A 288358-nucleotide genomic window follows, 5' to 3' on the forward strand; every position below is an offset into this window, starting at 1 on the left:
GCATCCAGAAAATCAGTAAAATCAGTCTTAGAAATGCTGGTGCTGCTCAGAAGTGTGCACTTGCTTACCTCGTAAGAAAATATGACATCGGGGGATGGAGAAATCATGCCTACTAAATCATGTAAAGTTATCTCTGCTCAGGAGTTTGGGGTTTGCACTGGCTGTTGAGTTTTTCAGATGGAGGAGACAGAGGCAGTTAGGGGGCCTCAGCCTCAGTTTTGCTGTACAAAACAGTGTTGCTGTGGCTGCAGTCAGGGCCAGCAGCTGTTGAAAGGGGAGTGTGGAGCAGCAGGCTGCTCATGAGCTGGGCTCCAGGCTGGCACTTGCAGAGCTTAGGTCTCATGACATCCCAGACGTGCTGAGAAGGATATTGCTCAGAAATATCTGGGAAGGGTTGCAGCCTACACATTCTGTCCAGAAAAATACAGACAGGAGTGTGTGTATGTACCTGGCTGGGTAAGCGCCCATCGGATTATTTTGTTTCTGCTGGGACTGTGGCATTTAAGGGTATTTTAGGCCATGCTGGAATCTCTAGTTACTTAAAGCTATGCCAACCCAAACAAACTCAGTTTCCAGTTTGCAGATAGATGTATCCAAACTGGTCACCACTGTGGTGTCTGTGGGGGGAGATAAGCAATTCCACAGCACAGTTAATCTCTTCTGAAGCACTTTTCTCTGCCTGATCAGAAAAGAATCACTCTGAGCACCAAGTCCTGTGCTCCTGACATCAGTGTGGGCCCTCAACAAGAGGTGTCTTTTGGTCTCAAGCACCTGTTGGACTCCAATTAAAGTACATGTTTACGTTCCCATGAAGTAACTTGGTCTTAATTATACACTGAGGAGTTTTAGCAGAGTTGATCCAAAGTTTGGGTGTTTGGAAGTAAATGCAAAGACTTACAATAGAAAATTAGGAAAAAAAATCAATTGCTTTTCACATAACATCCTTATTTATCCCCTTAATTAATTTACAAATTTACCTGACATGCAATTTTTATTTTCAGCTGTTTTACTTGTGATCTCTTTAGCTGTTTTGTTTCCTAAAGTTAGCCTGAGTAAATATTTGACTTTGTCCTCTAAGTCACTGCATACCATTGTCTAACCTAATAAAACCTTTTATTTCATTAGCACCAGTTTATCTAATGTTCCAGACTAATTGAGAGTGGATTTCCAAGAAGAAAAAGGAAGAACATGTTCACGACCACAGACACCTCCTCACCTGTTTATGAAAGACAACACAGGCTCTGCAGGACAGAAAAAACAGCGGTGAAAAATACCACATCTCACCTTTCTGCAATTTTCTCAGTCCATATCAATTCCCCGAAGTAAAAGCCACGTGAGTGATTCAGTGTTTACATAAAAACATAAGCTTGAAAGTAAGGTCGCTATTTTCCTCTGCCCAGCAGGGATTACTGGAACACATTCTGCACTTCCTCCTGTGGAAATCACCTCTCTCCCTGGGCTCAGCCTTAGTAATCAGAGGGGTGGGAAGTGCTCCTTCCAAAAGTCCATGTTGTTCTTATGCTGGAGGCCCCAGAGCTGGACACAGTACACCAGGTGGGATTTCACAAGAACTGATTAGAGGGGCACAATCAGCTCCCTCAGCCTCCTGGCCACTCTGCTTTTGATGCAGCTCTGGGTATGGTTGGCAGTTTTCAGTCCTTTTGCCATTCTGGATATAGAAACACAAAACTGAAAGAACTTTCTAAACTGATGGGATTTAATTAGAAGGTTGATATATCATTATCACTACTGTGATATTCCTGACTGCTGCCAAGAAGGCATGCGGAAGAGGATCAACAGAAATTTGTGTATTTTATAAAACAACCAAATGGTGATTGTGTGTGTTCAAGTAGCAATTACCACTGAAACCAAAGGGAGCACAGCAAGGATAGAGCATCCTCAGATTCAGAGCCCCTTCCACATCAAAGTGCTGGCAAGCTGATCTTGGCATTTGCTTGGGTCACTGTCCTGGAAGCCCATGGAGCACCTCAGCTCTGCCTTGCAGTGTCAGCAGGGCTGCTGTGAGAAGACACCCAGTCTGTTCTGCTGGGCTGGACAGGAGCACCAGACCTGAGGCACAGGTTTCTCTCTGAGCCACAGCTGGGGACAGATCTTCACAGGGATAAAGTTTTGTTGTTCCCACAGTATGCAGGCATGAGGCAGCAGGGCCAACAGATCCAAAGGCAGAAGGGTTGGACTTGACACTCAGATTTCTGACTGACTGCTGAAGTGAAGGTTTTATTTCACCTACACAAATCAAGTAGCTTATCTGGTAATTTTCCTGTTCTTTCTTTTCAGCTGAGAAGGAGATGGACAGCCCTATCCCAAGCTGTGAGTTGCACTCAGGACAGAGGTAATGGAGGCAGCAGAGAACCTGTCCTTGGTGTACAGGGGCAAGTCTCTCCTGCTGAAGCAGGCAGGTGTCCCCAGAGGTGGGGAAGGGCTGGAGAGGACAGATCTGCTCTACAATCTCTCCGGCAGGGCCCTGGGAGCTGGACATGTGACCAAGGCTTCTCACCTCTGTGTCCAGGAGATTTGAGGTCCTTTGAAACCACTAGATGCAGCAATTCACGATTAGAAATGTTGCATTTGGACAGTTTCTACAACAGAGTGTACAAGGAGACTCAAGAAACTGGGATGGTCATGCAAAACTGCTAAAGACAACCAGGAAAAGACCATAAAGGATTTCCCCATAACATGGGGACCATAACATGGTCCTTCTAAGGAGCATTTTCTGAGACATTTCTAAGGGAGAAGACCTTTAAGAGCTTAGCCAGTCTTTTAAGAGACTTTTGTTTTTATTTTCATCCTCTGAAAATCATTCATAAATTTCTATTAAAAGTTCATGAGGCTGCCAGGCTACAAACAAGGACAACAAAACACTAAGGAAAAAAGGAAAAAATTATTATAATAAAATATGTGCCCTCTTCTGACTCTTACCTACTTCTGACTTTCTGATGTTTCAAGGTCAACTGCAGATCCAAAGAATGATCTCATGTCCTGCCTCTACAACCTGGCACTGCTGCCAGGACCCCTCTCAGAGCCAAGACTCAACAAAGTTTCAGTCCCATGCTCTGCCCATGCAAAACTTACCCTCACCCAGCAAAAAGTGCATGGCTAGCCAGGGACCAGCACAGGATGCACCTAGACAGCTCAATTTTCTTCCCTTTTCACTTTCTCTGTGACTCCTGGAATGTGTTTGCACATGGTGGAAAAAATGCAGAGAGGAGGGAAAAGCAGCCAGGAACATCGCCCTCCTTGCTGGCACTCAGCTCTGGGGTTGGTAGCTTGTGCCAGCATTGGTAGCCAAAAAAGTTGGAGGAGACCCTGATGCCTGGAGTAGGTGAAGCACAGATTAGATAAACTTTTTGGGATAATAGTTTATTTTTTAATTAAAAAAGAAAAATGTATAATCTTCACAAACTCAGTTAACACAGGCTTGCAGTGAGAAGCGAAATCTGTTTTGATCAGAAAACTGGCTTGCAATGAGTACAAAATTTTTCAAAAACTTTCAAACCCATCTTTTCCTCCCCTTTTTCATTAATGGGCATCTTTTATCCTGTCCTAAGCAACAGTAACCAGACTAATTAGTTTAACAAGTACAACAAATGGTTTTATTGACAAAAAAGAACCCTTTGAAATATACATTACATTCACAGAGGATTAAATTACACCCTATTATCCATTTTCCATAAAATAAAGATTACTTTGATAAATCACAACTAATGTTATCTTTGGCTGATAAGAACTCAGTACTTATTTGTGTGGCTTCTATAAATAGTGTGTTCTGATTTTTTTTCCTCCCTAAAATAGTCAATGATACAGTCTGCCAGGCATTTTCCTGCAATTTGACAATGCCACATCTGTGAACCAAGCAGCAAGTGAAAGCTTCATTGTCTGAATATGAAACATGCAACAGCCTCTTTCTTTTCCGCCAGCTCCTCTGCAGTAATCTATCAAATACCTTTCAGCCATATCTTGTTCCATCAAGGTTTCCTTATTACTAAAGCAAGGTAGTCAAAACAAACTCCTTTTGTTAAGAGCAAAGCCTTTGTGGTTCATCCTTCCATTGTATGCAAAGTCAATGTGACAACTGTAGCATGAGGGGCTCCTACCCTCACTTCGGCCTTAACGCACACAAGATATGTACAGTAATGTACAAAAGTGTGCATTTTCAGATGTAAAGGGCTTCTCTGTGCTTTGCCTTTCCTTAGCTTTGCACCAGAGGATTCTGCAGATTGTTGGAGATCTACTGGCACCATCTCCGGGTGGATAAACAGTTGGTGGAGGACCAAGCCAGGAGCAATGTCCTGTGTTTACTTCAGACCTGCATTAGCACTGTACAAAGTGCCTCTTTACTAAAGGATGGAGGTAGTTAGGATATTGGAAAAAGTTTTTGGTGTGCCAAGAGGTTCACCCACCTTTTGAGCATTTGGTAACAATGTACACGGCATGGGCATCCCCACTGGATCACAGCTCAGCCACCTCGCTGGGCAGCCAACAGCTGAGCACAGCACAGCAGCACACAAGCACCTTTAAAAACTTCCAAGGAGTTTGATTCTGAACAACTGAAGCCCATTTCTTACTGTGTAGTGGACCACCAGAGAGATCTGCCCTGCCACATGAGTGGCATTGCCTCTCCTACACCTCAGGACAAATATCCAAGCTCAAATTAATTTCCCATTTTCTGAAATTCTTTCAAGAAACACATTCGCTCCGAGTTCAACTACTGCTTTGTATGCACTGGCTGACTCAAAGCATCTCATTTTACTCTAAATATTCAAGGGTTAGAATTTGTGTAGCAATTGCTGGATTGCCTTGAAGTAAAGTTTGCAAAGTTCTTAAGATTGGTGGGGAAAAAGATGTAGCAGTTCTGGAAATCTTTAACAAGTAAATTCAATATGTGAATTGAATATAGGATTTTTGAAAATCCTCTGAACTTCTCAAACATAACATAAATTTAACATCCATTTGCAGCATCTAACCCTAGCCAGGCCGTTTTGGATGGGTGTTCTCATCATAAGCAAATGTCTCTTTTCCCACATTTTCCCTCAGAAGCAGGTGGCAGTGGATTTCAAATAAACCCACACCCATGTCTGTGTTTCTTTCTGGAGGGTGTGTTTTGTTCATGGAAATATGTCGAACCTCTTTGTTTCATTTTCAAAATTTTCTAAGTGTCCCACCCCCTGGGCTGCCCACAAAGTGATTCAGCAAGCTAAGCAAAGGGATCAAAGAAGAGTTACATTTTTTAAATGAATGGAAAAGTTTAGCAGTTCTGAAAGTATTTTCCCTCAACACATATTTCAAAACATTAATAAAAATAATTACAGCTGAGTCTAACAGACAAAATGCAGGGCTAGAGTAATAAATTTTAAAGAACAGGGAGGAGCACTCTGAAATGCTGCAAAACAAATAGATTATCACCTTTCCAAACTTCTGCAAACTTCTCTTTTCCTGTAACAGAAAATAAAAAATCACCATGGCTGGGCTGCTACTTGCTTGCTGTAATTAAAAGAACTTTAATATTGTATTTCCTCAGTGGTGTGCATACTTATAAAGCAGGAAGGAGGAAATTGTACACATAGGAGTGAACACATAGGAATTGCCACAAGCACGGACCAATCACCTTGGGTCCAACCCAAGCCCAAGTCTTTATCTGGATGCTCACTGGATACTCTGTGGGTGATAAAGTCCTGGGAACCTGATTGTTTCAGGGACTCATGTATTGGAATCAAAGATAAGGTCCTGATGTAACAAATGGAGGAAGATCCAGACCTTGGAGGTCTCAGAGACCCCTTATGTACGTGCCACAGGGCCACATTCTTCCTTTCTTATTCCATCTCCTGCCTCCCATATTTTGTGCTGATTTATGCACAGCTGCTGAACTCAAAAGAGAAGAAACAGACCTGCCCCATCTCATACACAACAGTCAGAGGGCTGGGTGCTCGCCAGGAAGATGGGATATGTTGATTCCAAACTCCTTTGGCCCAGAACCCAGCTCTCCCACTTCCCAGGAAAGTGCTCTTTGTACCAGACAACACATCTGTTCTCAGCACGGGGCTGTCAGGGTGTCACACGCAGGCAGTGCTGCCTGCTGTGGGCAGTGTGCAAACCCCTCTCTTTTCTCACCTTCCCCAGTCATGGCCCAGCACAGAGTGGGGAGTTGCTCTCTCCAGGAAGAGCCACGTCCCTCCAGGAAAAGTGATAAGGATCAACAGCAGGAGGGCTGACTGACAGCCCAGCCACAGGAACATCTCTTGAGGCATGGGATGCTCAGGTCAGAGCTGCAGTAACTGGTCTGGAAACAGGCCAGGTACCAACACCCAGAGTGATTTCATTTACTGCAACGCTTATGGATCCTCTAGCTGATCAGGGGACTGCAGGTTCCTAGTGTGGAAATCCTGGGAATTTGTAAAATAAAAGGGTCAGAAATGTAAGATGGAAAAAGCAGGTCAAAATCTAATCACATTATCCTTCCTACTCACAGGAAGGCAAACAAGAGAAAGTAACAACATGGAAGACAGAGTCAGTAAGTCAAATGTTTTTATTTATGTCCTTTCTTATTTGTGACCATTGGTCATTAACGTTAATTGCACAGACCAAAATTAGCGATTTACTTTAATTTCCCTAAACTACAACTTTTATAGCTTTTGCATTTTTATCAAGAAAAGACAAAATAATGAGTCAGTCTCTACATGGAATCAAAGATAGGAAGCAACTTCTTACTAATCCTCATGCAAGCTACTGATTATTGGAGACTGAGGTCAAGCATTATTTCAGGAAAAAGTTCACTGTTATGACTATGCTCATCTCAAGCTAATTTACAGTCCTTTCACAACTGATGTAATTTTCATATATTAGATAATAATTACAGGCATATTAAGCAATATTAACATTATTAAACAACAATGAACAGCCGCCTGAAGGTATACTATGGCAATGCAAAATCTCAGTAATATAAAGAGACTTACCTGGTATTTTTCCATTAGAGCTTTTCTAAGCTTCTGGAATTTTTTGTCTTATAGGTCTAGAGATTTTAAACAGAGTAAATCTAACATTCGTACTCACACAAAGATTTATGCCTGGCCCAGGAACTCCAGGGACACTTACACTTTCTATACCAACCAATTACTCCCATTTGGAAAAGGAGCTATTGCTTTATTGTGGCATTGCCACAGAAGCTGCTTTCTAAGCGCACTGAATGCATTTTGTGCAATGAGTCTTCCAAGAGGCTAAAATGTATTGCTGCTGCTCTTTACGTCTTGCTCTTTTGCAAGCATACACTAAGCTGCAGACTTGGCTGCCACCAAGTATGTATTTTATATGTGGACTATTACTACTAATAAAAGTAAAATAAGTTATTCAATATGAATGACTGCTCCTCTCCCCCTTGATGTACATAAAATAAGCCACATATGATGTGAGACTAAACTCAGGTGACTGTAATAACTCTGTGGCACTCCTACAGTAACAAAGAGAAGAAAAAGTGAAATGCTTCCAACAAAACAGTTTGCTTAAATTATCCTTCAAAAACAAATGGACAAAAAAACCTAGTCACAAATCCGTTTTACTAACTTTTTGTTTCCTGAAGGTTTCTCTTTAACAGTACTTTCCTAAAAAATAACTATGTTTAAGGAATTTGCAGATGATTATCACAAGACCCAAAGGAGAAGAAATATTCTACTTACTTATTTTCCTCTTTTCCTGGAAGCAGAAGTCCCTAAATCCTAACTCTGTAATATCAGAGCTTCTACACAGGGAAGCTTTAGCTTGCACCAAAGGAGGAAACAAATGAAAGCTTCACTTATGGCATTCTACACATCAGACTGGGACATCTATACTCCCCAACTCTCCCACATAAATCCCAAGTCACATAAACCATGAAAATCTTTTGGGGGATTTCGAACTGAGTAAATACTTGTACTAGAGTAGATGGACTTTTTTCAGTACAGAAAAACAAACAAAACAAAAATCATGTACACGTGAGGGAGGAATGGCCATACTGCTGTGCAAACCACTTTCCTAACCTACATTGTTACTGGTCCCAGCCTTAGGAGATCAGCATGTTTCAACTGATACAAGGATTCTTACTGAAAACAATTGCACTAAACCAAAATCCTTCCAGTAAAACAGAATTATAAAAATAATTTAAAGCATTAACTTCTAGGTTATATACAAGCGTGTAGTTCAAACATTTCTCTTCCTGGCAGAAAACACCAGATAATATATTGCAAAAAACCACACAAATTTTGCCTCAACGATTTTATCAACAGGATTCGCAAAAGAGCATCAAGTACTTTGAAATGATTTATGAGCTGCAAAGTGATGCATGAGTCATTCAAAGTGTATCAGTTGTATTAAAATTTCAGTTATCGGTGTTTACTGATGGCAGGCTGAGAAAAAGAGTGAGAGAACAGACAATAGAGCAAATAAAAATATTTGTGAGGTCATAACAGACACTAGTTAAACCTGTAGTTGAAAGGATTATGTACAGCAAGGAAAAAAGCTTTTCTCCTTTTTCAAAGAGACTGCACATTGTCAAGGTCCACTTCCATCAGAGAAATACATTAAAATAATTTTCAATCTATATTCTATTTTCTGGCCTATTGAAAGTATTCAAAGACACAGGAAGAACTAGACTTCTGCCAAGCAGATTAAAGAAAACTGCATTCCTACATATTTTAACAATACAGTAACACATCCAAATTCAAAGCAGAAAAATAATTCAATGCAAATACTCAAGAAATACAGAATTATGGATTCTGATTAATCTGGGGGATGCAAGACTATGAAAGGAGTGCCTGAACTTGATGAGGAGATCTGTGTAGGATGGTTTCTGGATCCTTGTATTCATTTGAAGGATCCATCACAGCTGCATATAACTCACTGTAAGCTCTGCAGACGAGTTCTGTTGACTGTTTTATTATCTGCTCTCTAAAAACCAAAACAAAATAACATAATTTGCAACTTGTAGGGAATATAACTGTATTACAAATAAGAAATTAAAGATATACATTAAAAATAAACATTAAAAATTAAAAAAAGAGGGCTCTTTCTCTCATTGTATCACACACAGATAAACTCACACATATGACTTGACAACCAAGACAGGAGATTTTTTTATTCCTACAGTCAAGCAAAAGCTAGTAGAAGGATTTAATTTGCATACATCAGTTTCCCACATGCACTCACCCGTATCTTTTAAAAGACTGATAAACTTAGTGATCTATCTTCTACCTCCAGAGGCTTCTCACTGTGTAGACTTTTTTTTCATCTACTAGAAAATATATTCGATTTGCTTTATCTTGATAGCAAGATTCCATTGTGATTCCATGATCAGACAAAAACTAGTGATAGTGGTCAGAGATTTAAAACACAACCTTTTACCAACAATGCTATGAAGCCTGTATCCTATTATTTTTGCTGGAGATAAATGAGTAACAATGTAGAGCCTGAATGCTAAATTTAACTGGAAAGTTTAATATTTTTTAAAGACAACCTAATAATTTTATTTTACATTGCCCAGTGAATCAGTTTACTTCAATCATGGTGACTGGTGACGGTGCTTAAGAGTAGCAGATGAATTTTTATGTATTAGCAACAGCAGTTGCAACTATTTTACAGCCAACCCCATGCAACGGGAACTCCAGCAGAAGCTGAAGAAACCAAGGTAACCACAAATCCAGATTCAGCCCTGCTGTAATATGCAGCAGAGAAACAAAGACAACAAAACTGCATCCACTAAAATCAGGGCTGAATTCACAGACTGCTGGGAATCAACAAGTTAAAGATAATTCAAAGATCAAGTATGAAAATCTTAGTCTTTACAGGAAACATTAAGGAACAGAAGCTGTGAGAAAGCAGATTAGAAGACCAAACCTGCATTTTATTGAGACACAGTATCCAGTTCTCTTTATATACAGCATCAACTGCCAGTACTACTAGGTTATTAGAATACCTGAAAAATAGACTGTCCTTATAATAGCAAATTCAAACCCACTATTATAAGGGAAATATATTCAGGGTGTTCAGGTAAGACAACTGTCTCTGACCTCAGCTTGGGATCACTAAGGTGCTGTAGCATGACAATCTATGAAAGCATTGCACACTGAATTTGTGTAGAACTAATGCACCAAATGAATAAATAAAAAAAGTTTGTTAAAATATTCAGAGAACAGAACAGAATCACATGTGTTGTTCAATCAAATAATGTCAGTGTCATTAATCAGTACATTAGGATTTCAGTTGCCATAACAACGTGATACATTTATTACTAACACAAATGGCAGCACTTGCTAAAAATAGTAATTCCAGCATTCAGTTTCTGTGATCCAACACGAATGAAAAGAGCTTTTCAAGACCAACAACCATATGAATACATAGCTTAAGGCTTTTTAAATGAGTGAAGGAATTTGAAAGACAAGAACAAGCAGTGGTAATGTTGGAAGGAATGTTCTTCAGAGTTGCAAAGCTTAAATTATTATTGCCCATAAGTATATAATACATTGCTCCCTCATCAAAGCATGTGGTCTGATTCTGAGAACCAAAGCCCTCATAGGTTACAGATCTCCATTTTCTGCTTTCAGGAAAAATGTCTTCAAAATTGAAAATTTCAACTACTCTAGCGAGGGATTAAAATTATAGCACTGGTTAAATGTTTTGCTTGAATTTTGAGAAAATTCAGAATTTTCAAGGCTTATTTACTAACAAAAATATTGCCTATCAACACTGATTCTACAAGCATCTCTGGAAATGGGTATTTTCATTTCAGAAGGACTGCTTGTGTTTAAAGCTAGTTGTTTGAAGGCTAATGGGATAACTGATTTATTCTGTTTACATTCTCAGCAGAACCTGACCTATAGCACGGATTATAGCAGATAATCTATAATAAACTTCTGCATGTTAGCTGAGTTGAAGCAGCTATAGCAACCACCCTCACACAAGACTTTCCTCTTACCTCTCAACTGTCCACTGCTGCAAGATGATATGAATTCAGCTTAACATGTGCTGAGAGGTTTAAAAAGCTTATCAATAGGATAAGGCTAAGAGTGCCTACATAACCAGTTTAACTTGGTTCATCTGACAGAAGGATTGATTAAGTTCAAGTAATTTCATTGTGCCAGAGTCATTATGGTAGCATAGAGTCTACCTCTTAAAACTGCCTCTGTGTTAGCAATGAAAAGTTGAGGCTTTCAAAACACATTTACTGTCATTACCATTTTTAAATAGACCTACATTTAAGAAAATAGATCAAGAGCTAAAATACAGGTTGAATGCCCTAATGCTGAGAAGCAGGAGTTGTGATGTTTCAATGACATTACTGGTCAAGCTACCCTGTTTGAACTGTACAGAGAGTAGAGCTCTCCCAGAACAGGGTCAGCTCTGCCAGCTGAGCTGTGGGAATGGTAAATCTGGCAGAGAGACCCAATGCCAGCTGAAAAACACCAGCATTCCCTGTGGCCAGCCATGCTCCCCTTGTATGGTGTGACACTGGAAGTCTTTGTATGAGGCGAACATGAGCAATGTAGCACGACAACCTGGCCGCTGGACTAGCTGATCATTGTAGGTCCCTTCCAAAAAAACTGTTCTAGTCGATTCCCAACAATAATTATTTTTCCCTTGACACATAATTTTTTAATTGCAAGATGCTGTAATACAACCCCACTGAGGACAAACGCTAGTACTGAAACTCCAAATACTGTTGCAAATGTGATGTACTTGTCTCAGTTTCTGGTATATTCAGTTACCTGCATTCTTCACAAAAGTGAAAAATAATGTCAAGGAAAGTTTTTGATCAGTGCAACATATAATTCTCTGAGTTTAAGTACTACAGAAAGTCTTCATGTGGTTCACATTTAATTGGAAAGAAATTCGTGGCACTTTCCCTAGCCTTAGGGTTCAGTTATATTCAAAAAACAAGGTAAAAAATAAATAATAAAGTTCTTACTTCCATACTTCAAAGAAGAAACCCCTAAAAAAATACATTAGTGAAAAGTAAAATAATCTCAGCAAAATATTCAATGAGACAGAATGCCAAAATTCTACAGCAGAAAATAACAAAGGTGAAAATTCTAGAACTGACAAAGGAGTAGGAATAAAAGAAAACTTGGAGAATTATATATTTCACCTGTCTTTGGAAAGCTTACAAAATAGTTCTAAACCAATTTACAACTAAGTTGACAAAAAACTGGTGACACAGCAGAATATGTTCAAAATGCAATTCATCTTGATGGTGTCTCTTAAATCAAAGGTAACTTTCAAACTTCAGAAAATTAAAGAATTAGATACTCCTCACTGCTTCAGAAAGAGGAGAGTCAGAACACAACTGAATTGCAACCTGAAGGACAATGTAAATATCATCACCACTGATAACCTGAATTCACATCATGATTCACTAAAACCTAATCAAATTCATCTTTGTGACTGTGATCATTATTTAGGCATAATAGAAATTCAGAGGCAAGGTACTTACTTCACAGTGGCACTCAGAAGGAAATTCAGCTGGGACATTAACAGACTATCCGGAGCAGACAGATAGCGATCAAACTGAGCCTGCAAGAGAACATGGGATCAACACTGCTATGAGATCAATATCTTCATGTTACACAAAAATAGGTAAAACCACAATTTTTGAAAACATCACTGATTACATTAAAAGACATAACTTAATTGTCCAAAACAAATTATTGACTTCAGTACTTCTGCCACCAAAACTTTGTTTCTGACTCAGAGGCATATGAGTGAAGGACAAATAATGAGAATTCAGCTTCTATAATTATCCATCTAAGCTTCATATGCATCTGGTGCAGGTACTTATACACCACTGAAGATCACACCAAGTCTACTCGATGCAGAGGGAATACAAGACAGCTTCAGAGCTATCTACTATCTATTCTGTCCAAATTAGACATGTTGCTTGATTCTTTTTACATGTTTCTTTTTACTTTTTGGCAGGGAGTCACTGCTTATGCTGGGAAAAATAAAGAGCAAATCCTTCACTTCAGGCTTCTTGAACTGCTTCTAAGCCTACTTCTCTTTCTCACAGAATATAGTGATAAGAAGAGCAGTGCTTTGATTCTAAGAAAAAACATTACTCCTGTCTTCAACAGTCAATCAGAAAAATTGTGGCTGCCCCATTCCTGGCAGTGTTCATGGCCAGGCTGGATGGGGTTTTGAGCAACCTGGTCTAGTGGAAAGTACTCCTGGCCCATGTCAGGAAGGTTGGAAGAAGATGGTCCTTAAGGTGTGTTTCAACCCAAACTGTTCTGTGACTGTGTGGTCAAATGGGTGTCTACTGAGAAGATGAAATCAGGTCTTCTAACAGGTGAAAACAAAGGAATACTGAACACATATTACAGTAAGAAGCATTTTAATTAGATAGTGAGAGGAAAAATTCTTATCAGGAATGTCATCAAATATTGAACAGATTATCAAAAAAACCTGTATAATCTCAATTCTTGGCATTATTCACTAAGACAAGGTCCTAAGTAAGTTTATCTAACGATGGCAACCTTCCTGTTCATTCATTCACTGCATAAATATTCTCAAGCTGGTAAATCCTAAAATCCCCATCGATCCATCATTTATAACAGAGACAAAAATGAGTAATGAAGCTACAGTTCTTATAAATTAATTTTTTGGGGTTTTCTGTCCCAAAAGCGAGGGAGCTTTTGCTGAGAGGGGTATGAATTTAACAAACATACATTTGCAAGCATGTATGAACAACTTAAAAGGCTGGAACCTGGAAAGCTTTCAAGCATAAATGGGAGGCAGTGAATCTGCCTGCAAATACTCCCCCTTAGTTTAAATTCTGAAAAGCCAATAGATTAGGCTGATAGATGGGATTTATGTGGGTTTGATTTCAGCACACTTGGTTCCATTCTGGTTAAAGTGTGTTCACAGAAGATGTTAAGTAATGAAAAAATAAAACAGCAGGATTCTTCTCTTAACTATTCAAGGGAAATTATTATGTACCACTACAGATAACAGTGTTACTTATGTATAATTTAAAGAGAAGGTCCCCAAGCTGCAGCTTTTAAATTTGTTGTTAGTCTACAAGACCATGATAAACAGAAGATATTTTAAATGCAAAATTCCGAAGTTTTAATAAGAATGCATGCTGATCTGAGTAAACCACTGAGTGTTCTGTGCCAGGGCTCTGTTCATCCAACCAGCTTGGGAATCGCTGGTTTAAATCCTGAACAGAAAAAACGGGTTACACTATCATAATTGGGATACATTCAACATACAAGTTTTTTTAAAAACCTTTTAAAATCTCCTTTGCTTCCATGGGTGTGTACATACACTGCTGTATGAGCAGGCCTTTACTGTTAAACTTCTAGAATAAAGCTAAACTTGGCTAAGCAAGAAGAGTGAGAGATTATACATTATTGCCTACTGAACTGTGGTATTGCTATCTCTATGCAAAATAGCCTTCACACACTCTAAGAAAAAATATCAGCTGATAATTTGCTTTAAAATATATTGTAGCTTTCAACTTAAAAAAACCATAACTGTGACATATACCCAGAATCCAACTTCTGAGTAAAGCTGAACTATTTGCATAAAATCAAAGCCTTAGGACTAAGATTATAAATGATAGCAGAACCTATATTTCAAAGCATAGAGGCAAAAAAAGAAACTTTGGTGATTAAAACTAATTAGAGCTAAGTATTTGCTTTTAGCAATTTATGACTCATGGGACAGCATTCTTCTAAGTAAAGATCTGCTTCTCAAGGCTTAGAAAATAATATTCTACTACTACCTCTTCAGAAATAATTAATGTATTTTTTACTTCAAGTGGCCAAATTACTACAAACGAAGAAAGTATTCCCAGACATGCAAGTCATCTATTCTTAAAGAGTAGGACTGATTAGCTGAATATCTTCTACTACAGATGAATATCTTCTAATCACATAATTAACAGTATTCTTTACCATGTCACAGCCATCACCACCATATGAAAGTTATAAATGCTTACCATTGCAACCTTCAGAGACACAGAATCCATACTTGACAAATTTGAAAGAGGACCCTAAGAATCCATAAGCAAACAAGGGGATAAAAAAAGGTCATACTAGCATACAGAAATAGATAAACAATAAAGTCTAAAATTGGTTCAGTACGTAACTGAAAGTAGGTAAACTTTTTTTTTATTTGGTCCTGCTACAGGATCTTAAAATGTTTGGAAACTATCACCATTCAGTACTGAAATGGTGTTAACAGCTCATTTGTATTCTACCACTCCCTTAAATTAAAAGCTGAGCAATTTTTAATATGTCCTTTCAAAACCTTTTCTTCCTTCTTCACCATTAAAGGAAGCCAAAAATAGCCTTCCACAAGGTCTACAATTAAAACTGAACTGCAAACTGCTGATAATCAGACTTAAGAGACAACAACTTTGCTCTATCTATCTGTTCTTGGACCCTGAAGAATTCAGATCTGCTTCCCAGTAAACCTTCAGTGCTAGTATGGCAGTACAACGCACAAATGCTGCTTAACCCCCTAGCAAATTCTGCAAATCACCACCTCTGCAGCCAGGCAGCTGTACAGATAGAAATGGAAATTGCTTTATCCCATTAACAATCTGCCCTAGTCAACTTGAGATTGGTTTTAAAACAGGAACTAGGCTCGTGAATAGAAAACCAAGTTGAGTTATTAATCAGATTATTTATACATTTATTTATTCATCTTTATACATAAAAATCTGTTGCGTTTAGGCACTTTATGCAAAATTATTAGCTGAAGAAACAACATAAAGCTTTCCAACAGAGTTCTGCTTTCTCCAGAAAACACTATTTTTTAATTCTACAAAAGATCACAAAAGGACATAAGCACAGCTGAAGGGAAGAAGGGCTGTATTAACACCTACCACACTGCAACTGTGCTTCACAAGAAAGGGAGAGCGTGAGCTCTGAATTCCAGTTTTCAGCTCCTCTAAGAAATCTCAAGTTTTCACTTTGAGAATCTCACTGTCTTGGTACTAGAATAGCTACAGCAACAAATAAGGGCGAAAGAAGAAACTATTTCAAACTACTACTAAACTCATCTGCCAGTTTTCCACAGAAGAAAAAAGCAGCAATTACAAAATGCATGCAGCTATCTAGGGGCTCCATGCGTGGTGCTACAGGAGGCAATGAAGAAGCTGAATGCTGCTTACATACACAAGTCTAACATGTCCTAGGTACCATGGGAGTGCTGGTATTCAGACCTAGAGTGTACAAGACAGGACTATTGCACACCAACACTGCTAGGCCTGCAGAACACACAGTAAAAAAAGCTGTACCTGCAAGGTGCCTGTGTCTGATAGTCCTGGTCCCATGTGAAAAACCAACACTACTGAACCTTTGCTTTCAGAGGAAGGTCAATTTGCAAAAACATTAGTGCCAAAATTCTACTTGCTGGCAAGTGTATGGTACTCCCTCAACATGTATATTCTGTAAGCTCACCTGCTCTGGTTTGTGTTGCTGCAGAGCATTATAAATGTAACTCAGACCGGCTCTCGTCAGCACGTAGGAAGCTTGCTCATTTATGAGTGTATCTAAATGAGCTTCAATCTGAAATGTTAAGCATAAGGTATTTATAAAGTGTGTGTGAGAATATTAAATGTAACAAGTTCTGGGGTTAAAACGTCTAGAAACATAAATAACAAGAAAAAAACACAAATAAGGAGAGTGATCAACAAACAAGGAAATACTACAAACACATACAACATAATTATTTTATCCATTTACATCTTTCATATTACAAGCAACCAATAATAAAAATGCAGAGAATTCTTTTGTGTCTGACAAATAATCTATTTTTTTGTATTTGTAAATACAACACCACCAAAAAATTAAGATTGTAGCCTTGATCTTAAAAATTCCTACATGATTTTATTTTGCTGTAATTCTTTGAAAATACGTGATAAAAACCATTCCACTCTTATTGAAAATACTGACAATAACATGGCAGTTTTTCAGTAAACAACAGACAGTCTTTTATAAGGAAAATAAAACTGAAACGAAATCATACTCAGAATTGATTTTAAATTCAATACTGATAAACATATATTTCAAAAAAGTCAACTGAAAGAACAATAGACAATGAAATTACAGTTATCCACTTGGTTTTAATTATTTTAATATAAAAAAAACTTGTAAGAGTATTTTACATTCTTAATATAATCTTCACTTTTCAGGAAAACCTAATGCCTAAATCCACTCACAGCAGCAGCAATAATTTTTCAGTTTGAGCAGTCTCAGAAAGACATTTGGATATATATACATTATTACTTCGTTTTTACAGATAACTACCCCACAAACTTTTCTTCCAATCCTAAAGAAGTTACAATACATTATAAGTCTAGTAAAATGTAAGACTCTTTTGTCTGATACTTGAAGAGTTCACCTTTTTACTTCCTAAAATTGTTTAGAAAAATACACTTTCCTTTTTAAATCAGAAGGGAAATCTTAATATTTCAATTTGTAGTTTTTAACTGTCTTAGTGAGTTCTTTTTCTATGAAAAATGTTTCTCCTATTAAATATGCCATTCTAACTCCACTGGAATAACCTACTTATGTATAATCTTAAAGATTTTTTTCAGTCTGTTCTTGTATTTGTAAAATGTTTGAAGAAAGTAAATGGTATTAAATATCTAAGCTTCAGCTCTACTGCTTTTCTGAAGAATAAATCAATTGCAACATTTACTGTGAAAGGAACTCTGATAAAAGAAATTAGAAATACCCAGCCAGTTTGGTGAGTTTGTCTGTTTGCTTGTTTCAGAGCTAAAAGGTGCTAGAAATTCTGATTAGGATTAGAAAGTCAAAAATGGCTCTCAGCCAATCCTTGCTGATCCCTTCAAATAAGAATTTGTGACTTTTTTCAAGTGCCCCAGCTCCAAAGGCTCTCCTGAGATAAACTGCAGACATATTTTCATTATGTTGACTTCCATTTCAAAATTGTACCACGTATGAACTACTATCCCAGGATGTGAGGGTACAAAACAGAAGATGATCTAACAGTAGACGATGTACTAACTGTATGATGGAATATAGTCAGCCATTTGGCTGAGCTTTCAGTTTCCATTTGCTTCTTCTCATACAGTTTGCAGATAAATATTAGAATGATTATGATAATGAAAATGTTCACTGGTCTGGGTTTATCTGCAACTAAACCAAACAAACCCAAATCTTGTAATAATTTTTTGTCTGTTTAAAATTAAAGATGCTATCTGTTCATGGTCTCTGATAAGAAGCCCTCTTATCCCATTTCCCCGATTTTGATGATGTTGGCTTTGGGTTGATTTTAAGATAAATATGTTCACAGCACAACTTACAGTGTGCAAAAATCAGTAATAAATTCATTTTCTTTTGGGGGTACACAAGCTTACCTGAAACTGCAACATTTCTAGACGTTTGTCAGTGAATTCAAAGAGAGCCAGAGTAGTCCTCATCATGTAAAGTGAATTTACCATGTAGGTTGCCATATCTGCTGTGCCTAAATTACTAGCAGACATAGTACACATCTGTAACAACGGATCTAGCACACAAGACAGAACCTAAAATAGCAAACACACAGAAAAGAGGGAAGGGAGGGAGAAAATCATGTCACACGAGGCTTCTAACCTCATTCTGTCTCTATCACATATTTATTCCTCAAAGAAGAATAAAGAGGAATGAGAGTTTCCAACTGTGAAAGCAGTTTTCTACTGGATTTGTCAGCAGGTGATCACCTACCACAGTGATGGGGAAAGTATAAAAACCTGACAAGAACAGATTCCAGCCTAGCAGGAGGAAGAATAACCCAGATTAGATAATTGGTAATTGTGCAATCTTCAGGGTGTATTTACTTAATGGAGTAGTAATTGGATAACTGAATTTAGATACTGTGTTAAGAGTAGCACTCCATACTCAACTGTAATTACCCATATTGTTAGTCACCCTGTTATGCACATTACAAACTCTGGTTTGACAGAGAGCTCCAAAATGGGACCAGACAAAAAGATTAATGCTCCATCTACCTTTGTGCACTGAAGCTAACTTACACATACTTTTTTTGCTCCTTTCCCTCCTCCTCACACACACAAAGCAGTCGAACATTTTTGTACCTGCACAAAGTCAGCCTGACGGGCATCCAGTGGAATAACAGATGAGTCATGAGATGCCAGAACCTCCCGTAGCAAGTTAAGTGTCTGATTTAGAGCAGAGCTTGGGCCAAGATCAGGAGGTGGGAGCTCAACCTGAAGAACAAGATTATATTTGTGGGGACTTTTATTAATCTCATTTACAGCAAATACCACCCAGTCTGTCAGCACAAATGCAATGAGCCAATAATAAAATTACATATAGGCATACAGAGAAGAACTTTAATTTGACACTGGACAAATCTAGCACATTTCAGACAATAACTGCCTGCAACTTTCAGCATAACCATCTCATTCAGTGCCAAACAAGCGACACTGTATTTCTCATTTCATTCAGACCTCCTTTACCATTTGGAGAAATCCAAACACTACTGGTTTTGGCAGTGAAAAAACCACATTTACTAGATGAGGTGCCAAAGAGTAGTCACCTTGTTGGCACCACTGAGTTCACTTTGAGCAGGACCTCCTGCAAACACTTCAGAATCTAGTGCAGGTAGAGCTCTGGGAGATGAGAGCCATGCTGCAGCAGTTCTTGACAAGACTGTACAGCTCCTGTGATGCTGAGTGTGAGAGCTGCAGTCAGAAATATAACAGTCTCAATCCCCAGCAAGCTCATACCTTGTGTACTGCCAGTACACAAATGAACTGCACACAAGCTAACTCAAGTACACCTACATGAACTGCAATGAGACTACACAAACTGAAATGCAGGCTTATGCAAAGGTAAGAAGCAGGTAAGCAGATGTTTAAAAAAATAAAGAAGTTTAACAAAGATGTTTAAAAAAATAAAGTCTGTGTATATCAGAGAAAAAAATATACTTTCCAAGTCAAATTATGAAAATTGAACCCCCTGAAATGGACTGAAATTCTATGCACTCTAGCACCTCTTTTTCCCAAACACATTTCTTACGTTCTACTCCAAACACCTTTAGAGTAGAACATTACAGAGCCTCCTGGAAATGAATCTATACCTAATGAACATGCCAGCAAAGAAAGAAAAACATCTCTCTCTTTGAAACCAGGCCGAACTTTCACATTTTGTGCTCTGAAACATCTGAGATACCATACATGTCCCCACACTGATACCAAGAAAGATTTAATGAAAACTTTTTTCATCCTTCTGAATATAAAATGTTCCTCTATTCTCATGTTCCAAAAGAGAGTACACTGAACTCAAAGGACTAATGGAAAACTAATAGGTTCAAAGAACAGTTGTTCAGCCCAAGCAGTCTTGAAAGTATGAAACAAATATTCTAGCAATAAAGTAACAGTAATTCAAAAAGAGGCACTTACTCAGTGCTGATCAGCAGTAAAGTTTACTGAAATTTATAGCACTGAATGACATTCTTTTTCTTTCTTCTTATTATTAGGGCTATTGATTGTCCTGAACACACCATTCTCACCCTTGAACTGCACCACGTTCAGTGATATTTTGGCATTAATTTGAGACTAGAGTTTGATGGAGTTTTCACTTCCAACACACACATAGATCATGGCAATTATAATTTCAGGCTTCTTTGCACAGAATTTTTGTCTCCTGAGGTAGCTAGACTCAGAAGCTCTTAAATTAGCTTCATCTTTCACTCGGCTGTTCCTTTACAGTCCACTGTCTTCTAGATAAGAGCCGGGAACAACAAAATGGAAGAGGAAAATACGGCAAGGAAAAAAGATTTAGATCACTAGATTTGATTTGGGTTACTCTGAAATTCCTGACTACTGCAATAGAGACAATATTATCAGTACGTGGAAAGAGAATCAAAGTAGTGCTATATTAATTTTGAAAATTCTAACTTTTGACAGATGAATACAAAGTGAGGGCTTTTTTTTCTAAATCAAAAAAGAAAATTTAAAACCAGACACGTCAAATTTATACAGGAACCTACGGACTCCAACTCATGAGCACTAATCACTCTTCTAATAGAAAAATAATTGATGCCCTGAATGTTTTACATGCACTAAGAGATCATTATAATTTATCCTATTTCCAGAAAAATAGGTTTCAAATACATGCTGAGTTCTACTTTTGAAGTACCTCTTTCAGATGCAAGCTAGACAGTAGCTAACTAAAACATGATTAGGGAAGTTCTGCAGCAGAGAGTTCAACTGCATTAAAACATACTCTAACACAGTATTAAGTCTCTAATTTGTTTTGACTATCAATTCAGTCATACAGAAATTATGCCAAACAGCTCTTCAACCTTTTAAAAAACCCAAAAAATTGTCCATTTTTAAAATCCAACATACAAAACTGAAATGAATTCTGAAATGGGTACTAAAAGTTGTACACAAGCTTTAGTACGAAAATATGTATCTTATTTTCTGCATATTAATCAGTGGGAAACAGATACCAAGCCAGTAAGCTCCTCCAAACATATAACAGGGCAGGTTCCTCTGTCTATGAGAACAAACAGCTCAAAGGATATCTTACAGAATATTTTTTTTTACAAATTTTACAAAAAGCAAAGGAAAATACAGAAAAAAGAAAAGGCAGCAGCAACAATCGAGAAGTGTGCATGTATGTTAATTGCTTCCCTTTCTCATTTACAGAAAAGGTTACATCTTAAAAAAGGGCAAATTTTCTCCTGAAAATACTGTATAGTCGATCAGAACTTCATATACTGTGGTACTTTAGCATTAGAAAGTGAACAGTTATAAGGCTCACGAAGGGAATGGAATACCTCCCTCACAAGGAGAGGCTGTGTTCTGCCTGGAGAAGAGAAGGCTCAGGGGAGATGCCATAAATATGTATAAATATGTGAAGTGAGGGATCAAGATGGAGCCAGACACTTCTCAGTGGTGTCCAGTAACAGGTCAAGAGGCAATGGGCACAGATTAAGACACAGGAAAAAATTTTTCTAATGTGAGGTTAGTCAAGCACTGGAGACAGCTGCACAGTGAGGTTTTAGAGTCTATCCTTTGTGATATTAAAACTTCAGCTAGAGCAACTCTTGGGCAACCTGCTCTAGCTGACACTCTGTGTCATGAGCAAGATGGCTGCATGAGATGGTTTCTAGTTTCCTGCTGAACTCATCCATTTTTTAATTCTGTGATAACCAAATAAAACAAAATGGTAATTTAAAACACAAAACTCCACGGAGAAAACCCCACTTAAAAGTCTCAAATAGAAGGTTAGTGGCTTTTGTAAGAGCCTAATCAGCATTAAATACAGCCTTTTCAAAAAACCTCACTGGCAGGAGCTGGATCCAAAGTACTACAGAGGGGGACCTTGTAAAAATGTTATGAATTTTTCATGCTGTCAGTTAACACTGAGCAGCATCAACTGCAGAGTCCATTCTCCTCAGCTGAGACAATATTCACCAGCACTCCAAGAAACCTGAGTGCATGTCTTATCAGAGAAGCTGTTTTAACATTTTTCTGGTCCTATTAGGATCCTACAGAGGTCAACAAAGTAGAATGCCTAATGGCATGCTTTTCTTTTCAACTATCAAGCTGGTCTTGGAAGAAAAGATAACTAGGTTTTGCTTTGTTCTTGTAGATCCATTTAAAAGCACAATAGCATTCAGAACACAACAATAATAATCAGTCTTATTCAATCTGCCCCACATCTGATTTCCCAGAAACCTAATAGGTTTCATTCTGGCAGAAATCAAATTATGAAGGACAAGTTTACAATTATTCCCATGCAACGTTTTAATATCTCTCTCACTGACAAACTTAAAAGATAATGCAATCACAGCATTTAATTAGCATACATCTACTCTAAAAAGAACAGCATTAAGGAATAATAATCCCAAAACTTAATTTGGGATACTCTACTAATAGTCTTCCAACAGCTCAAACAGCAGATGACTGGTGTTTGGCACAATCTTCATTAGTGCCCTTATGATAATTCTCACTCCATTTTATTAAATGTTTGCAATTATTCTCTCCTTTAATAATTGTTCTGGAACGCTAGTGAAACCAGAGGAAGGACATGTGGGCTTGAAAATTCCCACTCTCCTAATTTAACAGGTGGTCTAATAAAACATGCTGACATCAGTTGGTCTAACACACTTGTTAAAATGCCTCACCAATGGATTCATGATATTAAATAACTCCCATACGGAGGGGAGTGAAAGAGGAGTCCATCCACTCCAGTCCATTAGGTACTCTGAACTTTACTTCCAGTTTCATTGGAACAGTTTCTCTCGTTCTGAGGATTATTTTCATTCACTATTTTCTCCTGGATTTATAATCATCTGTCAAGTGGTCATCTGTAATGGGCTGTTCTTAGAATCAGACAACGAGTAACACAAGCAGAATCCTGAATTTCTATACATTTGTTTTATAAGCATAGAGTGAAAAGAACCATGGCAAGGGATACATAAGGATTTTAATGATAATTCTGATTCACTTTACTAGCACTGTTGGTAGACCCATGGCTGGGTCCAAAAAAACTAAAAAACAACAAATACAGACACCATTTTTTTTCAGCATAACAACACCAATACTGATGAAAAAACATTCTAGTTCAACCAAGAACCAGAAAAAATCAATTGCTACCAGAACTAGAAAGTACTGGCAAGAATGCCCAACACTGACTCTGTAGGGTAAGAACCACTAAGGCAAAGGAGAGACAGTGTCTCCAGTGAGCTGATGCACCAAACCTTCTGTGATGCAGGAGATGGCTGGGGATGCACAGCTTCTGCAGGATGTCAACATTGAGCTCTACAGCAGCCTGAGAATCTCAAAGTCGTGAATGGCATTTTAAACCCTAAAAAAAAGTGGCTTTGCAACAACTGTTACCAAGTTTCATGACAGGTTTCAAGAAGTGTCAGAACCAAAGACACTCCCTTGTGTACTGCATTGCTTTGTTAACAATGGACCTGCTTTCCAGCAGACTGCTGAATATTTCTGTTACAGGGATTTCAGCGCAAACAGAGCTACCTGAGAAGCTGGAATGAGAACACCATAAAAAAAAGCTTTCACAGAACAAACAGCTTGAAGTTGAGAGCTGCTGAGTATTTTATTTTCAGATTCCAACCAGGATGCTTGAGATTTTCTTATGTAATAAAAAAAAAGTTCATAGCAAAGTGCTTCTGGGCAAATCAGTAAGTATTCTGAAGTAACCAGGGATTTCCCTCTATCATTTACACCGATGGCTTGACAACCAAGAGCGAGAATCCTGATCTAAGACTGCCTAAAACCTTCCATACACCTCCACACTAGTGACACTCCTTATGTAATATGGGACTCTTCTCAAAAATAGATGTGAAGAGGAAGCTATTTTCTTGTCCTAGAAAGAACAGCCTGAAGTCTCAGTTTCCCACTGTGCTTTAGAAATTAAATCCCAGGCAGATTGAAGACAATGCTCAACCCAGGATAATCAATAATCTAGGGAATTAAAGTGTCTGTGGCGATGAGGACACCCAATTACCATCCTGTCACTTGTCTGCATCCTAAGGCTGGGATCTTGAGGAGTTAGCATATTTAATGAAACCTGCTTTGTCTAAAAAATGTTCTTAACTAGCTATACTTAAGTGAAAGATTTGCTTAAATCATATTCTGGTCTATCAGATAGATACACTAGATACAATGTCGATATTAAAAAAGAGAATTATCAGCAACAATAGATGACACTGAGGAAATACTACAGTTAAAATTGTCTACTTGACAGGCCATTCACCGCTTTCCAATAATCTAAACAGAAGAGACACTTAAACTTATAGAAATAGAAGGATTTTTACTTCAGAACATCCCAACAATTGAAAATTATTCAAATTGTCTTAAGGATCATATTTTAATCGAAGTATTGGACAATTGTTATTCTTTGAAACAGGCTTATCAATGCTTTAAGATGAATAATCCAAACTGAAGTAAGAAACCACAATTCCCAGACTGTTCAAGTGAAAAATAATTTACTAATTTTCCCAGTGAATATTCTCTAGCTACACAACATGAACAGCAATGAAGCTTTTGTAACTGCCTATGTAAGCACAAAAGGTCTATCTTCCAGGGGTTTAATCTTCTCTGAAAATAAAAAAAAATCTGGAAGCAATTGCATTGCATTCATAGATGGCAAGAAGCTGGAAAAAAGCTGGGATGTGAAGAAAATCCTACTAATACATACACACAATTTTGGTCTGAACACACATTAAAAAAAACATGGTAAAAAGCAACCCTCAGTTTCCTCAAAATGCAAAGGCATTGTGACATTCACTACTAAATTTACAAAGACAAATGAAAAGGCATAAAACCTGCTTATCTGTACACTAACATGCAAAAAAAATAAGTAACAAGATAATTAAATTTATGATAAAAGAAACATCCTTATCAAATGGAAACTAATCTTTTTCTAAGTGTAATCAGCCTATAAATTTTGTATTTTTTATGAAGGAAAACTAATTTCAGTCATGAAGAGATAAGACATCATTCAATCAATGTAGCAGTCCCCTCACAAAGGGTAATAATATAAGGTGCTAGAGAGGACTACCAAAATCTCAGTTACAAGAACGACACATTAGAACAGGAAGATTTCTTCTCAGACATAGAGTTACCTCATTATTAACTCCTGAAGCAGATTAATAAATAATTGTGGAAGCCTTTGTTACCCATATACCTAACAGTCCTCTAAATCTCTTTAAGCTTTTGACCTCAATTAAATTCTGAGGAAAGATCTTCATAGGGCACACAGGCAATGTAATATTGTCGACATTTCAGATTTAATTTATAAATGTGTTTCTGAGAAAGAGCAATATTATGATCTTTTCCCATTACATGGTAGGTTTGGCTTGCCATTCATTACTTGTAATAAAACACCACTGAAGGTGGCAGGGCAATCACTGCCTTCATTTAAGGCCAGTAAAAGCAAATTTGACTACTTTATAAAACAATGACAGCATCTAGAACGAGCTACATCCAGACTGGAGGCTGAGGGAAGGGAAACTAACAGGGCAAAGAGGAATACACAACCTTCCCACAGTCACAACAGAAAGAACAGACACCATGGACTAGGGGATCATAATTCCTTTATCATCCTTCTTCTGAATTCCACACATTTCCAAATTGAAAACAGTGTATCATCCAAAACAAAACCTCACAGACTGTGAGTTACGTGAGCAGGAAAATCATGCTGGATCCTAACTGAGTATAGATGTAATACTCAACAGGATAAATAAATACAGTCATGAATAAAGAGATATTTTCAAGCCAATATTTTTCTTCCCTTAAGCACTTTGTAAGCAAAGAGCAGGCATACATTTTTGCTACAGTCCATCACTCATTTCTTTTCATATTAGGAAAATTTACACCAATTTTATTCTAGCTTACATATTAGGAAAAAAACCATTTTTTTGGTAAATTCATGTTGCATTTGTCCATTGCATGCTTTAGGAACAGCTTTAGCTGATCCTTGAAGAAGCATTAATAGCAAAGGAATTATTACAGATATGACCCTGCATTCAAATGGAAATAGCCGACAGCAACAACGCATTAAGTGGACTTTAGCAGTGGACTGCGGGTGGCAGCAGCTAAGGAGTAACCCAATGAACAAGTGAAACCACTGAAAGGGTCACTGGGGTATCTGGGAGAGAAGAGGAGGAACAACTGCTTCTTTGAGAAAGACATTCCCTAGCTCCTGCAGAAAGACGGGAAATTAGGACCAGTGCTGAATGAGGAAACTCATTGGGAACCAGAGAACAATACTGACAAAACTCTGAAAACCTGACTGAGTGGCCAGCGAATTACAAGCCTGCACAAATAACAGTTTCTGGAAAATGAAGTATTTTTTTCCATTTTTTTGTAGGTTAAATAATTTAGAAATGCATTTACAAATGTTACAGATATGTTCATATGGTAAAACTACTTTTATAATAGACAGAAAATTTTGGGATATACCTTGCAACTTCAAAAAATGAAAGATGCACAATTAACTACTGATCTGATGATGCATTAATACACATTATACAGCTCAATTGCCTGACTTGGCTCTATTGCACTTAAGAAAATTTCCCACTTTTGTTTCTTCTTGTAGATTTAAAAAATATGTAAACTGTTCTGCAAAAGAATATTGCTAACCACAAGATTTTAGATACATATCTACAAAACCTCCACCATTATTAGAATTAAAATATAAACAGCAAGTTTGTAATGTAGTTCTATGACTAAAATATTGAAAATACAAGACTTCAACTTTAGGAAAAGCTGACACATAAACCAGCTATTTATCTAGTAATCGTACTAAAGGGAAATGCAAGCATGTTTTGAAACATGAAAGCTGTACAATTTTGAAACAAACCTTGTCCATTAGTTTACTTGCATGAAGACTCAGGCTATTAAAGAATATTTTCTTGCTCAACAAATGCATTTCTTCAATTGTTGTCAACAGTGTGGCTGCACTGTTTCCTACAATACCACTGAAAAAAAAATTAAAATTATTTAATGAATCTAAAGGGGAAACAACATGATAGTCAGATACTTAATTATAATTTTAAAAAATATTATTTTCAAAGTTTAAAATTTAGAACAAATAATTACAGGGAACAATTCTCCATAATGGCTAAGAGATAAGCTGACTCTAAGCACAAGCATCATCAAGTATGTCACTAAGCAAATATTAAACACAGGCTATCAAACTTGCATAAACTTTTTTGTAGAGTACTAAAGTTTACCAGATTTTTGCTTTCTTATGCAATAAAAATACTTCTGTTATCAAAAACAAATTACATAACAAAAAGGGTTAACAATGTTCTATCATACTGCCTGTTAGGAATAGCATTACCTCTCTCATTTCTGCACTGAGATGCTGGGCAACCCCAAAACTATAAGAATTCATGCCTTGCTATTCCGAGTGTTAAACTATCACACTTGACACAGACACTACATAATCCTTAAACAGCACTACAGGACTATGCTCCTCTCACAGATACACCTTCCCTCTGGCTATAGGAATTGCACTTTTAAGCCACAAACTGTCAGTGAAAATTCATCGGGTCATAATAGGACTAAACCTCTATATTGATTTTCAGATTGTGATCTTGTGTTTAATAGATCATTTCTCAAACTTCTTTAATAGATCATTTCTCAAACTGCTTTTTGCTTTCATTAGCAAGGTGCACCTTCCCTATGCAGAGGAAATTATTCAGCAAGTAGAAGGTACTTCAGTGGTCTTTAAACATTGTGCTGTTAACAAGACAGAAACCAACAGATATGACTGCCTAAAGATCTTCCATTTTAACATCACATTTTCAATTGCACCAAGCTTTATAACCATGGGGAAATGCTAACTTTGGAGACAGAAAAACAACACCAAAATGTTCCAGGATTTTTGGACAATAAAATTAAGACTAGGTCTTACATGTGTTTTACAATAGTCCTGCCCATCACAATTGAGGAATTTAAATAAGCTGGGAGGTGCCCAAGAATCACTTATCCCAGTCTGCCCAACATCTGAAGTGTTTTCAGACAGAGAAGCTCAACTAGTAATATTAATGCTTAAATTCTCAGCAGTTCAGCTCAGGGCTGTGGAGGAAGATCTTTCTCCTACTGCTCCTTCTAACCAACATAAACTACTGCATATGCCACAACATACAAATGATATATAAATTAGCAGCTATGGCTTTTCTCTAGTTTCTGTATTCCTAGTAGCCTCTAGGAGGTTGGAAGCTGATCAGTGCATCTTCAACAGTGAAATAAGGGAGGGCATAATTAGAGGAAAAAAAGCTATCAAAAAGTTATCAAAACACAGCTATTTAAAACAAAACAAAAACAACAAAAAACAATCAAACTGCCCAAAAACCAAACACCTGAAGAAATTTTATTTAATAACATTTTCTCAAAGGGGACTTGACTTTGTCATATGAAATGTTGTACAGAGTTTTTTTGTATACTATTTGAATCTACACGGAACAATAAAGAAACGGTTATTATGCCAAATTGATGCTGCATTCCAAAGCTGTTTTGATATGAACTGAGGAATGGCAACGGGTAAATGGTTTCTGCTTGACATCATGTATGTTTGTACTTGATGTTATAGTGCAGAGCAACAACTAAGCAACAAAAGTACTCTTCCTAGCAGATTTGTTCTTACATATTAGGGAAAAAAGGCATTTTGAACATATTTTGTAATTTTGCATACCTGATTGTATGGTGGTAGAACTTGAGCAAATTAGAAATCTTGTACAGTAAAACTGCTCCTGGCTCAGCAACAATCACCTGCTCAATTCTAACCTGTACCATGAACAAATACAAACATTCTTCAGGTCATAAATTCTGAGAGCCAGCCTTCTATGACTTTATATGCAATATATCTCTGATTTTTGAGAAATAATTCAATCAGAAATAAATTTTAAAAGAGACTGTCCAGTTAACTTTAATGTTGGACTTGAACTGAAGTGCTTTCTAGGCTGCCAAGCATCTGGGCAGAAAACACAAAGGTATATGCACTCTTAAAAAAATAAAAACAACAAACCCAAAACACCTTCCAAAAATCCTACAGTCCCTACAGACTTCTGCTGTTATTGGAAATTTAAAAATAATGAGATCATTTGATGGATTAATACCAGTACATACTGGAGTCTTCCTCAGCACTGAATAGCGAGAATAGTTGCAATGCTGCAGAATCACTAAACTACAGCAGTAGATTTCTAGCATCATGGAGAAATTCAGAACATCAAAGTATTAGGTATTTTGTCTAAGGAAACAAATTTCACCTGGATGAATAAATTCTTCCCTGAAAGGAAGCATATATATCTCCTACCAGTATTTAGTTAGAAATTTATAACTAACAACCAGCTATGTTGATTGTTTATCTCAACCAGGAGACACTGGCTACACAACAAAATGGTGCTGAGTGTCTTTACAGTTGGACAGCTGATGTCTTGTCTCCTTGGTACACACAGTCTCAGTCCACTCATAAAAAGCTGCCCCAGGGTCAATCTTTGTGCACTTATGAAGCAGAATAGGCAGTGACTTATCCCTGCACTGCTCTCCCACGTGCCTGAGTGTGAAAGGGCTACACACAAATCAGCAGCCACCACCCACTCTCCTGTTATTTGCTGTTCAATAGAACATGATGTGCTGCAGTCCCTTCTTCTCAGAGCCAGCTGTAGGGAAAACCAACCAAGATTATGTTTCCTCACTCCTTTCAGTTTGCATCTAATTCACAGACCAAAACCAAATAATACTTTTTAACTCTTATTTGCAATACTTAATGCACAAAGTTTATTTCAACAAAAAGGTGAACTTTGCTTTTCAATGGGTTTGTATGTACAAAGGTCTATATACAAATATATGTCTCCAGTGTTACCTAAAAGGTCCTGTGGGCATGAATACTGAGTATATTCTGATTGTACAGCAAAAGAGAATAGGGCAGGCAGGGGAAAAAGAGGGAAAACAATACACTAACAACATCAACAAAACGGGAATAACTGAAAGTAAATAAAATAATTAAAAACTGAACAAGAGAACAGGCAGAAGGAGGGGGGGGAAAAGAAGATCTGCTGCTTCCCATACAGAAGTCTTCACTGCACTGGAAAACCAAAATTTGCAAGCAACACAACCTAACCTCTTTGGGGAAGCTCTGGACTTAGAGCTCTTACTATTTTCCAGTCCTGTACTTCCTGTTGTTAACTGACCATAAAACACTACCTTCAGTCCACAGAGGACATCAAAGACATTTTGCTTTGAACTCATCTTAAATATTATGGAAAAGATGAGGAGTTTAATTTAAATGTTTTTCAGGATTCTTCTACCTCCATCTGAAATGAGAGGCCTGTGCTAAGATCTACCACTAGGGAGTATTCAAGAGTCACTTAAGTGCCTAAAATACAAACCAACTATCAGTAAGAAATGTGGGCAATTTAGACTGCATGTAAGCATAACTGTTCTACAATGTATTGTAGAAAAACTGAATCTATTACTGTTGTTCCTCTGAAAATGGTGGCTTGTAATTATCTAATTACCTATTATGCATTGTATCAAGGCTCTTCTGCTTGGGGGCTTCTCAGGGGGGATTTTTTCTACCTTTTTTTTTTCTCTTTCCCCTCAGGAAACAATAAGTGTTTCATTCTTTTTACTGTAAAGTCTAGACTGTCAGTGAATTAATGTAAGTTGCATTCTATGAAAATACAGAATACAATGGGAAGTCTTTAATTGTTCTTTTAACATTTTTCTTTTACTAGCACAGTAACTAACCAACAACAGTATTTCTAAATAGTATCTAAAGATACTAGCAGCACGTAAGTGTAAAGAGTTTGGCAACTGAAATTAAAGTTACTGTGTACTTAACTATAAAAATCACAAGCACTTAGATCAAGACCAAAACTTTCTCTGACTTAACAGGAGTTTGATTTTATTCCTAATCACTTTGTTGGAATTTGCACACAATACTGAACTCAAACATCAGCATTCAGTATTAACAGAACTGATTCAAGAGCACAGAAATTTGGAAATATCTTCCAAAAAAACAAAGCTGTGGTGATGGTGTGTCTATTAGGACAGTTGTCTTCCAACAGATCAAAAACGAAAAGGTTGTGAAGGATAATCATAATTCTGTGGCAACAAGCACAAAACTGAAATACAGAAGATTCTGTCTGAACATCAGGGAACACTTTTTTTTCCACTGCACAAGGCAGGTGGCTGAACACTGGCATATGCTGCCCAGCGAGGCTATGGAGCCTGCATCCTTGGAAGTATTTAAAAATCACTAGGACACAGTCCTGGGCAACCAGCTCTAGGTGGCCCAGCCTGAGCTGGGAGTTTGGACCAAGTGACCTCCAGATGTCCTTTCTAATCTCAATTATTTTGTAATTCTGTGACTTTCTAAAAGGCACTTTTTTGAATTTTACCTCTCTCCAGACCTTATCCTTTTCTTAGCAGAAACTTACGTACAGTATCCAAAAACTAGCTGTTCACATTTGAGACTGAGCATTTGTCAACTGGAAACGGTTGTTATAGCTACAGAAGCCTAAGAGAAATTTATTATAATAGTATTTAGGCACAGTAGATTTTGTTTAAAACAACCTGGATTTACACAGTGCACAGTCAGGCAATAATTGGTATCAGCTTCATCACCGCGATTACTTCAGTGCTTATGTGAAGCACATACAAGACAAGTCAGTCAATCAGTTGATGGATCATCATTAATGATTTCTATCACATGTGTCCCCTAAACTTACTACGGCTGTAGTTTGAAAAAAAGACAAGTATAGAAAGATGTGACAAATAGGAAAAACTGAAGTAGCATAAAGAAGGTAATTAAGAAACAATTTTTCATGGTGTCTTTAAAATACAAAGCAGGAGTTATTAAAACAAACCCAAAAACACCAAAACAAACAAACAAACAAAAAAACCCCACAAACAACAAAAGGAACTGGCTTTTCACACAAGAGCTGAAATGTTCACTTCCCTCCTGAAAGAAATGTTGTGAATATCATCAGTTTATATCAATTTGACATGGGCATGCAAGAAAACATCTATTGAGATCTATTATATACAAAGAAGTTATTGCTCAGTAAGTCGTTAGTATATTCACAAACAGGCAAGGAAACTATCCTGTGGAAGAATGACACAACTGCACAACCTGTACACTCTTCCCTAAGCAAAATGATCACTATGAAAAACAGGTTAGTAAATTACATTGATTTTTCATTTGACCCACTACAGCTATTCCCATGCACTTATCACAAAGCTGTAATTTTTATACATCAGCACTCCTCAACATAGGAAAAGTAAACCAAAATCAAGACTCTAATTTAGCATCCTAGTATCCCTTATTATATGACTTTATAATAAAGTCATATTATATCATATTATAAAGAATATTATAAACCAGACATCTATGAACAAAGGAATCTTTAATTTGAGAAAAAATCCTTCAGAAGTCAACAGTCTAATCCTTAACCAAGGGCAATGAAAATACACTGACGAGATAGGAGCACAATTTCTGAAAAAACATGACAGAACAGCTTTTGTATTTAGAGCGCTAAGGAAAACAAAATACTTCACCTTCAGAGGCCTGCAGACACCTTCTGTGATGTGCCCAACTACTTCTTGAATATTTTCTTCCACACCTATAGTTAATGCAAACACATGCTAAGATTATGCAAATGTAATTCTCTTTTCTTCAAGACTCTAAAACAAATAAACAAATGTAGGAGGTACTCCTCCATAAAAAGCATTATGAACTGTGTGTTCTTTTCTCCACACGACTAGCTCACACCTCCACTGTATCTCCAATCTAACCATTAAGAAATAGCTGCATGGCAAAACAGACCCAGAGTCATTACCTTTCGCTATGCAATTGCTTCCTAGGGCAACACAGTGTGTGGGAATTTGAGGCAGAAGCAGCAAGGGGAAGAATAAATGATTTAGCAAGAAGCTATCTCAGTAAGGCTCAGTATTAGCACTTCATGAAATTAAACTAGAAAAACACCCAAAAAACAACCAGGCTGGTGAGATGCTCAAGGAGCAGCAGTACCCCCCATCTGAAAGGCCTGACTGGCAAACACACGTGTCTGTCAGCGCTGGTTACTGACGAGCTCGTGGCGCTGTTACTAATGAAGTGACATGTGTACCTCCACACTGCTGCGTGCTGCAGCGCTGGCAAACGCTTCCTCCCCAGCAGCAATTGAAACTCATCTTTCACAGAACGATGTACAAAGGAGAATATTGCCCTATCTCATCACGAAACACAAATGAATTGTTGCATGGCAACCACTGCTGTCATAAATCAATCAAACTGAAAGCAACAGATCTTCAAGCTCTCACTTCAGTAACAACTCAGAACAGATTTATGGAGAAAGCAATACTTTAATTCTAATTTAAAACTTGTCAACAGGAGTTCATCTTCAGATGGGACCCATGCAATGAAAGTAAACAAACTGACTGTGACATGTGACAGAAATCAGGTGACCCGAAGCTATATTTTTCTTATTTCAGACTCAGACAGATTACCTCGGAGAGTAAAAATAATGAAAGATCGGAGATCTGTGCCAATGCCTCCTTACACCAAGTTACATGAAAGTCATATAAACCGTAACAACTGAATTCAGTGTGGTGGCTGTAAGAATTTCAACATACTGAACTGGTAAGGTAATAAAAATACACTTATATACTTGAGTATTGGTATCAAAGCAAAAAGCAAGATTAAAAACCACAGCGTGCACGCTCTTTTACGTAATGGCTAGCTCTCAGATAGACCTTAGCAATTTACACATTTTTTAGTAGGAACAGCCACACTTGTACTGCTCATCAGTGTAACAAGTACCTACCACATATTTGCAATAGTGTATCTACACCAGACTGACTTAAAAACAAGTTGTTTGGTACGAAAATTTTAGCTCAAAAAATATACAAGTTCGAATACCAAAGGACATGGAATAAAAATTTTGAGACACCACATGCTTGTGGCCTTTGCATGTATTTTCATGTCCAATTAGAATATCTGGATTCCAAAAGCAGTGAAATCTTCCAGCAGAATGGGTTACATAAGTGGTGCAAGTTTGACATAAAAGACTTACAAAACAAACAATTCTCAAAGGTCCAAAATAACTTTTAGAAGCTCATAACTGAAGATACGCTTCCAACTCCTTGCTACAGCATGTATAATTTTTCTCTGAGTATCCTTCTATAAAAGGAGAGATCTTTTTTGGACTTTGTTTAGCTTGTGTTCTCCATCTGGGTTCCTGTAACTCCACAAAAAATTGGTTTCTACTGCGTCTCTTAAAATGCCTGCAACTCTCCATTCCTTGCAAGGAGAAGATTTCTCTGCAACTGGGAGGCTCCTGCTAGCTACAGAATACCTAAACTCTGAAGGAAAACCAGATGTTTTATGCTTGTTCAGCAAAAGAGTTGAACTTTTCTGAATGCGTTTTCAGCACTTAAAAAATTTAGTAGCATTTTTGGTCAGATTAATCTGAAACAGCTAATTTTTGCAAACTTAGTATTTTAAAACTTTTTAAAAACACTCCTTGCACGCTCTGCTTATGGGCTACATTGTTCGGTCACTTTAAAGTAAAAACGGGGATGGAAACATTCCTCCAAAAAAAAGAAGTGCCACATATACAATTCTTCATCCAGTGGGACCATATCCACAAACAGGTATACAAGTGGCTTTTTTTGTTGTTGTTTTTTGAGAAGGGAAATTTTTGTGTAGCTGTGATTTACCAGACTCTCCACAGACCTGAAAGTACAAAGAACTTATACGACAATTTAAACAGAAATCTGAACTCAGTACAGACACACCTGAAGGAAAATAAAAGAAGTGGTTCCATCTGCAAGAAACTACTCAAGCTGAAATTGAAGTGAAAACATCTGACTGACCTAACTTCAGACAGCCAGGTAGGTGTTTTATCTATGCAGTTCCTTGGGCTCCCTCTATAGGGGAATGGAAAAAAATCCCAATTGGTGATGAAAGTCTCCAGAAATGCTTACATTAGATCTCAAATTTTGTTAGGAAGCACTGCACTCTGAAGACGCAAATCTCTGTCCTTATTTCAAAAAGATGTCAATTTGTTAAATGGCTACATGAAATTAACTCAATTTTTACTCTAGCCTGCACAGCCAGACACCTAAAGACTGCACACCAGCAGAGAAAATTCAGCTTGAGTTTTTCAGTACCATACATGCTGTCCTAACTACCAACTCAGGACCTGAATGTATAAAGAATATATAATCTCAGGGTACTTTGGGCTTGCACTGCCCATAACTGTTTCTTGTTCAATCTAGTGGTATCCTATTAAGTACTGTTTTGTCTTACAGACCTTATCACATCAGTATCCTTGTCATCAAAAAAATTTCTCCCAAGACACAGAGGAATAGTTACAGACAGCACCTCCCAAGCTCCCAGTTTGTTGCTTCCATTATGAAAGGAAGAATTCCTCTTTATATATCTTGAAAACTGTGTAACAGTGATAGCAGACCCACTCCTGGGGAGCTTCGGAAAACATATTTTTCCTTCAGACTGAAATACTGAATATTTTGTTTATACCAGTTTTCCCAGAAAAAGGTTTTATCCTGGTGATTTTTTTTGTTGAAAATCTCTCCCCCAAATATTTATATTCTCTGTATTATCAGGTATCTTGCTCTGTGGCTGAAATGCTCTAACTATATCTCATTCCATGTTCATATCATCTCATCCCAGCATCCTGTCAGGAGGCCAAAGAACTTCATAGTTAAGCAAAGCACTACACAAAGAAGTGGGAGAATTTCAGAACAAAGCACAGCAGCAGAAGTCCAGCCCACAGCAGAACCAGACACATTTACTTGCTCCACGGGCCCAGCTTTTCCTGAAGGGCTCCCCAGTTACAGCAGAAGCATTGGTCAGTCATCTACAAAGCACTGCCATGTCTTTTTCTCTACCATAAAACCATCATGAGGCCTGCTTTCCTGTCTCCCTGAAATACTGTCAGCAAACAATATTGACTTCACTTCCACAGTACACTGTAACTGTATTTAAAAACCAGCATTCCTCCAGTTTGATTTACAACAGCTCCTAAACAGCCTCCTTTTCTCACATACCATTAATTAGGAAAGGCAATTAATACTTACAGCAGTAAGGCAAATCAGAATACACATTCACTTTAAAATCAGAATACATATTCACTTTAAAACCCAGAGTAGGATTGAGACATACAATCTGAAAAGTTCACCAGATACTGATCACATTTAAGTTCTTACCATGAGTTTGTTACAATTGAGTACACATGCTTAATTTATAAAAAATATCTTCCTCTGAAACTATGGTGGCAAATCATACTATAACTTCTACAGGATAAAAGTCTTAAAAGTATAGGTTCAATCTACTGAAAACAAAGCAAAGAGGCTGAAGACCAAGCATGAGAATCTGCAGGTCTGAATTGAAGGAGAGTGTTGATATTAAAAAGCTTCACCTATTTGTGAGTGGCCTATGTCAACCTCCATAAATATGGAATGATATTAAATGACAGATGAAAATTCCATTTTCCTTGTAGAACAAAGCGACTTAGAGAAACAAGGAATTATATTTTTAAAAAATAAAAACTAAACAAAAGAACAAAAGCATAATGAAAATCCTCAACATAGTATGTAATGTTTTCAAAGAAACATGCTTTCGTATAAATTGCAAACAATTTCTGAACTCTCAACTGCATCCAAAAATATCCCTTTGTAAATATAATGTAAATCTATTGTAAGTACAGTAAAATGTAAATAAATGAGTGCATTTTGAAATACTCTTCTTTTGTTACAGGTCTTTTGGTAGAATGTAACCACCAGCTATTCTGAGATTGTTTTTAGGAAAATTTAAACTCAGACTTGTAACTGAAGCCCAGCTTAAGAAATTAATCACACTTTCTTACTTATCACAGACTTACTATCACTTCACAATTTATATCTTAGAACCAGTACTACCTTGAATAGTCACAAGCTTTAACATAGCTTCTAAGTGTTCTTTTTCAGAAGCTGTAGCTTGATGCAACCAGGCCAGCATGTCTCCTACATACCTACACAAAGACAGAAATTTCTTTGTAAATTAGTGGTTTATTGGTGTCAGAAATTCAAAATGTCAACCAAAAAAAAAAAAAAAAAAAAAAAGATTATTTCATATACATTCTTGTTAGCACTGTACCTGAGAGGATCATGCGAATGCATTTCAATAGGGCGGGGAGTACCGCCCAGACCTCCTCTAGTAAGAGCATCTATAAAGCCACGGACCACCGCACTCCTCCTAGCTGTCCCAAACTCATCCAACGTGTATCTGTTATTGAAACACAAAAACAGCTTAAAAACCCCAGTCTATCTTATCACAGTCCAGCCTCAGCTAATACAAGTAAACATTTTTATAGTTCTAGAAATCTTGCATCAATGCTTCTACTATAAAGCCTTCAAAACCATCTGATGATGTTGGAATTCCTATCATCCTGCTCTGCCTATGGTACATCTGACAGACAGGAGAAGACAAATTTTATGTTGTCACCTGCCTGTCTGCCCTACAGCAAATGTGTAGGATGAGACAAGACTTCTGATATTGCAGACAGGTGGTGCAATATATACATATTATATATATAGTCTTATATATACACACACACACACACACATATATATATACTCTGTCCTTTTCTTCTTTCTTGGTTGGATAGCTCTTAGTTTCCAGGCTAAATTAATTACCTGTCAGATTATTATTTGTGGGGATTTTCTACTGAATTTGAACAGTTCTTCTAGTGTGCCTTCTCTAATACCATTGCAGAATAGACTGAAAGAAGTACTTGGCACTGCGTTTCCTATATAGGAGCATTGGCAGAGGCCACAGTCTTGCCAGGATCAGGTTACTATTACAGAAGAAACTGGGGTAAGAGAAGAAAATTAATTGACTGCTTCTGCAGGGTCCTGGGGTTCATCAGGCACAGCATCACCAGCTGGGCAAGGGAGGGGATTGTTCCACTCTGCTCTGCACTGGGGCTGCCTCACCTCGAGTGCTGGAGGCAGTTTTGGGTGCTACAACATTAACAAGACATTAAGATGTTAGAGTGTTCAAAGGAGGGCAATTAGGATGGTGAAGGGCCTTGCGGGGAACCTGCATGAGGAGTGGCTGAGGTCACTTGGTCTGTTCAGCCTGGAGAGGACTGAGGAGAGACCTCACTGCAGTTACAAGTTCCTCATGAGGGGAAGAGAAGAGGCAGGCACTGATCTCTTCTCTGTGGTGACAGGGACAGACCCGAGGGCATGGCCTGAAGCTGTGTTAGGCGAGGTTTCGGTTGGGTATTAAAAAAAAGTTCTTCATCCAGAGCAGGGCTGGGCACTGGAAGAGGCTCCCCAGCAGAACTGATCACAGCATCAAGCCTGACAGAGTTCAGGAAGTGTGTTTGGACAATGATCTCAGGCAAACAGTGTCACTCCTGGGGATGATGCTTTGCAGAGCCAGGAGCTGGACTTAATCACACTTGTGGGTCTCTTCCAACTCAGCATGCTCTGTGATTTTCTTGACTCCTCAGAACAGATACTAAAGAGAACTCTTCCTTGACCCTCCCATTCCCTCACCCCCAGAAATAAATAAATGAAACTCAGCTTTTCAATTTTTGTACACATAAGCATCTTGGACAGGTTTGGGACTCCTGTTTGCATATGGTCCAGCTGACTGACAGAAGCAGCATTTTATTGCACTGCAGCACAAGGCTTATTCCTTCTAGGCTACCACATGACTAGTAGGAACAGACACATACTCATTTCATAGCTATCCACTGATTTTAATCAAAGCAATCTGAGCTAGATATTTAATGGATGAACAATTACAGCCCAGAATGCATTATCTCAAATGGCTTGCTGGTGGGAGAGGAGGCGCCAATAACTTACACATGGCTCATTTCTGGAGTGGGCTACCTTTCTGCTGGCATTGAAGCATGAAAGCAAGTGAAGGATGGGAAATGAACACTGGTAACCTTCCAGTTATATTTGCAAGCCAGAGAACACTTCTATTTTTTTAAAAACCAATTTAAGCATTTTGAACAACACACAAACTACAAAGGAAAGAAAACAGACAAAAATAAACATTAGAGATTATTTTTCCAATGTAACTGAAAATTGTCAAGGAGTGAGCACATTGTCACTTACCAATGACATCCAGCAGAAGAATATACATACAAAATAATATTAATAAAAAGAATGCTATTCTCTGACTTATCTAAGTCTGCATTTAATAAGCACTGCATTCACATTTAATAGAGGTAGAGAATAAAATCTGAAGGAAAATAATATATGGTTTCAAAAATGTTCAACATTAAGTTCAATTGGATTTCTACTCTGCTATATAAAGTCAGAGGCAACCTTCAGTTTCGTTCTTTTTAATCCCAATTATTGTATTAAAGAGGTGGGGAAAGAAAATCTGGAAATTTCTGTTGAAGCGTTTTTCCTTATACACTGTACCTGTTAAGCTGAAGAGTAAATATCTGCAATAATTACAGCATCTAGCATCTGACAACTGTCCACTGTCTAGAATGAGCAGAATTGGAGTGAAAAATCTCAAGCATCTGTAGAAACCAGCTAGCCTTTTTTTTCCTCTCCAACAAACAGCCATACAATAGATCATTAAATATACAGCAGTGAAACAGATCTTGTGATCATTATTAGTTCTGAAAACAGCATTCAATAATGATAATTTTGTTTTAAAAAGGAAACTACTAATTTTCCTTTTGCTCTCAGTAGAACAGGGTATAACCATTACAAAATCCTGCATGTTAAAAAATTCAGCAATAACTATTGTTTACACTAGAACACAGTATTTACTACTATGTTATTACACATACTCATGTTTAGAGAAGAAAACATTGGATTTTTTTCAACCCAGCTGTAATGTTTAAAATATACAGTAATGATCACTGGGGAAAGTGGAAAAAAAAACCTTTGTAAACCTGAATGGATAATGGAAGATGAACACTGCTTTCAGCTATATCTGCATGCATTTTCTAGGAAACAGTTCTCAATTTTTCTGTTAGAGCCAGGAAGTGAAAACCAATCTAAAATGTTTATTTTACATCCCCTACTGACTGAAGTTCCAAAAATTCCATCCATAGTGCACTCCTTCTGACACCTTTAGTTAGTAAGTCAATATAAAGAAACAAGAATTTGTAGATTTGGTTCTAAACTCTTGCCCTTCTCCATCTGATTCACTTTCACCCAATCAAATCACAATCTTTATCAGATGCAAGGGCAGTGACCTGGAGGGAAAGTGTTTAGTTCTCACAAGAGTGCCAATACACAAAAAAAAAACTATTTAAAATTGTTTTCTTCTGTGACTTAGCTTCTCTATTCTAAACTCAGCAATTTGTTACTTAAAGGTATACAAAAATTTTTGGAAAGGAATAAACTAAATCTTGAGATTTAGAATGTAAAGCGTCAGTACTGCAATTTTGATAATATGCTGTAGTAAGTAATTAAGCTTGATAATCTATGATGAGAGACACGTGTCTGCATCATCTACAGTAATAGGGGTTTTTTGCCCTTTTGGAAGAGGAAAGGTCTTACCAATCAAATTCTATGTTAATACTATTACTGTTGTTTGTGACAGAAGTGTCAGAAAAAAAAATTCTCTTCTGCAGATTCATTTTAAACTGGCCAGCAGTGGATTTATACACAAGATGGGGTTTTCTTTCCTTGAACTATGAAAGCAAAACAATGATTTTATGAAGTTTCAAAGCATCATAATTCAACAAAGTATTTATTATAGAAAATAAAACTGTATCTAAAAAGAATCCCATAAAATGTTGTGAACAGCACAGTGACTGATCTTTTGCAGCTGTAAAAGAGGGTGTAAGGGACAGAATGCAGGAAAGGACTACACTTCCCAGCTGTGGCGTGAAGTACTCCAACAGACCACCCTACAGGTGGGCAGGTCAAGTGACACCACTTCTCCCTCACATTAACCAGAGAGCTGACTGAGCATGTCCAGATCTGAGCTTTCTCTCACACTGACAGCACCTTTCAGGTCCTATGCATTTTTCCTGTGAAGGGCTCCATGGAGCTTTACAGCATCATGTACCCACACCTTCACATTGACACCACTCCTAAAGACAGAGTAGCCTTTGAAAGGCTGTCTGTTACTCTGCTGCCCTGGATACCTGTGGCTGAAAGCAATTTTCAATGGTTGCAAAATGTGATAAATGCATTAAAAAAAAAAAAAAAAAAAAGTCAAATGAAAACCAAAAGCCCTAACCCCAAAGAAGTGTAAATAACTCTTCAGGGATGGTCACCCCAATAAACAGTTCTTACAGTGCCACCTGCTGGTTCATTCCCCTAAATACCATTTAATTTACTTCAACAACAGCAAATTCAGAATAAGAACAGTAGTACTTTACACAGATTTAGATATATAAATACCTCTATACTTTAGAGGTCCATATGTAGGATTTTTTAATAGATTACTGTATAACTCATAATGGAAGACATTCTTATAACCACAGGCACATCAGTAAAAGCTAATTAGCCTTTACCAATTTTTTACTTTGGGGACTTAAAAGACAAAATCACATGTTTTGAACAGGATTGTTTTACTTCAGAAAAATCTTAGAATGAGAGCACAGAAATTCACCATTCATTTAAATAGAAACAGCCTGACATTTTACTTTAATTAGAAACTTGTAAGATAGAAAAGTCCAATGACATTTCCTGTATCATAATTACGTCAAAAAGACTTCTGAAATTTAAAACAGTTGAAATATAATTTTTTATAACTTAAATTTCTGGGTAGTTTTGAATTTGGCACAGGACCAAAATGCCACCAGTCTTGGCACTGTAATTCATGCCCATCTTTAAGTTTTATAAGCTCAAAATACCAGCTTCTGTTAGAGATAATAGCAAACACTTACTTGTACAACACAGGTCTATCTTGTAAGGCTTCCATGGCTTGAGCAAGAACTGGAGAAATGTCACACGATTCTTGTGTCAAAGTCCTGCATTCATCTATAAAATACCAACACAAAAGCACATTCTTTACCCTGTAATAAATGTTATACAAGCTGTCAAACAAAAAAATGAGTTAAAAACTTAAAGGCTTTTAATTTTAAGACTTCAGAATATGTTTTCTGGACCAGTTAGTGTTAATACAATTAAATTCCCCTGCAACCAGTACTGTAAAATGCATGTCCATCCCCAATTTCAACAATGAAAATGATTAACGGAAGCTTACTATTTCTTCATGCCCACATACAAATGTTGACTCATTCAACCTTCACAATTTTATTGGGCTCTTTTGTAACTGTTTACCACGTTTCAGGTAAACTATTAAGAAAAAAATGGAGCAACTAGTTAAGCAAGCTGTTTGTTTTGCCATTTGGTTCTTGTTATTTTTTTCTCTCATCAAAATAACTATATAATCTTTTATAGTCCAGGCAAGAACGTGGAAATCTTATAAAATAAATCAAACATTGGCAGAAAAATTATGACTTTTCGTATGACGACTATCTGAGGTTTCAGCATCCACTGAAGAACAGCTAATGAATAATCCACTTTTATAATAATGAAATTGACCCAAAAAAAATGAGAGAATTGCCAATTAGCAGTTTGGTTCCCTAAGAAGTAAACCAAAGTGTTAACATATCTTGGAAGGGGTTTCTGCTAAATTCAATCCACATGAAGGAATTATAGGAATCATCATAATAATAAGCATAAACACAAAAACATTCTTAGTCCTACTTTGAGTCCATCTGTAAAGTCGTTCATAAGATGTCTCTTGCAGTAAAGCCATCTGTTCCATAATTTCCAAGCTACAAGACAAATAAGAAGTTTATTTGCAAATACTATTTTAGGCAGTATTAGCAAAGGCATGTGCAAGTCAAATTAAACATACCATTATTAAAATTTTGAGTATTTAAAATATTTTTTGGCCGAAACATTCTGTATATTTCTGTATATATTCTGTCATATGAAGCAAAGAATGAGACCTTGCTTTAACTTCTGCTTTTAAGTGCAGATAGTTCTCTTGCACTCATTTAAGTAGGACTCACCCTGCCCTTTGTTGATTTGTTCGGAGGAGAATCTTGACATCATCATGAATTTGTTTTACTCGTCCCAAAGCCTTGAAAAAATCCTAAATAAATTCAAAACCAAAATACAAGCAGTGTGTAAAAGCAGTAATTTCCATTCAAATCTCTAGCACTCTGTACTCCCTCTTTCAATTCCATTCCTAAGTTGCTTGCAGGTCTGTGTTACAAAAGCTGCTTTTAAAATTCACACCCCACCTTTGCCACTTAACTTTCATTCCATCTTAAGAGCCTTAGAATTTTTTAGTTTCCCATTGTATCAAACTTTTCATTCACAAAAGAAAAAAAAAAGAAAAAGAAAATAAGAAAAAGCACTAAAGATGTGTTTGTAACCTGTACTGTCAAGTTGTGAAGTATGTGTGTTTCACATCCATTAGGTAACCCTAGGGAGATTTTGAGGACACTGCTATGCATTACATCTCCCATTACTGTTAGAAACTACGGAGCAAAATGAAACATTGTAAAGTACAATGATTACAGGTTGATATTTTTGTACTCATGAAATGAGATAACTATTCTTTTAAAAAAATTGAAAAAAAAAAAAAAACATTTGCAATTGACTAGACTAAGGTTCTCCAGAACAACCTTTCTCTGTGGAGTAACTCAACAGCATCAGTGGAAAAAAAAAACAAATGCAAAGCCTAGAAGACAAGTACATATGGCTAAAAATGTTACTTTATTAGTTTCAGAGTGCAAATGGAAAGCCAGTAACATTTTCAAACAGACCTTCTTATGAAGACATATTTCAAATGCCTTGGAGGAGACCAGCTATTTCAGATACAACTGTTTGTTAAATCTTTTGTGTTTGAACAGAGTTTGCTCAGCAAAGTTCATTCTGGTTCAAGTCACATAAAAATAGATACATTCTAAGTACAAGAGGCCAGCAATTTAATCTACCGCCTTACATCAACTGTGTTAAAGACCATGTTTATTAAAACCCAAAGCACTCTTCCTTTGGGATAAAAGAAAATTTCCAAACCACAGGTCTGACTAAATGTGTTTTAAGCATACTGGTTGACTCTATCATAGCGGAAATGCACACACAATGTTAATGAAGACTCCAACTAAAGCAGAATAACTGTTTTATCTCAGTTACTTCTGCACATCTTTTAGATGAAGTATCAAAAAGACGAGCCCTTGCTGGCTGCAAACCAATCGCGCAGTAACTGGCACGGTGTTGCTGTCATTGCTCCCTGCAATGGGCGCTTTCTAGAAACTAGAATGTTCTTTCATGGCAATAGCGGTACAAAAGCATACAGCAATTACTCAAGAGCATAATTATTTAGCATATTCCATTTATGCTTTCATTAGCACTGTTTATGGTTACAGTTCCATGTTTTTAATAGTGCTTTAATGCAAACAGGATGCCAGTGAGAATGAGATAAATCTGGACTATGTGCTGATGCACTACGTGAAGCTTTCCATGCAACTGCAGTGATAAAAAGGTCTATTCAGTATACTCAATTCTTTCATTATTCAGTTTGCTTTTACTGTAGAACAAGTTTCCTTTTACTGCGTCTTCTTATTCAAACCATAACATATTCCAAAACTTGTTTTGGAAGGTGGCTGAAGTGAATCAGCACCTAATATCTTTAGCAAGCACATAACATTGAGGGAAAGCCTCAGATCATATTGTCCCAAGTCACTGAATACCTATATACATGAATATGCAAAATGTACACACATATGCACAGTGGCAGTACTAGAGAGCTGCAAGCTTCTCATTTGCTTTGAGTCTCATGAAGTTTTAAACTATCTTCACTGAAAATTCAGACTTCATAAAGGTCTTTTTGAAGTGTAGAACCATATGAGAACTACTTTGCCTCAAACTGATTACATAAGAGCTCACTTGCCTCAAACTCATTACATCATTACACAAACTAGAACTTAATGCTGGTTTTCTGTCTCTTTACTGGAATCTTTCATAATACATTTCAAACTCATCACAAATTCACCATTCTCTTAAAAGGTACACTCCTCCATAAAAATTAAATTGCAAACCAGAAATAATATCTCATGTACAATTCAGCTAGGGCATTTCTACATTTTAGTTCAGGGTGAAGATTTTAATGTTCATTGAGCTACCTCAGTAATTGGCTCATCTTTTGTGCCTCGAAGCAGATTCATTTCATCCGGTGTCAGCTGGAATTTTGCTATGAATGCATCTGCAACTTGTGCCTTCATTTCTAATCTCTGACTGCAATAAAACAAAGTGAAGAGGATATTAGCTTTTTATGCTTATCTCGAAGACTTATTTTTCATATTTATACTTTCAGAAATACAACCAGAATCAGAAATTGGTATTATTAAATTATAATAGCACATTCCTGCATCAAACACTTGAGATGCTTTTTCACATAAGACTTTCTATTAAGCTTACACAGATTTTTCAGTAAAGAAAATATAGAGTTATTTTAACACATTTGAAAATTACTAAGTTCTTTAAAATAATATTTCTTCAGCATTTGTATCATAAGTTATCTAATCCAGACACTTTGTGCTTGCATTTTTGTAACAACTGCAGTTATTACCTTTCAAATTCTCTAAGGAAAGGAAAAGCCTATAGCATCCAAAATTACAAAATTAACCTTAGATTAATCTACTTTTCTGCAAACCAGATCCATTTCTTTGTAACACCATACAGTTGGGATATCAATTTACTAATGTCACAAACAATCAAAATGCAATAGCAAATTCTCTTGTTCCTGAAATAAACACAGCCACGATGCAATATGCAAACACCATCTCATGGGCAGCATTTTCCTGCATATGTTTTGTCACATGCCTTATAAACACAGAAGGACACAAATAGAATGGACTGGGATTCCTGTAGCAACAGAACATTTGCTCAAACTGTGGTTTGAGCACAGAGTATTCCTGGAAATAAAGACTACTTTTTCAGGACATTGAGAAGGCACCAATTAGTTATTTGCAGAAGAATAAAGCTCAATTCCTTTAAGATAATTTCATCTTTCAATGTGATATAATCACTACAAGACAAATACACTCTTATTACAGGGTGGTAAGACAGGTAAGTATACTTCTATATACTGTATAATTAAATTTCCTTGCAAGATCAAAGCCTGAAAAGAAAGCTTTCACTTATTTTACCCCTCCTCTACTATCCAACTAGTGTCTGAACTTCATTCAGCTACTAAATATGGAAAACTGTCTTCCTTTCTGTAGATATGGATGACTTTCCCACCCTGCAGTTCCACAAAATCTTTCAGAGATCAGATTAAATGTTTTGCAATTGTCAGTGCTCTAGCACATTGAACAATAAGAGGGAGAGTAATACAAAATGCAACAGTACTCTAACAGTAAAATCTATGAAAATCAAAGAGGAAAGTAAGCCAATACTTCTAAGTTACACAAAAGAGACCTAATCAAAAAGGAAAATCAAAAACTCATATGCTTTAATACCACATCTTGAACTGATAATTCAGGTTTCACTGGGGTCTTAGGCAAATGATTTTATCTTTACACTGACAGTTTTGCAACACTTAAAATAAAACTATTTAATTTTCTCTAAGTAAACTCTACAATTCCAAATTTTGGGTCCTCATGAAGCCAAATGTTTCTCAGGAAAGGAACAAGAGTGATGGAAGATCATTTTAACCAACTCTACAGGCAGATGCATCCCTGAAAAATCCTGATGGTTTCCAACATAGTGGAAGGGGAATGAAACAAGACCATTTTGAACAAATTCAGTAAAATTTCAGCAAGAAGATTTATGTGGTGAAATCTGAAGAGAACAAGTCATGCTGTAAGAGGCAAAAAGACAAGTGGTCTATAGAACGTACACGAAACAGACAAGAAGATATTAACAAAAGAGTATTTTAAAATCAGTATTAAGCCTGTGAGAGATGCTCTGAGGGTAACTATGAAATTCTCACAACACAGAAGATGGGGCAGGTCTGCTCTGCACTAATATGCTCAATGCAATGATGTGTAAGCCATGCTACTCAGGCTGCCTCAGCCATCCCTGCTCATCCCTGACCTGTACTGACCTTCCCACTGTGCCAGGACAATTGTTTATAGCATTATGTACTGAATTAGATCAGGGAACAAATCTGGCAAGAAAAAATCCACAAGTTCTTACTTCTCGGGGGTGGAGATTACATGTATTTTCTAATTCAGTTTACCACAGCCTGTGCTAAGGGACTGGGGTGTGCCAGCACCAGGAGCTGTCACAGGACAAAGGCACTGATCTCACTGCCGCTACAAAACTCTCACAAAAACTACACTTCAGAACTCCTCTGGAGCATAAGAAGAGCTCATTTCAATTGTCAGTTACAACTACTAATAATAATCAAAATTATAAATACTGTGACTCAAGAAAACCCTAGAGGCATCAAGATGGCAACTCAAATTGAAAATGAGCTAAGGACACTTAAAATTTAACACAATGATGCTGCTTTCAACAAAGCATTCCTGTTTCACACTTTGCTGAGCAACTCTAATGCCTCAACATCACCACCACTGTATTTCGTTTCAAAACCAGAAAATGTAAATTAGTGAATTAACTTCAATAGTTGCTCTGAGTCTCTCCTCTTGGGATGGAAGTCTCAATTTAATATAAATCCACAAAGCTGAAAACAGACTGGATTACCCCTCCCTTTAGGTAAGAGAAGGAAGGTAACAAAGAGATGAGAGAAGGCAAATGCAAGGCCTTCTTTGGATTCAATTAAAATCTTCCACAAAGAGAGAGGCAGATGGATGCTGAGAAACTTCTCTGTTCTTTGAGCCTGTGTATCTCCTGAGTGCATAAACTTTAAGGTGGTCTTACAGAAGATCTCCATTTATTATTATTTTCTCTTCTTCAGATTTTTTGAATCTATACTTCCATCAAGCTGGGGGTGGGAGGAGGTCTGATTTTAAGAAGTGTAGTATATTGGGCATAATGGTTTTCTGAGTTTTCAGGTTGAAGTAGGGTTGTGGTAGAACAACGAACAGAGTCAGGAACTGTCCAAACAGCATGCTCATGAGTCAGTCCTGGAAGTCTGTGCCCTGCTTTACTCTTTCTTTATAAAACAAGAATAATCTTGCTAATCAATATCTCTCCTTCTGCAAGTCCTCACTCTTCACAATCCTCCCTCCATTTCTGCTGCTATGGAGAACAAGGTTTGATCAAACACTGTACTTTAAAGCCATTCCCATCCCTGGTTGTGTCTTGGGCTAAGGCCTGATGCACACTGATGGACTCCATGCACTCCTAATAATTAACTTTTATAATATAGAGTCAATACATCAAGTACACTGTGCAAGCTAAGCTTCACACTGTACTCAGAAAACAACAACCTCAAGATGGCAGCAATGTTTCGTTCACTTTTCCCAAGATAGTGATTGGGAAGTGGTGACAAACATCTCTCCTAAACAAAAGCATGTGTCTGAATTTTGATAAAGCTGTTTCTGTTGGGCTCTTTACAAAGCACACAGGATTTCAAAGAGCTACTCTGTTTCAGAACCCAAGTTAGCCAGTTATGCTTGAGATGACTGACAAAGTTGCCTTCATTATCAATCTGCACAGGAAACAGACCCATATGCTAGATGACGGATCAGGAACAAAATATGTAAATTGTACATACCTTTGATCTTTGCCTGGCAGTGAGACCTGTAAACTCAGATTTGTATTCAATTTTTTCCATATATATGTATTTATGTATTGATTTCCTCACATACAAGCTAACAGATATTTAACTAGAACTTACTCTATCTTACTAAGGAAGGGCAATGAATTAAAATGTCACTCAAGTTTGCTACAATCATTTCACTACAGTAAGTGCCTAACAAAACACCATGCAGGTAACAACAAAAGCCAGTGTAAGGCTCTTACATATAACCCACAGCAGTCAGTACCTGTGTGCAGAAAACTGGACACTTAAAGACCCACTGGCCTTTCTGTAGATATAATAATTTCTAAATTCTAAGAAGTGCAGTACAGCTGAGGAAAGGCCATACCATGCTGTTATCCCAATTTTTTTTTTCCTTTAACACAGTTAATCCTGCATAAAGGAACGCAACTAACAGCTTATGGGAACCCTGTATTGATGCAAAAGGGGAAGTGCCAAGTGTTGGTAGAATTTAGAACTTGGGCAAAGGACAGCATTCCAACAAAGAGCAATTTCCCCAGTTTTAATCGTTACCAGGGAGACAGAATTCTTTTGCAAGAGAACTCAAAAGGCTGGGAAACTATGCACTTTTCCCTTGAACCAAATACAAATGTGCACTGTTTGTTAGGATTATCACCTAGACAGCTCAAAAATGAGGTGGAGAAGAAGCAGACTTTTCCAAAGCTGAATTTTATCTTGCCACCACACACAGCATAAAAATCTGCTAGCTTCTTCTACTTAGGATGAATCAGAGCAGTCATTCTGAAATTACTTTCAATTTGTGGTACTGAAGATTCAACACATTTCTAAGGCCTCAGGACAATGGAGTATTTCTAACTCATAAGTAAATAACAATAATCTTTAATAGACTTGTATAAAGCTGCAAAATTCTTTTTCTGCCATATGAAAGGCAAGTATACAAGATTATGTAACAAAACCATTACACACAAGCATTAGAAAACTGTTCTTAAGAATAAGTAGAGGTGCAAAAGTGCATTTGTAAATGCTGAGAACAAAGGTTTTGTTCTGCATTTTATCTGTCAAACACATCTCTTATTGAAGCAGAACTGAAATACTGTGAGGAAGTATTCAGTGACCCATTCCATCATTATGAATTATTATGAAATATTCTCCTTACTTAAAAAATAGGAAGACATAAAAAACCCAGTGAATTGTCTGATGCTTCCACGATACAAGAAAATAGCAATAACAGTAAAGAAGGCTTTAGTGAGACCTCATCTGGAAAACAGATCACAATCCTTATCATCTGTGTGCAAGAACAATGGATTCCCATTAGACCACAGCTAGCAGGATGATCATGGAAATGGAAAAAGTAATTTATCACAGGAGATGAAGGCAGCCTTTAAGACAAAGGTCAAGATGAAAAAACAGTCAATGTACATCCAAAAATTAGGCTGGAAATCAGGGAAAGGCTTTTACTGGAAAGAATGAGCTTTGGGTAAGTGTTCCAGGAATAGTAACACACACAACATGCAAAAATAATGCACTAGTTATGTGTTGAATAGTTGATGAGTTTACCAAAGTCATTGTGGAAATAATAGGTGGCAGTGGGAGAGTGGACTTGAACTCAGAAGTTTTCTCCCATCTATAACACCTATCTGAAGACAGCCTACAATGCTGCAGCCCTGCCATCTCACACATTCTGTGATAAAAATAAATGGGGAAAAATTGAAAAGGCTAAATCAAAACTTAAGCAACAAATCTGCACTGAAATTATTAAAATCTTACCAAACACTAGAATAAAAAAGCTTATATGTTTTAAATAAATTTGAGAAATTCAATCATTTTCTAAGGCTTCCTCTAAATGATGGGTATGCATCTATAGAGTATTTTTGACAAAATTTTCATATGCAGAGCTTTGCAGAAATCATGTGATATATACAGATATAGATGTGCGAACACACAGTAAATCAGTGTTTGGCAACGGTTAAGATCCATGATTTCTAAGTAGTGCACACAGATTAAGTTTAAAAGGAGTGTATTTCCAATAAACACATTCTTTTTCATCTTGTAGAGATGAGCTATTTGGTATTTCCATACCAAACAGACTGGTATCTTCAGTTTATCTTTTATAAAACCTATATAGAGTCACTTGAAAGGGGCCTGCTTAGTCTAGCATCAAATTTGCCATCACATTCAACAATGTTGCCAAAGGCATGGAAATTACACACTGTTCTCTACATCCACCTGGAATAAAATCAAAACAAATGAGCTTAAGCTGCAACAAAAGGAGAACTAAATAAGATAGCAGGAAAACAACACAACCAAAATCAATTTGCAGTGAAGACCACAAGCTCTCTGGCCCTTCTATTCCAGGGCTTTTCTTCCCAGAGCAGATCAGACAAACATCAGTCAGAAATCGTACCATGTAACTGATTCTGCACTTCTGCTGAATGCTGAATGTTTCTCGACCTGTAAAACCACACCTCATTTCATACTGACCAAGAGTACTCCATGTCTCAACAGAATCAGGAAGAAAAGCTGGCTCTTCTGGCCAGGAAGAAAAGCTGGCAAAGAAAATAAGGCTTCACAAGTTCTCTGCTGGTCATGGCTAGAATGTGACAAGTTAGGTTTTTTTTTTTCTTTCAGATTCATTTTAGCTGATCAATTTTCTTTCAGATCCATTTATTCCTCTGCTACACCTTGTCACCTACACTTTACTTTGCTACAAATCAGGATAGAAAATGAGCCTCAGAATTTCAAGTCTTCACCCTCTCCCAAATGGAATTATAATTCAGTTTAGGCACTCACTGCTTTTTTCTCATGAAGCACATTCACGAGAATAAATGTAAATACAAGTTTCAAAAGGTCAACACATGAAATACATCTCATCAATGCAAACCACCAGATCACCACTTTCCTTAGCACAGGCTGATAAAAGAAAACCTCTCTAACCTGCCACAAATAGTGCTGAACTTCCTGCATAAGTTCCAAACTGACTATGACAAAAAAGATATTTGCTAGAAAAGGAAAAAGGCATCACCAAGACACAACGATGAGAGACCATACTGAAGCAGACTTACAAACATTTTTCTTAAGACTTCTAAGTTTGTATTGAGCACAGAGGTGACAGTCAAATAATTGACTAAATTCCAAGAATGGTGCTTGTTATTTTTTAAGCAAAGATCAAGCCTGAATGTAATGTGATTCAATTAAAACAAACTGAAGTACCCACTTACATTCCTGTCTGGGAATCATATTCAATTGTATTTTAAAAAGTAAAACGATCCCAGGGGTATGTAAATGGCTTTTTTTGCAATTGATATAACTAACAATGATTCTGACACCAGAATACAAATTTCACTCTGTTTAAGAAAACAATTAAGAGAGTGTAGCAAAAATAAGATGGCTTGTAAAGGTGTTCAAGTGCATAATCTCCACAAAAGCTCTGAACCAGTAGCTTGACTCAAGAAATAACAGTTTTTAGAGCATTGTGGTTTTTACTTTTAGAACACGAGTCCTAGCCCTCAACAACTTTTGTATTTTTCCAGACTTATTTTCAGTGAAGTCCCTGAGCATATACATACACTTACATAAGCTCTTACTTAATTTTATAAGTATTAATATTGCAAGTATTACCTTCTGGTCTCTCTTCTCAATTGTTACATTGATGACTGTAACTTGTGGCTAACCTCAAAAACAGCACAACATCTTGCACAACATCTTATTATTAAGTGGCTGGTAGAATTACTATGAAGCCAGGATTCCAGCATTCTGCATAGAGTATTTGGAATACAAGTTATTTCTCTGGTGTGGGAATTACTGAAGTCAGAGATGCTTGTCTTCTATGCAAGGTGAAGTAGTTCAGTATTGCAACTAAGTTTTTAGCCTCACACCAAAAAAACAAAAACAAACCAAACCAACAAACAAAAAACCCCCAACACCACAAACAAATAAAAACCCCAACAAAACTGGAGTCAAGTGTAACAAGAGAACAAGAGAACCAACAAGTCAGAGGAAGCTATTATTAAAATCTCACTTCAAGGAGCAAGATCCTTTTTCTGTCAGGCTACTAGGAATAGCAAATAAACAACAGATGATCATTGTTTGAAAACAAAATAATCTCTTCATTACTATACATAAAAAACCTAATGCAACACAAAAGCAATATTAGTGCGCTCAAGTAGAAGTATACAAATCTACCGAAGATAACTGAAGTGGAAGCGGGTTTTTAACAATCACTAGAAATTGTCTAAATTAACCAACTCAGTTTTTCTTTATTATAGAAGTTTGTCATTAAATACATTAAAATGAACACTCTATTCAAGACTCTATGTTCCTGAGAAGCCATAACTTAACCTTTTGTTATGAAAAGAAGGGTTGGATGTCTGGACTACTTTATTTCACACTACATGGTTCTATTAAGTTATGGTACGTCTCAATTTTGAAGGAAAAAGAAACCATCTTAGTTCCCATGCTAAGCAGGTACCATAATTTAAATAGTGTGAAGGAAAACTCTTTCCAAGGTACAGTAGTTTTAACTAGACTTCACAGAAGAAATAAACTCAGAATAAGCAACATAACTGACCAAATAAATGCACCAACTCTGACATATTCACAAATATAAAAATGCAATTGTATTAATTACTTTTAAGATTTGTTATCTACGTAAGACCCAACATTTAGCATTTATGCCAACGCAGGTGTAAAGCTGACAAACTAAGTAACAAGACAAAAAATGCTGCAAAGCAAACACCCAAGAACGCATAAGTTTTAACCTAAATCTGAGACACAAATCTAATTTTCTGTCCCATATATTTACCTAGATAACTTAAATTCACACATTTCACCAATACAGGAAGTCCCAAAGTGCTCATCAGGACTACCTACAGGAAACTTCGGGTGAGCAGCTCTACCTTCAAACCACAAACCTGAAAGACCAGGACAACCAAGAAGAGTTCAGGTAAGAAGCTTTGAAAACTGAAAACCATCCTGAACCACAGCTAATTATACAGATAATACAATGACAAAACTGCTTAGTATAAAAAACCTAGTACCCACACAGAGCCACTGAGACTTCCTTTTTAAGAACAGCAAAAAAAGGAAAATAATCTGAATCCCTAGTTAACATAAATACATGAAATGCATCTGGAAGTTTACAGTCTCCCTTCAGTTTCAGATAATTGAATAAAATCCTAACATTTTTCCAGCTACAAAAACAGGGTCAGCTAAAGTAAATCACATAATGCTAAGCCTAATAGAAAAACATAATAGAACAGGTCAAGTTTTCATCTCTGCATTTCAACCAGACCGCATTTTGGGACAACCCTCAGAGGACCGAGAAGCCCTGTCCTTCCAGTTTCACCACTTACTCATTTGTTGGCTAAAAAAGATCACATTAAGTTGAAGGCATCAGCAATTTAAGACCTGTGCTTTTTCAGAGGCAAGATTTCAGGTGTACAAGAATCCCCTAATGTCTGGCAGCAGATGCTTCTTCATATGCCTGATGTAAACCAAAGGAATGCATCAGAACAAAGAGTCCTTTAACAAGTTAAAAGAACAAATGACTAAAATGTCCCAAATGGAACCAAAGAGTCTTCACAATTTTTCATATGTTTAGGCAGGGAAAAATTCAACTTTGCTAACAAATGGTATTACGAATCTCCATAACTATCAGACTGTAAAAGTCACAAGTACTTTCTGGCTTCTGCTCATGGGTACTTCATGGTATACTTAAAAAATAAACTTCCAAACTTTTTCCTACATGTGCACTCCACGATCACACAGACCCTTAGAAGGACAGATTACTTCCTAAACATTTTTCCTCTTCACACTAGGGGGATGTTCTGTCTTTTAAAGGAATTACCAGAAAGTTTTTTAAGCAAACTATAGTGCAAGTAAGGACTATATTGTGGAGGTACTGATGTACAGTCTGCATAATCTCTTTTAATGGAATTTAAGGCCAATTAGACATACACCACTTGGTACTGGCCTTGGTATCTCCCATTCTGCTTCAGAGCAAGGAATCAAAGCAGCTTTCCTTGTCTTAAGACTACAAAATATATGACTGCTTCTCTGTTCTACTACTTCACATACTCATATTCAAAATGATGTATTTTCTAAGACTTCTGCTCACTTCCTTTAAATGTCTTTACCAAATCCTTCACTTCATATGAAACAGCACTGCATTTTATGCAGTTATTCTACATCCAGTGTTCAAAATACGTACAGATTTTCTACTGAAGCTCATATCATAAACCTAATCATTTTGAAAGCTTACTCAGAGCAATGCAAAACTATTTCCAACAGAAACTTCCTGTTGTAAAATAATTATTTCTAACCTCCAGTGAACTGTATATAATTTTCTGAAGAAAGCTCATAAAGCAAGGTGATTCATTCTTCTACACTGAGAAAATCTGAAGCTGTGAAACCATACATCCTAGCCAAAAAAACAATAGACCGCTTGAATCTGTCATTGGCTATTATCCCCTTCTCAGGAATAAAAATACTGAAAACCAAAAAATACAAATCTTTTCTTCCACAGGAGGCTGGAGAACCAATGGAAAAAGTGGTCTGTGCTAGGATCATTAAACAGCACTCCTGTATTTTACAGGAGTAAAATACAGGAGTGCTGTTAAATATGGCAGAGTAGGTTAGGATCCAACTTTGCATTCCCTCGTATAGCCCCCGAAAAAGAGAGAGATTTCCACTGGATACAAAGCATTAATAACAAGGAGCCTGTCAAACTGATGGGAAATTGAGTTGGTCCATATCTGTTATGACACAATATAACTTACATTATCAACAGACTTCAGGCAAAGCACATACATATTTAGCATATGCTACCACTGTAAATTATTGTTTTCCCTAAAAAGCTAATTTTATTGAAACACACACTAACACACATTCTTATCTTTTTGGATCATTTAGCAATAAGCTAAGAGTGCAACTGAGCTAAAAACACAGTATTGAAAAAAATCCCAAAGTCATAAATCAAAGTGTCAGAGTCACATCTAAAAGAGAATTCTATCAAATAAATAAGGTAGCATACATACTTTTCTGCCTGGAGTTTTGTGGTTTTTACAATCAAGTCCTGGGTTTGTTCCTTTGCTGCCTAGAATACAATTAGGGCTGTTAAGCATGTGAAAAACACAAACATATCAACTGTATTAAACAATCTTTAAAATAGGTAATACTTTTGAAGCTGAGTATAAGCTATTTAAAGAGCATATTCTTTGAAATAAAAGGCCTTCTTGAAACAAGTATTCATTAACTCTCATGCAGAAAATAAATAAATTTTTATCCTTATCCATATATATTTTCATATTTATATACACATATATACATACAGTTTATTTTAAATTTATATTTAATAGAGAAACACTATAAATACTAGTGTAATAGTTCTGATTATTTTGTATGCCCATCAACTATAAATCATTTGCTTTCACAACATTAAAAAATGAAACAAACAGCTCTGGATGCTAAACTGCCCAGTACCAGTGTCCACTCAGACCTTTTAGAAAAGATCATAAACATAGCTCTGCTAGTTTAAGCAAGCCTAGCTCTACAGTCCAACAGCTTACAGAACTGCATGGACCAAGGACAATTATTAGGAAAAATTTCTTCATTGAAAAGGTGGTCAGGCATTGGAACAGGCTGCTCAGGGAGGTGCTGAGTCACAATCCCTGAAGGTACTTAAAAGATGTGCAGGTGTAGCACTGAGGGACATGGCATAGTGGTGGACTTGGCAATGCTGGGTTGGACTCAATGATCTCAGAAGTCTTTCCCTATCTAAATGCTTCTACCATTCTAACTTAGGAAATTCTACACAGCCCTAAATATTGAGTGATGGCAGTGCAAGGGAATCCATGCAGAAACAATTCTGCATCATACAGCAACTGCATAATTGCAAGGATTGCTGCAACGAAAGTTAAAGAGTTCTGAAACTTACTGCTCTGTGAAAAGCTAAAGAACAGCTGGATTTTTTGGCTCCACACTGGACGCCGCCAGTGATCCCTTATGCAGAAAAACCGAGACAATTTAACAACAAAAAAATCCTAAAATCAAAATGCATTCAGTATAGAATAATACTGCAAGTGAAGAGGTGGAAATGGCAATAAAGACATTATGTGAATAATTTCAATACGCTATTACAGCCATATTACAGCTTGCCAAATTGAAGATGCCAGTCTTGAGACCCCTGAGAGGTTTAACAAAAGTATCTATACACACTGTTTCATTTCAGCCTTCTACCTGCCACTACATTAGTTATAACAGAAAAGCAGTAAAGGTACAGGAATGCTTTGAAAAGTGAAAGTAGGACTGTAACAATTCATGTCCAACTTAATTGCAAATTTCAATTAAAAAAAAAAAGAGGAAATTTGCTTTCTTTCCAGTACTTTCTGGGCAGAAGTACTGATTACCATGAACAATGCCAACAGTAGAACAGCAGAAAGAATGAAAAGCATTTTTTGTGAATCCAGCTAGATATACCAGGAAGCCAGTGTTTACATAAGTGCCTTCAAATACATGCCAGATACTGTCAATATTTGATGTATGAAATGTAAGAGCATACATCTAACCTAACCAGGTAACTGTCAGAAATGAGCCAGACATGCTAGAGAAATCAGAAAGTTGGTACTTGATGTTTCTTGTATATCCAAAACAGAAACATTTTTCTCTTCCTCCCCACCTCAGTATATTAGTTAACAATTTCATTATACTTCAATCCCACTGAACTCCATTTTACTACTTGCTCCTTCTCTCCCTTTCAGCCACTGTATTTATCAAATCACTGTCCTAAAATCAGATGTGACAATATATGACTATTTGGATCAGACAGTATCATAAATTTACAAAACAACAAAGCTAAAAAGCTTTTGGGCTTATCCAAATATATTCCCTTTCATGTCCTGCATTTGTTCTGCTTTCTTAAAATACTGCTCTCTTTGCACACTTTTCTGCATTATATGCCCCAAATCCTCCTCTTTCTTTCTTCTATTTGCTCTATTTAGCTCATTTTTGTCTTCTTATTCAGCTTGAGCACATGCCTGCAAGTCTTCCTGTCCTTCTACAGATAAAGTACCAGGGTATTTCACAACTGAGAGCTAGTTCATGAGCTTATTAACTTTACATTCGTACAAAGAAAATATGGATTGAATCGAGACAAGTTATGAGCTCTACAGGGCTCTAGAGGAAACCTCCTATGGGGCACAGAACAAAACTACTACTGACTTTAACAGTAAAAGAAATCTCTGCAGGGTGGCTCTACTCTGGGAAAAGAAAAAAAAAAACACAGACGACAGTTACACTTCACGATCTAAAGACAGAAAAGAGCAAAAATCTGCATGGACACTTGACTCATTTCCACATCTAAGAGCTTAGTCTAACAGTTCCTGAACTGCACTAGGGAATATATCCACATTAACAATGTTCAAAGAGATCTGAGACCTCTGAGGCGCATTACCCAGTTCCTTCCAAAACTGAAAATTAGGTACTGCAGTTGGCTACACTGTACTCTCACATCTTTTGGTACAAGTTCATCAAGCTACAAGCATTTGAACAATGACTGTGAAACCTACTTATCTAAGTAGGAGGACATCTAATATTCACACACACATGGAGAGGAAAACAACTGTTTTCACAGGATTTTTTTTTGGAGAAGGATTCTTATTCACATACTATAACTTATGTGCTGTATTTGGAACAGGTTTGGTTTGGCAATACATCTACACTTCAGCATCCATAAGCTGTTTATACACATCACTGCATTGAATTTTGAATTTGTACCCTAAAACCAAGCCAGATTTAGTAATGCGCCATAAAACACGAATGTCCTGCATTCCCCAGCTCTACCAGGAATATTATGGACTCAGGATAAAGATGAAACAGAATTGGTTTTCCTGCATATCAGCATTCTGAGACTATGTTAAGAAACAAAACCAATATACTGAAGATGCCAGATCTGCCTCCTTCTTTGAATTACCCTATGAATATACTTGAGATATTTGCATGAACACATAACTCAAGAGACACAGTCAATACAAAAGCCATTTTAAATGGAAATACAAAAATTAATCCTTAAATCTCACACACACCCAATCCAATAAAATATTTTCTCTCCACTGATGCACACATGGATTTCACATTGCTGTTATCAAAATAAGTATATGGCTGCATATTGAACTGCAATTTGGAAGAAATTAAAATTACTTCCTTGATATATTTTCTAAACAAGTAAGAAGAAGCATACTAATACCCTAAAGTAACATAACACGCATACCATGGAAACACCTTGCTGCTTTTAATCCTCAAAAACAACTCTTGTCCTTTCAAAAGAATGTAGCCACACCTCGAAAGCAAAAATATTCAAAGCACTTCCATTTATATATTACCTTCAAACGACTGGACATGTCTTCACAGCAGCTGCTCATTGCTTGCACATCTTCATTTATACTCTCAAGTTCCTAAGTAAGTTCAAATAACAGTAACTGCATTTTTAATCAGAAATGCTGTGTTAATCAGGCTCAGCTTCCCACCACAATTAGACGCCCCAATTCCAAGGTACATTGTTGCTCAAGGCTCCCTGTGAGCCAGTACAGAGTGATGCACCTCTAAATATCAAGATTCACTCAGGATTTGGATCTGTTTGAAGCATCCAATGCAACATGCCCAAACAAATGAAACAATTTTACTGTAAAAGTATATCCATCCTGGAAAGTTAAAATCTCTTTTTATCCTTTTTTCTTTTTTTAAACTTTAAATCACATAGCAGCACTCTAGCAAAACAGCTAATCATGCTGCAAAATCATTACCTCTTTAACTTGCTTGAATATGTGCACAAATTCTTCATTTATGGCCAAGCTTCGTCGTTCAATGTCTCCACGCAGGTTCCTTCGGGTGCGCAAACTGTTTTCCACAAAAAAGGTCGAGAGAGCCTTGAGTGCTTCCAGCATTTCCTGGAAAATAAAAAAAGACCTTCAGTTTGCATGCAGTTACAAAGAAGCAGTTTAAATAGTCTGTACCCACCCCAAATTCATGATCTTATTAAAAATAAAGCGAACCTAATAAATGGCTTTAGAGGAAAAACTACTTTAACACACTCCACATCAGTTGGCAAACAACTAAATACATTGCTGACCCTTTCTTCTTCTCTCATAACAGAAAACTTTGTCCACAATTTTGCAGCAGCTTTAACCAATAAGACTATTTTCTGTAAATGAATGACCTATCCACAGCAAGAAAACATTTAAATTACAAAAAGCTTGAGAAATGCCCTTCCGAGGCCAGTAATACAAACCTCCCTACGATCTGAAGGGATAAAATAGGAGCGTGGCATGTTGCTGGAGAAGAGAAAACTAATTCTATCTGTAATTAATGCTGCAAAGGACCGCCCGCAGCTCCGCAGCGGAACTGAGGCTACGGCAGGTCTCGCCTCCCCGCCGCGAAGCCTGTCGGGGCCCGCGGCCCCTGACGGCTCATCCGGCCCCCACCCCGTCCCTCCGCAGCCGCCCGACCCACCTTGTCATTGTCCAGGCGCGTCTCCAGGATCTTGTTGAGCTTGCGGGACAGCGGGTTGGTGCTGGGGGCAGCCGGGAGCCCCGGGGCGGGGGCGGCGGGCGGCGGCGGCGGCGCGGCGGTGTCGGCCATAGCTGCGGCCCTCCCGGCCACAGCGGCGCCTCTCGGAGCGGCTCCGGCGGAAACGCGCTCCGAGCATTTGGTTCCGGCCTAATGCAGGCCGGCCGTGGGGCCAGGCCTTGCCTGCTGCAAGGTGGCACTCGGGGTTTTTCTCTTTATTTATTTGTTTGTTTTTACTGATAAAATTAAAAATGCATAAAAATTAAAATAGTAATAATTATAAATAATTTACTCACTAAATAAAGGATTTTGAATGGATGATAGAGGGTTCACTTCATGCGACCATACAGCTGTATTTATTTCACAAAACAATTGTTTTAATTATGAGCACAGCTAGAAAGGAATAAATAAATGAGATCTCTGTTGTATAAGTTCACAGCAGTGGCTGTAATATGTGCCAAAATGAAGAGGCTGTCTTGTTTCTGCTGTGCATTTACTGACACAGAGGTGACCTCCCAAGGTCTCCCCAGAGCTCAGAGCACAAAATCACAGAGTCACTTAAGCTGAAGAAGATCTCTGAGATCATCGAGTCCGACCTATGACCTGACAGCACCATGGCAAGCAGACCATGGCACTGAGCGCCACATCCAGTCTTTCATTAAGCACCTCCAGGGACGGTGACTCCACCGCCTCCCTGGGCAGCCCATTCCAATGCCCAGTGACCCTCTCTGCAAAGAAATTCCTCCTGATGTCCAACCTAAACCTCCCCTGGTGCAGCCTAAGACCGTGACCTGTCGCATTGTCACTTGTCCCATCAGAAATGCTGATGTGTAGCAGAGGGATTTCTGTGGGCTTTTCCAAAGGACAGAAAGCAGGTACACAGACAAAGGTGAGATGCCATGGAGAGAGGATGATTAACAGTGCACAGCTATTATGCAAGAGGACATGGGTTCCATCATGGTATTAGCTGTGAAAACAGCACCACCTTTCCATATGTCTGATGGTGTGTGGTCAAAACCCAAAGATTCACGCAGTAGCTTAACTCTTCAGGAGTTTGGGGATCCCACATTGTTCTTCTGAAAACCCTTCCTGAAAATAACTGCAAGCACATCAAGTAGACATTGCCTTTATGCCCAAGGTGGAGCACAGAGCTTCTGAAGGGTTGTATTCATTAATTATTTATTCTTTTAGTTTGAGTCATTTACCTCAAGGAAAACCTGTATGACCAGAGCCCTTGAAATCTTAGTGTGATGCAGACAGTGATAGGATATTTTGCTATTTAATTTTTGTTTGTTTGCTTTCTCACATGGATCCTCTGCATAAAAGGGCAGCTTTTCTGAACAGCCAGTGTAGTGTCTTGTTTCAATTCTTGGCTTCTCGTCAGCAAGAAGGATTTCAAGCATTTTCAAACATGTTGTTTTCCTTAGTTTCTGTTTCTCATCCACCCTATTACACTGATGTTATCTCCTAGATGTCCTTTACTTCTGACTAAGCTTCCAGGAGCCAGGATCTCCCTACTCCATGTCAGAAGAGATAAAACAGCCTGCAGTCATCACAGGTGTAAGCAATTAATATTTAAACATGTCAAGAAAATCCTATTATTAAAAAAATCCCTTCCCACCTATAAGCTGGATGTTGTTAGTTGTTTGAACAACACTTCAAATGTTGTTAACCTGATGGATGAGTTGACAGAGTGAAGGCACACCTTGAAGTCAGAAAGGCTCCAACACCTGAAACACAAGCGTCAGATAAGTCACAACCATTGCCAAGTCTTGTCCAACAAGTTATACCACAAACATACAAGGAGCCAGAAAGAATTCCCTCTATTAGTTGGTACACGCATTTTCTTTTGAAGCAACCAGTTCTGTTTTCAGATGCTTCTTCATGGGTGTGCATTTCTTCAAGAATGTGTTTTGTGAGCCAGAATGCTTCTAGCTAATTTAAAACATTGGGCTGACAGGAACCAATGGAGTTTTGAAACAGCATGTGTTTATCTATGCATGCGTTCTTTTGAAAAAATGAGAAGAAATAATCAAGGGAGCAGCTTTTTTACCTTTCACAAGTCTAAAATCTGTTTGTATGAGGATACCAGTGCTTATATCTTGTTCATCTTTTAGGAATATTAGATGCAGCTATAAAAAGAAATCCTCTCTTTTTCTGATACAAATAATTTTTACAGGGTAGGCTTTTCCTCAGAGCAGATTTTTTGAAACAGAAATGCAAATATAACTGCAACGAAGTGACCATCTAGAACTTAGCTGGTGTGCCATGTCTTAGATTCATTCATACAAAAGTGGGTTTGGCATGACATTCTTACCAGTCTGCTTGCCCACCAGCAAACATCCTGTTAAATCAATTGGATGTACACTGCGATAAAGTGCCTGGGATTTTGTGATCTGTAACTCCCAGAAGGTACTTTGATTTCAGTGATCCGTTTCTGTGTGTCAATGATAGACAGTTTGTGTAGTGTGTGTAATTTACACCACTGCAAGTTCCCTTACCAAAGCCTGACACAGCAGCAGAACTACCGGTGTCAGTAAAGAAATGCCTGGCACAGGGTGTTTCTGTTAATTTGCTTAGTTCCTTACTGTGGTGGTTTCTGGTTTTGTGGGCTTTCCCTCTCAGACAGCAAAACTGTTTGACAGCTGTTACCGCTGTGCAGCTGGTGAAAGTGTTCACAAACCACTCCTTTGGTGCACAGACAGGAGCACAGTTCAGCCTGCAGAACAAGGTGTGGTCAGGAATGCCACCTGCTGTCTACCTAGCCAAAGCTAGCAAGTGCTGCTGTACTTCCAAATGCTTGGGAGTACATGTGCTTTCTGAAGACAAAGACAAAAAAAGGTTTGTAGTAGTAATCTGAATTTGTTCCACAAAAGGCTAAGTAGTAATAAAACTTCAGTGGATGAATAGGTTGACTGGGGTCAAAGACATGGCTGGATGTATTTCTCTACCCTGGGACAAAAGAGGAGTGACAGAGCAGGACATAAAGAAAATATTTTCTTAAACACGAATAAGAAGGAATAGCTCTTGTTATTGGTGTTGTCATAGGAAACTGAGAGTGAGAAAGGAAAATTTCTGTGGTGAAGGAAAAAGAAAATGTACAAGGAAGGAAGGAAGGAAGGAAGGAAGGAAGGAAGGAAGGACTAATGCAGAACTTGCCTGAGTATGATACATGTAGGAATGGGAAGCATTATGAAGTCAGGGACATGAAAGGTCATATAACAAATGTCCATAGTTAGTTGGATTTTTCGTACAGATAAAAAGAATTTTACAATGCTATTTTGCATACAATTTACAGGTCCTGCAGTGAAGAAGAGTATCTGAAGGAAGCTGGCCATGATATATTGCTGCTCAACTAAGTCATCCCTTTGAAAATATTTGCAGCCCTTTATGCTTACATCCCTGTAGATGATCAGGTGGAGTGGAACTTGGCTCTGCCAGTCTCTCCACTGCACAGAGCATGCTCCAAAAGAAATCCACCAGTGCCTTATAATCTTCACTAGTTCTCTGCCATGAAATTATTCCTTGGCTTTTTCTAGTATTTTGATATCTTTTTGTGGTAAGGCTGGACTAGAAAATCCAACTAATAGGCAGGAGCATATGAAAATGTTCTGTGTCTTTAAGTCAATTAGAGCTGGGTTTTTTAATGATTTATTTTCTTAGAGTTAAATGCTATAGAATCTTTTCACCAGACCAAATCAATCCATTTCCTGAGCTAACCTTTAAAAAAAAAAATTCAGACAATGTTGACATCATGTGGAAATCAGAAATATGACTCTGTGAATGATTTGGCCAAAGGTCACCCTGACAGCAACATGTAGTCATGTAGTCTGTGTCCCTTGAAGGTCCAGGAGAATGTACAGTTCTGAAGTTTTAGGTTAGCTCATGCTGTCTCGCTTGAGGATTTATTGTGCCTCACAGTCAGCAGTAGTGGCTCTAATATATGTGATGCTGAATCAGCCACCTGGCTGAGGAGCTATAAAACTTCTGTTTGTTATAACTCACTGAAAAGATAACACTAGCAGTACAGTGTGCACTTTAATACATATCAAACCCATGAAATTTTCCTGTTCATCTCCTGCTAAAAAAACTCAACTATTGATTTCAAGGGAAGTACTGTATCAGCAAAACGAATAGGATTTAGTCTAAATTTATTTGAGTCTAGAACACTGCAGAATAAAGGACCTTTCTAAGCAGGTGGTTGTCTAAACTATGTGGCCACATCCCTGGCAAGGTCAATTACATAGGTCATGGCTGTAGCTATGATATTCTATTAAAAATCCTTTCCTAGGATTTTTTCCCTCCTGAGGAGCTGAAGGCCTCAGGAAAGAAATGTAAACAATAACTATCTGCTGCTGTGGAATGCAACAGGTGCATCTTCCATTGGTCCATGTGGATTGTTTTCCATTGATGACCAATCACAGCCACTTGTACCAAGGCTGTGAGCAGTCACAAGATTTTTGTTATGTATTCTATTCTATTCTTGTTTTTTGTAACCTTCTGATCTTTCTTTTCTCTCTGTTCTTTGTATAGTTTTAATGTAGTAGTTTAGTATAATATATAACATAATAAATCAGCCTTCTGAAAAAATTGAGTCAAGCCTTATGTCTCCAAACACAGAGAGTTCACCTCAGCATCATGGCACTGCCATTCACTTCAGTGAGGGCCCAAATTTCACCTAAGGAAAAAAAAAAAAAGAAACAAATTATTTAGATCATGGAGCCTATGAGAACAAATATCTGCTTGTGGCTGATGAACTGCATCATGTTAGTGACACTGCGTCTCTGTGACTGAAGTATAATGCTGAAGTATAAAGCTCATAGTTCTTTGCATATGCTTACTAGTATGCTTACCATTACAATAACAATAAAGAAAAAAAATTGCAAAAAAGAAAATACAAGCAGGACATGTAACAAATGATAATGACGTGTGCCAGGTCTGCTGACCAATCTCTTCAAGCAATGACTGCCTGCTGGCAAAAAGTCTCTGGAATGTGTTCTGGTTTTTAGGTGAAATAAAAATAACCCAAACAACTGAACAAAAATTGCAACTAATTACCATCAGACAAAAAAAAAGGACCCTTCATTATGTCCTGATCTCAGCTGAAGTCAATGTCTAGCAAAGAAAATCTAAAGAATGAAATCTAAATTACTGGGCAGTGCCCTCAGATCAGCTGATCACCAAAAGGCTCTCTAGGTGATCATGCCAGGGTCATGATGTGGATCATGACAAGCCAAAGGCAGACCTAATAAATTGCAAGAATCAAAAGTATTAGAAAAATACTTTTGGAGTCAGTGCATCAACAACAAAAGTATTGACAAAGATTGCTGCAAAGTTTGACTCCAACTGCCGTATTTTAATCCAGGCCTGCGGGTCAAACGTCCATGTCTTATGGATCTCTGTCAAATCTTAGTGTTTTCCTCCTTTGACTTTTCTGGTATGTTTCTTGTGAACAGGCTCTTGTTGTGATCCCTTAGTGGAAACTCAGGCATTGCCTTAAGCCCCCCCAGCTAGTGATCAAGTATGACTATTCTTCACTGAAGCATTTTTCTTATTCCCAGAACAAATGGGAATAACAATGGGAATGTTATTCCAAATCACTACGGTCACTTTGTTTTTGGAGTTCAAGTTACTGAAGATGTGTGATAAATGTAGCATATATTTCTGTCATTTAGGATTCATACAGGACTCCAAGATAGTATAACTCCATTTGGCAGGACAAGAGATGCATAAATGTAGAATGAAATGCATTTTTGCAGCCCTTTTTTCCCCCCTTTATTTTATTACATTGACTGGCTGGTCTGTGTTTTGAAGCGGATTTGAATTTTCCAAAGCTCCTTTTAAACTCCTGTTATATGGCTTCTGCCCTCTTGCCCTTTTTGCACCTACACACGCATACTTCTGCCACGCAGGCAGGGTAGTATGACAGGCTTCTCTCAGGTCCCAGCAATTTCTTTACCATAGTCAGTATCCAAAGTACAGTCCTTAGTGTTAGAAACTGCTCTCCTGGATCTGGTAGCTGTTCATTGGGATGCAGTTGCATAAGATGATAAAATTCCAGCAAATCCTACACAAATATTGTAGTGGCACAGAACAGAAAAGATTATATGGTCAGGGACATCTAGTACATAGAAACTCCCTTTTAAATGCCAGCTAACAATTTTGTCAGGCAAAAGTGTATCTGGAGCCATGAGTACACAAGGAGCTCTTGAGGGAAAAGTCATAGTTGGGCATGAGGCAAAAATTGTACAGCTTCACCACATTGTCTTGTGAAAGAGCACTTGAGGGATGTTGCTAGTAAAAGTTGCAAAAAGCATGTTGATGATCACAGCAATTTTCGTAGCAGTAATATAACATCAACCTAATTTTACAGGTATGGGTGTCATAAATAGCTTTTCCTAGTGCTCATAACAATTTAGTTTGGTTGAATTTAATGGAACTTTATTGCTACTTCAGGAGAAATAAGTTTCCAAAATGCCAGAAGTCGCACTCTCAGACATCTGTCAGGAGCCTAGCCAAACAGCTTCTCAGCAGCTCCAGTGCGGAGCTACGTGGTATATTTGGATTTGATTCTTTCTGTAAAGTTGATTCAGAAGTGTCATCTGGGCTTGCCTCAACCATTCATCTTTGTGTGTCAGCTCCTACTGCCCTTCCAAAGCCTTGGCGAGATGCCATCACCCTCATAGATGCTGGAGAGCTGCTGTGTATAAAAATAACTTATTACTTAATGCCTGACACTGGTTGTAGTCACCGCTGTTGGCTGCGAATTGCAAACAATTTCTATGCAAAGATCTGCTCACCTCCAGATGAAATACATTTAAACCTTCAGTTTCTTGCTAAAATGACCTGGCATCCCTTTCTGGTGGTCATTTCTGCCTTCATGGCATTATTACAGAATTAGCATCCCCATGACTGATGCACTGGAAACAAGTAATTGTGTCCCCAAGGGCAGGCAAGTGTTGTTTCTAAATTTTGGTATATGTGGCTCATATTTATCCATTTACAATCGCAAATAGTGGGGATGGAGTGAATCTCTGCCAAAACCTGTCAGCCTGATGGTGACTTAGTGTGTCCTGGGATCACCAGTGAGCTGCAGGACATCGGGGGGGGTGGTGATGGGCTGGCTAGTATTGGTGTCTCTCTGTGGCTACACTGGAAGGAAAAAACACTGTGTGTTTGCTGCTTAGATGAGAGTTTTGACAAAGCAGGAATTCTGTGTTGGCATCTACTGCAGCTGACTTGGTTGGTGAGGCTGGGTGTACAGAACGGTGTCAACAGCTTTGTGAAGCACTCACATTCCCTGGCAGAAGCTCAAGGAGCATTTCCAGCAACCTCCAATTACAGTACTAATTACAAGAGATTATCAAGTTCCCCAGAATAGACCCCAAGCTTCGTTTTGCATGCAAACTAGCAACAACTTTCTTGTCCATGCAGGTAAAGCTCTCTTCTGAATATCATCAGTCTCAATGCACATCACTCATCACTCTCAACTTTCTTTAAACAATGCCATCTTAAAATATTGTTGTGCATGCAGAGCACAAGCCTGTCAAAAGGCAAATGTCATGTTGAGTGAACTGCCAGTCTAGAGGTTTTGAAAGGATATTTTTATGTTAATTTTGATGATTAGAGTCTTCCTTCTGCTTCTATTCCATACATGTCCTTTTATGTGTTAAAGTCTAGAGTTCTAATAATGTATGCAAGGTTTTCTCAAGGAAAACTATCAGGTGCTTTAACCAGATTGCAGTGCTAACTGACAAAATTAACATATTTGTGCCTTACTGAAGAAAGCTTATGAAAAGAAATGCCCATGCTAGCCTGGAGCTAGACTTTCCTTTTACTGGTCAAAAAGCAGATTATTTTGCTGTGGTGTAATTGCTGATACATTGCTGATATAGTGATATAAGGAGCTCTTAATATTAAGTGGTCTGAATCTATTCTTACTCTCTTCAACTTGAATATCTGAACAATTGCAGACAAAATTAAGGACTTTTAGAGGGATACATCTCAACAATCTTCTAACACCTAAAAGTCAGAGGTAAAACCCACAGCTAACCATCTACCAGACCATGGAAAGAAAGGCACTTTCAGAATGCTGTTCAGATTCCTACCCAGTTTCTCATCTGCATAGAAAACTTGTGCACTGGACTGTTGAGTAGACAAATTTTTTCTACCCCTATTTATCTGACAGTGACTTTTGACTTCTCTGCCAATAATTCTAAGAGTATACTCCAGCTTTCAGTACTCTGGAAATAAAATACTGTGTTTGAATTCTGGTATAACCCCAGGTTCTCCTTATACTCTTGGGGAAAGGGGTAAAAAATCCAGGAGGTTTGATTTTACAATTAAAAAATAAAATGTCTTGTTTTCACAGCAAAATGATCTAGTTGGTGCCTGTAGGCATGTGACATATGCAGAGGTTTATCATTTTGGATGACATATCATGGACTTGCTAGTAGAAAAAGTAGAACTGCCCAAGGGCTGGTTTAATTTTTGCACCTGAATCAGAAAAAATGTTTACATTTTCATTCATAAATCAATGCTGCAGTCTAGTTCATACCTGCTTCTTCTGTTCCCTCTTCTGCTGTGCCTCTTCTCTTAATTTGTCACTTTCTCTCCATCTTCCCATGCAAATCCCTCTCTCAGAAGCAGGTGTTTCACTCTATCACAGACATTCCCACTTGGAATGCATTATTCACCTTCTCAGATACCAATATTTAACTAAATTTCTTTTTACGTGATGGGATTTGGACACAATTTCTACTATCAGTAGTGGAGATATGCCATATACTACCACAGGGATACTGGCTGATGTCTGATTCATTGAATAGCTGCTTTACAATAGACTTGAGTGTGAGCAGGCATACATAGGTTGAGCCCCATTTTCCAAAGTCTTTCCAAAGTGTCAGGCACTGTCTTGAGGATATACCTAAGTTCTTGGTGATTCATGGACAGAATTTCTGTGTTTTATGAGGTTGAGCCAAAGTTCCTTTATTTTTTTCAGTCACTGATGTTAACAGAAGGCCTCATGGATGGGTATTGCAGAATAAATTAACTTCAGTTGAAGAAACAAGATGCTTGCAAAGGAAGAAGAAAGTAAATTCTTACTGCATCAATAAGAGAGGAAGGATTCATTGCCTTTGAGAATTTGAAGGAAGAGGATAAGAATTAATTCCCTTTTTGTCACTGCCTCAGCCCTATTCTGCTTCATTTTTCTGCAAATACCTAAAGACTCAAGCAATGGGCAGTTATTTAATATGCAGAGCTAGCACAGAGTCCTCTCTACTTAAATATGGAAATGGCTTAGCAAATATCTAGTTTCTCTAAGGCCAGCTTATGGTGTAGACTGCAGCAAAGAATTTTTTCTTAAAAAAAAAAAAGTCCTTGTTTTAATGGGTAATTTCCCTTGAAAATGGTAAACTGCAAATTAAATGGCAAAAAGCAATTAATTATTGAAATTGTAATATCCTTGTAAAGGTTAAGAGGTAATACAAATGAAGTTCCTCTGAGCACATTAATGGAATTACTATCTTCCCCTTTATAAATGATAACTGTAACGACCTTGCTAATTAGCTTTTTCATCAGGAAAAAGAATATTGAAATATGTAGTTATATTGCAAAAGCACAATCGCTGAGTAGGTTATTTTGTTACCATATAATATCAAGAGAATACTCTCGATGCTGAACTTTCCCAGAGATGGTTAAGAGATCTTCCCGGAGCATGTTTATGGGAGATGAGTGAATCCCCCATAAACCAAGAGGAGATGATTAGTGACCTGCTATAGCAATTAGACATGCCCAAGTCTGTGGGCCCTGAAGATCCACCCAGATTAGTGAAGGAACTCGAGAAAAGAACTTGCCAAACCACTCTCAATCACCCAGCAGTCCTGGTTAACTGTAGAAGTTCCAGCTGACTGAAAATTAGCAAATGTTACACCTATATACAAGAAGGGTTGGAAGGATGTTCTAGGGAACTACAGAACTTTCAGCCTGACCTTGGCACTGGGAAAAGTTATGGAAGAGATATCCTGAGTGCCATTGTGTGGCCCATGCAGGACAACCAAGGGATCAAGCCCAACCTGCATGGATTTACAAAAGGCAGGTCCTGCTTGACCAGTCTGGTCTCCTGCATCTATACCTTTATATATATTACAGAGATATGTATGTAATCCATATATCTGTGTTATAAATACACATATATACCCATGTAGGTATATGAATGCTATATACATACTGGATTTACTAAGCACAAGTCTCTTGGAGAGTTGTAAAAAAAAAGGAGCTTGTTTCTTCCCCCACTGAGAACATGTTTCGGACATTGATACACCTGGAAGTGAGTTCTGTTTGGGTTTCAGCTGACAAGAGCTGGCACTGCAATTCTTCTGTGGATGAATCTCTGCGAGATTTCAGAAGTTCCGGCTTCGTGGAGTCCCTGAGTTCTGTACAACCCTCAGGGTGTGATGGGGAGGGGAGGAAATGAGCTTCCACTTTTTAAATGAATTGGCCATTGTCCCCAACTAGAGGATTTTCAGCTTTCCTTTCTAAAAAACACAGAAATCATTAGCCATATCCTTGGGAATGTGATCTAATAGGGTGACCTAGATGCAAGTGATTGCTGGAACTCACGGGGAGAGGCAGCTCTGCTCCAGTTCTGTGGAAACAGGCTGGGGGAGAAACAGGACACTCAGGACACTGCCTTGAGCCCCCTTCTCAGATACACCCATTTTAACCAAACCGCTAAAAGTCACCTCTGGGTTCTGCAAAGGCACCTTAGAAGCCCCAGCACAGTGGCCCAGAGCGGTTACAAATCCCAGAGGTTTCATGGAGAACAGAAGCCCGCTCTGCTGTCTGCCCCCGCTTTTCACACACACGCCCTTCCTCGTCTGCAGCCGCGTCAAACGCTCCGGGGGGGCCGGGGCAGAGCCCGCGGCAGCCCCGCGGGGCCGGGCGGTGCGAGGGCCCCCCGGCCCGCGTTCACCCGTGGCGGCCGCCCCAGCCCCNCGGCCCCAGCCCTGCTCCGGCCCCGCCGCCCACCGAGTGTCACTGTCGAGCAGCGCAGCGCAGCGCCCGCCGCCCCGGGCACCCATCGCCGGCACACCGGAGCGCTCCGGGCCCTGCGCCGAAACTGTGACCTCCTGCTGAAAGCTGATCCCGGACTGAGGCTTTAAAGGGAAAAGAAAAATCTTCTTTCTGTTGCACGTGTCGTCAAACAAAGCCATGTCTCCAGACGCGCCCGCCGCTCAGTGTGAGAAAGCAGCGCGGCAAGACCGGCTCTTAGTACGTTCCCCGCATCTTTCTTTACCAGCATCAGAGGAACATAGACAGGTGTCCCACTCCTAAGTAAAATGACACTACTACATTATTTGTATTGGATCTGCATGCACAGAAAGCAGGCTGCCAATAGATAAGCATTTCTTACTGGGAAGTCACTCGTTCATCATCCAGATGTTCCTTATTTTAAAAGTCCGATTAAAAATAGTGAAAATTTAGGATTGAAACCAACCATGTTTTTCGTGAGTTTGTGCAGGGCTAAGACAATTCCCTGGTAAAGGAGGACGGGTCTGGGACCTCTAATCTCAGAGCTCAGTCACTGTGGCGGCGTTTGCAAGGGCAGAACAGGCATTCCTCCCTTCAGCCAAGGGGCTGGTGCAGAATAAACCTCCTTGGCCTCTCCCACAGCCACCAACCTTGTCAACAACAGGACACAAAAGAGAAAATCAATAGCTGTGGCTACTATTTTAGAGCCTTGCAAAATGTAGAGCACCTGGTGGCTTTTATATAATAGATGATAAGTAATAACTTCATAAAAATGAAACAACATACGGAGGGTTTATGGCAAATAATAAAGATTGTTTTCCTCTTTTGTTTTGCATTGACATGTTATTTTTATGTGCACCCAGAGATTAAAAGACTGATGTTAGCAACAACAGCATTGTGTAAGACAATTGTCTTTCAGAAATATGGCAAGTTTTGCTATAAATTGTTAGTAAGAGAATTCACAAAATTTATCACTATTAGAACCACCAGAAAAATAAGTGTTGATGACAGGATAGTACTAAAATAGAAGTGGAGAGAGGCTCTTTTGGTTAGAGATAAGTTTATTGGCCAAGATTCAGGTCTGGATGGGACAGCTCGAAACCCCAGGTGTCTAGTTCCACCCACAGTAGAAAACATGAAATTTGTTTGACTTGGAATGACACCATACAGATGGACAGGATCTGGTCACTTGAATTTGTTTTCTTACCTTCTCTGAGAAATTATCAGATGTTAAAGTTGAGGTTCTCTTTTCATGTCTGTTTAATTGATTTTTTTTCCCCTAGCTGCTGTGAGATTGGACATAATTTCAGGCAAATGTACTAATTATCAGGTTATTTCTCTAACAGTACTTGTCTGTTTGGTTTTCAGTGACCGTATTTGAATAATTGGGTTGACTTTCTGTTGCTCCCAGTACATAGCCTCAAGTCTATTTTTGTACCTATACCTTCTTTTTTGATTTAAAATCGAGTACAGACATGACCTGAAGATCCAGTTTTGTGAGATGCTCGGAACCATGTTGGTGTGATCACTTTCCTGCAGACTGCACAACTGAAAACAGATGGTGGCCTGAAAGATAAAACTCTTTTGGTTCATTTTCTGGTCAAAGACTAAAGAATGAGATGGGTTTGGTAGCTGTTTCGTTTTCCTTGGGTACAGGAACATACATATTCCCCTATGGCTTATTATGTTGTCTTACAAGTCATACTGTAGTGAAAGTGTCTGTGGTTGAGCCTGTGATGTGTATATTAGCCAGGATTGATTTAGGTACAGTGACAGGATTTTCTGTCTTTATTCTGCAATGCTGATTAGCTCCATCAAGCCTGTAGTGCCCCAGCTGTAACAGCAGCTTAGTCAATGGATTGAGGAGAAGCAAAATGGCAAAATCTATAAGCATTTTTCCATCTCCCTGCTGGGGTAGTTTTCTGACAATGTATTCATGGGTGTTTGATCTGGTCTGACTTCAGTGGTTGCAGCAGAGGGTAATCCGCAGCTCAGGTTCCAGGTGACCAACTATGAAGATTTTTCACAAGTGAAGAAATTCAAAAAACACCAGGACCAATTTTAAAACTAGCTGCTATTTCAGTATAGACAAAACCATGGGGACCATGTGTTTTGTTATTGCTATATTCTGAGAAGGTATCTGCTTTTGTGGTTGTGAGAAAGATTGTGAATCCTAAAGCACAATGTAATAGCTCCCCTTTTCTTTCGAACAGGTTAGACAGGGATAGAAATATTGCAGCTAAATTTCAAGTAAAATACTTTCAAGCACAATGATCCTGAACGGCAAATCAAATGTTGATACAGTTGAAGCATGATGAGTTTTAAACATTAGAAGAAAATGGAATGAGGGTTTGGATGTTACCTTATATACACAATGTGTTTAATTTGTTCCTAATCAAAACAAAACTCCCTGGACAGAATATGAATTGTGAAATAAAGCTTATTTCCCTGCAAGCGACTAAGCCATGCAGCCAGCTTGTGGGGGCATTCAGAGAATTTGGCAAAATGAGATGCTTCAGGAGAGATGCAGAATTCAATGTACAGTTTCCATGAGGGAAAGCAGAATGGCAGCAGCTCAGGGAGTGAATGTACAGGCCATATAAGGCAAATAAATGAACTGCTGTAGAGATGCCATTAGCAAAGCAAACACTGACTTGGGGACCTTGGCATATATCATGGAAGAGATAAATTGCATGAATAAATTCATGCTTGTTTGCTTCTCCCTAGGCTTCCAATGCCAATTTTAACTGAGAAACAGTTTCCATGTGTGAAACAGAAGTTTTTCCACAGTCATTTTAATGCCAGGCAATTTCTACCCATGTCTGATCCCAACACATGCCTAATTTAGACATATTTATCACAGTTTCATTATAACCCAGGCCTCTGGCTAAGAAAAGAATGACAGACCTCAGTCTTTAAACAATTAAACAACTATTTAATAAAATACTCAATTCTTCTCTTTCTTTACACCAAGAGCAGAGTTCCATTGGCACAGTGTTAGCTTAGTATCCCTGTCATTTCAGGCATTGGCAAAATGAATAGCAGGGGGTAAAACACCACACTGAGCCAAGTGAAGGCATGTGAGCAGTAAATGAGGAGTGGCTACACTCTCCAAAACGTGCACAGCTCCTTGCAAAAGTGGAGACCTGAGAGCTCGTGCATGCTTGGGGGTAGAGACACAGCACCGGGCGGAAAGGTGGTTTGAGGGGAGGATGATGGAACGGTATGCTGTGGAGCAGGCTCCAGCTCTCAGCTTTAGGAAAGTCATACCAGCTCCCTTTCTGTCAGACACCCCGTGGGCACATCCACTTTCATGTTTTGGTGTGGATCAAGGGTGTGCTTTTGAAGTGAATCTCCAGATCATCCTCACTTACCATGTTTTATTTTGCCCAGCAGAAGTGAGTACACTGAGTGGATTCAGACAGCAATATAGCAGAAGACAGGTGCCAGGAGTGCATCAGATGTGGTCTGAGTTCTCATGGGGCCCTCAGTTCACAGACCCAACCTGGAGTGAAACTGAAGAAAAAACTATGGAAAAGTGTGACATCACTTAGGCCCTCGACACCATGAGATCCAACACCAGAGTGATCCACATGACTTGCTAATGTAGATGTATACTAGGTGGATAGGGGTAGTCAGCTGTGGGTATGGCTGCTTTGGGGTTGCCTTCATTGTCTTCCTTGTGGAGTATTTTATTGCATATATTCTAGCATTCAGCCCACATTTAACTCACTTTTTGATTTTTTGAAGCATGTTTCCTTAAATACACTTGAAATGTTAGGGTGGAAGACTTCATCATGCTAGATACTTTCCAATCCATTTCTTATCTCTTGAGAAAGAATGCATTTTCAGTTATATTCTGATTTTAAGACTTTGTATTACGGGGAAAAAAATGGAAGTCTAATTTTAAAAATACAATAAAGTGGCTTTGTAATTCAATTCTGAAAATAGCTGCTGTTACTATTAAATGGTGTAAATGCAGACTGAGAGCAATAAACCTCACTTCCATTTAGCATGAATAATATTAATGAATGGTGTTTAAATTACATGCCAGGACTGTAAAAGAAACATTACCAAAGAGACTTTGCATGTCTGGTGCTGACACAATTTAAACCTGTCATAAAATTGTCTTGTATCTGATAAATATATTCATGTTTCTGGGCGTAGAGGAAAAACCAGAATGGGAAATGTCTTTTTCTCCCAGAGGCTCTCTGTGCAGAAGGCAACCGCTCCTCAAAACTTTCCCACTTAAGACACTCTGGGAAAGGGCTGAAGCTCCTGGCTCTCCGCTAGACCTAACCCATCCGAGAGGAGCTGCTTGGTACTGTGATCACATTTGCTCTCGCTGTAGACCAACTCGGGAACTGTTGCGATCAAAATGCTGGATCAGCAGCTCGCGTGCAGAGACAGACACAGTTCTTATCACACGAACACCATCAGGAGATTTCCCCATGTAAGGACTGCAGCCTTCCCCCTTTCCTTCAAATACTCCTTCTTCGCTGTCTTTCCCCCCCTCTTCTCTCCTGCTCTTTCCTCCTCTCCGTCCCCGGCTTCACCGCCCCTTGCACCCCGCACTGAGCCGCCCAGCCCGGCGACGCCGCAGCGCTCCCCGCCACCCCCGCACCGACCCGGCCCCGGGACCCGAGACCCCCCCGTCGCAGTCCGGGGCGGGCTCGGGAAGCCGGGACCCACCCCCGCAGCGATCCCGCGGGGCCGGGACCACCGCCCCGCCCCGAAAGGACTCGGGGACGCGCCCCCGCTCTCCCGTTCGCCGCTCCCCCGCCGCCGCCCGGCCCCTCGCCCCCGGCCCCGTCCGCGGCCCCGCAACTGCGCCGACCGCGGCGGGTCCCGCCCGGGGAGGCGGTGGCGGGGAAGGGGGAGGAGAGGCGGCGGAGTGCGCTGCCTCCCGAGGAATCAGACGGGGGGAGAGAGGAACGCGCGGAGGAAAGGACGAGCCGGGCTGGGGAGCGTCCCGGTCCCGGTCTCGCCCGCCTCGGAGCACCCGCGTCGCCTCCGCGCCGGGACCGCGGGTAGAGTCGCTTGGGGCGGCCGCCGCCCGGCGGCCCCGCGCCCATGTGCTCCCGGCAGCCGCGGCGGGCAGCCTCCACGCCCGGCGTGTCCGTAAGTAGCCCTTCGCTCCCCGGCACCGCGCCTGCCCCCATCCTGGCGCTCCTAAACCCTTCGCTGCTCCTGCTCCTTCCAGACACCGACTCTCCCGCACTCCATGCGCGGCTGAATCCCCTGCCCCTCACGGACCCCCTGCACCCCCTTCCTTTCTCTAGCCCCTGCCCTCTCTCGCTGCCGGTACGTTGCATTCCCTTCCGACTCCGGATCCTCCAGCCTTCAGAACGTCCTTTCCCTCCCCGACCCCTCCCTACCCTGCACTGCCACATCCCCTGCATCCCCGGACCCTCTTTCTCTCCTGCGTTCCCTTTCCCCGCTCTGACACCCAGCCTAGCCGCATCCCTTGCCCGTTGCACCGGACCCTCTAGACTCCCTTTCCTGCTCGGCTTCCCAGCCCTCTCATCCTCTTGTCTTCCCGAATCCTTCCTCTCCCGGGGCCCCGTCTTTCCCTTATCTCCCTGCCACCCCGGACCGCTTTCCCTTCCCGGCCCCGCAGTTTCCCTGCTCTCCGTCCTCTTGGGTCCTGGGATTCCCCACACTCTCGGCACCTCTGCCTTTCCAGCCCGTCCCCGGCCGCATCTCCTTTCCCTCCCATTTTGCTCCTCTTGGACCCCCTGTTCCCACAAACCCTTCTCCTCCCTCGTCTCCTGCCCCTCTCGGATCCCCTGCCCCTCTCAGGTTCCCTGCACCCCAGCCCGCCCCGCCCGGTACTCCCCACCCTGCCGGCTCCGCGGGCGCTGCGCCCGCTCGCCCGCAGTTTTTCCCTGGCATCACCCCGGCGAGTTTTGGTTCCTGGCCGCCGCCTTCCCTCGGGGGAAGCCGTATCTCTCCGCCGCCCCCTCCTACCCCTGGCGGGCGGGGAGCGGGGTTTCGGGGCCGGAGGGGTGAGCCCGCCTCCCGGGAGAGCGCCCAGGCTGTGAGCTGACAGGCTCCAGGGAGGCAAAGCTGCTGCCCCGCTGGAGCAGCAGGATTTGCCGGGTCACACCCTGGGACACTCCATGTTGTCCCCTATTTCCAGACGTATCTCCTCCTGCGATTCAGGGAATGATCTCCCCTAAGTGCTGACACACTTTGTCTTAGACTTTTGGTGCCACGCCAAGACACAGACAGATCCTTTTCTAGACGATGCTTCTAAGGAAATGGTGCCCCCCGCCCATGCGTCTCTGCCAGGTTTTTATCCCCAGGGGCTTGGCGGTTTGCAGGTTGAAAGGCATTTCTGTGGATAGGCTACGGGTAGATAGGTGAACACTTCTTCAGTAGCAGTATGGGCCTTTTTAATATTACAGAAGAGACTTCCTTTTCTTAGTGTTTTAAAAGTAAACAAAACTTTTGTGTAGTGCACATGGCTAATTTCATTTACAGACTTTCTCTAAGTTCCCTCCTTGTGCTGAAGTAGTATTCATTTTATTGCCTTTTCATGAATTGGATTCACTGATTGGCGTCTAATCATGCTTAGAAGAAAAAGCCCCTGTAAATAGCTATCAGAATTAATTTGGCAGCAACTGTGAGAAATGATCATAAATTTACAAATGCAGTTAGAATAATGATCCAACATGAATTTAACGACAAATACACCCCCAGCCTCTGGGAAGAGCATGTAGGTTTCTGTGACAGTAAAATGCACTTGGCCACACTGATATGGAGCTGAGAGGCTGGGAGTTGTCTGAGAAGGATACAAAGGGTTGTGGCTCCTGGGTTTGAGCTGGGAAGAGGCAAAGAAGAGCTGGGCTGAATGCAAGCAGGAATATTAAGAGAGACCTCTGTGTTTTAATTGTGAGCTCCTTGAGGTTGTGTAGGGGTGAAAAGATGTGGCAGTGTTTTTACTTACCAGAAGCCCACTTGGAGTTTGGGTTCCTGGCACTTTGGGACATCAAGTGATAAAAGGCTCCTTTTGCACAGAGATGCCAAACAACTTGGAGTGCTGGGAAACATGTCATCTCATATCACTTCTTTTGGGACTGTGTTAATAAGTTTTACCTGTGTCACAAGAGTCTGAACTTGAAATGCCTTAGCCACTGTGGGTGGTTTTGCACTGAAGCTGCAGGACCATCTATAAAGTGAAGTACATTCTCCAGGCATTGTAGGAGGAAGGTCTAGCGAACTGAGGATAAGCAAGACCTTATCTGTTTTTTCTATTGGTGCTGGAAAGATCGGGACTTACAGTGGAGAAAAGAGAGGCAAGTACACAGGAGACCCCTGAAGGTGGCTGCAGAGCATTCCTGGATGTGCTCAGCAGCCTGTTCCAGCTGGGCTGCTGGCCACCACCATCACACTGACCACAGAAACTGGTGTCACTGAGAGTGATTTTAGGGTCTGCTTGCAAGGGTGGGACAGAAAAGTGACATGTCTTATTCAGAAGTCTTCTAGGAAGGAAAAACGTTCTGGCAGATAAATATTTTTTTCTAATGTCAGCGTTACTGAACTTGTATTTTTCTCCTTTTTTGTGTTTTGTTATTTAATTAGGGACCTTTGACTTCATGATGGGAGGAAATATCCCCCCGCCTCTTCAGATCCAAGCTTCTCCCAGTGTGAGGATTTGTCAAGGCTGAGAGATTCCGGATTATCCATAAAGCTCCTCTAAAATACACAGTTACTTTTGTCTTCCCATCTTGTGGGGTCTTGGAGCAGACACAAAGATGGCCTCCAGCCTCACCTGTGCTGGCATCGTCTGGGCCTTCCTCTCCTTCCTCTGTGCTGCTGCCTCCTGTGTTGGCTTCTTCATGCCCTACTGGCTCTTGGGGTCTCAGCTGGAGAAGTCTGTTTCCTTCGGCACTTTCCGGAGGTGTTCCTACCCAGTGCGGGATGAGAGCCGCCAGATGACCGTGATGGTGGAGCAGTGTGGCCGCTATGCCTCCTTCCAGGCCATCCCGAGCGCCGAGTGGAGGATCTGCACGGTGGTGACGGGCCTGGGCTGCGGGCTGCTTCTCTTGGTGGCCCTGACAGCGCTCATGGGCTGCTGTGTGTCCGAGCTCATCTCCAGGACTGTGGGCAGGGTTGCAGGAGGAATCCAGTTCCTTGGGGGTAAGTGCTTTTGTGGTGAGGGGATGGGGATGTCCAGGCTGTTTGTTTGCTTGTGTGGAGACTCTTCTGGTGCTTTGGGAAGAGGAGGGCGTGATTCAAAGTTTCTCCTAGCAAGGGAGACTGCTTGGCTCCCTCAACGACTGAGCTGGTTGTGTGGCTGCCTGAATGTGGCCCAAAGACACAGTGGCCTGGGCTCTCTTGTGCTCAAGTCCCTGTCTGGTCATTATGTGACCTTTGAGAGCTGTGTGGCAAGTCGACTTCTGTGGGCCAGCATCTTCTCAGCAGTTTTGTGGATTGTAGTTTCCAGCGCAGCATAGCTGAGTTGGAGGTACCTGAAGAAGCATGTGGGCTACAGATCCACATGAAGCATTGTGGTTTGGCAGAGGAGAGGCTGTGTTGTGTGGGAACAACCTCTCTTTCTCCTTCTTACCCCTGTTACTGGCAGAGCTTCCTCCAACTCTGCTCTCTGCAGCTGCACGTATCTGGCAACAAGCTTTGGCCCAGGTTTGAAGTGTGGGTTGTTTATTCCTAGTGGAGGTGGCCCACCATCTCCTGGGAGGAGCCCTGCTGGGCTGGCTGACCCATGCTGCCTGCCGATGGTGCCGCAGGTTTGTTGACTCCATGGGCTAGACAGCGTGTGGGAGAATTACCTCCGTTCCTTTTTCTAACTTGTAATTGTGTGGCGTCTTCGTAACTGTAAGAGTATTTGAAGGGTATGAGACAATAAATAGGATCCACAAGCATGCTTTTACAGGGCACTTTTCCCAGTAAATCATCACCCTCTTGTCATCGGTGACATGCGGATCAGTGGCACTCACTTTTGCCTGATGCAAGTGCTCCACCACACACACGCACTTGTCCCCATAAGGTAACGTGTTTCTCTGAGCTTTGGGTGCTGAGGCAGTGCAGGTGCTGCCAGCTTTTTGGGTGCCCTGCAGAATCTGGTCCCAGCCAGGCTCCCTGGCTCATGCCCCAAAGTAGTGGACTCTAGTGGAAGCCCTGTTTCTCTCCCTTCCAAACAGGCGCTTGCCCTGCAAGGGCAGTCCGGTTCCATGCCGCGACTGCAGCTTATAAGGAAGCACAAGACAAAAACTCCACTAACTGTCCAGCTTAGTGAGGACAGCTGAAAGGGCCCTGTGCCAAGCCTTCTGCCAGACGATACCAGTGTAACTCCCTCCTGGCCACAGGGTGTCCTGTCTCCAAGTTTTTGAGTAGTTTGTGCACTTCAGAGCAAGCTGACCCCATCACTTCACCCTTCCCTGAGCTTTGTGACACACAGGCATTCCTGTGTTTAATCTGTCTGACAATTTGAAAGTGCAGCAGCTGCTGGAGAGTTAACTCTGCTGGGAGCTGTGGTTTCTTGAAACCTGCCCCATTATACAGTTCCAGCCAGGCAGTTGGGGGTGGAGGAGGTTCTCAGTTTGGTGACAATCTGCAAGCCCGCTTTGTCTGACTATTTTCACTTAGAGCCGTCACAGGCTTTAACCACCCCCTCTTTCCAACGGCTATCTTGGCTCATCTGGTTTTAGTTTGCATTTGGCCCCTTTCTCGTGACCATGCTCCCCTGTGTGCCTGTGGAGCAGGGCTGGCAGGCGAGCTTACAGCTGTTTGCTTACAGCCACCCCAGCAAACAGGGCAGCTCCAGCAGTGGGCATGTGGCCAGGGGATTCAGGAGGAACCCTGCTCCCCATGACACGGTGTGAGCTGAAGGTGTGCACCCTTCTCTGAGGCAGGATGGTGGCTCCTGGAGAAGGAGCACACCATGGCAACCTCTTAAACTTGTCCAAGCTGACCAGGCAGCATCCCATCCTGCCTGGAAGGGCATGAGCAGCCAGTGCTTGTTCTCAGTATGTGGCAGTTCAAAGAAACGTGAACCTGTGATATGAAATGAAAATTGCCAACAACTTTGCTTACAGTTCAGAAATTAGTTACACAGCATGTCTAATTTTCCCCTCTATTGGCTTTTATGGTTGTCTCTCATTTCATTCAGCACTGCTGGAAGTGTGTAAGAAAAGACCAAAGTGAGGACTGCCATTTCTTAACCTGCTTAAAACCTAACTGTGGAGGCACAAGGGAGAGGCCAGGTGGTGAAAGCCAGTAATTTGGATAAACTGAAGGGACATATTAGGGTAAAGAGGAGTTTCTTACATCCCTCATCAGATCCTTAGCTGCTATAAATCAGTGTAGATTAATTATTTAAATAATGTGACTACATTTACTCAGATGTCTAACTTAGGCACTATAATTATTATCTTGTTTTATGTCAAGATAGCCGTGAGCTGTTCACCTTATTTACAAGCAAGGAATGCCATCTCTTTGTTCCCTGTAATGCAGTTGTAGGTGTAGTTGTACACCATGGGCTTTGAATGTGGCTTGGTGGCAGTGCAGTCATTGTCATTTTAGTTGGTATCCTCTTAGAGATCTAATAAAATAAAACCTTTATAATTTTTTTTTTTTTATTTTTATTGTGAAGTAGAGCTCCCACCTAGCTTTATATATGGAAAAGCCTAGGAAAATAAGCAGCCACTGAGTGATGCTAGTAATTAATCCTCTGTGTTAGGACAGGGAGGTGGCTAAACGGTTTCACTTTCTTTTTGTTTCAGGCATCTGCACCCATACCCTGCTGGGGGTCTTGCTCCAGTGGCAGAGGATGAGTATTGGAATAAACCATATTTCTCTTGAAGTTAGAAACCAGCATAAAGACAGGTTCAGTGTAGCTAGTTTATGGCTTTTCTTGTGCTCCTTTTGTTTAGGATCCAAGTAAGTTTCTCAACATGATTTAAAAACACAGACTTTAGGAGGAAGTAAGCCAGTGAATAATGGATTATTATGGGAGGCCCAAGAGCAGAGGAGATGTACAAGCCACTGAAGCTGTGGTGAGCCAAAGCTAAAACTTAGTCCAACACTAGAAGCATTTTTACTGCTATGAAGATGTGGCAGAGAGGTTTGCTTACCAGAGGTGGTAAGCAAACAGCCTGATCCTTTTCTTCTAGCACTGTGAAGGAGGAATAACTCCAAGTAGGTCAGTGGAATAACACCTGTAAAAAACTAGTGCAGCTTGTGCTAGCTAAATGGTGCCAAGGTTTTATAGCTGGGATTTCCCCAAGTTGCATGTGGCAGATCAAGGGAGTGAATTATTCATGGGTGCTTTTACCATAAATCTGCTCTTCTGATAAAAATTGAATGGCAGAACCTGCAAGAAATTGCAGATCTAGGCAGAGGTAGAAGGGCTCTTTGGTTATTGCTCATTCCTATATACTTAGTCTGTATTTGCTATTTCAGATGATCCTGGCTATAGAGTATACATGTATTTTCAGGTGCATCTGGGATGAAACATGTCAGGTTTCTGTTCCTACTAGAAAGATTGCATCGTAGACTTTTCCTTCTGTTTGCAATTGTGGGAGCCACTTCCTTTCCCATACATGATCACGTGGCAGCTCTGTAGCCATTACAGCAATTGCTTGCATGAAAAGTGACGCTTTTAGCTTTTTCTAAGGCCGTTTGGTGGTGGGTGACAAGAAGTGTCCAACACCCCAAGGCCAGTCTTTTCTGCAGTGGATGTCAGTGGTCTGCAGTCCACAGCTGGCAAACATCTACTGTGGTCTCTCAGACCATTCTTCCTGGGCATGTCTCTTGGGCTGCTTCAAAGAAATGACAACTGAGGTGGAAGTTATGCTGTCTGTAACCTCTTGAGGGCACAGTCATGTAGATGGATACAGTCTGCACTGATAACATTAAGTGCAGTGTTTCCAGCTGGTTTCCTTTGTGTATTTGGAAGGCTGAGGCATATATAATGTAGCTAGAACAGATTGTGAGGATGTAGCTTTGACCATAACTATTGAGGATATGACAGCAGGGAGTGAAGTTTAACAAATCTATCACAAATTGGAGTCTGTAATTATTGATCTTCTTTTCATTGTGCCATGGCAAGTCAATTCCACTTAAATGGAGAAACTAGAAATTTAAAGGGAGGTAGCTCAGATATGACATACTAATTTGGTGAATAGTTTCACTCTCTAAATGCAGAGCAATGATTTTAAGAACATAGCAATATTTTTAAGAACATAATGAACTTAAAGGTTAGCCAGTTTTATGAGAGGCAGTGGATCAAAAGGCACAAGTACTGCAAGGATGGTCAATTTAAAGAGCATTACGCTGGCAAGATGAAGCTTTTCATTAAAGTGGTCAGCACGTGGGAATGAAATCTTCACTAGCTCAGAACTCCCTTTTGCTGGGTAGAACAGCTAAACCAAGCTCAGAATACAGATCTGAGGGAGCAAAGTGTGGAACAATCTGCTGGCTGAGACATCTCTCTGAACCTGACACCGTGACCCTGATTCTGAGTGCTACGTGAGAAGCGAACCCTTTCCATGATTATGGGGTAGCCATGTGGCTGTCAGCAACTGGCATGTTTACTGTCATCTTTAGTATTCATTGATTGCACTCTAAAGAAGCACAAGTTTTGCTACCCCCTTCATTAAATGAGCAAAGTTTTCAGCAGCATCTACTCTTCCTCTCCTTATTTCTCTGTCTTGTTTCCCTTGTGTCTCATGGAAGTGCGAAAATCCTGAAACTATGGTCCTTGAAATTGTTGGTTAGAAAATCTGGAGAGCTCTTGGAGCAGGGGGTGGTGAAAGGCACATTTTTTCATTTGAGGAAAAGGTGACACAGTTCCTAACAACTTCTTATTTTGTCTCAGAAAATAAAATGTGGCCTTATGAAAAATGCTCTCAGGAGTGCATGAAACTGCTGGAGAATCCTTCTCCAATTGTTGTGTGCCAGTAGAGGCCATCACAGTTTCCATCAGCCATAAGGTGCTCAGGGCAAGTGTTTGCTGGGTGCAAAGGGCAGAAAAATATGGACTGATCCCTCAAGATGAGGAAAATGGCATATTAATTGCCGAATCTGACTTTGTGGGTGAGGTGATAGTGAAATGTAAGGGGCAGAGGAGGAAAGAACACAAGGTTGTGGCCTTGTGGGGTCATGTTGAGAAGCTCTCCCTCAAAGGATTTGCTTGGGGAAACAGTTAAAACAGTAAGATGAGGCTTTTGGGAGAGATGGAGTCACTGAAACAAAGTTGTATTTCAAGAAGCGTGACTAGCAGTTAAAGACAGCTCTGGGGTTCAAGTGGAACAAAACAGTCTTGGTTCTGAGGCTGGCTAAGAAAGGGGCTCTGGGGAGAGTAGTTCCAGTTGACTACCGAAACTAGAAACTTCTGGTAAAGGTTTTTGTGCAGCTGGAGGAAAAGGCACTGACCAGTAACCATTATTTCGTCTGACAGCTCAAGTGAGGCTTTCTGCTTTCTGCCTGGAAGACTAAGATCAGTGTAATTTCCTGCCTATAGGGAGAAAATGTAACTGAGCAAAGCCTTGCGGGAACAGGGAAGATCTGAGATGGTCAAGGGACTTCTATCAAGAAAACAGTGACCCCACACTCTTTTGTGGTTCTTCCAAGCAATTTCATCCTTTCCCCCATATGTACATATTCTTGCCATCTCTCCCTGCAATTTGTACCTGAAATAAAACATACATTAAAAAAAAAAAGTAGCAAAAATGTCCTAGTTCTTTCATTCTCTTCAGCCTAAACATATTTTTGGAAAGGCTAATTTTTGCAGGGAGGCAAGGAAGGGTCATTGCTTCTGTTAAACACCAAGGCCCCTTCTTCACCTGCAAGTTAGCTTTCAGGGCTGTTTTGTCACACCTTCCTCTCATTGGATGTAAAACTTCAGTGACTTTGCTGTGCTCCTGTAAACATGTGATGGGGCAATCCTCATCCTAGACAAAGACAAAGTGCAGGATGAGTACGAATCCAGCATGTGTGTGCATATATAGACACTGCAGGAGAGGCAAATGAAAGGACAAGAATCCTCACCAAGGTAACAGAAGAAAGAAAACAATGAAAGTGACACTGTTAGAAGTTGTTAGTGAGTCATTGTGTGTCATGTCATAGGCTGGTTGATTCAGCAATAATAAAGTCAGCAGAGAACACTGTGACTGCTTAGTCTGAGGTCTGAAGTAGCATGGGTCATAGGACAGCCTTCATATAATTTCAGTTTGAACTAGAGTGTATCTCTGAGAAAAAAATTCTGGTCTGAATTTAATTAAGTTTGAGAAAAGCCTGATCTCCATAAGTTGTTCCAGTGGTGAATTACTCTGGCTGCGTTTCTTCCAGATCATTAATGCAAATGCTAAAAATATAGCACCAAGAATATATCATTGCAAAATTATACTTTCTCAAGGAATATTTTGTCTTTTTTTTTTTCTTTTCTTTTAAGATCCGACACTTAGGTTGCTTTTAATCCATTTAAGCTGTGCTTTGTTGTGGTTTCTTTACCAGAACAACCTGTAGAAGCGGCTTTGTAGCTGGTGTGTTTCACACTAGTTATTTCTTCAGTTTTCTCTAGCAATCCACCAAAGGATTAAATGCAGTGTACAGTTTTCCAGCTTCATCCCTTTTCAACTAGACTTTGACTTGCTAAACTGAGTCCTCTGACTGCTTGTGCCTATCTTCAACGTTTGCTTCTCAGCACTACAAGGTACCTTCACATATTGTGGCACAGCATAGAGTCAAATTCTTGGATTTAGATTTGGAGCCCAGAATAAGACAGGGAAGTATAACTGTTTGGGAAGATTGGTCAGGACAAGAGAAGTTAGACAATGAAATTATCTTAAAGATTCTGTAGCATATGTTTTATTGAAGATAAGCCAGCTCTCTCTCTGCTGTGTTCAGATAGGAATTAAAATATGAGACAAATTCAGGATTGAAGCCTGAGTGTAATAGATGAACCCATGCAATGTATGCCCTCTGTCAGTTTATAAAGGACAATACTTCGATTCCTACTCTCTTAATTAGATAGGGACTTGCATTACTTGAATGTTCCTGAATGCATGGGCCGTCAGGTCTGACTGATAGGGAATCCAGCTAGCAGGTACTTACCTGAAAGAGGTAAAGAAAGGTGCAGACTTACTTAGATTCTCTATATTTTCAAGAGACAACACTGTTTTGCATGGTTGCCTTCACCTTGGTCACAGAAGCTCCTGCTGCTGCCTTGCTAAAGGCTGCTTCCCTGGCAGATCTCACAGCACAGGTTTTTGTGACATTTTCTCTAGAGTCCCACTGAAGGAAACCTGGTTAGCAAAGTTTGCAATTTAAGCTAACACCGACCATTTCAACAAAACTGGTTAGCAAGGAAGGATCAGTAATAAACATCACTGGTGCTAAGGTGCAGAATCAGTAGCTCTGAGGAGACCATCCCTGCCAGCAAGGTCACAAGCAGTACAGAGCAGGCAAGGGGCTGTAAGGCTGCTGAAACTGAGGGGATGTAACTTGAAGAAGACAAGTGATGTGGAGAGTAGCCTTCATACTTAGCTTAGTAGTTTTTAAATTCTGTCTTCAACCACTTCAGATACCTCTTCTGGTGTTTCAAAATCTTCCTAAAAAAGCATCAGGGCCCTTACAGTCTGCAAATTTTTGCATGTCCTTTGAAGTCAGTGACACTTAGTACAAATTACATCACTATTTCTATTCTAGGATTATTGGATTTGACATTAGTCTAAAACAGGTGTGGTTCTCATGATGACTTTCTTGTTGAAGAGCTACCCCAGTGAATTAATTTGTTTATACTGAATTGTTTTGAATACTTATTCATTTTGGTTTGTTAAAAAATTGCATTTAATCCTAATATAAATTTTGACTAAATACAGAGGAAGAAAAAGCCCCATGCAGAGTTTCAGCCTGGAGCAAATTTTTCAAGTAAGATTTTAGGTGTTTTGGAACCACATTTAAAATGGAAATTCTGATGTATATATATATATATATATATATAAAAGATGTTGCTAAAATACTGGGAAGAATCTCTTTACTTCACTTGTTGTCCTATTAATGTTGAATATAAAAGTGGTGTTTTGAATATTGCTGCAGCTATGTTGTATTTAAGCAGAATTTTGCATTAATAACAGAATTTTTGATCTAAAGAAATCCCGGAGTGCTGTTTTATACATCTGTAGAATGAAGTTCAGTCTTCCTGCTTTTTTATCCCTTTTTTTATTAGAAAGAAACAATGGTGCTCAGCACTTCTGTGACACTTTTCACTTCAAAAGGTTTTGCTTTCATAGCCTAATGAAACTTCAGAAAACATGAGGCAGGGGACCAAACAATCTATTTTGCTGGTGTGGAGTCAGTAAATTCAGAGGTATCTCATTTCAGATCCTTCACATTGGTGTTGATTAGAGAAGAATCTGGGTTGGAGTTAGCAATTTTGTTTCTACATTGAAAGATCTGGCTTGTTTTGCTTCCTGAGATATTTCAATGGATATTTGAATATTGCTGGAAACTGCATTTAGGCATCAAAATGTTTCAATATTTTCCAGTGCAAGTGAAGTCATATGTCCTACAGACAGGACAGGATTGTTCCCAATGGTATATTTTCCAGGATTTTGTCCAGACTGGTGCTAAATGTCTGTAATTTGTATTTTTTTTTTCATTTCTCTTAGGAAACTCAGCTTACTATACATTCCACATGGAATTTTTTTTTCACAGTATTCAAAGTGTATTTTCTTTTCCTTGCTCACATCCTTTTATTTCTCCAATACACATTTTTGCCTTTTAAGGACTTTAACTTTGGCTTCACAAAATAAAATAAGGCAGTTTTCAAACTCCATCATTTCAAGGGAGCGAGGAGTAGAACTCGAGAGCAGCCAATGTATTGATTCCATGCAGCGAGCAATGAGGAAGGAGTGTGGTGTAATTAATAAACACAGGATGTATTTATACATCCAAAACTCCAACCACAGCTGCTTAGCTTGTGGTGACCATCATGTTGGCTGGCTTCCTGCTCAAGGATTTCCTTTGGCACTGTGGAACACCTTTGTTGAGTTCAGTGATGTTAAGCTTTTTATGCTGCACAAGTGCGAGGTCTGAAGTGACATTCAGATCATATGAAGAGGGCTTTAAGTCACAGAGAACCAAGAAAGGATGCTTTCCTTGTTTTTGGAATGACTCTGCCACCACCAGACATCACAGGTCAGAGGGGCAATATTGCATTTGACAGATCCCTTCTAGAAGCTGTCCTGTATCTTCTCAGGCATGAAAAATTGGGCACGGTCACTGCACCCGGACAATGCTGGTGATAAGGCTGATTCACTAGGCTTGATTAGATCTCCTATTTTGTTTGTTTCACTGTCAGTCCCCTGATGTCACAGGTACATCTGAGAACAGAGGCAGACATTTTTCCCCCTCCAGACTGGCTTTTCCTTAGAGGCTGACCTGTTGAAATCAACAGCAATATTCCGCAATGGAACCCAGGGGAAGAGAGGATCTGGAGCTCGGCGCCGTTGCTACTTGTTGTGACTAGAGGGATTTGGGGGAGGTTGCTGCTGTGTGACAGTGCAGAGACCTTCTTGGGATACCAGATTCTACCTAATTACCCAGGTATGGAATATTAATTGCATCAGGACTAACACCTTAGCAAAAATCTCTTTCTTGGGAGGATTGCTGTACGGTGAGCTGAGTCCCCATTTTCTTGCATAAGCCTGATAAGCCCCAGTCTTTCATGAGGACTGACCACTTTGAATTGATTTGTTGGGACAGTTCTTTACTAGGAGAACAGTCTTTAATGGAAGCTTGGCAGTAGTTTGTAGGAGTAAGAAGAAAAATGATAATGAATGAAAACCTAAACAATAACTTACTAGAAATCATTGTTATTTTATCTTGTAGCAGAATCCAAAGAGCTTCAGAGAGAATTAAGCAGAAAATACAGAATTCTGGTAAACATAGTATAGTTTCTATAGTAATGTAAAGATCTGACCCTTTTTTTTGTAAGCTGACAGTTCAGTTGTCTTGCATTGTTTCCCAATAAAGACGCCTTTGTAATATAAATTTGTATTATTAATTTGAGAAGAACAATTTTCTAATAAATGCAAAGTGAGAAAGTATTGACATAAAGCCATGAATGATCAATCTGGAATAAGAAGCTGCTTCTGAAATGCAGCACCCTGTGAAAGAATATGAAACCTGCTAACATAGTAATGTATGAGAAATGGCCTTACAACTTCTGAGGAGAGCACTGCCTGACTTCTTCACAAGTTCAGGTCCAAGTCTGCAGCAAAATGAAAGCCTATTTATGAATATTTATAAATTTTATTAAACTGAGAGCAAACTTGATATTCAGAGCATCACAAGTCATTCAGGTCAGGCACAATACAGCTGAATGCCAGTCACTGGGAATGGTTACTAGGATGTACTAAAAAGTGCTTTGTGTTGGGGGATTTATAGAAACCAGGGTAGAGTGATGTTGAGGGATCTTTGTGAGTATATCTGTGAGAGGAAATTTATTTGTTTCAAAAATTGCTCTGACTCAGCCCAGGTGCTGCTACATGACTATGAGCTTTGAATGTCATTTGGAGATTAGTACAATCTGTCTGGCAAATTTGTACAAACATTCCCAGGTGTACCATGTTGCTTCTGTTATGGTTGTTGTTATAATGTATGAAACTCTTGAATTACTTTGTGGTAGGGGAAAAGGCAGAGGCAGGGGAAAGGCTTTGCTGCTCCAAAGAAGTCCATGCTGAAACAAAGTCAAATGGGGAAATTGAGGGAGATTTGGGTTAATTTAATTTTTAATATGATAAGAACTGATGCTGACCCATTTCTTGTGTGCTTTGTAGAGGAGTAAGTAAAGGGAGACCTCTAAATGTTGGCTTAGTAACAAATGACATGTATTACTTTTAGGGGTAAAGTTCAGATGACCTTTATTCCCCTAAAAACTCTTTTACTTCAACTGCATCCTCAGAAAAGTATGAGCAGAGGAGGAAGCCGTCAGAGGCCGGGGCATGTGCCGGCAGGGAAGCAGGGGAAGTGGGAATGGAGAGGGCTGTGAGAGGAGAGGAGCTTCACCTCCTCATAAAATTCCATTTGCCATACCTGCAGCCAGATGGATTCTTCAGTACTGCTGACTTGCAGAAGGTATTTCAGATGTGGCATGGGTTATGCAAAAGAAAATCGGAAACTTAAGGCTTCTGTGCTATAGAGTGTTTTAGATTTCAAGGAATTCTGTCAGTTTTCAAGTTCCTTTTCTGGCACAGCAGTGAAAACATGACAAATGGCACTAAATGCTGGCATAAAACTCTTTACAGCCAAGACAAGCACTGAAGCTATTACAGGCACGTTCTGCGAAATCGAGAGGTCATGGTAAAAGTCAGGGCACTTTTATGAGAAATCTTTTTAAAAGAAACACAATGGCTGGCTTTGGAGAGCTTTGTTCAGTACTGGAAGTCTCTCTTGCTAGCAACTTTCTCTCCAGAAAGTATTCCAGCTTCACCAGCAGACCATTAAAAGGAGAATCTGGCCAGTTGGGCCAGGCTACAAGTTCAAGCAGTTTGCAATGTTAAAATCCATCAGTGAGGTAAAGGTGCAGACTCTGAGCCTCTCTGTGTTGTCCAGAGCTAAGACTACTGGTAACTCCCTGAACAGCTGAAGTAATGAGTGTACTGAAGCTGTTTCCAACAAAGATGGACTGCACAGCCTTTTTGTCCCATGTCCTTAACCAGAGTTTGAGGGATTACTCCCACGATGAATGCAAGCAGTTCTGTTTGGGAGATCAGGCTTTTCTTATTACAATTTCAAAATAATGTTATAATAATTAAGGAGTAAAATGATTTCTTATCAGGCTGCAGTGGAGTGATGCTTTGGCAACTGTTCTCTGTGTGAGCACCATTGAACAGGTGCTGGCATCATCTTCTGTTTCCTATTCCCCTCTATTGACTTCATTGCCCAGGCTGTGGAAGGGGACACCATGACTGAAGACAGTTTATGCTGAGCCATTAACAACTCTGAATAGCTTGTTCCTCTTTTCCATAACAATTTGCAATGAAAACTGTCAGGAAAGAACCGTGCGAGGGCTGGGACAAGCCATACACTGGAGATGGCAAATTCCATTTCATGCCCCTAAGCCACAGGTCTGCTTCTAAGAACACAGGAAGCTGGGAAGATAAATACTGTAACTTTTCATCTCATGCATAAGAATTGCAGTCTGTTTTGATCTAGTGATAGAAAAAAGTCATTCTGCTTATCTCATCTAACATAGTGGCTAGTCTGATTACAAGCTTCTCTGCTTGGCACTTTTTAAAATTCAATTTGGCTGCCTGTGCCCTTGGCACACAGTGGGTTTCATTAAATTTCACAGCAGTTAGTTTTCATTCCCTCTGTGACACCTTTTTATCAACATTTGACTCTAGTGTAATTTCAAGCAATTGTGCTTTTTTTTTCTGAAGTGCTTGTACCATAATAATTTGGCAGAGCAGGTGGGGGAAGACAATTCAGACACTGTTGCTAGACTCTGTACAAAAGTAATATATGAGAAGCCAGGTCAGCTTGCAAGTGTTTTTCACATATGACAGCAAAAATGATCTACTTTCCTTTCTGTATCATTGAAGACTGTCAAAAGTGCAGTTAAAGAGCTTGCTGTAAGAGGCAAATTTTATTTCCTTCAAGCTAATCACAGCTTCATTTTAAAAGCAAACCTAGTGGACTGTTGCTGGATTGACGACCCAAGGTTGTTAGACAAGCTGCAACCCAGACTGCTTAGCAAGTCTGTGTGAGTTTCTTTGTCAAAAACAGATGAAGAAGTTGGTTTGGTAGGAAGGGGTGTGTGTGTATGAGCACAGGAATACAGACAGAAAATGCAGTTATTTTCCTTTTAGTGTTGGATGCTCAGGTTTTGGTAGGTGGAGTGAGGCAAGACGAGCACCCCAGCGTGGGCCTGGCATCTCTTGTTCCCCATGCAGAGCGACACTTTCTCCAGACGGATAGTGGGCAGATTTTTACAGCTATGAGTGGTTTTGCCAAAGTATAAGTGGTTTTCAGGTGCACTCTAAAAGGTCTTTATTTGCAGAGCGCAATGCTAGCCCTTTTTCATTTTACCAAACTGAACATCCAAAAATAATGTGTTATGGTTTCTCAGTAAAATTTTAAAAAGTACATAATTAAAAATTAATTCAAAGTGAAGCTTAAAAGTTCTTAAAAGTGTGTCTGCATTCTGAGGTGACTCAGAGACCAGCAGATCTCCGCCTCACTGCCAAGGCAAGGGCAGCCAAGGTTGGGAAACCATAAATTATTTTCAGAATGAGACTTCCGATTGAGGAAACTTTTCCTTATGCCCTTTAGAAGGTGTTGGTTCTTGTCCTTTTACTAATGGAATGTCTTGCTTTCCTCCACTCTAAGGTCTACACAGTGCCCTTGTAGGCAAAGTGTTTCCAAATGTACACAGTCTTGAGCATCCTGAAACAAGACAAGTGTTTCTTAAACACCTTAGGAAAACTGGAGATTATGGACAATTCCCCACCTTCTTTGCAGGAGAGACCTTTGTGCTCTGTAGTTTCTGGTGGGAGAATATCTGCTGGGAATTTTCCTGAAGGTACCCCCCTTCCTTGGCGGTTCCCCATGTGATAGGACTGGTCAATCCCGTGCATGCACTTGCACAACATTTTTTGATGGATAGGATGACTGTGGTTTACATTTTAGTCAGTGTCTTGAGTTCCCTGAGAAGGAGGAGGCTTAGCTGTGCCAAGAAAGCAAGGGGGTGGCAGTGACTCAGAGCATCCAGAGTGTCTCTGAGGGGCAGTGGCTGTTGCAAGACCTGTGTGCTCCAGGTGCCACTTCCGAACAGTGAGCTGGGTACCCAGCCAGTGCAAATTGTCACAGTGCCATTGAAACCAGCCCCGACTTGGGTCTGGCTGGAAAAGATGGCCTGACCCTTTCTTCTGGGAATGGCCTTTCCAGAGCACAGTTTTCAGTGCATGAACCTCTGGCTACGAACTGAAAGCTCATTTTGGTTTTTCCAGGCTGGCTGAGTACATTGGTTGGCTGGTTTATGGGTGAAAGCTCATAGTTTCTGTGCTCATAGCTCATAGTTTCTATGAGCTTTTATTTCCTACTAAGCTGAATATAAGAATTCAGATTATTCTTTGTCTTAGCATGAGGGCTTGAAGTACAGAATCTTGGTGTTTTCAGCATGAAATGTGCCAGTGTAAGTAGCAGACCTAATACTGTGTAGCAGACTGTTCAGCAATAAAATTGCCCTGGGGGAAGTTTCTTCCTCTTCCACAAAATTAATGAGCATTTTATATCCTGAAGTCTGGAGATTCCTATAAATTTTATACCTAGCATAATGGTAGAGGTTTAAACCACAAAAATCACATTATGATTATGACCTAATTATGCAGAGATCCAAGACACAGTATTTTTGATCCCCATATGGGCCATTCACTTAAGAGGGGACTCAATGATCCTTGTGGGTCCCTTCCAACTTAGGAAATGGTTGTTATTCTGTGATTATTTGGTGTTTTATTTTTTTTTTTTGGACATCAATATTTAGAGAGAAATTTTTTATGTGGCCAGTGGCAGCTCTGAAAGAGTAAATAATAAAAATATTATTTGAGAATGAAAATTAATGCCTACCTTAGAAGAGTTATATCTTCATATTTTTATCTTAGAGGACTTTAATAGAAGGCCACATCCTTTTACTTCAAGATGATGCATTTCGTTATAAAGTGCTGATTATCACTTGACCCTGTGGGCCTAGAGAGACACAAGTGTCCATGCCATGTGGATCCTGACAGATGTCTCTGAGCGCTTACAGGCCTTGATATATATGCAATCTATGGATATTTCAAAACTGAGTAACACTTCAGAACCTGAGTTAAAGTTATACTTGGCATTTCAGTAGTATCAAGGCAAAATTAATCAGAGCTCAAAAGATATGCACTCTTACTGACATGCTAGTGACAGTGAAAATATAAACCACTGGGAAATATCCCGCTGACAGACTCTAAACTGGATTTTGGAAGGGGATCTGCAAAACTGGCTTACTGCCATGGACAGACTCTGAGGTGGTGTAGCTGGCATTTAGTGACTGAGGTACCAGCTTAAATGACTCAGGGCTCTGCCAAGTTATATGTCCTGTAATAAGTCACTGCAAATCTTCTTACTTGTGAAACATTAACATATTAAATATGCAAACTAATCTCTTGAAACAGTTCAGATAAGCAGCATTTTTAAATGTACCCAGTCAAGTGTTTTTCAGCCAATGAAGCTCAGCAAGCAAATGCTTTCATCTCAGTTGCTCTCATGAGAATGGTCAAAATTTATACCTGGTTGTGATTTTAGGCTGTGTGACTGTCTTTGTACTAAAAATAAGAGAGCAGAATGAATTTTTTTCTCTATTAGTTTTGTTTGTCTTTGTTTTAAATAGGTCAGCGATAATCTTTAAAAATTTCAAAAGATGTTAATTCAGCCTCAGTGAAAGCTGTTAGGATCCGGTTTGAAAAGCATCAGATCAAATAGGATGCCTTTTCAGAAATCGTGCTTTTTATTTGTTCTGTGAAGTAGAGTCCTAAATGAGGGATTAGCAGTAGTTTTGCTTTAATAGCACCAAGTACCTGTAGGAAGATATGACGGACTCTGTGTCTGCAGAAGGGTGTCTCTGTTTCCCAACAGAAGGATGGTGTAGCCTGTCTGTCTGTTGTGAAGCTGGCCATCATTTTTAGGTGGAGAGGAAGCCTCAGCTAATTGTTTAATTAGTTTTGAAACTACAAATCTTTTGCCATATTTTTGTTCTGGAAAAAACACCCAGTGATCAGGGCAAAAGTAAATAATAAAGAGAATCTACACAGAATCAGCTGCCACTGCAAACACTAAAGCCAAAGCTAGAGAAGACCCAGCAGGGGGTGAAGTTTGGGGTGAAAAGGGGTTGGACTTAATTAGTTTTGTCCTAACTTTTTGTATTTTTTTGCTTTCTCGTTGTGAAAATTGTCTTAAGTCAGACTTTGGCAAGAGTGTAACAGCCTCCACTTACCTCTGAATTCAGTACATGGTGACCTGCGTGCTGATCCATTGGCACAGTGACCTGAATTTTATTTAACATCTGGAAAACATTAATGTCTCTCTCATGAAATTTCTTTGATTCCTCTTCACATTTCCCACACTCCTTCCAGGACACTTTTTGAAGAACTTTATGCCACATCCAACAAGTATTCCTTAGTATGCTACTAAGGAAGGGGTAGCATGCTAAGGTGGTATGGTAGTGGTTGTTCCCATTTAAATCCAGACTACTTAGATTCTCTTTAAAGTATCAGAGATTTTTCTTAACCTCTGAAGACACAAGGACAATGGAGAGTCATCTGCCATTCAAACATGGTGAGAGGTGCTGTTTCCAGACTGGGAATATAAATCTACTTTGAAAAAAGACTGGGGTTGCTGTAAACCAAAGGGACTGGTAGTGTGGTTTTCAGAGATCTTGAGAATGGGAAGCAACTGTTGCCACAGGACCATGGTTTCTGTAGTTTTGAATGTGAATTCACAAGTTGCAATCAGATTTTTTATTGCAGCCTATCTTCAAGTGCTCACAAGTAAAACTCAGAAGACAGGTGCATCTCTAATGAAGCTAATCAGTCTTTGAGGTGGATGAGATGGGCGAAACAGGATGGAAAAATAGGGAAAGATTTGATGGAGAATAAGACTGCATAATTTTTTTTTTCCTTCACTATTTGAGTACAGTTTGATGTAATCTCTGGCAAAGCTGATTGACAGAATTCTATATTGTAAGTTATAGAAGTATCTTTCTGGAAAATCTTTATCTTCACAATGCCTCAGCACAGATGCAAGGAATAATTTTCCTTTTTACAGTTAGGAGGCTAGCAACTTATTGAAGGTTATATTTACAGAAGTGTTGAGTGGAGGCCTTCCAAGTCTTAGGTTCAAGCGTCGACCCTTTCCCAGCTGTCATGTGCTGCTTCCTTCCAGTAGTTCATGACTAAAGGATTATCTGCCTGGCATTTTTGAGGCAGATGGGAGTTTGTACTGTGTGCAGCCCGATGTGAGCTGATGGTGAGTGTGCAGTGTTGGTCACAAGCTAACACAGGCTGTTTCTCAAGGCAATTTACCCTGCTGAGCTCCTTGCTGCCATAATTAAATGGCTTTGTGTAGTCCAGCTGTACAGAAGACATGTCCTAACTGAAAGACACAGCTAATTTTCTTTCCTTTGTGAAGCTTTTCTTGCAATAATGAATACTATCCCATGGTTCAAAAGAGGTCATAGCTTCTTTTATGAACAAAGATTATATATGCTTGTTTAGATGACTGGTTTTCAACTTCTCCTGTCTGCTTGACTCCCTAGATTGCTAAAAAACGTGGCTGAGCTTGCTGTGCTTAGTTACCTTTTGTGGGTGATGACACAAGAGTCTGTGACACTTTCTGTAGTCTTGGGTAACTCCCACTGAGAGACCATTTTAGAAAATAAAACATTTTCCATGGATATAGTTGTAGGTTAGAACTGCTTTGTTATGTGTGAGTTTTTTTAAGGACATTTTATTTTCCCTGTGTACAAAGAATAATGGTCCTGTAAACTTCTGGCCAGAAAAGCAAGCAAACATGCAAGCAAGGAATAGATCTGCCACATAGATCAGAAAGGAGATTTCGGATCAAAGATCTCATAGAGCCATTAAGTGGTCATCTTATATATCTGTATAATATACAATACCTGCACTTTTATTCTGTTATGCAGATATGTATTTAGAGGGTTAGGGCAATGTGAGTTATACATTCTTTCAAAAGCTTTGTTCAGGTATTTTGTCCCACTTTCTAACTGGATCTTTCACAGGAGCAATTGGTAGCTCTGCAGAGTACCTGGCACTGAACAAACAACACTTTGCAGCAGGCTACACAACATCATATTTACAAAGAAAGAAACATTTAAGACCAGTGGTGGAACAGCACCTGGTGGGAAACCAGTGTTTGGAACCTGATGGAAAATTTACCATTTGTAGGAGTGGGACCTTGATAGACTGAGCAGCACAGTGACTTGGAGTCTACATCTGATAGCTGAAGAAGGACCAAGGCATTGATACATCTCACTGCAAAAACTGCAAGAAATCCTGTGTAGCTGGACCTGCCAGGCAAGATCTAGCACAGCTAAAGTGACCCTCTGGCATGTCCCAGTGATGGTGATCTCTATGGAGCTGTGACTGTAAAGAACAGGGGAAGCTCTTTTATGTTCTGTGAAATAAGAAAAAGTGCCAAACAACACAGTTTTGTGAAAATATGATTGCAAGATTAATTGGCACATGCATTAGCAAAGGACACAGAAAATTTGCATTTGCTTGTGGGAAGAATGAGTCAGAATGGCTTTGTACCTGTTTCTTATTATGCGTCTGTCACACGTATTTAATATTTTTAGTTTAATACTTCATTGTTTTCTTGATTATTTTAATTTTCTGAGCTACCTCAGTGTGAAAACATATCACAGAAAATGCTGATACTTTTTATTTATGTAAGATGCTTAAATTATACTTCTGAAGTTACTTACCCAGCATTTTATTTATCTTGCAGTCATAATTATTTAGTGCCTCCTCTATCTGCTTTTATTTAATTATGACTGTATAGACAGCAGCCACAAAGATAAGCCTCTTCAGGTTGATCTGTTGCACAGAGAGCTTTCTGTGCTCTGTAATGAGCCTGCTTAACACCTGGCAATTAAACAGACTTTTTTTTTTTTTTGCTATTCAGAGGGTTGGCATGATATCAGGCATGCAGTGATGTGACTTGGTTCTCACATGTGGGGCAGCCTCTCCCTGGCAATATGAAAAGGACAGGTGAAATAAATTAGAGAGTTGCCCGCTGCTTTAACAGCCTAGTTCAGCTCCATAACCCGGTCTTGTCAAATTTCTGGAATTTGATACATTCTTGTTTGAATGTCTTCTTCAACCTTTTCAACTGTTGCCAGAGATAACCTCCTACTGAAGTTCTTGCTGCTTAAAATTCAAGAGTGCTTTCAACTCCCCCTCTAAGTCAGGGCTGGTTACAGAATAAAGATATTCCTTATCACGCTACTTATTTAATATATCCTTTTTGATGCTGTAAAGAGTGGTGGAGAGACTGGAGTCTGTGTATGCCTGTTGGCTAAAATTACACTCTTACACACCTGTTTATTGCTAGGACAATATCATTGATTCCCATGGGATTTCTCCAGGTTCACTCCTCAGGTAACCAAAATCCACATATGCACCTGCCTGTTTTCTGGGCCCATAGGCAGAACCCCAGCTACCTTTACAAAGATATAACCAGTGTGGGCTATTTGTCTTTAGCCTTGAGTGTATCTTAGCTCTTCGCGGGTATGACTTGGATCTACAGGTCCTGAGGTAAATGAAAATAAAAGTTAAATTAAAAGTTTATTGACAGTTTTATCAGTAAAAAATATATGCACTGTGTGTACACAAAGGTAATAGTTTGCCTTTCCTTTTCATTATTATACCTTTCTTTCTGTGAGCAATGTCCTCTAAATTAGTGTTGTGACTTTGAGCCACTAACCATTTCCAAAAGTGTGTTTATTTTGTAATTTAAAGAAGTAAACATTGCAATTAATTCAACGGTAGGATAAAATCTGTTTATTTTGATCCAAACGTTGGAAAAATTCCTTGAACTTGACCTTAAAACAATGATAAATCAGCCTTATTTCTCAGTGGTTGCTAATGTGACTTGGATCTGCTCTGCCTTAATCCTCATCATGCCACTCAGCTACCCACTGTGAAATAAAAGAGGCAGCTCCCAGAGGGAAAGACATCAAAAATTGCTTTCAAAACGTGTTTTTAAAAAATATTTTGCAAGAAACTATAAATTTTTTTGAAAGGCTTTTTTTAAGGCTCCTTTCTTCTTGGTCACTACTCATGGACCTTGTGCAACTTCCTGGATGCATGAGGGGAGAGCAGTGAACATTGTCTACCTTAATTTTAGCAAGGTTTTTGACACTGTCTCTCACAACATCCTCATAGGCAAACTCAGCAAGTGTGGACTGGACGATTGGACAGTGAGGTGGATTCTAAAGGCACGTCCCTGAGGCTCATAATCTGGGGCACAGGATCTAGTTGAGGTCTGTCTCTTGTGGTGTCCCCCCAGGTTCAGTTCTGGGCCCAGTAGTGTTTCACTTACTCATCAATAACTTTTCAGAAAGTTCACGGACACAAAGCCGGGAAGAGTGACCCTTCAGCAGAACCTCCACAGATTGGAGAGATGGGCGGAGATGTGTGGAGTTCAGACATTTCATCTGGGGACAATTCAGGGTCCTGCAACTGGGGAGGAATAACCTCATGCACCAGGACAGGCTGGAGCTGACCTGCTGGAAAGCAGCTCTGTGGAGAAAGACAACAAGCTGTCCATAAGCAGCATGTCTTGTGGCCAAGAAAGTCGATTGGATTTTGGGGTACATTAGGAAGAGCATGGCCAGCAGGTCAAAGGAAAGAATCTTGCTGCTCTACTCAGCCCTGCTGAGGCCACATCTAGGGTGCTGTGTCCAGTTCTGGGCTCCTCAGCACAAGAAAGACACGGAGCTCCTGGAGTAAATCCAGTGGAGGGCAACGAAGATCATGAAGGGACTGGCGCATCTCTCTTGTGAGGAAAGGCTGAGGGAGCTGGGCCTGTTCAGCCTTGAGAAGAGACAGCTGAGAGGGGACCTCACCAATATATATAAGAATCCAAAGGAAAGATGAAGATGGAACCAGGCTCTTCTCAGTGGTGCCGAGCAATGGGACAAGAGGCAACGGGCAGAAACCAATGAACAGGAAGTTCAACCTGAATGTAAGGAAGAATTTCGTTTGCTGGTGTCTGAGCACTGGAACAGATTGTCTGGAGAGATTGTGGAGTCTCCCTCACTGGAGATATTCAAGAGCTGCCAGATTCAGTAAAATTTGCTCAAACAGGATCCTGATTGAGCATGGAGCTTACACCAGCTGACCCACTGTGGTCCCTTCCAACCTTACAAATTCTGTGATTCTATGAGATGAAGGGAACTGTTGGAAAGTAATTGAAGCCTGGATATTCCAATGACACCATGTTGGTTTCCCTGGAATTTTGGGTCTCCTGCTGTTTCTCCTCAGTCTTTCCCAAAGTGGTTAAAGACATATTTTCTTTGACATAATTTCTATCCCTTTCTTTGCACTGATCAGCAATGTCACCTGCTGGTTTTGTATCTGTGTGCTTCAGATTATATTGTGTGTTTTAGTATTTTCTGTCTTCTTCAAGAGGTAAGCACTTTGGGCCATGCCTGTGCTTCCTAGTACACTTTGGAAAAGTATTATGGGCATCTAGTTCTCGTGTTCTTTTCTTTTTCAAGCCCTTTATTGCTTGAACGACCAGTGCAATAAATAGCAAGCTCAGTAGCCAGACAGGAAATTCTTGAAAACTTGTACCTTATGTTCTGATCAGCTTGAGCCAGCATAACCAGATGCAGGGGGGCATCCTGCTCTCCCAGCCTCACATCCTGATCCTGCTGCCCAACAGCTTTCCACCACCCTGCCACATCAGGAACTGTTCTGCCTGAAAATTGACTTGGGAAAGAAAGAGTTATTTTTAGCTGGATCAATTCCCCTGTTTGATTCCCAGCATGGCTGCATAAATGTTTGCACTGGCACAATTGAAAGGATGCAGTGAGAGTGGGAATGAGCAGTACCAGATCTGAGGAGGAGGATGCCAGGAACTGTATGCATCACCAAAATAATGTCTGTGCACTTGGAACCTTAAGGTGTGACCCTCCACTGCAGCATCTGTAGAGTCCTAAAAGGGCTGTAGTATGTACCACTATATGTAAATGCAGGTGATGATGAATGTGGAAGGTGAATGTTTTCCACCAGAACACTTGAGAATCAGTGGTTGGAGCTACAGAGCAAGAAGTTTTAACAGAGCCTTGCTGAACCTGGGGCAGTTTTTTTTTTTTTTTTTTTACGTGCTCATCACAGAAACAGCAGGGTTGTCTCTCATTGCCAGATTTTCCTAAGTGCACACTGCAAGTGAGAAGTACATGTGATAAAGGTTAGGTGCTTAATTGCTTAGAAAGGAAACAACTTCTATTATAATATACTTTTTCAATGGCAGCTTTTAGGTTCCCTACCCTGTAGCCTCTGTGACCAAATCCTTAGTCACAGCTCAAGGCTGCAGAACATTGTCATTATTCGGTGGTTAATGCAGAGATTTCAGTGATCCTCAGGGGGTAGGTAAAAAAAATGAAGAAACGAAGAAAGAAGCTTCCTGCTGATGAGAATTCCAAAGCCAGAGTTTATGCACTGTATATTTAATGAGCACAGGTGAAGCAATTTTATTGTTTCTTTCCAGGATTTTATGAACCTTAAATTCAGGAGTTCTTTTCAGTGGGGTTCCTGTACCCAACATTTAAACAGTACTTTCTGGAGGGAAGCAAATAGATCTGAAATTTCAAGTCGATCTTTCTAATGTGGTTTTTCAGGATTAATTTTGCATGTAATCATGATGCAGTTTGTCTGCCCCAGCAACACCAAATGCCGTAATACATCACTGCGCTTTTCTCTGAGAGCTGATTGTTACTTAAGGCCTGCAGCCAGGTTGTGCAAATTTGAGACTTTTTCTCTTCAAAGTATACTCTCATAAAAAAGGCATTTTTCAGAGCTGCATCAGCTGAAGTGTTTTTGTTATTATGCTTGGGTGCTTTATGATGCTGTTAGCATCCTCCTAACATACTATACCAAAATGATCCATTATGCCATGTTAGTAGCTTCACTATTTAATCTGCCTTGCATTTGTTGTCTTGTATTTTAAACTTAAGACATGGTCTTCTAAATGTAACCATCTTCTCTTTGTGGGCGTAAAACCCACAAAGAACATGTTCACTGTGGATTGCAATATCTAACATTTTTTGTTTACAAAAGGAAGAATGGCAGGGGTATCTATGTTCCCAGGGACTTTGATCCTCTGGAATCTTTCTGTTTGCAAATAATGGAGCAGGAGGTGTCACAGCTCCAGAAATCTTACCAAGTTACAAAGAATTGCACCGGTTTCCCAGAGTGAATGGAATCCATGCAGTATGTTATTGAGCACCGCCAATTAAGATGACTATTCCATGTGTCTGCAAACATAAGACCCCCTTCCAGAGACCCAGTGGATTTCAAATCTCTCCCTTAAAATGCCTTGCAGTGTTATTTCTTTACACATCTCTTCTTTAGTCTGCTGTATATTTGCTTGCTTGAAGTCCAGTCTGATGTCTGACACTGGCAGCTAACTATGTAATTTTCAGAAGAATAAAAATATCAAAGCCACTATACCAAAATGACAGCTGAAGTTCAGTGTGCTCTATTTTAGCCTTCTCCTCCCATTTCTAATTTGCAATGGGCTGCTGAAGTTAGCCTCTACTGCATGGCTGCCCATTGTGAAGCTGGTGCCCACAATCACTTGCTTTTTCTATGGAACCAGTGGGGCACAAGGGGAATTTCATGATCTCAGTGACAGTGATAACAATGCAGAGTCAGATCCTGACATTCAGGAAAGCTGGTGTTGAAACTTGGCAGTCAAACAGAAAGAGCCCAGTTTTAAACCTCTGTGATAAATTATCTTAACATTTAGAATTAAATGTGGAGTTGTTTTTAAAATTTGCACAGTCTCTCACATTGCAGCGGGTCTTTCTGAAATATTCTACTTCAGAATAGTTACTGTACTTCAACAAGGGTTGCACAAGCACTTTTAAATGCTTCATGATAATGTATTAAAGCATGCCATAAACATAGCAGAGCAGCTTCTTTACAGGCAATGACATTCCAAAAATAGTATCTCACTACTCCGAAAGGCTGTTCCAGACCCTAGGTCCTTTGGTGGTTAGAAGTATTCTCCTGATCTTCAGGATTAATTTAAGTATTCGTAGTACATACTTGTTTACTCTTGGGCCAGTGTTGCACCTTAGCTTATATAACTGCTTTCCCCCTCTGCTCTAAGCCGCTCTGATGTATTTATATCAACAGTAATTTCAGCTCAGACTTAACTTCCATTGTTTACTTCTGTTCTTTTTTGTTTAAAATCACGGGTAGTTTTATCTCCTCTGTCGAGACAGGGTTTGCAGTTGTCTGTCTCACTATGTTAATCCTTGACAATCTTGCACAAGTTTGTTGCTCCTGTTTTTAATTTTTGCTTCCCTCAGTTTTCCAGGTGAATGGTTTCAGCCATCGGTTGGGGTGCTCAATGCAGTAAAAGGAGATAGGGCTCTCCAGTAGGAGCTTGGTCCTACCTGTGTCACATCCCTTCTATATTAAGAGAGAATACATAGTTTGGAGGTGCCTCTGGTCAGTGTAGAGACAGTCTGGACAATTAGCTCATATAAGAGGCTTCAGTTTTAGCTGAAGTTTGGTGAGATGATTCCTGCTGCCTCTGGACAACCTTATTTGGTAGCAGTCAGTCTCTTGCAAGACCAGGGGATCATCTATGGGTACACCCATGTCACACATTGATGTGATTCTCCTCCTCCAAGCTGGCTTCATAGGGCATGAAAACACCTTGCAATCTTTTTAAGAATCAGTTCAGTGACACCATGGCATAATGCTTTATCATCTGCTGTGCTCCACTGCACTGAGTACATCCCATAGGACAACTCTAGATGGAGGTGGTTGCCTGCTGTCCATGTGGAAAGTCTGTTCCTCTGATTGATTATCCTTCTGCATTTCACACTTCAGATAATCCCTGCATAAGAGAGCTCTGCCTGATGAATGCTAATATTGGCACTACAGGTTGTGCCTTATTTAACATCAGGCTCACATTACTAATTTTCTTACTTTGGTTTCAAGATCTTCACCGGATGACCCTGTGTCTGTACATTTAAATGATAGGAAACTGTGAACTTGCTCTCATGGATAGTGACAGCATCCTTTGTTCACTAATAAGGCTTGGCAATTAATTGTGAAACTTGTGTCTGCACAACAAATTATTCAGAACAGTGTGGCATGTGAGCCCCATGTTCTGGATTCAGTAGATCTTTCTTTGACTTTCACTCCATAGGCATAAAATTATGCCATGAATGAAAGAACATGCTTGAGAAAAGGATTTGAGTGTGATGCCTTGCCAACGTAGTTTGTTAATGTCTGAACAAGTGTAGTCGAGTTTCAATTATTTATGATAATATCTTCTAGCCTGCCAATAAATGAGTGTAAAAGGTTTTTTAAAAGTAATGAATTCCAGAAATATGAGATCTTGTTACTAACGTAAATTAAAACTCTGCTGTGAAGTGGGATGAGTAGTATCCTTGGGGGTAAAGGGGTTGTTGAGTTCTTTAAATGTGTGGATTAGCAAAATGAGAATTAATGAGCTGTTATTATTTATAGAAGCAACATCTGATCAGTGTTTCCTCATAATTCATACCTCCCAAAACCTGGCTTTACTTTGCTTTTTCTCAGCTAAAGGCTTTAGACTCAGTAATATTTCAGAACCAAGATTCAGCAGTATTTTAAACAGGTTCTCCATTTTATGCTAGAATAATTATTACTGATTTATGTTCTGTTTTGCATATAATGGGTCAAGTCCCTACTTAAAATTCATGTAGCCCCATTCATGTGAAAGAGTCTTTTAACAGCTCAGAGGTACAACAAGGCAGCTGAGGTGATGCCTGAGACCAGGACTCAGACCAGAGACTTCCTTTGTGATCCTGACCAAGACTCTCAGGGTGCATTCATCCACCTGCAAGACAAGATGACTGCATTCCTGATCTGTCTCTACACTCAAATAAGAGAACAGTTCATCAATCAGAGGCTATTATTTATACTCTAAATAGTTGTTCTAGATGATGAAGGCTTTATCATTTGTCTGTTCTCTGGTATTTGGTGCTCTGCTTCGTTGTGCTCTTTCATGAGTGTCAGAAACTTGCCTGAAAGTTGTCCAACTTTGGCGGTGATTCCTCACTGAGAATTATTTCTCAAGTAATAGAGCTGTTTCTAAACGCTTTTTTTTTTTTTTTTTTTTTTTTTTTTTTTTTTTTTTTTTTTTTTTTTGTGTAAGTATATTTGATATTATTTGGCTTGTGTAACTCCTAAAACTCCTAAAACTAAGAGGCTGCAATTGCCTCTTATCTGTATTGCTGTATCTGTAGTCTCATCTATACTGCTATTCCTATATAAAGAAGCAATGCCAGTGAGTTTGGCACCAGGAAGAAGTGGAAGGTGGTACTCCATGACATACACTTTCATATGCTATGTCTGTCTGCAACATCAGCACTATCCCAGCACCTCTGGCTATGTTTTGTATGTCTGAGCCAGTGAAGTATCTGAATCACAAAGCTCCACCACTTAAGAGTCCTCCCTTAATGCTGATTTCTAAGCTTTAGCCTCTGTGATTATTTCTGGTCCATAATCTTATTACATAAACACTCCTATATTGAACAGTCTGAGTCACTTTTCATGCTGTAAACTAATTTATTCCAGTCTCTTCTGAATGTGTTTGCTTTTGTGTTCTGATGGACAGAAATATCTCTGTGCTTTCTGCCTCTTGCTGCTGGCATCCCATCTATTTCTGCCACTTCCCAGGCCGGCTGGTATTCTCAGAGAGCTGCTGTTTCCTTCAGTGAAAACACCCCATATTTCTCTGCTGCATTTCCTGGCTTGTTCCTAGTCCTATTTTTGCTGTCCTTTTAATTTTCTCTTTAGTCTTAAGTATATTTTCTTTCTGTATCCTCAAGATGATATTTAGTGGTTTCCTTGATGGTTTAGTTCTCTGTTCGTATGCCATATTACAATAACCCTAGCTCAGATATGTAGGTGTCTTTTCCTATTATTACCATTATTATATCTGCCACATTCATTAGCCACTGGCAGCCACAAGCTTTACATACTAAATAGTTTTCCTCTCAAATACCCTTTACTTCTCCTCTCTCAAGTTTATTTTCCTCTCAGTGCTTGGGACAAATTACGTGTATAACTACATTAATGACAATGGGAGCTATGGGTGTAAATCTCCCTTGTGCTGAAAGGAGAATGAGCCTCCAAGTCTCTTGTCATCTAAGATGCGTCCTCGTGGGCTTGCTCAGTGCTTCCCCTTTGGGGTTTTCCCCTGTCCTCTTCCCCTGGCACAGAATATGCAGCTTGCAGGGAAAAATGTGGCACAGGTCATGGTGAATTAAACAGATATCAAAATCCCTACTGAAGAATGGATAAGCTACGGTGGAGAAGTGCAGAAAGCAGACAGGCACTAAGGAGGATAAATGCAAGCTGTGCCTTGAATAATTAAATGAAACATAAATAAAACACTGACGTGATTTGTTTCCCCACTTACCTCGAGGGGAATAGGAGACACCAGTCCTGATTCTTCCTTACTGGAAGGGAAACATCAAGTTCAGTGATGTTACTCCTGATTTGCAGTGAAGAAAGTGGAAAAAAAGGCTTTATTTTGAGAGATGATATTGAGGTAGTTGTTGGAGAATAAAGAAGCTACAGGACTGACAAAAGTCTCCTGTTACAGCCTGGTATATGTCAGGGCAGAACTCACACTTTGCCTTTGTGATAAATTAGTACTTATTCTGGAGCAAATGTATATATATTATGGTACTAATATGTCTTATGAGTGAGATGGGAGACTGAACCATGACAGAAAGAAAACTGCAAGAGAGTTAATTTATTTAGCATGATAAAGAAGGCTATTCTGTGAGGTATAGCAGATTATAATATAAGAAATAGTGTCATATGACAACTTTAGTAGAGTGCTTTAACATATTCAACAAAGTTACCTAACTGAAACAAAATACCTGGCCACACTGAAGAATATCTTGAAGGAGTTTTTTATGTGTTTTTCTTCAGAGGTCATAAACAAACCACTGAATATTGCTTTTTTGCACATAGTGGAAGGCACTAAGTTGTCGCATTGGTTTCAGTAGAATGAGATGGCTTTTTGTGCAGGCATCAATTTTATTATTCTTTATTAATTTGCTTGGCATCCAAAGAGGACTTTGCAGACAGACACAGTAAGGTTTTTACCCTGAGGAGCATAAGAGTGTAATTAATCCTAGCAGTGATTTTAATGGGACGTTTCAGGCACTGAGAATTACATCTTGATTTTAGAATCAGATGTAGAGGAGAGGTATGGACTGGTTTTGCAAAGTTGCGGTGTCTGCCCCACAAAGCCCAAACTTTTTCCCTCCCTTTCAGCATCTTTCTTACTCTGTGGTCTGTTGACCCTTTGCATTTGGGCTTTGACATGCAGGAAGGGAGAAGAGCTGGAGCTGTACAGCTGCAGTTAGGCTCTCCAAATGTCCCTCTAGGAAATGAACAGGAGTCACCAGCTCATGGTGGAGCTCTTCCCTCCTGGTGCTTGGCTTGACTGGGATGTAGCTGCTGTGTAGGTTGTGTACTCAAAGACAATCTCCTTGCTCTGCAGATTGAAGAAAGCTGCCTAATGCCACACCTGGACAGCAGAACACTCAAGTTCTTGAATATTTTCAGTGTTTTTCAGTGAGACCTAGTGGATTATTACTGTCATGTAAGAGTTATTTTTAATAGTGCCATGGTTCTAATTTTTATTTATTTAAGACAAATTCAGTCCTGGAATAAGCAAGCACAGCTCCAAGGCAAACCTTAGGGTTAAATATGAAGTAAGGCTCTAAAGGTACGCATTTGGCAAGATGCTGGGTACTGGTATGTGATAAGAGGGCATGAGAGAGCTTTTAAACCCTTTTGTGGGTTTGTTGTAATGCTCTTCATGCCTGTGCTTGTAGTTGTATGTCTGTGTAAGGATTCACATCCATTTAAGTGGACGGATACTTGAGCCTAGAAAGTACCATTTATGAGTCAATGGCAGTTCACAGGTGATGCACCACTAATATTTTACTTGATTGAAGCAATTTTGAACACTGAATTAGAGAAATTAAGACTTTACTCAATCTAAAACTAGTTTAACTGGCTTTTTTTTTGGTTGAAATTTTTCTAATTGAAAATGTAACATTACAATCTGCATTAAAACTACAATAATCATAATAATGATACCCAGATTTTATGTAGCATATGTATTTCTTATTAGTGGCAGTTTCCAGTTATGATGATAATATATGAAATAATTTCCATGGGCTCATGTGCTTGCTGTAAAAATATAAGTTCAACCCAAAGTCTTTAGTGAACACTTTGTTATGAAGAATCTATAAAAAAATGGCCACTTGGGAAGCAATTACTAATAATTACAGAATCCTTCATCACTGCTTTTGATCTTTTGCATGCATGGATCTAAAGCCCTAATATTCACGTTGCTGACAGTACAGCACAGTTCAACAATAGCTTTGATGCCAATAGGAACAAAAGGGCTTTTTAAAAATATTCAATTCAGCAATTACTGTCACAGCTCTACTCCTTAAATGCAACTGTGTGTGTTCTTTGCAGTTAATGAATTCATATTACACTTTAGAATTCACAATCCTTTTCCCAGCACTTTTAGTTTTAAGGTGTGAATTGTATCAATAGTGATATCCATCATCACTAGGTGTTTGCTCTGTGGGCGGATGGGGCTCTGTGCAATGTGTACAATTACTTTTGAACTGTAGACAAGATAATAGTCAGGCCATTTCATGCCTCAGGCAAGGGACATCTGCCAAGCATATAGTGTACTCTATCAATAGGACTTCAATCTTTTGTATCCCATGAAATTAATTTTCCTGGGGCTGTAGATAATTTGTCTCGTCTAATGAAAGTACAGCTATTTCACAAACAACAGGCAATAATGCTGGAAGCTTGTATTATAGAAAATATTTGTCTTCTTTTTAAATGTGAGAACCTGATTTGTTCAGTGAAAAAAGTTTAATTTTCTTGGGAATTATGAAAATAAAACATAGGATGTGTCAAACACACAAACACCTTCTGCCAAGGCAAAGGTATTTAGAATAGGTCTGGAATGCAAAGTGTGTCCATAAAGACATATGGGATATATGGGATATATTTCTATATGACTTATGTCACACATGTCTTATATAAATCATGTAAGGTAAAGTAAAGCCAATATTGTTCATTCATTTGTAAGCTACGACCCATTGTTTTTTGTCACTTGAGACTGGGCACCAGGAAAAGGGACCATCCTGCCATTCAGCATTATCTCAGTGCACTCCTGTCTGTGTTAGAGGTTGCTGCTGCCTGGTGCCCCGTTACTGGCAGGTCTCCAGGCCCGTGGAGATGGGCTGCACTGAGTGAAACTGCAGACATGAGCCCTTCCCTCTTGAGGCAGGAGGTGCACAGTGCTGTGTCCCGTGACCGGGGATCACCAGAAGCTGGACTGCCGCTGATGCACGTGCCATCTAGCAAGGCTTCTCTGAATGTGGGGCTGGGTTTGACCTCTTCTCCTTTGCAGAAGTTCGGTGCTGAGGCCTTCTTCCAGCTTTAAGCTCACCTGTACCTATCTGGCAGATGTCTGTGCCTGGCTGTGGGGCCAAGGAATAGCCATGAATTTAGGATTAGGACTGGAAAAACTCCACATAGTTAGGCTACACTGAAGAACTACAAAATCCTGGATATGGAGTAGGTGAATAAGGGCTAAACATTCAGTGGTTCATCCTGGGCAAGGATAAATGTCCCTCAGACGGACTGCTTGGGAGACATGTTCAAAACCACCAGAAGAAGGTGGTTCTCTTGTATGACAAGCAATGATGGGATTCCCTGCCAAAGGGTGTTGTAAATGCAAAAGTCCAAGGAGAGACTGAAAAGGAGTACTTGAAAGAGAGATATACAAAGGATCATTAAGGAGGTGAAGCCCATGAAGTTTAGAAAACCTGCTCAGTTGAAAAGAGTAAGAAGCTGAGATAGTGTGTGTGGGGAAATGTTGTAAATGTTCCCCCATTTCTTAATTTGCAATGGATATTGCTTATGGCTCTGCTGGAGGCTGGAACTGGGGTAGACAGACCCTTTGTTTGAACCAAATGCATCCTCAAGTAAACCACAGCACTGGGGTAGAAGGTAGCAATTGCAGGCAACCCCCTGAACAAAGGCAGGCATCTCTTAATGCCTGTCCTGGAAAGATGACAGTATTGGAAATCAGTTGAAGTCATGCATGTCTGGGGCCTTCAGGCCCTGAGATCTGTCTGGCTTGGCAGTCCTTTCTTATCCTTGTAAAGCCTTTAAGTCATTTATTTCCAGAGGATTTTGAATGCCTGATATGGCAGCTGGAAGTTTGCCACTGTTGTTCTGCATCTGTATCTCTGGGGATTTGCTGGATGTTTTGGTTGAGTCAATTCCACTTTAAATACACTTCAAATTTTAAATGGTGATGCCAGCAGCAGACTCAGTCAGCAACAACCTAAACAAATAGGGCTCCTTCATCTCTGTGTGGACTCTTGTGCCACAAATCCCAATATGCTTCAAGAGCATGAAGTGGCTATAGAGTTTCAATGACCTTGCTTATCTCCTTCTGTCAACTTAGACATGAAAAACTCCTTAATAAATCTTGTAATTACAAGTTACACAGAGATAGGAGTCTGAAACTTGCAGTGTTAGGGTTCTACCTGTAATTTGCTTCCCCTGAAGCCAAAAAATTGTGCCTTGTGTACCCGCTGCTCCTCCACCTTATCTTTTGCATTCCCAATCCTTGTGGACTTTACAGAGGACTTGTGAGCTTCCTTCTACATTAATCAGTGGAGATTTTCAGTCTCCAGTGAATCAGCTTTTATCATGTAGCGTTTCCACTGCTGGGCGAACCACTTTGCTTCTCTTCGGAAATTTCTTGAAGAACAGCTGGGATACTAAAAAGCCTGCCTATATTCACAACTGAATCAGTTGGTTTAACAAAAGATATTGTATCTTTCTGAATACTTTGTCTTTTTGAGATCCTTCAATGGTCTCTGTTATAGCAGAACTATGTTGAGAAATGGCCAGTGCAGCAGGAAACCTATCAGTGGTTTATTAAAAAACACATTAACTCTTTTGATCACAGAATGAGTTCCCATTTTTATGAAGTTTGCTCCATTTGGAAATAACTTTAAGTGACCTTTACAGTAAAAGATAGATATCTACATTTTGCATTTTCCTTCTTGTACAAAATACTGATAGACAGTCTTGTCTAAGAAAATAATTTGAGATAATAATATATCTATGAGCAGACATGTCTTGGAGCAAAGGTGTTTACAGATAAGTTAGTACCTTCATATTTCTTGGTTTTATTTAATACATATATTTTAGAGCTGACCCTCTCTACTTTGCAGAAGAGAGCTCTAATTTTGCAGGGACGCAAGGCCATGTCCTGACTAGATGAAGTAAATATGGGACCAGGTCCTGCCACAGGACCTGCAAGGCATCACGGAGTTAGTGCAGCCCTGAGTGAGACCCATGCTATAGAACACCCTGGTGAGAGCCTTCCTGGGCTGTGACCATCTGAGACCTCCTTTGCCTTCTTCATCCTGCTGATATGCTAGTATGTGATATCTGACTGCTTTTGCAGTGCTCATCACCATACTGAGTGCCCACAGGAATTATACTTGCCTTTACTCCCCCCACAAACTCAGCAAAGAGTAGATTAATGCACTTTCTGTTCCTCCTACTTTTCCTCCTACTCACTCATTTGCTTTGGGCACCAATAAACTCCACAATCATAGGAGCAGCAGCAGCAGCAGCAGCAGCAGCAGCAGCAGCAGCAGCAGCAGCAGCAGCTTCCAAACAATGGATTTGGCCAATAAGAAAGGCATTCTTCAAACCTGCACTCTGCTGCTCAGCCCACAGTCAGAACAAAGTCTGCGCCTCCCAGCAGCAAGGAAGGCAAATGTGCTTAAACAGAGGCTTGCAAACACTCTTCCCTTCCTCCCTTGCCAAAGGTAAATACTGAACTGGTTTGCAAACCCAGCTGAGGGTGAGGAACTGTTTTCCCCAATGTGTTTAAAAAAGGAGCTTCACCTTCCTTTGCATGGGACAGCACCTCCAGATGAATAATTTTGAAGCAAAAATCTTGGAAACATTTCATAAGAAATGAAAACTGGGGGATGGAGAGTCACTTGATGGGGAATACTGCCTGCCCACACAGGGGGCTCTGTATTTTACATTGCATTGAGGGTGTTTCATCCCCAGCCTCAGATTTCAGAGCATCACTCTTGGTAACATTTCATTAGCTACAGCAGAGGGAATGCTGCAAGAATTGACACATTAGACTAAGCCAAAGCTTTCTAATATGCCTGTGTGAATAAATTAGGGACTTCACTGGCTTAAATTTTATTATGAAGTACAAACTCTTTGAATAGTTATTACCTTTCTCAGGTAAGTCAGTGTCAGAAGACAGAAAAAATGAGGTCCTTTATTGCAGACCTAGACAAAGTCTGCTGGATCTCACCATCATCAGGGGCAAAAGGATCTGCGGTGGTCACCAGCCCTTTTTCCTTTCTCAAAGCTGGGGAAAATTGAGTTTTCCTTTCATAAAAGATTACATGCCAACTTAGAACCAACCAAGATTTATAAGGCCAGATTCTGGCCTCAGTTGGCTTCAATGTGGCAGCACTTAACATACATCTAAGGACAGAGATAGTTCACCTTTCAATGAATCTCCTTCCCTGTCTGTTACCAGGCAGTGTTTTGGATTTAAAATTAAGTTGCAAAGCCAGAGTGGTGACTTTTATGAACATTCCTTCTTTTTTTTTTTTTTTTTTTTTTTTTTTGTTCCCCTTAATCAGAACCAACACCAATAAATGTCACTGATGCTAAACATTTATATATTTCTGCCTCCTGGATGGGAACTTGTAGGACCCTTTGTTTTGATAGTCACTGCATATTTTGAGTTTCTTAACCAGCAGGTCTGTTAGTTTACTATGGCTTTCTCTGAAGGATTAGTTTGGGGTGTCCCTGTTGGCACTCTTTTATAGAGGTTGCCCTGTGGACTGTATTTCCTTTGTGTCTGCAAAAATGCCACAGGGTAGATGAGAGGTGTGCCTTCTGCAGTTTAAAAAAACCTGCAGAAAAAACTATTAATTAAAATAGTATTGCCAATTGAGAAAGTCAGTGAGGACTTTGATCTTCAGAATGAGCACTCCCAGAAATAAAATAAAGTGTGAGGGTGTTGTCAGAATTAAGTGTATTACTGAGTCTAGTGGGAAGGAGTCCAGCATCTTAAATGGAGGGCACTGGAGTCTCTTGTTGATTGCAAATGACACTGCAATGCAAATCATGAGTGATGTTTCAGGCTATTCTCCTCCCCTCTGCCCCCTCCAGTGATCTCTGTGTGCTCACTTAATCCAAGAAGGAGTTAAGTCTCCCAGAGATGCACAGTGACCCACACAGCCGAGTCAAATGTGAACCCACAAAATCCTGAATAGCTGGAATCTGTTGAACAACAGGAAGAGAGAAAATCCTAGTAATCTAATATTTGATCAATCTAAAGCATTGCTTGTTAAGGCAACTGTCTGTAGACTGGCAGGGGGAGGGAAGCAGAATAATAATTGGAAAAGGAGTATATCAGGACAGTTTTTCTGTCTTAATGTTTGCCTCCTTCTGCCTCTCAGAAGACTTTGAAGGTGATGCAGTGACTCTACTCCATTCCTTGTATAGACAGGATGAAGGATTTGTTATTTTAAGAATGTGGACTTTGTCAATGCCTGTCTAAGTCCACATTATACAGGATGAGGATCAGCTATCTCTCCCTGTGTTTGTACCAGGCCATGAAATGCGACACTGGCTGACGAATGCTCCCTAGCCATCCTAAGGCTGATAGCTGATGTTCCAAGAGTACACGAAGAACAAAATAGGATATAAATCCCTTCTTCTAAAACAAATGTAAGAGGAATGTAACTCTTCTGTAGGAAGGGAATTTTTATTTCACCCATGTGTGACAGAAGGTCTGTTAAGTAACCAATATGCTCAGAACTTTGAAAAGGAGTGTAACATGGTCTGCAGACAATTATATTGCACTTTAAACACATGAATTACCAGTAGAATAGGAAGGAGAATATATCTGAGGCCAAATGTCTCCATAAACCATAGTAATAACAAGGAGGCTGATCCTTCCTGTCTCTCATTTGGACTTTCTGCTGCTGCCCCTTCTGCATTGCAATGCTCATTATAAGCTGAAAAGTGGTTCTGGATTTTACTTTTAAACCACCAGCAACCATTTTGCTATAAAGCGGAGCCATTTATATTTTCTAAGCCTGTCCTCACGGGTATCAGAACAATACTGTGAAGAATAAAAAGAGCAATTGCCATGACTCTTCTTTGAGAGGGGTGAGTGTTAACAACCCGTTTGCCCCGGGGGCTCAGTCGCAATTGGAACTGAGGGGCTCAGTGGTTGGGTAGTCCTCTGATCCGCACAAGGCCGTGTGGCAGACAGAGGCAGAGGCAAGGGCTGAGATCAGGAATTTGTGGATCTCCAGACAGACTTTCTTCCACCCCGACCTTGAAAATTCAGAATTCCAAATCCCTCTCCTCATGTGCATTATTTAATAAAGAAGAACCTTTTCTTAAATATTCAAAAAGCCAGACACCTTGCATTTCTTCCCTCTCTTCTACTGTCTTTGTGATTCTCCCTCAAGAGCTAAGCCTATTTAAGTTTCTTATAATGATGCATATTGTAAATGTTGATTACAACAGAAATTAATGGCTGGGAAGCAGAAGTCTGCAGGCTGAAACATTATATCAAAGGTAACCTTTTGATAGAAAATTTTGCAGACATGGTAAATTTAATCCGACTCAAGTATTTAACTCTTCACAGTATATTTCTCATATCTCTCTGAGGTGGGGAGAAAAGAGGCTTGATTTCCTTCCCTTCTTGCATAATTATTTATACTTCTGCAAAGTGGATACAAAGTTCTCCAGAATCTCAGTGGTGGGATTTTCCATGCTGTTTCTGGAGAAGCTAAGAACTGCAGAAGGGATCAAGCAACAGAGAACTGAGGGATAAAAGTCTCCATTCTGTTGCCTTAACACATCATTTGAGATGGGCTAAGGAGCCTTACCTGGCCTCCAGCTGCCACTCCAGAACTGCATGGATTTCCCACTGATCTTATATCACACATGCCAGGCCTGTGATCTGAGATACCCTAGGGAATTTTGGGTGGCACCAAATGTTTATGTTTAGGCAGTTGACTCAAGTTCTAATTAACCTGACTGCCTGATTCTGGCTGAATTCACTGGGATGAGAGAAATTTGAAGTTTGTTATAGGCAGTCTGAGTATAGCCTTTAGTTCTTGCTCAGTGGAAAACCAACTAACTTCCATCACACAGGCTAACCTATTTGGTAGCACTTTGGGCATCTTTTGGACCTTGCTGAATTAGATGTGAGCTCAGAGAAGGAGAACACAGCCTCAAGCGAAGTCTTTAAAAATCCTCTGTGGACTTCCTTGCCTTGCCTTTGCCAGTTGCATGGGATACAAGCCCAAGAGTTGGAGAAAGGATTGCCCAGAAATCAGGATTTCTTTATTTTCGAATGAGCTCCTGGATGCTTGTCATTAAATCTTTTCACAGCTTGCTACCTCAGCATCCTCTTCCAATAGCTGGGAGTCATGTCACTGACATCCCTTCTCACAAGCTTTGACAGGTTACGGAAAAGATTGTGATATCATCTGATTTTTGGAAAAACTGAAAAGACAGTTTGCTAAGTACACGGGGATATCTCATGGAAAAACTAGATCTTGTGTGTGCTTTCCCAGCTTTAGCATTGTGCTATGGATGGATGCACGATCTTCTCCTCTAGCAGGGAAGTACTGCATTCTACTACTCTAAACAACAAATTGTGGCATCTGACTTGAAGTACAATCAGAAAAGAAACACTAAAATTTTCTGAGGTATGATTGTTACCAATCCCCATCACAGGTGTTATAAAGCTTGATCTAGTGTATATAATAATCTGACACTTATCTAGTGAAGTCTTTGCCCACTTCGATCAAGTATTTAATTTTCTCTCTTGCTTATACTTTGGTTCAGTCCTTTACTACTTATGTCTTCTCCTAATTACCTAGGAAACCAATTGTGTTTCTTCTATTACTTAGAAATTCTTCCACTGAGAACTTTCATGATCTGTAGTGCACATCTTCAGCTCCAAGTGACAAATCACCTAGAGAGGGAGCCTAAGACTTCCCATGGCCAAGTGAGAGCAAATTATCTAGTCCTAGAGCAATCAGTTCTTCCATCAAAAAGGACATTGACCCCCCACCACTGTCAGGAATACTCACTATATTTATGTAAAGCCAAGCTCAGTTTTCACACAGCATTTGATCTTGGCTCCTTATGGTGATGTTTATAATGTTCAGTAGGTATGAAGTTATAACACTATCTTAGGCTGTCTAATATGATTCTACAAAAATTACTCTAAAATTGGGAAGCTATTTTAAGAAATGGAAATACCCTTTTTGAAGGTAATTCAAACCATTTTACATCATGCCATGAGACTGACATCAATCTCACTGCAAGGAGATTATGAAAAAATCCCCAGGAAAATATTGATCTTTTCTATTACATTGTCTGATGTTTCTGGTAATATATTTAGGAGGTGAATTGAAGCAATGCTCTGTAGGTTTTATTAGTCCAGCTCTCCAGTGGATTTTTTTTCTAAGTTCAAGGCTCAGGAAAAAAAAAAAAAAATTGTTTCTGACTAAACAATTTCCCTGCTTAGTCTTCTAAAATGTTTTCAAGTGCAGAGTTCATTGGTTCTCTTGGTGTGTTGGTGGTAGATAGCTTTCACAGCTAATTCTCCTTTAAGTAGAAAGAAGGCTATTTCCAGGCTCAAGGGCAGCTCCTACTTATATGTTTAATTTGGTTGAATGACTTCAATTTCAATGTTAAATTTAATATACTTGTATTAAATTTCTTAATTCCTTCACGTGATTAGGAATGTCATATGGACTCACCTATGTTTGATTCCAGAAAAATTCTGCACAAAGCTTTGTTCAGACTTAGCAGCATGCCTCTTTGTATCATGAATTTGAAGGAGAGACTGGATCAGGTTAAACAGCAGGGGAGAAAGGGAATGGTGGGAGGCATACCCCAGTAAAGCATACACCAGCATGTGCACGTTGTGTATGGATGCATGTTCTGGGTTTGCACAGCACCCTTCCTCCGTGCTGCTAACATCAGTAATTGATGTCAGCATCGTGATGGGGACTGTGAAGGATATCTGATGAAGCTTTCCTAGGGGATAAGTCATTTTTCAAAAAAAGGGTATAAAAAGGTATTACTTTGTTACAGGAAATTCGTTATACAAGACGATAGGCATGGGGTTGATAGCCACCTCCTGCAGAGCAGTAATCCTTTGTCTTTAGGATATATAGGCGTGCCATTATCACAGCCTCTTGTAATAGGGATGATATTGAGCAAGTGAACAGGGCTCAACTGAGCCACTGGAAAGCTTCATTTGATGTGCAAATGAACGGTCCTGTTCAATAGGGTACACATGTCCCAAGTGTGTGTACATGAAACTCCACTTAATGTCTGCCAGAGCCTGCAAATAACACAGTGTATCAGATAAGGACTGGGTCCCCTTGGGGGACTGCTTATCTTAATGTCACTAGCAGGAGTAAATTGAGTTTTCAGTCTGGAAAAGCCTTTCATTCAAAGTGAACAGCTTTGACATGTGCTGTCGCCCTGATTAAGGAATAAACTCATGAACCAAAGGTTGAAAATTATCATACCTAACCAGAATGAGCAGGAAGAAGCTTTCTGGTATATCCTAAATGCCTGTGTCCCTGAAAACAAAGATTTCAGCAAAAAAATGCAAACAAAACATTCCCATGTAATCTTTTCCTCACAAAGGTACAATAAGAATATCTGCATTTGTGCAGCATCATGGAGGAAAGAGCAAGAAGTGAGATGTCATCCCACTAAAAGACACACAAATGTCCTGTATGTGTCTATTCTTGCCAAATTGTGAAACTCAGACAAGCTGTTACTGTTTCCAGGGAGGCCTTGTACCTGCCAAAGATCTGCCCAGAACATCCTAAAATTAAGCCAGGGTGACAGATCATGTCTATACAAAGAGCATAAAACTTTAGATGATCTGCCCTGAGCTCCAGTACAACATAAACAGGCCTAAGTGAAGTGGCTTAGTACAGTGGGAAAAGTCAGATAATGCCATTAGAAGGAGCAACTGTATGTGAAACCAAAATATTTCAGATTATGTAGTCTGCTTCTGCTTAAGACAGAGTAAAGACAAACAACCTTGATTTTAACAGAACTGCTTGGAAAAATAAAGGGCTATTGAGTCTGAATAGAAGTGAAGAAGTCTGGTCCTACAACGTGAAACTAAATAAAACTAATCTTTCTCCCCTGAATACAAGAACTGAAAGAGTCTGTTCTTGAAAACATCTATTTTTCTGTACTCAGAGGCTGTGTCAAATCATTTCCTAGTGGTAGACAGATCAAATTCCAGCTATGTTAAGGAGTACTTGAAAGAGTAGAAACATTTGAAGTGAAATACTTAGAGTTTAGATCCAGGAGGGTCAGGACTAATTTGTGAATCATCAAAAGGCCCAAAGGCAACCTGCATATAAGTGCTCAATTTTGTGCTTTAGTTTGTCATCATCATAAAAATTGATTCTTCTGTGCTGCATGACTAATATTTATAGGCAAGACTTACTGATGGAATGGGGGTTATAATAAAGGCTTTTGTCTGCCCAGGTAAGATAAGTCTGGCGTACAAATTTACCGTGCTCTCACTGCTCAGTGGTAACTCTCCACAGAGTCTCTCTACTGGTGGGATTTATTGCACATATAAAAGTATATATCTTGCTTAAGCCTACTGGTGTAGACTCACTTGAGAATCAGTCTGCATCTAAGAAAACTATTTCACATTGAAGCATTTTCAGACTTTCCCAGTCCAGGTGCTAAGTTTGTTTATTGGTGGATTATTTTGGGTTTGCATAGGAGTGACTGGAAGGAGATTTTTGGCCAGTAATGGCCAAAGGTTACTTATTATAAAGATAAAATTTTGTCAACCACAGAGATACAGAAGATTCAGCCTGAAAATTAGAGAATTAGATTTATATAAAAGTTTCCAAATAAATAAAAAGTAAAATATAACGTAATTTACTAGGATAGTGACAGAGAAAAATAGAGAAGTAGTAAAAAGGAATAAGAAGTGAGATATACAGGAATTCTGGCAAAAAATGGCTTTTATTTTATGGATGCAATCACCTTACATAATTAAATGAGGCTTCCTAGGTAGGGGTCAGTCTTCATTCGTGCCACCATCACAGAGGTGAGGAAATGATTTCCCTAGGGAAGGCACTGCAAATGACAGCAGAAAAAAAACCTGTGAAAAATCATTATAAAATGTGCAGCTACTGCACTATCTTTCACTATGGTTTAACCCATTCCTGTACACTCGGCAATAAGCCATGCTGCTTTGAAGTATTCTTGCTCTCTTTTGTCTTTATGATACAAACCATACCAAAAGCCAGCAGGTACAGTGGACCTAAGGGATTTTCTTTGAGCCACGTCTCATGACATTGTGGTTAAATGCAATGATTGTACAGAATCTTGGTGCTGCAGGGCTGGCCGCTATTTGTTGCACTAATGTCTTATTCGTCTTTTTTTCCCTCCACCCCTGCTGTGAGCACTCGTGGAAGAGGCAGAAAGCGGGGCAGTGCAGAAAGGCCCCACTGTGCTTCTTGTTCTGGAGACATGTGTTAGCTCTCCAGTGAGTATTCCAGAGCCTGCTGTTTCAAAGTCAGGCTTCTCTGAGGCATGCTGAGTGCTCTTATCCACTACCCATGACATGCCTTGAGTCAGCTGGAATGCAAAATATGCTTGTTGGAAGTTGCAAGAAGACTGTGTCAACATTGTGGGGTTTATCATTTAGCTCCCTGGTTAATGTTGTTTTGTAGAAATTCTCCAGTTCTCTTTTGCTATGATTTGATGCTGATTGATGGGAAAATAATTATTTGAGTGCTGATGCTCTGTGCTAGGCTGATAGCACATGTGACACAGATTCAAAGCCTCTTAGATGTGACTCTTTTACTGGGCTGCCTGAACCTCTGGGGGATGAAAGTGCTATGATTTCATGTTCAGGTTTGAAGGGATTTGCCTTCCTCCCATGTTATTCCTGTCTGCTTCTTGCCTGTCCTCATAATTCTATCTGGCACTTGATTGAGATGGAAGAAGATGAGCAGCCAGATGTTGCAGTCTCCCTCATGCCTTGTGGGCTATTTAAAACCTCACTCACATTTTAAGCGCTCTTGCACTCATTTTACACTGCAAAAATTCACCACAGACAGCATGATGGGAATCTGGTCCCTGATGTCTTTATGCTGGTGGGTGATTCAGGAAAGTGTGACAGCCTTTGCAGAGAGGGACTATTGAGTACTTGCCCCTCTCAAGGATGAGGTTGTCCCCACCAGTGGCCATGCATTTCCTTACCTTGTCCCTCCTCACCTTTCCCCTGTGTCCAGAGATACGACCACCTGTGTAGTGGTGAGGGGCTTGGTGATAACAGGGAGATGCAGTTTTTATGGGCACAGTTGGGAAGCAGGTCAGCAGAGCTGCCCCTTTAGGGTTGTGTGGTGGTTGGACAGCTGAAAGCTGCACCTCAAAGGCTTCTGCCTTAGAAGTGCTGCTGTTAACTATCATTGACTTGTGCTAAGCTTGTGTCTGTACTCTCGTAAGCATTATGGCCCCTGTACCCCAGTTTTCAAAGGTGCTGAATGTGCTCAGGTACCAATTCATTCTCACAAGTCATGGGACATGTTTTCCTCACACTCTTCCAGCCTGTGTTTGCACCTGTCAGTAGATCTAAACTGTGATATTGCATTTGGGAAAATGCCTTTTGCAGATCAGAAGTTATTTACCCAGCAGTGGAATATTTTGCTTGACGGAGGCAGTCTTTGATCTTTTGTTCTGGGGCTTTAAGGGTTGTGCATCCAGTCTCCAGCAGAATGGTAGCTGGAGCCTTTTGTAGGTAATCTCCTTTAAAAGCCAAGTCACTTTGGCTACCTCAAGGTCTGAAGATTTCTCGTTTATAAATTACATGATTTTCTAGGAAGTGGATTCACATTTTAATCTGCATTTGAACATCTACCTTGGAAATCCATTTAAGCAGCTTAATTTATTTGGCAAGGCAGTGGAACCCCAAAGTGTGAGTTAGCTTTTCCAAGGAAGATTTTTCACTCATGCAAATTTGGGTTTCAAATACTGCCAGCAGAAAAGCAGAACAAAGAAGAAGGAACTCAACCACCTAAACAGAGATTTCTTGTTTCACCTGGTTGGCTTTGTTTTTCAGATTGTGAGTGAACCACCGAATGAATGCACAGAAACACTTCTTCCCTGGTAGTCACCTATTGTGTAGTGAATATACCATAATTCATTTAGAAAAATGAAAATACTGAAGGGCCCCAGGCAGCCAATTAAAAATTTTTCCTAAGTTCAGATAATGCCTCAAGATCTATTTTTATACCTGCTGACAAATTAGGCCTATACTTTTTTCCTTCCTGAATATAATTCTTGCACAGTTAAGCACACAGTAACTTTCCATTGCTTTGCTCTGATATTTTACTGTTTCAAGAGTTAAAATACAGCAATTCACAAAGAAATGGACCAAAGACAGCCAGGTAGGTGCATTATTCTTCTGTAGTCAGATGCCTCATGAATCACTGCCCTTGTAACAATTTTAATTAACTCAATATATTTCCCATCAGGAATTTAAAACAAACAACCATTTCGGAGGGAGTTACTGACTTTGTGCACCTCTCACGAGCAGCAATATTCATACAGGAGAAGGAAGAGTTTAGAGAAACTGCTTTAAGAAACATTGTGTCTCTGGAGCTGCCACTTTCACAGCTCCCTTTCTACCTCCAGCTCCTGCCTATTCAGCATTACTAATTTACCTTGACAATTGACACTCGTTGTGTTTCCAGCAACAAAATCTGTAGTGACAGAGCGACTTAGCGTTTCTGTGTTTCCTGGGAGTGCAAAGGGAATTGTGCCGTGTGCTGCTGCCTGACCCTCATTATGTATTTCATCTGTTCTGGCTGGGTGCTGCAAGAAGTGCTAATTCCTATCTTGCCATCTGCCTGAAATTGTCATAGTCCTCAAAGCTGTAGACGCATTTTGTGTTGTTCCATACAATTTATGCATTTAATGGGGACTCTGAGAATCTTTTGGGTCATGTGTCCTGGCTGTAAGGTAGAAGGTAGTGCAGGAGGGTCTGCAGCCTGTCACGTGCCCCGTGGGTAGCTGGGTGCCAAGTCCTGATGTCTCTTGGGTGGGAGAGAGGCTCTGGGTCGGTGCTGTACACAGCATGAGGTCCTGCTCGTGGAGAGGCACTGAGGGACAGCGAGTGCTGGAGTCCTCAAACCATCCCATGTCACCTGGCAGCTCAGAAACACTACCAGTCCTGTCCTGCCACCTTTGCATTTTCTTTAATAAACTAGGGAAAGGAATATGTCCTCTGGAAACATTGTCCCAGAGCTTAGGCTTGAGGTATGGGTGAGAGAAAGAGGAGGAGAAATCCCTCTGCTTCAAAATACAGCTTTAATTACTACATGTCCCCTGCATGACTTCCACCCCCGTGGCCAGCACAGGCTTCAAACAGTGGCTATGGGTGAAGCCTCCAAATTTAAATCTACATCACCAGTAAACAGCAAGCCCTGGTGAGAGCAGCTCCCACACTGATGACAGTGGGGGGGATATATGAGCAAGCATCCCACCCATCTGTCTGTCCACCATCCATCCATCCATCCATCCATCCATCCATCCATCCATCCATCCATCCATCCTTGCTGTCACCATCACTACTGTTGGGAACTCACTTCTTCTAGCCCAGCCTTTGAGTGAAGGGACCATGGAGAAACAGCCAGTGGCAAGCAGAAAGTATTTTTTATTTTACAAAATCTCAGGAGAATCTCCTTCAGCACTGGACACTACTGCAGGGCCAAGTTGTCAGCAGCTTGATGGGACACAGACGTGGCGCAGGGAGGCCTGATCTGCCTTAGTCTGTCCCGGGAGAAATCCCATTTATCTTCTCTCTACTCTGCTCTGGCACACAGGGTCTGACCTTACCTGGCACCTACTTATCTTGGCAGCTGCCACCAGTGTGGGAGTGGCCCGAGGCCACAGCACCTGGGCAAGGGGTGGGGGAAAGGAGATGCTGCAGAAAGTGACTGTAAACCTTTATGTGGACACTCTGACTTGGGAAATCCCTGAGCTACAAACTCTTGTTACAGGCTAAAGCTGTGTTTTCTGCACAAATATCTCAGTATGTTTTGTCTGGAGTCATGCTACTCTGCCAGCATTCTCCTTTGGCCCATCTCACCGGTTCCTGGGCTGGATGATCTTCCCGTCCTGACTTGGCCAGAGATAGTAATTTGCTCTGCACCTGGCATTTCCCAGCAAAGCAAATAATAGCTAATGAGCTCACTGCTGACATTAAACATTTCAGAAGGTATTTTTAAAAATAATTCTGTTTGTTTATAATTATATATATATATAATGATAATTCTGTTTGCTTCCAAAGGAAATAAAGCTATGAAAGCAGCTGCATGGACTTTATATAGAGACCTCTGAGAGAATGAATTTGTAGGCTGCAAATTTGTACATGGGTTTTTGTTGGCATTATCAGTTAGGTTACAAATAAAAGCTTTGACATGGGTAAATGCAGTCATGCATGTGTAAAATCAGTGAGAAAATTCTCAAAAATCCAATAATTGACAAATGCACTAAGTCACACATGTGTAGCTGAGTTACTACAGTATAAGTTATATTAAACATACTGAATAACCTAATTTCGAGAAGATCAACAGACACATGAGGTTGTCTGGGTTTTTCCTGATGGGGAATAAGTGGGAGGTGTCAGGATGTGCTCCTCTAAAGGATGCAAGGGTGAGAGGTGTCCTCCATGGAGGGTGGCTCCAAGCCACCAGGACTGTGTTATTTACTGTCACAGGGACCAGTGGGCATGGAGAGAGGCATGGATAGCCCTCGGTGGGACATGCTGGCATGGACATCCCCAGCACAGCCCAGTACAGCTGCTGCCTTTGCCCCTGCCAAGTTGTCCGGCTGGACATCAGAAGGCTTTTCCCCCTTCCCTCTGGGAATAATTAAGATTTTTCCTGAAGCAGGTCTGGTGAGGAAGTGGGTTTGCCACAGGTCATTTGGAAATATTTGCTAATGACCTCCTTGGTTCCAGTGCTGAATGCTAATTTACATTATGAATTTCACTCTATGGCTGTGCTTTCTGCCAGAAATGCTGACTCAAGATGCCATGAGGTGAAGCCGTTGGAGCTAACAGATATTTAGTAAATCTGCTAAAGGCTGCACTAATCAGGAAAGAAAGGGATAAAAATTCTGATTAGAAGTGACATCATTTTACTTAATGTAATTTCTTAAATGCTTTTAAGGGTGGCATCACACTGAAGCTTCATATAGTATCTGCATCTTAAAGCAGATAAGTTAAAAAAACCTTGCATATAATATTCAGATCTAATCTTACCCTGCCAGCCAGCAAGTTTCCAGGAAAAGGAGTGGGGATCTGTAATTTAATAGCATTCATTATAATTAGCAATTGATGCCAAGAGAAGAAAATGTAGAATTAGCTGTACTAACTTTGAAGGGCCTGAAACAAAGGGGGAATATGCATGAATAGCTGGAGATTCCTCAGATAATAGTAATGTCATAAATTTAGAATATTATAACATACTTTCTAAAGCGAAGTAATTTCATATTCCAAGTAGAGAGCAAATACAAAGAGCTTTCCTAAAGCATGCTGTAGATTAATGAATTTCAAACAGCAACATCAAAGTAAATCTAACAATAACACTGCCACAAATAAAAAATATGATGGGAAGCAGTTAAAATATAAAGAGAAAGTGCCAATTTTTTCTCACATTATCCTGGTGTAAATCCAGCGTAACTTCGTAAATCTCCTCTGTGACTCTGAGTCTAGAGATGGGAGTGACAAAGAACAGAATTTGATTCATGCTTACATTAAAAGAGTATAGAGCCATGAAAGAAAAAAGCCTGAGGGTTTTTAGGAGATGAGAGATCTTGAAAGCAGGGAGAGAAATGCTCTGGAGGAAATGCTCGGAAAGGCAGAGCTGTCTTTTGCTAGTGTGTTGTTATCCCAGCGTGCTGCAGGATCCCAATCCATCAGCATTCTGGGGAATGCTGATCTGCAAAGCGCAGGAGAATTTGCTCCAGAAACTCAGTGGATCAAAAAGGACCTGAAGAGACAGATAACTTGTGTGGGGCTTGGAAACATACAGGGCTGGGGGAGAATGTAAAGCACCCTTATGAGCATGGCTTTGCTCCTAGAGAAGGAGGAGAAGAGACCTCCAAGACAGCTGTCTCCTGGGTCATCTCTGTGCTTGCTGTCTGTGCCAGTGTGCAGAGCTGGAGGTGGAGGGGGCTCAGGCTGGCCGTGGTGCAGAGCCACGTGGGGCAGCCGTGGGGCACAGCCCCTCTGACTGGGGCAGCCCCACGGGTGACCGAACTGCAGCCACGTCGGGGGCGAATGCAGAGACCTCCAGGCTGGGACTTCCACACCAAGGGAAGCAGACAGGGGACGTTCCCTGACCCTCCGTGACCAAGGCACATTCTGTTTCCAGTGTCAACCACTTTGAGCCAGCTGCAGCTTTACCCTCAGGTGGCTGAGCAAATGGATGATCTCTCTCTGCTGCAAGGCTGATTAGAGGGGAATCACTGGGTCATATGCCGCCACTGCTGCCTCCAAGACTCTCACCTCTCCCCAGGCAGTGGGAAGGAAATGAAGGAAGTGACTTATGCATCCCTAGAGTCATCAGTAATGCGTGAGACACCTGAAAATTGCAGCTGAAATGAATAAATATGCACATGCATCCACTTACTGGCGTGACTTAGCAAATGCATTCAGACAGTAAGATACTGAAGCCTGCACACAATGAACATAACTAAATATTTTTTGCTGGAAGCTGTTCAATTGTTACCATCAGGGAAAGCGTGGTTAAGGCTGACATGTCCTCTCCCTTCTGTTAGCTTCATTCTCCCTCTAGTGCTTCTGCCATAGCAAGCATTTACACATGTACGTAAAAAAGAAGGCTGGGTAATGATAGGACTTGGCAGGACATGTTATTTGGGTTCTGCAGCAACCTACTGAAGTGCCACTTGCCAGGTTGCTATTCAGCCTGAAGAGATCAGGCAGTCAGTGTATCACATAGCAAAGGATTGCTAAAAAATAGAGAGGACTTGTGTCAAACTCTGAGGAAGTATTGATTGAAGCCAGAAGCAGAGTTACTCCTTCCTTCAGTGTTTCTAATCTATCTAAATGACCTGCACAAAGAAGCCAGCTGCAGACTGCTTATGTTTGCTCTTACCTGTAAGTGAAGAGCAGGCAGCAAAAAAAATCAAAGGCATGTCAGATGTGCTGTGAAACTGGGTCACTGCACAGCAAATGGTGTTTTATGTGAAAATATGAAGAAAATGATGGGTAAAAACATGAAACACATGAACCTAATGAGAACAGCTCGCAAAGCAAAGCCTTTGGAGTAGCAGTTGCCTGGTTTACCAAAAGAGCTGAACATTTGAGAAATCAGTTTCCAGGAAATAAATCAAAACCTGAGACACTGCTAAGATATCTGGCTACTCTTCAGTACAGGAACATTGTTTTCATCATATGGGCTATGCTCAGGGGGAGGATAAGCAGGATATGGCACCTGCTTGGATTTCCTTGGATTTCCTCAGATTTCCTAGATTTCAGCTTTTATAGCCAGTCTTCCAAAGCTGAAGAAAAGTGAATTTAGTCCTTTTTCTGCTGTGAGCTGCAGAAGCTTGTGTCCATTAAAGCAAAGGGAGAGGACCCTGTGAGGCCTTGGGAGAAATCCCATTACAAAGGCAGTGGGGAATTTTAAAGCATCCGTTTTAGAAGTTCTGGTAATATCCAGTGTAGTACTTGATCGAACAAAGAGCTCCTTGTTTAAAGCTGTCAGCTGCTCCAGGGGACTGGGAGGAGGAAATATGGCAGATCTGGAGCAGGCGGATTTCCCTGGTACACAGTGGGAGGTTTGGGGATGTTGCATGCACTCCTTGGTATAAATAGGCAGTTGCAGGTCAAGAAATTCTTTGGGATTTGACTGAGGAATGTCAGATGGAAAACTGGGAAAATCAATTTTAAATGGAAAACTGTAAGAACTTATTTTTTCTCTTTGATATTTCCAGATGATGGCATTTAAGTTCAGGAGTAACGCCAGGACATTTCTTCTAAGTGGGTGGGACACTGCATGCCAAGTTTCAGCAGTAATGAGGAGGATGAGTTTGGAACACACCTGCACATTCCTCTTCTTTAGTCAGGTGCCAGAGGACTTCTGGGGTGGGATGTAGTGTTGGGCTAGAGGGTAGTGAGGGTGTTGAAAGTAAGAAATCTGTATGACCTAAAGTGTCAGTAGCCCCCAGCAGGTAGGGAATGGAAGGAAAGGTGGTGTGTATTGGGTGTCTTCACCAGAAAACTAGGTCTCCATGAACATACAAACAGAATAAAACATATTTTCAGCTGGCATTCCAAGCTAAAGCCATTGAGGTAGAAACACACTGGCATTACTCGGTAAATCATAAGTTGTCTTCTTGGAGGAAATAGAGCGTTAAATAGAAAAGCTAAGTGAACTCTGATGAACCAAATGGCCTAGGCTTGTTCCATCATTTTTTATTAATTACACCAGGTGGCTCATTTTGTGTCTCTCAGAGTAGATGTGAATGCTCTGCTCTTTCTCTGAATTGTCACTTGGGCTCTGGTTACTGGAAGCCTAAAGTGATAGTGACAAACTACCCTCCCCAGGTGTTCTCTGGTAAAGAGGTTTGGGAAAAGAAGGACTACCACATGGATACAGAATATGCAGAAGCCACCAGAGTGATGTACAAATAGAGGCTCGAGGGGACATGGGGTTTGCTGCCCTGCAGGAACAGAGTGAGGCTGTTGGGGTGAAAACCAGCTACTCTGATAAACCACCGTGCCAGAGATAGCTCTCCACTGCTGCCTTTTTCTGTATTGCTTCCTCCTGAGGGCGAGGTGGCTTTCAGAGAGATTCTTACCCAAACATGGGGGTAAGTGGGTGAGGGACAGACAGCAAATGCTGTAAGCCTGAGCTCAGAAGTCCCCTTGTCTTTATTTTAAAAGAGGCTTTTTTGGCATCAATTTTAGGTGGACAAGCTTTTCTTCAGCCTTCAGCTTCTTTTTTGCACTCACCTCAGATGCCACTGAGCCACCACAGCGATGACAGATCATCCTTTAGATGGAGGATGCCAGTTGTCAATGCAGAGTATTGATTTCTGCTGATTGCTAATCAGTAGGTGGAACTGTAACTTTGCATGGAGAAATTGAGCTGATTCAGGCAGTTGGAAGTGTTACTCAGGTCGGTGGAAATTTCCAGCTAGCATTTAGCTGTGAGCTTCTTTGGTGCAAGCAATTCCCTAGGGAAAACGTCTCACCCTCTCTTTGCCTTGGTCTCTGAAGCAGGTTTGCATGAGGCTGGTACCTCACCCTAGCCTAGGGCAGGGAATTCAAAGGAGGGGATCAGCCCTCACATCAGAATATGAAACTATGTGACATATTTGTATTTTTAAAGCAGCTGCTTCTGATCTGTTGGAAGTTCATCTGCCTTCAGAATAGTATTTACATGGATAATGTAGTGAGTGCACCTCCAAGGGTAGGCAAGCAGCCACCTCCCATTCAAACTGATTTTCTTGGATATTATATCTGCACCAACAGTTAGCTTTAAATCCCAACTCCTGATCTGTGTAGAGTAATTTCTGGCTGGTCTTGAAAAAAAAAAGGAAAAAAGAAAAGTCTGCTTAATGCAAGATGCAAGCAGGACAAGAAATCCCTCTATATGAGTTCTAAGCAATGGATCCTCTGTCATCCCTTGAGATTTATTCAGTTATATTTTTCTATTTTGATGTATCTCCTCTGTGCTTTGATATATTTTTCTCCCTGTCAGCAAGTCACATCTTAAGCAATACAGATACTTTGCAATTAAACAGCATTTTGAAGAGTCAGTTTCCCCCCTTCTCTCTCTCTCCAGTCTTCATCTGGTATTATGCTTGCAAAGTCAGTGGCAACTGGAAACTAATCCCGTTAACCTCACTGTAGGATTTCTGAAATTAACGTTATAGAGAGGAGAAGAATCTTACTTCTTACTGCATGTTGAGACTTCAGAATTACTCCCTTCCCTTGAGCCATACTGCTTTCATATCTCCATAATGGATGCTGTATAAAGCTTAAGACAGGTATTTGTGTTGACAATGTCAGTCAAAAATCATATTAGGATGTCAGTATGGTCATGTGGGATAAGATTAGTGCTCCAGCTGATCAGGATCCATCTTCACCTGCTCTAAAGAAACTTTTAAATTGATTATTTGTGCAACCTGATCTACTGGGAGGTGTCGCTGCCCTTGACAGTGGGGATTGGGTCCAATTTCTTAACATTCTTAACATACAAATTGATGGTAGCCATCAATTTTTTCTCATCTTCGACTTATTAAGAAAAATTAAGTGTGATTTAGCACCAAATTGATTTTCCAAATCTTTTCTAAAGGGGTGGACAGCTCAAAAAGGTGCCCTCTGTTTAGTCTAGGCATTTCTCCACACAGCTATGTTATTCTGTGTCTCATGTGAAAAAAAATGAGGTTACATAAGAAAGCTTGTTTGGATTAATTTAGAAACCACATATATATATATTTATAAAGGACCTTCTTTCAGCTCATTTTTTGGCTTGGTTTACTAAGTTATAAGCAGGTAAGATGACTTTGCCAAGAGCACACAGGGCCCTAATGTGTCAGCTTTGATGAGCTCTCTGGTCCTGGTGGGTGTAGAGGTGTTATGGATGCTTCAGGCTGTGAAAGAGCAGCTGAGCTGCCTCTCAATGCTGAGACGGCAGGATTGCCTGTAGAAAAACTCTGTCTCAACATGCTGCAGCTTTCTCCTTTGTTTTATCCAAAGGTGAGAAATATTTATGAGTCACATGGCTCATGACATGGCAGATGTATAGCCAAGGTGTGCGTGACCTCGTGCTGGGGAGGAGTGCTTGCAGCAAGCTGGGCTGATACCTCTGTATCTGCAGCCTGCTATCTGTGGCAGGAGCACAGGAATGCAAGGTGGCTTGTAAATAAATTGCATCACTTGGATGGTATGAAGGCTGGCTGAAAATGTTTTGTATTCCTTTCCTGGAGGCTCCTAGATGTGCAGGATAGCTGTGCAGGGGCCTGGTTGTTGTTGTAGTTGTTGCTGCAGGGCCTTAAGTTTGCTGATAACATATGTTAAGTTCAATTTACAAGGAGATGCACCAAAGGGGGTTGGCAGTGTGAAACTGTAATTAAGCCTCCACAGAATTTGGGCTTCTGGGGCACGTAAGTTAACGCAGAGAAAACTTGGTTTGACTTTAATGGAAAAATACCTATGGTGAACAAAGAAAAACTTGTAACTGGTTCATCAGAAATCTGCATTGTAGAGATTTTTAGGTTTATTTATGTGTTTTGAAATCAAAGGTTTGTCAGGTGAGGTGGGCTTCTCAGTAAGTGACAGTATTCAGCATTCATGGAGAAGATGGCTTTGCTCCTGAACATCTTCCATACCTAAATACCATTTGTGTCTTTTATGAAGGACAAGGGACACCTGGATCACCAAATCCAGCCCTCTGACATCAAAAGCAGCCTTATGGTGTGCCAGCAGCATGGCCCCAGTGGAACCTGTTCTCTTACCATCCCTCCAGTATTCCTTGGCAGCACTGGTTCCTCAGCATGGCAAAGGAGGGGAAAGCACTCAGCTTGCTTTCAGAGGGCTTTCTAGGGCAGGACAGCTGCTCACTGGGACTCAGATGCATCCCTGCTGCCCTCTCCAGCCCACTTACCCTGCCAGGTAGTGCAGGAGTCTGGGGCAGAGCCCTGGAGCATGGTAACCACCCACAGCTGGAGGAGAAAAAGAGTTTAAACTGCTGAATCACACTACGTGCTCCAATTTCTGTGCAAGGAAGATGTGGGGAAAGAGCTTGCTCTTGCCATCAGATATGCCATCTGCCCTTAATAACCTATGATCAACTCATTTTTTATCCTCTTCTGTGTGTAGTGTGGCACTGGGAAACGATCACAGATCTGATGTTAATACACAAATAGTCAGCAAGCTAGTTAATCACAGCATTCAGAAGGCTCTGGGCCTGCCTTGCTGTTTGGCAGAGATAAATTAGGGCATGCAAGTGATACAAAACAATATTTTAACATTATTAAAACCTGATCCCACATTTCAGAAGTTATTCTACCACTTAACAATTCCAATAGAAGGTGGAAGTCTGTTTTCCATTCTTTGTATTGAATATGCATACATACGTCTATGAGTAATTGATGCTGCAGGCAGTTTTTCTATTAATAAATCTACTGTGTATCAATAGAAGTGATTAATAGCTGCTTTGTCCCCAGATTACATTAGACCATTCAGTGCAGGGCATATAGATCCTTCCCCTGTGTCTCCAGGAAAGCAAAACAGCCTGGTCTCTTTAAAAGAGGACACAGCAGTTCAGGGGGGACACAGCTTGTGGGGCTGCTGGGCACCTGAACCTGTGGGAGAGGTTGCAGCAGATCTTGTGTCTGCAGCTTTGTCATTGGTGTCTTTGCAAACTTCCCTGCAAAGTTTTCTGGGAAAGGTCTCTGTCTTTGTAGCCCGCAAATCTTGTAGGTACAGCAGAGGAGTGAGCTTGTAGAGAAGCTTACTGGAGTTTGAATGGTGTTTTTTAACAAAGACCATTGCTACATGACTGGTTCAGTCAAAGCCCCCTGCACAACCCTTTGCAAACTGCTTTGCCCAGAGGGTTTTGTGGCAAAGGTCACAAAAGGAAACCCTTTTCATGATCATTTTATACAACGATGACATATGCATTAGTAAAGAAATCTTCCAGGATATCTTTGGTTTCTTTCAACAGCAACTGTGCTAAGTGTTGATATTTTGGACATTCAGGAAGGGTTCCTCACTTCAAGTAATTCAGCATGCAAGCCAGCACAAAACCAGCATATTTTAAAGTCCCACAAACACAACTTAAATTCCAAACACATGGCCAAGACCCAGATAGACATCAGGTAAGAACCATTCGATGTCTTTATTGCATTTAGACTTCAAGCTGGCCTTCTGTGTGACATGAGTTGCCTGAAGAGTGTATAGGAATTCAAAGGATGCAACTTCATATCTGTATTAAATCATTTTCTTATCAGGGTACCAGTACAAAAGCTACCATATCTCAACATACTGAATTCTTTACTTTTCTAATTCTCCAAGCGTTTGCTCTGAAAAGGGCTTGTTTGTTGCAGCAGAGTTGGTGGAAGGCATTGTGGTCTAATCCCACTGGATGAAGGGACTTCTTCCTCAAAAGAAGCAAGGGGGCCTAGTAGTGAAAGAGCTTTTATGAGCTTTTGGATGATGCTGGGATGAATTAGCTTTTGCCTTTAGTAGCATACACCTTATCACACAGTTGTCAAGAGAACTGCATATCTGCAAGAGCCACTAGTTTTAAAGATAAAGCTCTTCTGAGCAGGAGCCAGGGGCACTGGCAGAGTCACTTCCACAACAGTACTGTCCTGCCTTCTCATCTCCATGGCCTGTCAGCCAGGAAGAAAAGCTGGTCCCAGCTGCAGCACTTGTTTACTTCTGTACCTGCTCATGGCATTCAGGTACCTTTTTGTGCTCCGTGAGGACCATGATATTCTGATGAGCCCCAGGGCTTTGCCATGGAGAGAAGAGCATGGGCAGAGCTGGCTAGAGTGGGAGAGGTGGCCTGGGAGCTACAGAACCTTGTTATTTAATCTACACCCCAGGTAACCATTATAAACTGTGAGCTATGTTCTAAGGCTGGAAAGCATCAGGCTTTTCTTACTGCAGCATTTAAAAATACCTAAGCATAAACTCATGACCTCTGAGAGGCTTTTTTTTAAGCAGTGTGCTTACCACATTGCAGTTTTGGGAGCTGGCCCAAAAATCTCTCTTGAGGCAAGACCAGAATAGCATCCTTATAAACACATGTGAATTGGAAGGGATTATAAGGATTAATGCATGCTCATAGCTCTCCTTAGGTAGACACTGACTTTCAAACCTGAACCAAACCACAGTTTTAAAAGTGAGTAATACTGAAAACTTAATGTTACCTTCCAAACAGCATCCCCTCCAGTGCTGTTGTTCATTAGCTGATAATCTTCTGTAAAGCTTTATGCTTGGGAACACTTCTCTGTGAAAGCCTAAACCAGTCCTTCCTAGTTTTAATAGCAGTTGTGCCATTGATGTCAGCTGGCTTTGGGTCAGGCCCTAAATGCTTATAATATTGAATTATGTGGCAACTGTGCATTTTCCATTGAACTCAGCAACAACAAAGTGGTCTCCCACTGCTTATTGGAGAAAGGTGGGCTCCATAGAAAAGTAAGTGAGGAAAACCCTCCCAACAGTCTTTGTGTAATTGTTAGCCACCACTGCTGCTACTTTCATTATAGAAAATGTTTCCTGAAAATTGCTATGCTGCTGGTGTTGCCCATTCTCTGGTCACTGCCTGACAATATTAATAAGGCAGTGACAAAGTTGTGTCAGAAAGTTCCAGCTCTGACTTTATTTACCCTTGAGGGCAGATACAATCTCAGGAGGAGCTTTGAATCCTATTATGGCAAACCGTGGCTGCAGTCGCAGGCTGATGAGATAGAGAAACCCACACTTCCTTGTCTGGAAGTGTTATTAATAATGTTTCTGAGGGTTGTTCAGTTATTTTCTAGTTTTTCCTCAAATGTAAGGCCACCTGCTGTATGTATTTAATATAAATACTCTGCTTGGGGTGTCCTTCATAGAGGATAAGAGAGATTACTGTAAATGATTGGAAGGGGTTACTTACTTCTGTCTCTGGACCCAAACAAAGCCTGTGACTCCAAGGATCATGGACCAGGAATGTAGCAGATTTGTTACCTATGGTCACTCTAACATGTGGCAGAGAATGCTGACTCTGCTCCACTTTTTATGTGAGCGGAAGCTGCTTGCATCAAACTGCAACAATGGATGCTGGGACCTTGGTGGGGCCACAGCAGCCCACTGCTGGACAATGATGCTTTTGACAAACCGGCAGCAAGGCAATTGTTTCCAGCAACAGCAGCCCCCACAAAACTGGATAATGAGATTTTTTTCCATGCAGCTCCCACAAGAAATTTGTTTGCTCAGGAAACAAAGATGCCTAGCAGGACTTTTAAGTCTATAAATGAGACTGTGTCTCTTCTCTTCATATTTACAACATGGCTAGCCCTGTCATCTTTGATAACAACACCAAAAGGACTATTTGCTTAGAAAACAAGCCCTCATTGTTCAGGAAATTACCACTGAAATTTATTTTATTAAGTCTCTTCTGTTTGGCTGACCGTGGTGTGGGAGCACTGAAACGCGTACAGAGCAGAAAGACTGCTGAAGTCTAAATCAGACTTTAATAAGGGAATGCCATGTTTCATTTAAAAGATTCTCATCACCTTCCTTTTTGTGCCATCGGGTGAAAATAAAAGTAGGGCTATAACTACATCACTGCCTCCACTCCATATTAACTGTGAGATCTCTCACATTTCTTTCCACACCTTTTCCACTCCTCCCTAGCTTTGCTGCTTGCTTAGCAGGCTGTCAGGATCTCAGCGCCCTCTCAGATAAGCAGATGACTAGCTGTGGTCCTTGTTCATTACGGGGTGACAAGCTTAAGGAATAAATACCTACAACATGGAAAGTTTCGTGCCTCAGGGTGTCAGCCTGATGTGGTTGGGTGGAAAATGAGGTGGCCTGAGCTTCCCAACTCTCCCTGGAGCATGAAATTGGACAGAGACTAACTCTGACAGATGCTCACCCTCTTTGGGATCTTATTGCTGCTCTTAGACCCATCCTGTCACATTTCTGCATTATGCTCTTACAAACTAATGTCAAGTCTTGCTTCTCCTTAGAGTGCTTGACAAACATTTTGGTCCAAATCCTTCTTTTTATTACCCCTAAGCATTTTCTTTTTTTTTCATTCTTGTATCCTGTGACCTTTTTTTTCCTAACTCTTAATTTTTTGCTTTAGGCAGTTCTTCCACATATGTTCCTTCCCATACTTCTTAATTCCTTTTTCCTTTATATCTTCCTTAGGATCAAGTCAGATGATCCCCAAAGATTTGTAGGACATTCATTTCCTCGGCCTTCTCTGAATTCCTAATTACACTTTTGGTCCAAACCAAACTTTACAGAAACCCCATAGGGCTCCAAGGATTTCAGAGAGGCTCTGTGCACCCATTGGCCTGACTGGATAATGGGGACCTAAGACTATAGTTTCTTCAGGCAGGGATTTTTTTCCCCTAAATTCTTGTGTCTGCTAAATCCCTTGACATCAGGCTAAATGGTGTTGTGTGGTTGTATCGGTGGTACTTAGGTCCCCTAGAGTAGGTCCTAGGGTAATTTTTGAGAAAGCTTATTTTTGCAGCTGTGAAAAATAGAGCAGTGGGGACAATCAGTGGCTCAGTTCCATTCCTACCTCTCTCTCTTAAAGGATTGCAATTTATATTTGGTCTTCAATGGGCTGTTACAGTCATTGCTAGAATTGAACTCCGATCCTGAAGTTAGTAACAGTGTATTGTTAAGTGGCAATAATGAAATTGTAAAACTGAAATGAAACTCCTGTGTCACTGAATTCAGTCTTGTCTTACCACAGGTCATCACATTAGACACAACTTTACCTAAAAGGTAGATGTTTTAGTTTGATAGCAGTTTGCCTTCTTAAATTGGGAAACTACATCACTGAGAATGTTGCATTCATGACAGGATTTTGCCTTTTGAACATGAAACTGTGATTATAAAGGATCTCTCATCCCAGAAACATCACTGCTACCTCCGAGAGTGGTGGGCCCATGTTCTTCTTTGCCTCATTGGGCTCATTCTTGGCACCTCTGTTGGGCAGCATAAGCTTTCCTAGACTTGCACTGCTAGACATCCTAGGTACATCATGCAGCTGGAAGTTAACTTGGACAGAAAAAAACACCCCCAAAACCCAAGAAAAAGAACAATATTATCTGACTTGATGAGAAGAGCCCTACCACGCAGCAATATGAATTCTAGAGCCAGCCCCTTGACACAGCTGGAAAGAAGAGCCAGAACAGTTCCAGAATATCTCTTCTAAGCAGCGTGGATTTATGCCAGGTTAAAGTGACTCTTCTCTGCAGCCTTAAAATTGCCTCTTTTGCTCGCCTTCACAAGAGACAAGAATGAACCAGCTGCACTTCACTATGCTTTATCTGATGAAGCCTTTTTCATGCTTTTCATAAAAGTAGGCAGCATTGTTCTGAGTGAAAGAGAAGCACAGTTTAATGGGAAAAATAAAGGCTGAGCACTTGATAGTTAAAGTGACAGCTATTGGTGTGGGCAGGCACTCGCTGGATGCTGCACATTTGTCTTTGGCCCAGGCAGCAGATAGGAGTGCAGAAGTTATTCTCTGAAGTTCTCTGAAGTTCTCTGATTATAAAGATCTCTTCATCTGGAATAGCTGTGAATATATATCCATAAGAAGAAGCCATATTCTGCTTAAACTGCTTTAAGCTAGTACACTTAGCAATTAGCCATGTTCCAGCTAAACACTTATCAGAAATATTTCATGGTAATTTTTGATCAGATACATGCAAACATTCAGTAGCAGCATTCAATGGAAACTTCAGAAGCTTTACCACTAAAGCTTCTCAGTGGGTCTGAATTAATCTGTAGGCACACTGATCAAAAATGAATTGCTATTGGCATCTAAATATAAAAGATTCAGCTTGTAACTGATCACGGTCCTTTGTAAAGCCATATAAATGGGAATTATTTAAAGGCTTTAAGCATATTTTTATTTCTTATTTATTAATATCTGTGGCAAGATGCTCAAGCAAAGCACAGGATTAATCTGACCAATTTATCACTTTCCACTATGGTGTTAATTTATTGTACGTGGAAGTCCATGGATGCCCAAAACAGCATATTTTTTAGTGAATATAAACTCCATTATTAGTCTTCTGGTGTGCACAGCCAAAGGGCTGATCTTCAGGAAACGGTATAAACCAACACAAACCACTGCTTCATCAGCACAAAGTATACAGCAGCTAATGCAGCTTTGTGATAACTGACCGTCATAACAACCTTTGAAATGAAATGATCCCAGTAGGGATTGACATCTGTTATATTTATTTGTACTTAAGTAAAAGCACATATGGGACCCACCATACTTAAAAGGATGAAATCAAAGTTCAGTCTAGATGTTACTTGCCAATCCAAAATTTCCTGGAATTAGCACAAATTATAAAATGTGTTTGATCCTGCCTCAGAACACAATCTGGTCATTGCATCTTTGATACCTTCCAACCAAAGGTTATGATTCTGTGGAGTCAGTGTAAAAATATAATGGAGCAGATGAGCATTTCACGTGGCAGATCAAAAGGGCAGAAAGATAAAGTGACACCAGGCAGTGCTATCAAAAAAATCACAAGATACAGCCAAAGGAACTTTCTGTTTCATTGTCCCTTATCTCCTGCTGCAATTTTTTCTTACTTTGTAGTTCCCTCCTCTTCTGTATTTCACACATGCTATACTGATTTGCTGATTTGTAGTCGTGGCACTTTTATTACCCTTAACATCACTCTTGAGTGTAGCTCACACAGGCATCACTTTCCAAACAAACACAATTGTGGAAGTGGAATAAAGCTGTGGACAAGTGCTTATTCTTGACTTTGAAGAGCTGTGACTGTTGCATGTCACCTTCATGGTTTTGAGTTATTCTTTCTCGCCTTTTACTTGTATTCCAAGCAATGTCTCCTGCTTTCTTTTCCAGGTAATGTCTGAGCTTTATGCTTCTTAATTGCAAAGCACCATATATGTGTTGGTTTCTCATGGGCAAAAAGATGGAAAATCAAAACACATTCACGTGGTGGTGCCAAGCACAGAAGTCTTCACTGCTGGATTAAATGGAATGCTCTTTACAGAAAGAAAATGGTGCTGCCAGTGCAGCTGATGCATGCAAGGAAAATCAGCTTGTAAACACAAAATTAAAAGAACTATGACACATTTCCCTTTCTCCCTTCTTCTCTCTATTAATATATACCTACTGTATTTAATGTCTTTACCAATAGCATGAACATTTCTTGCTTTTCTCCCTCATCACATCCTTGAATAATGAATACAAGTTGTATGAGTGTAAACCCTATTTGCTGGCTTTGTAAAACAACAGCTTTTGTCATACACTGTCCTTATGTTGACAGACCTTGGAGTGTTAAAATTCTGTTCTTTCATTTCAAAGATTTTTTTTCTGGCTGCTTTGTGTTGGCCTTGCAGCCCTGTGCCTGTGGCTGCAATGGGTGCTTTTGTGTCTGCTGTGGAGTTGTTAGTGCTGGTGCTTACTCTGCTGCCTCCTGTTTCTGGTGAAATCGATGGTTTCAGGTCCTCTTTGATCTGTATTAATTACAGAGGGGCATGAAAACAATGTTAATTGTTTCATTTCTAACTCCACTTCTTGTCCTCAGATACACATTTCTCCCATATTGACTCTGTGAATGCAAACACATGGGTTTTATCCACTGCTGGACTGTGCCCTTGACAGATTTGAGCAGCAGCTTGTTCTGCTCAGTCATGTGCTGACAGGTGCAAAACCAGGCTCCTTATTTCAGAATTGCTTCCTGCTAGGTGTGAAACCTGAGCAAATAATTGTCTTTCAAAAGGAAAAGCTTATATTGTTTTCTGGATGTTTATACCCCACCGTGTAGGTATTAGTCTCTCTGTTATGGGCAATATTAATAATTGACAGAGGGCAGGAAATGCAAACAGATTTAATCTTGGCATCATACATTTATTTAACAACAACGTATACATTTTTAATGGCATTATAGATTTTTAAGTAGGGGAAAAAATGTACATTCTCTCACTGGGGTGTGATTGAGGTCTTACATTCTTATGTGAGAGAAAAAGGTCAGACCTGACCTCGAGGCATTTAAACACAATCTTAAATAGCCATGATTGTATTGAAACCTACTAATTCTTTAAAAAGTATCTTCAAAGGGAACTGTGATAGAGTGCAATCACTGGAATATATTTCTTGTAGGTCTCTAAGCACAAGCAAGATAGCACCTCAGAAAATCTTTATTAAGTACCCTATTATTTGAGGGGCAGGTCATAGACTGTACTACCATTTACTAGATTGAATAGCTTTTGGGAAAGTATACTGGCAAAAATTTCCACGCTAACTCCCAAAGCCAAACATTATATGAGAGCCTACTATATTGTAGACTCTACCCTGTTATTCAGAATGATCAATCTTGAATCTCCAGGTGCCTCAAATACATTTGAAAATACAGGCCACAGAAGGTTTTTCTTATCAGGTTTAAACGTGCCCTCCTTGGGCTAAGTGCTTTCCAGCCCAAACTGTTTCACAAAAGTCTTTTCAACTGGATCCAGGGAGTCCCCATCCACAGCTCTTGCTGGCCCCAGCCTTGTGCTGGTGCTGGTGTTTGTGAAAATACATAGTAAACTGAGCCAGGGAACTGGCCTGGCTGAAAAATAAAAAAAAATACCAAACAACAAAAACCAAAACCAGGGAAGGAGGAAAAGAAATAAAGGTCATGGGGTTCCCTGCATTTGCCCTCTCTGTGGCACACAGATCACTGGATGTAGAGGAGAGGAACTGTCCTTTGGCTTAAATGACAATTGCTGCAAGCTGTTTAACCCCATTGAAGGTGCAGCCCTTCAATGATGGCACAGTTTCATTGGTCATCTTAGAACATAAATTCCCTGATCTGGGCTTGCTAAAATGGCCTGGAGCAGAGCTTGTGCACTCATGGAGACCTGGTCAAACTGTGTTCAATGGCAGGTCAGCTGGAGGTCACTGTTGCAGCGCTCACCAGCAGGAATTGTCTCTGAAAGGGTCACTAAGTCATGTTTAACATCTTTCTAGCTGAGAAGACACCTTACCATTATCTTCAAGATGACCCTAGAGAAGTTCAACCTTTTATCTTGCATTTTAGCTAATTTGTTCGTAAAACAGATGTAAAAACATTTGTCTGCCTCCAGTATGACAGGCATAGCAAGCAATGCTGGCTGGGGGCTTTCTGAGGAAGCAAATTCATTTTATCAGAATCAGATGAGAGAAGCTTTTGCTCAGGTCTTTGATCTGAATCACTTGACTTTGGGACATCACTTGCAACTTTCAAACCAAGAGAGAAGCTCTAACCAACCTGTCTGCTGCCTGCTGTAGAGAAGGAGTGCTTAGAGGTTTGGTATCGCATTTCATGATTTTTCAAGGGTCAGTACTGAGATAATTCTAAAGGAGGACAGGAAACAATTTTGAAATTCCAGGAATTTTTGAGGATGGGCAAATCTGTTTCCAGATCATAACTCTGAGCAGCCAAAAGCTTGGGGAAGGATAGGAGTTTTAAGTGCTGTGAGGGATGTAAGTGATAATAAGTGTTAACACACACACAGACACACAGACACAGACACAGACACACGGAGGTTTTGTTTTCCTCCTCTCGGATTATGTTTGGCCAGGAGATACAACAAAAAAACCCTACTGCATACTTTGCCATGGAAATATTTGTGTACATGTGGGCAAAAGCTGAAGTTGCCTGCATCTGACTATGGGTGGTAGTTTGTGTTTATTTTGTGGTGGTTGTCTTAGACAAAGTCCTTTGGGGATCAGGGGCTTTCCCACCTGGAGGTAGACTGTCAGGGCTAAGATGGGAATTATTCCACAGTGACATGTGATACAGATGCTCCCAGCTCAGCTTCACAAGGGCTGTTTCTGCCAAGCTTTCCTCCCATGAATAAGCCTTGCTTGGACTAATTGTTTCATTGGATTTCAAAGGAGAACACATTCAGGCTGTTGAGAGCAGGATAAAGTGAGGTCTTGTGCTTTCTCTCTGGCTTGGCCAGACACAGAATGGCATCATGGCTTCAGGACCCATAAAACTGCTCTAGTGCCAGGTTGTGTTTGAGTTTAACATGCCTTTCATAGCGTACTAACTCCAAGGACATTGCTTCAGTGATGTGGCTATAAGGGCTTCCAGATTAGGGCAGGCTGTAGTCTGCTCAGCCCGTACTACAAGTAGTAGAGCTCAGCAATATGCATACCAGTCTGTTAGAAATCCATTAAACATCTCTGTTTCAAGATGGGATAAGACTGCATCTAACATCATTGCCTTGGAGGATTTGTGCCCCTGCAGTGACTAAATACTCTCACTCAGCCAGGTGAGCTCCCACAGAGAATCCTCACAGAGCCCAAAACCAGAAATCCACCCCCCCTAAACCCTCCCAACCACAATTGTCTCTGCCTAAGCAGGACTCTCAGCAGAATTTAAAAAACAAGATAAAGAACAAATGGAGGCATTTTCTGAATTAGTGAATAGAGAACTCTCTCTAAAGTCCTGCCATTGTTCCTGAGAAGAATGATTTTGTCCAGTCCCAGTTTTACTTAAGGACAGATATCAAAGGAAGGAGTGAAAGAAAGACAAGCTATTATAAGCATGAACACTTTCATTGCCCTTCATCCAGAACACTGAAATCTGTAGGAATATTGTGTATGTATCTGGCAGCAGAATTGTACCTCATCATTTGTGGCTTCTCTGTTGTGTTATTTTTTTTCTTACTTTGAACTCCTCCAGTTCTTTTAAGCTCTTGAATAGATGTGGTGACACAATGGCTTTCTGTGCCCCCTGCCACTGCCATGATCCCTCTGATAATTTTGTCTCCTGAACCCCTCTGCACCCTCAGTCCAAAGTTTAAATCAGGTGCTGACTGCAACTCTTTCAGATGTGTTTGGTGGAATTTTACTGCTTTAGAGTCATGTTAAATCTGATATATAGCTCAATCTACACTGCCTACAAAAGGTAATTGTTCAATTTTATTTTTATGGTGCTTCAATTTACAGCAGGTAGTTAGATTTTGTATAGGTTTATGCATTTCAGATGGCAAAGCCCCATCATTTTAGTGCAAAACTTTCATGTACCCACCTGCAGACTGTATTTTAAAAAGCCTGGCAATTTTTTGTTCTGGGTTCTGGGATAATTTTGTTACTTTCTGTGGTTTAATATGTTATAGGATTAATTATACCCTATGGGTAACTCTGCAGCTTTTGTCTTGGTGTCTGAAAAGAATGTTTTAGAGGTGCCCAGCCACATGAAGCAGGGGGGAAACATTCTCTACATTATTACTTTGCCATTCTTTAGCAATAGACTGGCCTTTGCTATGTTGTGATGGCTCTGCAGCTTCAGGAATTGGATGTGAATTTCTCCTTCTGATGTGCTATTTTTTTCTGTCAAAATTGTGCTACTGGGGTCATATGTTACTGGTATATTATGAGCCTAAAGAGCATCCCAGCCAATGAACATCATGACATGCCACACTTAATTCAAGCAGATTAACCTTATGAGATACTAAAAGAAAAATAAGTTGCTGCCTTTGTAGGAGACCTGGATGACAATCTAGGTCAGATGGCAAAGCAGCAGAAGGTGAAGCAGTTTGGCTTTCACAGGAGACTTCAGAATGTTTAATTTAATGGTATTCCATTAAGCAATAAATACTAGAATAAGAGTCTGTGGGGTGTTTCTTGTTGTCTTCTCCATGCCAAAGCCTTATGTCTTTGTGTACACTTCAGCATTACACAGGAGCAAAGAACTCTCTGTTCTGATGCTGTAAATGAATTTCACCTAATATCCTCTCACCATATTGGTCAGTACATCTGAAAATACTTCTGGATGCTTCATATTGGTGCTGAAGGGAAGATCACTTTCAAAATTTTATCAGATGGGAGCATGTGTGTTGTACAAAATACTTTATGCTTTTTCCCCATACCTTGGATGTTACTGAAAGGCTAGCATAAATAATTTCTTCAGTGCTAGCTGTTGCTCTTGCCTCTGTATCATTAATAAATTCAATAACCAACATCTCTAGCATGGAAATTGTGGGCATCCTGCTGTTAATCTTTTTCTACAGTAAAAGCAAGCTGACTATCTTTGATCTCGGTCTCTGAGACATTTTCCAATGCATGACGAAATGTTACCTCTCATCCCATGACTACTCACTTTTAATAAGTCTCTAGAGAGGGGCTTGGTCAAAAGCTTTTGCAAGTTTAAATAAATGGCCTCAGGTGGTTGCTAAGGGACAGGGTGTTTCAGCTCTCCTTGTGAAAAGTGCAAAATGCAAGAGTATTTGCAGGCCAAGCTTTCTTAGTCCCCCCAGCTGCAGGAGGGGCATTTATCTCAGCTGCCTTTAACTGTCTGCATGCTAGCTGCCTAAGCTGAGTTAGTTACCTAGGCTATGTCTTCAGTCACTGAGAGAAAAAAGAACCTCCAAAGGGCAGTTAATTTCCTCCTAAAGAGGTGTCTTTAGAGATTTCATTTGACAAGATGCAGACTTCAATGACAGACCTGGTTTAAGTAGTTTCTGCTCCTGAATTGCAATTCCCATCCCTTTCAATGTGCTGGTACACCTGTTGCTGGGACTGTGCTAGAAGAGGGAAATGGAATGGATTTTTTTCATTTTTAACCTCACGAAAGACTCGTGTGGAAATTAAGGATATGGTTTTGCAAGCCTGCTGAGCTGACTTAATGGCTGATTGACACTGAAAGGTGAAGGTTTGGGTCATCTTCCCTCTGCCTCTCTGACAGAATGGTCCGATCCTCCCTTACACGTCCAGTTTGATTTCATCCTCTTTCTGTGTCAGCACAAAGCTCCTGTACTTGCATGATGAACTTGCCAGGGAAACTATCAAATGGAATATGGGCAGTACCAAACATAATCATTTATTTAGATACATTGTGACCTTGATTTTGTTGTTGCACCCACCAGAATGATAACACTGGTGGTCACAGAAGAGAGTGTGGAGGAGGTTGGGCCAGACTACTTGGTAGTAGTGTGTGTTTTCATGGATACAAAATGTCTCATGGATCCAGATCCTTCATAGTCACTGGGTGAAAGTTAAGGTTATGTCATACTTTAAAGAAGGTTGCCCAAGGCTGTAGCCAGGTATTCAAAACCTGATTGAACAACTTGGTCTAGCTGGCCCTTATTCAGTAGGGCATTTGGGCTAAATAATTTCAAATGTTGGTGCTTTCCAAATGTACAATTATTCCTTGATTTGTGGGACTGCTCCACAAAAAGGCTCTTTTTACACTTGATGCATCAGTTGTTTAAATCAGGATTAAAAGCATGGTTCCACAAATAGCTGTAATGGAAGGATTAAGTGGCAAACTGGACCACAAAAGTGTGAAAAATTGACTTTAGAGTGGTAGGAAATGGAAATCTTATAAACAATCTTTGCTGTTGCAGTCAGCATCTAGTTGAGCAACCTTTAAAATAGTCTGGAGAAATTTTGTTCACTCCAGGCACCTATTTCACTTCACTGATTGAAGGGGAGGCTTGATGAGTAGCTCAGATCAAGTGGCTAACTTTCAGATGGCTGAAGTTTGTCAAAATGAGTGTTACTATAAGCTGCTGCTTGTTAGTGCTACTTGAGACCCAGAATGTAGCAGTTGTGAAGCGTTGACTAGAATAGCCTCAGAGGGTTCAGGAAAAACCTTTCAGAATATGGTAAAATAATTTCACTCCTGGGCTTGTTTTTTTGATGTTAATGTAATGTTTGGAAAACTTGTGTGATCACTGCACTTTCCTGATTTCCTGTCTCAAACTGATTTAAGTGGGACTCCATTAGGACATCAGAAATGATGTGGTAATTTGGTGTGCTCAGAGCCTCTTTACTTATTTAAAGAGAATTAAGGCAGTGAGTGAGCCATCCATTATTTATTGGTAGCTCTTAAGAAAGCACTATGGTAGATGCTGTTGCAGACAGACATATCATGTGATTGAAAAATTAAAGTCTGTGGGTGACAGTTTCTGAAAATTGTTTCAGTCTTTCTAAACAAAACCTTTCCAAGCTTTGACAGCTTTGAAAAGATTGCTTTGGAAACTCTCTCTAAATTTTATGAAGTGGTATTTTCAGATGGCACAAAAAAGCCACATAAGTTCCTCTGCATCCTAAGATGCCCGGATGTTGTACATCCTTAAATGAGGAAGGTAGGTAACCCACCTGGTACCTAACCTAGCTTTTACGCAGCCTTCAGGGATGAACTGTGTCCCTGATTCATTGGGTAGGAGAAAGTAGGACCATTACAGTCTTACCTCCTACCACCTTTGTGACTTGCTGGTCGCCAGGTACTTCCTAAAAGCAAAACCTCCTCAGGGAGGCTGCAGATGTGGTGAGTCCAGTGAAGAAGGGATCCAAGAAGAGGTACCCTTTCCTTATCTATATGCAGAAGTCTCAATCCCAGTCTTCTTGCCTTCTTGCCAAACCAGAATTTGTTAGAATCTGACCCATGTGTTGCTGTCTAATGACAAAAACCTACTTACAAATTGCCCTTCTTATACTTAGTGTACTTAGTATCAGACGAAGGTGGAATGTATCATGTATTTATGAGATGGAGTCAAACTGATAACCAATGGCCCTAGAAACAGTGTATGTTACAAAGATACTTAGGCTAAAATATTAGGTTGGGGACTCATCCTAGCTTTGAATGCTTGCAGCATTATGATTATGACTGAAACAGATGTCTACATACACTCTAGAAGAAGAAGAAGGGGTTCCTGGGCTCTAATTCATCTGGCTGATTTGAATAATCTTGTTTTGGTGCAGAAACTCCAGTTTGTGCACCAAAAGGTTTCTCTCAGTTGACTGCAAAGGAAGACCAGGTGAGCACATCCATGTGGAACTGAGTCCCCTCCTGGTGTACAGCAACTGCAGCATATGTGTGTGTGTGTGGGTGTGTGTGTAGTTTACCTTGCTCTGTGTGTGTGAAAAGTCTTCCATAAAAATCAGATTTTATTACATATGCAGGACAGCATATGTAATAAAAACTTGAATTCAACTGGACTTCAGGAAATGAGAAAATCAGTGTGTTACTAGAGGAAAAACATGAAGGAGACGTTACTGGTTCAATAGCACCAAGACTAAATATAACTGCTGGCCTGTTCTTTAGACTTCTGGAAAAGAGGTCCAGTCTGTTGTTCCTATGAGTATTTCACTAAAGAATGCAAACCCCTTGCCAGGTGAGATATTTGCTTTTAAGTTTCTGCACAATGTGGAGCCATTCAAAGTCATATTCTAGTCTGCTATTTGTATATGTTGCAATACTTCCCACTTTTTCCAAGTGTCTTACCAGTGTGCATAAGGGTCATTACGTGCAGCCTTGAGCCAACTGAAGATTCTCCATCTCTATTTGGAAATCACAGAACTGCTGTGTCTCTACATAATTAGTTCAAGCACGATGCCAGACTAATAGGACTACATAGCTTCCAGATTGCATCTGACTGGCTTGGAGAGATGGAGACATCAGAAATTTAAGCATGTATTCTGTTGGGTTCAGGAATGTCTGAGTGATATCAAAGACTTTTTTTGGGGTTTTTTTTTTTGGGTGTTGTTGAGTGTTGTGCAAAAGAACTAAATGAAAACAGTCACTGGAGTGGATGAGGTCTACTTTCTCTGTAACGAGTTGTGGCCCAGCACTGAAGTGTTCAATAGAGAACTGAAATCCTTAGAGGAGATTGGAATTTTGCTACTGGGTTTTTCCTGCAGTAAATATCACTAACTCTATTTTGTGCAGGCAATCTTCATTGTTATGCAGAATTAGTACCTGACTAAAACTGGAAACTTGCAGCAAATAGGAAATCAAAGGACATAAACCCAAGGTACCTTTTTTAGTTTCTGTGTGGTTTTGAAGGACCAGTTGCTCTGCACCAGCACTTGAAATGCACTGGAAATGCCTCAGTTTGTCTTAATGCATATCAATACAAAAAGCAGTCACTCTCAGAAAGTATCTGGTTTCCATTGGCACAAAAAAAATTAAAATTAACAAACTGTTGTGGGATTTTTTAATATGGTTTTGGGCTTTTTTCTACTTTCACGAAACCTGGATATTTTTCACCGATAACAAACAAATTAATATGTTTAGCATTTCTCCATATACTTTTGCTGTTCATAGTGGAAGCCCAAGAGGATCTTTATTTCCTAACTTTTTCCCATTAAAGTGGAGCTGATGATCCAACCCACCCCCCACCTCCCAATCTGAGACTCCTATGAAGACTGCCTTGGACCTTTCTGAAGTTTTGCCTGTAGGAAACATTTTAAAAATGATGAATCTGCAAATTCTGCAGGAAAGAGCAGTTAGTGAGTAGTCAGGAGGTCTCATGATCTGGTGCCTCTCTTACTCTTTCTGACCCTTTGTATGGACATAATCTGTAGTCTTGTGAGCATGCATCCATGGCCTTCAGCAGCATCCCCAGAAAAAGTAATTATTAAATTTAGGCACCTGGGAAGCAATTTGCTGATGCCCTGAATGAACAGTAAAGAATCTTACGTTGCTGGCCATTAGGTTTGAAGATTTCTTCATCTTTTCCCATTCCACAAGATCTGTAAAGGGAGGGGACATCTTTAATGCTGCATCTTTATAACCTACAGGAGGAAAATATGGAGCAGAGGAGTTTCTTAATAGCTTGCAAGAGCTTGTGTTCCAAGCTGGAGTCTCAGCTAGTGCACATATATTTTAATTCATTTGTAAAAGGTAATTTCTACTAATGAACTTCCTCAGAAATTTCCCTCTGGCTTTACAGTGTAGACCCATGAGACTAAAGTCCTTGTGCATGGCATGAAAGATGGGACCTGGTTTAATTGTAATGTATTGTTTGCTGACCATTAAATAAAGGTGAAATAAATTGTCCATTTCCTGTCTCCAAGGCTGGTTGGTTGAGCATATTACTCATCTGGGGAGAGTGCACTGTATTGCCAAGGCTGAGAGCACATACATTTATCATTAGTAACAGCACAGGGATGAGATGCTTTCCTGTAGCCTTGTCTTTTGTTTGTGAGATTAACTTGTTTTCAACATTGCTAATTCAATGTTAGGGAACAATTCCATACTCAGTCATTTAAGAGCTGAATATCGTTTTCCCTCATGTATAATGCAAGTTCCTGTCCTGAGCAGTATACTGTCAAGATTTTACAGTTGTTATTTACTACTGAAATGGTGCATCAAGCCTAAATATAGGGGGAGGCAAGATCTTTTCACTATGGGAGTAGGTTCATGCTCTCTTTGCTCTCTTCCATTGGCTTTATTTTGTTTGCCAGTGAGAACATTTCCTCTGCTGAGTTTATGGACTCGGACACCTTTAATCAAAAACCTGACATTGCCATAATGTCATAAATGTCGTAAAACCCTGAATCAAAGGCATTTGGTATTTGGAGGTGTGGAGTCTTTTTAATCTCCTCTGATCCTTGCCCCTACTGTGACGTCTATTTATTTGGCTGTCAAACATGGATTGAAAAGCATGATATTGTTAACCCTTTGGCTTTAAATGGTGATAGGTTTGTTACCTGCAATGACAGGATGGAGAGATGGGACAAAGGAGTGATGCAAATTAAAGTGAGCAATTATTCTTCCTGGTCTGGTATGGAGTCATGATGTAGGCTTTGCTTTGTTCAGTGCCTAAGGAGATTCCATGGAGACTTCTTAAAAGTGAGGTATGGGCAGATGCAGGTGAAAAGGAGTGAGGAGAGCTTCACTACAATCTTTAGGCATTGGGGTCAGAACTTGCCATCTGACTTCCAGCTGGAGGTCCTGCAGAAGCCAGGTTCCAAAGACATTGGTGGTTTTGATCCGTGTGCCCTTATCAGCCACACTGCTGTGAATCCGTGGCAGCCAGAGGTCATTTTTAGCCTTGCATCTCCAAAGAGGCCCTTGGGGAACATGTTGCCTTTCAGCAGCTGCAAAGAAGAGGACTTGTGTCTTCTAGGTGCTTGTGCCCATCTTGCTATGAGTTCCACATTTCCCAGAACCGCCTGGTTTCTCTGTGACAGAGGAGAGAGCAGTCCCTTGGACGCAGTGATGCTTTATTCCTAGTCTCACAGAGGACAGTGCAAACTGCTGTTGATACAGGAGAGGAAACCTGAGTGAGGAGGGAATGCAGAGGCTGCCTTGAGTCTGAATGGCCTCACCACAATCGCACCACTGGACGATGAATATTACATTTATTTCTGTGTAACAAAGGATCCAAATTCTTACTGCTTCTGGTGAAAAGGTTGGAGGGAACTCCAGGGCACTATATGAAAGGAAATAAAAATCAGTTGTAAATTATTACAACCCAGTGGAAAAAAAGAAAAAAAGAAAAAAAAACAACAAACCAGCAAAACAAAACCCCAGACCACTGTCTTTTATTACAATGCTAAATCAACAAGAAAGAATGTAGATGATTTGTCAAGGTGGAATCCACATTCCTTACAACAACCAAACTTTCTTTCATTAGAATTTCAATATTCTGATCAAATGATTTTGCTTTTATTAATAAGGCTTTATGCAGATGAACCCCCCAAAGTGCTAGTTCATGCTCACAAGAAATCCTCTCTGTATGGAAGTGGAGTAGTTGTGTAACTCTCCTTCTCAAGGTGAACACAATTAAATGTAAAAATCCTAACAGACCCAGGGCCCTCAAATCTCTTTATATAGCCACAGTGATAACTGGTAATACTTAATGCTCTGATAGACTTTCATCTGTGTTATTGAAAGACAGCACAAAGGCAAACACAAACATACACATTTGCTGATCACAAACAGCAAAAAGAAATTTGACAATATTCAACAAAAGCTTTGTCCAAAATCAGGTGATGGGCAATTCCAAGCATAGAAAAAACGTGGTTTTTGAATATTTTAATGTCAGCTGCACAATCAATATTTTTCATATATGGTGTATCCTATTTTATTGCACTTTCTGTTTTTGTTGATTCTCAGCTCTCCATAATGCTTTGGAAGACCTTCAGCAGACACTCACTCATTTGTAAGGAAGATTGCCTCAGTGATTACACCTGCATGGAGAGGAGAGAGGAGAGGAGAGGAGAGGAGAGGGCAGCAATGAGAACCTCTTTGTAGCCGAGTAGATTTTTTGGGAAGAGAAAGAGAAGATCTCATGGGAGCATTCATGTTGCTTGGTTATGAAGCATATTGAAATGTAATTTAAGTATAATATAGTATAATACTGGATGGGTGGTAGACAAGTGTGGAGGGGGCATGATCTGTGTGGCTGATGCCTGGAGGAGACACAGACCAGCTGTACCACAGAGGGAACCCAGAAGGTGCTGAACCTGAAGACCTATTAAGGCTTCGTGGGGGTCCCTTCAGAACTTTACTGAGAATACCACAGCTACTGGAAGAAAAAAAGGCCTATGGGGAATGGAACTAGAAAATTCTTTGGAGTTAAGAGAGAGATGGGTTAAACCTCTTCAAGAACTGCCATATTGTTTTTTTCATTAGAAATGGTTAGCTGTTCAGGTCTTGGAAGCATAATTACAATGCAGGGACTGGGATGGCTCAATCCAGATTCTGTGTGGAAAAAAGATGCCAGGGCATACCAGACCCTCACTTCGACTGTGCCTTCCACAAGTTGTGGATATTGTGTTTTATGTTGGTTCTCTTTCCCCTCCTTCCCTAAAAACATGGACTAGAATGTGAAAAAAAAAAAAAAAAGCAGAGTTTAATAAAAGTTGTAATATGTGCTAAAATTTACTGAATAGCTTCTCCATAAGGGCTAAGTAGGTAGGAATTTTCAGCCTGGAAAAGAGGTTACTGAAAAGGTTATGTGAAAGACTTAAAAAAAAGTGAAAGAAGGAAAAGTGAATAAAAGACTCTCCTATTCATTAGAAAAACTGAAGGGCATCAAAAAGTATTAGCAGGCAGTGAGTTCAAAACAAACAAAAGGAGGTGTTTCTTTACCCAGGTAGTGAGAAACGTGCATAGCATTGCTTAAAATGCTGAACTGTCTCTTTTATGAGAGTAATTCATGGCAGGAAAATCCCCCAAGGGCTGTTGAGTATAAGGGCATTGCCTCTGGCTCAGAAAGTCCTTGAGCTGCAGAGTCTGCAAGCCTGGAGAAATGATCTGGAGAAGGGTCTGTAACAGACTTGCTCTGTTCTTCTTCAGATGGCTGGATGGGAAACTAGGGGGGTCCTTGATGTGACCCAGTAAATCCCTAATTTTCGTGTTACAGTTCAGGAAGAGCTTCTATCCCATTGCATCTGTTTCAAAGACCCATCTGTAGCAGGATCATCTCAAAACCTTTTCAGATATCTTCCTGCTCTTCCACATGCACGTTGCTGCTTGCTGTTTTAACTATATGGATTGCACACTGCTGTGGCTGTGGCCTGGGAGGCCGATGAGCACAAAGGAACAAAATCCTATGCTTATGCTTTTGTAGTATGTTTGGAGTGCATTTTAAAGCACCTTTTTTTTCTTTATTGTCTCTTTTATTCCCTTCCAATCACAAGCCCACAGCCATACACTGGTGAGCTAAGTGCATTGGGTTTAATTGTCTGTGTTTGTGCTAGGGGAGGAAGCCGTGGAAAGGTAAAGATAGCATAAGCTGCCATGGGAAATTCCTGGGTCCGGTGTTTTCCAGAGAGTATTGCAAGGACTGTCAGCCCCTGATATGAAGATAGCCACTTCAGAGCTGCTCTAATTTATGCTTATCTTTCTACAGGCTTTGGAAAACAAGTAACAGGACAGCAGCACACTTCAATTATGCCCTTGATGCACGCCTTATCCTGAGGACCATAAGCATGATAGCCTTTATTCTCTTTGCTCCTTGTGTCTGCTCCTTAAGAAGGCACAGCAAAAGGGAGAGAGGGAGGAAGGGAGGGGAGCCCTACATAGGTAGCAGAAGGGTGATTTCTCCTGGTTTTAAATACCTTTGAGATTTTTCTTTCTTCTTGGATTTTAATATTTCTAAAAATGCAGCATCTTAGCGGTTAGCAAAGCTCACTTATTTTGTCAGAGTAGGATGAAATTTCCAGCATAATGGAGAATCAAGCCTGCTAGACCGCTGCAGGCAAATTGGTCAAGAAGATTTCCAGAGCTGCTTTGTCTTGTCATTTGGAATTCCTGCATTCTCACCATCATCAATTCATCCTCTATATCCCTCATCCTCTTTTCTATTTCACATCAGCAAAATGAACAAGACATACCATTCTTACAAAAATAATATATCAAGTGGGGACTGACTGATATGTGATTTCATTCCTCACCACCTTCTCCCTCATTCTCAGAAATGTTTATGCTTTCATTCCTCCCCAGCCTGCCAGGAGCAGCCACTAAAGCATTTAAATGATGAGTCTGTAGCTGGGGAGGGCAAGAGGGTGGTCTCCTAAGCATGGCTGGGAGTTATTAGTCCAGGTTAATTACTAGGGGACTTTATGTAGTGAGCATCTATCAAGGCTTAGACACATCAGATTCTGCTGTATAAACTGGCCTGTGCCCAAAGTGCACAAGATGGCTTTTGTCTTTATATTGTTACCATGATTTGCTAGCTGAATGTATAGCTCAAACATATTCTGAAAATGGGAAACTCTGGCAAAAATCATCAAATATTCCATGACTGTGAATGTCAGTCTGCATATTGAATGTAATAAACTTGGATTGCCTGGGGTTAGTGATAAATTATAACAATTTGGAGCTGATGGGGTAGTAAAGTCCAGCAATGGATTGTAACATGTTGCCTTTGCTTAGGGTTACTGAATCATGTCAAGGAATTTCAGAGTTAAGGATAGTGTGCATAAACCAGTTTTGCTGGTGGGACTGAGGCAATGTTCTAGACAAAAGCAGGTTTGTAGCATTGGTATTTCCTTTATCAAACCAGAAGCTCTTTTAAATACTTGTGAACAACTGAGAATTACTCCCTGCTGGGTCTGACTTCTTGAGAAGGCCATATTTGTCACATAAAAGTGATTGTCCATGGTAATAAATAGTGTGTGTAACTTTTCCATACCGGATACAAAAGAACCAGAGGCAAAGAGCACTGCAAAACATAAAATGTTTAGAGAAAAATTAGTTGGTGCCCAGGCTAAAAATGCAACCTGGCCTCATCATCCCCTGTCATTCCCTTGTCTCCCAGTTCACCACAAGAAGAAGCTTCCAGTTCATCCACAGTTTTCCTCTTGGGCTCTGTGGAAAGCATCTTGTTTGGCTCAAGCTTAGGGGAGGTAAGAGACAATGGGTTGGCTCTCAACCCATCCTAGACAGACAAGGGTGTGTGGGATGTGGGCTGGACTTAATTCCTTATTTCTTTAAGCACCTGCCTGGATGCAGTGGCATTGAATGCCTGTCCCCACTGAGGCCACCACAGCCAGGATGCTGGGCCAGGTGGGAATGCAGGTGGGCTTCAACCCTCTGGTCATGTGCTCACTGAACTGGGTGCAAACTTTGGCTGAGGGAATGCCTCTGGAATGTGAAATTAGGTAAGATTATTTAATGGCAACCAGAATCTCTTCATGAAACTCAGTGACCTGCAGCTTAACAGTTATAGTGGCCGAATGTATTTTAAGAAAAAGTCTGAAGAAAATCAGACTATTAAATGTTACACAAACTCACCCTTTACTTGGTAAAACCACACTGTTTAAACTTGTTATAGCACTTCCCTGGCCACAAGATGCAGAGCGCACAGCCGTGGGCTGCTGGAAGGGTCCTGTGGCACACACACAGAGCACCTGTGACCTGTGGCATCCCCAGTGTCCCCGAGAGAGGCGATAAACCCACAGCGTTTGGGCTGCCTGGAAGTCGAGGAGCCCCAGTCACCACCCCACGTTCCAAGAGCTCCACGTCCCTCCTGCCAGCAGCACAGAGCGGAAAATCTGCTGAATGCCTGCCTGGCTCAACCGGCTTTTCCTATTAACATTCCTCCAGTGTAAACCTCAGCGAGTGCCACGTAGCTGGGGGTGGGTGGGAAGAGGGGAGGGGGCGAACCCAGGCATTCTTTCTGTGATGGGACAGCAGTAATGTGGGACAGCAGTGGTGGCAAGGACATCACCTGCTGCTGCTGGCAGGGGATGAGAGCAAAGGCAAGAGGAGGAAATCGGGCACGGGGGAAAGTAAAGTCAGGGAAGAGGGAAAGCTAGGGATATAGAGTCCACAGGTAGTTTATATGTTTTCTATCTCTGTTCCCCACCCTCACCACCCCCAGGTATTGTCACTCGTAAGGATCATACACTGAACCACACCCTGGTGCTGCGGCCTGAGGACCACCGGAGAGGGGCCACAGGCTTGTGAAACAGCCCCAAAAGGGGCACCACAGGTGTGTGGGGAGGCACATGCACAGGGCTCTCCCCTCTGGCAGGAACAACGTATGATGAACTGACCACCCCTATTTTCCTTCTCCTTGTGCTGCTGGGGTGGGAGGTAGAGCTGGGATGGAGGAGGAGTAGGGGAAAGGTATTTCTAAGATTTATTTTACTTCTCATTATCTTGTCCTGATTTTGTTAGTAATAAATTCAATTAATATCCCCATTTTGAGTCTGTTTTACCTGTGATGGTATTTAGGGAGGGATCTCTCATGAACTTTATATCAACCCACAAACTTTTGTTATAGCTTCTCTCCTCTGTCCACTTGTGGAGGGGAGTGACACAGTGGCTTTGGTGGATGCCTGACATCCAGCCAGGGTCAAACTGCTACACCCTCCTCTGAAGAAGGAAAAAGAAGTGGATACCAGTGTGGTTATCAGGGAAAACTTCATTCCCTCAGGGCCAGCAAATCTCCTGTGGATGGAGATGAGTTTTATAGCATATGAATACTGTGCAGTAAGGTTGAAGGTTGTAGATATGTTGATAGCTATAAATTTTATGGGAGAATTCTTCCCAGCACCCTCCAGTTTTATGGTGGAAAGCTCAATACTTCTGCTCTTGCTGGAGCACTGCAGAGTGAGCTCTGTGCATCAAGACTGACATTCCCAAGTGGGCCTTAATCTGCTCTCACATAAATAAATAGTATGCAGCTGTCAAAAAAGCTTTCATGGATTCAGGGCAGAAAAAAAAGAGGATGAAGACATGTGGCCATTAAAATACTTAATATTCAAGTGAGCCTGATGTTCTGTGGAGCTGACCCAGAGTGTTTTCTTGCTAGGAAGAGCAAAGCCGGCCAACTGGATGCTTTCCTTTCAAAGTAAGTGACATCTCTAGCTGAACTGATGCTCTCTGGTGCCCTGTGCCTGCATGCTGGATGTGAATCAGGCGCTGCCTAGAGTGCCATTGTAACACAAAGCTTGAAGTGTCATCCTCAGACCATGAATCTTTTCAACTTCCTTCAGCCAATGAATTGACTGATTCCCTCTTGTCCTGATTTGCTCTGTGATGCCCATCAAATACGACTTTTTCTATACTCTTCGTGAAATCTTTAGTAACCCCATGGTAGGTAAGAAGTACACACCTACAATTAGTTGATCAGCTTTTAAAATATTTGAAACCCAACAACAAGTAAATAAGCTTAAGGGACTAGTCTAAAGACAAACGATCAAGAATGCATTTGTCTCAAGGTTTTTGCCGGTTTGCAGCTGGCAATTTTGGTGGCTGTGGTTTTAGACAGAACAAATGTGGATTCTACCTTGGTTAACATACAATACAATACTAATGTAATACCAATTACAGATAAACGTCTTAATTAAAAACTGAGGAAAGCATGCTTTGATATTTTCTAGAAAGTAGGATTGGAATGTAATCTGAGTCTTTACAAATGCAATAGGGAATAACAGCTAATCTTGATGTTCTGACAAATTCCTCATGGAAACAGCATTTATTTTGAAACAGCAGAGCCCTTCTGCACAGGAGTAGTTCTGTCTTCAGAAAAACTGCCTACCATCTTGACAAGAGAAATCAGTGTTTGCACTCAAACACAAGACCTATTACTGTTTAGTATGTCCTGAAATGAAGAGCATGTTTTCCAAAAGAAGGCTAATAAAGGCAAATGCTTTACACAATAAGGATGTTGCGGTCACACAGTCATTTTTGCTTGCTTCTCACAGATACCTGTTATTCAGCGATAGCTGAATTTGGACACAATACAGGCAGAGTTTCTGAGTTCCTTGCTCTCTGGGTTGGGTGGGTAAAAGCAGGAGGATCCTAACGAAGTCCTACTGGAGACAGTGGAGGTCAAACAGCAGTCAGGTGTAACATTTGGCCAGGAGGTTTCTAGAGTATCACAGGCCACCATCCTCAGGTGCTGTAAATACAGCAAATCACTGAGCCCAGGGGCCTGCGTTGGTTTCTCCTGGGATGTTCAGGTCCTGCTTTTCTGCCACTTTCTGCAGTGGCTTTTTGTGCATCAAAAAGCTCAGAATCAAACCTCTAAGTAGTATGTAGGACAAAAAGTACAATGAATTTAGGAGCAGTTACCCAGGAAGCTAACTTAGCAATAAGAACTTGATAATAAAATGCTCGATGAGAAAGGGAACTGAAATTTGAGAGTAGTTACACGCCAACAATGGAGCACAGAGGAAATGTTTGAGGCTTTCAGATATCCCAGCTGATTTTTGATGCTGAAAAGATATCAGATAGTCAAAGCTAGCTGCATACTGGAGACTGGTGTGAAACATGCTGCAAAGTCTGTCTTCCAGCTGAAAAAACAGCCAAGCTATTACAAGGCAATCTGGCTAGCATTATACCTTTTAATATATTTCCAGACTAGGTTCTGAAATCCCCAGAGGATCATGAGCCTCCAAGGTCATCAGGGTTTTGACCTTTCTTTCATTGCCATAGCAACCAAAGCTGTCTTTAGTGTTTAAATTAGTTAATCAATTGCAGTTCTTGATTTATGCTCATTGGCAGCAGCCATCCTTGGAAGTTATTTCTTGACTAATACGTGCTTTTATCACAGGAGGGTATTCCCACACTCTGGTTTAATAACACCCTTTGATAGAGGAATTGACTTCATAATCTGAATTCAGTACCTCATCTAGAGCCAACTAGTATGAATTACTGTTATAGTTTACTTTTGGTGTTTTGGTTTTTTTCTGCCTAGAGTCATCTTAATTCTGGTTTACTTTCCCTTAGAAGGAGATGGGAGTCACTTGGTTGGAAAAAAGCACAGGCTCTAATTGCTTCCATTTTATAGAATGTTCCACCTTTCCACTGTATGTGAATGAAATTGCAATGCAGAAATAAGTTAATCACTTCAAACAACTCTTTTGAATGGGATCAAAATATGAACCATTGCCTGTTTAATTGTCATGTTCTGAAAATCCCTGATTCTTCTGATATGGCATGGAATAAAGGATTAAGGTCAAGGTCATCAACTGAAAAGCCCTGAGATTCAGGACTATATATTGTTTTTACTGTGAGAGTTTGGGTATATTGCTGCAGCCCTTGGCAATGTGCTTCCTGGAACTGTAACATGCAGCTAACACTTACACTGTGCTCATATGGAGTCAGAACGTTTACGTGGTTTGCTGCTTGAAATGGCACCTCCTTCTCTATTTCTTCTGCTGTTAAATGGACACTTCTGCAGAGGTGCAGGTGCTCAGTTCTGCCTAGCTTAAGAGAGATACAGGCTTACAGGGATGAGAAGGGACCTCTGGAGTTCTCTAGCCCAAGCCCCTGCTCAAAAAAATTCCTGCAGGTTGTTCAGGCTGTGTCCAAGGTGAGTTGTAAATACCTTCAAGAATAGAGATCTCACAACTTCTGGGCAGTCCTCAGCATGACACTCCCTCACCTCTGCAGAGATATATTTCTGAGGACTGCCCTCTCCCACCAATATTTGTTCGTACAGTAATATATTTTTACAGTTTTGCACTTAAACCTGCTTTGTCTCCTTGGACAATTGGTGTAGTCAGGCTTTGGCTGTGCACATCCTGAGAAATGCATGCTCTCTGTGGAAGCTCAGAATTAAAAGTAGTTCCCAAATTCTGGTCAAGTACAGATCTGCAAGTACTGTTTTCTTTATCTGCTACTCGTTGGTAGCAGCTTTAAGAACAAGCATGGAGAAAGCTAGGAATTTCATTATGAACTACTAGAAAATAAAGATAATGTCTTCTCTGTTTTGGCAAGTTCCCATAGCTAGAGTCCTGGATGTCAAGGCCAACCATATTTGGTTGAAACACTGAACACATGCTTCTTGTAATGACTATCAACAACACCTATTCATTGGTGTTTCGAGAAGGTCATAGAGTTTGCAGTGCCAAAGCCCACGTGTTGCTGAATGGTGAAAAAGTTTTCAGTGATGCAGAGTGGAGCATGCTGTTTGCAGAGCAAAAAAATAATCCCTGCAGTCCAGCATGGTGATGCTTTCTGTCCCTTAAACCGGTGGCCCCTGGGGACACGTTTGTCTGGGCTGGCTTCTGACAATATGACCTCATCATTATGCTAAACCCATGTTCTTCCTGTCTTTACACAAATAGGCTTGCAATCCAAATGAGCACACTCTCTTTGTTATTTTAAAGAGTGGCTGGTACCAAAGCGAATCATTTTCCTTTTGATTAGCATTTTCAAAGGATAACCTTCGTGAATTTTCCACAGAGGCAGTTGCTTCTGCTGCACAGTGCATCTGGTTGAGTTTTAATCATTTAGCAATTCTTGGCCTCAAAATGCTACTGTTCCTGGGACTTCTTGAAAGCTGTGACATGATGGCCAGTGGGGACAATGCCTTTTTTTCTGATGTGTGCTCATTGCAGGATAGGATTCATGATTTACATCCTCTATTTACTGCCAAGGCAGCTGCTGTTGAGGGGAAGGTGAAACCAAATAAGAGGCATGTTTATAATATGCAATGGCAGCACATCTCTGGAAGGCACAGGACTAAGTGCTAGCTCAGGGAATCAATAAAATAGAAATAACTTTTATATGCTTGCTTATGGTCTTGGACATATTTCCCCTGTAACTCCGGGGACTTTAATTTGTCTAAGTGTTGATGCAACTGTGACCAAGAAGTTGAGGTTTTGCCATATATATCAGGCACTATCAAGTGAACTGACAAGCACCATATTTGCAGTTTCTCTGGACCAACACTATCCATTTGCAGAGGGATTAATTACTTATGGTGCTCAGAGAAAGGATTTCCGTAGTAACTAAGGAATGTATTGCTTAATGTAAAATAAATGAAGTGGGAAAGGGTGTGTAGACTAGGATGCAGCTAGCTCTTTTGTAATATTTAAGCTGATTGCAGGGATTCAGAATAGCTCATGTGTCATTATGGCACCAGTCCTGAGCCTTTTAATATGATCCTATTTTCTGACGTGACTGTGGCCAAGGGACCCAGGCCCTTTGTGAAGGTGGCAGAACAAGGCAAATGGTGCTGGCCCTGCGCCAGGCACAGCGTGGTCAGTGGCTGACAGTGACCCTCGCTGCTCCAGTCTGCACTGCACAGTTTTGGTTGGAGTCGGGATTTCTCGGGGCCACTGGGCACTGTTTAAAAAGTAACTGTAAAAATAAGAGGCTGTGGTGGTCTCTCCATAAAGAAGAGGTTAAACAAGAAGATTTAAAGAGACAAGGTCACTGCACCTCAGAGGAGGTTTGTGTTGGACTTCTGAACTCCTTCTTGATACTTTGGTCTGACATGGACTGCCTGTCCTTCTGTGGCAACACCAGGGCACCACAAGTGTGTATGGGATAAGGTATTCACACCTTGGTCCTGTAGGAAACCTTTTAAATTACTGTGCAGCAGCACTTCTTGTGAGAGTGAAAGTTTTGTGTAAAAACTGCCTAACAAGGAAAGCAGGGTGAGAGGAACCTTGCAAATAAAAAATAGGATTTAGTGGTTTCTCATTTCCAATAACTGGCAGAGAAGCCATAGGATGTTATCTGAAAAGTCAAACTGAGGAAAAGTTACTGGATGAAGAAATCTGTGTTAACAAGCATATGCAAACTGCAAAAAGCAGAGTTTGCCTTTGATGTCCATGTTATCTGTTAATTGTGTGCAGATAAGGAGTGATTGTCTCACACTGATTTCAAGTTGTATTTCCTTTTATTATCCAGCAAACTTTGCTGCTTTCCTCTTTTTCCTTTTTTTTCTTTTTCTCTGCACTTTGCTTTTTCTTAGCTTTCTCTGCTTTTTCCCTAGTTGTTCTTTATTTAAAGAAATTGCAGAAACTTCTATTTCTGTCTTGCCATCTGGTCTAACTCCACAGTGGCTTTTGTGCTAGATCACTGCCACTGGTACAGCATAGCAGGTATGTACCATTTGAGGCACATACATTTTCCAAAAGCAGCTGTTGCTACAGCAGGTTTTGCTTGAAAATGGAATTTCAAAGTCAGTTAGGGTGATAGTTGCTTGGACCCAGGATATTTAAAAGTAAGGCACAATTAGACCAATATCCTTTTCAGATTTTTGGGGGGTTTATTTAAAGGAGAGGATTCTAATCCTTAAACCTATTATTCTCTCTTCATTTTAAGTATGAAAATTTAATAATATAATTTTCTCCTTTCCTTCTTACATAGAAGCTCTGCCTTCCCTTGCTGACACAGTATTCATCACTGTTTATCCGAGTGCCTTCCTTCATGTGACTAATCATTTCCATGTGTTTTCCTTTTCACCTTCTCCTAAGATCAGTGGGATATTCAGTGACCTCATTGTGCAAGTAGTAGGAAGAGGTTCTGTTTGAGTAGTGTTTCTTTTTTTTTCTAATCCTTGTTTTCAGTTTTTTATTCCCCCTCTTCTAGTTAGTGCACAGGGGCTTTCATTTTTCTCCTTCTTGTTCAATTTGCTTTAATACCCTTCAACATCCTCAGTCATTCTCAATACACCTCCACCTCCCAAATAAGCCAGGATCTGAGATGATTAATCATGGCATAGCAGTTTATTTTCTCTAAGGTATACATAGCTGAGTAAGATTTAATGGGCTTCAAAGGACAAACTCAGAGAAACAGCAGGACATTTCAATTATCTCTTTGGAGAGACAGAGGAATTGTCAGGAAAGCAATCACAGTGATACAGATAGATATTGCAGTGAGGGGAGAGGATTTGCTTGTAAAAGGCATTAGCAGGGGACTCCCCTGCTGTCTGACACCTGACAACAGGGGTTGCTGCTGAAAGCCTGTTTTTAAGACTCGCTCTAGCCATGCTGTTCTCTTCATCCAGGGTTGTTTCTAAGCAAGTGAAAGCTCAAAACAAATTGACTTTTCCAAATTACCCGAGCATGGTCTTTCTTGTTGATTAATGAAAGCCCAGCAGCCAGTGAACCAGATGATGACAAAATTAGGCCCATAGAGCACTCAGTCCAGTTCCTGCAAGCCTCTGCACCAAGCAGCGTCCCTCCTACCCCTTCCCCCCACCAAGTAGTTGCTGTGTTGAAAAGCATGACTTTTAGTCATCCTTAAAGTATTTGGGAGCTTGCCCTGAGATTGCTGAAGACATTTTCAGGATGAGGGTCACCAAGGGGGGGATAGCGAGAGCCCAAACCAGGTGTTACCCTCAATGCCAGAGAGGCGCAAGCTTCTGTCCCCTGGGAAAGAAGCTAAACCATTCCCTGGGGGGCTGGTTTCTGTCCTTCTTGTGGAAACTTTTATTAAATATGAAGTACTTAAATAGTTGTCGCACTAGATGGAAAAACAGGAGTTTCCCCTCCCAAGCAGTCACTCTCTGTTTCACCGAATAGTTATTTCTTCCATGCAAGCCCAAGTGCAGGGACTCACAAGAGCTGACCTCAACACAGGGCAGGGGAGGCCAGGAGGGAACAAAATCTGCTGCTGAGGTGCCCTGGTTGAATGTGTGACTAGATGGGCTATTGGCCCTACTCTTGTGTGAATCTGCCAAAAAATTAGCTTTTTTGTTATTCAGATTGTTGACACACAAATAAATTTGGTTGGGATTTTTTGTTTTATTGGCAAATACTAAAAATACCCCAAAACCCCATAATTTTTACTCCACTTGATTTGTAATAATTTTTTAACAAGTCAGTGATGTTTTCATTTTTGATTCAGGGGCCAATTATCACATAATCCTGCTAGAAATAATTACTCAATAATTGTTTCTCTCCTGCTGCACTTTCATTGCAGAACTGTTTCATTTTCAATTTTGGTGCTTTACTTATTTGACAAAACCCCCTTCATTTTATAGCTTAATGCTGTTGGACAACACTATCATCTGCTTTTTCATTTTGTAACACTGTTTAGCACTAGATTCATGTAGATGATGTATACACTGTGTAACAGCAAATAAATATCATGGGGTTTGCTGGAAGAAAGGTAATACAATATTTGAGAGCCTTGTTCCCTGGCGAAAGGAAACTGTAATAGTTTCCAGAATGTGCTTTTGAGCTTCACAGTCTGTGAGGCTGAGCTCCCACTCTCCACTGCCTTCCCACAGCAGGCTGGGTTCAGCCCTGGAGAAGGTCTGTAGCGCGACCCCTGGCTCCAGCTGGGAAAGAGGAGTGCGGCTCAGCCCTGGAGCTGCTGGCTGGGGCCAGGCTCTGAGTTTACAAGTGGGTGGTGGCAGCTCCCCCAGTCTCTCTTTGGGGCAGCAGCATTGCCTTGTATGCCTGCAGCAGTTGGTGCAGAGGGTTTGGGATTGGCTTTCCTCCACTCTGGCCTCATGCCTGTAGTCCCTTCTCTGCTACTCTGAGTATTAGTAGCTGCTGGAGCTTGGTGGATTTGACCTAACAACATGTTGTAGCCACAAGAATACACTGCATCCATCAAATACCTCGAGGGGGAATTGCTGAGTTCATGAGGGTGGATTGCTGTTCTAATCTCCACAGCCTGCAATGGTTTGGGTAAAGGGTGCTCACCACAAATCACAGTCACAGGTGTTTTTTTTTCTGAAATCCAGAGGTCATAACCCATGGCCAATGATTTCAAAAGTAAGCATTGATTATGGTGCCTCAGGGCTGGTGGGATCTTCTCAGGAAAGGCTGATTTCAGAGTCTGAGCACTTAATGCCAGGCCTGGTTCAGCTGAAGCGTGTTAAGCCCCCCTCATTTCATTAGTGATGCCTGATACAGCATGTGTATCCAGACAGGCTCTGGGGGAGCAGCTCTGCTTCTCACCAATTAGTTATTGGAACAGAAATCAGGCCACCATTCCATGTTCATTAATTCTGGATCTTTGCACTGCAAAATCACCTGGCTGTACCAGGGGGATCCAGGACAGGCGCTAAGCAATGATCGTATTCCTTTTGAATTTGCCAAGGTGCACACTGAGCTTTGTGCTGGCTGTTGGGTGGCAGATGACATGTGGTCCAGCATGAAATTGCTTTAGGTCCTTTGAAACAAATTCTTGAAGTTAAAAGTAATGCTTTCAAAATTTTAGTCCAATTTGCATAAATGTAGTGCATTTTTACCTGCTTCTTTATACTGTGTGCCTGTTGCAATTCTTGCTCTGATACAAGGCACCTTAGAACTGAATAAAGAGTCTTGTAGACCCATGCCCACGTGTAATCCCACACAGAACTTCAAATCCTGAATACACCAGCAGCACCCTGTAACCACAATTCATGCTCTTTGCAGAAAATTTCCTTCTGCTCTCCTTTTACCAGCTTCATGTTTTTGTCATTTGCTAAACAGATTGAGGCTTCAGACAAATAGCTTTCCAACAATAACTAGAAGTGGTAGCAGCCATGTCAAGGATGTTATAAAATCCTGCTGTCTGTGCTGTTTTGCTTAATCTTGACGACACAGCCAAGGGAACCAAGCACTGAACAGAAGGGATGTAAAATCACCTAAGTCAGTAGAATGACAGATAGCAGGCTTTGTCCTTTTGCAGATCTTTATGAATGCTTAAATTATGGCTGGGCTTGGATTAAATAGCATTTCAACCAAAATATTGCATTTGGGTCTTTCAGACACTGAGTCATTTGAAAGATGGGAGAACATTTAATCTTACACCCACACAGACATCTTCATTTCCAAACCAGGATCTCTCCTGATGTCTAATGACTCTCCAGTCTGTGTTGAAACTGAATGCTGAAAGGAAAATACATCAGTCAGCAAGGGAATGCTAAAACTTACTCTGTATTTGTTCAAACATCATTGTCAGCATCTCTGGCTTTTGAGGATTTTTACATGCTAAGTATTCTGGACAATATTCTTTATAGCCTCCAAAATCTTTCCTATGCATTATTTTTGTAACTCTTTCTTTTTTTTTTTTTTTAATTCTTTTTTTTTTTTTTAGTCCCACACCAATATTTCACTAGTCAGTTCTTTACTGACTGAACTAAAATACTCTGATTTTCCACAAGCTGTTCCTCAGCCTGTCCTGGACTACTGATTTCCTTCATGTCTGATCCCTTTTGATAAGTCATTTGTCCCTCTTGAACTTTACTCAGACAAGCTATAAAATACAGTGAAAAAGTGAAGTTCTGAAAACTGCTTACTCTGTCTCCTATGAGTTCTCCTTCATAGATGTAGGTAATTTCTGTTGTGCTTGACATATCAAGTGGTTCTAACTGCTTTGCTGTTTCAATGGCAAACTTTCCTCATTTTTCATGATCTGTGGAGATTTTGTGTGAATGTTGTAGTGTCAGTCACTGTTAAGGCAGACAGCTGTCAGCAAAGTAAAGGGATGGTGTTGGATGAACTCTAATTTTAAATAATTTTGAGCCTTGTTAATTAAGTCACTTCTTTAACAGACTTGGCAGTGTCTGAAGGTGTCCATAGCTCTCATGAGGATCAGAGTATCCTCTGCTGCCTTTGGCAATGCTGGGACTGAGCTCTCCTGAAACTATCCCCAAATAATTGTCTTGCTTTCATATGGCAGCAGACCAAGAAGCCAAGAGCTACAGAGAGTCACAAGAAGACCTAGTTTAAGAAGCAGCCATCAGATGGGAAGTTCACACGATGCTATTTTACCTTCTGAGTGATGCTGTGTATGTACCTAAGAGAATGGCAACCTTCAGGGAAAAACATGAGGTCCAAGGCTTAGAGGTGGCAGCTGCCTGGGCTTGAGGTGTCTTCTCTGGAGACCTACCTGAATATCTGCCAGCAGAATGAGCCACCTTACAAGGTTTTGTAATATGTGTTTGCCTACTCTGGCAAGCCTGACATCGAAATGGCATTTGTGGATTTGAGAACCCCTGGGGTGAGTGAAGTTGCAGAGGCTGTAACACAATCCTGAGGAATTACCACTAAATCCACCCCCTCTGTGACCCTAAACCCCCATTCATACAGCTGCAGGCTGGCTCATCTGAGGCTGTTCCGCTGCTGCAAGCCTCCCTCCATCCAGGTGTCTTACTGTCACTGGGGAGGGTCACACAACTGTTTCTGCCAAGTGAAATAACGCAGTGAGTCTCTGCCTTCCTCTAACCATTATTTGTGTCTCACTGAGTCCTGGAGAAATGAGTTTAACTTTTCCTGTGGGGAGACATGAGACCCAGCAGCAGATGTTTTTTCCCCAGCAGTTTGATCCCTGCTTTTTTTTTTTTTTTTCTGAAAAGGGACATTTTCTCCTTATTTTCTTTACATTAGTTTTCATCACCTGCTTTTTCCTTTTGTTAGTGAAAAAAGAAGAAGAGCTGATAGGAATTTAGAGCAGAGGGTGAAGTGGCAAACAAAGTATTTTTACTAGCTACAACTCACTTTGAAATATGGTTTGTAACATAACCAGCATCCATGTGTACAGAAGAACAGTGAATGATTTTGTCCTTTCTGTTCTTTGGCACTGACCCACTACAGCTCCTTTCAAACGCAGTTTTTTAAAGACAGAAGGCTGCCTTGGAGAGCAGCCTTTGATGCACAGGTATAGGCACCTGTGCTGTGCTGGGAGCTGCTGGTTTGTTATGACCCTGGTAAGAAAGGTACTCAGGCTCTGCAAAGAATCACTTCAGGTGCCATTTGGTGGATCCAACAGTATAAAGGCAGTAGCATAAAAAATCTTGTCTGCTGTGAGATGCCAGGGATGCTGAGCTGTGTGTGCAGTGTGGAGCTCCAGTCCAGGTGCAGCACTCCAGGCAGACCCTCTCTCTGCAGTGCTCACCCTGTTTTAGTAATTTCAGCTCTTACAGGGTGGTCTTACAAGAAAACAACTCCATTCATCATTTCCAATGCCAAACAGAGAGAGGAGGTTCACGTGAGATAAAGGCAAGGCCACACAGGTGTGTGATCCCTGTCACAGAGTGGGAGCTGCCTCTGGGATCCCCCCTTGTCATCACTCAGCTGAGTCTGCCCGGCACTGAGGGAGAGATGCAGCACAACATGGGCCTGAAACAAGTCTGCACTCCTCATGCATGGCTTTGTCAAAAGGTTCTCATTTAAAAGAAGTGTCTTAATTGTATTTCAGCAGCAGCACTCTGCTGAAATACAATTGCTCTCTGCACTGTCATGTGTTGGCTAGTACCCCGTTAAGCTCTGTAGTGGGTTCTTGTGGTGGATTAGCTGAAGTTTCATCTGTTCCTTAGAAAGAGTATATCTTTGTCAATATGTTTAGTTTCTCTGAAAAATCAAACCATTTAATATGCAAAATATCGTATTTATCATTTATTTCTTAAAACAAAGTCAGGGATGAAAAATACTGACATAAAGCAATCCAAAATTTCAGATTTTTTATTCATAAAATTTGAATAAATTGAAAGTCACAGATTTTTAATAGATTTAAATTCTTCTGAATAAGTGACAAAAAACTATTGAACTTGTTATTGATATAGTTTGACATGATAGTTCTTTTGTTCAGTTGCTCTTTTTGTATGATTTCTTAAAAAGAGATTTTTAAGAGAGGGAGAGAACAAAAGAGGATGAGGGAGGAAGGTGAGGGAGGAAGGTGGGGGAGGAAGAGAGGGAAAAGAAAAGAAAAGAGAAAAAAGAAAAGAGAGAAAAGAAAAGGAGAAAAAGTATTCTAGCCATAACTATTCCAGTTTCCCTTGCTGGCCTACAGTGCCTAGTTCGATTTTCTTCAAATAAAAAAATGGTAGAAGAGTTGCCATGCTGAAGCTGAGGACACATCTTTTTGACTTTAATCATCTTCAGCATGTTATGTGTGTAACTGCTTGAACCTGCTGCTCAGTAATTGCATTATTCAAATCTGACTTTCCTTCCAAGGTTTGTCAGAAACTATCACATTCAGAATTTCAAGTATAATTTTTAAATTTTTTTTTACTAAAATGTCGATTAAAAAGACTGGCCCAATTTCCAAGTTGAAATATGAAGTGTTCACTTTTTTGCTCTATATAGATCCATTACAAGAAGAACAAACTTAGAAGGATTTACAGGAGTGATTGGCCTCATTTATTAATTGGTTCCACTCATTTGTCCCTGTCTCTTTCCCCTTCTTCCATCAGAAGTGTTTCCTTCACTTCTGGCACCCATGGAATTTTCTATACAGCCCACAAGCTTTTCTCTCCTCTAGTTTCTCCTAAATGCTTACTTGTTTCACAGCGCTCTTGGGGCCATAGCTAAGCAATAGTGACATTCAGGTGGGTTCTACTCCCATCTGACTAAGGGTAAGATAACTTTATAACTATTTGATTACCTCTCACCTGGCTTGTTCATTGGTATGTGACTTTTGGTTCAGTTGCTTACATAGTTCAAGGCAGCATAAATGAAAGTCAACAAACTCAAACTATAGGCTTGTTTCAGTCAATGTATGAATATTGGTGATACCAGAGCTGAAATTGTGGTTAGTTTAAAGCACAGAAAGTTGAATGGTCAGGAATCAAGGTTAAATTCTTCTTCATACATTTTTTTTATAAGCCCATATAATCTCTTGACTTCTCTTCTGGGTTTTTTGTTTTTTGTTTTTTTTTTTTTTTTGGATAAAATTAATTTTGATCTCTGAGCATAGAAGTAAAATGATCTGTCATTGGTATTTCTTGTGCCTGGAACGTCCATCATGGCATACTGGCAAAAATGGTTTGTCTCTTCTGAAAACTGCTGGCTACAACAGAAACCTAAGTGTGTCAGGTTCATAGCAGGAGCTCTGCAAAGCTCTGTGTAATTAGTGGGGGCTTAAAAAAGTTAAAACGAGATGGTCTAGCAGTGTTTGAAGTAAGGCTAATTCTTTTCTAAAGTTGTTCTTTCTTCCTTTCATATTTTGAATTGCAGAAATTGTGGGGATGGGTAGGCAGGGCATCTGAAAGCCTTCTTCACTTTTAAAAGATTAAAGAATCCTCCACCTGCACTGCTCCTTGTGATGCCAGTAGAATTCTTGTATTTGGGGCAAAGATAGAGCTGTGGCCCAAAGGTTTGGAAGTTTTAGAAAAATACAGGCTTCCTACTTGCTCATTAAGCATTTTCTTTTCTTATCTACAAATATATGCAGATAAGCTGCTAATTATGTGGACCCATCTGTTGAATTTAAAGTGTGATAAATGTAGATTCTAAGTTTGAAGCTTCATAGAAGCTTATTATATTTCAAGACCTTCTTTTTAGAGTATGAATTTTAGAGTACTATATGCATCTGGAAAAAACTTTAAGGGTCTGTGGAGGTCTGCAGGTTTCCTTTCAGATGACTGTGAACTGTATTTTCCCTCTTTTTTGGGAGTGTCTATGACAAAGAATTTTACTCGCTCTGGCCATACCTCCTACCATTTTTGAGGCATCTGCTCCTGGCACATCTGTGTAACACTGTGGGGTAGAAGTGCTTTCCTTTTTTCTTCAGGAGAGACCTGTTAACTGCTACAGAAGATCTCTTAGCTGAGCACTTCTAGAAATCTATTTGCCATGTCCCATTTGTGTGTCTTTTGTGACATTTTCTGGCACAAGCCTTGGAAAGGAGAGGGAAATGGAAAGCTTCTTAAAATTGAAGTGCCTGATTGTCAGGTGGTAGAATTGTCGTCCCCAGCTGGGGGGATTGTCAGCTGGATTGTCAGAAATTTGCTGTAACTTTTCTTTCAGATTTTGCAGGAGGATTTAAATGCAACAGGTCAGGGGGAGATCCAGGTGATGCATTGCTACATGAATGGGAAAGTCCCAGGTGTCTAGTACACTATATTTTCTCTTCCAGTTCAAAGCAAACCCATGTGACATATGGCTTGCTTAAGGGACACAACTAAGCATTCACATTTTTCTCTTGAATGTGCATTTGGAATTATGGATTGCTTGTATGACAGCTCTGGTGAGGAGACCCCTGAGATAGTACAGTGGGTTTTCCTCGCTCCTTGCTCTGCCTCCCAGCACAGTCCAGGCTTCTTGTCTCTCAGTCATCCTTGGAGAGCAGAATGACAAGAAAACAGGGGTATTTACAGGCTTACAGTTTCCTCTTGTGGTCCAGCAAGGTGTGCTGCTTTATGGAGATGCCAAATACATGACAGCCATTGATAAGCCAATGTTAGAAAATATCAGATGTCTTTCAAAGAAGGGAAGGGGCCATTTTTCAAGCAAGGTGAACCAACATTAAATAAGGAGAAATAAATCTGTGTTTCAGTCAGAATGGGTGGCTTCAGCCATGAATAGCAGGATAGAACTACAGGAGCATTGCAGCAAAGTGAAATGGTGCCTTCCTGTTCCATTGCTCTGTGTTAGACGCCTGATTGAGGGGCTACAGACCAGCAGGGAGCTGGTTTGCATGCAATCACTCAGCCTGTGACAAGGCCCTTCAATGTGGATGCTGAAGCAGTCATTGCATGGCTCTGTCCTCAGTTCTGCTGCAGATCAATGACTCTGCAGGTCAATTGACTTGACCTGTGTCAAGTAAGGACACAGACTGAGATGAGTGAGTATGACTTGACATCTACTGCTTCAGAGAAGTGTTTTCTTAATATCATCATGATAGCTCTACCTTAGCTTTTGAGGAAAAATTGTTAAGGGCATACTGCATGCTTGCTTGTACATGATAATATCTAGGTATTAGACAGAAAGCTTGCTGAGGGTGTCTTTCCTACTGAAAAATAGGAATTGGTATGATTTGGCTGTGAAATCACTGTAACCTTCCTTTTATTTTTCTCAGTCCATTTGTAGTGATGGAAACTACTGTTTGCTTTGTTTTTTACTAGTTCGCTCTTTCCTGAAAATATTTGAGTGCTGAAGCAACTCCCAACACATCACAACTCACATTCCTCAAAAAAAAAAGTGGCTGAATTAAAGCTTAGTTCAGATTCAGAATGCGAAGACCTTGAAACTTTGTGATACACAAGCTTCAAAAAAATGCAAACCTCACCCCACAGTGAGTTGTCAGGCATCAGAGAGGTCTAAGGAGCATTCTGGGAATCTTTCATCATCCTCAGATTTGACATTGCATTGGTTCCTACATAACTGTTTGGCCATAGAGAAATATTTCTCCATGGAATTTAGCCTGCAGCAAGGTAGTGCCCCTTCACATTCTCATGGTTACTGGAAGTGAAGCTTCACAGACAGGTTAAAAGATTTGACAGGAGGAAGATTTGACAGAAGATAGGTAATGTCTATTGAAAGCAAGTCCTACTATATCATCCAGGTGCTATCAGGCATGTGTAACCAAGTCTGAACAGATTCAGTCTGGCAGACAACAGCTATTAAAGCTACAAAGAAGTGTAATCGATTTATATTTTACATATTGACCGCTGCATTTTCCAGGATACATCTTCCTATACTGATGCTGTCACAGTCCATATGCCAAGAGCAGTAACACCCTCAGCTTCCCTTCTTGTGGATGGAGCAACAGAAGGGTAGCTAATACAATTTGACATCCAGGCTGAGAAACTCCAGCATCTGCTGCAAAAACTGGCTCACATATTTTAAAAAAGGTTCAGTAGAGGTTCTCCCCCCTCTCCCTGTCTGAGGGGGTTATATAAAAGACTTTTTAATATTAAAATATTTCCTTTTTTCTATGTGGTCTTTAAAATAAAGCCTCTGGGGCTGTTAATATCTCTGATGTTATAGCTTTGAAGACTGCATAAAATGATTTTAAAGGAGAAGCTTTTAAAGGACTCGTCCATTTCTAACATTGGCAATCAATCTAGTTTGTAGCTCTAGTTATAAGTGGAAACTTTGATATAACACAAGTTAAAGGCAAAAGATTTTGCATGACGGTTTGAAAAGACACATATTTCTAAGCACTGAACTTTCATTTGTTAGGATTTCATTTAGTGCAGGATGCTCTCTAAAACTGCAGCTGTCTCACTGCATTTGGCTGCAGATTGTAGAGTGTAAAAGATCTTTCTTTTATGTAGCTAATTCAGTAAAAAGAAAAAAATGAGCTAATTCTACCTAGCGAGGAGTCCACAAGATTTTCAGCACATTAGCTCCTGTGTCAGCCTAGAAGAAGAAACTAGGCACATTAAGCATTATTTTTTATAAACCTATAAAGAAATGTCTGATAAAAATGCAAAAGGTGTTTAAATTTCCTTTAGTCTGTAGGGACTTACTTATGTGTTGCTCTGTGGAAGATTTTAGGGGAGGAAGCATCCTCCTGTTTTGCAACATGGTTTCCTTATTTTCATTTCTTAGAATTCAAAATGTTGTCATACTTTGAACAATAAGATTTTGCCTCCATATATGCAAAAAAAAAAAAAAAAAGGAGCATGGGTTAAATGGAAGGTGAGCATTGGGTGGTGGTTGTGACACTTTTATGTTGTATGTGAGAGAGACCAATTGACACTGAGAGAGGAAACAGTCAGGTAAGAGGTGCTAAATTTTGTAATGAGATCCTGGAATTCTCATGTACTGTAAACATACTTGAGGCATGGCCTTGCAGAGGGCAAACTTTCACCCTCATTTTAAGGCAGTGGTTTGATCTTCATTCTAAGGAACATTTTAGAGTGATGAAAGGGGGAAATTTGTCTTTGACAAATGACAGATTCCGGTATAAAATCATTTAATTCAATCTATTTTATTCCACCATCTGTAATTGCATTCCACATCTCAGTTGCTCCAAGGTTATTATAGCAGCATGAGCACCATCACCACAGAAGGATTAGCTGATGGATTTGTTATTTCCAGATCAATATGAATCTTCTGGTATTGTTGAACTAAACAGGGTGTTCTTCCAGCATATTTTCTGTCCTTCCCTGCCACTTCTTTAACTTTTTCCTTATTTACTTTTCACTATAGATGATAATGTTTAAGTACTTCTTTTCCTTAGAGACATTTTTGAGGGTTTCAATTGCATTATTCTAAAGAAAGAAATATGACTTAAGTTGACACCAACTTTCTAGGTGGAAAGGATATGGTAACATGAATTCCATATCTCTATATATCTACACAGCTGTACAGCTATCACTTATGTCTCTTATATTCTCTTTGGTCTGAAATCATATTTTGTGTTTGTGATACTACATATGTTTAGGTTACTTATTTCATTCAATGTCTTTGTACCATTTCTGCCATTTACATAATTCCTTAGACTCTTTCCTTTTTTTTTTTTTTTTTTTACATTGTAAGACACTCTTTTTTTGATGCCTTTGTAACATCATACAAGGAAGGCTATATACCTATGAGATGTGACAATTAATGCATTACAAATATCCACACTGACTAAACACGTTTTCTGGTTTCACACCAGCAGTATATGGTACATTCAAGGTCGAGTGGAATAGGGCTTTGACAAACTTGATCTAGTAGAAGATGTCTCTGCTTATTGCAGGGGATTGGATCAGACGACCTTTAAAGGTCACTGTCAACCCAAACTATTCTGTGATTCTATAAATCTGATTCTATGACATTTGAGGCATTATTCAAATCTTTCAAGGAAAATGTATTAATATGGATGATACTGTAGCCACCCTTTTTTTAAAGACAAACACTCAAAATGCAGTCAGTCTATTGCCATTGTTGCATCTGTTTATATTTGATCTGCTTCACTGATTTATATTTGTGTAATACAGAATAACAAAAAATCTACCTTGCAAGCATTGCCAAAGTAGTATGCAGCAAGCCAAATAAACTGTAGTGAGAGCACCTGAAAAGCATGTGTTTCTTAGCTGAACTTGTAATCCCTCCTCCAAGTTTACATCTGGTCTAACCTTGCGATTTAAAACAACAACAATTTATCTGAAACACATAATGGCAAAATTCTTACCTTTAAAAAGAGACCTGAGTCTTTTCCCTTCCCCAAATGCAAGCCTGGATGCATTTGTGAATCAGGTGGGAAAATTTGAGAGAACAATAAAGGTCAGTGAAACAATAAAAATCTCCTCTTCCTCTCTTCCAGTTCTTGGGATGAGCCTTTCTGATGAAAAGACCTGAAGTGTTTGCAATGCCCTGTAGGGTCCTGATCTTAACCCTCCCCTCACATGTCCCTGGCTTAAGCCAGAGAATGGTCACATCCATCCATGTCCCAGCATATCACAAAATGACACAGCAAAAGTCACACAGAGAAGGTGAAATCTGTAAAGCCTCACAGTCCTGTGGTGTCCATCAGAACGTGCATCTGCAGACAGCCATGAATGGAGTTGTTGGGTGTATTTGCCTGGTGATGGACACCTGTCCCAGGACACAAGGCAGGTAACCTGGCAGGTTTAATTACCCAAAAGGCCCAGTACTGACAGAGTATTTCTCAGAGTGAGAACCAAAGAGGACAGCTGAGACAAATTAGCAGGGCAGAGTAGTAAAGAATGCTGTCACATGTACGAGCCATTGAAATAATGTTTTTATGGTGGTGATTAGCTCAATGGCCTTGTAGCTCTTGTGCAGAATGAGCACAACAAAGCAGGGAAGGGGCGTTCCTCTGGCTCTTGTCTCCCCTTGCCTTCAGGAGCCAGCCACTGTCTGGTGCAGCCCTTGGAGTGTTGATTTGATTCATGGCATCCAGCATGTCACCCAGGATTTATGCTGTGTCGAGGGAACCGTAATCCTCTGTTTAAAGTGCTTGTGAAGAAAGTCTTCATGTAAGTCAGGCACTCTGTTGCATTAGGGAATGTTTATTGCTACTCTGATGGAGTACTTTCAGGTATCATAACTTCTGTCAGACCTGAGCTCTGAGCAGGGAGGCATAAATATCCAGGAGAAGGCTGTTCCTGCTGAACAGGCTGTTCCTGCTGAATCCTCTTCAGCAGGATTTGGCAGCACGTGTGCATAGCACTGGTGGGCATCCTCTCCCGCAGGACTTCTGGGGTGATATAAGGATACAGAGAGATTTGCCAACATGAGTGTTCATCTCAGCACACCATTTGGAAAGATGCAGGAAGGAAAAGGAGGAAAATGGAGAAGACGTGCCCAACTGTAGAAGTTTCAGGAGGATGGAGATGCCAATCTAACCTTGTGTTGTCATTCCTGGCAGTCACTTCAGCAGACTCAGATTCGGACCATTCACCTAGAAAAACCCAATTTACAGTCAATACTGAGGAAATCATACTTCAGAGATTAAGAAAGGCCTTTTTTTCTCACCTCTGCATGTATTAAAGTCATGTGAGACTGAGCAAAGAGCAGGAATAGAAAATATAACCTGTCTCTCAACACTGAATAATTCACATGATTTATTTAGCATCTTCTTTGCCAAGTCAGAAAACAACACATTATTACTCTTTTTTTTAAATCTGAAATAGTGGTGCTTGCCTTGCTATCTCAGAGCAGCCATGCAGTGTGCACCAAATATAACAAGACCTATTTTTCCAGATGTGTTCAGCTTAACATGAAACAGAGACTGGCTCTTTGTTTTCCTAATGCGCTGGTGTACGCTTTGCTTTCCAAGGGGAATGGACTTTGAGCCAGGCTAGTTACTCACCCGTAGATGGAGTAGGGTTAATGTTCAGATGAAAATGAAAATAATTATGATTTGAGTAGATCAAATTTCTCAGGGTATGAAATAATACACTGGGCAAAAGCTATAATTCACAGAGCACAGTCACCCACTAATGACATTTCTAGGTTGTTTCTGAGTGATTTCAAGACACTGTGCCATAAAATCCTAATGCATTTTATGAGAATAAGCGTGTGTTTTATATGTAATGATCAGCAAGCTCCAGGGCATGAATGGAGCAGTAAGGGGCTTTCTTACAGCATTTTTGTTGTGTGATTTAATGTGCCTTAGATTTATTTTTCTCAGCTGACATTTGTAAATTATAAGTATTTTTTTTCTGCCTGGTAGTGTGGCTGGAAACAAAACTATGCTGAAAATAATATAATTCTGTATTGTACAAATGCAGTTAATACTCTATTGCAAGAAAAAACATTCTAAGATTTTTTTTTGAGTGCGACAATATGCAACTGCTCAATACACCAGGAGATCTTGCACAAAGGGAGTCTTGTGATGAAGGTTTTGATTGTTCCTGGAAAAAAAGCAGCCCTATAGATTTCATAATGACTCATAACAGAGCAATGCATAGCAACTAAGCTGTTGGGGTCTTTGAAGAAACTCAGGGCTTGAATTTTTGCATGCATTAGAAATATTTTCCTCCATATTAATGGAGTTAAAGAGCAGTGATTTAGGCATAATGGGTCTTCTATTATCAGTTAAAAGTACTCCTGAATTAACAGGGTTGTAAGGAGTTGTTGAGCAGGCTTCTGGACAGCTGGCTCTGCCAGGACCATGCAGAGTTGGTGCTAGAGGGAACAACATGGCCCACGTGGAAAGGTTTCAGGCTTTGGAAGGGTGGATGGTGTGGACATACAAAATGCAGTACTCCTGCATCCTGATGTGGGGTTCATTTAACAGCATGATTAATCCTAAGAGTACTCCTATGGGACAGTTGTGTTTTGCTTAACCTTCAGAGAAAAAAAGTCCCCATAATTTCCTCTTAGTTTCTTGACTCTGCATTAATCTACTGAATAGAGACTTTTGTTTGTGCTCATCTCTTGTGCCCATGTACCCACTGGAAATTCCCTCATGAACTCTCCTCTCCATCATGTCATGTCTTTGCTAGCTTGCACCATTTATCTCACAGCTCACAGAATCACAGAATCATGGAATAAGCTGACCTGGAAGGGACCCATAAAGATCCTCAAGTCCAACTCATGGCCTTGCACAGCACCATTCCAAAGAGTCACACCATGTGCCTGAGAGTATTGGCCAAATGCTTCTGTCAGGGTGGCTATTCAGCTCATAAAACCTGCATTTCCTAGCTTACAAACATTCCTATTTCAAGCATCTTTTTGGCCCTTGTCCCTATCACTCCTCCTCAAACTTCACCTGTTTTTTTGTGAATTTTCATATTTTGTTGTGGCTATTCTGAAGAACAGCTTTCTTCCAAAAATTGCCCAGTGAGCCCACCTAACTTGTGAGCTGGGCTGACTGACCAGCCCCAGCAGCCTGTAACCCTCAGGAAATGGAAAAATAAGGTGAAGCTCATTGTCCCTCGGTCACTGATCACAACCCCAGCTGTGATAACTTATGATGACTTAGTCCTGGGCCTAGTCCAAGAAATCTGATTTAGGACTGGATTGCTCTGGATTGCTCTGAAATTCAGGTGTGTTTCTCCCTCTCTCCTGTCTCAAAACACTAGCTTTTGCTTTAGCTAAATTATTTTACTCAGTGCTTTTAAATGCTGAAAATGTAAAACATGGGTGCTTCCCTGCATAAGGTGGTCATGCTGGATCCAGTCCCTCTAATAATAATTATTATTATTATTACTCTCTGAAATTAATATTAAATGGGAACATAATCTCTCTATCAAAATAAGCATATCTGAGACTTTAATAAAGCTGGATTTCTATAATCCATGTGCTGGCCATTGTGGAATATAGTAGTCTAATTAAGCTGTGCTTTGCACCTTTCTACTCTTTTGTGTCAATCTCATACCAAGCTCTGGATTAATTTGACTGTTTACATGCTGTAAATCCCACAGGGGGTTTTCCTTTTGTGGAACTTTGATGTTAATGCAAACGAGCCAGTGAGTCCTGAAAAGTGAAGGCTGTTTAATTTTTTTGAGATACCACAACATGGTGGTTTTGTTGGTTAAAGCAGTTATTTTATTTGAAAAACTTAGGAAAACTTGCAGCTGTAACATGGTAGCTCAGAGACTCCCGCTTTAATGAGAGGCATGCAGATGTCTGTTATTCAAAGCATGAGATAATCATCAGTGTCTGAACAAATTCAAACTGATATCAGCTTTTACTCATTTTATTATGCAATTTCCTCTTACTCCATCTGTCATTTATATTATAAAAAGGAGATGTGTTTATAAAATAGAGGATTTACATGCTTCCTGGAAATAAAACTTCAATAACCAGACCATGGCATCTGGTTTCCACAACCATTGATAAGAACCATTGTGATCTCTTTCTTAATGCAGGCATGATCCAAAGCACATTAAAATGTCCTTGGAGTCCAGCTTATTCCCACTGAACCCTCAAAGCCACTGCAGTGTAAATAGTGGCCCCACAGTATTTCCCCTTATAGCTCTAATAACTGCATTCTGATCCTTCTGTCTTGTATCCAAAAATGTGCCTGTATATGAAGCTTTAGAGATGCATGAGTAGTGTAATTAAGTTGCCTAGCAGGAACCCCTCACAGCATTTTTCACGTCTAGAAAAGGAAATTATGGTATGATGCAATTTTTCATGTCCTGAAGAAGTTCAAAGGGAAGAAAACCAAGACGCATTAATGAAACACTTTGGTGTTACCAAGGCTTCTTCTGCTGCTTCCCATGTCATTGTTGCCAGTGTATTACTTAGTGCGGGCTGCATATGAGGGAGAGAGAGCCTAGAAATGAAGGAACGTCCATTAAACCCATTCTTCCCCCTGTAATGCTTTAAATCTTCCGATACCGTCTCAATAGCTGCAAATACCCAGCCCATTTCTGTGCTGAAGGACCCTGAAACATAACCAGACACAGGCACAGGACAGCCCTGGGTCCTCATCCTGCTGGCAGGGTGGACGGGGGATGTTTTCACCCATCTCTGGACTGGAACATGGTCCTTGGGGCAGCATGAGGCTGCTGCAGGGGGTTAAAGTTCACCAACGGCCTCAGTGATAACAAAGACTCGATTCTCTGCTGGAAGTTCAAGACAGAAAAGGGGGAAGGCAGGGAAGAAAAAGAGAGTGTGTTGTTAGGAGCAGTTCATTCATTAATAAACTTCTGGGGGAGGACAAGTGGGACCTGGCTGTGCTTTGGTGTTCTGCTTTGAGACCAAGCGTCTTCCTCTTCCATTACAAAGATCTAAGGCTTATTGTTTAATGCAGTAATAAATATTGCATTGAAATAATTGGCAAAGTAATGCCAATAAATAATGCATTTCTCCCAGGAGTTTAGGTGAAAATCTAACGCAGCCCCTGCACACATCACAACATTCGCTGTAATTGGTCGCACAACTATTGTTCCTCATCAGCACTGTTTTCTCTGGCTTGGCTTTAATGCAGTGATTTGACCTAATTTTTCTCTGAGTGTCAAATGGCTACCCTTAGTTTCACAAGGCAGAGATCAGGGCTGCCCACCAAGCACATCCCATCCTGGCACAGCCCACAGACTGCTGCCTTTCAGGAAAGGTGCTGCTGTGCTCCACATCCACAAGTGGATTGTGATAATCTCCTTGACTATAAAGTTGATGCCAAGGAGCAGCATTAACTCTTCTTTTTCTGGTAAGGTGAGGAAGGAGACCACAAAAAAACTTTTCGAATCTTTCTCTTCTGACATAAGCATTCCATTTGCCCTCCGATGAATGCAATATTCTCCCCAGGAGCTGAAATAAATTTTACTTTATAATGATGTCATACTTTTGCTACTCTTTGTCTCTACCTTCTTGCATCTGTATTAAATCAGTCACACTGGCTGACCTGTAATGGGTCACCTAAGATCTTCGTGCACAGAAACTGAAGCAAAATAGTTTTATTAAAATAAAAAAGAAAGGTTAAGGCAAGCAACCTTGTGATGATTTTCTTTTACTGAGGGGAAAAAAGAGTTTTCATGACTCTGCTAAGGGAATGTCTTAAGCATTTCATTTCTTGCTGATGAGCAGCAGCACCTGTGGCTGATACCACCTCCCCATTCAAGGATGGAGTCAGCCTGCCTCTGGACACCTCCACCTTGGAATGTCATAGCCATCTAGTTTCCCATCTGCTGTAACAGCTGGGAAAGACAAGTGAAAACTGAGTAAGTACAAGGGGACATAGAAATCCCTCTTATCTTCCACAGGTTCTGCATATAGTCAGCCCAATATAGTCTCCAATGTCCCTAGACATGGAAATATCTATGAAATGCAGGAATAATGTTGGCTGTTAAATACAAGGGCTTTATTTGCCCCATGAAAACTGAGCTGCAGTAACCCCATGGAAGGCACTTTATCTGTCACAAATACAAAACATTTTGATTTTCCCTGACCTTCTCTTGTCTCTCTCCCATTGCTATGAGGTGAATTGTTCCTGCAGGCATCTTGCTCCTACCTTCTGATTTAAAGTGGTCTTTTAGTAATACACCATGCCACCTTTCTCTCCTCCCATCAAAAAGCATCAGTATTCTGGGTCTACCTGTAAAACCACCATCTGTCAGAGGAAAGAGGTGTGGCTGCAGGATCTGTAACCTAGGCAGTGATAACAGGTAAAGGGCTGACCCTGATTTCAAATGCTGGAGGAAGAAAATCATGCATAGCATTCACCAAAGCAAAATGGTTTCTTAAAACTAGCAAGCTTCCAACTGAGGCAATTCCAGCCCAGAGAACCCTTCAGAAGAGAATACAAATACATATTTCTCTGTCCCCACTTTTCATGGGCCCTGCTGGAAGAATTCCATTGATGTTCATTTGCAGCATTCAGCTTCTGCATTTGAGAGGCATTTTGACTGACAGAGAAAAGCAAAAAGAGACAGATGTACTCACTGGGGAAGACTTATATATAATTGAACATGTAAACATTTGCAAACCACTGTTATTTTTTACAATTGTATGAATAACATTTCCCTTGACTTGTGCTCATAGGCCTGTCAGGAGTTATGTAAAGCTGGGTACATAGCAGCTGCCCCTGATTCACTGCACCACAGGCTCTCGGCATGCAGTGAGTCACTGGTGGTGTTTTGTGCACCCACCCCTGCTTCGAGGTACTGCATCAGGGCAAGGGGGGGTGCATCACTACAAGGGGGTGTCAAAGGCACATTTTGCCATGGCTCTGTGGAGCTAAAGACTTTCTGCTGCAAACTGTCTGCCTAACTCCTTTTTATGATGTGAGGGGTTAATAAAGGAAGTTGTTTATGTTCTTACACCCCTCTGCCTATGGAAAATACTCCAAACAAACTGAATTAGTGTCAGCTGAGTGACAGGTCCTGATAGAGAGTTCTCAGAAGGCATCTTGTGGGGCAGTTTGTAAGGATTCAGAAAACATTTGCCTTGCCCAAATTTGCAAAGGACTTTTTTAGTGCCTGATATATAGTAGATCTATTAGATTATTTTCAGCAGCATATTTTCAGTACTACTGCTTGCTGGAAGGAGTTTCCACAAAAATGAGATTTGGAGGAATTTTCACACCCCTCCCACCCCAGTCAGAGTAAATGAGTTCTGAGTTTTGATAATGCTCTTTGTGAGTACAGGGGCTATGCTCAAAAGGAATATTGCAAGGAGAACACCCTTCTTACCCTGGGAGTTAAGCTCTCTTCAGTGGCATACATCGCTCACCATGGCAATGGGAATTGAATTTTCTACTCTCTGAGCTCTCCTGGATACTTAAACCAGCATCATGTAATACTATTGTGGCCGGTGTCATTGCACCACTGAAAACTAAATGAATGAATAAATTAGAGCCCTGGCGTTTGGGATTGCTGAATTGCATCCAAGCTTTTTATTGCAGCCATGAGCTCCTTTTGCGCTGACAGACAGAATGATGCTTATTAGGCAGTTAGGCAGATCATTGTAACCAGCTAACGTGAGAAGGACAGTAGCAGGGCAATACATCAGAGAACTGAGACAGGATTATCTCTTAAGAAACCCTTTCCAACACCAATTGCCTTTTGACTGCTGGGCCCCTTCTTAAAACACAACAGTTTATTCTTCCTTATTGATGCAAGTAATCTAAGTTTATGGCTCCTGTCAAAATCTTTTCCTCCTTGGCCTTTTAACTGCCTTGAATATAGAAGCTATTTCCATCTTCTCAAAAGTTTGTGCTCCTTCAGCTTTCAGCTTTCATCCTGCTCCTTTTTTGTATTTCTCTGAATATCCCTCAATGTCACATTTGCAGCACTCAGTTTCCTCTTTTGTCTCATTTCTGTGCAGTTGTCTCCAAGGCTTTTTCTCAGCCCCATTTACTGTGATTCTCCACAGCCACTCTCAGCTGTGGGCGGCACTGCAGGTCCCCGCAGCTCTGCCCACCTCTTCAGGACTTGGTCAGGTGCCAGAGCTCTGTTTAGACACCCTTTGTTACCTTGATGTGTCCATATTAGGCTCCCAACCTGTTTGTGTGTGCATGGAGGGTTCCAAACAGGTTTGATTATTTGCTCAGTATGAATTACTGGTACTTGAGAGGGAGTGGGCCTTTGCCCTTGGCATGGCACTTACACTATCCATCAGTATGCCAACTTGGAGAGTTAATACCAGCAGAATAATAACCCTGTGAAAAGTTGTGATTTTTTTCTGGCTGGTGTGGCTCCCTGAACTGGTTGATGTTAGCTTGAAATTGCATGAGGAAAAAGGGAGAAAGGGAGTAAGAAGATGCAGTTGGGAATGTGTAAATGTGTCTAACTATTCTTTTCAGAAATGGCACGACATAGTATCCTCTGTGATATGAAATTTATCCCAAAGTCATATTTTGTGGCCCATTAACCAGTATGGGAGCAGGCTGCTGTGGGGAGGAGGAGCAGTCCTGTTGGGTACCCCTTGTGTTGCCACCTGTGCCTGTTAGGGGTGCACTGTGCGTGGTGAGCTGGAGCACCTGGAGTTCAACCCAGGCAAAGAGAATCCCAGCTGCTCAGCTCTCCACGTGGCCACGGCAAGTGGCATTGAACACCTCCTGAAGGCAGTGGTAAGCTGTCCTGCTCCAGAGGAGGCTGCTGTGCCTGGAGATGCCATTGGTGTTTGTTGTGCTGCTTGTTCTCACAGTGTCGTGTTTGTGTGGTGGGGAACGAGAGGCAAGCTGAGTCTTTTTCTCCTCAGTGGAAATGAAAGGTCAGTGTGATGGGACACAAGATTGTCATGTAGTATTGGGAGGCAACCTTGCTTTAATGTGTATGTATACACAAAAAAATTATTGTAGGAGAGCTCTTAAGTGCAGATGTATTTTCCTGGTGAGACAGAGATACAAGCCTCCATTTAAGTGCACCCCTGAAATCACACCAGAGCAAGCCATTTGGCTGTGGAACAGTTGCCCCAGGAAAGCCATAAACCTTTATTGCTTGGAGACCTTTGAAATTGGACTGGACACACCGTGGTGTTCAGCACAGATTAAAGCAGTGTGCTTCAGGGAGCAAAGAACAGCAGACTACCTCAGGAAATGAACCACCCCTTGGGAGCAGGGGACTGGATGCAAATTGTACGTTTCCATCTCCAGTTTTTGCAAATCTGCTGCATGTTAGACTCAGAGACCTGAAACACAGTCATCTGCTGCAGAGTACAGTGGCACAATCTTTGGTTTTAGTTATCTTAAATTGGATTAAGTATCACTTCCAAACTCTCATTTCTGACTCAGTGTTGTTCCTTGTCTTCAGGAAGCAAAAAAGTGCTTATTTTCTACAAAGCAGCCATGTAAATGCTTGTGGCAATATCCTGTCGGGACAGGTGAGGAAGAAGTGATGATGGGAATATTGTGAGCAGAAGGGTGCAGACAGGCAGGAGGAAGCCTTTCAAACCATCCCTCTTGACATCCTCAAGAGCAGGTGGGAAGATGGCCTTATTCTGGTTCCTGTTGTTGATCTGGTTGAAGTTACCCTGACACTGCCAGCAGGTTTTTCAGGTGGGAATATCCAGACTGTGGACACCCCAACCTTGTCTTGATCAGGTTTTATGTAAAGGCTGTTTCCACAATCATCTTAACCAAAACTAGCAGACACTTACACTTTAAAGTTTAGTTGTTGTTTCTGCCTGAAAACTGCAAAATGTTTCTCATATTTAATTTATGCTTATTTCATTTTTTAAAAGGAAACAAAATGTAAATAATGAGTTAGAGTATCGAATCTTCAAGTGACACTTTTGCACGGTTTTCCAGGGGCATGTTGTTCCCAAATGAGGCAGGTAGGTGCTGAGATTATCATAAGTGGAGGGGTGCAGAAATGGAAAAGATACTGTGGATGTTGCTCATTCCTGGAAACACAGGATTTGTCTGCCAGTTGGATTATACCTGTTTATCACATCCTCTGGCCATTCCCTATGGCTCCTGTCAGAGAAACACTTAGCGGTATCTCAGCCTCTTCAGATCACAGCTGGATCTGCTGGGTTAAATGGCTAATTGAAGGTGAGTGCTTCAGTGTGCATTAGTCAAACCCTGTAGTTAAAATGGCAGATAATTTCCTTGTAGCTGCATGCAAAGGAAAATGTCTCTGTTTCTCTTGTTGGATGCCATCCCCAGAGCCAGCTATGAAGGGCTGCTGATTTAACTGCATAGTCTAGCAGGGCTCTAACTTAACTGTAGCTAAGGTATTCGTACTACACAGACTTTTATCTATGCACTCATTCCACATTTGTGTTGAGCCACATGGGGATATTGAAGATGCTGTAGACCTAGAAGTCTGCTGGAATCTCAGACTGTGTAATTCACTGTGGCCATTGAGACACGAGCTAAAGAGATGTGTCATATAGTGAATATATTGCTGCACTGGTGCCAGGAGCTGAACCTTCAGGCTTCTGCAGCCCAAATCACAGTCTGTGAAAGTAGCTGTACCCACTCCTCCAGGATCAAGGGCTGTGGTGAGCTATGCCCTTGGAAAAGTTGGGTTTGTTTATTTGCTTGCTGCTGCAATTTTTAAATCTTTTTAACACCTTCTCTCAAGGTCTCAAAGCAGCACACAGAGGCAAGAAATCCCAGTGCCTTTTGGAACTATTATCCTGTCTTCCTTATGTAGGGAAAAGAAGGCTTCAAGAGGCAATATGAGTAACACAGTGGTTGCACAGAAGTCCCTGGTAGGGACAGAAGTTGGCTGTAACCTTTGGGATCCCCCAGGTTTCTGTAGTGATCTTGGTAATGTTTCTCAGTCATTATAGTTGCAGCTTTTGCCTTTAAAAAGTAGTACCACGTCAGTTAAAGGCAAAAATAAAGCAGTCCACCAGGACCTTATCTATGTATGTTCAACCCCATGTCTCTGCTGAGTTGCTCACATTGCTCTTTAAATCCTAACAGCAGAGAGATGGTCAGAGCTGTTTTGCTCTCCTCCATAGCCTTGACCTGAGCACTAGCAGTGTCTGGAAGTTGCACCAGAAAGGCAGTGCAGACAGGGTGAAATGTGCTCCTTGAACCTTGACCCTTTCTGCTTCCTTACTGTGAAAAGCCTACAACCGAATATTCATTCATTTGTATTCAACCTGGCTGTTCTGCTTTCAGACCTCCTTTCTTGTCTGCAGCTGACAGGATGTCACGAGGAAGTGACATGGCAGTGACACTCCATATGTCATGGTCCACTTCTATTCGAACTTGATTTTTATCTAGTAATGAATCAAGCCACAGGAGTCCAGTCTGGGAAAAAAGTGTCCCAAGGAAGCAAGCTGAAGCTAGAAAGTTTTTCAGTTCATTTGGAAATAGGAATGCATTACAATGCGCTTTTCCCCTCCACAGCAGACCCCGGTATTCTCTCAAGGTAGACTGGGTACAAAAGGGATTTTGCATTATTTATTAGTGTGCCTCTGTCAGACGTAATGAGGGCTATAAAGTATGTAAGAGTTTATAATTGGCTATCTGCAAGAAGTAATCCTAAGGGGGCTGTGTAAGGACCTAATAAATTATGCTTCATTATAGTAGTTATGCCAAGGATATTAGAAAATTGTTTTTGGTTGGAGGAAGAAAAATAAGAAGAAGCAGAAAACGAAAACTCTTCGTTACTTCCCAGACCCACTGCTGTCAAAGATTTTACAGTCTGAGGGAAAATTTCAGTATTTCTCTTTAAAATTCCTGATGTGTTCAAGATGCTAAATAAGCAGTTGCCAAGATACTAGTACAAATAATGCATAAATGGAGTTTATCTAAATTGTTTTATTAATAAACTTCACTGAATTCTCCCATGCAGTTAAGCAGGAATCCCAATTCCCCATTATCCACCATTGGCACATCAGCTTTCAGAAATGAAACTTTTATCTCTTCCTCTCAGGGGGACAAGAATGCTTGCCCTGCCCCCTCCTCCTTCCTGGAATCTAATTATTGTTCAGATAATTCAAAACAAGAATTCTGTGGCAGTAAAAGAGACAGGAGGAGAAAAAAAAAGATGAATCGCTGGTCCTGGAAGCTGTGATGGTATCATTTTAAAATGAATACTTACATTTTAGAAAAGCCAGGAGTAAAGGGATCTCCATGTTTCTGACTTAGTTATAGGGCTTTTCTAATGCTTTTGGATACAATTTTGGTTACAATAGAGGTGCCTCTGGAGAACATAAGTTAGACAAGGAAAAGTCTTGTCAGATCCAGGAGGGAGGGAATATCCCTTCCTTTAAAGCAGTTGCTGGGTATTATTCTAGTTTTAAATAGAAAGTCAAAGGACGACAGGGTTTCTCCCATGATAAAATATACTTGCTTTTGAACAATTTCCAGCAGTGAAAATTACTCATGCTTTTGTGTATTAAGTGTAATACTTTCACAAGTCTAAAAATATATCCTACAACCCTTATGAGACCATGGTTTCTCCAGTCCCTGTCCAAGCCATAAAGGGAGCTCATGTTTTGAAATGCTTTAGCAGACCAGTGTTCTGTATGGACAGCATTGTGTGGAAAGCAGGAGGCAGCTGCTGGGACCTGGAGCAGCAGAAGGATTGCAGCCTTTGTAAGTAGCTCAGCTCAGCCTGCACACCAAAAGCTGCACTCCAGCTTCAGTCAGGGGCTGTTTGCTGAATACATAACTCTGTCAAACAGCTTTGGCTTAGGATCTCTTGCAGGCGGTTTTATTTGCACCACAGAAATCATAGGATGCTCTATTGATATCTGAGATATAAATTGTGGGGACTCAAGCAGGAACCAGTGGCACAAGTGGCCAAGCTTAGGAGCTGGACAAGTCACAGAAGTTCTAAAAGAAGAATGCAAACAATAGTCAGTGTAGGAGGAGAGTTGAAAATAAGGCGCTTTACCTCCTTGAAGACTTTATAAATGGTCTAAGTACCATCGTTAGTGGCTCCTGCAGCCATCTAACACTCACCTCATAGCCTGCTCATTTTCTGCTTCATTTTTTTTTCTTAAATTCTCTCTCAATCCTTTTAGGAGGTCCAGCCAATGCTGATATTGCTCCTTAGCATTCTCTATTCCTAGGTCCAAATAAAAATTCATGTCTTGTATCTAGGAATTGCATGCTCCATTCACTAAGTATTAATCCATTAAGCCAATGATCTTGTAAATTGGAGCAGAACTATTGAGTGCTGGCGATGGTATCAGAGCATTGATTGGTTTTTACCAAGGACAGCCCTTATAGTGAAGAGTTTCTAGAAGAGCCTTCCACTGCTCATAAAGCATTATTTCTAAAAAGTTTTTAGGAAGAAGGGACAAAGATGAGCTCCAAGAGTCACAAAGTTCATTTTAGGGTTTTGCTAGTTGGTATTATCACACCCTTCAAGGTCTTCATTTAATTTAACTCTCCTTTTGGGTTCTCTCCATTGAAAGCAACAAGTTTGATTCATTTTTCGCCTGCTGTCATAATATTCTGGCATGGCTTTTTGTTTTTTGAAGGAAAAATTCCAACAGACTGTGAAGCCAGCAGCCACAGAAATCCTCTGGGATGGAGAAAGAGGCTGTGTGGAATGGCCAGTTCTAGCAGGGAAATAAAGGAATAAATTGGGCCAGGTTAATTTGTTATAGAGAAAGGTGGTGCAAAGAGGGAAGAAAATAAAACGGTTTCTCAGAGCCCCAGCAGGGGTTTAGCAGAGTCCACGGTTTAAGGGGTGAGCTGGAATTGCCACAGGAAGATACTGGTTAGATAATGTGAAAAGCTTCTGTAGCAGACATAGAGCCACAAGAACAGAATCTCTTAAAAGGTAGTGGGATCTCCATTGTGAGGGGACAGATTCAACAAACAGATCTTCTGGAAGGTACAAGTAGAGCTTATCCTGACTTTGAGGCTGAAAGATGATTTAAATAACTTCTTCATGTCCCTTCCAGCCCTAGTTTATTAACTGAACTTTACTGAACTAATTTCAAAATTATTTCAAAGGTGGGCTCATGAGAAGGGAGAAGCACACACTTCTACTCAATTCTTCCCTCTCGCACACTGGTTTGCTTTAACAGAAAGAGTCAGGTTTGTTTGAGATGTTAGTAAGGTTGTCCATATGGATTCTCTCTGAAGAGGATAAGTGACAGTGCCAAATTTTTTCTGAGCTGCAGATGTGCAATATATTTGTAACAAACTGCAGCTCCTATCCAAAATCATATTTATCACATTTTGTGGCAAGCTGAAAAATGGGATCTATTTGAGGAAAATTGACTTGATAGAGTAGTTCTTCCCTTGGCAAATTGGGTCAGTTATTGAGTTTGAATGCCTTTGCATAGGAGTAACAGAAAAAGCTGTATTTTTATTTGTTTTTACAAATAGTTTTTTTTTTTCTTGGATATGTCTCATGATGCAAGCTTTTCAGCATGTGAAAATCATGCAGAACAAAACAGACAGTCTAACAGTATGAAACAGTATTTTGAGTGTCACACAGTTCTAACTGGAGCTGTGTTGAATCTTACTGTCCCCCTTACTGAAAACAAAGTAGCTGAGAATGGGGTAATAGTTGGTTTTAGTTTAATTGAGGAAGCCATACGAACAATCGATTTCACATGGAGTCTATTATTGCTTAGATTTAGCTCCATTTCCTTTGATTTCCCACTGTAATTCAGCACAAAGGCAAACAGCACTGAATGCACCTTTGTTCATGCATAGATTAATTCATGTGCTTAGCTGCTTGCTCTGCAAGTAGCCTTGTGAATGTAAAGGGTATTTAAAAAGCTGCTAAAAAATGCTGCAGCTACAGCAGCAAACAGTAAATGAAACTGACCTCTTCTCCACCAGCTCCCCTGTATTTTACAGGACTTTGCTGGCTGAGCATTATCCATCAGCAGTGGATACACTGTACAGATAGAGATGCAGTTGATGGTTGCAGGCCTGTGTATCAACTATGCTGCTGGTGTGAACATTTTTGCAGAGTAGAAAACTTAAACCTGTGAAGCACCAGTGAGAAAAGCATAAAATGAAAAGTGATTCTCAGCTGTGCTTGGTGACTGCCACTGACTTTTACAACATTATTTATCTTACTCTATTTCCTATCTAGAGAAGTGATTTCCAAACTCATTTCATTTGAGGGGTCTTAGAGACTATCCAGTAGAAATGCGGAGCCATTCAGTTTTTATTGCAGGTATAGATTTCCTAGTAGCATGTATGAACTTCCTTGGAAAGTACCCTGTGGTTTGCCAGAGGGCCTGCAGAGGTGTGTACTGAAAATATAACTTTAAAGTCTTGAGTATAGCTGACGTTTTACTGAGATGTGCAGTGGTTGATCTTCTATTAATCCATGGACAGCTCAAGTGAAATAAAATTAATCAAAAAAACCCAACTTTTAAACAGGTTAAAAGCCTGGTATGCAGTACTCCCCCACTGGACAGGCTTTGCATCCATTCCAGTTTCCCTGTGACTTTGGGAATATGCCACCAAAGTGAAGGAACTGGCTGGACATGTTTTGTTTCTTTATTCATCATCGACAAAGAATTGATTTTTAATAAATTAGTGAACTAATAGACATGAAAAAGCAATTATTTTGTTTAATCCATGACTGAATATTTCCAGAAGCAGCAGAATCACTGGAGTAGTGCTCAAGAGAGAGGGTGTTGCAGACTTAGTCCTTAATCTAAATGGATTTTCTTGAAAAGATATGGGGATGCCTGTCCATTTATCCATTTTTGTGCTTAGGCACCTTCACTGATGCAGGATATATCTCCTTCATTCCCTCCTTACAGTCTTTTATGAGATCAATTCACATACTGGGAACTGATGGGAAATCCTTTTTCAGAGCTTCTGAAAAGTTCTGTCTAGTTTTGGCCAGTCTCTGTTTGCTATTGAAATTCATATTAATGAAAACGAGTATGCCTTATCTACTATGACTACATGGAGAGTTATACATTTTGGGAAGTTAGTTATTAAACTACCTTTTATTAATTACATTGTGTTTCTAATGGAATAATTTCTATTTAAATACATTATGCCATATGCCATATGCTGATCTAGACTCTTTGAACTGTCAAGCATTTGATTCTGAGTCACAAAACGACGGGGTGAGCACACAGATGGGTTGTCACATAAAGAAGTCTCATGGCATGTGATAAGGCTCAGGATTTTTTTTTTTTTTTTTTTTTTTTTGCCATAAAGCTTATAATGTACAAGCATTTATCATGGCTTGCCAAACAGAAATGAGCTGACAGTTAAACTCCAGAGTGTTTTCTGGAGCTCTTCAAGCGTTTCAGTTCCACTCTGCATACTCACTCTGCCTTTAACTGGACCATGTCACATCCTTTTCAGAACAATTGGTGTCAATCATTTTATTGTGTGACAGACTCTGGGAGAAATGACACAGAGACTTGCCAAAGCTAGTTCTGATTGGTAGCAATTGAGGCAGACCAAGGCCATTTTGAAGCAGCAACTTTTTCCATACAAATTGTTTTCTTTTAAAGTCAAGCATACAGGTTTACACTCAGGAGAAACAGTTTTTCCTTCAATCTTTTCCTTAGTCCTTAAAATTCAGGTAATTTTCCATAAAGGAAGAGAATTGATGACAGGAATTGAGATATTTGCATCTTCAGGGCAGAATAAGGGCAAAAGGATAGAAGATAAAGAAAAGTGTAAGTAACTTTGGGCTGGGTTCATACACTTTTTAAAGGTGTTTACAGCACAGCTATTTTCCCTTGAGGTAGGTTTCTAAGCTCATATTAAGATCAATAGATATCCAGGGTGGAAGTCATTAGGCTAAATCTAGATGCCTTGCACTGTTAGAGATACCCTAGGGTCTGCAAAATCTTTGTGTGGGCTGGCAGGTATGACAGAGGACTTAGGGGAGCCTTGCACTGCTCTGGAGAGGCAGCTAAAGGAGCAAGATACTGAACAGCAATTAAATTGGCAGAAGGTGACATATTTGGGAGGCTAAATCCCACTCTGGGTGTGTACTGCCAGTGGAGCACAATTCAAGTCACTGACCTACAAGTGCCTAGTGCCATATGAGATGCCTTTGGCTATTCCACCTCCAACAGCTAATCCAGATGCATTGGCTTTCCCTGCTGCCTCTTTGTCCTGTCTACCAGTCCCATGTGAATGTCTTTGCTGTCTTAAGAGTTATGTGAGCTTAGATGTGTCCTAGTCACAGACCTATGTTTATGCATTCTTTAGGATGAGAAAAAATATCTTCTAGACTCCCCTGATTGTACTGACAAAGATCTTAACTCAAATTGCCACTGCAGAGGCATCTGCACAGGTTTGATGTGCCCTGTGTCACCTGAGGCACCTAGAAAGGAAGCATCTCTGGGTGGGAAAATTTCCCTCTCTGAGCCTGAAGCACCTCTGTAGTAATGAGCACACCACCTTTGATCAAATGAAAAACAAAGTGAAATGATGTTTCACCTGTCAGCAAACTCCCATCTGCACCCTCCATTGCCCCATGCTCTGTCATGGTGAAAGTGAGGGCTGTGACTCTCCCATGACACAGCACTTTGCTGGCTGGATGCTGTCACATATTTGTAATACCTTTTTTAAGTTTCCTCTGCCACTGGCCCCACTTTCTAAGAGCTCCAGTAGGCAGGTGGCATTTCCTCACTGTGCCTGTTTGCTGAGGTTGGGAGCCAAGCAGGTGCCAGGCAGTGCATGCTCACGGAGTGGAGTAACCCAAAGTAACACAAAAAGTCTCAGGAAAGGTATGGGGCTTGACAGTCAGAAAAAGGGGGGCTAAGTCAAATGGTGTGAATTAAAACCTGGAGCTCAGAACCAGAAGAGAAAGGGTGGTGGGATTTTGCCCTTGGCAGAAAACCCTATTTCCATCACTTTCAAGATTAAGCAGTGTTATTGGAGGCAAGATCTGCAAGCTGAAGGTTGTAGCATTTTATTCCTTGTGGTTTGTGCTGTTCTTATGCTTCATTTTGCTTTGTGTGTTAACAGTCCCTCTAATGTCCTGCTGCAGAAAGGCTGTGTCAGAAACATCTTGACCTTGAGTGAAACCCTGAACTAACTTGCTGTCTCCCATGTCATGACCCTTGAAGGAGGAATGGGAGGAAATTTGGTGCAGCATAGAATTATTTCTCTGTTTGTACTCCCACTGCCTGGACACTGGGATGAGGGATTCCCTTACTGAATTCATTCATATTTGTGAATTCACAGGATTGTACCCTCTCTCAAATGAGGCACATTAAGCTCAGGCTCAATAAAGAGCCAGTCAAATGTCCTATGTTTAGTGATTACTAACTGAAGATAGAACTTTTGCCCAAAGTGTTGATCTTGTGTTTAATCCTAATAAAAGCCCATTTCAGCTCCATGTCTGGGTCTCCTGAGGGGCAGATACTAACAGCAATGGAAGGGATTGGTGTGATAACGTTTCTCTAACAGAAAAACAACAGAGGGACCAAAGAACAAAGTGATGGTGCTGAGAGAAGGTAGACATGTAACCCTAAAGAAGGGGTGTTGTGGGTGAAATGCTGGGAGGGGCCAGTATAAAGACACTGTCCCTCACTGACTGCATTGAGGCTGGACTCCCCTGGGCATGGGAGCCAGGCTGCCTGCAGCTGGCACAGCCTTGCTCCCTTGTTTCTTCTCTTGGGTCCTGCTGTTCTGCCCAGGTTCTGGAGTTTGTCGTAATCTGTTCTGATACTCTTCTATCACTTCATTGCTGCTTGGTATCAGCTCCCGGAGGGTTCTTTGAACAGGGACTTCAGAAGCTGTGTCTACTGGAGTATTTCACATCCCAGTTTTTAACCAGTTCTTCTTTAAGCACATTGTTGGCTAAGGTGTGTCTGAAAGCAACAGACAACTTCACATGCCAGCTCCATTTTACTTTCACACTCTGGAGTCCCTTTTGTAGGAGGTAAATGCTTTAAAATCATCACAGAAAGGTGAGTTTTTAAATCACAAGAAACAAAGTCCATGCTGCATCTAAAAATTGGTTCTGTTTTGCTTGCTGAGATTACTGTACCTTCAAGTAACAGATGGGAATGTGAAAACTTTCTATCATCCTTGAACATTCAGGCTGGCTAATACAGAAAAATGTGAAAGGAAGAATCATCATTAAAATGGTCTTGAAAGCGATGACTTCCAAATTATTGTCTGTCAGCTTCTCCATATGGCCTGAATATCTGTCAGATGAATAGTATACATTAGAAATTTCTTACAAAACAAACAAAAAAAAGTTTTCTTTTTGGTCAGATCTGAAAATAAAAGGAGAGAAAGTAGATAACGGGGGAAAGAAAAGAGGAAGATATTTCTCACTAAAAAGTGACTGTACAAAGAGAAACCTTCAGTTCTGGTTTTATTTTTCTTTGCAGTACATATATCAAGTCTGGCCCATTCCTTTTATTTTTCTAAATGAAAATACAAATTGGATTTTTACAGTGACAAGGCCCACTGAAGGGCTCCTTCCTTCTTCAGAGGCTTCCCAGGGTCCCTGTTACAGCAGTGCAGACTCCTCTAACTGCTGGGCAAGGAGGCCTTTATGGTGCCCAGCAGCCTCTTTCACTGCATTCATAGGGTATAACTGTCTGGAGCTGAGGATATACAAAAAATGAATGCATGTAAAAAGCTCTTAACAAGCCCATAATCAAGGAAAGCCACCAAGGGTTCAGTTACCATTTTAAAGTGCATTTTGTAACAGCAAGACTCTGAGTCCAAAGCTAAGTGCCATCACCACCTGTCTTTATTCATCAAACTGATGGCTTTCATCATCAAACTTAGCTGAATCATGTGCCTAGATTCACCCTAGGCAAGGGAGAAGGAAGGAGAATATGGAAGGTTTGGCTTTATTTAACAGACTTTTGGGGGATGCAATCATCAATGGACTAACAAAATAACCAAGAATGAGCCATTTAGCTATCGGGGAACACTGTGCCCTCAACAAGTGAGAGGAAGAGCTGTAAAACAGGACTTTCAGCTAGGAATGGTCAGGACAGTTACAATTAATTCATGATCTGATGTCTGTATGGATTGTTTAAGGCACATCAGGTCCTTGAGTGGAGGCTCCCACTGAAGCCACAGCAGCAATCTGAGAACAGCCCACCACAGGGATTAACAAGTTTCCTTTGTTGTACACTGGCTTTTGCTGATAGGTCTTGGTGTTTATGAGTGCAGTCATTTTGCCCACAGCAAAATCTGGTTAATGTCTCTTGGTTTGTTAATCCTTCTCTATTTATTGTTCAAGACTTGCTCATATCCAGGATATTCTTGAAGATATTAACGGTGCTTAATATTTTACCTCTTGGAGTAAGCTGTTTGCTGCATGCCGCAAATCATTTCTTTATCACTTCAAAGATGAGACCTAGATCTGTGCCAAGCCACTAATGTAATTACTGTCCCTTCCCTGCTGCATCCACCATATGCAGAACCTGTTATATGTAATTATTTTCAATCACAAACACCACTCCAGACAGACAGGATCATCTTTCAAGTGCTAAGTGTTACTAAAATATGATCATGCATTATACTCACAGCAAGAGTGACAGGGAAGGCAGTCTGGAAGGGACAAGGATTGTTTAATATTAAGGCATCCACTGTCTGACCCCCTGGTTTGCAGTTTTACAACCTGTAGGTCTGGGCAGCTCCTCACTTAGCCATGTAGGCTTTTTGAAGGGATCCATCATTCTGCATGGACCACGCAAAGAGCCTAGGGGCTGTCTGGGACCCTCTTAAATACTGAAGCCAAGGTCTTAATTCCAGCTTTGGATTGCCAAGGCTGGTTGTGCTCAGTCAGCCCTGCATGTCTCTCCCCATGCCTTGCTAGCACGTTGAGCCAGATGCAGCATTCACAATAGCAGTGCTTCACAGAGTAAGGCAAGGAGCCTGTTTCATTCCCAAATATGGAACCTCTCCAGAAAAGCTGGTCTCTGACAGTGCCAACACCTCCACTGGTACATTGTACATAATCTAAAAAAGCTGCCAAATGCCACCAGCACCTCCACTTGCTGATTCACCCCATCCCACTGACTGGGTCCCTCACACCTCGAGGCTGCAGCCCCTTTTGTGAATGTGCCATTTAGGGATCTGCACATCTCCCTCCCCTTTCAATTTCTTTTCATGACTGTAGTGGATAATGGAAGATGACAGAGGGTGATAATTACAGCAGATTGTTGGTTTTGGTTTTCTTCCTTTTAAAAAAAATGTTATAGGCATCCTAAGCATTTTAAGCAGCTGTAAAGATGGGTGTGGTATCCTGGGTAGCATAGCTGGCTAAATGCAATAACTGTAGAGCAGGCCAGAGAGTGACTTTTGAGCTAAACTAGTAACTGCTCTTTACTGAAGCTGCAAAATTAGCTAAATGATTTCCACGGGGTTTGCAGCCCTTGGATTCAACTCAGATCTTTCACTGAATGTTGCAGCTGTTCAGCAGGATCTACATCCTCTGTGATTAAATAAATTGACTGTGAGCGTGTATGAATTATTAGTGGTAATGGTATGCAGCCTTTTTGCTTTTGCAGGATCTGATCCACTCAGTTGCCTACAAACAGGGATGTGTTGATTAGAAGGGAAGGAAGGGACTGAGGAGCTTTTGTCCGAGTCTATTAAGACCACAGGCTTTGAGGCACACTCCACAGTTTCAATGCATAAAATAAGGGAGCCCAAATGCCAGTTGTCAACTGCAGTGCCCATGCAGACCAAGGCAGCATCAGCCCTGTTGAAATCCTGTAGAATCCTGCTGAAAGCAATGGGACATGACACACACATGCTCACAGATATAAATATACCTCAGGGCATAAAGCAAAGCTTGTGAAACTTTTTCTTGCTGACTAGCCGGCTCTAAATCTTTGTGGAAATCTTATGCTGATGGCAAATCCCTAAGCCTGGCCTGAACCTTGCCTGCAAGAAGTACTGGAGGACACAAGTGTTTTGTCAAGACACAAATCCACAGCAGGTGCATATGCACCACAAAAGGGAACTGTCTGAAGGTCAGTCAAACCAGCTGAAAACCAGAGATATCAAGGACCTGTCAGAGCAACAGCTTCAAGTCTTGTGACCAGTGGGTACCTGTGACAAAAAAAAAAAAAAAATTATATAAGCCTTTTTGCCAGATGGAAACTCCTGGCACCCTGTTGGTCTCTGAAAGGTGCTCACACAAAGAAGTGTGTGAGCTTGCCCATGGCTTTATACCTTGTCCTTTGCACATAAGCATGCTTATGTATAAAGCACCACTCATGCTTTGGGATCATGTGGCAGCACCAGCAATAGGCAGCAGTTTCGCATTTGATCTCATCATCCCAGGCAGTGCAGGCTGTGGGAGGAAAAGAAGCTGCACTGCTTGCTGACTGGTACTTCACAAGTGAAACGCAGTGCTGATAAAGCCCCTACCCAGCTGGAGAGCCAGCTGTCACTGGGATAGGAAGGCTTTCTGACATAGTTTTCCCTTATTTGGTTTATCTCTTAATAGGAGGCACAGCTAATGGTGAGGCTCAGTGGTGGCTGCGGTGGGCTGGTTGTTAGACAGTGTTGGAATGGCTTTAAGGGCCAGCATCCATGTGTGAGCTCCTTTGGGGCAATTCAACATTACAGTATATTGCATTGCTAAGGAATTTTTGACTGAACCCCAGAATTTATTTTCACTGAAACTGGGCTTTGGACTTACAGATATGAGTGTACAGAAATGGAAAAAGAGAGGGCTGAATAGGGAAGGAGATAAATTGCCAAGGTTTGTGATCACTGATCCACTGTAGAATCAGAAAGAGTGAACAGGTACTCATGTTTGGAAAAGGATGAGATGTGTTTGGAGAGTGGCAGTGGAAAGTGCAGTGAGCAATACTCGTGGGAAAAAAACCCAAACAACAACCTGTTGCTGCAACAAAACCTAAAGAGAGCTGAAAACAAACAGTCTGTGAATGCAATGGGCGCTAGACACTCTTGCCACCTGAGGAGAATAATTGGCAAGGGCTGAGTAAGAGCTTGTTCTGGGTTTGGAGGAGCAGCATTGTTATGCTAATAGTCCTTTCACTTGCCTGCAGTGCTGCTGTTTCGCTCTCCTGGAAGAACTGGGCAGAAGGCTTTCCCAGGACCTGTTTGTGGGGAAGGGCTGGCCGCAGTTTAATCTGGTCCAAGGCAGTCGAGTGCAAGCCTGCGGTCCCTCCAACCCCCTGCATACATCTCTCTGCCCTCGAGGTCCCGCAGACAGTCTGTTCAAGTGCACAAGTTGGTTGCAAACAGCCCAGCCTGGGCAGTTCACTTTGGGCAGAGCTGCTCCTGAGCTGTGGCTGGGCTGGCACTGGGCACCACGAGCAGTGTGGGAAGGGGTCAGAACCACAGCAGGACTGGCTGGGGCTGCCACAGTGTACTGGTCTGTGAAGCTGACTCTGGCATCTAGGGTGATCGTCCTCCCTTCCCCAGCCATTCTCATAATCAGTGGTGATGTTCCTCCTTGCCTTATGGAGTCCTGTCCCTTCCTAGCACACCACCCATGATGTCTGTGCTTCACAACACCTTTTTTGCTTTACCAGTTCAAGAGACAATCAGCAGGGGCTTTTTTGAGAGTCTTAAGCTGTCTTTAGCAAAAGTAGACCCAGTTTTGGCCTAAATTCTCTTGTCTGAGAAACATCCTTTCTGAGAATTTAATTAGAACTGATTCTCATTTACATGGATTCTACCAGCTGCCCTTAGCTCTATGGCCCTAGGGGAAAAAAAAAAAGAAATGATACTGTGAAAGATATTAGTGAGGACATTAGAAGCAACCATACCCAGATCATGCAAAGTTCTGAAAATACCTAGCATTCACATGTCCTTAATTGCTTTTCTCCTGTCACAGCTGTTGGGTGAATGCTCCATCTGAGAGTGGGCTGCCTCAGGGGTTCTTTTTCATTATGTGATGTATATATGGAGACAGGAGCAGGCAATGACTGCTCAACAAGGGAAGGAAGTAGGCTTAAGCAGCAAGAAGAAAATTGAACTTAGTGGAGGAAGATCCAGGAAGCTAATATTTGGCTTAAACAGGGTCAGGCATGCTTGGAGGAGCAGCAGAGAAGCTGCTGAGCTGTTTTGCTAACAGCCAAGATGTTAAGAGCATTAAACATCTTTTGAAGAAAGATGAGATACCACTTCTGGACTTCAGGGCCTTGTTCAGTTGTGTCTTTGAGCAAATCAAGATCATAATAAAATGATTTCCATATCTTACAGGAACATCAGCAATATGAGAAGCTTAGGAATCTTGAGAACTGAAACAGTAGAAAGGAATGGCAAGTTCCAGGCCCTGAGCCGTCATCCCTCTCAGGACTCCTGTTAGACTGGTGTGATGTCCACTGTGATTCTGTCACAACACCCAGGGCTTTTCTGCCCTGGGAGCACAGCAGCAGAAGTGCTTTGCCATGGAGCACTGCTCCTTATTGTCAGGAGAGGAGGAGTAAGATTATGTGAGGTCAAGAGGTATGCCCAAAGGCAGCAAGTGACAGCTGTAGGGCTTGAAATCTTGTGCTCAACGGAGCAGGTAAAAGGCACCCCTGCAAACCTTGGGTTTGCTTGGCTTTACAGCCTGTGAAGTGTCAGGTGCTTCTGGCCCATTATCTACACAGTGCTTTGTTTCCAATCTCATAAATAAGATCTGATGCAAAGGAGGCAACATTTAAATGTTGTAACGTACATTGAAATGTTCTCTCTAGGCTGTCTGTGCAAAATGCTTTGCCAGCTACATCGGCCTTTTGGCAGCTGCTGCAGTGACAGCTGAGAATGCAATATGATAAAAATGCCACTTCTGCAAAACAGTCATGGTGCATGGGCACATTGCTGATTCCCTGTAATGTCTTGTGAAGGGACAGGATTTGCCAAAACATGTCTGTTTGGGGCAGCATGAGGCCTGGAGAAAGCAAATTGTCTTGTGAATGTTAAACCAAGTATGATAACATGCAAATTGCTCATGACCTCAGTTGCTTCCACTGAATGAATCAGGAAAACTTTGTGGAATGTGTACCTGTGGTATGCATTGATCAAGTGGTATGAAACCATTACTCCCTTGCTTTTGAAAGAGTGAAAAACAAAGCAAAATGGCAACAGGTTAGCACAACTGTCAGTTTTCCTGATGGAACCTAGATGGACCCTGATTGATTTTTGTTTAAATTAATCAGAAGCAATCAGCTTGTAAATGCTGGCATTAACACACTTCTATTAAACCACATATTGTGTATTCCAAACTGCATATTAAGCCATTCTGAAGTGTAGAAGAGGAGTCTAAAAGCTCTCAGATAAAAGATTCAGAAGCTGAGTGTGGCTTCTGATGCTGAACTGCTCAGACTGGCTCCATCCCACAGACCACCTCTAAAGCACTGCAGCAGAAGGCATCAGTCCAAATGGTTTTCATCTATTTTTAGAAGAAGAGACTTCTTTTTCTCTGGGATTTCCAAATTGCAGTTTGACACTTTGATTCCCAAGTGGCAGCCTGTGTTTAAGCTAATGGCAATTGCTTGTATAAACTTTTATTTCCTTTTCTCTCCACAGGTTTGTTGATCGGCTCTGGTTGTGCCCTCTATCCTCTTGGCTGGGACAGTGAAGAAGTCAGACAAACCTGTGGTAACCTTTCCAACCAGTTTGAATTGGGTGAGTCATCACCAGAGCATCTCAGCCACATTAGACTCTTCTATGTGTTGGCCATAAAAGCAAACTAGGATTTTAAAAGCACAGGCTTGGGGAAGCAACCTACCAGTGTGTGGTAGGCTAATCATATTGAATAATTCTGGAACGGTGCTGAGGCAGGGGATTTCAGATGGATCTCTGGAAATATTTTTCAAAAGAACATTATAAAAGAAAATGTATGTATATATGTATGTATGGATGCATATTTTAAGAAATAAATCAGATTTAATGGTCTTGCAATATGGGAGCTAACACTCCTGGAGGTCTTGACAGGGTAGACAGAGGCATCCCATCACAGCTCAGGTCAAGGTAATTCTCCATGGGTGCAATTGGCTGTCTTTGAATTCTGGGATGTTTATGGCCTTCTAGCACAAGCCTAGAGTGTATTTGTATGTTACTCACATCCTAGGGAAGCTGGCAAATAATACTTGCACCCTCTGTTTGCCTTCTCCCAAACAAGCTACTTGTCTTACTGCTGCTGACTGCACTGCACCTGGAATGAGAGCCAGGGGTGCAGCCACACCGGGCTCACACCTGCTTTCTCTGCAGGGGCTCTAGAAAACAAGGGAACAGCAGAGACCTGAGGATAAAGCAATTATGGAGGATCAGGATCTGATATTTGAATGCATGTTGAATGAATTTTTTAGCTGGAAGGATCAATGCAATTGCTAATCCCTTGTCTATAAGGTCCCTGTGCCGCTTGAGGAAGAGGGGGATCTGCAATCCTCCTGAAGGAGTAGGAGAGACTGAGCACCTTGACTCCCCACAGACTTGAGAGATTCTGCTCTTAAACATACAGAGCTCCCCATTTCCAGCTCTGGCAAGCTGAACCTTAGTTAAGCATAGAAATTCTTTACATAGGTGTGCGTGCAGGACTTGTGAAGGGCCTGACAGTAATCCCAGTGTAAGGAATAGTAGATAAAAATGGTCTAATGGGTTAAAAACAAGCCTGCTGCATCATCTCATGATTTTACACTGATGTTCCTGTCAGATTTCAGGATAAGAAGATTTGTTTCCATCTCAGAGGTATTTCTTGTCAAGGTGTGCAATAGAATTGAGGTTGACAGTTTAAAAATTAATGCTTTGGGAGAGATGCTCCAGACCACTCCCCCTGTAGAATTCCTGTGGTGTTTTGAGTGCATTTGATCTGGTAGGGGACCAGAAATTCTCATAACCACTATTAGCACCTATCACTACAGTGCCACTGATGTCTTATCAGCAACCACATATGGCGTTGCTCAGGGGATGTGTAATGTACTGTAGAAGCTTTACCTTGTTATTCTGAACTCTAATATCCTTCTGTGCTGTTGGTATTAAATTTACTCCTCAGCAAAGTATAAAAAGTTCCTGCAAATTTTTTATTCACCTAATAATAGAAAGATTTAAACACAGAGGAGAAAGAGCAATAAGAACAGAAATGTGTAGTTAACTACCAGAAAAAAAAAATATGTTCCAGAACTTAGATTCCCTGCTCCATGGCAAGATGTGTCAAAGGATGTAGTAGAAAGACCAGGAAAAACTCTGTAGTAACTGTTGCAGAGCAGATTCAGGTTCATCCCTGCCCATGGCCAATCCTGTGTGGGAGCCTGAAGTAGTTCCTGGCCAGCCCATTGAGCAGTGCACCCTTTGAAAGGCCAGCTTGCACCTCACTGGTGCACGCTGGTTCCTGCTCTTCCATGCCAAGCATGTGAGCAACTCTGCTTCTGGGGCTCCAGCTTGTGTCCATGTTTGTTCCCAGGTGCAGAAGAGTGTTACCTTCCAGGTTATTTCTCTGCAGAGTCACAGAAGGTGAGCGTTGTGACAGTGTGAGCTCTTCAAAGCACTTGAGCAGTTACAAGCAGTTACCCCTAAACACTGTCCACAGTCAGAGCAGTCTCCAAGACCACCTTCACTGTCTCAGTCTTGACTCATGAGTCAGATACTTGCATAAATTGAGTTACTCTGCCTTAAAAGTCAGTGAAGAGACCAATGTGAAAAATATCATCTGGCAGCTTTCCTTCCAGGTACGCATAAGGACCGTGAGAAGCCTTGCATTAACAGTGAAGTCTCTCTGTGTTTCCTAGAGCTGGAGCACACAGCCCCTCTGTGACACATGCCTAGACTTGACAGCAGGGCTGGTCTCACTGATCTGCTGCAGTCGTATGTCAACACATTAATTAACAGATCATAATGAGAGCTGAAATTTGCTGCAGTGATTTCTGCTAGGCAGCCCTGCCACTAAACATCTCCTTTCCACGTACATTGGCAGTGAACTTAAATGCTTGGCTATGATTTTTTTTTTTTACTTAATGTCAGTGTCTGTTTGATGGTATGTTATCAAAACCATCTGTAAAGAAGAGGTACTGTCCGAGGGCCATTTAATAACCACGCTGCTAGTCTTTCATAAATACCTCTTGGTTGGTGATAACCCCAGCCCTCTAGGTCTCTTCTGAATCATTAGGGACTGGCATACTCATTATAGCCTACAGGCCAAAAATGATGTTTCAAAGACTTAATCTTACTAAGTCTCAAGACAAATTTAAGTAATTATTACTTTAATTTGAATATTTAATTTGATTAAGCTGCAATGATATGCTTTCTGTTCCTGAGCCAGTGAAATGGGTTGTCTGAAAAACCACACTGCATTCAAAATTTGCTCTCAGAAAATCTGAGCTTCTGTGAGCCCTGCACTGGTTTGCTAATGGGAGAAAAGATGATGATGGGAGTGCTGGTCCTGCACCCCCTGCTGCTGTGGGTGCCAGTAAGGATGACACAGAGAGGATAATTCAGCTTGTGGTTGCTCTCAAAGGAGATGTGTTCACAGGAATGCTGATCAGCAGACAGCGTTCAGCCTCCTCTTCCAGGATGGCAGAGCAAGTGCTGCAGCCTGGGCTACAGGGAACATGTGTGTACAGTTGGGAGAGGGTCAAAGCTCAACAGGTTTGACCACAGAGCCAGCAAAGGTGGGGGTTCAGCACTGATGCTTGTTCTGGACTTAGAAAAAGTAAGGAGGAAAAATGGTAGAGGTTGAAGGTAGAAAATAAAAGCCAGGAGCTGCAATCTATATTGGAGGAGGATGAAGGAGAACAAGAGGCAGGTACAGATGAGGGACTGCAAGAACTCTCTTGAGAAGCAGCTGAATTGCGCACTGTGATATGTAATGTCAACCAGAAATATGCTAGAATAAATAATTAAATGAAAAATTTTGCTTAATGAAAACATGACAAACTCCTGCCCCCATAACATGCTCATAACTAGAGAGAATAAATAAATAGCAATGCTAAGAACCCAGAAAAGAAAAGGCTAATCTTTAGTGGGTGTGCCAGATAAGAAATGCCATGTCTTCAGGCACTCTGAAAAGGCATTAGACTAATAGGCACTGCAAATAGTGCTGAGATGGCCCATATTGTGAAGAGGGGACCCCTCCCTCCACCCCTGCCAAACACACACATTTCTGTGTAGATTCCAAAGTAGTATTTAAAAAGGCTGCAGGAAAAATAACTATGCCTCTAATTTAAGTGGGTTTGAGTATTCTTTTCCAGAAAACCTGAGCTGACAGTGTGAAATATCCAGCAGTTTACTGCTCTCTTTAAAAATTGATATTTATTTGGTTTTTATTAAGTGAACTATGTCCAAAGGATTCACTTAAACATTTATGTATTTAATTGGGCTATTTTTTTTCAATCAAATAAAAGTGGTTGTGTAGCTCCATCTCTGACAAAGAGGAATTATTCCTCAAATGAAGATACCCTGCTAAGGACAACTCCATTTGTTGATTAAATTACATTCAATAGATGAGCTGTTTTGCAAAGGGGGATGGGAAATTACCTCCATATACAGACACCATAAACACCTCCATAAAGAGGCTGCTGTACCTGTAGAGGGGCTTGCTCCCTGCTCTTCTCTAGAAGTATGGTTTTGCCATCACGAAAATAAGCCCACTGATAGATTATGCCTTTGACAAATGACCTCTTGCAAATCTTGTTGAGAGGTCAGGGCCATGATAGGTCTGTGCTGTGTTGCTCCGCTTGTAGTTCCCAGCTTCCCAGCAGTCAGCATGACCTCTACGAAGGTCTTGGAGCCCCTCTCCCTTTTGCAGCATTCCATCTGGATCACAGATCACACATGGAGCACATTTCTCACTGAAACACTAGATTATGAACAGGAGAAATCTTCTACCACTCTTTTAGGTCATTAACTCCTAGAAATAGGGCAATACAAATAAATGAGGGCAAGAAAAAAAAAGAAATATTTATGTTTTAAACCAGCACAGTTGCTTGCTCATTGACCGAGTCAAAGTCTGTACTCTAATTTGGAAACAGGGTAATAGTGCCTGAGGTGGAGACTGGAGTAGGAAATGAGCACTGCTCAGAGGGAGTGCCTTTCACTGAGGATGGATCAAAAGCATCTTCATCTCTTGTCACCATGCAAACTGTTACTGTTAGGTTGCATTATTCACACCCTGGACTTGCCTGTGCGCCCATTCAGGGCAGCAGTAACGTGGCACAGCAGGATGGAGCTGCTGACTGAAGGGTGTAAAACTGAGTCAGATCTACTCACTTTTATGAGTACCCAGAAATCCCTGGGTCTGCAAAAGGAATTAGCAGGCAATTTCCCAAAAGTAACCGTCATTATGGCATATCATATAGCACACATTCAATTTTGCTGAGCTAGAGGCACTAATACCATTTTGTTTTCATTTCTAAATGTAATACACAAGAAAAACAGATGGAAAAGGAGTGTTTTATCAGGAAATTCATTAAAGTGAGGGACTCTGTATTAAGCTGAGTATGCATAAAAGTGAAGACTGCACTAGACATTTGCAAAAGCTTCCACATTCTATATATTTAAGCTGTGTGAAGAAACCTTCTGAACTTGCGTGCCTCTTTTAAAGGGGCAGTGTGAGTGTACATGTGTGAACACACTTGTATTGGTTTCAAAAGTCTAAATATCAATGTGAGACTTCATTTTTGTCCATTGACTTCCCTGGATGTACGTGTGGAAACTGTTCAGTTTTACATGCTGATTTCTGTTGTGATGGGTGCAGAGGCAGCCACGTTCCACAGAAGGTCCCAGAGAGGTCAGGGCATGCTCAATTTAACTCACAAAATCAAGCCTCAGCTGGCATCTGGTGAAACAGCACTACAAGACCAATACCTAAGAGCCCAAACAGCAAAATATTTATCCAGAATACGATTCAGTTATTGAAACATAGATGATTCATGTCATCACCAGCCACCAGCTGCCACTTCCCAGCCACCAGATGTATGAAGTGATACCAGGTACTTATTAGCCAGGGAGAGTGAAGACACAAAATTTAAGATAAACTCCATTTTTTAATGGAACTTTTTTTAAACTACTTGGCAGATATTTTTTCTTTCTTTGACAAAATACAGTAGCTCTATCTCTTCCTTCAGGGTCAGAGACATCCTTGGCCTAGGGGTCCAGCTGCAGCAGCAACCAAAGGAGATAGCTCCAAACACACACATTTGCTTGCCATCTGTGGCATCCCATCTGTCTGTGGACGGCTGTGAAAGGGCACACCTGGCCAAAGCCGCTGTCTAGAGAGAAACTTAAAAGCCTGGCTCCCATCCTGAACTAAACAAGCAGCTGGATTGGCCTCAAAAGCTCTTAGGAACTTCTCTTGTGATGGATATTTTTTTCAAAAAATCATTATTATTAAGGTTCCCCTTTGCCACTTTTAGAGGGCTTGAAATATCTAAAAGAAAACCATTGACTTCATAATTACTTTTGCTGTGGAAATGTTAGAGTAAATGATCTTTAAAGCACTTTCCAAGCAAACAGTGAAGTTACTAAAACAGCATAAAAAGAAAGCAGAAGGCAGTGTGGATGTAAAAAAGGCTTTGTCAACTATTTAATTTGTCTTAGGTGGCATCATTTCAGCATCTGGCTGAGTGTTGACATTGAGTGCCAAAGAATCAAAAAAAGGATTTAGAAGGGAGGACAATTTGTTAGAATCCCATTAAAGACAAAACATTCAAAGGTGTTTTTCTATAAGCAATCTATCTGAAAAAGGCATTTTTCTTGTTTGCATATCCTCTGCAAGCAGCATGGAGATTTCACACATTCATTTTTTGACTGAGGCCGAGCACAACCTTTACAAGCATACTTGAGCTGCAGCTGCTGAGTTCTTATATAAATGACTGAGTAAACTACCTGCTAGTAAAGGAAGTATTCCATCAAGAAACATTTCCTCTTTAGTGCTACCCAAAGAGCTTCCATTCTTAAATCTTTGTAACCTTTTGGTGACTATATCAAGGTCCATATATATTCTGTCTAACATGAGGAGAAACTGTTTGCAAGAACATGTAGTGACAGGTCAAGGGGGAATGGCTTCAAACTGAAAAGGTAGGTTTAGATATTTGGAAGAAATTCTTTACTGGTGATGAACAGGTTGCCCAGAGAAGCTGTGGATGCCCCATCTCTGGCAGTGTTCAAGGCCAGGTTGGATGGTCTGAGCAACCTGGTCTAGTGGAAGGTGTCCCTGCCCACGGCAAAGGGGGTGGAATGATCTTTAAGGTCCCTTCCAGCCCTGTCCATTCTATCATTCTATGATAAGGCACCAACCTTTGTTGCCAGAATTAGACATGGTCATGCAAGAAACTTCTGCAGTCAGTAGACATAAGCAGCAGCATCCAGAAAGGGACTCAGATCACCTGGCTTTATTATTTGGTACTCTTTATTATTAAAAAAGTGCAACTGGATTGGTTGTTTGGAATCCCTTCCCAGTTAAAAGGGAGAAAAATAGGAGCTACCAGAGCAGAGTTCATCTGCTGCACTTTACATGTTTACTATAAGAGGAAATACAACACAAGTGACTTTTCTTCTTCACTCTCTCTGGAAGGAGTCTGGGATACTCAGCATTGTGTGTGTTCAAAGAGAGGGGAAATTGATTTAACTTCTGCAGTAGGTGAGCTTTCTGCTGACTTCTTGCAGGAGGATGAGAGAACTCCTCATTAGCAGCACATAAGCTATCTGCTCCTGGGAATTTGAGCATTGTAATTGACATTGGGCATTGGTTTCTCCTTCACTGGTCCATGATAAATGCACACCTACAGCACATTTGACGTTTGATTAAACAAAATTATGTGATCCTCTAAAGAAAGGAGGATTTGATCATATATATATATATGTCTATATTCAGCAAGACTAAAGAATTTAAATTTGGAATTTTTTTCCTCACTATTTTACCCTTCAGAACTTTACGAAATTTTATGTATTTAGTTACAGACCAATTCTAAGTAACCAAAATAGCTTGAAAAAAATATACATGCATTAAAAAATCATATATTTTTTAAAAAGATAAATCTATTGAGAAGGTCATATCTGCAAAAGAAAAAGTAATCAGCTCCACTGAATTCATTATTTTGTATCAGGCTGTTTGCTGGGCTCAGTTTTACCTTATATAGTGTTCTTTCTTTGTTTCACATAACTACTTTAATTCTTTCTGGATGCATTCCAAGTTTCAACTTCTTTTCCTGCTTTTGCAGCTGATTTCACGTGACAATTTTTCATTGTTGCTGTGTCAAGAAAAAGATCTTCAGCTATTTAATTTATCTTGGCTTTGTTTCAAAATAGGTTTAACTTCTTATTAATTAGCTGATTATCTTTTACATTCATTTATGTCTTTCACATTTCCAAATCTCAGTATATCCCTTAGCATCACGCTTTTTTCTTTTTTATTTTTTTCTGACTACTTTTCCAACACCCTGATTGATTATGTGAATTTACATTCTCTATAGTACTGTACTCTCATGTGAATCTGTTAATTAGAATTCCTGCACAACTTCTTAGAAGTAGGAATTGTAGGTTTTATTTTTGAAGGTATGTAATTTGTTCTCTACAGCCTGGCTAATTCTGAAACCTTTTTTCCTTCAACTTGGAAAACAGGCTGTACTTAAGGTTAATTGATTAGAGTTTGCCAAATACTCCAGACTGCGAGTCCAGGATAGTCTTAAAATTAACAGCAAAAAAGGTACAAATATTTAAGACTCTAAATCTTGCAATTAACAGGTTTGCATCCAAGACACTTTGATATTCAGGATATTTTTTCATAAGTGGCAATTATTGGTTATTTTAGATGAAACCATATGTTATTTCCAAGACCTTGATAACTATATGTGATAATTATTTATAAGACATCATGAATAGAAATCCTGGTAAAATTACGTTCTGGCAACTGGATCCTGGCACAGCTCCATGGTAGATCAAGTATCTACGTATTTTCTGTTGCCAAATTTTACTCACTCCCAAATTTGTCTTAATCTTTATTTGCCTGTATATTCAAGCAGAGCAGGGAAGAAAGGGGATGCGTATCCTGCCCTTGAGGATCACATTAGAAATCAGGAAAAGACATGGAATTGCTTTTTAGTAAGCCCATTCATCACTGCAAAACTACCTTTCCACATTTACTGATTTCTTTTGGTTTAGTAAATGCTGTCTTATGTTCCATGGGACTCTTTTCTGTAAATTTTCTTTTCATAGTGTCCTTGCTCTCCATAATTTTTGTCCTCTGTCCTCAGAGACCATGATTTTTCTCAATCCTCTTAAGAAAGAGTGGAATGTTTCCAGTCTTTCATTCCTTTATTTGCTTGGAAAATAGCCATCTATGCCTATAGCTGCAAGCTCCATAATTCTGTTACTTCAGTGCTCATCCTAACACTCTCTTGCTGCCAATCCCAGTAAAACAAAGGTGAAAACAAAGTTCTTAATGGCTGGCTACAAGCTTATTGGAGCCAACTTGGACAGTTCTGCTTCACAGAACAACCAAGAGCTCCAATTATTTATGCTCTCTTAAAAAAAAATAAAAAAAAAAAAAACAAAAAACAACTAGAATTAACAAAGTGCTGAAACGCTGAAGCCACAGCCTCTCCCTAATACTGACCTGTCAGGTGAAGACTGATTTGTTAAAAACACCAGCAGTTCTGTGCAGAGAAGCAAGCTGCTGTGATGCTTGTCATCTCTATCAGCTAGAAGAGCACTTCAGCTGCTGGGAATTTACTTTGGCACAAACTCAGATCTAGCCCATCTTAGGAGCAAGAACATGTGCACATTGTTGCTTGCACCTCCACACCCTCAATGGATGGGGACTCCTTTGCCTATGTATATATGTATATATGTGTGTATTCCAATGCATCTTTCAGAGAAACAAGAAAACTTTTGTGCCTTTTTGTGTGTGTGAAAATTGACGTGCTTTCAACAACTCTTTAATTCTATCAAGTATTTAGGTAGTGTTGCTTCTCATTTTAGAACTTTGACATAAAAAAAAAAAAAAAAAAAGGGAAACTGCAGTACTGGATATCTAATCTTTCATATGACAGGCTCCATGAAGGCAAACTGCTCTATTTGATGGTTGCATTTAAGCCCCAGTTCTGCAAATCTCTTCAACATTTGCTTACCACTGAAACATGACTAGTCCTGCTGGTGTCAGTGCAGTAATAGCTTCTCAACTCTGCTTTTTATAAAGCCTTCTGTTCCTTTTAAAATGAGTGTTTTATATCAATGTGAAGCAGAAGTCATTTTACGATTTAAACTGCAACTAAATTACCCAATTATTGGTAACCAACAATCTTTCTTTAGGACGCAGTAGACTAAAATAGGCCAAAATGAGAACACCAAAACAGAAACAATAACTCAAAAATGTTTTCCCCCTTGTGTAATATAGGGTTATAAAATGCCTGTCATTGTTTCATTTTGACACATGGCTATGCAATCTAGGCATTCATTGCAATGGGTACCTTTGAGATGGATTATCTCTAGTCCTTTATCTATCCTTAACTAAACTTGCAATGAGAAATATAGCTAAGTCCTGTACCCTCAGACACCTGCCCTGCTGCAGGCTCTTTTTCAGCACAACAGCTTGAAATTCTGTTCTGCTCAGCATCATCCAAGTACAGATCAAGCTGTTCTTTCCAAGGCCTCCCATTGCTCTTGACATGGGCTGGAAATAATGGCCAGGTTTATTGCTGTGTTATTATTGCTCTAAGGTCAAGCTCCCAGCTCTTTCATCCATTCTCCTGCTCTCCCGTTCTTCCATTTGTTCATCTTGACCCAACTCACACTTGTGAACTACATTGCATTTGTTAGATCAAGAGGCTGCCTGCCTGTTGTGCCTCAGAACATTAAGCAGGGCAGTGGTCCTTTGGGTCCTTTCCTTGGGGAATGGATCATGGTCTGGAGAAATAAATGTTATTCTCTTCAGCCAAGAGTGAATGTGTGTGTTGTATCTGTTGAACTCATCTCTGGCACTGATTTAACAATTCTTTCTTCTTAATATGTACACACATACTCCCTCCCACTGCTGAGGTACAAAAGCTGAAATCAAACCATATAAAAAGGTCAAATTCACTTCATTCTGTCCTGCTTAGGTTACAGCTTTGGGCAGTGCCACCAGGTGAATCTTCAAGCTCTTTTTAAAATAGTATTTTGACATTTTCTCTACCTGGAAACATCATGATGAGAAAAATTTACTTTTTCAAGCTGCAACTACACTTCTCTAGTACTTTTTGGAATATTTCACAATTTAAATTGACCTATCAGATATAAGTCCATCTCATCACAAGAAATGCTGTAGCACACCCTACTCTGGATAAACATGATAATTTTCAAAGCAATCCAGTGATTTTAAACATATGGTATAAGTCTGTTTTTAAAATTCCCAGCAGGAGCTAAGGACAGGGTGTGTACACAGCCAAAGCAATAGGTGGCCCAGAGACAGGTATCTCCTTGGACTGTGAGTGATTGGGCAAGTGTCAGCATCAGGGACATTGCCAGGCACTTGACAGCTCTCCAGGGTTTCTGATGGCCTTTTCTTAAGAAAGTCAGACTCTCTGTGCAGTCTTTTGTAAGGAAGGCAAGAATGGTGCTATCTACAGGGCACAACTAGATGGCAAAACCAAGTAAATCTCTCTGTCTGCTCCAGCACATTAAGGAGAGAGGCTAGTGTGCTCAAGCCAGGGCCACAAGTCCTCAAGTCCTCTTGGTCACATCAGGATCTTTGTTTCACTGGACACTTTGAAAATAAAATTTTGTGAGGGTTACAAAGAATAAAAAAAATTAAACAAGTATGCTTCCTGCTGTGGTGTCAGCTCGAGATCTCCAAAGTGACCAGGAGCATAAGTGTTGCTTCCCACTAATGTCTCCTTAAAAAGCCTGCCAGACAATATTATGCAGTGGTGGTGCTGTCTGGCTTGAGGCATACGAATGCCTTGGACATGTTAAGATGAACAGACATTTTGTGTTTCTTGTGCCTGAGGCAGGATTAGCTGAGTTGATAACTGCCTGAACCTCAAGCCTGGCCCTTGGGGATGCCATTGGGACAGAATACCAGCATAACACCTATTTCTAGATGCAAACTCCGCTGATACCTTCTGTTTTCTGAAGGGAAGGATGGTTTCTACTGCTCTTGGGAAGGTTGGGAAAAAAGTGTTGCATTGCTGCTTGTGTCTTACTGAGAGCACTCACTGCTCAAAGCAGGGTGATATCACCTGAGGTGTCCACAACACAGAAAAACCTCAGTGCTAACAAATCCCAAGCACCCAAAAAAGACAAAGATAATGCAGCCCAAGTGCAAATAGCTTTTGAGATGGGTAGAAATCCGGAGGAGTAGCAGCAGCTATCTCCTTGCTTTTGGAGATCTCTAAAGAGGCTTCCTCCCTGCTGCAGCTGCTATTTTCCTGATATCCTCCCCTACTGCAGGCACAGTGCCTGAAAGGGAAGCAATCACTTTATGGTCCACTATGGGATTCCCCAGCACCATTTACTGTTGATGAGTTTGACTGTATAAAGATACTGAGGTCTTTAAATTATTGAAAGCCATATTGTGACGCTCATTGACAGAAGATCAGTGACAGAAGATCAGTGAATTTTTCAGCAATGAGTTGTGACCTCGGGTGGGGGGTAGGGAAATTTGTCTACTTTTATATTTCTGGTCTTTGTGCTTCCATTCCCCCAGCAGCCCCCATACAGGTGATCCCCTTACGCTGCGCTCCTTTGGGGATGGTCAGGGTCGATGCCTGTGTGGGGGGATATGAGCAGGTCCCCATGCCCTGGGTTATGATCACCCAGCAGTTCTCAGCCGCATCCGGCTTCCAACTCCCCCACTGCAGTGGCAAAGCCTGAATTATGCCCTGCATTCCCTGTCAGAGGTGGGCATACAAATGGGCCGAAATCTCAGAAAAGTGTTTTCCTGGGCAGGCAGAAGGGGAGGGTGGTGGCAGCAGAGTTTTCCCCCCTTGTACTGCTGACCCTTGTCCCTGTGTTTGCCTTGCAGGGACCTGCCACATCGGCTGGGCCTACTACTGCACGGGCGGGGGCGCGGCGGCCGCCATGCTGGTGTGCACCTGGCTCGCCTGCTTCTCGGGCAAGAAGCAGAAGCAATACCCCTACTGAGCCGGCCCCGGGCAAGGGCCCTGCCGGGCTCGCCCAGGTCTGCTGGACAGCGACCACGGACAAGGAATTTTCAAGTGCTTTCTCTCAGGAGCAGGACGGCGGGCAGCCCCAGGGTGGCGGGGAGGTGAAGGGTGGTGCAAAGCCACCCGGCCGGGCTGGGCAGGGACTGGCTCTCTCACCCGAGCCTGCTCAGGGTCTGCTCCACAAAAATATAAGCAAGGAAAACTCTGCTTTGGCAAATGGTGAAATTCTGCATGCACCAATTACAGGACAGGCTGGTGAGGGGTGGCAGCGCCCACATGCTGGGGTAGCGCCTGGCAGCCCCTCAGTGCAGCGCTCCCAAAAGCACACACGCACGCACAGATGTTGACCATGGCACAAAACAAGTAGGGGGGAAACTTTTTTTTGGTGCGATTCTTCTTTCTTTTCCTTTTTATTTTCTCTCTTTTTTTTTTTTTTTTTTTTTTTTTTTTTTTTCTTTTGGGGTTCTTCTCTCTGGTGGTTTAAGACTTGGTGTTGCAACACTTTTTAATCTATACATTAAAACTTAATAAAAAGGACCAATAAGCCACTTTATCAGTATTTTGTATAATCTCTACACATTTTTCTTCCCCAAACATTTATCCACTGCTTATTCAGCCCTATGTAACTTTTATTAAGACTCTGTGTTTTCAGCATTATTACAAAATGCAACATAATTACTTGGCATATGTACCCTTACTATAGTACTTTTTATGAAATGCAGTAAATGGACGTTTTCCTGTCCATTGGAAATTCCACTCACGGTACTATAGAGCTCTGTTGGTTACGTACAACTAACAGCAAACTTCTTCCAGACATAGATTTCTGTTGCTGTTATGTTTAGCTCATTGATGTTGTATTGTGCTGTACCATGTTTATTATTTCAATATTCATTTTTGTAAAATATATATATAATATGTGCTATTTTATGTTTGTATTTGAAAAATCTCTGTAAATAAATTTTTCCTTGATCAATGCTTGCAATGTATGGTTGTAAATGAAACAGTTCCTTCCCAAATTGCCACTGGAAAAATTCTCAGAAATACTCACAACTTCTATAACCATGCTCTATGCTTTTACCCTGTAAAACACAGACACATTTAAGGTTCAGTTACACTGCCTGAAGATAGACATCTACTGCCACTGGAGACATTCTGGCATATTCCACATTTTTTCCTGCTGCTGTCAGATGTCCTGAGGGATTTCAACAAGACCTTCCCCATTTTGTCCTGGCTGCTGCGGACTCAGAATTTCACACAAAACTGTATATCCCAGTTTAGCCAACTGAAATAAGCCTTTACTTCCTTAATGCCAATAACTCTGATTAAATACCTACCAGGCAGCATTCTCTGCACAGGACACTGGCACTGTACATAAAAAACTTTAAAAAACAATCTTTTATTTTCTTCATTTAAAGCAATGTGAACTTAATAAATTAAGCTCATAATCAATTTATTTACTCATAACTAAAATAATGTTATTCCCTTTCAAATTTGTTTTTCTGATCCTGTTTTCCCAGTATTGTATTTCTGTTGTGTATATTTAGGTTGCCATCTATGTTTCAGTTGCAATTCTGGTGGTTAATAACACTCAAGAGCTGAACAAATCTGGCATCATGCCTCTGCTTTGTACATTGCACTGGGCAGATTTTTGGAGGAATGTGGAAATAGCAATGTCAGCTTACAGTGATCAATCCTGATATCACTCAATGGAATTTTATCGATTTTTATTATAGGCTAATCACTGTTTATTTGCTTTATGGTGCTGTGCAGTGAAAACAAAATTGTACCTTAACGCTCCCAGATTAGCCCGTAATAGCTCCATCTCATCTGACTGCACTTCTGCTGAGGAGCACACCAGCCATGCTGTAGGGATTTGCCTCCCTGCATGGTCTTCCTGTAGCAGCAGCATGAAGCAGGAGCTCTTCCCTCTAGATTCCAGGTTTTAAGGCTCATCCCTTCTTATGAGCACTCAGGACCATACCCAAAGCTCCTGCAGGAGGTCAGCAGCACCCCATATATCCTCACAGTAAGAATGAAATGTACCTGCTAGAGTTGTGGATTGCTGCTTTATTAAAACTGAAGGAGATATAAACACAGCTTTGACTGTGGCTCCCCTGACTACAGTCAGATCTTTGGCAGGTGTATCTCAATCAAAACATGCTGCCTTTGTACACTGCGTTACTGTGGAAACATGCCTTTCCTTCCACTGAAAATGTGGTTGGCTATAAAAAGTTTCTGTGACCTGGCTATAAATATGTGCGTTACTATTCCACATTTGACTCTTGCAAGTATATAGTGGACTGTGCATCATGAAGAGCACTTTGACTTTTTTTAGATTCTTCCTGTGCTTGGGTTCAGGCTTGATTTATCGACAAACTGGAAATATACAATTACTTCATGAAGAAAACTAGGGCTTTGTTGCGATGCAATACCATTATAGCATGACTGAATTTGTATACAATCTCCTTTTAAAATTTGGGCTTGAATAAAATGTCAATTTTTAATAATCAAGCCAATGACATATGCTGCACCTGCCTTGAAGAGGTTTATCATATAGCCTTCAGCTGCTGTGGTATGAATAAAGCAATCACAGCCTAATTAGGTTTGTCCATATTTGTGCATTTTGGTTCTGATATCCATTTTGCACTAGAATATAAATGCCATTTATTATCATGGTTATCAAGCCTCACAGCTACAAACTCTAATAACTTCAAACTGGCAAGAGATTGTTTTCGATTTCACAGTCCGGAGTGTCAATGAAATATTTACAATATTTACCGTATTTAATTTCCCTTTTATGTATTCTTGAAGATGAGGAGCTTGGCCTTGCATTTGTCTAAACAAAAGAGGTAAGCCTGCACACAGTCCTAGATCACTGAATTTTTTCCTTGCCATTGCTGGCAATTGTATTCCATAATCCTGTTCATAAATTTATCAAGCTGTATTTTAGATCTGTTTAAGTAGTTTTCCCCCAACAAACATATTTGGAAATTTATTGCAAAATCTCATTCTTTGGTGATTATACACTTCCTGTGTTCCAGACCACCCAGAGGTCTTAGTCCACTTCAAAAAATACTCTGGGAGCTGCAAGTTTCATCTGCCACTCCCAGCTAATACAGGAGCTATATATATGTAGAAAAAAGTCCTGTAATTGCAGACTACTGTTCATTATCAGAAGCTGTTTTAGGACAACAGGATAATTCAGGTGGGAAACAACCTCAGAAGATCTGCGGTCCAACCTCCTACCAAAGGCAGGATCAGTCACAGGGCTGCAACAGGTTGCTTATGAGTTTATCTCACCCAATTTTGAAAACCTTCTAGGATGGAGATGCACATCATCTCTGAGCAGCCTGTGCTACTGCCTGACTCTCCCAAGAAGGAATGACTTTTCCTTATAATTGGTCACTTTTTTCAATTAATGATGACTGTCTCTCATCTTCCCACTGAGAATAACAGAGAAGAGCTCACCTCCATCTCCTGCCACCTCCCTATGGGTGCTGGGTGGCATCTCTTGGGTTATTGTGTGTCCCCACAGCCATCCTTTCACCAGGCTCAGTAAGTCCTGGCTGACATCACTGCAGGGTCCTGTTCCTTCACGTGTGCAAGGCTTGGCATTTGTCCTGGTTCAATTTCATAAGGTTCCTGTTGTGCCATTCCTGCAGATTGTCTCAGCCCTATGGCTGGCAGCCCTACACCTCAGTATATTGCCTGATCCCCCCAGCTTGGTGTCATCTGAAAACTTGGTGAGAGCACACTCCTTCACTGGTAAAGCTATTGGACAGGGCAGGTTCTAGAACAGACATGTAGAAACCCCACCCACTGCAGGCATCCAGGTCCAAACAGGAAACATGACCCTCTGAGCCTCTTCATCTAACCAGGCTTTAACCTCCCTATCCAGACCATATTATCCCAAATTTGGTGCAAAAAACCTGGGAGCCTCTATCAAAAACCCTGCTAAAATCCCTGCAAACATCCACTGCTCTTCCCTCAGTCACAAACCCAGTCATTACACTATGGTGAGTGAGAAGGGCTTGTTTGGAATAAATATAATCTGACTGGAAAGACACTTCATATATAAGCTGGAGTGGGGCAAGTGGAGGTGGAAGAACTTGATGCAACTTTATTTACATAAGTTTAGTCTTTGGGAATGACTGTGGGAGAACATTCCCCCACCCAAATCCCAGAGAGCTGGGGACTTTCCCTATGCATCTTAATGTGCACCGCCAAGACTCCAGTCCTGAGCACTAACACAGTATTTCCTGAGAGGAAAAATGCAAATTGTGTCGTTCAAGCTTTAAGTCAGTCATGTCTGCATAAATATGAGGCATGTGAAGGCCTGTCTGGAGTTTTAGAGAGCATTAAGCTATTTCTATCAAAAAGTCATTGCTTTTCAAGACTTACATATTAACAAACTAATTTTTACTGTGTGCCATAGACTTTGCTCTCTCCCCAAAACACAAATACATGCCTATGACAAAAATCCCCAGCCCTTAAAAATGTTTTGCAATTATAACTCCTGAGGCAATTTAACCCCTCTATTTCCTTTTTCTTGAGGGAAAATCCAGAAATCAGTTGTAACTGCAATTTATCTGTCATTCATCGAAATAGTCTGTGAAAAATATCAAACTGAATGACAAGACAGATAATCTGTACATCAACATGAGCATTAATTTTTCTCCACATACTTAACCTTTCAGAGAGACAATGGTGAAATTAGATATGTCTTTTTTTTAGAAGTGACATTTAAGTGTAATCCCTTAAGAAGACAGGATTTTAAATATATGCTTTTGAGTATTAAGTGTTTTTATTATTATTCTTGAAATAATGATGGATCAGAGAAAAAAAAGGAAAATTTTGAAACAGTTTCAAGCTCACTTGTCTTAGTGACAGAAGGATGGTTATTAGGCTAACATATAAATAGATGGCCTTTTTTTCATGTTCCTCACCAAGAAACAGAATGTTCATTGAAATGTAAATGGTTATTTTAGCTGAGTAAAGACAGGCTCTGACTCCTTCTGTGGACAATATTGAGACCTTTTATTCTGCTGGAAGTATCTCCTGTGAATGTCAGTATGTTGGGTATATATTCTATGTTATGCCAAGCATATTAAATTAAGTAAATGGAAAATGATAGGAATTCTGAAAGGAGCATATGGCACAGCTTCATTATATATATCTACATCGCTAGGGCCCAGCACATTGCTGCCTGATTTCCTGGCTGTCTAAGAGCAAATGAACTACAAGTAACTCTACTCTAAGCATCTTCCATCACACAGGGACATCTCATGACCCTCAAATAGCCCCTCAGCAGGTGCTGTGGCCTGTACTGACCATCACCAGATGCACAATCATCGGTAAACGTGCACCAAGGCTGATTGCCTCCCCAGTTTGCCTTGGAGGGGCAACGGCGAGGCAATGCTAGGGAACAGAAAAGCCATCTCACCCGAAGCCTAAGCCAAAGGCAGGTCTATGTTGACAGTCAGAAAGCTGCTCACACCTTGGGGGTGGGAGGAAAGTTTGCTGTCACTGTCGAATGGTCCTGTCTGCAGCAAGACTTGGCAGCGCAAGGAGAGAGTCTGTGAGCCTGTGGCCACTCAGGCAACTTTACAGACATTTTTATCACAGGACACACATGGAGGCCAGTGCCTGGGTTCCCAAGAGAACACATTAAGGACAAAGAGTGCTCCCATCTAGCTTGTCCCTCTCAGAGGCAGTCCCACTTGGGGCAGAGGGCAATGCCTGTGCACAGCTCCTGCAGCAGCTCTTGTGTGAGACCTCTACACCAGCCCCAGCTCCAGGACAGAAGCTAAGGTGTTTTGTGTGTTCCATGTGCATGTGCCAACAGCATGGAGCCCTGCTCTGCATACATGAATTTCTTCATCCCCTTTTCATTCTCCAGGAGCTATAGGTAGCTTTGGTTATCCTGATACCAGCCAGCAAAAACAATATTTAAGTACATTTAATAAAGAAATACAGTATATTTGTTTTTCTTGCGGACAGTTAGGGTGTGAAGCACTTCTGCTCTAGCTCATCACCAAAGAACTGAGTATTTAATCAAGTAATGAGCATTCAATTTCTACACAGGCATGGGTGATTTTCTACAAATTACTCTGCCACTAAGCTCAAGAATTTTATCTTGCTCCTTAAACCTCTGCCAGTTGTGACCACTTTTCAAAAACTTGGGCTTATGACAGCATGGTGGCTGCTAAAGGGAAAGCAAGCTCTTCATGTGAATGCTTTGTTCCCTGTTAAGGATTTCATTCATTCCAGTAGGAATGGACCTACTTAATTTGTGGACCAAACTTCATGACCTTGGTCCAAAAATTATGGCAAATAATTTTTTATTTGCCTATGGCAAATAGTCCACTGACTTAACTCAGGCAAATAGTCCTATGACTATGGCAACTAGTCCACTGACTTAACTCAGGCGTGGATTCAATGGGAAAAATGCAGCAGCTATTCTTTATCTGGCCTTATATTATGTTTTTGTAAAGTGTCCATCTTTTTCCCTGTGGAAAACATACAGACATACGCAGCCACACAATTTATAAGCAAAAAATCCCTATATCTTCTTGGTTTTGTGCTTATCTAAATGTTTCTTGTGATCTGAGAATTAACTAAAACAAGATTCTACAAAAGTAAAATCTATGTGACGTCATATCTTCAATTAGTGTTTATTTAGGAGTTATGTTTTCAAATATCAGAAGCTCTTAATAAAAGAATGCTTTGTACTTATTTTTCAGATAAACAAACTGCTGTATTTGGTTAATAAAGCATCTTTTTTTTTATTTACAAAGGAAGCCAGTTGTACATCCTTATCTTGCCTGTTCCAGAACAAGAAAAAGCAAAATGGATTAATAAATATAATGAACTTTTCAAAAGATATAAAGTAAAACCTGCTATTGATGTCAGGCTGCAGTTCTTTGCTGATATTACTAGACTGGGTGTGTCCAAAGGGACTCTGTCTACTGCCAAATGGAAATGATAAAGAATAGAATGTAGAAACATGGCCTTGTGCTGGGGGTTTACTGTTGACCCCACTACAGGGTGGTAGTAGATGCCTCACACCTGGGACTTTCTGTAGCTCAGTAACTCTCCATCTAAAGCATTAGGATTATTCTCTTCCATATTATGGCAACAACAGTGTCCGTATATTTTATTTGACCAGCACCTAGGAAAAATATTTCCCAATTTATCAGTAGGGCCCAAGTCCTACCCTAAAGTAAAGTAATTCCAATTTACAGGAAGAGTAAAGGACTTTCACTCAGTGATGGTATCTTTTGGTAGGGAAATGGAGAAAAGAAATCTCAATTAAAACACAAGCTATAATTAGGATAGTACATTTGAAATTATGAAGTGCTTCTTGCCTGGAGCTCTGTGGCTATATTAAGAATTGCAGTGTGAGATATTTGTTTTCAAGTAGCTGTCAACATATCATTTGTTTTCTACACTTCTGGGATTAATACCTAATTGTGGTGCACACAGAAATTAAAAAGACGTTAGAGTGCCTCACTACACCTACCTCTGTCTCTGGCTAAACTGCTTCACCCTCATGTTGGCTTCAGCAGGTCTGTGTGCCTGACAGCCACCGCAGGAAGTGCATCCTTTGGCATGCTTTGTGAGCAGGGTATCTGCCACTGTTCTCCACATCTCACTCTCCAGACCTCTGCTAGAGCTTGCTGCTGCATGGCACGGCTGTCACTTCTGGAAGGTTTCAAGCTGTTTCTCACTGACTGATCAGAGTACCTTGTTGTGGGATAATCTACTAGTTTAAGTGTTTAATTTCCAGAGCATTTCTTACACCCCACTCTCTTGAAGACCATTGAACAACAGTGACCTAATAGTTGTTATTATTAATGTCTATTCTATTTTTTTTTTAAGTTCTGGGGCAACAATACTAGGAGAAGTCACACTGTGGGCAACAGACCTATCTGTGGTAAGAGGGAAGAAGGTAACTTTTCAGAAATAGCACGTAGAAAATAAAGGCAGCCATGCCCAGATGTGCAGTGACATTTCAAAGAGGAATAACATTAAATGTTTAGCTCTGCAATGAAATATTAATCACTCTGCATTTGCTGTCTATATGCAGCAGTGGTATTCACATCTCTCTGAAGAGTTACTCTGTGTTTGTTGTGTACTGGTGAGCAGTTTCATGGCTCCTCAGTCTGTAGTTACGCCTGCTCATACTGTCAATATCAAGGAATGTGAATTATAGGGCAAATTTCTGGGCCAGCCTGACTCTCAAGGAGGATCTGAAAGGATATTTTATCTAATGGAGTAAGATTACCAAAGCATACCTTTCCAGGATCTGATTTTGTGTGACCTGTGACTTGCAGCGTAGCTATGCTTAACTTGCAGCTATGAAACCAGCAATCAGAGACCTAACAGATGACGAGATAAAAGCTGTTGAAAAATGATAGCTGTCAGCAAGTAATGTAAGCTATAAACTTGTTTTTAAGCAATGTTGATATGAAAATTTAGACACTTGAATGAAAATAACTGGTATAGAATTTCCAAATATACATCAGTAGTGTGTTGATAGTCAGTTTTTCAGTAATGTCTGCTCCAGGTAATAGACATGGTTTTGTTTCCAGCTTATCCAATATTAGGAAGATTGAGGTCTAATTAAATGCTTATTAAGCCTTGCACTTCTCCATTCTTCCTTCCTCTCCATTTTTTACTCCTATGAGAAATTGATCTTCCTGGTGGAAGCCACTGTATCCAGTGGTATTCTGTCACTCTGCACCTGGATATTTCAGGACTGTTTGTTGTTTTTTTTTTTTTAAAGGCAAATGCTTAAGCAACCTATTTCATATGCAGCTTCCTTTGGGGGCCACAGTAAAACTCCTGTGAATGCAGCACTCAGTGCTGGGTACTTCACTGGCCTACAATAATTAGGAAACATCGCTGCCTGAACGTCATTCAGACAGACGATTTCAACAGTCGAGAAGTAAATGTACTTAGAAGCAAAGCCTGCTGTTCCTTTTTCATTGCCTCTCAGACAGCAGGACCATTCAGAGCTGCCTCAGCACAATTACAAAATGTTCTGAGCTGCTTGGAGCCATTTCAGTCAATCTGAACATTTATTTTCTTTCATGGCAATGCAGAGCGAAGGTGCTGACAGACCCTAAATACATTGCTCGAGCTATTCAGCAATTCACAGCCCAGCTTCTGGGACAGGTGGTCCTGCCTATATGGAGGAAACATTTTCCATTAGCAGAATTTTTTTCCTCCCTACTTATCTCTCAGGCTTAGTTGTATAAAAAAATCCAACCCCCCCTTCAAAAGCACTCAGTGCTGGGTACTTCACTGGCCTACAATAATTAGGAAACATCGCTGCCTGAACGTCATTCAGACAGACGATTTCAACAGTCGAGAAGTAAATGTACTTAGAAGCAAAGCCTGCTGTTCCTTTTTCATTGCCTCTCAGACAGCAGGACCATTCAGAGCTGCCTCAGCACAATTACAAAATGTTCTGAGCTGCTTGGAGCCATTTCAGTCAATCTGAACATTTATTTTCTTTCATGGCAATGCAGAGCGAAGGTGCTGACAGACCCTAAATACATTGCTCGAGCTATTCAGCAATTCACAGCCCAGCTTCTGGGACAGGTGGTTTTAAGCTGCCCAGTGTTTTAAGGAGCACAGGTATTGCTCCCTCATGCTGATACTTTAACCAGCTACGACACTGTGTATGGGGAGAGATCTCAGGAGCAGTGGTCAACTGGAGATCTTTTTCTCCTTTGCATCATGGGCCCAAAGAGAGGCCAGGGTACCTGACACCTGATGACTGTAGACCAATGAACATATAAGATGAGCTAATAAAAAAAGGGATTGATAACTTTTCTGCAAACTTTGGATAGCATTTCTGATAACAGCTGAACTGGAAAGGTGATAGCCTTGGCTCTGACTGCCACCCTAACTGCTGTGACTACCAGCTGAGCTTCAGGACACCACAAAAAAGATGTCATCCTGCCAATATGGAGGAAACATTTTCCATTAGCAGAATTTTTTTCCTCCCTACTTATCTCTAGGAAAAAGAAACACTCCTATGTTGCTCAGGCTTAGTTGTATAAAAAAATCCAACCCCCCTTCAAAAATCAACTAAGGCTGACAAATGTCCTGAAGACCTTTTTAATGCCAAAGAGGCATGCATTGCGGCAACTGTTGACTGTCTCCTGAATAATGGAATCTGTGATAAGCCATTTGTTTTGTAAGGAAAAAATATCACCTCAAGTAGCTGAAGGATATGTCAGTTCCCCTTTATCTTTCAGCTTCTTATCAGCTTTAACTCCCATGTTAAAAATTAGTGCAAGTTAAACAGAAAGTGGCCACAAACATGTTAAATATGCTCCTGCAATGCTTTGAGGATGTAGCTGTTGACTTTACCAATGTAAAAACTAGAATCTGGTAAAAACCTATGCCTTTTGCACAGAATATGAGAGCTGGCTTTTGAATGATAGGCCCCATTGCATTATTATTCCTACAGCCTGAGGATGTTTTTTTCTGGGAACTGACAGAACTTGAGGTTTCTTAAGGAGGCTTTGGATTGTAGGCACAGCATGGGCTCTGTCTTGTGAGCCATGTCTAATGAAAAAAAATCAAGGAATTCTCGAGTGTCATCTGATCTCAGTTCAGGACTAAACCTCCAAAAATCTCCATAACTCTGGGAGATTCCATAGCTTTTTTTGATTTTTGGATCAACTGCCTGTAGAGAAGGGCATCTAAAAATAGCTGAACGATGAAGGGACATGCAGGGGAGCTTTAGCAATGGAGGAGCAACCTGAGGGAGGCAAGAAGAAAATTGGACTGTCTTCTGAAGTGTTACTGCTGCTGACGAAGTACCCACTTATTCTTAGCATCCTACAGTTCAGCACAAAAGGGCTGAACTTAGAGGGAAGCAACAAATTTATCATATCAATATATCTTATACACTCAGCTATGCTAAATTAAAACCTCTAAATGAACAATATTGAGACTCCTCTGAGGAGTGGCTCACGGCCTTGGGCATGTGAACTCTGAGCACTGAGATAAACTAGCCTTGGTATTCCAAGAGGACCAGAACATGGAAAACTGAAAGTGATCACAGACTGATAGAAGCCCCAGGGTATCAGGATCTACACATGCCTTACTCGCATAGCTGGGGAAATGTGCACAAAGCACAGCTGGTGCTGGAGAGGCAGGCTAATCCAGGGATGGTTTTGGTCCCAGGGTAGCCAGGTGTGCCTACCAGAGGCTGTCTCCCACCTGGAGAGCATGATGTCACCCTCTTCACTGCAGCATGTGTCACCAGAACCACGCAGCTCCTGCCCTGCACCTTTACAGGGCATGGGGCTCTGCTGGGTCTGATTCACCATGGCTTTCCTTTTGTCTCACCTAGACCAGGCAGTCCATGCTGAAAGCAACTCTGCCTGGGCTCTAGAAAAACTCTATGCCTTCACACAAGGTACAGAGGACGTGCAGCAAGGCAACCTACCTAACTGAGCAGCTCTTAGCATTGCTACACCCTGGCACCATGCGAAAGGACTCCACAAGGGAGGCAGAGGAGCCTACTGAATAAATGTCATTAATGAAGCTGAAGCATCTTGGCACTCATGTCATCAAATGCAGAATTTTTCCATTGGCAGGTCTCAATAGACTTCAAGAAGTTGCCTAGTGGCTCTCCCCATTTGAGAGGCAGGGAAAAAAGGCAAACACTCATGTAATATTGCCAAGAGCTGCCTGTGCAAGCCAAAGGTGGAAACAGACCTATGAATGAGGCTCTATCAAACAACTGCTTTTTCCATGAAGCATCATTGCTTTCTGGTGGGGTCTTCACCTGCATCTTCCAGGTTTTATGAACATGCCTTGACCAACAGCTTCTAAAGTTTTCTTTCCATTACAACGTTCCTCAGAGGAGGGAAATTTCCTTCCAGGTGATGTCTGGCTTGAGACCACTTCTCTTCCTGGATGCGGTTGCTATGACAGCTGCTCCTTGTTTGGCAAATCCTCATCCTGCCAGTCCTCTGCAAACACAACTCTTGCATATCTTGTGTTCTCCAGGAAATCAAAATATGCTCCTGTTTTTAGTCTTTTAATCTTCTCATGTCTGTGTCTCCTTTTGTTTGGAATCAGTAATGTTAAAGCAGACTTGTACTGCCAATATTTTAACAGCAGGTTTCAGAAAAAATATCCCCACCTCAGCCAGTGACAGATTTAGAGTGCTGTATTGCTTAGGTTGCTGAGAAGAGAGGCTGGGGAATATTCTTTTATGGTTTGCCTTTGAAACAAAAGCTCTTACACATAAAAATCAGGAAGTCAACATTACTTAGCAAATAAATGCAGCTTGAGTGCTCTTAACTGGAAGCAGTTACCATAAACCTTCCTTCTAAGAAATCTGCTGGGCATTTTTCTGATGCTGTGAACTGGAGTCCTGGGTGGACTGGCAGAATGCCTGTGTGCAGGAGTGGCCACTCAAAGGTGTTGAGAAAAGTCATATTAGCAAATGTTACAGCCCACAGGGATATATATTCTTTCACTGTCCCCCATTGCCATTGCAAAGCACATGAACACACATAACACATGGGCATTATCTTTGTTTAAATTCTTGTCAGCTCTGGTCTGCACATCTCCGTGCTGTTAAATGAATTAAACTCAGATTCCCCTTGCCCCCTGACTTATCTACATTGATTTGCATGCTAATAACTCTCCTCCTTCCGTCAGTCAGTTTGTTCTACCCTCTTCTTGATTTTCTCTCCATGGTAACTTTGATTGAGTTCCTTGCCCTCAGCTCACAGTATGGGGAAGAAACTGAAGCAAGGTGATGCAGGGAAGCAGGTGACTCTGGTGGCTGTTTGCTTTCACCACCATTGCCTTTTCATTGGTCAAAGTCACGATGAGCAAGCTGACTGTCTTGGATGCTTTGGATGCCTACCAGGGATGGATACTGGTCTACCCACCTTCCCTTCCCAGAACCCTCGTTTCAATATGCAGTCAGGTGGTGTTCTGCATGCATTTATGTTTTGCTCATCCCTGAACCCTGATGGCTCCCCCAGTTCTGTAACTCTTACCTCCCCATTCTCAGAAAAGTTTAGCTTTTAGCTTAGATCTCAGCCTACCTTGACTAAGGAAGCCAGCTGAGAGAATGACCAAGTGTAGTAATACCCATTCACTCACACCTATGCCTTCCAGAAGCTGTAAGACAAAATGGCCCTTCTAAACCAACAGCTTTGTCTTGCAAGCAACCAGTCAGCTGTGCAAGGATCATTCTGCCTATCTGCTGGCAACTTGTGTGGGTAGTCTGTCTGAGCAGGTCTCCTATTGGGAGGAAGCTTTCCAGTGCCAAAGAGGAGAAGGCTGGCTGTGTGCCACAGCCCCCAGCAAGATCTGTGAAAAACATGTAGCTACTGGTCCGCTGAATCTGGTCCCTCATGTCTTTGCACATTGATTCATTGGCTCGGGGCATGTTTTCAGAGTTGTGTTTGGGGCAGGAGGGAAGCTGCTGCCATTGTTGTACAGTTTCAGTTGAGTTTTCTCAACTTCCTGGTGGACTGCCAAGGACTATGAGGCTTAATTTCCCACCTTTGAGTTTCTCTCCCCCTCAGGATCTTCCCATCTGCTGCATTTCATGTTGCCCAGGTAAAGCTATGCTTGCCAGCCTTCCCCTTCCAAAAATATTGCAGAGTTTGTTTTGGTTCCTCCAGATTGTGCTGGCCTTGACTCCATGTACTGACTCATGGTCCTGCTGGTCACCTTTATCTGATTCCAAAGTTTTCATTATTTTCTGCTCTTTGCAGCTCTGTGCAGACTCATTTGCCTCATAAAACATAGCAATCTTTTAATGTGGCCACTGTAGAGATCAGCATTTATATTTATATTTAGTAACATCACTTATCAGTGCAGGATTTTTTCAGTTAAAGAAATCTTAAAAAAAAAAGATCATCAGTTGTTCCCATGTTTTTTCTCCTCATAGACTACAGAGGAAAATATTCCACTGAGATTTCATAAGCAAGCAAACTGAACTACATGTTTGGGTTTTTATAAATTTTTATTTTGCATACATTTCTCAGGCTCTCAGATTAAAAAATATCTGACACATATTCTGATATGTTATTTGCTGAGTGCTTTTAAGTGAATCTAGAATTGTGCATAATGGAACTGACAACCTGAACACAAGACAGTGTGGAATTAGCTTTATCCTGAGTCCTCCATGAAGAATGTAAAAAAAGCAAAGTCTCGTTTTCAGCATTTTCTTCATGCATTCCTGAGAATCCTTGGACATGAAAAAGGCCAAGTTAGCTGATAGGACCTCAGTGGATCAGCTGCATCTGACCAGCTTAAAGCAGAGATCCATGACAAGACTCACATTGTAGCTACAACTCAGTGATATCCCAGTTTAGGGCAAGCACAGCTCTCACTTCAAAGTTTATTCACTCTGATGGTGGACAGTAGGAACCAAATCTGGGAGCCCGTCAGCTGAGATTGTGTGGTTTAACCAAGTGCCACCAGCTGCTCGCTCTGAACGGCCCCCGCCCTGGTGGGATGGGGACAAGAACTGGAAAAAGGTAAAACTCATGGCTTGAGATAAGAAGAGTTTAATAATTAAAATAAAGTATAAAAAAAAATGATGTTGATGTTGGTGAATGATAAAGATAAAAAGGAGAGAGAGAAAAAGAAAAGAATAAACCCAAAAGAAAAGGAATGTACAGTAAATTTGCCTACCACCTGCTTACCAAGGCCCAGTCAGGCCCTAAGCAGCAAACAGCCCTTTCCAGACAGCTCTCCCAGTTTGTATATTAAGCACTACATTCTAAGGTATGGAATATCTTTTTGACCAGTTTGGATCACCTGCCCTGGCCATGCTCCCTTCCAGCCTCTCGGGCGCCTGGCCATTGGCAGAGCATGGTCACTGAGATGTCCTTGGCTTAGGGTGAGCAGTGCTCATCAGCAACCAAAACATTAGCATGTTATCAACATTATGGTCATACTAAACCCAAAACTCAGCACTGTAACTCAGCTACTAAGAAGAAAATTAGCTCTATTCCTGCCAAGACCAGTACAGATGGATGGGATGACTACTTGCCCCACGTGCGCATGTGAATCCTTGCAGACCCCTTATCTGTTTCTTGCCTGAGGATCAGAGGCCTTCAAATAAAACAAAACCTACAGATTAAAACTCTTTCCCTTGGAAGATTGCCAGACCCCATTCTGTCCTCCCATTACTCTTTCACTTTCAAGCTGGCCTTGTTGCAGACATTCGTTATTCATTCCCTCTGTCCCAGTTGTGCATGCAGCTGGTGAGGCTTAGCAGCCACCTGGGCCAAACTTGGCCCACTGCTTCCACTGCCTGCTCCATGCTCACTGCACCATGTCCACGTCCCAGTGCTGGCTCCTCATGAGGTGGGATGGTTGCCACATGCTGTCATCCTCCTGTCCTTGCTGGATGCTCCTGGGCTACCCACCCATCAATTGTACCGAAGCACAGATTGAACACAGCAGGCACCAGAGCTTTTGGTAATTGCACCCCAAGGCTATGAAATTCTCTGACAGCAAATCACACTGCCAAACACAGGCTGCAGCATTTCTCCCTGCTGAAGCATGTCAGGCAGCACAGTTGGCATTCATGCCCTTTCAATCTGACAGCACCGTGTCAGCCCAGGAGGGGCAAAGCTGTTTTATGAAGATGTCTGCTGCCTTTTCAGCTGCCAGCAAATATAGGGATTGGGATTCCTTGCCCTTCCCTTCATTCACTGTCAACTCTTTCTTGGATCATATTTTTGCTTAGAATTTACTGCAATTCAGGTGTCACTATATCCCATCTCTGGTCTACCCAGGTTTCAAAGAGAGCAAAACTTTATTGCTCAACATTATAGACTTATTTGTCCCATGTGAACATGAGAAAAAAAGGGAGAGTAAGAGGCAGGTCCATACAGTTCTGATTCCAGGTGGCTGGCTCCCAAATAGAGATAAGTCTTTCTGATCAATCCCTAGATGATATGTTTAATTAACCCTGCTTCAGCATTGTTGATGATTTTTCTCTGTGAAGAGAAATGCGGCTACAAAGGACTCAGTAAAACCAGAAGGATCTGATACTGTTGTCTGTCAAACATTTCCAGTATACCAGATGAACACTGGGCTGCGCTCTAAATATTTTTCTGTGTTTTCCAGGAAAGACTAGTGCGTCTTCCACAAACTCCAACATGAATTTGCTGAAGCTATGTGAAGAACAAGTTTTTTAAAAACTCAGATGTACGATTCTTGTCACTTCTCCAGTTTTTGTTTCTTTTTTGTTCCCGGTTAACCAAGAAAGCAGCAACAATTCCTTTAGTGGCCATGCATGTGTCTGTGCTGGAAGAGGACCAGGGATTCTCCACCATGCTTTGGAGTACAGTGAGAGAAGGTTTGTCTGGCTATGGTCCTGTCTCCATGGAGGCTCTGCAGCTGCAGGTGGGATTCACCCCCAGGGCAGGCTGATCTCCAGCCTTACCAAGTCACCAAGGATCTCTCAATCTGTCTCGAGGTTTCCTGGTGGTCTTTGATGCACATCAAAAGGAGGGAAATCTGGATGTTGCAGGCAAGGGAAGAAAGTGCCATGGAGGGCTTTGTATCAGTTTGGAAATGAAACATACAAATTCTCATTCAGACACATCATACAGTTGGTATTTGTCACCCTTAGGAGTTAAAAAAAGATGCAAATATTCAGACTCATGGCAGTAAGCAAACCCAGAGATTGTGGACTTCAGAGATGGCTTGGCTGAAAAAGTGCCTGCAGTTTTAATCTTACTTCACTCTGTCTGCATGGCTAGGGATTAATCTTCATGCTATAGCTTTTCCACCTAGGAACAGGAAATGTTGGTCACCTGTGTCAGTGAAGTGTTCATGAGGATTAACAGGGGTTTTGGGCTTTTATGTAACAGATTGACAGAATATTCTGGGTTGGAAGGGACCCACAAGGTTCACTGAGTCCAAATCTTAAGGAGATACAGGGATTGAACCCCCAACCCTGATGTTATTAGCACCATGCTCTGACCAACTGAGCTCATCTCATAGACCTAGGGGTGAGGGTTTTTATACGACCTAAGGCCGAGCATGAAATAAAACTGGCCTTGCTAGAGGCTCCCACTTGAAATATTGGCATCAGAGCCATGATGTTTTGGAACCAAGGTTTTTTTCCCTTCTTGTTTTTCTTGACATGGAGACTGAAGGGCTGTAACACAGCCATGGCCCTGACCTATCACTGAACAAGGGGAATTTGGTTTTCAGTAATCTCCCATCGGAGAATGCAAAGCATTCAGTGTGTTGGCATCAAAGGCTTGGCAGCAAGGAAGGAGCCAAGCAGTTTGGTTTGCTTAGTGCTGCTTTGGTCTGATCTGGCTCCCACAGAGAGAAACAGATTCATGGAAGTTCTCTACCTTAATACATTCAGGTAAATAATTAGCACCGAAGTGGCTGCCTGTGCCACAGTGTCTGGGAGCTTCTTGCCTTCCACATAGCTGTCCAAGCTGTGTCTTGACTCCAGTGTGCCGAGCAAGGACAGGCACATTTCTTCCTTTCCCCTTCTCCTGTGCATTTTTGCCACCACACTGCAAACCCATCAAACCAGAGACATGGCACACGCTGACTTGGTGTGGCAGCAGCTCACACTGAAAGACATATATGGATGAAAAGGAATTCCATAGCCAATGCAAAAGAGTGTCAAGCTCTTGAGAAGGCCCCACTCTTACTGCAGTCTCAGGCTCTAATATGGAAACATGGCGTGGTTTGGGTTGGAAGGGACCTTAAACATCATTCAGTTCCAACCCCGCTGCTATGGGTAGGGACACTTTCCACTAGACCAGATTGCTTAAAACCCCATTTAGCCTGGCCTTGGAACACTTCCAGGGACAGGCAATCAACGACTTCTCTGAGCAACCTGTGCCAGTGTACCACCACTTTCAGAGTGAAGAATTTCTTCCTAATATCTAGTCTAATGCTACCCTCTTTCAGTTTATAGCCATTCCGCCTTTTCCTATCACTACGTGTCCTTGTAAATATCGTGGGGTTTGTTCAGATGGGCAGACAAGATCCCATTTCCCTGCCTTAATACAAGTGTATCATAAACACAGACTTTTTAAGGACTGAAAAACCTCAGAAGAAACTGTTACCTGGCAAGCTGTCCCAGCTGGCGCCTGTGCAGCCACAGGGATGTGCCGTGGGAGCAGGGGGCTTGCTCACACTTTATTCCTAAACATCCTCCATACTCCTCTGAGAAAACATTCAGTGTGAAGAGACTTTCCCTCCATGCAAAATCTAATGTAATGCAGTGACAGTAATCTATTATGTAGATTTTATGGATCATTTATACAAATTACAGTGAAACCTCAGCTTTGCCTGGGGTTTAAAATAGACTCTGAAATAATACAGCAGTAACAGCAAAAAAGACAACAGCTGCAATAATAATGAGCAGATAAAAAATTATCCACTTAAGTTCCTCCTCTCTACAAGTACTGGATAATAAAAAGGTATTTTTAGCCTGAAAGTTATTTAATAGAGTTTTGTCTTTATTCTTTATAGTTTCAAATATATTAGTAAGGTTCACAGAGTCCTACAGCATTTTAAGACACAGAAAAACCACATTTTCTTCTGAGCCATCAGGTTACTCTTGTATGAAAATAAGTATTTTAGATTCATGTTTTTCAGTTTGTTGAAACACATCATTCCTGCAGAGGAAAATGTCTCTTTTTAGTAACACAGTGCATTAGAGGTCCCTTAGAAGGGAATTCTCGGCACAGAAGTTTCACTGGCAGTGTAAGAGACCTACTGAAGTATGTATTCTTTTTGTGGTAACTATAGTTAGGGTTCCCCTTTCTTTGAACAACTTGAATCTCATGGAGAGTTGTGCCATGCTCAAAACAAAACACTGAACATTTTTTATCTAACTACTTTAGCCAGTGCTGTAAGAAACTTTTACAAGTGGCTTTATGTGCAAAGCATTCTTGTATCACCTGAAAGCAGCCATCTGTCTTCTTCTGCCTTTCCCCAGTGAAGACATTTAAAAAAAAAAATATTCAGTTTACACCAGGCCTGTTTCTCCTTTGCTTTCTGACTGATGCACTTTTCTGAAACGGCAGGCAAATCCTCACAGCACAAGTGGTAGCATTCTGTGAATAGTCATTTACATCATGAGTGAACTCCCTCCCAAATCTAAGCAACTGGACCTTTCAGAGGACTTGAAAAGTGTAATGCCTCTGCCTCTCCTCCCAACTGTTATCACCTTTTCCATGCTTATGGGTGACATGTGGCAAGAGGCCCACAAGGATGGGTTCCTGCCTCCCCCCTAACAGAAATATTCCATAAATTTATTTTGAGGATTTCTTCCTTTTCCTGCTTCACAAAAATATTTTAGAATAATTCTTAATTGGAATTAAAATAAGAATATAAAATACCATTTTTACCCAAAGATGTAAAAAAATTTGAGGCGTCACTGACTGTATATGTACATTTTCTTTCCTCTTTTTTTCTGTGTCGGGGGGGGTTTTTTTCTTTGTTTGTTTGGTTTTTTGGGAGTTTTTTTGTGGTTTGTTTTGGATTTTGGGGCTGGGAATTTTTCTTTTGTTGTTAAATCAGCTGGGTATTTATTAGCTCAACAAAGACATCCTAATGCTTTGAAATTCCTAAGTATTTTAAAGATATTTCCTCCCATTCAAAGAACTGACATGTTTGAATTGTATCAAGATGGATGGGTTCATTAGGAAAAGCCCACAAGTACTTGGATGGGAGAGGTCAGGCTGGCGAGAGTGGATGCCTTCCCTTAGAGGCAGGACCCTGAATCCTAGCAATCCAAAATTGGTGGCAAACCCTGTGAAACAAGGGCACACACCAGGGCAAGGCACAGCCAAAATAACTTGGTTGCCGTGGCATGTAGAGTAAACACTGCTGGGAGTTTCTGATGGCATGTCTGCAGCTCCCCTGCCTTTTGTTGCTTGATGCGCTTTCCGATAGCTGAAACACAATAGAGAGTATCCAACTTGATTAATAACCTCTTTTCTCAGCAAAACTATTGTTGGGCACATTCGCTAACTAATCTTTATTACAGCTGAATGCTGCAGAAGATATAATCGTTCCTAACTGCAACTGCTTGCAGGTAAACTGAGACAGTTCATAGTCCTCAGCATCACAGCCACTCCTGCAAATTACAGGCTTTTGATTCATAGAGTTAGAGTCAGATGCCTCATAATAGGAATAATGCCACTGAATAGTGAGTGTCTGAGTGATAGATGCTTACACCTTAGATAATCTTCTTTGATGTGAATGAAGAGAAATAGACTTTTTAAGGGCTTGATCCTAATTTATCTACTTACTTTAGGCTGAAATTAAATTATTCCCAATCTATACTCCTTGGGAGTGCATGTTTCTAAAAGAGCTTGATTGAGTTTATCAGATTAACTCTGTACCCATGAAAAAACCTAGGCCAATGTCCCCAGGGCTGATGTGTGTTTACCTATACCCTTTTCCTGTGGGCTCCTTGGCAAGGTTTTCATTTATGCCAACGCACACTGTACCAATCCTTGCCCAGGCACAGCCTTGTGATTGACATGTTTGTAGGGATATTGTCATTGGGAGGGCCAAAACAGGGAGGAAAGGCTTAGTGAAGCATAGAGAGTGTACCTGCATGGACATGGGCATACCAGGCAACTTGGACTTGGGATCTATGCATACTTTTGTCCAGTTTCACTTATGGGCCTAGGGATAACTTTTTATGTGCTTGGATTCCTTGAAAACACAGCTAAAATTGTAACAGCCCTGCATGTCATTGGGTTTTGTGTGCTGAGCTTCATTTCCCTGTGTGGGGGTCTTTGAAACTGTGGCATGTGCTTTTCCAAGAAAAATAATGACCTGCCATCCTCTTCTGAACTCCCCATCACCCGAGCAATGTGGGGCACAGATGATGCCCGGTGACATCCTATGGCTTTGCTGAGTGTTTGTGGCATCCATCAGTGGATCTGACCATCTCCCTCCCCTGGTCAGGCCCAAGCCCTGGCTTTGACATGGAAACAGTTTGGTGCCTTCAGCAGATAGCATCAGGTGCTTGAAGCAGGCAAACGGGCACTGGCTGCTTCCATGGGTTTCATCACAGTTGTCTCTCAAGAACTGCCATCAGCTTCAGTTCTAAAGGATGACACCTTAGAAATATTGAAATGTAGTTAATTCAGACTTCTCTGGCTGCTCCTGTTCTCCAAGCACACTGGATCCTCTCAGGACTCCTCTCAGCAAATTCCCCGGGCTGTCTTTTCTAAGATATGCAAAGGAGCACATTTTAATTTCCCATTTTATTTTCCTTGACTGCCTTGTATTTACATCATGAGGCAGGAGGAATAGAAGGTCTGCCACCATGTTACTCATTGTCTTATACCTCCTTTATCCAGTGCTGAGACACTGTTTTGGGGTATACTCCAGCTCCTGCTGTTCTGTCATCTCCTTCTTCCAGAGCACCTGATCATGGCTATCAGGCAGGAAAGGAACCACTCACTGTTCAGTGGTTAAAATTGAGACAGTTATCATTCTGACTGTCTTCAATCTCCTCCTTTTAATTAGTTGCTCCTTCTTAACCACTAGATGCATGGATTCTAAATGGGTTTCTGCCTTCATTTATACCTAATTAGTCTCTATTAATGTTTACTCTTTGCTGTTAGAAGGTGCTTGTCCTTTGAACACCACCTTGGGTGTCACATTTTAATTTATGCTCCTGTTTGCTGATTTTATTTCAATTAGGATTGTAAATATTTAAGGAGTTTTGTTGGGCTGGTGTTGGGCATTTGCAGCCCTCGCACAGAAAGCATTGTGCATCTGCCAGCATGAGAAGTGATACGTACAATGATGTGTGGTATGCAAAGATTTCATTTAAATACTCTGTTTAAGGTTTGATGTTGCAAGAAGACACTCCTCTATAGGCATTTTAAAGTCCCTTTTCTCCTTGCTTTTGTGTGTAAACTAAAAGCACATTCTTGACGACAACAGGAGTCATTAAAGAGCACAAATCTGGTGTTCCCTTCCCAAGCTATACCTACTTTTAACAACTCCCATGCTACCACAAGAGATTTCTTATCCATTCCTTGGCAGCACACAGTTTTCACTGCCATGGTTTAGCTAATTAGCTGTCAGCATATTCAGAGTCCACATTTGCAGCTTTATTACCAAAATGAAAGCCACATGAATCTTCTTTTTTTTCATGGGTTTTGTTGTTTTTCTTCTAATATAAGGTCTTCGGACCTTTCGGATTTTCTATTTTTATTGTACTTTCCACAGTTCTGTGTGAGTGATTATTGCTTGATGTCTGTAAAGTTCAAATGTGTACCACCTGTCTCCATTAGTCATCACTGTTTCTCTGTCAAAATTCATTGGTGCTAAGTGACTATTGCCAAAGTAAATAGAAAATGTAACTGGAGAAGTAGAACACACTGTAGTATTTGTTGGTTTTGCCTTTTTTTGAGATTGCTCTGTCAGCAGTCATGCTGAGTGAGGGCATTTTGTTCTTTTCTTCTTTTGTTTTGTAGGCTTACCAGTCCCGCTGTTATAAAGGATTTTAACGCAAACATTTGCATTTCAGCTAGTTATGGCTATTTTCAATCCTTTTCAAGCTTGTGCACACAATGAACTACTTGGCAGTAAGACTATACAATAAGCTTCTTTCCAATAAGTGCTTTACACTTGTACATTTTTAGGAGAATACTGCTCCTTGTTGTCTTATCTGTGCCAAAGGACCACATGAAAACCTGTATCACAGTCCTTTCCTCAATGCTTCTGTCCTCTGAGATTACTCCAGATATGAGGCTTCATCTTATTCTGCCTCAAGACAGAAGGGAAATGTGTGCCATGCTGAAGTTCATGGCAAAGTTCCTTTTGATGTCAAGGAGGCCAGGTTTTCATTCAGAGAGATTTGGCATCAGCTTCACTGGGGAAGTGTCAACATGTACTGCACTGATAACATTCTTATTTTGTCAGTGCCAAAGCGTACGCCCACTCTATGTCCAAACAGGAGAAGAACCCAGATGGTGCCATGTCACACTGCCATCCAGATCCATACAAGAGTTTTAGTGCCAGCTCTGATCAGTGTGTTTTACTCTAAATTACTATAGTGCTCTGGTAGACAGATCCGAGGATATATGGCACACTTAACAAGATATGTATAATAATTATTCACAGCTGAAACAACTCAATAAATTCCCTTCCTTCCTTCCTTCCTTCCTTCCTTCCTTCCTTCCTTCCTTCCTTCCCTCCCTCCCTGCCTCCCAGCAAGTTATTCTAGAGCTGCAGAGGCACAGGTTTGACTTTCTTCCCCTGTCCTTGTTGCCTCTGTAGGAAAATGGATATCGACCTGAGGAGAAGGAGAAGTCTGGGGAGTTTTTATACCAGAGTTGTTTTTACTTCACTGCTTAATGAAACTTTAAAAGCAATTACAATCAAATTACAATTGATAAGAGTTGAGTATGAGATTCCAATACATAACAATAAACAACCTTTCTCTTAAAATCTGTGGTCCCTAATGAAACCTAGCTGTATCCATTTTCATTCTTACATAATTTCATAATAAAATAGAAGAAAATGCAAAGAACTTCCTGGAGTTTCATTTTATCTTGCATTACTGACCATGATGAACTTCATAGACCAGATCCTGCTTTAACTGAATCCAGGGCAAATCCAAAGCAATTCCATTTATTCTGATGGATTTATTTAGAAGAGCACTGCCTGACCTTCCAGCATCATGTTTAAACTGTGTGCAGCCAAAGCAAATTCAAACTCCCCTGCAAGCTATGGTGTTATTTGAAATTTTTCACATCTTTTTTTGCCCGTGTGCAAAATAGATCACCATGCTGCCAACACTTAATAATCTTGGGTTTTTGAAAGAATGCTCTGCACATAATTAAATACTTTAATCATTTTTTGAAAGTAAACCATGATATATATTGTTAAGGCTGGATATGTGCTATGGATGTTCATATTCATATGCTAAATCTATTATATCTATGTTGCTTTTACTATTCTTAGAACCATTCTCAACATCTTTTTGTAGCATACATGGCTGGAGGAGGTGAAGAGTCCCCTGTTGGCAAAAGTAATGCATCTTCCATCCTTGGATCCTGGCCAAGGGCTATGTAGCCTTGTGATTAATACGTTAGCTGCATATTTACAAGGTAGAAAATTTCCCTTCTGCTGAGCTTGTACTCTTGCTGATATTAGTATTTTTCATCTCTTGCTGTTGATTATGGTTTTCCGTTTTTTCCTGTAACAAAAATGAGACAAAAAATGCTCAGACATATCTCCAAATATTTAATACAGTCAAATTATTTTAAGTAGAAAGATGGGTCTGACATTTTATCACATTATGGAAACACAGGAGCCCTATTATACACAAGAGAAGCATCTTACTTATAGCTTTGAAGTACGATTTTCAGAAACGTGCAACAATTTCTCCATGTTTCATCTCTCAGCTTTTTGCTAATGAGCAAAAACTCGGTGAAATTTCCGCTCCTGTAAAATCAAACATTCGACACTAAAGAAGTGAGGGAACCAAAAATATTATTGTGAATACCTGGCCGGATTCCTGGTATGTCTGGTTTTTTGTTTTTTTTTTTGTTAGAATGCTCTCAGGTGTGCAGCTGAGCTTGTCGGGCTCTGTAATTTTTACCAGAAGGCCCAGTTACCCCCAGACCCTAACCCAGTTTGCTTCAACAACAGCTCTTTTCTAACAGCGTTTCATCCATTACATTTCATCCAGCCAAGTACTTATTTTCCTAACTTGGCTTCTTGTTTTCATATGTAAAAATTTTGGATTGGGTATGTATTTGCTGACATCTCTGTAGGAGGTGGTAAATTGTTGACAATAAATACCAAGACAATTATTTTTGCTTATGGAAAACTGTCTAATGTCTGTTGCAGCAAGGCAGCAATATTTTTCTGTAGGAGTATTGTCACTTTTAATAAGCACCCTAGTGGTTTATTTTTCAGTGTGACATCTGTCTCTTTTCCTTCTTCCATTGAGTTTATGTATCGTATGCACATAGTGTTTGATTATTCTTTTTCTTGCCTGTTTTTTCCTTTACCTTTCTGAAAATTTACTCAGTTGTGAAAGGAAGTTCTTTAATGTCTCACTTGTTAATTGTTGTTATTTATACTTTCTTCCCCCATGTCTTCTGTTATAATTCAGGAGGGGAAAGCAGACTGAAAACCTGTAAGTAGATTTGCTGTCTATCAGCATTTTCAAACTGAAGATCTGGACCAGTGTATAATTTTCCCAAAAATCTTGGGAGCTCCTTTCAGGGCCTTGAAGATGAACTGAGAGCCTGAAATCCACAGAATGAGTGACAGAGGGTCAGAGAAAAACTGAACTAAAGCCAAAATTCTTGTTGAATTGTGTGGGTCTATGCTAAATTGGGATTACATTAACAATGTTTGGCAAGGTAGACCTGCTCTGAATAGTTAATTTCCAATTTCTTTTAGTCCATTGAACCAGTAATTGTCTTAGGTACAAGATACAATGTTAGTAATTTACATTTGATCCCTCAACTCCCATAAGGACAATCTCAAGCTCTCAGTAAAGCGCCTCAGTACAAGACATGTGCTATAATTGCAGGCTCTCATTTAGTGCACATTTTGACCTGCAGGATAGCTGTGTATCCTCTACATTTCTCTCTCTGACAGTTTGCTGGAGCAATTTAATGCAAGGCTGCAAGCGCTACCTGTATATACAATTTAAGTAGGTCAACTTCTCTACAAAAGTGCTGAGTTCTCTAGTGGTTGGAAGCAATAATCACTATTCATGAGCCTTGCCTATCACTCAAAGGTCTTCTTTAGATCAGACAGATCTATCTTGTCAGCTTCTCTACAAAGATATAAAAAGCACCTCTCCCAAAGACTTTGTAACCAGAATTTTAGAGTAGGTAAAGTAAGGGAAGGAGAAAGGGAAAGATGGGAAAACACAACAGTGAGCAGCTTGAGCCATCATTTAGTAGAACGTTTTAGATATGTGGCTTTTGTTTAGATGTATTGTTTTTTTGATGAAATGTGTGAAGCCAAATTGTGCTGATACAATGCACATTTTGTAGAGCACAGTACCTGAAAAAATCAGTGTTATTTTCAAGAAATGAAGGGATTTCTTGATCTAGGTGGTTTTAGGGTTCTTGATCTAGGTTTTAGTTCTGTCTGACTGCGGGTTATGACACTCTACCCTTGAGGCATGGCAGATAATCACCTTCCCAGGTAGAGCAGGGATCCAAAGCTCTTTCCCTCAAGAGGACAGGGCACAGTGTAATAAAAAAATGTACCAGTGGCTCATTTCTTCCTATGAGTCTGATCTGTTGGGACAAGAAGGTTATAGGGACCTGTAGGAGGCCAACCTTGACCCTTCTAGTGCTTTTTGGCAATCTATAAAGCACAGATCCATGAAGTAGTTCCAAGCTACTTCAATTTATGATCTGGTCCTTAGTAGTTAATATTGTCAATGAGGATGCCGATGATGGTGACTGTGAGTGTGAAATGTTGCTTGAGTTGAAAACAACATTCCTTAAAAACAAATATCTGTATAAGTAGCTCATGCATTAAAGAAGTTGTGAAAACTTGGAAACAATGCAGAGAATAGTGACTTTTCAGGAATAGAGAGATGCCTTATAGTGAGAGATACAAGGAAATCCTTTTGCTCATTTCATGCAAAACAGAGAGGCAATCCTTCTAATAGGATGAGAAAATATTCAAGTTTTTATTATTTTTCTGAACACATCAGAGAAAAATGTGGTAAAAACCAATGTAAGGCTGTTAATGCCAATCAAATGAAAGTTAGGAGTAAAACATGCATTTTCAGCAGCAAAGATTAATAACTGCCAACCTAAGAGGGGCACATCTGCCTTTGACTTCATCAAGAGTGTTTTGGTCTAAAGCAAGCTTCAGTAAGACTGTGGTGGAGTTCACATGGGAGGGGAAGCAAGGCACTCCGCATTATTCAGAAATTTTAGTTACATCATCTACAAGGTTCCCTCCAACCTCATAGTCTAAAGCTCTAGTAAGGTTAAGTGCATGGAGAAAAGTTGTGTTTGAGAGGAGACAGTCAAGTCTGTACTAAAGTTCCATGGCAGTCAGGGTGATGCTGTGTACAGCCTGACCCCTTCATCCTCATAAGGCAAAGGGAGGACAGTGACTTCTTTGGTGCAGGTCACAGCTGTGCTAAAAGAACAGGTCTAATTTCAGAATTATTATTCTTGATTTAAAAGACACTGAGGACTTAAAGAATATTTTCCTATGTGTATGAAAACTGTGATCTGCACAGCAGACATTTTGGGGGTGCGTCAGATATCAGATCCATTCTGAGCTCTTTTAGTCTAAGGCTGCAATGCTAAGCATTAATTCCAGATTCTGGTTTTAAAAGCATGGATGTCTTTCTTCATTTTGAGTCCCAGGCCCATGCAAAGCAACAAGCACAAATCACATGTGCTGCAGCCTGATTGCTGAAACAAAAAAAAAACAAAAAAAAAAAAAAAAAAAAAAAAAAAAAAAAAAAAAAGCAGACTCATTGCCAGAAGCAATTTTCCAGTATATGTTTGATACATTGAACAACGGACCCTCTGCCAACAATACCCAGTACATGAGGAAAGTGTTACAAATGTCTGATAAGAGCTGTAAAGATAAAGCATTGTGCAATAAAGATCAGAACTGAGCTGAACAAGCCAGCTGAGAGCAGCCTACACAGGAAGCAAGAGAGAGGTCATGTCTTGTCATTCATGAAATTATGCTCAAAATCAGAGTCAGAGGGTAGCAGAGGAGTCCAGTGCAAGGTGTTAGCAAGTGCACTGAGGGGGACTATCTTAAAATTTTGAGCAATAAATGGATAAAGAAGTGGTGGTTTTAGGCAAAGGCAAGCATTTAGAGCTCTTGCAAACTCAGCAATTGAACTGAGTTGTGGCTGGGTGGGAGGGGATTAATATTGCCTTGCTTTAAGAGTTTCTTTACTGTTTGTTTTGTTTCTGGTATTGCCTGAAGTAATAAAATGAAACAGTTCAGCTTTCATATGAAATGAAAGTTGAATCCTGTTCTTTCCCCATGTATAGATGAATGCTTTCCACTAGGACTCATATCAATTTGGAGCACTTACTGCCAAAGCTCTTTTGAGAACATCTCATGTTCAGATGATGAAGCCCTGCAGCACAGCTGTGAGGTGCAGGAGAACTGAGCATTGCCCTCATTTCTCTGACAATGGGCCAGAAAGGTATAGGTAAGGGCTTTATCATGGCCGCAAGATGAGAAAAAATTAAATGGGACAGAAATATCAGAGATCCTAAAAGACAAGCTAATATTGCCTAGAAAATCCTCCTACAGGTGGGGAGCAAAAATGTACAATGCGCTGTGGACAGCATTTTTAATGCTTCAGTGTCAGGAAGAATGATCAGGGCTCTGCTGTGAACCATCTCAGGATCTTTGCAAAGGTTTCACTGATGACCTGTATAATGGACTGTAAAAAAGGACTGTGACATTTCATAGATGAGCTGAGAAGGGCTGCAAAAGTTTTGGAAGGCTAACCTTCCAAGAATGTTGACAAATGGATTCAAAGAGAGAAAATAAATAGAATGGATCGATTTTACCAAGGACAAGTTTCACTCAAGCAATAAAGGGGCAAACCCTGGTTCATGTTAAGGAAAAAGCAATTTACTTGGGCCTGCTGTGGACGAAGCAGGGGGACAGCTTTGGATCCGCTGGCAAGTGTAAGAGCAGCCCTAAGTGCTGAGACACCTACATCCTACCCTGTCATTTTAGCCCCTGTTGTAAGAGTTTTTCTGCTTAAAAAGGGTCAGTTTGCTTATTTTTTTGTTCCTCTAGATAAACATGGTTTCCATGGAAGGGCCTTCCCTAGAATTTAGTATTGAAAGGAATTAAATTCAATTTGCATCTAATATTTTAGATGCCATTTTTTACACCAAAGCCAGCTGTATAATAAGCCCCCAATTGCAGAACATGAGTAGAGCTGCACATGCATTTTAAGAGACTCCCTTCTCTGATATGCTGCTAGAACAGAGAGCTTTGAAACATCATGGCAAAAGTTTCTTACAAATTGTATTAAATCAGGAGCTCAGGCTACACCAGGCATTAGTTCCACTGAGGCTTCATCCTCTGAGTTTACCATCTGTTATTTAAAGCATGAGAGTTGCCTCTTCTCAAAGACTTCAGCTGAACCTGCTGCAGTGCAATTTAATTAAAACACTTGTTTGGGAGAGGGGTGGGCTGATTTTTGCTAGCTGGCATATAACTAGGAGTAGCTAGGAGCATAGTTCTGTTCCAAAAACTACTGTAGAGCCATTAGAAAACTTGTACTGCCTGAAGTACTCACATTCCTTGTGGTTATTTCTGACACATGAATGGTACAGTCATCAAAAATGTGAGAAGCATGTGCTAAAACTGGCAAAATCTTGCTTTTCAAGACATTCACTGGACTTCCTGCCTGCAGCCAAATGAAGAAGAATTTGCCACATGAGTATTACTGTCAAGGAGTTGAAATTTTTAAATTATTTTTTCTTTATACTTCAAACAAGTTGCAGCCTAAGGTAGTATAGGCAAGACACAGGGACATAGTAGTATAGGCAAGACATAAAAAGCAGATTTGTTTTCCTCCATTTTACTGGGCTAAAGCTTGAGCCAAACCTGTTTGTGAGGATGTGACAGTGGCAGGAGGCCCAGTTCTGATATTCAGCTAAGAAAAGCAGACTTCTGCCCAAAGCTTGAACACCACATATGTGAATGATCAAAAACATACTTTAAGGAAAAACAATTCCCCAGCTTTCGCATTTCCTGGCTTCACTGGATGGAGAAAACTGCTGGAGTTGCCAACTGCAGCCTGGGAAAATTTTTGCAGTGGAGTGAGAAAATCTGACAGCATGAATTTTCAAAAGTATGAATGTTTGTATAGGACACCTAGGAGAAGGTCTTATTTTGCAAAAATGAATTTCTGAAGATTGTTTAATGGTAATTATTTTCAATAACATACTGGATTCTGCTTTCAGGAAGCTTTATTCATTGCTTTCACTATTCGTGCTAGAATACTGAAGCATTTGTTCAATTAAATAAAGTCCAGATATTGAGATCTTAAAGAGCAAAACAATGCTATCAGGTTTTCATATTCTCTTTTATATAAGTGGCAAGTAATTTCCAAAACACCTTAAAGTCAAGAGAAAAGTTTTAGCAGTGCTATATTGCCCTGCAAGTACTTTTGTGTTTTGTTGACTACAGCCCCCAAAACCTGGCTCAGCATGGGAGCAGATGACTGTAACATGTCAGATAGAAAGAGAGCAACTTCTTTCAGGCTTTCCAAATTTGCTGTCAGGAAGCTAAAGTTGATACCAAAGGACTAGAAAGAAAGAGCTCAGTCATTTCAAATTTGGGGCTGGAAGCAGACTTTGGCTGTCTGGATGGATTAGTGACCGGACTACAGCATCCTGGAATCTAGAGAAAATATCTTGGAGACAACAGATGAAAAAAAGAGTTAAAAAGCTGCATAGATGCAGCCAAACTTGTCTGCTGGTTAGTGCAACCTTGCACTTCTGTAACAGCCAATTTCAGAAATGCAGTAAGAACTAAAGCAAAACTATTATTCTGTGTAAATCTGTGCTGAAGTTCTGTAAAGTTAGAAAATTTTTTAAGGGGAATCCCAGAATTCTGTGGGCATATACCAGGTACAGTCTGACCCCAGTTACTTCAACAGAAAAATAAGTGTGGAATATTTCTCAGGTTACTTGAGCAGCACCCTCCATAGACACATTTCCCAAAAAAGCAGTATTTTGCTCTCCCCAGCCCCTTTCTGCTCTTGCCCAGCCCTGCAGATCTCCTCCACTCCTGCAGCAGCCTGGGTCCTATGGGTAGGAGGACCTGCTCCGACTTAAAATTAGCATGGCAATATGGAAAGTTAAAAAATGAGATTAATTTGGTATGAGGAACTGTGGAGGAGAACAAATGGCTTGGAGGCTGTAGCTTTTAGTCACAGCACACTTGGAAATGCTACGTGGGCTCTGATTTCAGCTACTGGCCATGTACTGGCCTGTCAGCTCTGTCTCTTTGGCAGCCATTTCTCTTTGCTTTTTAACAATAGTGGAGATTTAACCTCTGCAGAAAAGGCTGTTTCTATTCTTCCTGAGAAAAAAGCCTCTAATTTACTTTTTTACTTTAACATTTTTCTTTCTGTAACTTACTAACTGTATGTCAGCCCAAGATGAGAAGATGGTAGCACCAAGCCATGCTTCCTTTCCACTGTTCACAAAACCAGCATTGGTTGCTAAGAACAACCTCTGTTGCTCTGCCCACTTTGCAGATATTCCTCTCCGTTTTTTATTTTATTTTTTATTTTTTATTTCATTTCCTGTGTGTATGTGTTAGCCAAGGTAAACTCATCCCACAGCACAGTGAACATGAACAAAATAAATATAGGAAGCTTATGGCTTTTTTAAAGCTGGGTGCTCTTCATCTTGCTGAAACAAACAACCAGAAACCCCTGCTTGGCAGAATGTATTTTCAGGCCAAAATAGAGCTCTTCTTTCTCTAATGTGAATTCTGCAAAGGAGCCATCCGTGTTGTGTAGGAAAATTTCAACAGCAATTAAACAGACCTGCAGGGTTTTCATAGCTGACAAGAAGGACTAAAATGGAGGAAATTCTGCCCAAATCCATATTTCTCTGTTTCATGGAGGTCTTGGCTATTTCCTCCTCATTCATAAGGTCTGCCCCTGGGCTGGCTTTTCCTATGGAGTGCTCTGAGACCTGCTGTGTTCCACAGACAGTTCCAGTGTGTTCCCCGGTGCCTGGGTACAAATACAAGCTTTGGACACAGCCAGTCCCAACAGCAGTCTCAAAGGCACTCTTATCAAATGGTCTCACTGTACAACACACTTTTGAGATGTACCCACAGACTGGGAAGGACATTTCCCTGAAGGCCGTCTTCAGGTGACTCAAGGTTCACCTGAAGTTTGTGACATGGCCTTTTCCACACCAATAATTCTCTGAAAACTGCTTTTCATCATAATCCACTAACTCATTCCTGTCTGTCCTCATTGAGGAAGGGCCAACTTTAAAAGTACTTGCTGGCAATCCCAGAAAGATGCAGTTTCAGTGTATTACTGCATGCAGCTCATCAGAAATTTCATTTTCCCTCTGGAGATATTCCCCTGCTCCCCCACTGCACAGCCAGCTCAAAAGAAATCTTGAATTTATCAGCAAAACAACTGGCAACTTCCTCACAGCTAGAGAATTTATCTGCAAATGGAAATAGTTGAATTGAACCAGCTGCACACCAGCTGGAACATTTTCACTGCAGCAATTTGTAGCGGAGGATAATATATATATTTTTTTAAACCTCTCTTAAAATTATCGCAGTAATAATCCCACTAGCTGAATTCAGGGGTTTGTGCCAGTGGCTCTTTGGAGGCTCTGGGGTTCTGATGTGTTTTGTGGTTTTTGGTTTGGTTGGGGTTTGTTTTGTTGTGGTTTTGTGTTTTGTTTGTTTTGTTTTGTTTTTTTATTTGTTGTTGTTGTTGTTGTTGTTGTGTTGTTTTTTGTTTTTGTTTTGTTTTTTTTTTTTTACTTTGGTTTTGGGTTTTTTTTTTGTGAGTTTCTTGTATGTTTGTTTGTTTATGATTTTCTTTGGTTTTTGTTTTCTTTCTCTAAGGCAGTGGTGAACTCCAGTGTCCTCAGAGAATATACTGGAGTAGAGAGTCCTTGTTGTCCAGGTACTCACAAAGAACAGGGGGAATCCAGGCAGCTCTGATTGTGACCACTGTGGGGACAGTTGTAGTGTGAATATAATTTTCTGAACTCATCTCGTTCAGAGATATTTTTCATTTACATTGTCAAAGTGCGTTCTTGACCCCAAAGCAGAAAGGCCACTCCAACCTCAGACTGCATTTAATTATACCTCAATTGCTTCAAACAGAAAAAGCAAAGACTGTCATTTTTACCTTTACCCTGCTTCACTGCCATTGGGATTTCCTTCATTGCAGACTTCCCACTGGTCACATTAGGATTAGGATGTCTAGGAATCAAGAGACATTGACATAGTGAATGTTCCCCTGGAGAGTTATCTGGCATTTTCTTTCCAAATTAGGATGCTTAGCAAGCCTGGGATAGAAAAACTAGAACTGCACCCATTGGTACTGCAGATGTTATAAATACAAATGGATAGTCAAAGGTTGTTAATTTTTATGTGCATAAAATGCACACACAAGAGAAGAATATAAACCAGCCATAAAACAGATGCATGGTTTTCTCTAATGCTGTGCTCATAGTATTATACCAAAATACTACACTGAATGCTGTGAAGCTCTCTTCCCCCCCACTTATTTATTTATTTGCTTTCTAAAGGTTTGTGTGTAAATTCAGCTCTTATTAAAGCTCTTGCTAGAGATCACTGGCTGTAACAAGCTCTTGAAGAGGCTGGCTCTGCAAAAACTTTCCTCTTGTCATCTTTTGGAATACATTTTTTATTCAGGTCTGAAGATGTTCTTTTAATTCCAATGGGACTGAATATACATCCTCCTTTAAAAACAAAGAAAACAACAAATTCCTCCAGTTCTCTTGGGAATGAATTAGTATCTCATTTCTTTGTGGAAAGAGTGCATGAAAAAATTCTATGTCATTCTGAATATTGTGAATTTTCCACTTTTTCTAGAGGTAATGTTGTTTCAGCAAAATAAGTAATTCCCTGGGGAAGTCTGACTTTCCTCACAACACCCTTCTGCGTCTATTTTTATTCTGAAAAATACATCCCAGATACATTTGATTTGGTAAAAATTGATTATACTCAAAAATAAAGCACTGTCATGCCCTGAAATGTTTTGATGTGAGCAGTTTGAGGTTAAAACACAGTGTAAATCTTCTTTTTGACTGTGCTCTGTGTCTCATCTGAGTACATAGAGCTCTCATCATCTGCTAAGTAGCCTCATCCAAGGGCAGAATGAGCATCTCAGGCATTGTAATTGCAATTGTAATATGCTGTGCCATGGCTCTTTGGGTAGATGCACTTCAATGTCACCTTGATTTTAAATAAGACCTTTCAATTTGGAAACAGTAGAACCTTTTGTTTCCATGTATCAAAAAAAAAAAAAATCTTTGGAGAGTTTTCAGAACTGTTTTCAGGGTTTGTTCTTCTCTTTCAGCTTTTTGACCTGACTTAAAGGGATAGAAAGTGTCAGAAGTGATGGAAAAGGAAATCCAAATTTTTTTTTAAGAACTATCTGTGTCTGCTGTGCAGTGCCATCGCTTGCCAACATCATTGTCCTTGTCCCAACAAAATTTATACAGCCATTTTTGGGAGTTTTGCTAAAGCAAAGGCCGTGGGACTTAGACCATGTGAGAACAGATAAAGATAAAACAGGAAATCACACTGATACACTGTGTTGGACTGCATACTTAAGGCAGCACTCACATAGGTAATGGGAGAAGTTTTGAAATTTCCTGCAGATGGCTTTCTGAAAATCAGCCATTAGCTGAAGTGTGAACTCTAGGGCTCAGAAATATTCACATCATCCCTTTGAGAATAGTTCTCCATACTGTCAGAGTAAAGAAGGTCAAATCTTTGCCCTGCAGAGCCATGCTGCTGGATGGGCTGCAAAGATGGATTTCTTTCTTCCTGTATACCTATGAGTGAAAATTCAGTAACTGACCCAGTGAGGTATTACTTACCTGAACAGAGGTCTGAGATTTCAAAATTAAAGGGCAAGAGGTCTCCTCTGTACTCAAATGCATAAATTAATTACAGCATGAGGACCACAGAGGAAGAGCACAACTGGTAAATTATCTTGTCACTGAATGTAGGAGCGCAATAATGAGGCACTCTGTTACTTGTCATTCATATTATACAGTAGTTACCTCCATACCCTGCACTATTAAATTTTTACTCAGGTAAAGTACATTTAATAATCTGTAGATGAATAATACCTTCAACATATTTAAAAGAAAATAAGATTTACACACTTCATACCACCTCTATCCTTATTCCTAAAAAAAGGCTTCAGGTATTCTTTTTACTGCAGTGAATATGAATTAACATGGATAAGAAAAATCTGAAACCATGATTTGTCTATCAGGAATCTAGTACATTTTGCACATCGAGCATCCTAGTCATTTCTCATGTGGATTTCAGCAGAAATTTCCTCTAAATTGCACTAATTGCGTTTGATTGAGTCATGATTTGCCTTGCAGGTGAGTTTTGTCTCTTTGATCACATGGGGAATTTTATAATAAGATGAAGGGAACAGGGTCTTGGAAAGCAATGTATAGAAGAACCTACTTCACCCCATTGACCATAGATTCCCTGACTCTGCTAAAGCTAAATTGCTAAAGCTGAGTGAGATAAACATGGCTATTATTTCAAATGTTGGTATGGTGGGTTGAGATAACCTACAACAAAAGGTATAAAAACAGACCAAAAGGCTTCCTGGATCTAATTCTTGTTATAGTTTCAAAAAGAAAGAATAAAAAAAAAAAAAATTAAAAAAAAAAAAAAGGAAAAAAAGAAAAAACCAACCAGCTAGGAGTCAATTTTAAAATGCCAGCAGTAAAGAAGTGATCACCACCCTTGATATGTCATTCCATTCCTTAATTACTCACAATTGAAACCTGTACTTCAGCTCCACCCTCCAGCCGTTAGATACTTGCCTGACAGACTGAAGCAAACATAACCAAAGGCTACATCCCCTAAGAACTCTTATGACTGTGATTGTATCACTGTCTGCCTTCTCCTCAGTAGGCTACAGAGACAGAGGTCCTGGGCTTTTTCCCTATAAACTGAAACCAAAGCCATTCTTCAAATTCTGTGTGGAAGTAATTTAATTCAAGCTATGTATTAAGTCATAGCTCATCTAGTCTTGACACTGAGATTTCAGAAGTGAAAGAGCAGTAGGTGTCAGCATGGGTGAAAGGAGTTGTCCTCGCAGTTACTAGTGATAGAGCTACATGATGGACTTTAGCTAGATGCCTAATCAAAGCTAGGGGAGAACAAATGTATATGGTATATGCAACCCAAAAAATCATTCACTAATAGATTATTGCTTTGCAAAAACTACAAAATCATTCCCTAATAGATGAATTTCGAAATATGGGTGATTTCTCAGTCCTTCTTTTTTTTATTAAGCAAATGAGAAACAGGTCACAGACTTTTAACAAATTCATACCCAAATTAAAATCCTTCCTGTTCAGAGAAAACATGGGAAAATTCTGATTCAGAAAATTGCAAGCATCAAAATAGTTATAAAAAATAGGCTGAGTTTCTACTCAACCATAACCAGAGCATATCCCCTGTGGCAGCACAATGTTAAATATTCCATTTCCATATTTGGAGTGATTTATTTTATGTATTTATTGAATAATATTGGTATGCTGATAACCAAGTTTATAGATCATTATAAAATCCTTCTGCTGCAGTCAATTTTCTTTTGATGTTACAAATAATAATAAAAAAGAACAGACCCCTTCATAAATCACAAGATTCTTCCCTCTCAAATTCATGGAAAAAACCCCAAAAAACAATTCAAATGATAACGTCATGCCAGCTACATGTCCATTGGAAGAGGCATCTTTCATGATGGGATAGAAGTGTCATTTCAGTCACTGACAAAGCTTTTGCTGTGGTCTCTACAAAAGAACCTCTTATCTTATCACTGAACACAGCTGTAAGCTTCATAAATGTATGCTGCAACTGCCCAGCTCCAAGTCCTGTTGTAAAAACCATCAGTAGAAATTTGATATGCAAATATCTGGACAGTTTCTTGTCCTTGGGGTAAGTATGGCAGCTTATCAGGAATTTAGTGATACTTAGAGATTACTCTCTGTCTTGGTTTAGGGTAAGTTTGGGAGATAACTTCTAAAGGGGCTTTTCTACGAAAGCAAATTTAATTGCTTTCTCCCCCTCAACTGGTTCGGGAGAAAATATCTCCTTGGAGAAAAAGTGGAAAGAAACTTGTTTATTAAACAATAGAACCTAAACAATATTAAACAACAAAACTTCTCACTGCTCTAAAAGAAAAACAAACTCAGAACAGTCCCCTCCCCGGGTTGCAGCTCGGCTCACTCAGTTTTTGATTAGTCTTTCTGGTGCTGGAAATGCTGCGGCCCAGGCCCAGCCAAGGGGCCTCAGGTGGAGTTGCCGGTGCTCTTTTGGGTGTTCAGTCTAGAGCAGGCTTGAACAGATCTAAGAAAAAGGAAAAATCACAGTCTAGGGAACTTCTTTGCCTCAGCTAGCTAAAACTAATTAAAAGCAAAAAAAAAAAAAAGGGAAAAGAGGAGCTTTGTCTTGCTGTTTGTACATCCGCAGACAACACAGTCTAGAAGCAGGAATGTGGAGGAGTGAGTGCAGTCTGAAAACAAACTGCGCGCTTCTTCTCTCTTCTCTTCACTCTCTGGAAGAGTCTTAAAGGTGTAAAACTTATTATTCAGTATAAACAGAACAAGAAGATTGGGGATAAAAGCATCATATAGTCAACTCAGGACACTCTCCAAGCAGTTCTTCCTAATATGGGTGAGGGGAGCTCATGCCCTATCACAGCTCTTGAATGTGGGGTGTAAGATTTGTTTAAGCATATTGATGTGGAATACTTTGGGGTTAGAAGGAGCATAGGGTTAAATATGAAGTCTTAGCTTAAGGCTAAGACTTAAGCAGAGGTAAAATTGTATATATGCAATGTGTATGTATGGGTATAAGTATGTATATATGTATATACATAAATACAGAGGTAAAATTGTCTTCCATGTGCTTACTAGGCAGTCCAGAAGGATTGAAGGATTTCATTAATTTTGTGTTCCCTTAGTTTTGGAGATTCATGTTGTTTGCCCTCTATAACCCTGCTTGTTTTTTTAAATCTCTGCTTTCCAGGGGACAGTCCTTTGGAGATACCGCTTGCACCTTGTTTATGGAAGTATGATGAATTCCACCTTTGCAAGAAAACCCAAGAAGCCTTTGCTTCTGATCCCCTTTTTTGTTTTCCCTCCCTGTCCTACTACCTAAACATACCCCATCAGCCCAAACCCACAGGTCTCTTTCTGTAGGGCTGCTGTCCAGCCTCTCACCCCCTAATTTGTGTATATAACCTTGATGACTCCCTACCAGGTGGAGAATCCAGCACTTGCTCTTGTTCAGTTTCATACAGCTGGTGATTGTCCAGCTCTCTCCAATCTTTCCAAATCTCTGTCATCGAGGAAATCCAGAGTTCCTCCTCAGCAAACTTCGTGTACGTTCAACTGCACTGTCCAGTTCATTGATAAAAATAATAAAGAACATTGTCCCTAAAATTGTGTAATTTCTCTTCCAAAGACAAGGTGTTCCTGTCCTACTCATGTTTGCACCAGTTCAAGTCCAAGGCATGACGATATCATTGATAAACACACAAGCTTCAATAGTGATTGTAAGGAGGTAGAAATTCCCATATGGAAAATCCCACTTTGATGGTTTGAATCATGCACGAACTTACCCTGAGTGTTCGACTGGCTGCCAACGTGATTTGGAGTATGTCACAGAGCTGTTTTAGGGACATTCAGCTAATTTCACTTTAGCAATGGAAAAATTGTGGATCTGAGCTGTGTAGTCACCTGAGTGTTTTCTCCATGTCATGTTGAGAAATAGGTATTTTCAGAGAACTGGGCATCCCACTAACTTGAAGACACTTTCCAAGCATGAGATAAGTTTGCCTGTGCAGTGCTTATATATTTATATGTTGTGAAAGAACTTCAGTTACTTACAGACAGTGTTGCCTAATTTCCAATGAGGAAAATATTTCTACCCTGCCTAACCTTAAGTACCTAACTGCAAAGCCTAGAAGGCTGGACTTCAAATCTTTGGATGATGGTGTGGAATACCAGTGTTTTCTGAATTGCCCTTTGAGGAAACCTGTCTCTTCTTGATAGGGCAAGAAATTGCTTATCTAGGTACTCAGCATTATGGGGTTTGTGTCCTAAATGTCTTGGTTATACAACAACCAGGACTGTACCATTTACCAAGCTTTATGGATGAAAACTTTTTTGGGTGCCAACTGAAGGTGCTAGTGTTTTGGTTTTTTGAGCTTACTACAAGACAGGACTGCTTTCTCAGACATGCAGGACAGCTCACTGTATAGCCTCTGCTAAGGATAATCAGGTAAAAGTGGAAAGGAATTCAGCCTCATGCTGCATTACAGTTTGAAAAAACTTGTAGTAACACCATGTGCCTAAACTGAACATGGCAGCCAAACATATTGTGGCTCCAGATTGCCACAGTGCTCCATAAAAACCCCCAACATGTAATTCTGAGCAGAAAGCCTTTTTGTAGGCAGGAAGCCTGAAAGGGAACACTTTTCCTTGGAAGCATAATATTCCATTTCTTTCTATCAAGAGTAAAACCTCTGCCGCTGAGTACCAGTGAATTTTCACCTATACTTTTGCAAGGCGAGATTCACCTCTAACTTCGTCCTCCAACTCTGAAGACAGCAATGGGCTGTGAAGTCTTCCAATCTTCTGGCAGAAGCTGCAGTCATGCAGTCTCAATTATTGCATTCAAACAGAGACAATAAATATGAAGACTGTGATAGAATGGACAGTTCTGAAGGAAGTTGCATTATTCCAAACTGCTCAAGTGGTAACGTTTGCCTTTTATTTCAGCTCACAGTCTAAGGAGATGGAAATAAAAAACATCCAAAAAAGGATGTACTGTGAAGTACATCCTGCTTGCATGTGCATAACTCACACTTCTAAAGCAACCATTGTATCTAAAATAAAATCTTTTGAGATTCCAAGTGCAGAAAGACACTGTTACTATGAGCATCTGTGAGCTTCAAAAGCCATTACAGAACAGCCATATTGCAAGGAATATAAAAACCAGATTTTGTGCCTCATTAATACTTTTCTGTTTTGTTTTTTTCCCTGGCCTGCAGAGGGACTCCTGATTGTTTTGGACTTATTTCACTTTGCATAAGCAACTAAATATTCATTGCCATAGGGACATTTCCTTCAACCCATAAGTGTACACCAACTTCCAGGTTCTGGAAACAGCTGCTTTCTAACTCAGAAAATATTATTTATTTCTTTGTTTACAGGGAGTGAAACTGCTTCAGGTGGGGATGATAAAATGAACATCAGCAAGGAAAGGTTGTTTCTGAAGAATTTTTTGAAAAATTTCTGCCTGTTCCTACTCAATTTCAAACTATACACACAAAATTCCGTGTTTAGAAAAAATATCATCCAAAAAGACATTTCTCAAAAAGGAGTTTCTGAAAACAAGGATTCTTACCAAATTCTAGTAAACAAACTATATGTACTAGCTCAATATTTTATCTGGATTTTATGGTAGGCGGAAACAAATTGGCTTAAATGTAAGAACAGGAAAAAGATGAGACAGCAGGAAGCTGTCCCTTAATGTCTGAGTTTCCTCTTTCAATAACACCATTGCTTTCAGGTTGAGCTGCAGTTTCACCAGTTGAAATCTCTGTGTAAGCACACAAACCAGCTCCAGAAGGTTGAGACCAAACTGTCTGGTCCATTATTCTCTAGTTATCTGCTGTGAAGATTTCTTGCACCATCTGCTGAAACACCATGTACAGACATTGAATCTTGTCCTGAGTCCTGTTTGAGATGTGGGCTGGTTCTGCCTGATAATTCTGTGCTACCTGCAGGGAGTAAATGAAATTAAACAGCTCTATGCTGGTACAAAATAACCCTATGGTATCCAATGCCATTTAGGCTTGGAATCCAAGTTTTGCTACATATAATATACTTCCCAGGCCCAAGGGATAGGAGGTGAGAAATAAAGCAAAGATAGGTATATCAAGACTAAAGAATTTCCAGGTTGTAAATTCCCACATCGGTGATTGTCCCCTCTGTAGTGAGAAGTGATTTGGTGTTCGTCTTTGACAAGTTATCATCAAGACTATTTGTTAGCTACACATCTCTGTGTCCTGCAGAGGTGTGAAGGGCAGCTGTGCGCTCCTCAGTCATGTGAAATTTTGCCAAAGACCAGCAAGGTCCAATATTAATTAGACATTCCCCTTAGACTTGTATAATCACTTCACACAGAAGTGATTATACAAGACAAAAGAGGGAAGCAGTCATCAAGTGCCTCTTTTCTAATTATTTTAAGAATGCAGTGTTGAAAAAAAACAAACAAACAAAAAAAGATGAAGAGTTCAGCCTATTATATTAATGCAAAAATAGGGGAACCAGGCTTAATTGCAGATATCAGGCTGTCTTTGGGAGCAGCAAAACTGGTGACTCCAATCACACCAGGGAAATGATTGTCCTGGTCTGTCTCAATCTTTTATTTCCCAGGAGTTTTTCAAGACAGAGCAAAAGGTATCTTCTGTGATGGACATTTTAACATCAGCTAAAGCTATGTTTAAGCGCCTGGAACAGCCCAACATGCCCAACAAAAATGTTTCTTAACTTAGCAGTGAAACTTCTGTTTCTTCTATGACCTTATTTGCACTGCAATCTAGTACTAAACACAGTCAAAGCCTGAACAGACCCTCTCCTTTGAACAATTAGGTATGAGAAGGAAGGAAACCACTTGATTATTTGTTTCAAATTCATTTGCCGGAGTTAAAAAACATGAGAAACAAGGAGGAACCAAAGAGTAGGTAAGACTTCCGTGTTTAACTCTCATGTCCCAAGGGACCAATGGAATAACATAGTTAATACAGAACAAAAGTGATCATAAACACTTTATTTTTCTCCACGAGTAGGTAGCAGTAGATAAAATAAATAAATTATAACTGTCCAAGGACTCCTGTCTTCCTATCTTTCTGCCAGTAACTTTATGACTGTGATGTTGTGGCATGACCCATAGAAATAATTTAACTGTAAACCTGGTAATCTATCTAGACAATATCTATTTGGTATTTGCCAGGAAGAACCTTGGATCTCAGAAACAGCTTTTCAGAGCTCTTCTACTTATTTATGCTTGGAAGCACACGGATTAATTAGAATAAGGTTATTTCATGCCTGAAACACCATCCTGATACACTACAGCAACTCTTACAACACCCTTGTGATCTACAGTATCAGTACACCTGCCATACATTTACTTTTTGAGTGATTGCCTACACTAAAGATAAAAAAAAGTTTCTGTAAATCTGCTCACTAAACCAAATACCTACTGCTGTTGTTACATGGACTAATGCACATGGCAGAATATCACAGATCCCTTCCATTAACATGTGTGCATGTATGTGCCTGCACAGACACATAAATACAAATATTTGTAGAAAGGAACGTAAGAAGAATTAACAATCTTTTGTTTTCTCTTTTCATTGTTATTTAGCACACCTACTTTAAGACAAACTAGAAACTAATCATCTAGCTCTGACACCATGGGAAATTAATGTCTTTGAGTGTGTACCTGTGATAAAATCCCAAATCTTTTTGGGTTTATTTCTATCATTTCCACACATTTTCTTGCATCCCTGCCTCCCAGCCAGAGATAGAAATAGATGTAATGTTGTTGAAAAATGTAATGACTAAGTCCTTTTATTTCCTCCTAAGTGGCCCCTTGTTTGGCAAATGTCCTCAAGACATTTCCAAAACCTTTGACAATTACTTGATTCAGATCAGCATAAACATGTGCACTTTGAGGAAGGCATCTGCTTCAAAGCCCACCTAAACACAGCAGCTTTTCAAAGCAAATGCATTTGCTGTTTGAAGTTCTGAGATGGGTGCTATCTTGAAAAGTTTATGGAAGGTTTTGAACACAGGCCCCAGTGTCATGCACAGGAGGAAAATACCATACAAAGATGGGGAATCAGGAATGCAGTCTCCAGGATACTGCCAGAATTTCTTCCACCCTCATTATCCCCATCAAGCTGTGCAGTGCCCAGCACCGGGTGCCACACACTATGAAGGTGGGATCTGAAAGAGGACTGTCAAGGGGAGAAGAGAAGGAAAGTTTAAGGCTGAATGAAAAGAATAGCTACAAGCAAAGACTGCTGAGGTGAAACAGACTGTTAAATCTAAAGAGGAGAAGACTGAAGAAGAGGAGCAACTTGCAGAATTACCATTGCTAGTGTCAGTAAAGAGTACGTAAATATCAGCTAGATAAGCAGCCAGGAAACAGGTGCTGATGGATGGTATCACCCCCAGGTAAAGAAAGCATCCCTCCTGGTGATTTTGTAACCATACTGACAGATCTTCACCTGCACAGTGTAGTTTCCTCCCTTGCCTTTATTTTTTATTTTTCAATCAAATAAGTATATAAGTCAGGAATGCAAAAAGAAGCAGCTTCAACAGGATAGACTGAGAATGTGTCAATGGATGGTTCACCCCACAATGATGATCTGGGGATTTTCTGAATAACTAGGATATATCCAATCAAATAATAAGCAAAATAATTTAAATACAGGCCAGGAGAGTATAGCAAATATAAAGCTCCAAATTAAAGCAGGTAACAATCTAAACTGCTGAATTAAACGAGTCCTGAGAAAGAGCCTGAGCCCTGACCATCCACAATGCTAAATAGTAATTTTGTTCCCTGCATTTCTTTTGGTTCTCTACTGGTCTCTCTCCAAGAGGAATCTACTATGGAAAGAGCTAGCCCTAAACATTGTGGACAGTGTGTAACTGTGCCACAAGACTTTAATGATAAGGATCAGTTCTGGACTTTTTTCCTTCATCACTAGTGACAGCTGCTGTGACCTTCTCACTTGTTTTGTGCATAACAGACAAATTCCTTTTGAATGTAGTCTTTTCTTTTTTCATTATTTTGAAAAGTTGAAAATAAGCAAAGGCCAATTCCAAATAAGTAGTTTCAGTTTTCAAAGACATCTCCTCAAACTGGTTTAGTCCAGCATTTCAGCATTTCAGACTTAAGGATATATACATTTACATATATATATATATATATATATATATATATATATATATATATATATATACATACACATGTATGTATGTTGGTTTGTTTGTTTGTTCCATTTCTAAACTCAAAAAAGGATAAAATTAATCACTAGTTTACATAGTCCTTGCCTTCAAAAACCTCTCCTTCAAGAATGTGTGACAGCAACTTGTAGAAAGGCAGAGCCCATGTCTTCAAAACAACACATTATTTGTTTTTTCCTCAAAGCATCTAAAGTGAGATCTAAATCAATAGCAGAGTTTGCTCACACATGTGGGGCTCTGGGCCTCCCTAAGCTCACCTTTGACAAGTGGAAGTGGCTCATAGCGTGTGTAGTGTCTCTGCTCTGCAGAGTGTGATGCCCTACAAGGCCCTGGCTGACACCACGCTGGCAATCTTTGGTACAGATAGCTATTTCTATTTCCAGGCTGCCTGTTTTAAGAGTCCACTGAGTCCTTTCAAGTTAACTCTGGTGTCTCTGCATCATGCTGAAGCCATTATTGCAGCCCCTTGCTGTCCTATATTTCAGGCTCATCAACATCTACTCTGGGCAGCCCTTCTATACCCACCTCAAAACTCTCCCTTCCCATGGTAATTTCAGTTTCAGCTTTTCCTCCAGCCTTGGGAGGAATAACACCTTCTAGGCTGACTGAGGATAGCTGGGTGGGTGGATAGCTTCTCCCCTGGAGCAAAGATGGGAAAAAGAGAACAAAATCTTCCACAAACCGATGTGATTAATGCTGCCTTATCTATATAATAAATCACTTGTCCTTAGCTCTTTAAAAGTTTAATTCTTTAAAAAGGCACTTACAGCCTCCCTTTATTTAACCCTTTGTATTCAGATAGGCAATTCAGAGCTGAGTAGAGGAAAAAACATGCCATCTTTAAAGTAATTCCTGTTCAAATGTCAAGATTTTCCTTGCTGATTGTAACAAATGCTGTGATATCATGCATAACAGCAGTTAGTTTGCTCATCTTCTTTTTTGTATATCAGACTTTCTGGTGTACTGATGCTGCAAATACCTAATCAGTTCATATCTTGCCCCATTTTTCATGAGCCTGAAAAGTGACTCTGTCTCATCTCTCTCAAGTCAAGGCTAAGGCTTGAAATTGGTACTAATGGTTTCCTAAGGAAAGTGCATGAAAGCTCTGTGAAACTGGAAAACATCCCAATGGGGAACTGGAGGGAGAAACAAACGAGAAAATAAGGAAGAAGATGAAACATTCTTTAATGATATCCTGAAAAAGAAAAGAAAATTCTGTCTCCTTGGGGGCAGGGTCCTTTGGGGGAAATGTAAGCACAAGTACATACTCTTCCAGCAAATATCTTCTTCACTAGTACATGCTCTGAGATTGCTTTCAAGTCTGCTGCTTCCCAGGAGCGAAGCACTAAGTGAGTCCCCTTGATGTGCATGGATGTTTTGACAGGCGTGGGAGCTCCCAGGGGGAATCAGGCAGGAGCCTCCAGGCAGCTGGGGCTACACTCTGCAACCTCTGACTGCAGAGAGAGGGTGCTGGTTGTGCCCCAGCCGGGCTGAAGGCATCCATGGGCCACTGGTGGACACGAGCACCTCACCCACGCCTCAGTGCTCCTGGTACACCGAAACTGAGAGGGTGCTCAGGAACCTTTCATTTATTGACTTTGCTTCTGGAGAGAGGGGATGGGCTGATTCAGTACATCGGGTTGTGTGCTTTTTGGGAGGTGTTAGATGAGATACAGGTGGAATGCAGACCCGTGAAGCTCCGTTGGGTGAGTTAATATGCAGTAACACTGCTCTAGTGAATTTTGGGCACCAAAGGAAGGAAAGAAAAAAGAAATCTATGCAGCAGAGCATCTTTCAGAAGCTCCTTATGAAAACAGGCCATCTGGCTTCACTGCAGTGCATTTGTTAACTCTCCAGCCTACTACTCTTCTCCTGCTGGGTGACACATGCTGAATCTGTCACACAACTAGGACAAAATTATAAATAAACAATGCTGCATTCAAATAAAACAGAACTTTCCCGCAGTAGGCTTACAGAAAGAAAAACGAAGACAAGAGGCAAATCCTTGTTATTTTGTGTGCAGGATAGTAGGTCCCTTGTTCAGCACTGGAAAGGATACGTGGATCTCTCCCTGGAGGAAAGTGCCTTTTGTTGAGTGCTCCTCCTCATAAGTGCTGCAGATGCAGACACAAAGGTGCTATTGATAGCAACCACTTGGGCTTTTTGGGATCTCAACCACTGTCATGGGCTTGTTTTGCTCTTCATTGGCACGTGGTGAGAAACAGCTTGTAGTGCTCCAGGTTTTAAAAACAATGAAGGCAGCGGCGAAGCAGAGAGGTGAAGTCTAATATCAAGTTAGTAGGAGGAATGGGAAGGAGAACCAGAGATTCCAGTAAAGCGGCTGAGTATGGGATTGCACTTGCATCAATATTTGTGGGGATTTTGTATGCTGTCTCAAATACTGAGCAGTCCTCTCCTTTCCTCTTATATAGTCAGAGATCTTCTCCTGCATTGAGAGACTTGTGGATATGAGAAACCCATCTGAACTGCAAAATCCATGTAAGCCAAGAAGCAACATAAATATTTAGGACTTCTCCACTCTCGGTCATGCCCCCTTTCAGAACGAAAGCTGAAGAATACTTACTTGCCAGATCCCTGGCAGTCAATTCCATCCATAAGCCAGGCCTTGTATGCCTGTGAACTGTATGGCAGTGTAGTGATAGCTCATAGTGACACCTCCTGGGAAAGACAGAGGAAGATTTCCATAGGCCCGCGAGTCAAAAGGCCATGTTAACATTGGCTGCAAGCCACCATTGTCTGTAAGCAAAAGCTTTCTCTAGGCTGCAAAAGGTAAAAGGCCATGCTAACTGGGGTATTCTTCTATTTTTTTCATTCCTTAAGTCTATATCATTCAATGCCTGAACAAATAATATTGTGAAATGGTGCAAAATTGTTGCAAGCTAGATTTCCCAAAGGAGGTGGCACATTTGCACAGCCTGCAGTGTTCAAAGGCCAAAAGCTGGGTTGTTAAAAGATTAAAGACTTCTTCTACTTCAATGTTCAAAAAATAAACACCCAATTGGTCTGGTTTTGCCCAGTTCAATGTTCTGCAGCTTATTTGAAGTCCTAGTAAATGAGTGGAATTGCTTTGGATTCACATTCATGGGAGTAAGAGATAAGCTGGACTCACGGGGGTGAACAGATTGGACCTGAGGCATAATTAAGGTCGGGGTGTGAGTGAATGTGTGTGTGCATGCACAAAGCACACAACTAGGATGCCTCTCCTCCACACACACAATCCCACAGAGGCAGCACACGCACAAAAGGCTGTATCAGTTTAAAAATGAAAAATTAAGAAGAAAGCTGTAGGAGCTACTGAGACTGTTGTGCTATCCCATGGAAAATCCCAGCTGCTTTTAGAGCACTGGGCCATCAAAAGAAACAGTCTGCTACTCTGCCCAGTACTGGCTCCAGGTTTCTGCCCACAAAAAGATGATCTCAAAGTCACAGAGAAAATGGAAAGGTCATGATTGTACAAACAGTTCTGGAAAAGTCAGGGGAAAGAGGCGGCACCGGCCTATTACCAACAGAAGGGACTTTGATAAACACAAGGCTGCTGTAGGATATCACCGTCATTTTGACCTCCTTTAGACCCATTTGTTTCAGGAGAAACTCTCACAGGTTCACAGGAGTGACACATTAATCCAAGCTCCCCAGAAGAGCTGGGCAGGGTTAACCCATACATTTGTTTCAGGAGAAACTCTCACAGATTAATATGATTAATCCAAGCTCCCCAGAAGAGCTGGGCAGGGTAAACCCATGCCCAAGCACCAACAGCAAAGTCATACCCAACTTTATTTTTTAATACAAGCCACTCTTAGAAATTTCTGTAAAATTCAGACTTGGAAACATCACAAACTCCCTCCCATGCTGAAAATCTCCAGAGACCATAACAAAAAATCTGGTAAGAAGTGTACATCTCCCCACTGTCTACATCAGGAGTTCTGCATCCAGCTCTGGGGTCCCCAGCACAGGTAGGACATAGACCTGTTGCAGCGAGCCCAAAGGAGGGCAATCAGGTTGCTTAGAGGAGTGGAACACCTCTCCTATGAGGAAAGGTTGAAAGAATTGTGTTTGTTCAGCCTGGAAAAGAGGTGGCTTTCGCATGACCTAATTATGACCTTCCAGCACCTGAAGCAGGTCTATGACAAGGCTGGAGAGGGGTATTTTACAAGATCATGTAGTGACAAGAGAAGGGGGAAGGGTTCAAATAGAGTAGTTTTAGATTAGATATCAGGAAAAAAAAAAATCTACATTGTAAGGGGGGCGAGACATCGGCACAGGTTGCCTAGGGCAGTTGTAGATACCCTGTTCCTGGAAGTGTTCAAGGCCATATTGGATGGGGCTGTGAGCAACCTGGTCAAGTGGAAGGTGTCCCCATCCATGGCAAGTGGGTTGGAATCTTTTAGGATCTTTAAGGAAATGTTCAGACCCACAGGCAATGAGGTACATTGACTGGGAACAAGTTGCTTGTCTCCTAAGGAAAAAAGCAGAGTAGGCAAAGGAGAGCATGAGCAAGAGCAGAACTGGAGCATGAAGTTGACGGTACAGAATAATAAATACATTTTAATTTTAATCTGATACTGACAGGAACCAAAAAAGTTACACTCTGCTCTGCTTTAAGCACACAGAAGAGCTTTGAAAAAGCCAAGAATGACCATGCTCTTTCACAATGTGACCATCAAAGGGCTCATGCTGCACTTGGGTACCTCCACAGCCTCCATCAGGTCCTGCAGAAATTGTAGTGTCAGGTAGTTCTTTTAGACTGGTGTGCTCACATCCCCAAAAGGGACTTCAATACAGCCCTTTGAACTGACTTGTCACTTGGGCCAACCAGAGGATTTACCCCATTGAACTCTTGAGACTGTCCCTGCTAGCAGGAGCAACATTGGAGCGCAGCACTGAGCAGAAGCTCCGATCCAGCAAAGCACGTTCAGGGATGTGTGAACACAAGTAAACCCACACTCTGACTGGGGCTCCTTAGGTGCCTCCTGCTGCTGCCAGGGAGTGTCCCTGGCAGGAATACATTTGGTTTTCCCACAAGGAGCCAGGACTCAAACTTGCCCTCAACTATTGTGAGTGTGGCAGCACTCGCCTGCCTCTTGCATACCAGACATGCCAGGCAGCAGCTCCTGTCAGTGCTGGAGTTTTACATCTTTACCACACCAGAGCCTCCTTGCTTGCAGCCTGGCTGCCAGGAGCCAAGGCTGCTTTCCATTATTCAGGTCAGAGTTTGCTCTCTGGTCTGTGGGGAATCAGACTCCAGGATCAAACACTTCTCTATGTTTGGCATTGTTCCAACAGACGTGCAAGGGAGTTTTGTTTGTGTAGAGACAGATTTGTCCCTGGGTTGCTCCTGGGAAAGCTGCACAGCATGCTCTGGAAACCATGAGCAACGAGCATTCTTGTTGGAGTGAATGACATTTGCCAGATTTAATTTATTCAAATAAGAAACATATTCATCCATTTCCCACTATACATTGTTTATAAAATCAGTGGTGCAGCATCTCCAAAAAGTCATGAGCCAACTGCTGCACATGACCTGCTCTGGGATTCAGGCTGCAACAGGAAACTGGGCTTGGAACAAGAATTCCCTCTTAAATGAACTTTTGAAACTGGATCTACATTGTGAAATATTTGGATATTGAGCAATGGAAGAATGTGGAACATAAACAATATCAACTTCTTCCTTTGAGCATTAGCAAGCTTCAGCAAGCAGGCTGGGTTTTGCTGTGGTACAGGGCACACAAAGAGGCTGGTGAGGAAGCAGGGCTTGTTGGGGTGCCTTTGTCACATGCTTGTTAGATTGCACTCCTTTCCTGCTGGTAGCCATTCCTCTAGTTACTAGTGTGGGTGAAGCATTTGGAAGTGAAAATTGATTACAGTGCCTTTGCCCCTCAAGGCTCTATGACAATGCATCCTTTCCTGCCTATGTTTTTGCTAGGAAGTAGGACTTGACTGCTCAGAGGGTGGATTTGTGCCATCCACCACATTCTGGATGTTCTGCTCAGAGAAATCTAATTTAATCCGGGATTACTTGAATGTCCTGCTGAGCCCCACTAGGCTTTGACTTGCAGGCAAAGAAAAGAGGGCATGCTCTTTATTGGCTCTAATTCAGTAATGGCCCAAAGCTGCAGGGGGCCAGCTCAGACCCCAACAAAATATATTGCTGCTTCACCAAAGCAAGCAGAAGAACATCATGCCCTTCTGGAAGCAATTATGAGCCAGAAGCTCAACACAAAAAAGAAAGCCCTTTTTTCTTTCTTTCCTAGTAGCATCCCAAAACTTTTTTCCACAAATGATGCAGATTTTTGAATTACACAAATTACACCTATGAACAGTAGCTTTGATCTATTCAAGGGTATCTTGACAAGCAAAGCCTCAAGCAAGAGTAGAACACTGCATTGCTTGGAAGAGACTGAGTTTAAAAAAATCTCTTCTGCCAGGCTCAGTGCCACAGCCTGAAACCAGCTGTGAGCTTTAGTGTCATCACAGAGCTTCAGTAACACTTTTAAACAGCGTGCTGACCTTCAGGATGGTCTTCCCAAGGATATACCTCCCTCTTATCCCCCATCTTCTGTGTGGTCACTCTGGCCCACAAGTCTACCCACTGACTTACTACTCCTCAGGGAGACTGCCCTCACTCTCCCTAAGGAGTAGTAAATCAGCAATGATGAGGAGGATGTGACTGTGTCACTGTCATTCAGTAAGCACTGAGGACACTGACATGCACTGGACAGATCCCACTGGAGACACGCCACCCTAGATCCCATGAGCATTATGGCTGTCCTGAAGCCCCTTCACAATTAATCCTTTGGGTTTGCCGTCATGAGCTAAGCAAAAGCTGGTGTGGGCACACCACTGAGCCGGTGCCCCAGGTTATATGTCCAAGATATGCGCAGGTAAGAAGAATGCTTAAATTTAAAACATCACCTCAAACAAACCTGGGAGCAAAGTAACCATGATTCTTCACTGATCCACCTTGCACTGATTCACCTAGGCTCAAGATTAACACAGCACTTGCTTTTTGTGCATCTGAGCCTCAAGGAGCTCTAATTCTGAAGAGCTTCTGTCCCAGTGTACCATAAGAGACAAAGGGGTGAAGACATTTAAGCAGTGAACCCAAGAGATGGGTGCAATGAGCAATGGCCTCAGCAGCTGCCCAGCCTGTCTCTGAGATGCTGCAGTGCAGGATCTGAAGGAGCAGTCAGTGCAAATTTGCAGATACATGGGGAGAAATCCTTCTCAGCCAAGAGGCAGCAGGAAAACCCATGGCTGGGCTCTTTGTGGAGACATGCACAGGTGAGAACATGCAGATGCTGACAGTCAAACCTGAATTGGATACAACTCTCTCATGCCTGAATTAGGCAGCAGCTGAAGAGCTTTGGCAAGGTGGCGGCCTACAGCTGTACAAACTGGAGGAGAAAGTCTCACTGATATCTCATAACATTTTAACTTTCAGCTTCCAAGCATACTAATTCTCATCTCTGTTTATACACAGAGCTGAAGCGTGGCACTGACTGAGGTTCTCCCATCTCCACTGACCATGGATTTGGCTCTGCCACACCTAAGCACTCTGTCTGCACACCTAAGCCAGCAAACCACTTCTGCATGTTTATTTTTAAGCAGGTGAACCATCCCATTACCTTTGTGACTCTTGTATGATACATTCTTTAATAGATCTACTGTTACCATAGTTATCTCTATTACTTTTCATCTCATTTATTTTTTCCATCAGTTCCTGGCATTTTCCCCTAACCCTCTCAGTTTTCTGATAACATATGTACTTTTAAGTGTTAAATCTTTTTGCTTCTCCAAGCTTGCATGTGCATAGACCTTTAATTCACTTTGAAAGGGTATCCAATAATTAACCAGTACTGCAGTATCACTTTCTTCTTCCTTATTAAGGGAAGACAAATCTCTGTTTCATAAACCTACACCACCATTATGGTACTCTAGAATGTACTCATTAAGAAGAATTATACAGAAAATTAAAGATTGTCATTTAATTTCTGCTTTTTATTCATGGTTAGGAATGTGAATGATCTAAACATCTAAGTTAATGACACGGTTTTGTAAGGATGTTTTGTCTGGCATATTTTGCCAGACAGCTTCCTTGTTGCAAGAAACACTGAAATTAATTATCTTATTTTCCTCATTAGTTATCACAGATGAATAATTTCTAGATATTTAACAGATCTGGTATAGATATTGCAGCTAAATTGCATACCCAGCACGGCAATACTCAACAGAGATATTGTTTAGTAGGAGGATGTTTTTGTGCATTCAGCCTTGCCCCCACTGATCTAAAATTAGATCTTTTCTGGACTTCAGTGTGGTATAAAACCTGGGCTGAAAAGACGACCCAGTATCTCTTTGGTGTCTGGTGACCACCCTTCAGCCAGGTTTTCTGCTAGCATGCTGGAGCTTCCTTCCTGTCACAGACTAAGATGTCCACATCCATCCCTCTCTGCCATTTTACCCCTAATCCTGATCTGTGCCTGATGCTTCATAGGTCTCTGAATGCATGAAAAGGACTGACAAATGATAGCAGGTCACTATCCCAGAGTATTTTCCATGCAGTTACTCAGCAGACTTGCAATCTTGCTGTTGTTTCCAACTGCATCCCTGAAGTTTGTAAACTCCTCCAGTGCACTGCAGCATGCAAAGAAATTTCCTTCCATACCCCATACAGATTTATCAGGTGCTCACATCTGTCCACTAGAAGGACTGAAAGAATACATTTGCTTACAACAACAAATAGTCTGAAGATCTGACAATAGACTCTCAGATCTGCTCCATACTAGAGTAACGGTGGGATGGTTTTGTGACCATGGGTCCAGGCATGGAGGACACCAGACTGGCTACTGACAGGGTGCAAGTGGCCAGAAACGTGGTTGCTGGAGTCCAAACTGGTGGAAAGCTCTGTAGTTTGCCCATATATCAAGCATACAAACTTTGCAGATCAGATATAGAAGGGACAGTAATAATTTCCCTAAAAACATTGTGCATCAAATCTGACAGCTGCTTTGTTTGAGTTTTTTTTTAATTTATTTTAAAGTAAATCTTAATTTCCTTTCCAGAGTAATGCCAATTTTTTGTTCTATAAGATTTCAGTTTCCTGTAGGAAGTACTGTGAAGACAAATGATGGGACCCCTGGAGTGTGGATTCTGTGGCATTATATTTTACCACTAATGACCAGATCAGTTTCCACACTGTTAGCATTATTTACCATTACTATTACCATTTACTCCCTAGTCATGCTATATGGAGCAGGAATCCAGGGTCAATTAGTGCTAGTTGGGGAGGGTAATATGTGCCATTCTCTGCCCACTCATTAAATCTGTCCTTTTAAAATTGCTTATGGATAGTTTTCAAGAAGCACCCAGCGAGAGGTCTGGGATAGATGGTTTTAAGCACTGTATTTGCTCATTCAGCGCTTCCTGCCTGGACTCAACTGTGTTGGGAAGCAGCAGAGGTGACTCAGAGGTTTGGACATGGCTTGTAATTTTAGTTCACACAACCCACAAGCACATGACTTCTTTTTCCACATTATTACCGAGTTATGCTACAGCAAATCCTAATGGCCCACAATGAAATGCTTCCCTACACCAAGCAAGGAAAACCACTATCCACAAATTCCCCATTTTCTTTCTCTTGCCTCTATTAAAATAATTAATCATGTGGGGGAAAAGCACACATGGGCTTGCTGTGAGGTCACAGTGAAATGATACATCAGGAAGGCCATAAAAAAACACTAGAAGCATTAAATTACCAGTAGTGGTAAAAAAAAAAAATACAAATTATACCCTTTATGAAATAAACCAGAGAAGAAGTGAGAACCCCCACTGACACACGGTATTAGTATTTGCCAAATGAGGGACTTCAGCAGGGAGCACAAGGGCTGTGCGGGAGGGTTTTTGGTGGTCAAGGAAGAAAGCAGCAGGTGAAGCCGAAGAGAAGGAAAGCCTTTGCCCCAAGTCATGTCGAGAGAAGGCATGTTAAGCCTCACCAGGGCTGGCACAGCTCCTGGCATCCCCCACCAATTGCTGGGTGTCAGTGCAAGTGACAGCTGTGTGTGTCTCGTGTCTCCCAGGAGGGTCCTCAAGGACATAACCAGGAAAGAGATTGCCTGATGCTCATGCATTTTCTCTGTTTAGCACGTCCCTGCACTAGTAAGCCAACTTTTCTGCTAGGCTAGCAGAGAATTGCACCCAGCCTTAGTGAGTACGAGTGCCCATTGCTGTTGAAGTAGGTCAGGAAGAGCAAGCTGCCAGGCTGGACATGCTGTGCCAGTGTGGGTGAAATCTGTTCCTCTCCCAGCTCCTGCTGTTCCCAGGAAAGGCACAGAGGGCACTCACAAGTGAGCTTCTGGCAGTGCTGTGCTGCTGCCAAATGATCTTCCTCCACAAGCACAGGCAAGGTGGGAAAAGGGAGTGAAGGTGTTTGCCTGAAGCAGAGGTGGTCACTGCCTCTGACCCGGGGCTTCTCAAGGAGGACTGAGACTGGGCATTGACTCTGCCCTGTGCTGTGGGGCAGGATTTGTCCGTGTGTCCGCAATCTGGGCCATATTCACCTCCCAGCGATGGGGCACTGGGGCCCTGCTGTCCCTGCCTGCCTGCTGAGTTCTGCCACTCCACACAGCTCTGGCATGGAGAATGCCCGCATTAGCACTGCAGGGGAATTGGCCTGGGCAGTCTGCAAAACAAAAATTATATGGTACACCCCTGCAGTGAGAATGCATTCAAATGCCCACACTCAGATGAGAAAATATTTTGTTTGCTGATGGAAATACCATTTTATTCTGTTCACTCAGCCTGCCTCACATAATTCAGAGGCTAAGATGGGAATAATCCAGGGGACTGGTATAACCTAATACTACCAGAGGCAGAGATAGAACTTCATGCATGGAAAGGAAAATTGATTCTATCTAAATATATTTCTCCTTATAAACCTGGTTCTTCTCCAGTGGGCCTTGAGGAAAGCAGGAATAATACTAGAACAAATCTCTCTATTGCAGGTGCTGACTCAAGGTGCTAGGTCAGATATATTTACTAAGGCAGCCTTTAAAGTATGAAAAGTCACAGCAAGTTAAAAATATATATAGTAAGTAACAGGACACGATATTTGCAATCATTTCTTTATTACATCATGTTTCATCATTTGCTCTAATTGAGTCTTGCAGTTTTGATCATGTCTGCTTTGTAATTTTCTCCCTCTAGTCAGTCAAGAAAAAAGAATGATATGGTAACAAGAATAAAATTAAGATTCTGTGGCTATGTAAATAGCTGGAAATTAGCATGGACTAATTTACAAATAAATACAAATATGCACAATTTACAGGAAGGAGAAAATGTGCTCAGAATGCAAAATACAGAAAAATTTCTGATCATAGTATAACCCTGGAGTGCTATACCCCTGGAGTGTGGAACTCTAACAGAAATAAGCAACAAATTTCACTCTGTGAAATGAATTTTAATTGAAGAAATACAGAAGCAGAGGAGAAACTACTGATGAAATGATAGTGCATCCCCAAAGGAACTTCTACTGGGGATAAACTAAAAGGAGTTAACTGTTTGGAGAGAATCCAAATAAAGTTTATGTTTCATATTACTTGTTTCTTTTTTCACAAGGGAAAAAATAAAAAAGCCAACCAGGGTTTTTACCTTATTAATGGAAATCAATTAGAAACAGTCCAAAAATCAAATAGAAGCCAAGTGAAATGCAGAGCTGACTAGAAGCTCTGAAGGAAATGTTCTTTGTCTTAACTAGGCTATTGGAAAACAAAATATAGAAGCAGTAAGAGCTTCAAAGAAATGCAATGGACCAGGTCCAAATCCCAGCAACACACTGGGCTGGAAAAGATTCACTGGACCGTCTAATTTATTTAACACTTTCAATTCCTAAAAGTGCACCAACTATAAAAAGTACAGCATATATTAAAAACCACACTGCATTTCTTTGAAATTAATGAATGGCCGCTAAATTTGAGTTCCTATTTTCCATTAAAAAAACACTTAGTATAACTAGAAGCTAAATAGTTTGTGTTGCTCAAAGCAGGGGAATGCAAACAAAAGAAATCTTGGGTACTGAAAGATTAAGAATGGCTATTTAAAGAAAAAAGAAAAGTTACTCATACAATTTTATGCTTAATTCTGCTAGATAATTCTTGTAAATGCAAGTTTTATCCTAGTTTTAAGGGTAAGATGCTGATTAAGGTACAGTCCCTCTGCAAGGCAGAACTATTGTCACTCTTAGGTCCCACAATGTCAGAGCCAGCTTCATTAAGCCTGCTACCAGAGTGAATCCTGAGATGGGTGTGTGAAAAGGAAGGAGGAAATGCACCTTCCTGCCAAGGTGTCTAAAGGCCATAGAGACGAATTCTCCTCTCCCATTCCTCAGTGACTTTTCCTGCCTCCCTCCTGTTGCATCCTCTGCGCCTGCAGGAAGGTGGCTTCTGTTATCTCAGGGTTCAAAGCTGTACCCCCTTAATAAGGAAATCAAGAGCTAGTTCTAAATCAGTCTCAGTGCACTGGCCTCACTGGGGTTACACAAATTAACCAACATACTGCAGAGGATACACAGCATTTCAAATCCTTCAGAAACATTTTGAAAGGTAGGAAGCTTGTAGGCACTTGTGGCATGTATGAAGAGGGTGAAGTCTGAGGATGAAGAAGATGAGTCAATGGGAAAACAGCCACAGAGCAGTGGGGTCAGGAAACACACCTTGTGCATACACACAGGGATTTATCCACACATGTCTGTGTTCTGTGTTACTGACAGCACCATGTCTACTTTGAGCTCAGGCTGGGACACGAGCTCAAGTGACCTTAATTCCCCTCAATAGGAGAAAACTCTGTACCATGATCCACAAATCTGCCAGAACCTCTGCACTGGGCTTCACCCAGCAACCTGGAAAACTGTGACTGGCTCTAAGGGCCCTATTGATGGCCAGCAGGACAGAGGAAAGGGGAAACTTGCACTGTCTACAGATGAACAAGAGACTTTCCCCTCTATTGCTGCCAAGCCAGCACTTTTCATCAACATCCAATCAGCGCCAGAAATTCCTTAAAAGAAAAAAAGAAGCTCTTTGGAGCAGAGTCCTTTTGTGTGTATCATCCCAGAATACAAAGGAGCCCCTAGCTCACAGGAGGGCCTCTTAGGTATTGGCTCAGTATCACAAACGGTAATAATTAAAATAATTTATAGTATTCTTTTTGTAAGTAGGGATTTTCCCTGTCTTTCCCTCTGGAACTTTTTAGTTTTAACATGAAGACAATGGCTTCTTCCTTACTGCTGGAAAAGCAGAAGAAGAGAAAAGATTTTTGTTGTTGTTGTTATTGGAGAAGATACCAAAGAAATGAAAAAGAATGTTTATATTCCCATTGGCCTTTGCGTAGCTGTGAGCATCTCAAAGGCTAGACAGGAGCTTTGAGAATACACAGAGATGTAAAAGCCAGGCTCAGCTTTAGCCTCTCTGCTGTGCAGAGACAAAGCACCAGTCTAAATATCTGTGTCAGTGAGTGTTTGCATGTGCAGGTCAAAGCAAGAGAGGCAAGAAGATGCAGGTAAATAGAAAAAAGAGAGAGGGAGAAAAAGGATGGCTATTAGGGAGGGACTAGAAAGGGGAAAGAGAGATATATTTAGTCACAATCTGTCACAATCTATGTTGTTCTAACTGGTGCAAATATTTCACTTGTAGCACTTTTGTTGAAAAATTATATAAAAATAAATGTTTAGAAAAGAGGAATTTCAGTATTTATCTTCTCTTTTTTTTTTTTTTTTTTTTTTTTTACTCCTTTCACATACTAGAGCAGAAAGCAGGAAAAAATCTAACAGATAATAAAACCTAGGAGAAAAGATGTGGTGGCATAAATGGAGGGCAAAATTACAAATCTGAAAATTTTGATAATTCTTGTTTCTGACAAAATGTATATATCACTGAGCAAAAAAGTGTTCCTGTTAAAAACTAACATTATTCTCAATTATTCTGCACAGTGCCAGGCTCATTTTTCAATGACATCTTGTTATTATTATATATTACATTCATTACAGGAGAGCCCAGAGGTTCTCAAGCTTCTGTCATGCTGAGTAAGTACAATATTTAGGAAAGATTATCCTCATCTTAAAGAACTGACAAGTTAACTAGGGACAGGATGCAGCAAGCAGAAAAAGAACGTGAGAAGATGGAGAGGAGGAATAAGGAAAGGGGCCATGGTGACAACATGAGTGGCACAGCTGGAGGGGCTTACTGCAAATTTCACAAGCCATGGGCTCTGGTGTGTCCCCCAGAAGTCACCTTCTCCATGATCAGTGACTACAGTGGGACCGAAAGGGCAGCTGAGGGTGGCTGGATCCCCATTGATACAAGAAATGTGGTGAGTACAAAGCTGCCACTCGTTTCTCCCTGAGGATGGAGTGATGCTGTACTTGTTTATAGAAATCCATGCCTGCTCCTCACTCCAAGTGCCAGGAAAGGCTGAGGACTCTTCTTTCTTCAGCCTTGGATAGCAGTGCACCTGTACCAGCAAGGCACTGCCATGCCCAGTGCATGTCAGGGAGCATCTTCTCATGCACTGAGACAAAAGAAGTGGGAGGTCTCATCACCATTTCCCAGCACTGAACCTTTGCTGTCTCCCATTGGGTAAAGGACAACAACCTTGGAAGCAATATTTTGTCTGCTGACTAGAAAATACTGTAGCTGCATACAGCTACAGCCTTGATATCCTGGGTTCAGAGACAACTCTTTTAGAGAAGAGAAATTCTATCTTCTACCGCTCTGGGCTGTTTGCAGGAAAATATCTGCTAAGGAACTTTCCACTATGAGTAAAAGCTCTAGAAAATATCTCCCCAGTCTCTGTTATTTGAATTAAAGTGTGCTGATACACGCTCTTGTGACTTTCCCAAGACTTGAGAAAGACAAAATTAAATAAAGAACAGCACTTTAACCCCTTTTTTTTTTGGTTGGTTTTTTTTTTTTTTTTTTTTTGGTTTGGTTTTTTTTTTTTTTTTTACAATGACTCAGAGGATGTATAAAAAAAAAGTTTTATGGTATTTGTCTGAGATTTCCCATGGTTGGTAAAACACCCCCAGTTACAAAGTTACAACTGCTTAGAATATCACTGTCCAGAAATTTTAGCATTAGCAGATTTATGTCTTTTCTATTACCTGCAGCAATAAACTGCCTTTAAAAAAATCCTCTTGTTCTCTAACTACAAATTGAATTTCAATAAATGTATGTAATATAGCCACAGGAAAGCACAAGGCAGAGTTGTGTGCAATCTTAGATTTTTACATGCAGTTCTCAATGCCTCAGAAGTTTGATCAGATATTGTCCAATCTTAATGTATCTGTACTCCCTGGGCTAGAAGAGCAAAATACACCTGAGTCGAAACCTTCTGCTACAGTCAAATTAAAGGCATAAAAAATGGAATGACAAGTGGAAGAACTACAATGGGCTTGTGACCTTCAAATTCCCTGGCTGGCTAGTAATAGGAGAACCTTGGCCTCCCCTCAAACATGTTAGGTCTGTCATAAACTGGAAGAAGGATCTTTGGGATACACTGACATAGCTGGCATATTTCTAATTTCTTCAGCCTCGCTCATGAGATTATACAACCTTGTCGCATGGCAACCTCTTCCTCCTATATCAGGTGAATTTGCTGCTCCAAAAAGATGATTCAGTGGCTTTCTGTTCCCTTTACACCTGCAGTCTAGTATAAAGCAACCCAAGGGAACTGGGCTTTTAATGCCCAGTGCCTGAGTGCTATTAAATTAGCTACATCTACCCATTAGACTCCCAGCCTCACCTGTGGCAATTCCTCACCTTTGAAAGGTTGCCATTATTCTCATCATTATCTGTACCCTGGTAGAGGCTGCATAACCACACATATTTAGCATATTTTTAAATAGACATCAATCTTAATGTGTAACAGAGAGCCCTGTCCAAATTGCTTCAAAGGGTCAGTGAAGGCCCACATGCAGGCACAGTCCTGCTGATACCTGTGAGTCTGTGGTGGTTAAATAAAAGAAGTATAGGTGTGTGCATCATCATTACTTCAGAAGTGTGGGCTGAGCAGTATCCCAATTCTCCTTTCTTCCTGCTATATTGGCACATCACTACAAAGCACATTCTCAGGAAAGCTTTGGCAAGAGGCTCCCAAGCTGTGGTCTGTGCTGAGGGGTTATCAGTCGGTCTGCGAACCTGATGTTCCACAAAAATGTTTTAAACTTATGAACTCCCTCTGGCTTCACGGGTGGTCTGGGACAAAGAAGGTTGAAACTGTTTGAACTGTTTGACAACCAGTGGTTTAGGCAACACACTCCCACTGGCATCAGAACAGGCTGTGGTTAGGAGCTAAGCACAAGTTCAGCCATGCACAAAGGTCCTGCCAATGTACACAGCTTTTATTTTGCCAAGACTCATCATTATCCTGCTACCAAAATGGTGATCGTGATCCTTCCATGCACCATGCAAACAATATACAGGCACTGTCAGCAGACAATTCTGTGTATTTCCAGTCACAGCTTTTCTGAGGATTTGGCTGTGCCAGAGGTAGCACTGAAGTCTACAGGACAAGTGAAAAAAACTACTGCTTATGCCTGATGCTATGGTAAACCATAGTGTCTGTGATCACTTTTCTTCAAAAATTGAGCATGCAAACAGTTATCTGTGTTTGTGGACAAGGCTCCTTCACTTCACCATCTGCAGCATCACATCCATCTTGGAAATAATAACTTGGCAATGACTGGCATCAGAAGGTGCCTGTGGCATCACTGGACAGCATTTCAATAGCTCCTGGGGAACAGGACAGGCATGGCACCATGGTCACCACTGGTTGAAAGAGAATCAATACTGAAGGTAACATCTGGCACTTCAGGACTCCCTTTTAATTGGTGAACATGAGATAACCAATGTTGACCTCTAGTACTGAGATAATTCAGCATTCCCCTTCCAGAAAATGTGTTGCCCATCAGACTCCGCAAGTGCAGGTAAATCCTGACTTCTAATGGCTGCTGTTACATGTAACACTTTCAAAATTTTTTATTGACAATAACCCAGTAGGTTCCTCACTGGATTTTCAAAGGATTTCATGACACCTTTTCTCCTAGATTCACAGATGTGCCTGGAATTTCTTGGGCCAAAGAAAGATAAATGTGTCTCAGTTTTGACCAATCTACCTGAGTTTTACAAGTAATAAGAGCTCATACATTAAACCCCAAAGCTCACAGGTTTGTTCCTCGCTGGCTGAATCTTCATGACACGTGGCCCTGAATTTCTTACAAGTGCAAGGCAAGGATGTGGAGTAGATGCCACTACTGAAGGTAGAGTCATAACTCAAGAGCTCCTATGTGGCAGAATGTCTTAATGACACAACTGAGAACATAAGAGGCTGACCTCAGAAAGTGAAATAAATGAGCTTGTCTACCACATTTTCACTTAAAAAGTCAGTAATGATTAGAAATAAGTGGAGATTCACCTTGGAGCAATATATAATTTCATACAGACACATTTTGAGCAGAAAACATAAAGCTGAGAATTACTCAGGGTGGAGAGAAAATTATAACATATTATGCAAATCTATAGGCAGAGAGACTAATACTAAATATCATAGAAAATCACATTACTATGTGCGAGCACAGCTTCAATAACATGCAGTGATGTGCTGGGACAACGTGCAGACAAAAAAGGGTTCTGACATGCCAGCTTTGGTCAGAGTATTTCCTGTTTAGCAGAGGTGGCCTAGGCAGATCATATGGGACGATTATACTAAATGAAATGCAACAGCACTATCACAGGGCAAGCACTGAAAAGGTGACAATCCCCAAATGAAGCACTGTGTGATGGCCAGTGTGCTTCTTTGAAACCCGAACAACACAGAAAGGCACCTCAAGTAGGTACAAAGTGCCGCTTACTGCCCCTTTCTGCCTGCAGCTGGCCCTAGTGCCAGCACAGCAGACAGGAGAGCAAATTACACTGTTTGAAAGCTTTCCAGCTAGGGCTAAATTTTAGTGCAATGCAATTCAAAACCCAGTAATCTAGGACTGTAAGGACAGTGTGGCCTGATTTTTAAGAGAAGCAAATTAAGATTTGCAAACTCTTGGTTGTATTCAGGTAGTTTCTGAAAGAAGTTATTTGTTCAGGAAGGCAAATAATATCCCAGCCAAGTTAGGGCAGGCTTGCAGCAAACTAAACTACACTTTGATTATTGCTGATGATGAAAATGCAACTTAGTTCATCTTTAATGGGGAGATGGAATCTTTAATACATTCTTAACTGTCTTTTGCAATTATTGCTGTCTGTGCCAGAGCCAGGCAATTAAATCTGCAGCTCAGTCTTTGCTTTGCTAAGCTCTGTCACATTTTCTAGAAGTTCTGGGGAAAGGAGCCTGCAAAGAGAAATTCCAAACTTCTGCCAGTCAATGCTGCATAGAATGACTGAGCTCTTCATCCTCCAGATTCTATAAAATTAAAAGCATTTATGCCACCTTTGATTTGATGCCTGCAAAAAGATGATATGCCTGGATCAAGCATGTTTCTGAGTTGCAACCACATATTATGCAAAATAATGATATTAAGGAAGAGCTGATAGATATGAGTCTTGTCAGCTGCATTGTTTACTCTGTTCTCCTGAAGTAATTGTGGATTCACAGTAGAGATTTACATTTAGCTTCCCTTGTATTATTTGTGGCAGCTTTCATTATCTGCCAACAGAAATTTCATGACTATAGTGAGAAAAAAAAGCTGTAGCCTGGGATGGCAACGCATCAGACATCTAGAAGTAGCAATCAACAGCAGTTGTTGTGCAATAAGTAATGACTAATCAGCTTGGCTGTGGTGTGCATTCCTTAATATGTTGCCACAGCCCCCACTTTCTGAGATGGACTGTAAACCACTTATTTAGGATCACACTCAAGGAGGTTGTGGTGTGCACCTTTCCTTGTTCTCGTCATTGCTCATGTCATTAGGTGAGATTCATTTGATGCCATTACTTGTGCTCGTTAAAATCTTTGTGACTAGAATATGGCACAGTATCAGAATTTTAATGCCTCATATATTCTCTGAGAGATGATGGCAATAAATGCTACTGCTTTGACCTTCTCTGGGTTTTATCATTTGATTCACTGATCATCTCCATTCGTTCATCTCCATTTGTGCTCATATAGAGAATGAAGAGCCTGAGGAGACCTACAGTTACCAACAGACAAAAATATTTACAAAATGTAATGTCCCCTCTTTGTAAGCAAATTAACAGTTTATAGCTTTTCATCATCTGCATTAAGCATTAATATCCTGTCTTTTCCTGGAGACAGGGATTGCTGTGAAGAGGCAATGTGTGGATTCTTTAGCATTACAGGAACGCTACAAAACTACACATACCTGTGACACTACTTGCAGTGAGGAATGGGAAAAAGGGTTTCCTGTTTGGTGCTCTTTACAAGAGTGACCTTAAAAGAATTTCTAGGATTTTATTTTGGGTGACTGTGAGGATGTAGCAGTGACCAATTAACCCTATCACTGCCAAGATTTCCCCAAGCTTTCTTTATAGCTGGTCCCCTATTACTGTATGTAGTCAGTAGAATACAAAAGGTCCTGGGAACAGGGATATCCAGGTAAAGATGTGTTAGTCATACTGCCAAACTACAGCCACCAAATTCAGGAGTTTATTTTAGAAGCCTAGATTGGACTAATCTCCCCACAGCTTCCTGGGTAAAAAGACAGAACATTTTAGGACTCCTTTGGCCCGTTTTAGACATCAACCTAAGTTTTCTGTATAGGCAGTGAACTGAAGGAGCTCTTTTGGAAGAATAAGACAAATACTTTGGGTTGCTGGCTGGAAGAAGCTTTATCTCTCTCCTTTGCTTGTTGAGGGAGAGTAACCCTTCCATATAAGCTCCTAAACTGGGGGCTTAAAACTAGGCAGCATGATTACCTCCTCTACTCAAAACACTTGACCTGGATGCTCCTGGGAGGTGAAAATGGAGTGTTGTCTGGTGCACACTCCCTGCAACAGCAGCTTGTGATTTGAGGGGGTGTTTCTTTCACAGGCTTACTGACTTGAGGGAGTTCATCTGATTTATAGCACAGATTGGGGTGTGGTGTTTGAAAAAGAATTGCTTGAGCTCATCCATAAAGAACAAGAAAATTTCAGTGTAAAGTGTGAAAGAATTAATTTTTTTTTACCTACTTCCTATTTTTTACAAACATCTACTTTTCAGCAGGCAGATTATGCAATGAGGCTCCATTTGCTCCTGCATTCTCCTGTGCATTGGTACAGGGGAAGGACTATTCATGGGGGCTCATTACTCCATGAATCTCCAATGAATTCCAGCACTAGATATATAAAGCTACCATGAAAGACCAACTTTTTTCTGCATGTCACAAGAATTTGCTGATCTAGGATTGGGCAGGTATTTTTACAGGTCACCAGTAGATCAAAAACACATCAGCAGTAAAACATGGCCAAATTTAACCTCATACCCAAGCCAGAGCTCCTTTGGGAACAGACAGAGCAGGTTCCCACCCAAAGCAGCATCCTGCTGAAGGGAGGTAAAACACTTGTGATGGCTGCTGGCTTTGTGGTTGATGGAGAGTGGGAGAGCTGGAATAGCTGCTGCTCTTCCTTCAGGGTCACTGTGGGAATGTGTGGCTGCTGGCTACTACTCTCAGGTGCAGCAATGGAGTGATGGTCATCACCCCACCCTCTCAGCAGAAATTCCAACTTGTCTGCACACTCCCCTGCCATACTCCTCTTCTTCTTGCCTTCCTCTTCAGGTGTGCCCAAACCAACCTGCAGCCTCTGAGCTGAGGGGTGAGAATGTTCACTTCTGGGAAGCCTTTGTTAGCTCTGGCCACAACTTTAGCAAAAGCATTCAACTTTAGAAAAATCATTTTAGGATGGCCTATTAATGGCGTTTAGCAGCCCACATTTTCTGCTGAGCAGGAGACTTGGTACAGAGGTAGGCAGAGGACCCCAGACGCACACCTCCATGATGGGTCAGGCAAGCTGGTGTCTCAAAAGCAGAGTTTTGTTTGCCTGTCCTTCCCCTCTGCATCCAGGCAGTGCCAACTGTGGAGGTAGTTAACCAATGGCACGTGGAAGAAGAGTGCACCACAAAATCACTGCTGCAGTCTCCAAACCCCTGAAATCTCCCCAGAGCACAAGGGAGCTCACCTGCAATGGCAACAGACTGGCAAGGATGTGGGCTGGCTGGCTCCAAAAGGGTTACACTACTGGCTCTGAAATAAACAGGGTAGAGGGTATAAGAATTCATGTCATCAAAAACAATTGCTGAAACAGGGTATTAGAGAAATTCCTTCTTCTCTTTAGGAAAGCAGCAGTGTAATTAAGGATTCATTGGTGTAGTCCTTGTATCCACTCCAGACTGATCCATGTGAGACAGATCCACAGACAGGTTAGGAAGGACCAGGCAGTAGGATGCTCAGTGAAAGGAACTGACAGCTTTAGCTGGAGAAGATTGGCCCCTGGGCAATTTCAGGGTGATATGACAGGTCAAAGCACCAATGCAGAGATAAACATAACTTCATACTCAAAGATATTTGGAAGCCAAAACATTATCTAATTTGACATCACTGTGAAGCAGCAAGAGAACAGCTGTGGTCATACTTTCCAACACAACACAGTTTTATCCTGATGGGCCCAAACCTCGGGTAAGTACCACCAACAGAAAAGTAAAACCTTGCAGGAACAGAAAAAAAGAAGGGGGTCCCCTGTCCAGTCAGAAACATAGAATTACTTGTATAAAAGCCAAGCATATCAGGTTAGGAAATTTTTTTACTGGATTTGTGTTTGTTCTTGGTTTTTTCCCTTAATCCTGTATGTGTACAAGCAACTACAAGAACAGGTGTTGCCTTGTTTCCCTGCAATGTCTCAAAATTACACTTTCTACATGTTTCCCTAAATATCTACCTGTTTAGCAGGAAAAAAGTGAGATTATTTTTCTCCCTCTTGTTGGAAAGTAATTTCTCTGGCTGTGTTTTATATGTGCAGATTTATTCATATGTCAATGGCAATACTTATTTTCCTATATATTAGACAACATATATAGAATTTCCCAGACATAATTCTGGAACTTCTTAGCAGTAGATGAGGAGCTCTGAAGTCACTAATTAGAGGAAAATAAGGATATGATAGGTCCCCAAACAAATATTCCTGTTCAGCTTGAGACTGGAGGACCTGAGAAAAAGCAAAAATTTCTCAGCTTTAATTCTGGGCAGTAGATGACGTGAAATAGGAGAAAATTTTGACCTTTCTTTCTTGGGAGGGGCTGAGTGGACTTGCCTGGCAGTGAGTGATCATTCAGCATGGAAGAAATAAATTTGAGTAGCCTGCAGAAAGATTATTTGACAACAACTATCTGCAAAAGCCTGAAAGGCAAGGTCAAACGCTCATTAGACATACACTGGTGTGAATCCAGAGCAGCTCTAGCTGAAGCAAACTGAGTTATGCACTGATTTAAATGAGATCAGACATAACTTGCTGTCAACACAGTCAAATTTTAAGTTGATCAAAGAACAAAATCTTCCCTTGTGTATATTCAGAATTTATCTGATGACTGTAGACAGATTTAGATGGAAATATTTCCTCCAAAGAATTCAATATGTCCGAGTAACTTCTCAGTGTGAGAAGGAATAAGTCAGGTATTTTATACAGGGAACGCTGAATCAGAAAATATGTGGCCTTTTTAAAAATCATAGAACAACTTTGCAGCCTGTTGAGTTGTGTATCTCTTCCAGTGATCACATTTTCAGTCACTGTTAATGTACTGAATGCAGCATGACTACTTCACAGATTGTTTTAAAAGAGCTGGAATGCTGGACAGGATGGAGGAGAACTTTATGCCAACGCTGGCTAGAATGGGAGCTGTCAAGCCCCGTGCTTTTATTTTTTCTTCATCTTGTTCAATGTCATCAACTTCATTTATTTCAGATTAAAGGCTGCAATATTGTCATTAAACATTGGCACTAACATTGGAAACCCAGTCTGCTGCCATGGTTGGCAGTGCCAACACAAGCTAATCATTCAATGCCTCTGAGGTCCTTTACTTCCATCTTTTTCTTTTGAACTCCAGCAAGCTGCTTTCACATCCTGGCATTCCAGGCATCTTATTCAAACCCAGGTGAAAACAGAGCACAGGGGCCTCCTGTCTGCCAGGGGTACTGAAATTCTGCATGATGTTCGTGGTACTGCCCCACACAGGTTGGCCATTGTGCCCCAGTTCTGCTGAGGGGGAATCCTACAAGGAGGTGGGAAGGTTCCCCTGGTTTGGCAACTTTCAAATCCATCAGCTGGATTTGCCAGGCAGGAGTGTGGGTGATTTTCAAAACTCTCAGCTGCCTGCACAACTAACACTGCTGGTGATGACTGTTCCAAGCTGGCCCAGTTTTCCTGTTGGAAGGCACCAGTCTAAAATTGGGGAACACAGTTGTTGCCTAGGCAAGATCTAGATGAAACAGTGCTATTGTAGACCATAAACATTTAGTCTGGCTTCCAAATGACTTTGCCAAAGGCCAGTCCCAGAACATCTCACTCTCTCTATCCTAACCATCTCATAAATGGTGTCTCAACACTACAAAATCTCTAACCTTGTGCTTTTTGTCAGAATTTCATCTTATCACAGCACACTGATTTCTTGATTAGTTCTTCTGAGGGACATCATGCCAATAAGTCAGGAATACAAACTTTGGTAAAGAATATCTTTACTGGACATACACCTGCTCCTGAGACAGCAGTAGATGTGTGTACAGTTTTCCAGCACAACACAGTCTTTGAACACGTTGTCTATGATTGGTCTGGTCTGTTTTCACCTATTTGTGAGTCAGAGGTCTAGGGGCACCTCAAGTTATCCTGTCTCTTCCTTCGCCAGCTTTCTTTTCTGTAATACGGTCCACAAAATCCCTAGCTCAGATATGCAAATTTATTTTATATTAGACAAGTTTCTAGAACAAAGTCAAGGGACAGCAGCAAGAACATAAAGCAGAAACCCTCCTTTTCATCCAAGCACCTGAACTACAGGGTGATTCTTGCACCCCTTCTCTCTTAACCTGGCTTAGTGATTCACAAATATTTCTTGTCACAGTTACTCAGTCCCAAGGAGACATTTAGAGAATGCTGGAACAAAGCTAAGTCAGAAACCTGGTAAAATAAATCATACTGGTGCCAGGACAGAAGTTGTGGATTTGAATCTGCTCAAACAAAAATTGAACTTAGGTCTGCCATCTCCTGAAAAGCACTCTAGCTCCTGCCTAAGCCGCCCAAAAGGTTGCCTAAAAATGTGCAAAACCACTTCTCTTTAAAAATGTGTGACCTACATTTGAAATTTTGGAAGATGAGACCTGCATTTGGGACATTACAGAAGTCCAGGGCTACTTTCAGTATACCAAGTTTAAATGCTTATTTTGGTGGCTTCTGAAAGTAACTGTGACAAGAGCAATGAGCATCTTGGAGAGCTTGTTGTCAGGCCATGATGGCCCTTTCACTTAATTTGAAAATAAGTTATAATGCCTAAATTAAATGTCTGGAACAAATGACCTACTTATCAGGCTGTGTAGAGGCTACCTAGTGAATACGTTGTGTCATATCCCAGGGTCATGCTGCTCCTTGCACCTCTTTGGACCCTGGTTTCCTTTGCACAGAAAGCAGGTTTGGGGAGACAGCATATTCCCAGTTCTTGCTCCAAAATTGTACTGGGATGTGATTTGGATAAATAAAACCAGGGAGTTAGAAAATTCTTCCACTGTTCTAGAAATGAAGCCTTCAACTATCATGTCTATTTATATTCATAGCTTATATAGCAAGGGAGGCTGCTCTGGGAAGCTCATCTGAATTAATTACAGACACAGGTAAGCAGTTAGGTCACTGCAGCTCCTGGTTTCGATATGGACCCCATTTCCTAGGCTGAGGGGCAGTATAAAACCTGTGCAGAAAACATAGATTTCTACAGGAGATACTGTATTTGCATTTTTCTATTCATTATCCTTTGCCTTCTTTGCTGCCTGAAATGCTGTGATACCAAAATAACGCATATATGATTGATTTGGGTTATCAGTGAGTGCACTGAGGAGACTGAGTGCCCATCATGGCAGGTCTAGTGGATTTGATAGTAACTAGGATGTTTGTTTTTTTTTTGCCACAGAAGCTGAAAGCACCCTGTGGCTGCTGTGGGCTGTGCCTACAAGGCATGATTATGTGTGTGCTCTGGCATGTGGGTGTGATGGTAATTGTTCACAGCTGCATGCACGAAGAAAACCAGCCCTGGGCAGACTTCACTTTTTGCTCATTCCTTTCTGCCAGATGTTTTTACACTTCTGTGAAATTTTCCTGCTCTTGAGAACAAGAAAGGGGACCCAGGGTGGTTCTCAGTGGCTCTCAGGAGCAGGAGGTGAAAGCTCTGTGCCTTAGGGAGGGACACTGAGCTCTGCTGAACAGCTCCTTGACAGCAGGATAGGATTGGATAGGATTTGAGTGAGGTCTGTGACTCCTGTCCTGGGCCAGCAGAAAAACAGAAAAACACAGCTATGGCTGTTCTGGAATTCAGGAAGACTATGCCCCTGTAGTTTAACAGATACCTACTGTCTTCAAATGACCTGTGGGATGTGCACCATCCTTCATCTGGAAAAGAGAAAAGCTGGAGCTGAGCTTTCTCCAGCTGCCCAGGCTGCAGCATCTTTAAGGTCTTGTAGTATATTACCAGCTTAACCTAACCCCTATCAGCACTGGTACCTGGTCTGGAAACCTTTTATTTTACAACTGACCTGTCAGGCACACCTGCAGTGCACCATATGGTCCCCACCCCATAATAATTACCAGAGTACTCTACCCATTTACCAAGGAATGAGCAATTCCATATCCCATTATAAAACTGACCAACACTCTTTTCCCTGCAGCCTGCCCCGTCTCACATCCCTACCCACCTTCGTGTGCCTCATCCCACCTGCTCCTCTGTGGGCTGCCCTTCCAGGTGAGGAGAAGGATCCCTGCACTAAGGCCATCAGGAGATGTCTTTGAAAATTTGTGCACTGTGTGCAATTTTGAATGCAGAAAAACCAGACAATGGCAGCATGTCCTCACCTGACACTGCAAGAATGCAAAAGATTTCACAAATGTTGATTAAAAGGGACATCTGAAAGCCATTTAGTTCAAAGCCCGGTTTACAATAGGACTGCTGCGTGTGCTAGATCAAGTCAGTTGTGACTATTGATCTGGTTCTCCATTTTCCTATAGTCTCCATTAAGTTCAAGTTAAAACTCATTCTCTCCTCTATTCCTTCAGATTTTTTAATGCATCTACCAGCATTGCCACTCTGTATTCTTCAGGCATCTGCTGCTTCTCTGCTCCTTCCGCAGTTTCCTTTCATGTTGTCCAGCCATTATCAGAGTTTTTTTTCATTACAGCCAGGATGGCATTTGAACTGATACACTTCTTTGTTCCTTGAAAAACAAAGCATGGTGTTTCCTGCCCCACTATAGACCAAAGAACACAGTAAGCATTTGCCTTGAATGTATTTTCTGAAACTTTGGTGAAAGTTTTTCTAACTTAATGGAAAGGTTTCTCCTCTTGTTCTTCTTCCTCTAACGAACAAGCTTAAACAAAGGAAAAACAGTCAGTTGTCACTTGCCCAGAACCTTAGAGGCCATCTACAAAAGATTTCTTCCCCCATATCTCTCAAATAGTTTATACAGAACATAAAGCCATGAATAACATAATAACCACTGCTCAGACTGATACCGCTGCAGGGAAATCACTGGGAATACAAGCAGCAGAAGACACACCTATATAATCTCTAGAACTAAATTTAGAGCTGCATTTCTGCCTAATTGTTCAACCCATTTCCTCCTCTCGCAGTGGAACAAGGATTGCTTCTGGAGCAGATGGATCTTGTTCAGTTTAGCTTTCCTCCGACTAACCCCATCTTTTAAAGTTGCTTGCCTTCTGCCTTTTCTTTCTGAATATACTTCCAGACAGACTTGTCAGAACTGGCTCCCTTTAGAGCAAAGAGTTTTGTTGTGTTACACTGCAATCTATCTCACCCAGTCAGTTGTTCAGTTTATATTGGAAGGATGCCAAGAATGACCAGTTCCTCTCTACTATCTCAAACCAGCCTGGCTTTTTAACATGGCTTCAAAAGGCACAGATTCTTGGTTAGAAGAAATAGGATACAAAATAGAAGAAGAGTTCAGGTGCAACATCCTAACTGTACAGCCTGAGAGTTCTTTTGCGATGGTTTTTCTCATAAAATGTTGCAGTATCCAGCATGCCTCACTAAAATGCCTGGTCCCACCATCAGCATATTGATAGGAAATATCAATAGGAAGTAAAAATTAACTCCTGGTTGATAAGCAGTAGGCTCTTGAACATGAAAATCACTCCACTTAAATAACTAAACAAAGTTTGCAATTTGGATTGAAATAGTGCTGCTGATAAATAATGGAGTTAGGCTTGATAAATAATGAAGTTAGGCTGATTGTACAGGTGAGCTGAGTTGACCTGATGGCTGTTTGACCCTAAAGGAGTCCAGTTCATTCATCTCTCCTCTCCTTTCTTCCTTTTTGCCCTCGCCATGACTGCTTAACCTGCTTCTTTCCTCATATTGGCCCTAGTGCTCCTCTGACTGCATGCTGAGTGAGCTCAGTGCAGTGATACAGTGAAAAACTCATTTGAGGGCAAAAACCACCAAGCATCACCCAAAGACTTTTCTGACCATTTTCAAGTTGAAAAAACTTAGTACAGAGTCAGAAGAGGGTGACAGCCACTCTAACAGAAAAAGAAGTATAGCGAAGCTGGAAGGACACATATAGGGAGATATATGAGGGAAAAGGAAAAAGTGGAGCTTCTCCATAGCTCCATTAGGAAGAAGACATTACTCTGGAGATCCCTGTGAAGATCTATTTGAGGAGACTCTGGATCCCGCCAGGCTGTTGCTAGTCCCAGTATAAAAGCAGCTCCACCAAGGAAGGCAGAACTGAAGATCCAGACAATTGGGAGATTGTTTTAACTTTTAATTTTAATCTGAAAATTAAATGTAGGAACATTTTTCCACCAATCCTCCTCAAGAACTGCTAACCTTTTTGGTGTCCTCTTCTGGTGATTATTCTCCCTGTTGCCACAACAGAGGGCATTAGGCTGTTGCCCCCAAACACAGGATATAAGATGTGGGCTGGTGCCACAGTGGTATTAGCAATCCAAGCTAACTCTGAACTACGATAGCTTGTCTGATACAATCCAGTAGGAAAAAGCTAGACTGCTCCCAGTACTCTTGTGATTTTATTTAACTATATATAGGGTTTTAGACATCTTATTCTGAATAATGAACACTTCTATCTTATTTTGATAAATTATCAGCTTATTCTGATTAAAAAAAAATGACAAGAAGCATTTTTTTCTCTTGGGACTGGAGACATTTTCATTGCATTTTTTCCTACATTCCAACTACAGAGCTAGTATTATCTGCTGGCGAAGATTTCTGAGAAAAAAACTGTGTACAACAGTATAATCTAAAAAACCTACATGCCATGTGGGAAAAAAAAAAAAAGAAAGAAAGAAAAATAAGGTGGAAGGGTAGGAGATGATTACATAGACAGAATGTCTAGAAATTCTTCAGTGCCTCCCATGCCTATTGAAGTAATACAAGGACTTGAAACATCATTAAACTACACACTGTACAAGTGTGCAAATTATTTCTTCTTATCTTCTTGTCTGATCCTAAAGTACTACACCTGCATAAATACTTTTAGGTAAAAGGAAGTGGCAAAAGCAACATTTTTAATTTTTGTTTGATTTGAAGTTTTATTTTGTCTGCTGCACAATAGCCTGGATTTGTATACAAACAACTATATGCCCCTTGCAACACAGAGCTGTGCTTATTTTAACAGGCAATCTCTCACTGAGTGTCTTGAACACAACATATATATGACTTTGGCTCCCAGGGTAACAGCCATGAATCTCAGGAACAGAAAGCTGCAGGAGAGGGGCAAGCAGAAAGGCACCTCACAGGACAGAGAGAGCTAATCCTCTTTAACTGAGTTTGGATTTTCTTTCACAATGTGTACTACTAAATGGCTTTAAAAGCCAGAATACTCATGGAGGTGACTATCTGTGTAAGAAAATACTGAAAGAAAATGTATTTTCCAAACACATCATACTTGCTGAGATGTTTTTCTAAATCAGTACTGAAGGATCAGGGTGAACCACTGTGGTGAAGCTACATGCCTCAAGTTTAAGTCCCTTCAGCAAACTCATTTTAAAAGATCTCAAGAGTAACAAATAGGAAGATTTGCACCAGATTAATTTTAACTTTAAAACCCAAAAATTAGGCCAGACAGAAAAAAAATCTGTCTATAGGTATCTCCTAAAGTAGAAAATGCATGTACATGTTTCACTGTTGACTTAAATTAGAGCTGTGTGTATATAGATGAGGTTAAAATGTAGGTTGGATATCCATGAAAGAAAATTTAAATGCACAGACATGGCTGTGACTGATAACTTGTTCAGAAATTATTCGTACAGAATGTCCCAGGAGAGAACAGTGATTATCAGACAACAGAGAAATGCATCATTTTCTATGAGAAAAACATTAGCATTGAATTATTTTTGAGTGAAAGAAATCCAGAAGGGTTTCCTAAACAAACAGTGAGAAAAAATGTCCACTTTTTCCCAATTTCCTCCATAGTGAAATGCCCTGAATGACTCTTAAAACTGGGGTTTTAACCCAGGAAGCTGGAAGCGATAAGGTAGGATGACTCTCCTTCTTGAGGTACCTTTCAGCCTCCAAAAACTACAAGAGAAATTTCCACAACTAGCTCAGTCTAAGTTTCTTAGGAAACCAATGCCATTCAAAGTCTCTGAGATTTTAAAGAATCAATAGAAGCTAAATCTTTGCCTTTTCATTTCTCTCAAAAATATGCTTGACTTGGTCTAATATTTCTCTTTGCTATGACTCTCAAGAGAGATCCTAAAGCTTTGTTTAGTGTTTGCCATGTCCTTGTTATGGAGACTTCCTTCTAAAATATTTTCAACAATATACTTGGAAATTGCTTGAAATTTGTCTAACTCTGTAAAGAAAAACCAAAACCCAACACAAAAAACAAAACTAAAAAACAACCAAGCAAAACAGAAACAAACAAAAACCAATGAAGGAGACATGGATTTTGTTGACGGGTAGGGTTCAGGTTTTCCAGGGCTGACTAAAATAATTCTGTCAAAACTCCAAATTAGACTAATATCTTTAATTTCCTGAAGGGTAAGTCCTTCCCACACCCAGTATATTTTTTCTTTGGAAAAGTGAGAACCTAATAATGAAATCTTGGAATGAGGAGTTGGCCAAGCACCCAGAGCTTCAGGGTATATATAAGCAGTGTGCCTCAGTTATACTGCAGAACCAATGCCCCGTATTTCCTTATAGTCTTCTATTTCCAGGCTACCTAGGTACCTTCTACATTTCCTGAAATGTGCCTGTGGCCAAAGAATTCCTTACAAGTTTCTTGAGCCATTTTCCTTCCCAAAATGAGACACTATGAGAAATATGACCCAGTGCAAAGAATAAAAAAATTGAGTGCATATGGCCACTGAACCACAGCTCACATAAATCAACTCTGTAACATTTAACAACAGTTTTTTTCTCTTGGTTGAAATATTTGAGACATTCTTTTCTTTGAGAGTTCAAGATTTTTCATTTGACAGAGAAAGCTATGTTCCCACCACTGGCAACTTTCATCCCGTTCCTCATATTGCAGTTTTATTCCAACTTACTTGATCATTTCTAAGTGTCAGCTTTGGTATTTTACTAATGATACAGATGATTTTTCAGGGACCTGACTCCTGGAACTACAGGAATTCCTCAGCATTTTAGCTCTTCTGTATGAAAAAGGAAGTTTCTGAATCACAGGTTATTAGACAAAAGTGTGATCTGATTGTGTCCAAACAGACTGAAAGACAGAAGAGGAATTTCATAAAACTCTGGAAAGTAAGACTGCTGGCTTGTTGTGTATTTCTGCAGTTTCTTCTCAAGGGCATAATTTCAGTATTAGCTAAATGTACTTAAAATTAATTTTATCAGTGGAAAACAAGAAGTTACCTACATGAGTAATGACCCATTGCTGGATTTATTGGACAAGAGAAGTTAAATCCTGTGGTGGGTACTTTACTAATGAATATTACATTTCCTTTTTGAAAGAGACAGTTCTCAGATTGTTGGCTAATTAATGACATCTGTAAAATGTGTTTTTCTAATTAGTAACTAAATTTAGACTATGGTTCCTTAGAGCACATCTGCTGCATAATAATATCCCTCTAAATGATGGCTTTGTCCCATGCCTAGTTGTGCTGTGATTATCAAGTAAGAATAAAACTCTTCTGGCAGGTGTTTTTGTTTCATGACAAAGAGTTGATAGCTTTGTGAATTGAAGTACTTTTTTATGGTCCCATAACTCACTCAAACCTACACTGCAGGATGACTTTGTGCTTGTGCACACACAGAAAAATGGAGATAAATTCTTGCGATGCCCTTGCTTCACCAATTCTGCAATTAAACCACATGCTGTTGAGAAGCAGGAACACACTGAAATTAATAGACCCACCTGCAAGGCTCTCCGTGCGGTGCTGCACAGTCAGCACCTTAGACGGTATCAGGGATCTGAAGGAATGAGTGCACATTAAATATGACATTTCAAAGTAATACAATCCATTATGGAAGACAGTGCTTGCTTTGGAGAGGACTTGACAGACAATGAAGTGATCAAAGGTGCTTTGATACATCTAATTTTGGCTTACACAGCTGAGTTCTTCTGTGGCTGATGGAGGTGATGAGAATAGTGTTCTCTTTTGTGTCTTCCTGAGGGAGGGATCAACAAATACAACAGCTTATGCAGGTGACACAGTGATAGAGCATTTTTTTCTCTATTCCTAGCTCAAATTAAATGCAAGAACAAATAGTTGTAGCCTGGGAAGTAAATCTAACTGAATGCTCTTTTCTTTGGTTCTGAGCACTGAAATTTTCTAAGATTTATAAGAGAATTAGTATTACCTTTCAAATTTTGACCCTTCAGCTGACTAATTGCCAGCAGGTCTTTCAGGAGACTATGCAGTTTCGCTATTTGCTCCCAGGAAAATACGTGCCATTCTGTAGTCTCACAGCACAGATGTGCTTAACTGGGAAGGGACTTTCACATCAGTAAGAGGTAATTTATGTATGTGTTATATTTGCAGTGTTTCTGTGAAGCACAGTAATAGAATTATATTGTCTCTGCCAACAAGTAAGGCTAGTAATAAATTAAGTGTATTGTATGGATGCTTCTTACAAAGTGTGCAATAGAGTTATGTGTTAAATTGGACTAATACACAGATGTTTAAAAGTAACAGTTGAAATTTAAAATCTCAATGAAAAAACAAGCCATTTTGTACTACACAGAGTCTTAGTGCCTAATGTTCTACCAAAGTTTAATAACTTAAATGTCTTCAGCAACTTCCATAACTCAGCACTAGACATTTGCAAATTAAGCAGCAGATCCCCACCATGGGAATGATCAGTTAAAGGTGATGGGGTAGGGGAATGGCATCAGCCCAGATTCCCTACGAGTGCTTTTGAAAATCTTTGAAATAATTTGATAAATAATTTCCAAATGCTTACCAGATTTTTGTTAGTGTGTTCTGCACAATGATTGAGGGGATAACTGATGATTATTAACGACTTGCTGTTCAGATGAAAAATGCCATGAGTGTGCAAACTAGTTGGACTCCAAAATCTATCAACAGCACCCTGAGGCCATGACAAGGGCAGGGACAGTGGGAGAGATAAAACAAGGCAAGGCTCGGGAAGCCACATGGAGGGACTCTTGGCTACAGCCCACACAGCTCATATCCCAGGCTCTGCGAGCATCCCCTCTGCCAAAACACTTCTCTAAGGAAATCAGGGTTGTGAGAGAATCCGAGAAGGGCAGAAAGCCATAAATAAAAATTTCACAACCATTTCTTGGCTCTATTCCTGTGTTCTACCACCTTCCCTGAGCTAACTTAAGACAGGACAGCTTTTAACAGATGAATAATTTGTTTACTGGGACCTGGGCTAGTGGAGATATAGACCTGCGA

The 288358-nt window shown here is 40.7% G+C and overlaps 2 protein-coding genes across 3 annotated transcripts; one reads left to right on the plus strand and one right to left on the minus strand.

Moving 5' to 3' along the window:
* Positions 1-6529: 6529 nt before the first annotated feature.
* Positions 6530-60831, minus strand: COG6 (component of oligomeric golgi complex 6). Of its 2 annotated transcripts, XM_041407335.1 has the most exons (19): positions 60669-60831; positions 59963-60106; positions 59543-59614; positions 56201-56259; positions 45658-45769; positions 43537-43619; positions 43226-43296; positions 42400-42493; positions 37671-37799; positions 37454-37545; positions 33071-33135; positions 29202-29293; positions 27363-27480; positions 19091-19222; positions 18374-18541; positions 16449-16556; positions 14981-15034; positions 12473-12552; positions 6530-8934 (listed from the first exon to the last, which is right to left on the minus strand). In XM_041407335.1, the coding sequence occupies exons 1-19, from the start codon at positions 60795-60797 to the stop codon at positions 8787-8789; spliced, it is 1950 nt and encodes a 649-aa protein (XP_041263269.1). In that variant the 5' UTR covers positions 60798-60831; the 3' UTR covers positions 6530-8786. The 2 variants fall into 2 exon arrangements, with proteins under 2 accessions (XP_041263269.1, XP_041263270.1); XM_041407336.1 differs by lacking the exon at positions 14981-15034.
* A 15760-nt stretch (positions 60832-76591) lies between these two features.
* On the plus strand, positions 76592-212366 carry LHFPL6 (LHFPL tetraspan subfamily member 6). The gene is made up of 4 exons (XM_041407312.1): positions 76592-76880; positions 79347-79904; positions 198845-198943; positions 211251-212366. The coding sequence occupies exons 2-4, from the start codon at positions 79520-79522 to the stop codon at positions 211367-211369; spliced, it is 603 nt and encodes a 200-aa protein (XP_041263246.1). The 5' UTR covers positions 76592-76880; positions 79347-79519; the 3' UTR covers positions 211370-212366.
* The last annotated feature ends 75992 nt before the right edge of the window (positions 212367-288358 follow it).

Source organism: Onychostruthus taczanowskii, unplaced genomic scaffold (assembly GCF_017590055.1).
Source record: "Onychostruthus taczanowskii isolate IOZ18803 unplaced genomic scaffold, ASM1759005v1 scaffold26, whole genome shotgun sequence".
Lineage (NCBI taxonomy): Eukaryota > Metazoa > Chordata > Aves > Passeriformes > Passeridae > Onychostruthus > Onychostruthus taczanowskii.

Excerpts from the sequence above, each read along its gene's own strand:
- COG6 (XM_041407335.1), bottom strand. The coding sequence starts at position 60,797 with ATGGCCGACACCGCCGCGCCGCCGCCGCCGCCCGCCGCCCCCGCCCCG. Across the intron at positions 27,481-29,201 it reads TTCTACCACCATACAATCAG|TGGTATTGTAGGAAACAGTG; the intron begins GTATGCAAAATT and ends TTTTTTTTTCAG. Across the intron at positions 8,935-12,472 it reads CTTCTGAGTGCCACTGTGAA|AGAGCAGATAATAAAACAGT; the intron begins GTAAGTACCTTG and ends TTTGGTTTTTAG.
- LHFPL6 (XM_041407312.1), top strand. The coding sequence starts at position 79,520 with ATGGCCTCCAGCCTCACCTGTGCTGGCATCGTCTGGGCCTTCCTCTCC. Across the intron at positions 79,905-198,844 it reads AGGAATCCAGTTCCTTGGGG|GTTTGTTGATCGGCTCTGGT; the intron begins GTAAGTGCTTTT and ends TTCTCTCCACAG. Across the intron at positions 198,944-211,250 it reads TTCCAACCAGTTTGAATTGG|GGACCTGCCACATCGGCTGG; the intron begins GTGAGTCATCAC and ends TTTGCCTTGCAG.